The sequence below is a fragment of the Corapipo altera genome, unplaced genomic scaffold (genome assembly GCF_003945725.1).
Source record: "Corapipo altera isolate COAL_440 unplaced genomic scaffold, ASM394572v1 61411, whole genome shotgun sequence".
Lineage (NCBI taxonomy): Eukaryota > Metazoa > Chordata > Aves > Passeriformes > Pipridae > Corapipo > Corapipo altera.
The window spans coordinates 8,782,190-8,993,276 of NW_020884875.1; the positions used below are offsets into that span (position 1 = coordinate 8,782,190).

General features: G+C 37.0%; 3 protein-coding genes across 10 annotated transcripts; 1 reads left to right on the plus strand and 2 right to left on the minus strand.

The window, feature by feature from the left end:
* Nucleotides 1–3,045: 3,045 nt before the first annotated feature.
* ADAMTS6 (ADAM metallopeptidase with thrombospondin type 1 motif 6) lies at nt 3,046–151,102 on the minus strand. Of its 6 annotated transcripts, none has more exons than XM_027635080.1 (25): nt 150,597–151,102; nt 145,568–145,936; nt 144,501–144,865; nt 137,671–137,839; nt 130,610–130,824; nt 130,004–130,087; nt 129,367–129,512; nt 92,260–92,303; nt 88,568–88,673; nt 72,156–72,302; nt 62,892–63,033; nt 52,859–52,966; nt 45,696–45,841; nt 43,575–43,638; nt 40,291–40,393; nt 39,216–39,349; nt 37,641–37,764; nt 36,311–36,391; nt 33,162–33,325; nt 31,321–31,459; nt 21,832–21,961; nt 18,136–18,340; nt 12,749–12,925; nt 11,461–11,617; nt 3,046–6,784 (listed from the first exon to the last, which is right to left on the minus strand). In XM_027635080.1, exons 2-25 carry the CDS (start codon nt 145,662–145,664, stop codon nt 6,675–6,677), a joined length of 3,357 nt encoding a protein of 1,118 aa, XP_027490881.1. In that variant the 5' UTR covers nt 145,665–145,936; nt 150,597–151,102; the 3' UTR covers nt 3,046–6,674. The 6 variants fall into 6 exon arrangements, with proteins under 6 accessions (XP_027490881.1, XP_027490877.1, XP_027490878.1 ...); XM_027635076.1 differs by having other exon boundaries at nt 130,610–130,827; XM_027635077.1 differs by lacking the exon at nt 150,597–151,102 and adding an exon at nt 148,579–148,723 and having other exon boundaries at nt 130,610–130,827.
* Nucleotides 151,103–174,476: 23,374 nt separating this feature from the next.
* CENPK (centromere protein K) lies at nt 174,477–195,386 on the minus strand. 3 transcript variants are annotated; one of them, XM_027635012.1, is made up of 11 exons: nt 194,311–195,152; nt 192,471–192,587; nt 190,498–190,554; nt 187,810–187,882; nt 183,705–183,751; nt 182,091–182,173; nt 181,885–181,983; nt 181,471–181,600; nt 179,514–179,570; nt 177,848–177,901; nt 174,477–175,760 (listed from the first exon to the last, which is right to left on the minus strand). In XM_027635012.1, exons 3-11 carry the CDS (start codon nt 190,537–190,539, stop codon nt 175,602–175,604), a joined length of 744 nt encoding a protein of 247 aa, XP_027490813.1. In that variant the 5' UTR covers nt 190,540–190,554; nt 192,471–192,587; nt 194,311–195,152; the 3' UTR covers nt 174,477–175,601. The 3 variants fall into 3 exon arrangements, with proteins under 3 accessions (XP_027490813.1, XP_027490811.1, XP_027490812.1); XM_027635010.1 differs by lacking the exons at nt 179,514–179,570; nt 194,311–195,152 and adding an exon at nt 195,306–195,386; XM_027635011.1 differs by lacking the exon at nt 194,311–195,152 and having other exon boundaries at nt 192,471–193,461.
* PPWD1 (peptidylprolyl isomerase domain and WD repeat containing 1) lies at nt 195,357–208,948 on the plus strand. Its single transcript, XM_027634998.1, has 11 exons — nt 195,357–195,541; nt 196,747–196,849; nt 197,463–197,563; nt 198,784–198,904; nt 200,703–201,150; nt 201,660–201,850; nt 202,346–202,535; nt 203,585–203,766; nt 206,350–206,431; nt 206,984–207,166; nt 208,178–208,948. The coding sequence occupies exons 1-11, from the start codon at nt 195,385–195,387 to the stop codon at nt 208,319–208,321; spliced, it is 1,902 nt and encodes a 633-aa protein (XP_027490799.1). The 5' UTR covers nt 195,357–195,384; the 3' UTR covers nt 208,322–208,948.
* The last annotated feature ends 2,139 nt before the right edge of the window (nt 208,949–211,087 follow it).

Genomic DNA, 211,087 nt, shown 5'->3' on the forward strand with positions numbered 1-211,087 from the left:
AAGGTTAAACGTGAAAGTCTAAGAGAGATTCTGAGCCAAAAGAGAGGCTCAGTCCCTTCTGTTTATATTCTTTCTTATCTCAGTATTTTTCACAATAGGAAAAAATATCTGAGCAGATCTGTAATTATGGCAGTAGAAAAAATGTTAACAATTATCTTTACTTAGTATATTATTTGAAAAAAAAAAGCATTTCTAGCATTTGTTTTCTTATTTAGATTTTATATTTGTTTTTACACTTCAATAAATAATTCATGAAACTAGCCTAAAGTTAACATTTTTAAAATACAACATTAAGTTACAGATGTAAAATTCTCATTAAAGATTCACATTAAAGTATCTGATCAAAGACAGCAGTAGCGTACACCAAATATGGGATCCCCAGATATGTGAAAGCAGTGAGAAAGAGGAGAAGCAGCCACCCACAGGGGAGGAGAAGATGGAGGAAAGAGAAATCCTGTCCCTATGTGTAGATTCTGAGGAGCAGATTCTGAGGGATGAAAGAATGTCCTGCAAATGGACTGCAAACTTTTCAACAGCACATTGTCAGGTGTGCATGTTGTCCTGTTCCTATTTCTGACCAGTATTCAGAGATGTTAGGAGGCAGTGACCCTACCAAGTGCACTGCACTTCTGTAAAATTATTTGTTTTATAAAGCATAGCTGACCTCAAAACAAATGTGGCAATAATTACTTAAAATGCATTCTCAACTGAAGTTGCCTCCTGAAATTCCAGTTAACTTTAGGCCTGTGGTTTTTTCATAGAGATATAACTGGAAGACATTCCGTATGTCCAGAACTGTTACCTCACACTAAACTTGTAGATAGAGCATTACTCAGAAGCATTAGTCAGCACTGGCGGAGCACACAGGAGACTGACCTTCATTGCAAAAGACAATCATACTGTGAGATGGGTTTTCAAACAATATGAGGGATAATTTTGTTATGTTATAAACACTGCAAGAGAGTGTACATTTGTAGACTTTGATGTCAAGGTGGGGAGAAGAGTAAATGGAGAATAAACAAATACACTGATTTTGATGCAGATTAAGAAATCAAGTTTCCAAAATTCATGGCTTATGCCTTGTCATCCAGGCCAGATTTGATCACTCTGTGTGGTCATAGCAACTGAAGCCTGGCACAGTGGCTGAGCCTTCGCTTCTAGCTTCCAAAACACTTCCTTTTCTATCTCAAATTGTGATCTGATAAATTTATTCTGAACAAGATTACTAAAGAAGTGAGATTATTTATTTACTGATCTTGCTGGGTAATCTCTGAAAAGGCCTTCTTTTTTATAGAAATTGCATCTTCCCGCTCTTAATGTAGAAATACATACGTATAACCTTTCCAGGACAGATTTCAGTAATTGTCTGACTGGCAGCTATATGACCTCTGAACATAAACTGTGTCCTGCAGCCTGTCCAGCTCAATGAAAATGTCAGTCCTGTGCAGAAAAAGAAGAAAATAAATGATGTGAAGTGCTTAGATTGTATGACAGTTTAAGGGATATAGTATCCTTAAATGTACACCATACCACATTCTGAGTGGCTCAGTTTCCTAAACCGGACATGAACTCCCACTTTATCCAGGCCAAATATATTGGGAAACAACCAACTCACTAGTGCTGTAGTGAATCTTGTTCACTGTGGCTGACTGAGCCCTTACAAATCTGTTTGGGATTCCATCCTGATTAGTGCATGCAAATGCTCTTACACCATTCTGTCTAGGACAAATTCTGGAGGGACCACACAGAAGCAATCACCCACCCCTTGACCTAATTGTTGTTTGTGGTGAAGAGAAGATGGCCAGAAGGGTGTCACTTCTTGGAGAATGACAGCCTCAGCTTAGTAATGGCCTTCTACAAGACTCTTAGACTGATGTCTGACTGACTCAAGATGAGGCTTACAAGATTCATCCTAAATCTATTGCAGTAAACCTCCCTAGAAGAGAAGCCAGAAAAATCCTAGATCTTGGTTCCTATAACAATAAAAAAATAATAAAGAAGTAATGAAAAAAAAAAACAAGGCCCATTCAGCATTCTACAGAGGATACTTAAAAGTGCTTCTTGTAGATCAGGCATCTTCAGATAGAACAGGGAGTTTACTCAAGAAGGAATAGCAAGGGAATTGTGATATAGCAAGGGAAATCAGAGAAAGGAAAAGCCAGTATCTCAGGTAAAAATGGTGTTAATTTCCTCAAGAAATAAAATGAAGAAGTGTAATAGAGAATTACAATAGCAGGGTTGGCTTCAGAAGGAATTTCAGGTGCAGAAGGAAGTTTGGGTGCAGGAAAACTGCATTTTAAGAAGACTGAAGGGAATGTTGTGTGCCAGGAATTCTATAGTCATCATGGGTGATGTTAGCTTCAATGTAGAAGGAAGAGAAAAGGAGAGAGAAGCACAATAGCATCTGTTTCAGTGCACTCAGTTTGTCATTATAATCCAAAACACAAATGCTCTGGGGAGAAAAAAATAATACTAAAAACTGAACAATAATGGGAAACCTATTGGGTTATAACTTGTGGTGTAAATGTATGGGAGGAAAGTCAACAGCCTTGCAATGACAGAGAAAATTACTCCATCTTTGACTTCTGATCTGAAGGGCAGTAAAACTTTGTGATCAAATACAGATAGAAATACCCATACTTTTAAAACAAGTAATTGTTTTGTGAATCCTCATTTGTAAATAGAATAAAAAAGAACACCCAGAATTAGTAAACATCTTATAAAAACATTTAAGGTTCTCTGTACTTTCTTTCACATCTTACTCATAACAGTAGTGCTTATTTTTGTTAAACCAGAAACTAGATTTTACCTCAGAAACAAGAAATATTTTATGGGATTTGATCAGAGATTTCTATAACAAATTATTTTTACTCTACCAAGTAAGAAAGGAAATACCTCTCAGCAACAGTGACCTATGCACCAAGTTTTCTGAAATCACTTTCTTCTTTACATTTAAGAACATCATGACTTCAGATAAACTTCAGATAAAACCTTAAAAACTCAATGCAAGAAGGACATTTATTATTATTATTGACTGGCTGTTAATGAAATAATTCCATGTAGTACAGAATATTTTTGTTGCCATTAATTTCATTCTTGATCTATATTACTGCTTAGGCTAAAATATTATCTAATAATGTACATGACCATGTTCCTGAATTTTCATTTTCCTTATTTCCTCATTTCCTTATATATGACAAACATTGCTCCTGCCAAGGACAGGATTCTAGCATAACACAGATGTTACTTGAAAGAAAACACCTTATATATATTTTGATGCAATTGACAAAGTAAATGTTACGCATACAGAATTCTAGCAACTGTGAATCAGGGAAGAGACAACGGTACCATGGGTATCAATCTTAAAAGCTGTAGTTTTATTTTACTAAATTATCTATGTTAAAAACAAATCTGTGCCTGGTGTGGAATTTCTCTGCATCAAGTGTTACAGTCTTTTTGTTTTCATTAAAAGCAGGAAAATGCATGTAGAACAAGTGTTAAGAAACATGACAATAAATTAGAATATAATTTACAAAAGCAAAAATAATAATATTGTAACAGTGTACCACATTAATACTGAGTATAAAATAATAAGCAACTAATCACAATAATACAAAGGTAATTTCAGTCAGTATTATTAAGGATATCTATGTGACATTCACCCCATTATAGAGTTCCTAACGAAGTGGATTATTTTTGCATGTATACACCTTGAGGGATTAATCTCTTGATTTCTCTTTCTGTTTTGATCTTCTTCAGCTGATAGTATTGCTCAGTGGAAGTACTGGCACCAGATTCATTTCTGCATTTTGTATTCTACTATTTGATTCTAAGCCTGTCATATTTATAGCCTGCACAAATAGTCCTTTTCTCACTATTAAGGAATATTTAGCTTAGATTACATAGATGGCTACAGTGTAGTAGCAGCAATGAACTGTGCTGTGGAAACCAATTATTTTTCTTTGAATTAGGTTTCATATTTTAGTGAGTCTAAAGTGTTGCTTAGTTTGTAAATCCACATACATTCTGTATTTTGTTCCCTTTAACAATACAATTCAATGTTGCTCCAGGGAGTTCTTTAAATTCCAATCTCAGTGCTGTTACATTGCAGAGTAAACATCGGAATCCCTGGTGTTCTAGCACCAGTAAGAGAGCAAAATGTGTCTTTGGAAATACTCCTTATAACTTTAATGTCCTAAGTGAGGTAAAAGAGGAAAAGGTTTCTTTAAATACACAGAACATATTTTTCTTGTTAGCTGAAAAGACACATTAGCTGATAAACAAAATGATGCCCTAGAGAAAAAAAACTAGGCCCTGATACAAAAAGGCCTCTTGCTCAGGGAATGCCATAACAACCCCTTATCCTTTCATCATATTTCTGATCTAGCCAGGGCATGCTAGCACCAAGGTGTTTTGTCAAAAGGATATAGAAAGTCATTTCACTTAACAGAGAAGGACTGCATACTGCCCTTACTCCCTATGTGCAACTCCCAAAGACTGGGATTTTTTTATCTACCGGTGTCAGTTTTAACAGAAGTTGTTTACATGCTGATGAGAGCAACAGGTAATAAGCACATGTAAATACACATAAGCCAACTGTAAATTAATTCCACTGGTCACAAGTGTATGAAAGTGGAAATACTGGCAAGAGGTAGCAGATGACAGGAATTTGATGGTCATGAGTACATGGGCTACACAAAACCCCACGGACAGATTGTCAATATGCTGGGGGGATTTCATAGTATGAATCCTGTTAAAAATATCTACTGTTCCATGTTAATTCACATTAGTAAATAGTGTGCAATATATTTGGCTTGTTATTGGTAAAATACATTGGTACACTTCAATCTCATATTTTGAAATTATTTTTCACTGAAAAGATTACTTTTCTTTAAAAAAGTGCTATTTGAGTTAGAATTTGTAACACATTATTGTTCACATAATTTTAATTGCATTACAACAAAGGAGGCATAGTTGGACACAAAAGCACATTCATCAAGTACCTGCTGTAAAATGCAAGTGTTCAAGTACAATATATTAATATAAACAAGTATCTACTTTCCTTATCTCCTTGTTGAGTCTGTTACTGGAAAGTGAAAGGGAAGAGGAGCATGACAATCAACTTCTTTATGCCAGATTCCTGATTGTGACTTGCCTAAGTAGTTTGGTTTAACTTTTGAAAATGCAAGTATTTGGTGAATATTAACAATATGGTAATATGAAATAAGTGGAGTATGGTAGTGAATAGTTAAGGCATCTGGCCTCTAATCCAGAGGCATGAGTTTGTTCCAATCTCAAGCTGAAAGCTGCCCCCTGCTTTAAATATGGTCCAACTTTAAATATGCACCTGGCCATTTAGGTAAAGGTGGCCAGGATTCATTCCATCCACCCCTTTTCCAGTGTGCCTTACTCCTGATAGTTCAACAGGCCTCTTGGCTCAAGCACACTTCTGAGTTCTCACTTGAACAGAATCTAGATTCCTCCATGAGTCATTTATTCTTTGGTTGTAATCCTTGCCCACTCAGATGTGGTCTCCTGAACAAAACAATCCCTTTTTTTTTTTTCATACACAATACCTCTGCTACGATATCAAAAAAGGGAACATCTGGAATACATTCAGTTGTGCAAAGGATTGTTGCTATTACACAGTAGGCTTATCTTTTGCATTCAAATTCCTTAGTTTTGGAGAATCAAAAGTAACCAGATCTAGATGCTCACAAAGTTGCCTCTTCTTTGTGGCTGGTGTTCTAAACAAAGTGAGCTGCAGTCGGAAGTGTAAGTTCTAAGCAACCTGTATGGTAGTAGTGAAGGAGCTGGCAATAAAGTCTTCACCTCTATTGGAGTCTGCCTCCTCCATGACATTGAAATATGTTCCCTCTCAGTGGAAATCTCAGTTTCACTTGGACAATGGTAAAATGGCTATAATCCTACAATGAAGATTTCATTTTGTTTCATAGCACACTTGTATTTCGTGCACCACTGCAATAACTATTGCATCTCTTAAAACTAAGTCCCTCATGGTTGTTCTATTTAGTGTAGCTTTATATAAGGCTCACAGCAGTGTTCAGGAAATACAGATTACTCCAAAGGGAATTAGGTGGAATGAAGGAAAAATAATTCTTTTTCTAAAAAGTTTCTTCTCCTTAAATAACATTTCCAAGCTCCTTTTATAATTTAAATTGTGGTGTCGTGTCGAGAGATAAAGTAGTTAACATTTTTAAGCTATGATTTAACATTTTTTTGATTCTTCTTTACTTCCATAGTAGACCAAGTCATAAGAACTACATCCTAAACAGTTTTAAATAGAAATGGTTTCAGTGTCATTGCTAAGTCCATAATAAAAATTATTTTAATGGTCCAAGGAGGTAAACAGACTACTGGATTTAGTCAAAGGAACACAAATGTTCCACAGTAAGCTATTCTATATGTGTTGTGTGCATTTTTCTAATTTGGCATCCCCTCATTATACTGTGTCCAGCACTTTGGATTAATAAATCCCACTTCACAGAAGTTAAAATAATATTGAAATCCTGTCAGCTGGGGCTGACCAGTGGTTATGTTTTCCACAGGGTAATGCATTTCCAAGGACATCAATCTCATTCCGCTGTGTGGCTCTCTTCAATGAACATTTCCACAATGGTAATAACAAGGCACATTCTCGTGCTTTCAGTGGGTCAGTGTCCTTGGCAGGTCTTGCAGCACATCTGTCTGAAGTATGCTCGACTGCAGAACTTGAACTTCAGCACCAATGGGCAATATGCCACTTTGTTCACATCTTTGCACTCTAATAATTAAGAACATTAAAGAGAGAAAAAATCAGAAATAAAAACTAAAGTACCAAGAGAATTTGACATTTAACATGCTACTTTATCCATCCTTCTTGCTTTCTTTATAATTACTCTTTCTAGTCCAGTCTAGTGCACACAATACATTTTAAAAAGCCATAAAAGTATTTGCAGGGCTTTCAGACATTTAGGAGTGTGCCCTCTTTGCCTTGGAAGAATTGTCATTTATTCAGATAATTGAACACTTCAGACAGCTAGGAAACATAATTTTTTTACAATACTTTTATAGCTTCATTCTCAGGAGTTATTCTATCCATCCATGAGAGCTTATCCAAAGTCTGAAATGATTCACACTATCTGGTACCATGGTTCTGCATTTGTAAGAATCCTTGAAACAGAATGTGCACTGCAGATAACAGAGATGGAGAAAACGACAAGTGTTATGAATAATGGCACCAACAGTGCGTATTCAGTGACCAAACTGAATGGTGGATTATACTTTACGCTTGGTTCCACACATCTACGATTTCTTTTAAGTTTGAGGGAAAGGTATTTTTATGCCTATAACAGACACGTAAAAGCTTTTTTCAAAGTTGTGTTTTCCCTATATGCTGGGCTTACTGCCTCAGCAGCAGGTAACTCTCCTAGGAAGGGAGAACAGAGATCAAGTCACAGAGAAAGGTTTCTTTCCTTTGCATCCTTTTCTGTGGAATGTATCTAAAGTGACTTTGGGGGTACATTACAGGAGCACTGCAGGGAATGGAAAAGTTTATTCCTTGCTCAGTTCTCATCCTGATGCAGTGGATATGGATCTACATATGAGAGTTTGGGGGTACACAGGTTCTACAGCTCAAATGCTGCTGCTGCAGATTTCCTCTTCACTAAAGTGAATATTGTGACAGATTTTTAGTTTAAAGCATTTGCACATTGCCTTCCAAACACATTAAAAATGGGACTTTGTCAAGGAGCTTTGCTTCTACACAGGAATTTGGAAGAGATGTATATGGAGAAAAAGTAAAACTTCTAAGGTTGAATTAAATAAATTAAGTGATGGGAAGAATGAAATTAGATTCATTTATCAGAAAATTATTTGTCTGAAGAGAATGTTGTAAGGTTTTAAGGTTGCATTTGATACTGGATTCTTTCCATAATCTTTCTCAAATTACAACAGTTACAAAGAAAAAGTGAATCAAAAGGTAATGAACAAATATTTAGTACTTTGACCATTATTACATTTTGTATTGATTTGATAACTAGAAGTGATGACTGGAGGAAGATCCGATACTGTTGTTCAAGGCATGACAGAACAACAGTCCTTGACTTCGTCTGTAAACCAAATATTAAAGAGATAATAGACACACCAAACAAGTAAAAAAAGGAAAAAAGCAATACTGAAACAAACACAATTGGCATGTACAATCCTAATCTCCTGTCACATTATTTTTACTCTGGGACAGGTAGTTATGGACAGTGTGTTGACATCTGCAAGCACACTGTAGTAGAAAGTTGAGCGCAAATGAGAATATTTAGTATTTGAACCTAGGAAAGTATTCATGAGGCTGAACTTATGAGTCTATTCTGAATGGCATTTCTGATAATTCCAATATGCATGTTTTTAGCTAAGCAAGTAGAGGTCAGGAAATTATTTAAACTTTCATTTCATTAACACAGATACAGCACTTGCAATTTTTTTACTCCACCTACTCAACATTTTACATACTGCTTTTCTATTTTTTTAATTCTTAATTTGGAAACATAATTGAATGCTAGAAGAAAAGATACTGGGGGTAGCTGGTTGAAACAGACATATTTCTCTACCACACATGGTCACTGTGTTTGAATGAATTTCGAAAAGTCTTCAAAAAAGAGGTCAAGTCTCTTCCAGAAATATTTCAGGTCCTCATGTTTGTGAAGACACGTAAAAGTTTGTGAAGACTATGAATATAGACAGATGGCAAACTACAAATGAATACTAAAAAGGTGCACTTGATCTTGACAAGACTTAAGAAGTTCACTCCCAAAAATAACCCGCATTGTATTAAGTCAAACACAAGTAAAGCCACTAACTCCACTTTTGCTAAAAGCAGGATTTGAAATTATCCTTTTCCATGTTCCTTTAAGTTATCCTTCCTCTTGAGTAAAACTGAACCGGTTCAGCTAATGCTGTTTGGACAGCAATGTGACAACATTCTGTAAGTTGCCCACAACTTCTGTTTTAAAAATCAATTTTGAAATAGATACGGTGGCTGAAGAAGTAGCCTGTTCTTCATAGGACTGTGGCTGAATGGAAGAGGTTTAGCAGAGCCCTTTTTGCTCCTAGTAACTACTGTTAATAAGTTTCAGTAAGCTACATGTATTAAACTCTCCCTTCCTGAAGTTTGTGGCTAGATCAGACAATAGTAAGAAAATCACAGAATGTCACTTTGCCTCCAGTGAAAGAAACTGCAAAGGTGTATAAGGAAAACTGAAATGACATAAAAAAAGACAAGATAGTTCTTCAGGTGAACTTTTAGATGGGCCTTAGCAGTTTAGATTCAGCAGATATATATGTACTTAAGAGAATAAGATAATTCTGAATACATATCAAATGGTGTTGTAGGTGCTGCCTGTAGTTCAATTTCATCAGCAAATGCAATGTTATCCTCATCAGTGGCAGCCCATCAAAACCATATCTACAATATCCTAAATCACCAATGAAAAGTTTTGAAAAAACGAAGAGTTAAAGCACATATAAAACGTGACAAGATACATTGTAACTTTCTTTTAATATTCCAGTACCCCTAATATTTTTAATCTTTTTTTATGCAAACAATCCATTACTTTCCCCAAGAAAATCTGTCCAAACTTTACCAACATGATCATTATACTGCAGAGTGGCTCAAGCTTCCAAAAAACCCTCATGTTTTTAACTCTGGTTAGCAAAACTAAATTGTTCAGAAATTGTTGAATGGGTTCCATAGGCTGCAAGCACCGGAGTTTGGAAGCAAAGGGAATCAGGTTTGCTGGGGTTTGAAACAGGAAACAAACCCATTCAGCTAACCTGACCCTGCTGCAAACGAATGAGCTTCTGCTGAAGTTGCCTTTGCCCCACAATGAAGCCCAAAGCACAAGGCAGTGTTATGAGGTGGCATGTAGACAAAGTCCCCATGTGTGGGCAGGTATCCTTTGTACACACATGCTCTTCTGAGCAGACAAAGCCTCTCTTTGGGAGACCTGACTCCTTCCTTGAAACCCAAATACTGATAGCCAGGTCACAATCTTTTTCCCTCAGATTCTTCCTAACCATGCTAATGAGCCTGGATGGCTGTCAGTAAGGAGCTGGCTTGCTCCTGGCTCTCTCAGAGTACAGGCCAGAGAGCTGACATCCATCTGAAATACTGTGTAAGTGATTTTCAATATTTTCTGTTTGAAGATCTCAAGAATTTTCCAGTGAAGGTACAGATCCCTACAAACCACTACTGCCAGCAGACTTACTGTTCATAGCTAACCTGTAACATTCCACTGTAAAGAAGTTCACGGCCACCCAGTGTACAGAGATCACACACAGAAACACCCTGATTGCATTCTTCTATAAGAGATTAGCATATTTTCCTGAAAATGCTGAAGAATTACTAGCGTAATTACCACAAATAAAAATATGACCTTGTCATCTTGAAATTAAGGGAAGACTGGGACTGATTCATGCCCACTTAATAAGTAATTTACTACCTTCCTTACTTCGGACAAAAGTCAACATCTGTGTTTGTAAAGTAAATATCATGTAGCCTTTGAGCTTTAAAGGGTACAATGTTTCCTAGACTGATAATTACCACTTAAACACTACTTGAGAACACTAAACAATTAAATAAAAGGAATAATAGGAATTAATAGAAATAATAGGATGATTAACAGAAATATTAATATTAAAATTAATAATAACAGAAATTATAGAAATAATATAAATAATGGGAATTAAAACAGCCCACAAAAATTGTATTATGAAAATGTTTTCAAATGACAACATGGGATGATAAGCCTCTACTTTAAATTAAAACTTCAAAGCAGTAAATTACGGTGCTCATACACTGAACCATCAGTGTATTTCTGGGAAGATTTTAGTGTGTTACCATTTCACCAGAGACATGTCTATCTGACAGACTTTTATGACAATTCTGAATCTATGGCATGGACACAGACAAATACAGTAGGCATTGAATGACCACCAAACTCAAGTAGACTGTAGGACAAACCTGCCTTTAAAAAACAAATTAAATCTATGGTTCCACTCTTCAAATGAATACAGTATTTACTATTTTTTTCCACCACATTGTTGTGTTTAACACTGATATATCAGGTAGAAGGTCAGTGGATAAAAGGTATGTCACGCTCCCACTGCTATTATGAACATTTCCACTGAAACAATAGACTAGAAAACCAATGGCACAAACAATAGTATTTTGTTCACAACTTAGGCTATATATTTTACAGGCATTTTTTTAAACAAAAAACCTGTATTTAGGTTTCCATTGACTTTACCACTGAACTACAATGACTAATCAGAAAATAATTGTAAAAAAAATAATTTGCTGTCTGAGAGATTATATCATACAGATTTTTACCAATAATTAAATGCAGTCATTCTGACCATGTCGCTTTATTCTTTTCAGAATAAATTATATTAAGATGGTAAACTTACCTTCTGTGTTGGAAATAGGAGTACTATCACATTTACTTTCACACTGTTGCATTGATGGAGGTCTAAGAGTATCTGGACACTCACTGGATGCTTGTCCAGTGTATGAGAGGCACTGTACTGTTCTCATCTGTTGCCCAAGACCACACTGTGCAGAACACTAAAAAGCAAGAAAGACAAAAAATTCAGAAACTTGGATCCAATTTTTAAATATAGAGAATAGAATTTTCATAAAATGGTTTAGAATTTTTTTTTTTGATAAATATACATGCGAGCATTTGTCTTTCAAGGAAAAGAAAATGCAATGCCATGTTGACTCCCTGAAAAGTTCAGATTTGAGGTATAAGAATATAATTCACACTATTTCGTATATAATTCTGAGTTTAAATGAATTTTTTAAAGAGAGACATAATCAATCTAGAATAAAGAAGAAAAACTAAAAAGAACAAGAATTCAAATCTGTTAGAGGACCTTTTCATAAGGAAAAAGTAAAGTGACTTTCAAACAAAAATACTTTGCTGTTCCAAAACATTTTTAATTTCCATAACTAAACGGCTACAATTTTAGTACAATATCACCTTAACATAAATGTGCATCTGAACAAGTACCATAAAAGAAAAGCTGACTAGACTGCAGTATCACAAATTATTGTTCCCTGGTTAGTTAAGCTGAAGTGTTTTATTCTCATAAGCAGCAAATTACCCAGCAAACAGAAACTGAATCACTGAATTATTATTCTAGAAACAGGCCACTGATCACAATTGAGACGTGAAAACATAAAGAAAGAAGGAAACTTAGTAAATCATATTTAGAAACACTGCACAGTGGCAGCACTATTCAGCCTGTCTTGTGACAGTTTAGCTTCCTGTACGGTAATTCAATGTATCTTATGTAAAATTCTATTGATTTCAAACTGGGGTTTTTTCAGTTACTAAATTAGAAACTGGCTTTGTATTTCCATCATGTTTCTCACAGAAGCTAAGAACAATTTAAAAATACTAAAAAATGCTACATTGTCGTATCCCAAATTACCCTTCCAAGAAACGTAGGAAGGACTGTTAAATTTTTTTAAAGAAACCCACCCAGAACAAACTAGATTGCTCTCAGCAAATCTCTTATAGTTTGGCAGACAACCATCATAAAGAATCACATTTCAATCTGACACAAACAGGGGATAAGCTTTTGTTTCAGTCATGGGAACCGTCATTTATCTATTTCCAGCAATATCATATTCTAAAAGGTGCTAATGTAGGAGACTAACAGCAGTGAAGACTGGCATGGACTATCTCACCTGTCCCCAGTCTCCAGTGACCCAGCGAGGAGGAGGACATCGGCCTAAACTACAGCGGATGCGCACTGGTGGTTTGTTTTCATCTTGGCACTGCGCGGCTGGAAAGGTTTTTAAAAGATCACTACTTTTGCACAGAACAATTCGGTGTTTGAATCCCGGGCCACACTTTGGTGTGCACTGAAAAAATATTGATACAAATAAATAATTAAAGTCGCAGTAAAAAGCCAATAAAACTGTCAGAAATGGTATTATGTAAAACAGTGAAATATATTTATGATTTTATAACTAAACTATAATCATCATATGATAATAATAATAATTTTTAAATATTTAGAAACACAAAAAAGCTGACAGATGATTCCTTTATTAAGTACAAGCTTTTCTAAGTTTCAATTTTCTAAGTAGATTTCCTTCTCCATTTATATTTAGGCTATGGTGTTACTATTTACTTTTATATACATGAGCCTTTATGTTAGGCTTAAGGAAAACACTGCAGCCAAGTAGAAAGGTCTACCACATGTAATACTATTATGAAACAAACCTGAGTGTGCATTTAAGAAATTAAAAGTAATACCCTCTGTTCTCAATATGACCTTAGTACAGCCTTTATCCACTTCACTCACAATGAACACATTTTTCCTAAATATACATAAGGAAAGATAAATCTTTTACTTGACTCCACAGAAACCAGATTATCCAGATATACAGAAATATTGTACCCTCTCCCACCACGCATGCTTTCCTCTCCTTTCCCATTTAAATTTTAATTCTGTTTTCACACAGTTTTTGTTTTTCCTCATTTTATCTTGTGCTGTTCTAACAGCAAGCAGATAATAAATCATAAGCAGGCTTGATGGCCTCCGTTTTCCCTCATCATCCTTCATATTGGTGTTCCTGCCATTCATCTTCCTTTTTGCTATTGATCATTAACTGTCATGTACAGTAGCACAGTTGCAGAATGGGGTAGAGACAAGTGCTAACAAAATTAAAACTCCAGACCTTCCCCAAATCAGTCCCTCTTTAATAGGAGATATTGCAAGCACAGTTTCAGAATTCCCTACTGGCATGTTAAGCTTTATCCCATAAGCACATCTGCAATATTTGGACTAGAATCAATTTCTGATATAATAAATTTTACATACAGATTATGCTAAGCCTTTCAATATGCCTTTAATATGTAGAGACAAAACATTATGTGGGAAATAATACTATGTGGCACTGGAGCAATGTTCAAGAGGTCACGTACCACACATCCAAAACAAGTCAGTATATATATGGGGAAAAAAGAAACACCCTCAAAATTAATTTAAAAAAAAAATTACTTGAGTGATGCAAACTTCACTGTTGTATGCCTAATCCTGAAGCACCTTTGACTAACCTACAGAAATTTTTAAACAGTTCCACAGTATTATGTAAGGATATACCCTATGAATATGTAAAGATTTATATCCATATATCTACATATACCTCAAACCAAGATCTTTAAGGAAATCTTTCTGAGGGAGGCAACTAAACTAGTCAATAATAGTCAATTTAGGTTTATGTCAAATCTTATCTCCATTTGTATTTCGGATCTTAAACTGGGCTGTGAAAAGATGGGTCCTGCAATTGGAGTTTATAATCCAGAACTGCAAAATGGATATATAACCACTAAAATGCAACCTTTTCTTTCCTATCCTGTTCTATTTTTTTCTGTCAAGGTAAGGCCTCCTTATCTACAGTAGTTAAGTGTTCAGAATTCTGATACAGAGTAACCAGGTTCAAACATCCTCACTCTGAAGGGACTTTAATCCCAAATCTTGTGTACACTAAGTGCCTGCCTACTAGAAAACTATGAAGGAGGGAAGTAAGAGAAGAAAGATCTCTGTCAGAACTACAAACATAATGATAAATAGAGGCAAAAAAGAATGACAATGAATATGTGAGGTCTTCAGTGTCATGATCATGACACTCATTAGTTCTGGTCCAAATTCCAAGGAATATTTTATCTATTTTATCCCATACAAGCATTTAATGCAAAATGCATGACTTTTTAGTACGAAGAAGCAGCAATTGCCCCTCCCTAGCTGAATACTTAAAAATCAAGTCATTCTGTCAAAAACAAACAGAAAAGTTACAAGGTTGAAAGGACTTTGTCAAAATGTCAAAACCCAATGTGCCCAAGTGATTTCATAATCCCTAGAATATGTTAGCAAACAAGCAAGACTTTGGGGACTAAAATTTGAGTCTAGGAGCATCCATTTTCTTGTACTGCTTGAAGACACATTCTTTTATCTAAGATGCCATTTGAGAAAAGTCTTCTTTCAGCTACTAGTACCAGACGAAAACAACATCCCTAAACTCTTTTTTCTTGAGTTATAGCAAAAATTCTACTAAATAAGATGGACTACATCTGATCCCCAGAAATGAAATAAGGAAATAGGTAGTAATACCAAATCACTACAAATAAAAAGCATAAGTCAAATTTAACAAAAACAGTGTATGTCTCCAAAGCAAATGCAAGACAAAATACCCAAAGAAACCAAATGAGGAACAAGTATCTTTCACTACTAAATGTTTCTAGAATTTCTGACTCCTTCCCTCGAAGTCATGAGCACAAATAATGCAAATTAAATTCCCCTGTTTGATTACGGCTTTTCTCATAAAATAATAATAATAATAATAATAATAATAATAATAATAATAATAATAATAATAATAATAATAATAATAATAATAATAATAATATAAGAGAAATAATTTATAGTGGGTAGATTAATTTTGTCAAAGCCCAACTATTGTGAAGTCTAAAAATCTTTATGGCAAAACTGGCATTACCTGAGAATGACTACATTCCAATAGACTAGACACTGTTAGCTTTCATCTCAATTTGATAAAAGCACTTTTACATTTTCCTGAGGACTTCATTTAATCTTTAGGCTTACAAAATGTTTTTGTTTCTCTAACCCAAAAGATACATAATATCTTTTTAATATTCTCACTGAAAACTTAAAAAATGTGTAATTATACTGATTGTCAACAAGTGCCTAAGCAGGTAAAGGACTTCTATAATTGTTTTATTTATATTATGTATTAGTTGTTTTGAGTATTAAAAAAAAAAACTTTTCAAGTTGCAGTCCAGAGAAAATTAGCAAGGTTTGCCACTGGTTTCAATGGAAGGAATATTCTACTCTTCAATTTTTGAGTTCACTCTTGTTTTCTTTTTCATGTTTCTGTCAGAAAATCATATAAATATACATATAAAAATGTTTACATTTATATTATTACAAGGATTTTAATACATTAAATTTCTGGGAACGATGAAGAGGAAAAAGAAGCTATTTTTCTCAGTATATTAAAATGGTATCACCAGTCAAGACAGTCTGACAAGATACAAACAAAATTCATATCAGAAAGAAGCTGGGACTTTTTCACAATCTTGATTAAAAGCTATCACAACCAGAAGTTTATCAGAGTTTGAACCTTTAGATTAGAATCATTTTGTTCAAAATCATAACATACTTCTGCTGTATAAAAGGCCATTAAGGCCCTGAGTATGAAAGCCTTAAAAAGTTGTTCAAGCATAAGGATGGCAAACAACAGGGGAGTGAGAATATAAGCAAAAGCATTTGTCTGATAAATTATTAAAAACAAAACAAAAATTCAGAAGTTCACGTATTTTAGAAGATTTTTGATATAAAAGCTCACTAAAATGGCATTCACTTACAGTTCCTTACAGAAAAAAACCAGTTGAACAGAACAGCAAATTGACACATTTTTCTTTTGTTCAAAATATATATACATAGTAAGTGTATATAGTAATAATAAAAAGAAAACTGTCTACAGAAATTGTTTCTTCAGCTAAGAATAACAGATGGAGAACATGCAAATGTGAAATTCAGATAGAAGGTAGATGAACAACAGCTTCCATGGCAGCTTACAGCACTGTAATGCTCAGAATTCAGTGATTCTACTGAAATTACTGAAACTAGCAGGTACCACAGGTAACTAACTGATTTTGATGCTAAAGAGGTATGGTCTACAGAAAGAACTGGACAACCAGGAAGACATTAATAACTGAAATGTAGTGAATTTTGGCAGTATGACATGCAAGAAGATGCATTTAAAAAAATTAAAAAAGGAGGATTAGGATCTGCATATATTAACAGAGTGTTAAATGACTTTAGGTAACTGGTATGTTATAGTTGTGGGAGAGAAGCACCTTATTTAGGGTATACTGACACACTGTAGGTTATTGGCATTTTCATAAGAGGAAAGAAACAAAACATTGAGGTACAGGTGAAACCTCCTCTGGGATAATATATTCATTTAACTCTAGTCATCCATTTCAAACAAATACAACTTCAAAGTGAAACATGAAAGAAGAATGTGATTAATTAATTTATGATGAATAGTAGTTGGAAAGGAAGAAGCACTGTTGCAGATAGCAAAAGCAAACAGGTAAAAACTGGTGTGAAAATACAAAATTAGAACACTTCTTGCAATTCAAAAGTTGAAGTTCGGTAATATTTTTCCAAGAGGTACAAACCCACAAGTTAAATAATTTTAAACCATATTTGGTCGATTTATGAAACCAACTATATTATATGGCTGCATTTGAAAGCAAAGACACAGACATGGAAACTCAGGAAATTCTAACTTCTATGTACTCTAAAGGGTACGTTGAGATAAAAAGTGGGGTGAGATAGGAGTCTAGAATAGCAAGAATGTGAAAAGGTATACAAACACTTTTGCACTCTAATTTGCATGAGATGCAGTTCCATTCAAATGTATTTGCCTTTTCTTTCAGCTGCACTGGTTCAAATTTAATATCTGAATAAGTATAAGGTATACTATAAGCTTAGCTTACACTATAGCATCATCATATTTAACAACATATTTTATAAATAGAAAACCAACTTTCAGGTCTGCCTCTTGAGGCATTTTGCTAAGAAATGTGATGCTTTACATCAGCACCATTACTTTGGGAAAAAAAAGAAAGCAGTTTGTTATGACTTCTGATACTGGAAATCCATCACTTCTACTATTCAATAAACAATGGAAATGGAAATTAACTTTTACTTTAAAATAATTGCTTCATACCATTTGGCTAATATAAGGTTTTTTTGTTTCACTGCATTTTTTTTTTACTACTTTACTATTCTCTTTTGTGTTTTACTGTTTTTCTACTATGATTAATCAAAACAGGTCACAATCATTTGAAAAACACAACAGAACTGACAACACTGAAGGAAAGAAAAAACTGCTTCAATATTAAACCCACAAGTTTTTGAATTTTTTATTAATCCTTTGCTTAGCAAGCAGCGACAGAAAATGTACTAGTATTCGGTGATCAGAGCGCTTGTCTCCACTATTACCAATGAGCTAACACAGCAAAATTTTCTTACTTCTGACCAGTCCAAAGCGACCCACTGTGGGGGACAGGACTGATTGTTACAGGGCTCTTTTTCAATAGGCCGGTGTGTTAAACAGTTGGTATTGTCCAGTGTCTCCTCCTCAGAAGGTCCAATCTTTCTGATACAGAGAACCGTTCGTGAGCGCATTCCTCCATCACAGGTCTTACTGCATTCTGACCAATCTCCTATAAACCATCTGGATAGAAAACATTAGGAGACTCAGTCAGTGCATTTCAGAAATAGAGTAGATAATTGCACAAACCCCCAGTGCAAATAGCTTAAATTACTAAACTTAAATAATTATTGAAAATACACAATTGACTAAAGTAGAAACTTATAAGTATTTTTACTGAACATTTTAATTTATGCCCTACTGCAACCATATCTTCCAATAATAACACTACTCAGTATTTTTCTAGAACAGCAATTTCCATCCTAGCCTATAGCAGTTAGAAAGGAGTGTTGAGCCTGACAAAAGTTCAGTTATTTAAGTAGATTTGTACTTAACTTGCCTGAAATTATTCCTCTGAAAGTGGAATAACTGCAACTGGAAATGTTTGGGAACCGTTTCTGTAAGTTACATCACAAGTTGAAAGCCAAGCTGTTTGCCCCTCTAGTATCATTACAATAAAATAATTTGATCTCAAAATTGGCCTTTCTGAGAGTTAATTCTCATCTCATTATGAAACATTTCTAAACTTTTTTTAAAAAGTCTACACTGAAAAGCAAAATATTCTTATCTGAGTAAGTAAAGCAAACACCAGCAAAACATGAATTCATCACACAAAAAATGACCTCAATAAATATTTTAAAAATTTAAAGCACTGTATGATACGTGCTAGAGGGAACTTCTGAGCATTTCATCATGTGTAGTGAAAGTCAAGAGTTGTAAATATTACTGTGTTGCTGCAGAGACTAAAGCAGCTACAGTTACATTACAGCAGACTGTAATGTTATTTCTTTTTTCCTATTGATGAATGGCTAATGCAGCTCAATTAATTAGAAAAATTTCTTCATATTGTCAAGACCAATACTGGTCTTCAGTATTTCATATGTTGACTAGATACTCGCCTGAGTCATCCTTGCAAAGGATGAAGGTGAAGTCTAGTATGCTATCACATGTGGCCAACAAGCAAAAAATGCCAGGCACGTCAGTCACTGTGGATGTTCCTTGGACCTGCCTCATAAGATTTGTCAATTTTTCAAACTACTGTCAAAAAAAAAAGTGCTGCTATCCACTCTTGTGTTACATAATATGTAATATATTCTAATATAAAACTAGATCGATGGAGAGATGGAAACAAATGTGCTGTATTCTGTCATTACTTCCCCAGCAAAAGGAAATTAGTTTGTAATTCTTCATCAAAGTAGCTTATGCTTTTACCAGAATAGGGAGAATTTGAAGCTCTCAGAGATTTCAAGAGGCTGAAGTGTTAATTTTCAGTTAGTGCTATGATTTGCCCAAGTGCCTTGGCTGTCATGTACATTTACTATTTATAGTGTATTACAAGACAGTACTATTCGTAACTCACAGAACTATAAGAATATTTTCTTGAAATCTGAAGTTTAAGAGTTACTTATTATAATAATAAACAAAATATTGTGAACAAACATAAGTCTGCTGCTGCTCAAGGACCTCAAGTATAATGTAACTGGCATTCATAAAGCTTAAAATTTTCATTGCTTTTGGAATACACCAGCAATGGAATTGTGTTAATTAAAAAGGGAAATATTTGGCCAGTCTATGTAAAGACTAAGTCAGACTGCATGATAAAACTTTCTGCCAAAAGGGTCAAACTTCTCTGGACAACTATCTGTTATTTGAGCAGCCTTTTCCTAGACTACTTACAACATGAGGAATCAAGAATCCTTCCTAAGGAGTTTGGCACTTTGTATTCATCCTGTGGGGAATATCAGAATGAAGGCAGATGTGGGCTGAACTACCCTGACATGCTGAAGTAGATACTGATTAATACACACTACCCACTATCTGAATCTTGATGACTTCTCTCCATGTTCATCCATGTCCCTGCTGTATCGGATGGAGAATCCAAAGTGTTCCACTTTGTGGGTTGTTTTTTTGGTTTTTCCTAGCTTTTGTTTTTTAAGTAATGTCAGTGCAAAAAAAAAAAAAAAAAGAAAAGAGAATTTAACCGGTTTGGAATAACTGTGTAAATGCTACTTTTTAAAATACTGATTTGTTAATAGTTAAGCCACACAAAGGAAGGGATAGGGATGTGTTTGGTAAAAAGGAATTGATCAAACATGACCACTTCTCAAGTCCTGCTCTCAGGTAAATGGTCTGAAAGTCTAGTTGGTGCACTTACAGCCATGCTAAGCAGTGTTATCCAAACAGAGTACAAATGCACATCCTTGCAAGATAAACATGTATTTATATACAGACTGTGGGGACAATGATTTTGACCTACTTCAGACCTGCTTGTGTGACAGCAAATTCACATTCACACTCAAGACGACAGCAGTGCAATGGCTTCATTTTGCTCTGTGTCAAATGAGTAAGGTGTATGACACAGCAGAAGTAAGCGTAGAAGACATTGCTTTGCCATTCTGCAACCAGGCACAACATGAAGGAAGCAGCTGATACTCTAGGAAGATACTGGCTTCATGAACACCTGTTAGGATTTTATTAATGCACAATAATCTTGTCCCATTCCTCCCAGTGTCCTTTATGCCACAATTTAGCAGTTTCTAAGAGACATTTACAAGAGATCACAGTATTGTGCAGTATCTACATATAATCAGCATTAATGATTTTCATGCCCAGTTGGAATACAGCTACAGATTATCACCAAAGTCAAACTAACCAGAGCTTGGGAATCAATAAACTGTTCGTGTCTTTGAGCTTTTCCATGAGCTTTATTTGTCTCGAAACATAAGAGAAGCTGTTGTGCACATGCTAATATTATTCTCTAGCGCAAAATACCACAACTGTTTCTAAACAGCTTTTGTAAGCTATGCTATAGGTCCTTGCCACACTTCATTTTCAATCAAATGAGTTGCTGTGTTTTTAATTATCTTTTCAATATATAGCATACAACTATCTTTAAAAACAAATCTAAATAGCAGTAACCATGTAGGCACCTAATCCTTAAAAACACACAGCATTACTGTACAACACTGAGCATGTTGGAGAGAAAGACTGACAAAACTATTATCACAAAATGGTTTGGTCTATTAAGCAGGTTCTATATTTGCCACTTCTCACATGAACACTTCAACCCAAGTTTTAATATAACATACTTTAAAATATAGCAAACATTTAGGATGCAATATTATTAACTAGGGTAAAGTTATGCTCACCTCAACATTCTTCTATCATTGTTGCCTTTAGAATGGTCCCCAGTTCTACTCTCTGCACTATTCACAGCAGATGACACTCACACTCTAAGAAACTATTTCGCTAGTCTCTTTTCACTTAAAACGTATGAGCTGTTCCTCAGTCAAATCAGACTTCCTCTAGCTAAATGAATTTTCCACAGATGATTTTAGAAGGACAAGATGAAACAGAAACCATAACCAAAAAACCAGACCTAAATATCCTTTCTGATAAGACATGAATACTAGATCAGAATTTTATACACCTTTGTTCAATACGATTTATTATAGATTATGAAGAGTTTTCTATCTATGCAAAAAAGCTGTCCATCTTAGTGATTAATGACTTACTCAGGTGGGCAAGGCTCAGTGTTGCAGGCTCTTTGGTTTTCTGGAGGCTTGCTGTCAGGGTCACAGTAATTGTTCTGTACAGTGGAGCTGTCATCCAGCCTTTTACACACCACCTCTTGTTTCTGTACACCTTGGGATGAAATGAAAGACCATTGATTATCTAATCATTCTTGCTCTTCTACTTGCTCAGGATAAGTGTATTTCACCTATTGGTTATTAATCCTACCATCCCACTTTAACTCTCTGAAAGCTGCAGCAGTGTGAATTTCAGCTGACTGAATGCCCCCTGACCACAATAAAGCTTTTATTTTCCTTCAATTTTAGGCTACCCCACTGAGAGAGGATTTTAAATTGCTGTTGTTTTCTAAAACAAAGCGAATATATTTATAGATTTATTAACAGATTGTTTTCATTTATATATTGCACAAAATTCATTCTCTGTCTGCCATCCTCTCCGAGGAAAGACACTTAAATTTCCAAAGAAAACATCACCAAATTGAAAGTGGTCACGCTTCAATGCGGAACTACTGTTTATGTGCTCTGGTTTAAAATGAACCAGCAATACTGGGAAACAGTGTTGCATTTTTATACATGTTATCCTTCAAATTTTCTTCATGAAAATAATAGAAGTATAACTCAATATGAAAGGTACAGGTTGTCCCTGTGAATACTCATTTTGTCTAGCACTTCCAGCTCTTCTTTCATTACTAACCATCAAAAGGGCAATTTAGAATTGATCGTTATTCCCAAAACATAATGACATATCGCTGCCAAGGCAACGTTATAAGGTAGTGTATTAAACAGATTTTCTGTTGTGTGGTTTTTTTTTTAAAAAACAGGACCTTAAGAAAGGCAGTGAAGAGCCACTGATATGACAACAGTGTATTGTTGTTAAGACTAGTACATACTGACTCCTCTCTCTTTAAAACAAACTGTGTGATGTTCATTAGCATAAAAAGACTGTGGATTTGCAATTCACATGCAGTATTTTATTGAACATAACTAGTTATAATTCCGAAATAATGAGATTATTTGCATTATAAAAGTTGCAAAAAGCCCTGTACCTTTCTTAAAACCAGAAGCAATTAATTAACTTTTTCCAAAACGTGAAATGCATAGAACTAAATGGGGATTAAAATCTCCTGGCTTCAAATATCTGCCAACTTCACAGCCATCTCTTCATTTTAAGACACATACAGAATCATAGAATCATAGAATGGTTTAGGTTGGAAGGGAACTTAAAGATCACCCAATCCCCCTGACATAGCCAGGGTCATCTTCCACTAGAATGAGTTGCTCAGAGCCCCATCCAACCTGGCCTTGAACACTCGCAGGGTTAGAGCATCCACAGCTTCTGTGGGCAACCTGCTCCAGTGTCTCACCAACCTCAGTAGAGAATTTTTTCTTAATATCTAATCTGAACCTGCTCTGTTTTAATTTACTGCCATTCCCTCTTGTCCCGTCCTATAAGAAGTCCCTCTCCATCCTTCTTTTAGGCCCCTTCAGGTACTGTACAGCTGCAATTAGATCACCCCTAAGCCATCTCTTTTCCATGCTGAACAAACCCAATTCTCTTAGTCTTTCCTCATAGGAGGAAATAATACCTTCCTTTTGTTCTTGACAAATAAGTGGAAGATCTAAATATTTGAGAAGCTGTGGCAAAATTCACTTTGAATTCTATAATCTATGCAAACACTGCCAAGAGATGAGAATAATTAGAATCAGATCTGAATAACCTGATAAGGAATATTTCTAGCAATTTTCTACTCAAATTTTACCATGATGATAAATCATATTTCACAGCTCTAGCCGAACAGCAATGCTAGTAACATGGTAGTGCTAGCTGACATACAAGTAATGTTCAACCTTTCTATCACAAGTTGCCTTAATTTTCTTGGTGGCTGATAAAACAGGCTGAATGTGGCCTTCATACTGATATTTCCCTCAAATATAACTACTTAATAACTTAAAAATAATTTATTCATACTTTAGAATTAATAATTTTAATGAGGCACACCATTCTCACAAATATATTTATCAGACAGCATATATATTAATGTTTTTACTGAAATTCCTACTCGCATGAGACACATTTCCTTCTAGGCTTTGGCTAAAAATTGGCAACCTTAACAGATTCATTTCTGAGCAGTTAAGTAATAAGAAAATTCTATGAACACAAAGGATCACTGTGCTCGGTTCTAAAAAAAATTTAAATCAGGTGTGTTATTTATTGAACATTGTTCAGTAGTGTATCACCTATAAGACAGTATTCACTACTATTCAATTACACAGTGAAGAATCTTTAATTGATGCCAGGAGATACATTAATCCTGTTTTTAAAAAGTTCTGCAACATTTTGTCACACAGTATATAAATTTTACATAATTGCTGTCTAGTTACAATGTAATTCAACATAAAACCTCAGAAAAAAAATCAGATTCTAATTTTTAAGACAAGAAAAAGAAATGGAAAAGCTAGAAGTGCTGTTTTTACCCAGACAACAGCTACAACTTGGTTATGTCCTGTGGGCCTTGAAAAACTCTTTTTAAATTATCAACTCTTCCCTGAGTATATGGTCTCTCTTAAAATAATTTAAAAAGCACAGCTAAACCAGTTAATTTAAACTCTGGGGGGAATAATTACAAGTAGTTAGAGAGAAACACTCTGCTTTCAAATCTACAGATTCATAGTTTATAATAAAAGACAAAATGTCCTCATAACTGGTCAATGCAATCCTTACAAAAAAACCAAACTCCAATGTTTTTGTGACCACAATTTCCAGAGAATTGAGATGTTTTGCAGATTTCAATTCACAAATAGTCTGCATGACTTTCAGCAATTACATGGAGCACATTTTATTCTTGAATTAAAATTGCAGGCATGTAAATGCCATATCTATTTTTAAAAGCAATCCCAAAAATTGTGGTTTGTGATTGCAACAGTTAATTATAAAGATTCCAGTACCAATACATAGTGAAGCTTGCATCACCAAAACTAGTGCATGCTGGTTAACCCAGACATACTTTCTGAGCTCACTCATCAGATCACAAGATATTAATCACAGAGCCAAACTTACATTTTCTTTGGTGAGGAAAAATATGTTTTATTTGTCTAAAGATAGTTTCATAATTCATCTGAGGGCATGAAAGGAAAACATAGTTGGCACTACTTTACACAAGTGAGGAGCAGCAAAGAAAACTGGACAGCAATCAATTTACTTAGTATACCGTTTCATAAAAATTCACATAAATACCTAACTCATCTGGAGATGAACTCTAACAGAATAAATGAAATCCAAACTAATGCTTAGGATTACTGACAAATTCCAGATAATAGATGCTGCTATTTGTTCCCATTTATTGCTAGAATTAATTAAACATTGAAGAAATTAAAAAAAGGAGTATGCACTTACTTGAGTCATGCATTAAAAAAAACAAAACAAAACAAAACAAACCATAAAGGATTTTTTTCCTTTTTTCTTTTCCTTTGTTGGATTTTTTTTAAACAGTACCACCAGCCGTTCCTTATTAAGAATACTTACTGATCTGGACACAGTCATACACTTGACCTTGGAAAATTACAAGATAATATATAAGGAAAGACATGCATGATAGTAAATAAACTACAATTCTGTGATCTGTAAGTGATATATATCACCCTTTCCTCTCTCTTTCTTTTTTGTTTCATTACCTATTTCTACATATTTTATTTTTCCCTTTCTCAGTCTTTTTCATTAAATGATACTCAGGTCATTAAAGAAAATTTTCTGTTGCTGCCATCCATTTTTTCTGATTTCCCTGTGTTCTCTCCTCTCCCATTCTTCTCTGTACACAGAACTTTGTACTGTACATTTTGGTATTCTCTGGCATTGTTTTCTTGTCCAAGTTTGCCACCAGTTATAAAGACTCCAGAACCTCTCTGGGCAATCTGTTCCAGTGCACAGTCACCTGCACAGTAAAGAAGCCTTCCTCATCTTCAGGTGGAATTTCCTGTGCATCAGTTTCTGCCCACTGCCTCTCGCCCTATTGTTTGGCTCCACTGAGAAAAGCCTGGCTCCATCTTTTTGGCATCTCCCTTCAAATACTTATAGATATTGACTGGAGACAGTTGTTTCTTCTTGAGGCTAAACGGGCCCAGCCCACTCAGCCTTTCCTTGTATGCTCCAGTCCCTTAATCAACTTTGTAGTCCTCTACTAGACCCACTCCTGGAGTTCCACGTCTCTCTTGTACTGAGATGTCCAGAGATGGACACAGCATTCCAGTCCCCACTGGGGTAGGATCACCTCCCTCAAACTGCTGGCAACCTTCTTCCTAATGCACACCAGGACACCATTGGCCTTCTTGGTCACAAGGACACAGTGCTGGCTCATAGACAGCTCGCTGTCCACCAGGACCCCCTGGACCTTCTCTGCAGAGCTGCTTTCCAGGAGGTTGGTCCTCAGCCAATAACCCCAGTGCTTGTGCCTGGGGTTATTTCTCCACAGGTTCATGACCTGCACTTGCCCTTGTTGAATATCAGACAGTCCTCTGCCCATCTCTCCAACCTTTGTCAGTGAACTTGCTGAAGAGGCATCTGTCCCTTCATCAAAGTCATGGATGAACAAGTTAACAATACTGGCCTAGTATTGAACCTGGGGGACACCACTAGTGACAGGCCCTCAACTAGCCCCTGTACCACTGATTATGATCCCCTGGATTCTGCCATTCAGCCAGTTCTCAATCCACCTCACTGCCCATTCATCCAGTCCACATTCCTGAGTTTGCCTAGGAGGATGTTGCGAGATACGGTGTTGAAAGCCTTGCTGAAGTTGAGGTAGACAATACCCATTGCTCTTACCTCACCCAGGTAGCTGTTTCATTATAGGAGGCAATCAGGTTGGTCAAGCATGATTTACCTTTAGTGAATCCATGCTGACTACTCCTGATCACCTTGTCTTCCACGTGGGTAGAGATGGCCCCCAGAACAAGGCACTTCATCACCTTCCCAGGGACTGAGGTTGAATGGCCAGTAGTTGCCTGGGTCCTCCTTCTTGATCTTTTAGAAGACTGGGATGACATTTGCTTTCTTCCAGTCCTCAGGCACCCTCCTGATTTCCACGACCTTTCAAAGATGATCATGAACAGACCAGCCATGATGCCTGCCAGCTCTCTCAGCACTTGTGTATGCATCCCATTAGGGTCCATGGACTTGTGGATGTCAAATTTCTTTAGATGTTCTGAGACCCAATCCTCCTTGGCCAAGTGAAAGTCTTCCTTCCGACATTCCTTTACCCGGGTCTCCTGGATCAGAAAATCCCTGATGCCTGGTCTTGACAGTGAAGACTGATGCCAAGGCGGCATTCAATAGCTCTGCCTTCTCTGTGTCCTCTGTTTCCAGGGTCCCCTCTACATTTACTAATTGGCACACATTACCTTTAGTTTTCCTTTTGATACTGACGTATTTGAAAAAGGCCCATTTTGTTATCCTTGACGTCCTGGGCCATATTTACTTCTCGATGGGCCTTGGCCTTTCTAGGCTCATTTCTACTTACTCTGACCACCCCTCTATATTCACTCAAAGTGGTCTAACGCTGCTTCCATTTCCTGCGTGTTTCCTGATTATGCCTGAGTAATGACAGGATTTCTTTATTCATCCACAGAGGTTTTTTGCCCCCTTGGCTTAATACCTTTCACATCGGGGTGCATCATTCTTGAGCCTGAAGGAAATGATCCTTGAATACCGACCAACTCTCTAGAACCCCTCTTCCCTTCAGGGTCTGTTCCCATGGGATTCTTCCAGGAGGATCCCTAATGAGACTAAAGTTAGCTCTCCTGAAGTTCATGGCTGTAATCTTGCTCACTGTCCTGCTATGTCGTCATTCAATATTGAACTCCACAACCTCATGGTCATTATAGCCAAGCCTGCCTCTCAGAGAAGACTTTCCTCTGCTTTTAGAGGTAATCTAAACATGAAGTGTTTGTCTCATGAAGTTTAACTTATTTTCTAGACACAGCTATGGAGAATACAGAGAGAGAGGGGGTATAATGTCTGCTTATAGAGAGGTCATTGATTTCAGGTGAGCTTTCACACGCGATGATGAAATTTCCTGCATGCATCAGAGGTCAGAAATTCCAGAGAGCTACCTGTACAATAATGAATTTATAATTAGCAAGTAAGACTGTAATTTTATGCTCTGAGTTGCTCAGTACCATGAGAACCACAAAGGGGAGGCAGGAATGGAATCCAGAGCTCAGCATTCAGCCATTGGAAGTAGGAAACCCTTCTCTTCCCTAACATTCCATTTACTGTGCTCTTCCTATTGTGCAAAACGGACAGGCCCTAGAACAGAGGTCCTGTTGGAAAAGGTAATGTTTTTAATGTTCAGATTTGACTCCTCAGCACAGCAGAGATGAACATAATACAGAAGTCCTGCGGAAAAGACAGCGTGTTTCTATCTAACCAAAGATTGCAGGTTGCTTCTAGCTGGCTCTTAACTTGTTCCTTAGCTCCTGAGTGCTCTAGTTACCCTTCTCCAAGGCAAGGCATAAAGCAGGTCTAGGAACAGCTGAATGCAGTGGATTGCTCTCAAAACGCTATGAAGGAGAGACTGCACAAAAAAACTGGACACTTCTGCAACATATAATACTCCAAAATTATTTAAACTCTGCACTGTCACAATGCCTTTGGGCTCTCCTTCAGACATTCAATATATATCCTCAAGTTCACACTGGAGAAACATCATTTTGGTTATTACATGTAGTAATAATTAAGTTTAAAAATCACAGACTTGGTCAAAAGGTATGCAATGCAGATAAAATTAGTTTGGTTTAGAGACAAATAGACTTATGCAGTGTTCAGTAGACATGAGCTAGCCTGTGAAAATGGTGCCTGGTCAATTGGTCCCTGTTTCACAGAACAGCCACAACTACAGGAAAAAAAAGATTTCATAGTAATCCTTAATTCTGACATTTCCTGGCTTCTAAATACTTGCAAATGTGATGTTCTTCTAAGAGAGTTTTTTAAGTGTTACATAATCCTAGACAACAAGACATAACCTTAAAATACAGACAAGTTCAGAGATGGATAGAAGTTAAATGTGTTGATTAGAATTTAGATTTGCCTAAAGCTTTGAAATAAACCCTATGCTTTGATATAGAAGTATATCTGGCTCTACATTATCTGGAGCTTTCCCGGATCAGGATGAATCATATGATCAAAACCTGATCAGTTCATGCACTACAGGTGAGGTACACCAACTAAAGTAAGAAGCAGAAAATGTTGAAAAATATTCACAGTCTGTCCCTAAGTCACCATGTATTTCTTTAACCCCCTAAATAAAAATTAATTTCCATGCCAATATTCTTCACACATGCTTATTATCCTTTTTACTTTCAGTGAGAAATTCTTTAACTGTTTAATACTTTGTTATCCTTTGAAGTCTAGCAAAATGTCTCTTCTAAAGACAGAGTTTAAGTAAACAGAACTTCAATAATGGGCTTCATAATGAATACTATAGAAATAAACAAAGCCATGCTGTGGTTTCAGTTTTAAGTTTTCTCAACACTTCATATTTTTACTAACTAAATTTGCCAGTTAAAGTCTTTGTCTCTACAACCTTTGTCTCCCTTTTCTTCTTCCCTGACTCAGCTCCTCTTTAGAATTGTATCTTCTTCTGGCATATAGTGAAAGGTGTTTCATAAACTGAAGGGAGTAGCAGGTACTCAAATAGAGAAAGCAGATACAGTCTTTAAGATGAATTATAGCTACAATGTAATACTTATGTCATGAACACAGCACTCAGTGAAAACAAGTGGCCACAGGATGTCCTTCTATTAAACTGAAGGACAGGAGAGAAAAGTGCCTGGTTTGGCCACCATAAGCTACAAAAAAAAAAAAACAAAAAACAAAAAACAAAAAACAAAACTCTCCTTTGCCTCCCTCCGAATTTAAAAATAATAAATAGAAGCAGTTTTTAGGGATTCACAAATCTTCCCTTGAAAGCTAATGATTACATCCAATTTTTTTAATCTAGACAAGTGCCTACTCCTTAAGAGCCAATTATTTTTTCATTGTATACTGTCAAATGTGTGAAATAAGAATGACCTTCATGACAGAAGATCCATGGCTGAAATCCTGCCTCTATCTAAATCAGTGGAAAATTTCCCATGACATCAGACAGATCACTAACTCACTGCCATCATAAAAAATAGGACTTGACAATACCCCTAAGGTTCTGATACTTGGAACTGTCTTTTGCTATGAGCTAGGCACTTCCCTTCTTTATACTTCTCCTTTAAAATGTTCCTTTCCCTACCACAGTTATTATTACTAAAATTGAAGTTAAAGAAGCACCCTGTAACCCAGGAATCTAACAAATGAACAATAAAAATACTGGAGAAAGTTGGCATCTTTGTCTATTTTGTTTCAAGACCTTCTCTAGTGTCAGAGAAAAGAATTCGTGCTATCTTTTGTGTATTATGTATGGCTAAACTGTATTTACACTGCACACAAGAAGTAACGGCCACAGCAACTTCCAGCAGAAGGGTGAGTTATCGTGGTTCTAAACATGAATGCTTCCAATAGTCAGAAAACAAGAAAGTAAAAAATACTTGTTCCAAAGGTTCTTTAAAAAAATATTGTATCTTCCTCTTGCTGTGGGCTATTCACAGTGCAGTAGAAACTGAAATTCTGAGATGGATTTAAAGCACTCTCCCATATCTTCTGAAACAGAGGTATGTTGGGGAGATGACTCATTCAGTCTCCAGAGAGAAGAAAGATACTGTTCACACAGCACTTCTACTCACCAGTTCCTTGCAGCAGCAATGGTGTTGGCTTTGAAGGAAGCCAACTGTCCTGCTCTCCCAGTCAGAGGTAAAGAATTGCATTGGTGGCCACTAGAGGGAGGATTAGGAATATAGTAAATTGTGGGCAAAAGCCACCCATGATGATTCACATGGGACAACCTACAAATCCCCCACTGCTGCCAAAGGGCAACAATTCTCTCATATTGCTATGGGCTAGCAAGCATAATCCAATTGTTATCATCTGCTATAGAGGAGCTGCCAAGTGTGCATCCTAAACTTTGGTGGCTGGAGGACAGGAGGACTGACTAAGATTGTGTGAAACATACCTACAAACACACAAAGACACATCTCTTTAATAACGGGTGCCTGTTTTGCCTTCTGGTTTTTAATCTCCTTACTCAAAACTTCTGATGTCCTTTATCAACAAAGCTCCTGTGGAAATCAAACATACCAACTTCAAGAGGGTCTCAGAAGAAGTATCAGCAGAGAGAGACACTGTGCCAAGATACACTGTATTTAATCAAAAGATCTGAACATATTAAATGTACTTGAAAACAATAAAATCCATTGTGATTAAAATACATGTTCATTAAGGTTTGAGGCATACCTGAAAGAAATGTTTTCAATTAGTCACCTACATAACTATATGGTAAAGTGTATCTTGCAATTCAGTTTACCCTGTAGCTTGACTGCCTGGTGTCTTACCTCCAGTACAAGTGGCAGAACATTCTGACCAAGGCAGGTGATTCCATGCAAAGCCAACTTCATTGTCTCCACTGCCAGTGCGAGAGATGGGAACATTGAATTTATACCTTATACCCAAATTTTGTTCCTGTAGCAGAATCTGTAGTTGAAAACAACTGGTTATACCATTAAAACAGGCAAGCAGAGGGCAAACACAGTGACATTTATTCTAGGCATGTGTTACGTCCTGTCACAGGCAACAAAGCAATAAAGGAAGTCACAGTAGTTCTTTTAGGTATTCCCACAAGAATCTGTATTAACTTTTAAAACATATACAAAAGTATTATTGTCTAAGATGAGCTTTATCTTTTTTTTTCTCCCTTAACACAACTTTATAATTTCCATCAGTTCTTTATTCCTGAAAAAATTGTTCTAAAATGCTAGTTTTCATAAAATTAATGTCTTCATGGAAATTAATTTGAGAGCTGAATAATAATATGGGAGCTCAAAGTTGGACAAGGACATTACTGTGCAAACATGTAGCAGTTCTAACTGAAATATTATGAGGGGTACAAGCCACACCGCAGCTATGAACCTGACTCTGCCCTTGTTAGCACTTCTAGCAACTACAGTAATAGTAATAATAGTAACAACAACAGACTGTTGCTGAGGTAATTGTTTTTCCTTAATGCAGCCAACAGCATATGCTTAGTGGAATCACACCTGTGATTCCTTTAAAGGAATATCAAAACTCTTGCCGAAGCCACATCACTGCACATGATATAGACAAAAGTGCATCAATCACCATGAGCTTTTGTCTACCCTCACTGTTGTATCGCACTTCCACCCTGTCCAACAGTAGCCTTGGACTCTCTAACAAACATTTTTTTTTATTGCTAGTAATATATAATCATGTTAGATGCAACAATCTGACTCATCTTAGCGCTACTTCTAATCCATTTCTACTTTGTTACATTTTTCAGAAGCGCTTCTGCCTACCTTCATTGGATGAAAGAGCAGAGAACTTGCAGAAAGAAGGTCAGTGACACTGACTGAATGAGAAAAGGCACTATAATAATTGTATATTCATTCTGTATGGACTCTCTAGCTTATCAACAGCTACAGAAGATAAAAAGATGATTCAGGTGTATGAAAATACTGCCTAAAATGTGAATATCCATGCAACAATTATTCTATACAAAAAATATCCCATCTGGCTCAGGCAGCTCCTGAACTGCAAATCTGGCAGCTGACAGACTATACTGGGAAAGTATCACTCTGTTCTTATACTCCTCAATGTAGCAGTGAAACAGCAGGCTCACTCACTATTGCCTGTTGTCAGAGACAGGGTATCAGGATCCTGGTCACATCTTCTGTTACATCCTCATACCTTATAAAATCTGTTCAGAGCAATGTATGTCACAACAATATACTTTAACATGGGTCAAGTAATTATACTCTTTCTGTGTTAAGAGTATATATACGTCACACTCAGGCCAGGCTTAAAACTGACATCTACAGAACTGTCAGGGACTATCATGTATCAGCAGCATGCAGAGATAAAATGTATGGCTCATTTACGATTTCTGCTACCATTAGCGTGAACCACATTTAACAGAGATGAGGCATTTTCTGTGAGACTGCCTGGTGCTCTTCTGACTCTTTCCCTATTTCATACAATGTTTGCAGTCAGTTTTGAAAGGTAGGAAAGCTGTATTAAAAACACTCATGCAAAGTCCCAGTTAAGCAAGCTGTACAGTTTTTGAAAACACAACCTATTTTTATTTCATTCATGGCCTTGACTTTTCTCAAAACACAAATACATATTTCAAATTTCACAAATATATTAATTATAACTTTACCATGACTATGAGATTTTCTGAAGTAGGGCCTAGTGCTTCCAAAGACTCTGGTTCATCTGCTGGCCTCTTGTAATAGAAAGCTGTTCCAGCAACATCAAACTTTCTTGGCCAGTCAATAGTCCAGGCACCATTAATATAGTAGTCATCCTCTTCAGATTTTAAAGCTTAAAAAAAAATACAAGCCACCTAAAAATTGGAAGCAGCATTTATAATGGAGAAGCCATTGTAAATTATTCTACTAAGCTGTTAGAAGTATGTAACTTCAGCTCTATATCACTGTTTTTTCAAGCAATATAAAACCTCTTCTTTAGCCCTGGTCAAAAGATCCCTCATGCAAATCAACAGTTTCACCTCTGCAATAATCTTCAATATGCAGATGTACTTTGCAGGTTTCAACGTGCAGATGCTATATGGAACAAACCAGAATGCCTCAGACAACTTACAATATATCTTAAACTTAAAAACTGAGCACATGAGCAATGTATGCTAATCTACATTAAAATAGATGCAGGTCTGAAATGTATAATCAAACTCATCTTTAGATTAAGAAACCATGTCATGGAATAAGTATCTCAGATAATGTCCAGAGGAAAACAGAGAAGGAACATTTAGTCTGACACATGACTTCAAATCAGTTCTTGTTTTCTTTCCTTTGTCCACTATTTTTTTTCCTTATTAAACCATAAATACAAGATATTTCTATCACAAATCTAAGTATTAGGTACTTGATCTGATAGGATATTTTATTGTTCCTAATTTACAGCCTTGAACCATAAAAGAACTGTAGATAAAACAGATATTTCATAGCTAACAAACCACTAGGATGGACAAGCACATATTATTCAAGGATTTGTATTTGATATTTTATCAATAATATCAGAATAAATTTCTAAATATGAAATTAACATTGGTTCTTAAGATTAATAATCTGTTAATTAGACACTGACTTCTTGATTTAAGGTGAAGATTACCAACATACATATTTTGCTTATATATTTACTTTAAATAAAACACATTTTTAAAGGGAAAATGATGGTTGGAAACCCATAATCAAAAAGTTTGTCATTTTTTGTTGAGACATATAACTGACTTTACTGGATAGGGAAAGAATTCATACCATAACGTTAAGGATTAAGGCAACTTTGGTTGTGTAATGTTTTATTCTCAACTGCATGCATGTGGGCAGTTGGTTTACCTTAAACAGTTACAGAAAATGTCTCAATGATACTTGAATTTTCTAAAACATATCAGAGAGCATTCATACGAGCAAGAGACAGTCGAAGAGGCAGTAATGTTCAGCTGATGACAGCAATATTCAGCAGGGATTAGTAACCATTTCCATCAGCACCAAAGGGTCTAAAAATGAACATCTTTCCATAGCATAAATCCAGTTGCACTGACTTGCCTGGATTTACTTTGGAAATACTCACGTGTTTAGAGTAAAGAAACTAGCTCTGACACATTCACTTACCAGGAATTCTCAAAGTAATTTAAGTTCCTTATTGTCTATAGAAGTTCTGTAGTACCAGAAGGAGATGATAAACAAGAAACTAGTAACAGAGAGGAATTCCCTATTTGTGTAGTCACTGTATTGTGTCATGAACCATAGTAGTGAGGAGAGAGCCTGGAACTCAGGAAATCCCTTGAAATTGTGACAAGCACATAAAAAAAAGTATTTATGTACAACTGTACATTTTTAGATCTGTGGCCAGATTAAATATAAATGAAGCTGTATTTTCTATTTAAGCCAAAAAATTTCCATTGTCCATTCATTTTATTCAGATCGTGCCAATCAAAATGCTTTTCCAGATCACTTTCCTCTGCTCTATTCCTACAGAAGAATAACAAACAATTGTAGGAGCATCTTTGTTCTGGTTTCCACCTGTCCATGAAATTCCAGAAAATGACTACGATAGTATACCTCCCTCCAGCCACCTCTGTTTGAAATGTCACTACAGGATCTAGAAGCAAACTTACACATAGTATATTTTGAAATGGGGGAGGGGCCATGGGGAACATGATGCTGAAAGAATAGAAGCACTCAACTGCTAGTAGTGTTATTATTCCTGCAGAATTGAAGGAGATTGAATATCTGCTGAATTTCAGAAAGGGTTGCAGGCAGAAAGAAAGGTAGGTATTCAACAGTACCATCATTGTCAATATAATCCACTTAGGAATTTATGTGACTGAGGATAATTGCCTTTCTAACTCACAAAGATCACAAATCCCTTCCCAAATGTTAGTGTTATATACCAACTACATGGACTACAGACTGGCATAAGTAGCCCCTGCAGCTGCTTTTCAGCTTAAACAAGTAGTGTTAATCTGTTAGTTTGCTTTAGAACTAATCAGCTCTCTAATCTACTTCTGACTAAGAAATTGGTGTTCTTGCACCACTGTCAATTGACTGTTATTCAAACTAAGCTACAGAAACTTTCAGAAATGCATGTTGTCTTGAGTTTGACTAAGATTTGTAAATACCATTATTAAACAAAAACAGAAAGCACATTTAACAGTCTTTAAAGAAATTAATAATAATCTGGGAATCTGAATTTAATCCTGTGCTTTACAACAGGTTTCCTGAGTGATCTCACTTAAACACACAGTTTTTCTGCATCTCATTTTCTTTATAAACCAGGAATGGCATCTAGTCCCTATAACAGCAACACTGTGGAAGGAGTACATTTAATTGCCTTGAAGTATGGAGACGGCATTGTTAGCATTTAAGTAACTATGGTTGCTGATGAAATAAAACTGTGTTTTAAAACATTATAATCCCTCAAGAGAATTCTCAGATGGATGACATTACTTCACAGTGGGACAGTAGATTATTTATTTCCTCATATTGAGTATTATTTCTTCATCCACTTCAGTTCAAGTCTAACACTTCTACTGTAGTGACTTTGACACAACTTTGCACTGAATGGACAAGGAGGTGTATATGTGGTGTATTTCAACAGCTCCATTCAAGGGAATATATCCTAACTAACTGCTGTAACTGTCTGATCACAACCTCGTATTAGCAGCTAACTATTCCCTCTGCTACTTCTAACTTTATGTATGGTTTGGCCAAACCAGAAAATGTATCTTCAAATCACAACATAAACTCTGACTTAAATAACAGTCTGCTACTTAAACCATGTTCTTACCAATGTAGTTCTTTGACATTGCCACTTCTCTTATTTCAATGTGCACAGAACCTCTTGGAATTTGAACCACTTCCAAATATCCTATAAGACAAAGATAAATTTTATTTGTTGTTGTTGTTGTTTACATTCATCAATATTAAATAATGTAACTGACCATTAGTGAATTACTTACAACAAAAAATTACTATGAGATATAGGATTCGAATATACTTGAACAGTTGCTTTCCTATCATATAAAAGAAAGCTCTTTAAACTTCACACAAAAATTTTGAAATGATAAGAGGAACTTATGTATTCAGGAATTCCTTTTTTTAAGTACTAATAAAGTATTTTCATCAGTTTATCAGAAGCAATTAACATATAAAATTACTTTAGGATTCTTGGATAATTCAGGTGGGTGAGGACCTCAGTCAGTCATTAAGTCCAGCTTCCAGCTACAAGCAGGGGCAAATTGGACCAAAGTTACTAAGTAGTTTATCCTCCTAGGTCATGAAAAACTCCAAAGATGGAAACTGTACAACCTTTCTGGGCAATGAGCTCCACTGCTAGACTGTCCTCCTGGGAAAATATTTTTTTATTCCATTTGGTAAGCACCTTTCTTCTATCAATTTACAGCCATTGTCTCATCTTCCACCAGGTACCCAGCAGTGCAAAGAGCCCGTTTTCTCCATAACCTCCTCACAGGTATTGGAAGGTTGATACAACGTCACCACAAACCAGGGGATTCTCTGGACTGGAGACTGCCCAAGCCCAGTTCTCTCAACCTCTCCTCACAGAGGATCAAGAGCTTCAGACCTGTATAATCTTACTGATTGCTCACTGAACTGAACTAACTCCAGTGTGTCACTCCTTTTCCTGTATTAGTGAGTCTAAAACTAGTAACACAAAGATTACAAGACTAATATTTTCTTTTTTTTTTGAGTTAAGTTTTAAAATAATTGCCTATATACATTTTCTGAGTTCTTAACACAATGAACATTTCTGGATTTTTGCTACTCTAAAATGTCATGCATGACTAGCTACTAGATTCTACCGTACGCAGTAAAATAATACACAACATTACTCTTACTGTATCGTCATAACTAAAAAATAACAAAACACTCTCCACTTATTTCTTTAAGTGCTATTAAAGACCAACAGACCTAAGTAATGAAACACACTGTATTTAAGATAATACCAAACTAATACAGAAAAAAAGGAAACAATGAGGCAAAAGGAGTCCAAGTGAATGACCAGCAGCAATGCCATACTGAGAATCAAGGCAGCACTGGTATTTACTGAAGAGTCATCTAAATGTACTGTGCAATAGAATGGACATACACGTACATACCTCCTCTGAGCAATGAGTCATTGAAGAAACCTTCAGTGGCTTCACAGGTACTCCCATCTCCTCCACAAACACGGCACCTATCTTCCTTAGCATCAGACCCCAAAATATTATCACAACCTACATGCTGAGAACAGATAAGAACAAATATTTTAACAGGGTGATGGGCACCACTATTTTTGAAGTTTTTCTCTCAAGTTTGAGATATTCAGTTCTTCTTTCTATCTACTCTGTTTTTGATAGCCAGTACTTTATTGGGTTTTCCTTGTCAGTGAAAGAAAATAAAAAAGGAGAAGAATCCACATTTTAGAGTTGTTATCAAATCTTAATAAATAAGAGCCTTTTATTTCTACTGTGACTTTCAGAAAGGGATTTCAGTGTTTTGCAAACAATAAAATTATTATGGTTATCAATAAATGATTAGTGATGTTGTTATTTAACATTACAACAGCTGTGTGCCCTCTATATTGCTTTGTTAAGGTAAACATTTGCTGTTAGTTCCTTAAACATTTATACAGCATAAGCAGTATTTCTATTTCGAAAGGCATTACAACTTCATAGACCTACATTTCCATATCCTGCAGGGAAAACTTGTAAATTTCATAAGTCTGAATGTAAAGTGTAAATGACTTCAAACTAAGAAGAAATGTGGAATAAAACATAGTGAAAGGCTGAATTGCACGCTGTACTAGATAAAAAGAAATTTAAAAAAAAAATGAAAATAAAAACAGTCTTTCGGAAAAAAAGAAAAAAGGATGAAACAAGTAGGTTGTAAACAGAACGAACATTGCAGCTTGCCTATTTTCTCCAGGATTTATACAAAGAAGAAGGTAGCTACATAACTGTTTGGCTGTCTTTTTTTACTGTCTAACAATATTATCTGCCATCTTCTAAACAGGCAATACATAGATCATAAGGGAATTTAAAATACTTTAAATAACTGACAAAATATTAAAGTTCTAACCATTCAGATTTCTACTTACTGTTTCATCAAGATGACAGACACCCAACTTTATTCATGGTTCATTCTCAACTTGAGATTTTTTTCGCTAGTTTACTAAAACATGGCAGACTTTCAGTAAATGGCAAATACTTGCATCATTATCTTTTTCCTAGAACTAAAGAGCAATAGTGACAACTTTCTGTTTCAATTACATTGACAGTAGGATTTTTGTAACAAGATGAACTCATTAGAGACAAACAAATTAGTATGTGCACATTTACTGCTTTTCAGCCAGAGTGGTGTTCTAATTGAAATGATGGAACAGGCCGTGGAACAGTGCAAAGAATCTGTTCATCTGTTGTTCTTTCCATCAACTCTTCAACAGAAACCATAAAGCAAGGAAAGAGACAAAATGACAGATTCTATGAATGTCTCTGAGAAGCTACTGAAAGTCAAATGATTTGTCTATTTTATGCAATACCTTTTTTTATCTTTTTGTCTCAGTCTTACACTTTTATTAACAATTTGACCTGTCAACACTCCCATTTCATATGATACACAAGTACCATAATTAAATGTACGTGACAGCAGACACAACAAAGTAATCCGTAAGTACTCTACAAAACATTTGTAACCTTGCATTCTCCATTGATACAGATATCCAGTGAATCAGCATTGCACTGAGTCCCATCTATTACTGCAGGAGCACGTTCAGTGTAAAAATTATAACCTTCAGCCAAGCAGTTTAATGCACATGGTTTAACCCCACCTGGACAACAAAAACAAATGAAAGAAAAAAGAAGTACAACCAACAGAAATCTTGAAAAATTAATGTTTAGGTATAAATATTATGCATAAACAGATGTGAAATTTCTAGTCTTACACCTGACACATATAATGTATAAGCTTTATTTAATGTCCCCTGATTTCTTTACTTGACTCTTCTTTCTTGCAAAAAAGATTATTTCACATAGAAAGACATGTCAAGGTTGGCAGGCTCCATAAAAATTCCATTATGTTAACACAATCCTAATGATTACTGAACAATTTAAAACAACAGGGATACTATCTGAAAAGGAAGAATGAGAACAGACTGTAGTGCTAGAAGTATATCAAGGTAAATTTGAAAACCAAGATAAGACTACGTCAACTAGGAATTCAGTCCTATTTGAATTATAGTACAGCTCAAACGCCATGATAATAATTACCTTTTTTAAGCTTTTAATCTAAAAAAACATTAGTAAAATCATTTAGGCTTGTAAGCCAAAAATCATTGGTAAAATCATTCAGGTTAATAAAATGCAAAAACTTTCTAAACCTTTCAGGCTTTAGAACAGGTAAAAAAAATAAAAGAGCAATTGAAGAACTTTGAAAAATGACAGAAACATAACCAAACTTGATTAAACTATCTCAAAAAAGAAAGGAAATTACAGCCTTTCTATTGCAACTGCAGGTGGAAAAGGGCTCCATATTTTTTAAGTGGAGTCTTTATGATGCTCGCTCCCCTCCACAGCAAAACAAAATCTACCAGGATAGAGAAATGTTGCTCTTCTGCAACATTATCAGCAACTGACAAAAGTATGAGTTTAACAAAGTTAGCTCATTCTATTTTAATCAAAACATTCTATTTACAATCATTACTCTCTATATAACACATATAATCTTGAAGATTTCCCATTAAGATAACATTTTTGCAATGCTAACCATTACCTCCAGTGTAGGGTTTCCAGTTATAATACTTGCCCCGGAAAGGCATATTGTCAAAATCTGCACATTGCTTCTCTCGAAAATCACGGGCCCCTGAAGGACATGGCTAAAACATGAGGCAAAAAAGTTTATTTATTCCAAATATAAGCACGAAAGGAAATGCTTAAATGCTTATACCACAACTACAATCATGCAAGAGATGAGAAGATGATTTCCTGCTTTGTCTTGTGGCTCCAATTCTGAAATTTGCTTTATTAGTTTACAGTTGAAGTGTCTATTTTGCAACCATAGGCTGGCATGAAATAGCTGAAGTAATTTAAAGACAGGTAAGTGTTACATAATAGTTTCCATAAAACTGGAAAATCAGAATCCTGTCAAACTATGCATCATAATCAATCCATCAGCTACCTCCTTATAAACACATCAAAAACACCTAGAAAAAAAATTTGGTAAGAACTGTAGGTTCAGTTATACTGTACTAAGCAGCTGTACTGAGACATGTTACTAAGACATCAAGAAAAAAATAAAGCATTTTCTAGAGAGCTGTATTATTCCTGTTTATTTGTAGCCTCGAGAAAAGTATTGTTTTAAGGTTGAGACTGAGAACAGATAGCGTGCCCGGCTCTGATTACTACCAGTCTCCAGGCATCAGCAAACAAAAACTTTAATTTTCATTGCTTTGCATTAATAATTACAAAACTCTAAGGTATCTTTTTTACTTGGAATGAGGGTAGATTTAAGTTAAATTAATCTTGAAAAGAATTATAGAGAAAGAGAATTCTTTGCTATTTCTCATATTTTTCATCAGCAGATTCAAAGTAATAATGACAAGTAATCTTGAATCCACCCCCAGCACACTAAACATTGTTATCAATGTTTAAGTACCTGCTGAAATTACAAGCTTCATCAGACAGTATTTAAAAATACAGATTAAAATCATGTTTAGACTGGAAAAGAATTTGTTTGACAGACATCAGAGGTGTTAATAAATATTACTATTTTATCAGCAACAGAAGAATCCATATTATGGCAGTTCTCCTTGTCTTCCTATGTACCTAAGCCAGTCAGCACTTCTCAGGAATCTGAAATGCATTCAAGTGAAAGGGTCTCTACGAACAAGGATGCTAAAAATTTACTGCACAATGCAAATATTAACATAATAATTATTATGCTCATTATACATTAATCAAGATCTTATAATAGCTAGCCCACGTGCAGTAACTGCTTCTCTTTACTGGGTAAGATATTTCACTTTTTTCATGCAGCTACAGTACATTGATAATTCTTGTCAAGCAACAGACTGCTTGTGTTTCCAGGTCCTCTTTTATGAGACTGCCAATCATGAGGCAGGACCTAGCAAATGTATGAGAACTTAAAATCACGTCTGAAGAAGGTCCTGAGGAGAAGACGTTTTGAATTAAAAAAGTATTAACAAATTATTGAACCAACACTGACACAACACCAAACATCTGTTTATCTTGAAGTTAGTTTGGGGTCAGGCAGACTTCAGTGATTGAACTCATTGTCTCCTATTACCAAACACCTCAGAGAAGATGAGAAGATGACAGTTCAAACTCAGATTTCAAGATGTAGCTTTTCACATGAATTCATTTTAGAAAAAAACTGCTTGAAAAATATTAAAATTATGAAAGCAAGGAATAACACCTGTGAACGTATGCATAATGAAAGGAACCAACAAGAACCATTTGCCTACATTCTATTAAGAGAAAGGACTGAAGAACAAGAAACTTATAGAAGTATGTATACACGGTTATATAAACAAAATATTCCCATAATTTGTAAGCAAACCATGCTTCTCATCATATACATAAAAAGGAGGCTTTTACAGTTTTAGAAGTAAATAAAATTTAAGCTTTACATCCTTATATATATTACAAATCAATTACCTACTTCAACTGAGAAATACTGTGCCTTGCAACTCTATTAGTATTTTGTATTTTTTTTAATTAAAACACTTTAGGTGGAAAATACATATATTTTTGTTAGAGATAGTGTGGTTGGTGATAGAAAATAATTTTCTGATGAACGTGTTCTTTCTACCACACTTTCGTTTCCAGAACTCATTAGCTAATGTTATTTTCTGCTGATCTCAATGTTTCCATTAGCAGATGCCCTTTGAATTCAAAAGTCATATACGGCTTTGGAAGTACTTGATGAGAAAGAAGCCTAGTAGGAGCGTGTGTGCTGCTTCCAAAGGATTAAAATGGTCAAAAGAAAGGGTAACCAGAATTAACTTATCTCTGCAAGAAAAATGAAGTCAAAATGAAGGGGTTTTTCATTATGAATAGTGGGAGCTTTAGGGAGTGCTATATTGAAAATTACAGATGGGCAATGAATGCTGACACTGAAAAATAAACGTCAACAGAAAAGATGCAAAACCAACACATTTATTCATAAAATCAATAACGTATCTACATGCTTTAAATGTTTACATTAATCCAACATACCATTCCATTAAAAATGTCAAGTACTAAGGACTATCATAAATCTTGAAACAAAATCTACTGGTCTCTGCAATTCTTTGAACGTCAACCGACGTTCATAATTTGACCTTATACATTTATATGGTGTCTGACCCTCTCAGTGGTAGGTCACTATTCAATGGGCTCAGCTCTAAAATTAAACTGCATGATCATTCTGGTAGTACAATAACCAGATGGCAAAACAGCAGGTTTAGAATACATTTTCACAGAATGTATAAAAGTATTGTGTAACAGATTAGCACTGGATGTTTTAAAGGTATAAAAAGTGTAAGAGGGCTTAAAAGTGGATTCACGGAGGACACTTTAATTTGTGGGACTTAATGTGGTGCAGTTAAGATGAGCAGCTCCAGAAATCTTTAGACACCCAGCTTCTGGAAACTCACTCATACAGTAAATCCATAGAAAAGTCAAGCCTTGGCTACAAAGCGTATAATTTTTTCCTTAAAAATCTGTTACTGGCCCCTGCTGGGAGACAAGACAGTGGGATAAACCGATTTATGCTCTGATGTGGAACACTGCTTGTTCACCTTTACCATGGAAGGTCAAGTTGAACTTACTCCAGGCTCCAGTGTGAAGGTACCAGCTGAGCCCTACATTGAGATTGGGATCCTAAGATTTGGCAGAACATCTAGGGTGTCTGCAATATAGATGTGCCTTACAGGACAACTGTTTGCCAACTAAACAGAGAATCCACAGCTTCTCTGAATTGGGGGAAAAAATGCATCCATTGCTGCTAAAACATAAAAAAGTCAAGTTGATCACAGTGAAACAAAAATTACTTACGTCAGTATTACAGGAGCGATAGCGCTTTCTTTCTCCAAGACAATATTTGCCTCCACCTGAAGGCCTAGAAAAACACATTTTATATGTTAGCACATACACAACTTCATGAGATATACTAATGCATTATTACTATTAATACAGATCCAAGAGATACATTTTATAAAAAGAAAAATAAAAGTACATGCAAGTTTTAATATGAGATTTTAAAATATTTCATTTGCAGATACCAAACAACACTCATATATTAATCTAGTCTGCATAAGTTCCAAGTAGTACGGTTTAACTGTATTTTGAACATAGTAAAAAAAAAAGTTGGTTTGAATTATTTGCTAGCTTTATAAAATTAAACTGAGTAGTTTAATTTTAATGATACTTTTTTTCTTTTTAATCTTCTCATCTTACTTGTAAACCAGCAAAGACTGGTTTTACACCTGGAACCAGCAACGGCTGTACTTTCTAGTTCAAGAATTTGATTCTGATTTGAAGTAATCAGTATTAAATCTGAGGAAACTCCAGATTTTTATTAGCGTAAGTAAGACATTTGGCTCTTAAATTCCCAAGCTGTTCAAGAACCTTATCTATCTTCCATAGAGGTCAAATAATGCAGTAACTTTACAATTAACCGGAAAGTAAATCAATGCTTTTTTTCACACTATAGAAACACTATTTAACCAGAAAACAGCATCCTTGAACCAAAAGGATTTTTATTTTCCTACTGCAGACATAACACTTCTCAAATGCATCTACTCGTTAAACATTTAAAAATCATACCGAGTCAAATACATGGTGACAGAAGTATAAAAAAAAAAAATCTCAGGATATTATTCATGCTCCAAACAAACATCTCACTAGCATTTTTAAATACTGCTGTGAAAAAAATAATGAATTTAATTTATTATCCTCTCAGTAACATAGTCCGACATGTTATTGATGTATATGGATAATTTCTGCTTTTGGATTCAATAAGTAAGTAGTGATATTTGCCACATTAGACGGTTACTGCTAATGACAGGAGGCAAACAGACCACCTTAAGCAGCTGTATTGTGACATTGTGGTGCCTGTCTTGCAGACTGCAGTGGAAAGCTGATGTACAGCCTGGCTTGCAAAACATGGATATTAAGCAACAAAAAACTGAGCGTACAGAGAGCAGAAGATAAGAAAGGAGTGACAAAAGACATAGAATTTATTTTCATGAAAGAAACAGAGAATGTTTTTAGAAAAAGTAGTCTTAAAAACCAATAGTGGTGAAGGAAATAGGAATTACGGGGCACGACAAGAAGAGAGAATGGAGTAATAAAACTATCCTGCAAAGATCTAGGCTGTGATGAGGGAACCAGAACAGGTAAAAGTTGCAACAGAAAAAAGCAGTGATTCATTCAGCAAAGAACAGCAATAGAAATAAGCACTCATCTGAGAATGACTAGTGACAGTGAGAGGAGCACTTACCTGATAGATCTTCTCTGGAACAATGCTCAGAATGTTGGAAAACAGACAGATCATAAGGCCAGTACAGATACACGCAACAGGTCAAGCTGTAGTGGAGAAGCTGGCCTCTCTTTAAACAGAGCAAATGGACCAACAGAGAGTAGTGGCAGAGAAGGAAATCGCTGAATTGTTTTAAGAGTCAGTGGGAAGTCACAACTTAAGTGTTGGACATGGCAGCACATAAATGTATTGTACAAAGTATAATACTACTACTGATGGTTTACTGTAACCAGTTATATGCAAAACTTCGGAAATACTGTGGTGGGGTTTTTCAATAAGTAACTGGTAATTGCTATTTTATATCTTAGACAAGCATCAGAAGAAATACGCCCTAAGAAAGAAATGTACCTAAGGCATAATTTAAATATATATTGATGAACAGTAAGTTGCATAAAGAAAACTATTCTGGTTACTACTAAATATAAATCCAGCTATCTTTACTGTACATAAGATACACTAAAAATGTTAAAAGTATGTCTAGTGAACTTCTCCTGTTTAAGTGTTTCTGTCTGCTATTCTGAAGACAAATGTTGGCAAACTAGCAAAACATTTTTACAGATAACATGTGAAACCACAGTTTTGAATAGTTTCCAAATGTGTCTTTTCGTTGGCTCCGGCTTACTTTAGCTACTTACGCTGGACTGTCACAGTGTCTTATAGATGAGGAGACTCCTCCCCCGCAGGTCCTGCTGCACTCTCCCCAGATTGACCACGGACCCCAACCGCCATCTATGCTCTGAGGCCAAGTGCCAAAAGGTACACACTCTCCCTGATAACACCACTGAAAGATTTCACAAAAAACCCATAAAATTAGTTTGCAGGCTGACAGAGTTATCAGGAGAGAAAGATATAAGGGTCAGACAATGACCAATTATAGGCATTAGCATTCCCTGTACAGATAACAAGACTAGTATTTTACTTTTCCCAGTCGTGTTTAGACGTTGGTGGGTGGGTGTGTGATTTGTTAAATGTCTCCACTAAGTCCTGAATTATAGGTCCCTAACACACACCAGAAGTTAAAGCAAGTTTAAAATAAAAATTTTCTCTTTTTCTTCATACAGCCTCCTTAATGTTTCGCAATTAAGGAACTGCAAGTTGCTTACATTCTTTTAAACACTAAGATTCATTTCCAAGCTTGGTTTAGTAAAACACCACCTAGGATTCATATAGGGGCTTCATTACACAAAATGAAAAATTCCTCTGATAGTATTTTTAAGAAAGTATTTCCATACATTTTAAAAAAGAAAATTTGGACAAGGTTACAATGGAAGAAGAATTTGCTACAGTATTTCATTTATACTAACACTACAGACATAATAAAAGTAGTGCCAAAGCATCAGACATGGTACAGAAAATCATTATATAATAGTGACTGGCCACTTGTTCAGGGACAGAACGAACATGCAAACTTCACTCATGCAAAAGCTTAAACTTTGCAAAACCGTTACTTAAATCAGACGTACAAAATGATAGGTAATTCACAGAAATTATTAACTATTGAAAGAACTTTATCATTTCGTTCATCAGAAATATTTTCTAAATCATTCAGAAATAATCGTGGAGCCCACAGTTTGATCCACATTCTGGTGTCTACTGCATCACTGAGAATTTGAAGCAGCTCTTTACTACTATTTCAGGCTTAGGTGAGAGAGTAACGGATGGACTCAGGTCTGCTGTGACCTGAATCTGTATATTTTACTTCCAAAAGGTGGTGTACTGCTGTTTAACATCCCTGAATTCCTGTAACAGATATAGGACTGACTCTTTCCAAAAAGAAATCCAGACAACTTCTGTGTCCAAAATCAGCCATATGAGTCTGACAAACACACTGACTCATGCACAGAAGACATGGACAGATAGATATATCCCTGTTCACCCGGAAACACTACTGGAAGACTCAGTGTTGACTTCAGAGTAATATGTACAGCAAAGCCAAACTTTCTCTTCTCCTAAGTCCTAAGGCTCACCTAAATCCTCAGACTCAGCAATGTGGGACATATGTCAATCACAATGACTTGAATTGTTCTAGATTTTTCTGAAAGCAACTGAAAAGGTAATTTAAACTTCACTCATAATTAAAAGGAGTTTGATATGAACAAGGACAGTACAGAGAGTTAGTCAAAGAAAATTAATAAAATTAATTATTTTTTCAATTGGAAATTTCATTTTGAATAACAGGTACTTCTGGATTGTCAAATGTGTCACTCTAAGTGTGTAACTCTCAAAGATGTACAATGAAATGATATATTGATATTAAAATTTGTAGCTTATCATCAGCAAAAGCTGATACATCAGCAAAAGCTGATACCTAGATACAACATACTTTTGCATACAAAAACATCGTAAAATTTAATATAACCTTTCCTTATTGTATTAATTCCTTACTATTTCCACATTAATAACTGAAACCTGTAACATTATTCTTCTAGCCATATTCATTCTTGTTTGTTCTCTCAAAACATTTTTATCCTCCATGGCCTCTTTTTTTTCTGTATGTATTGTACCCGTTTTACAACACAGTTGTTACAATCCAAAACGTTTCTGTTTATAGGCCTCATACTCCATCAGTTAAGGAAAAAAAACATGAAGCATTAATGTGTTTACAAAAAAGACAGGGCCAGTTATTTTAAATCTCAAGTTTGAAACACATTGTCTTTTTCTACCAGGTCTTGGCAGGACAGAGTTCCCCTCACAGAAGCCTGCATCATGCTGCATTTCAGGTTTGTGACCAGTGTGGATGACACACTACTGTTCCAGCTATTGCAGAACAGTGCTTGCATACAATCAGAACTTTCTCAGTTTCTCAACCTGTCACCAAAGTGCGCAGGCTGGGAGTGGGCAAGAGCTTGGGAGGGGACAAAGCCAGGACAGTTGACCACAGAGATATATCACACCCTGTACAAACTTAGCAGCAAAGCTGGGGTAGGGGATAGCGTGCCTGACGTAGCCACTGCTCAGAGTCTGGCCGGGCAACAGTCTGGTGGTAGTGAGTGGTTCCCTTTGATTTCTTGTTTGCTTTTTTCCCTTTTTTACCTTTCATTAACTAAACAGTCTTTCACCCTTCTGATTTTCTCCCCTATCCCTGGGGACAAGGTGGGGTAAGTGAGTGAGCCACTGGGTGAGTGCTTAGCCGCTGGATGGGATCAACCCACCACACCATTCTTCAGAAAAAAAAACAAAGACACAAGGTTTCATGGACTTGTACTGAAAAAATTATGCTTTATTCTTCTTTGAGTTCTAAATTTACAGACTGGAGCAGGAATTCATCAGAGAAATGTACCCTTCATGTGGAGCTTCCCTTAAATCCAGACTATTACTGAATGTCTCCATAACACAATTCAGGCCACACAGTGAACTCACATTTTTAGCTAGCGCAGATATATCCAAATGGCATGATGTTTTGATATGCCTCTAAGAGAAAAACTATGATGGAGAATGAAGTACTTATGTGAGCTACATCAGTGACTAAAATCACCTGGTTTTCTTCTCTTTACACCGATAAATTAAGTGATAAAAACTTTATTGACTAAATACAAAAATCTTCTTGCAGCATTCTATTAGAGATGCCACACAAGTACATGAACAGATATCTAATGTTGAAGTCAAAAGCTAAAAAATTAAAAGTAATGGGTATCCTACTAATTTAATTAAAAGTACATTATGCACACTACAAACATGTCAAAATCCAAGCTGAGAAATGCAGGATACTCAAGAGTTACAAATTCATAAGAATGCCAATATGCAAAACATCCCAATTCTATACAATTACGAGTAATAGAAAAGAGGCGGGTGCAATTATCAGCTTTACTTTTACAAAGCTGTGTAAAATCTCTGTAGCCTGTAATTTCCTCTGTCATGCAACCAGTGTTCTTCTACATTCCCATACTCCCCTGGAAAACCTCCTTAAATGGTGGATTTTTTTCTTCTACTGAAGTTAAATCTGAAGACTTTCTGCTTACTTCAAGGTTGCTTCTTAATTTTCTAGTGAAAATTTATCTTTCACTAGAAGCCAGTGACACATAGAATCTCTGTCAGAGGAATTCAAAATTAATAAAGTCTTCATTATTTCTAATGGGACTGCAGAAATATACTTCCTCCACAAAAAACACCTCATCTACTCTAATGAGGTAAGAACTATTGAGTAACCTCTACATGAAGATAAAAGACAAGGTGACAGCTATTTTAGAAGAACAGTTCTTCATTAGAAGTTTAGAACTGAAATATTAATTCTTCTCTAACATTGAAAAAATAAAGTTCCATTAGTTCAACAGAAAGACAACGATGATGCATTCGAATGCAAATAAAATGTGTAAAAACTTCTGTGAATAAATTTTTCCGAAATTTTTCATGGTGAGGTGATTAACAACAAAATAAAACATGATATTGTGGCACATTTGAGATCACTTTTATATGAGTATTAGCTCTTTGACAGAATTAACACTTACAATAGTATGCTTTTAAGAAAAATCACACAGCAAGTACTCTAAGATTGAGGAAAATTGATTTCACACTTTTTAAGAGGAAGCAAAGTATTTATATAAATTTAAATTTAAACAACTTCTTTTCAGTCATTGACTCTACAATCATTTTGCAAGAAAATGTAATGTCCAATAACTTAAATTTATCTTATGTTAATACCCAATGATAAATCATCCCACAATCTAGCTACATAAAACTATCCTTTCAGTACACTCTGTTCTCACTTTTTGCATGTTTGCCCCTCATTTACATCCCTAGCATAGATGTAAGTTATGATCTTAGAAAAGGGTTACCCTTTTTATTATGTGAAATTAAAACACAAAATAAGCATTCCTATCAATTTTGTCTTATTGTTTAATATACACAATTTTCTCAGTGCATATCTATCAGCTAGTTTGCCTTCACAGATACATCTCTGGGTATACCAGAGAGAAACTTCATATATATTTAAATTCCTTATCACAAATTAGGAAAAAGTGTACCTTTCTGAACCCAGCCAATATATAAAACCCTTTACCAAAGCATGAATATATTAAAGCTTCAAAACAGAACTGATGTAACAGTTCCATCAGCAGTAATAAACCACTCTATTCTCTTTCCCCATGTGCAGAAAAAAGCTGAGTAATTTTTATGGAAAACATTCTAAAAATCTTTAGGTGTAGGCAGACATCTACCATGGACAATTTCAATCCAAAGGGTTGAAAGCCTGGTAGGTTTATACAAGCAACCAAAAGAATTTTTATAATAGGTTGTTTTCATTGTAGAAATCCCTCCACATTCCGCCAAAAAGATGTTAGTGTACAATGCATTAAATTATGCTTAAATAGTTAAACCAAATTTACATTAGTAAATATCTAAATATGATTAAATACTCTAAGATCTTATCAGGTATTTAGAACAGGAAATGTCATTTACTATGTATTTGGCCAGAGACCAGCAAAATAGGGCTTAATTTGGTTGTGGCCTTTAGGCATGACTGCAATACAAATACAGCAATAATAACAACAGCAATAATACCAAGGTATTACAGAACTTTAACCTATTAATTTCACCTTATTCCATGGTAAAGAGAACTACATATTTGGAAAGAGTATGTGTTTTATTGTTTATTGCTACCAGGAACTATTAATTCACTGGAACCTCTGAGACTTCAGTTTACAGACCCTATTCTCTACTGTTAACGGACACCTGTGGTTAACAGGTAAAATGTAAAATTTTTTGTAAAATCTTTGTAATGTCATCATGGCCAGTCTTCGCGAACGAAGATTTGGGAAAGGTCTTTACCCTTTGAGCCTGCGCAGTGGATTTTTTAGGTGAGACACAGTGTGTGCTGAGCTGAGCCCACCCTTTAATCCTAAGGTTCATCTGCTGGGGCCGAGCGAGCTTGGACAGTGTCAGTGAGGTCCTCAGGACGTAGGTTTGTTTAGAGTGACCTTCTCTTAGATGGATGGCCTTACAGGGCTGACGAGCTCCATCTGCCTGGAGGAGTTCCCTGACCAGGAATCGAACCCGGGCCGCAGTTGTGAGAGCGCCACATCCTAACCACTAGACCACCAGGGGTCCTCCTTTGTAATGTAAAATCTTAGTAAAATGGCATGGATTCTCTCATTTTCCTCTAAAATCTAACAATGGAACAAGATACTGATGACTGGAAAAAGACGTTTTGTAGAGAGTCAACTGATTAAAGCCTCTGACAATTGAACATGGCACAGTCCCTAAAAGCATCTCAACTTGTAGTCTCATGGTTTAAAAAATATAAACTGAGGTAAAATACTCTTTGCCGTTAAAAGGAGAGGTGGTTCCAAAATAAACCTAGACTGCTGATTAAAGAGCAGGGCTTCTAACATTTTCTGTTACTCTAATATAAGGTAACATTTCTGGTACTATGAGAAGGTCTCTCTGTTTTCATCGGCTAACTCTAATCACTCTATTTTCTTAAATGACCCCTTCAATAAATCTACTTCACATAGTTCACCAATATTTCCAATCCCAGCACAGAAAAGCCATCAGAAGGATACTAGGTCACAGGCCCGGAATGAAGCCATCAACAAGTATTAAGAAACTGTGACAGTTGCCCAAAAGCTTTCATTCTTGTTGTTTAAACATCAGATTGCAACTCAAAATGCACTGCTATCTTTGTTGAAACTAGCCCAGCTAGTACAGCAAAAGTCAGAATGAGAACAGATATCACTGGTCATTGTTAGGAAAAAAATCCAATCTGCAGCAGTAAATTCTCATGAACAGATGCAGCAATTCTTGGACTGATACTGGAAATTGTTTGATGTAACAACATTAATTAACAATATTCACTTTATACAAACCTGAATAAAACACGTTATCTTGAAAAAGACATACAGAATTCCTTTTTTCCCAAGTACACCTTGTAAATTAATTAAGATATTTTTCTCCCCTCTTTAAGATGTGCATAGATTTTGCCTTGTAAGTGAGAAAGTCTTCTAATATTCTTGTCTGGAACCACTGATACACAGAGATGATTTTAAAATCAAAATTCTCATCTTCAGACATATACCATAGTGCTAGACTTATCTACTGCAATGTCAATTTCCTGTATTTTTCTGTTAGGTAGAAGAGTTCATCTGACTGTATATCAAAATCCTACAGAGGTAAACAGTTATGCAAGCATAACTGAAGACTAAAAGAATAGTTCAAAGTCAAAACAGAAAGGTCACTGGGAAATATAGGCTTTTAGAAAACCCTTTTATTGAGGCAACATTTTTTCTACATACTTGCATGATTCAGTTTATGTCTGAAGGAATAAAGATTGTTTAACCTTCTAACAAAATGAAAGAATTCAGACTCTAGATTTATGTTACACATTTTCAAAATCCATGGCAGACCTAAAACTGTAACAGGCTTTTATGAAAGAGTGGTGTAAAATCTAATAAAGAATAAACTAAAAGGGTTTCTACAAAAAAAATACTCAAAAAACCCCCCAAAAAACAAAACAAACCAACCAACCAACCAACCAACCAACCAACCAAAAACCCCAAAAAAACCCCAAACAACCAAAAAAACCCGAACAGAGAATGTAACAGATTTTGGTTGGGGTTTTTTTGTTGTTGTTCAAGGCTGTAGAGTTTTATAGCAAGGACAAATGTTTTATTAAAATACACATATAAAATAATTGTGAAATAATTCTGTAGGACACTTCCATGAGGATGAATGTGTATTCTGAAATAGTAACTCTTTTTTTCAAGCTGTTATAGTTGCTGTGAAATACTCTAATTTTCTAGTTCTTTCTTCTTGTAGTCTTTGAGTAATAACCTGCTTCTACAAACAGTAAATCATTTCTACTCACCCCCTTTTCAATGCTCCCTGTTTGGCAAAGAGTACCTTCAGCTGCTGGAATGCTGTTGGTAACACAGCGGTTACTTTTGCTGAGGCACCAGAGCTCTCTACACACTTCCTAGGAAAGAAGGCAGAAGCAAGTTGGTCAGAATAAAACTATAATATTTTTGTCAGTCCTTATGTACACATGTATACACAATTTTTTTTTAATAGAGACTATTAAGAAGTGGGCTGCACAAAGAAAGATATAGATAGCAATGAAATATTCTGCAATTTTGAAGCTACTATATTTTGCCTAAGAATATTCTGTCAAAAAAAAAAAAAAAGGATCTGGAAGCATCAAATTGTAGACAAGAATGTGTTACTTACACCTGCCATGCAAGCAATGTTTTAAAATTTCATTTTTATTGATTTGTCCTAACACTGGGCTTAGTATATTTTAGTGTTGCTACGAAAGTAGTCTTCAGATGCGCTGCAGTGTCTCCATTACTGTCATTGTCTGACTCAAAATTACCTTCTAAAATTGTTATTATTAATTTTAAAAAATGAAAAAGCAACAATTATTTTTGATTCCTTTAGGTAAAAACAAAGTTTTTGAGCTAAGACTACCTGCACACCTCTTCTGCAACACTTGCTAAAGCAGTGCATGTGTAGTTAGAACTTATTGAGCTATATACCAAAATACTTCCTTTAGGTTTTCAAAAATTGCAGCTGTTTTTTTTTATAAATTTTTTAGCCTATCCTATTTTCCTAAACTGTCAGTGTTAAACAAATGGAAGTTTACAAATTGTCTTTTTTTCCTACCTTATTTTCTCATTTGGTTTTGCCTACTTATTAATTTAAATTAAGCCAGTTCTGTTGACATTGGAGATTCATTGTTAAAACTAGCTGGGAGTTGAAATTCACAATGTGGGTGTGATCCAAAGTTGGTTGAACACTGGAAATCTTCACGGTTGCTTCAGTTGCCCTTGAATTCGGCTGTGTATGCACAATAGAATCAGGAGTGGTTTGCTTTTGTGGCAAATTACTGACATGATAATCTTTGCTGTATTACTTCGGGATCTGTGCAAGAATTCAGAACTTGCTTATACATTTTTCTATTTTTAAGTATTTTTTAAAATTTGGAATAGAATCATATAATTAAAATGACCTTATGGTAGTCATTAGTGTTTCATTTTATTTAACAGCTGCTTGAAATCATATCCTACAAAAAATCCTTGCATAGATTCTATGGCTGAACCTTGAAACAAAGAGAAAAAGGAAAAGATAGCGTGAATAAAGTAAAGTTATTATCCATTCCCTCCAAGTTCATTGTTTCTCTGAGGTAATGAATGAGTATCTGGTACCTAGACTATCCTTTTTATACACATCAACAGGAATAACTACTATATTTTAGCCCAAGATTAATGTTTCTTGCATTGTACTGCATATACAAATTAAATTATTTACACATTACTCACTAGGAGCTGCACCAACAGTTCAACAGTAGAATCTTTTCTTGAAAATGCAACATTCTTTCCCAAGTTTAAAATCAGCTGGTGACATGATTGGCAAAAGCAAAGTATTTTTTTTAAAATCCATTAAAAAAATAACATATAGGAATGGTCTGAAATCAGAAGGAATAAGTAGTGATGATTTCTGGATTTCCATCCAATTTTTGAAAATTAAGCTTAAGTTAGTTCATCCTGTTTAGTGTATAGCTCTAAAAACCAACCAAATTCTTAAGCCTCTTTTTAGGAGAAATACTGCCACTTGTAAAAGCATACCTGCACTCAATGCCGAACTTTCCAAATTAGTTTTTTTCACTGAAGAAATGCTAACATTTCTTAACTTAAATCTCTGAAAAAAACCACCATTTTATGGTCACTCAGCTGATAAAATTTTTGGATTAAGATACACACAAATAAACACATTATTTAAAATAAAACAACCAGGAAATAACAAAAGATACACCACGAAGACTCTTGAAAAATATAACTAGGTTACAAATTTCACAGCCACTAAGGTGCTAAAATTCAGCACTAAATCAATTTCATATCTAAATCAACCATGAATTCAAACTTCAATACAGTATGGATTTCAAAGTGAGAACCTAAGATGGCTTCCTTTCAGACACAGTATGAGGTGTTCCTGTCATAATCCTATCTTATTTACTTTAATCTGTAATTTACTTTCTCATTTTGTTGAGCCAAATTAGTGTAATTTACTTGTTCATGCTTCATGTGTGGTTTTAAATTGTCACACTAATTAGAAGTGTTAGACTGTGACAATTCTACTTATGACCTATTTATTTCAGCCCTGATCAAGTTCAAATGTCTAAATTAACAGCTGTTCTGACTTTGTGAAGTTTGATTCAGAGTTCTGAAAAAACAAAAATTCAGAAATAAGAAAGAAAGATTTCAACCACTCCAATATAGACAAAAGCAAAAAATCATATCTGGATAACAGTCTGGAGTTTTAAAACATCTACGTTTCAAGATTATTTAAATCCAGAATTCTGGTTTTTGCTCCAGAGTTTATGTGTAAAATTCCACTTTTGATACGCCTACATAAGTATACCATCTATGTATTATCATATAATTGGAAGCAAAATTTAAAATAAGTCTTTCATTGCCAGCCTAACATATCCACAAATGAGAGTATTTAACAATTTCCTTTCAATAGGATTCTTTCTGTATATTCAGGCTTCTCGGGGGCATTAGACTCCTCTAAATTCACTGAACTAATACCACTCAGACATTTTAATTCCAAACAAATAATCATCTGTACACTGTGAATTAATGGATACAGCACTCCAAAACTATTTTATTCATTCATCTGTTTGTAGGATTATTCCAAGCACATCAACTCATCTCCCTGCTTCATAAAAAGAGAAAAATACTTATTTCTAAATTGCTTGGAAAAGCAGTATATCAAAACTAGCCATTATTACTGACATAGTCTGATAGTCCTTATTCAGACTTTAATTTCAGTAGGAGTTTGCCTCAGTAAATCCCTAAAGACAAAATGATGGTAGTCTAAAATTACTATGGGCTTTAAAACACTATTACTATTTGAGCAGAAAACCTCTACTTAAATCATAAAGGAGTTCTGCTTGAGACAGATATACAATATCCCAAAATCAACAGAATACTTCCTCATGGAAAACTACGCAAAACATCAAAGATTTACAAAAATAACATGATGTATTGATTTTTAAAAGTAATTTATATTAAACCCAAGAAATTAAAGGGGTTTTGTAACTTCTTTTAAATATAGCCAAACTTATTTAAATGACGATATTTTCTCCTGCTGTACTGCATTTGAAAGAAGAAGTAGAATCTGAAATATATTCTCCATCACCCTATACACGAAACAAACAACAACATTAACAGTCATTTGAAAACAAACAAGATACCTAAAAAGAAGTGAAAAATCCATCTGTGCTGTTAATTCATTAAAGGAACATGGAATTATATCAGGTCCTGCTATGGCTATGTCTTCTTTATTTTCAGCTGACTTTCAAAAGTTAAACAAAGAAGTTCTGACTAAGGTTCATAAAGGTTTCTGTTCTCCAGCTGAACCCTACAAATCCTGTACCTGGTACTACACTAGTTTCTTAGTTATTGATCTGAGGCATTTTCTTTACTACCACCGTTATCTGTAACCTCTCTAATCAATTGTTTTTCATAAGCTAGCCTTAAAAACATATGACAAACTGCCCTGTAAAGGTCAGACCCAAAATCACTAACAGAAAGTATACTGCTTTTTTTCACACGCTCACACACGTATGCATGCACACTCACCCACCCACCAACATAAGGTGACCCTTCTAAGGTAACCTTTTCTTCACTGGAGTACACAGGATGAAGCTAACATATCTTTTGTCAACGTTATATTTGTTCAAATAAGTTAATGGCTAAGAGAAAGAAGTATAAACTGAAAATTAATCAATGACCTCAAAGTCAGTCTCCAAATGTGTAGATTTAGTAACCACTAATTTGTAAAGCAAACAAGGGAAAGTTTTAAAAATCCAGGAAACATAAACTGAAGCTGAGGCCTTTCACAAGATCAAGACAAGATAGATGACAACCTGTAACGGTGTATCTTAGGGCTCCATGACTTCAGTTTGGAATTCGGATGCTTGTATTTGCAGTAAATTAAACAAAGCTGAAACCATCTAGAGAAAAAAACACAGCAAATCAAATTACCTTCTTTTTGCCTAAGTGTTATAAATGATGGAGCCTCTTTCTGTTGTGTCATGCAGAGTTACATATAGGCATTTCAAATTATGTAACATCTAAGCATCCTAGATCATAATCATCCTAATTGGTTACAATACAGCACAATGACAACTCAGTAATATGAGCAAAGATCAAATTGCTGTGCTGTTCTTAATGTTTTCAACACTTGAAAGCCTCCAACGAAAGTTAGCAATTTGGCCCATAATATTTAAAAAAATAAGATGGGAAATACATTTACAGTGCATATTAAACTACAATAATTTGGGAGGTTTACCTTTTGTTCATAAAATTTTAAAATCTTAATTAGGTTTGTATGTTACTTCAGCATGTTTAATCCATAATATGCTGCACCTCTTGATGAGCAATTGCTGAAATAGAGCATAAAAATCATCAGCCTGAATTGTAACTTACAATTCAGATCTGAAGAGCATCAACATAGAGTATTTTCAGCCTCATTGCTGAAATACCGCTCACAACATGACTAAAACTAGAAGACACTAATTACAGGTGAACTCCAGAAGGTTCAAGGTTTTGTTCAGATAAGCACCCAAAAGTTACCATTTTAGTGCTCATTAAGTGGTGCAGCATGTTATGAATCACAACATGCTGAAAGAATGTAAAATAGAATCCAAATCTTAAATCTTACCTTTATATTATGTTACCAACATTCTTTCCTAAATATTGGGTGCTTATCTGAACCTTACAGAAACTACAGGAGCCCCACAAGGTCAATCACCTCCAAGTACCATCTTCCCTTTCAAACCCATGCAACCTATCCATCTTTATTCCAACAGCACTCCACTATCTGGAATCTCATTATTGCTTCTACTATCATCTAATGCACTCCTCCTGCTTTGATCACCAGCTTCTCTTTTCATCTTTTTAACAGCTTTCATAAGATGCAGGCACAGAGGTGTTAACATCTGTGTCTCTTGTGAAAGATAGAGAAGGAGAAAAACAAAGACAGAGAGGAGGAGAAAAAGAAGGGAGTTTATAGACAAGATAGTCCTAAGAAAGAAGAAAGAGGACTACAGGAATTTATAAAAAAAAAAAAAGTAAAACTACTTTAGGATTCAGACAGAGAAAAACTTCTGGTTTTTCCCTTGGCTATTCACTTTATAATCTTAGAAAAAAGAGGGAACAAAATTCAGTTAATTACAATACAATCCTCTGAGTCCTTATGTAAGAAAAACTCAACATTTTAATCATTTGTAACACCAAAGGCCCGCACAGTAATGATGAGAGGTTTTTCAATTGACCAGCCAGACTTTACGAAATAAAAAAAAAAAAGGAAAGGTTGATTAAAATGATAGAGTATAATACCAGGGTCTTCAATTCTTTGCTTCATCTACATGTACTTTTAATACCAGTTTGTAAGTCAAGCAACATAAATCCATGCAATCAAACTAATTATGCTTGGCTACCACGAAGTTTAAAGAACATAGTGATAGTATGATATATGAAGTTGGGGTCAAAAAAAAAGGCACTTTATGGTGAGTTACTAAGTATTATGTACAGATTCAACTGAATTTCTAGCCATAGTATCAACTGGTGATGGAACGAAAAGAAACTGGTAGCTCTGGTACAAAGATACACCAATGGCTTCTCTGCCTCTCCTTGTGAAAAAAACCCCAGCTTCCAAAATATGCTTCTACCTTCCTATAAAACCCCTGCATCAAGTTTAATACCTCTCTTTATTTAACTGGAGTAAACCACACCAATATTTAATTAAAAAAGTGACATTTTGATTCATGAATATTAAAATTTTTATCACCGGATTACAAGAGTCAATTGCAATTCAGACTATTTTGCCCTAGTAGAAATACTGTAGAACCATTGTGTATAGAAATGTGTTTGCTCTCCTGGATTTGAAAGTCAGCTGACCAACGCTGGTGGAAAAGCATAAAATGCAAAAAAATAGACCAAATAATTGTAAGCTACTATCTCTGAAACCGGTTACTAGCAGCCAGCAGCTTCACAGATTGTAAAATGCAACACAGCAATATCAACCACATACATAAAGTATTAACTGCTTTTAAAATGTTTGAGGTTTTAGCTTCAGTCGTAAGAATACAGGGACCAGCTCTAAAGCAAAGCATTATTTTGAACCACAAAATCAGTAAGTTACAGTCACGCGTATTCCAGTTATTATTTAAACTCAAAAGTAGACAAACTGAAAGTCAAGACTGGAATTCTTTCCTCAGTTAACCCAGAGAGAGCCAACAGCCAACTGTTACTAGGCAGATACTCAAAGGATACGGAGGTAAAAAGACAATTATAAAGTTCTTACAATCACCTAAACAAAAGGATTGAAAAAGGTTCTGAACTACCAGAGTAATTGACATACAAACAGAGCAAAGAACTGAGACACACTTGACAATCAGCAGAAGAAAATCTACACTGCATCATCCTAGAAAATGTAGCATATCCCATAGCTACATAACTGAATAGGAATTAGCACTGTTTCTAACAACCTCAAAACTTCCACTGCAGTGATTCCAAACAGACATCTGAAAGCATACATTGCTTTTAGGAAAAAGATATGTGTCAGTATGATATGGTGAAATTTCCACCATTACTATTTGGCTCACTGTAAGTTGTAAATTCAATGGTCTCCTGAATCTGAAAATATATCCTAAAAATGAAATATTTTAAATAGCTTGAGACATTGCCTTTCACTTCTTTATTCAAAGTATCTATTTCTTCACCCAAATTCTGTAAAATTGTCTCTGGTGGAAAGTATAGTATAAAGAACAATGCACACGTAACATTAGAAAGATCATTGTCTACTTGCTACTGTGTAGCTTTATTTTTTCAGCTCGAATATCCAAAGCATCACTTTGAATTAGTGTCTGATAATGTGCTGAACAACAAAGAAATATCTGACCAATGGCCACTATGCTTTTGTTGGGAAAGTTCTGTCAGTATGTGACTGAACAGTCTAATTAGACCTAGTCCTTAAAATAGCATCAGACCAACCATGAAGAAGCTCCTTTTTATGCCAAATTTTCTTTTTGTCAGTAAACAAACACACAGAAAAGCAGAAACTTGAAGTCCATTTAGTAATTGAGTTCTGATGCTTTAACTGGTCAAACGCCTCTCCATGTAATTAACTTCAATTTCCTAAGTAAGAACAGGTTCAACTTTAGTTGTGCAAAAGTCATTGCAGAACTAGGACATGATCCATGAACAAAAGCAACAAACAGTTAAACTAAACATCCACAGGGAATGGATGAGGAAATATGGAAGAAAAGGTAAGGAACGTAAATTAATATTAAAGCTAGATGGTTGAAAGAGGTAATTTTTCTGAAGGTTAGTAAGATTGTGGCAGTATTCCTAAAAAAAAAGAATGTGAAGATTTTCCAAGCAACATTAAAAACACCGATTATATGAACATATACATCACAGCCCAAAGGAGACTTGTAGATTTCTTGCCTTTGAGAGCTCAACTGTTTCTTTTGTCACGTCTTGCCATCACAAATCAGTAAAGGTCATAAACAAGAGGAAAAAGCAAGCAATTTTCTCTCTGATTTCCCTTTGATTTAGAATTTATTTCCTTCTGGGTCACTACATTCCACGTCGGAAAACCTGTTCTACCAGACACTTCAAAAAAAAAAAGAGCTATAAGAAGTGCTAGAAAAGAGTAAGCATACAAACTACGTTCAGTGTTGAATAGTAATTTTTCACTATGTTTTTCCATCCATAGTTGCACATGTCTTCTTGAAAAAGATCAGTGAATTATTAATGGCATCTCCATGTGAGTAGTACATTGAAAAGAAATATCTAAAGCACTGATTGTTTACTTTTGATAATAAAAAGAGTTCACAAGAGTATTCAATGTAGTTTGTCCTGGTATTTAGATCTAGTTCCATTACCCAGTCCTAAAGCCCTTTCATATATGAATCAGTCTTTCTTAAGTAGATATTTTTCATCTGCTCTACAATCTTCCAAAGGCCCTTTTCCCCCCCTTCAAAATTATCACTTCAAATCTGTATGATAATAATCATCATGGTCACATATTCAGAGCATTATGGCCATGGTGAATAATATTTTTAAATGTAGGTACTATTTTATATGCATATTATTTCTTAAGAGTGGATATTACTAGACTTCTACAACAACTTACTCATTAATATATGCAGTCTGAATACTATTATAAAAAATAGGGCGGGTTTCTTTCCAAGACACTTAGAAGTTACGCTCACATTGATAGCACAGTGACGGAACACAATCCCCTGTATCAATTCAGAGCACTGGTAATGAAGACATAACTTCATTTAACCATTGCCTCAATTAAGGGTTGTCCTCTTTTCTGTAACTCTAACGGAGTTCCAAAAAAAGGCCTTTAAAAAAAAAAAAGGCAAGCAGAAGGCAGAAAGCCAAGGTTACCTACACATCTTCATTACTTCCGATTATTTGTGGTTTAGGAACTGGTTTAAGGATGTGTACTGGGCAGCATGATCATCACAACAATGGTTGTACAGTTCACTGGTGCTTAAAGAAACCCACATGTATGTGGAAAAGCAAGGTTTTGCACATTATGAACTTTCCAGTTTAATTTAAAATACAATACATCTCCAAAGGCTGTGCTATAAATCATGGATTAAATACCCACAGACTTACTTAGTCTGCAAATAAAAGAGTGAGTATGGTGAAAATTTGTAAGAAAAAAGAAAATTTTAAAGAAGGTATTACTTAGATGAAGGGACAGGAAATAGGGCCATTAAAGAACAGTGATGGGAAGTGAAAACTTACACAGAACAATAAAGGCCAAAAGAGGCTTGATGAGGAATCAGGAGTAGAAGACCCAGTGAGCTAGTCAGCCAGCTACATAGCTTTTAAATCCTTTCCACAATGCAATCTGCCAAAGAGGCATCCCAAGAATAATACTGTATTTATCACCCCAAAGATATTATAAACAGACTTTCTTTCTATTATTACATTCTTTTATTTGAATAATCCAAAAATTAAAAATTATTAAAACTATTTAATTTTAAACCACAAGATATATTCTCAAGGTTTACTTAGTGCAGTCTCAGCTGACTATTTGATAACAATCACAGCAGAATGTATCCTTTAACTACATACTTTGGGCTGGAAGATTTTGAGTAAGTATTTATAACATATGACCTACATGTGCAGGTTTTTATTTCTACTGTAAATTTATTTACCTTAACTATTGCACAGTGGTACTTGAAGACAAATCTTTGCTAGTACTTTGCTATTCAGTATTATATTCAGCTATCTAGCTTCATGTTCCTCTGTTCCCATAATCATAATTCATCTTTCCAAAAACATGAATAATGTGAGAAACAAAAAACTCAGTGTCACGGAAAAAAAAGGAACAAAACAACCACCATATAAGAAAATAAAATCAGATCTGACCAATTAATACAAGTATAAAAGTAACTTCAAAATGTAGCTTTATATTGAAAGGTTAAAGCCAACACAACAGATTTCATATTTCAAGCTTAATACAACAGGAATCTGATCTCAATTAACTGAAATTAGGGAAAATTCTTTATTACACTTTACAAGGAGCAGGATTGTGTGTGCTGGGCTCTTTTTTCCCCTATAATTAAAGAACCCCTTTCCCAGCTCATTGTTACCCACACATTTTATTGTACAGTACACAAAAATGACTCAAGCAAAAGATGCAGCATAAGGATTAAAATGAACCCTTTGCTCATGAACAACGGCACCAGACATGCTACTCGGAAATCCGTAACCCCTACTACAACTAACTAAAGATTTATGTTATAAAGGAATATATACAAATTACTAAGAAGAACACTGAGCATAAGGATTAAGACTTCTTACCCCATATTTACATTGGCGAGATGTTGCTCCATACTGGAAGCGACACTGTTCATCAGCATCATACACCTGACCTGGGGCCACAGCTGGATAAAGAAAGTCACGCTTGGGAGGCTCATTATCAAGGCAAGTACCACGGCCCGAACTGTTCAACATAAAGGACCAAATCAATTAGGAATTCTACTGACTGTAAATCACAGTAATGATATTATGTATCTAGTTCTTACTTTTAACAGCACTGGGTGTGAAGCAAGTAGGATTACAATAAACAAACAGTAAGCTGGTACACCCATAGTAACAAGAGAAAATATTTAGAAGTAATTAAGAAATTAAATTAATTTTTCATCATTATTATTAACGAAAATGCTTATTTTAGATTATGAAATAATTTCATAAATTATACTTTTTAAAAATGTGATAATTTCTGAGCCACACAAGACTGATTTTCATTTTGGTTTAGGATTCCTATTTGTTTTCACTGAAGAACAACTACATTTGGTCATAGAATGAAAAATAAACAAATTAAGCAAACCCAAGAAATTCAGTTTACAATTAATAATAATCCTCCTGATCCTTCAAACAGCTAAGCCCAATTTTATAGATATGAGCAGCTCAATTAGTTTATGTAAAACTAAAACACATTTGAGTTTCAACATGACAAAATATTTATTAGATTAGGACCTCAACATGCAAGTTTTTCTTCCATCTGAGTGACATAAATGGTTACAGTGGTAAATATTCTGCAGGATCTTCAAATTTTCTTATACTAGAGTGAGTGAAAAAATTTCTGTGAATCCAAGATCTTTTCTACTGTATTAAAATTATTTAGTCTTTAAAAATTCATGTTAGAACCAAGACAATCATCTTTGAAAACTTCAGTATTTTCTTCTTTTATATTTTGTTCAGTGAGTGACTTTTTTTTCCAAAATAGGCCCATGTTCAACCACAATATTTTACTGTAGTGGAATAAATAACAGAGAAAGCCAAATGCAGATGGAGTTCTGTTTAGAAAACTTTGTATTTTACTAAACATAATTATTCAGTTTTATTTGGTCAGTGTGCATAAAAGAGGACAGATGCTTTTTTACTTTCATTTCACTTGTGAATAAGTGAGGATTTTCAAAGAATTCTTATGCCAACACTTAAAATATTTTTCCGACATTCCTACCAATTTTGCCAGCACTTATGTTCTGTTTTTTCCCAAATCTTTTCCATGCACCTTGCCAAAGGAACATAATTTCAGAAGTGAACGTTCTACACTGCGTTTTTTTGAGATTTCCAATTTTCTATAGTTTTCATCTGCAGATAAAAACAGAGCAAAAAAAGCCTCTTGTAACTACATATTTTATGTTCTCATTTTAACCCTACTTTATTTAAGTCTTTGAAATACTACAAAAGATCCTTTGGAAAAACAAAGAAACAAACAACTGCCAACCATTTCAGAAGGCAGTAAGTAGTAACTATCACAAGAACCAGGTAAATACTGAAAAAATACGCTATTTGCTGACTAATTCCAAAGAATTCAGTGTGATTTACCTGAACACACAACCACACCCACATATCCTGTCAGCTAAAATCTACCTTCAAAACTTTCCTGAATCTGTGTGGTTCTGGTATAAAAAAAATAATGTATTTTCCCCTTTATTCCAGGTAATTACTGCAAGTAGATATATACATATTCTAATAGCAAAAGCTGGGAAAACATCCTTCATTCTTTTGAAATATTTCAGTGTTGTATTTTGTGTGTATGAGGAGTACATGTTAGTAATTCCAGTGTGAAAATAACTCAAATACAATCTGATTTTTCTGTAATGTCTGGAATAAACTGCAGACAGAATCTTTGCTTAAACAAGCAGTGAGAAGTTTAGGATTTGGCATCAGTTTGAGCTAGTATTGCCGTATTATGGGAACATTTCCAAAGATTTCCAATAGTATCGAGTTTAAAAGATCACTGCAAAGTGATTAAAGTCTATACCCACTCCACAAGACATGTAATTGCAGAAATGTAAGTCAAAAATCCTTGTACTAAATACAAAAATACAACTCTTCTGCTCTAATAACAGGATTCTCACCGTAATTAAATATTGTTATAGTAGTAAAAAAGTGAGAAAATGAATAATGAGAAGTCATTCACTTTTTAGCTACTAGACTGAAAATCTTTCTCGCTTTCCTTCTGTTTCAGTTCTATTATTTATTCCAAGTAGTTGAACAAAACTGATCTCTGATACTGTACTGTGCGAACTGAAGTATCCTGGAAAAGAAACGGCATGTGTTATAAATGCATTAATAAAACCAGAGACTTTCCATTAGTTATGAAAGGTCTGACCAAAGCTGTGCAAAGGATGAATATGGACCAAGGACCATATAACCTTTCCAGAAACCTTTTACAAGACTTCGGAATGGTGCAATACTCTTGAGCCTATATCCTCCTTCTCTCTTTCTCTTTGCTCCACCAAAGTGAAACTCAGAGAGTTGAGAAAAAAATTTCGGCTAACTCTAGGAGAATGAACCAAAAGGGTCCAAGGAGAATAACAGTTTTGGAGCACTCCATAAACAGAGATCTAATGGTTAGTCAGGCCTACAAAAGTGGAAAAAAGCCGTTTGTGTACGTGTAAAAAAAGACAGGAAAAGAATGCCCAAATACCTTCAGATCACCAACTTTAGAAAATTTCTACTCACAATTACTTTTGTGCTTTGTGATTGTATCTTATACAGGAAGCATATACCAAGTCAAAAAATCTACAGGATATACCTGTAGAGCATTTACATTCCTGAACACAGACAAATCTTTAGAATCTCAAATACAAATAAGATGATCTCAAACTGATCCTTACAGTCTTTTACTCTATAAGGTACTACTAGTACTCGAAGACTTTAGCATTCTCCTAATTAGCAATCTCCTAATTCTCCTGATTTCATGACATTTTATGGGACAATAGTGGAACCTAATTATAAAATAGCTAAGCTTGATGTTATTTCATCCCAGTATTCCACTGTAGTGTCTCCAAAGATCATTTTAAAACACTCTACAATATAATTTAAACATTTTTTGTATTTTAATATCACAGAATAGCAAATTATTCTTCTCTTTGGAAGGGTATCAAGGGTACTAGAACATTCTATAGAAGCTTAAGATCTCAGACACGCTGTCACTGCTAAGTGCTCAACTAAATTAACAGCAACCAGGGATTAAATGTTTCTAAATCTTTACAGACTGAACAATGCAAAACCTCTGTACAAATATCATTGTTGTATCCAAGGTCAAAAAAGAGAAAAAGCAAGAACCACGGATGTAGATATCTCAGGGACTATGTTCCTATTGCAGTATCTATTCCCAAATATCTCAGCAACTTACACAGTACAATACAAATCCTTCAATGGTTGAACAAAATATACCAGAACACTGGCTCTGAAAATAGATTTTGAATGTTACAGAATAGCTTTATTAGTAATAATGACATGGACTATAAAGAAAGCTACACTCAATGATGATAAATTAAATTAATTATAAATATTTGTGAATATCTGTTATAGCTAAACAATTAAATACATAAATATACTGAGAGTATACGTTTTATCTAATTCTGATACCAAATTACACATATAATGAAAAAGCAATAGTAAAAATTAACAATAAAAATTGAGCATTTTTACATATACATATTAATAAAAACATGAATTATTTACATGTAAGGTTCCTAACAGAATCCTCGCTGCATATTTATGAGTAAAAACTGATTTTAAGGGAGCACTAGGATATATTTCTGTACAGGTTACAAAAGCTGCTTTACTTGACATTAACGAAAAAACTCTGCAGACTGCTCAAGACTACAGATAATCACATAAATATCTGCAAAATCAGGACATAAATAATAGAAATTTGGAGTGTATGTTTAAAATTAAAATGATCTTGAATATAATTACTCAATGAAAACATGCTTGTATGTTAGGGAAACTCAGATGCAACAATCATGTCCTGATAAGAATCTACTTCTTTCCAATCTTTTGTGCGAGACTGACTCTACATCTTATTACTGCTCTTTCATAGCAAAGACTCTCTAATTTTGCACCATCTTTTCATCACACTCAATTTTTCTTTTGCTGGTGGTAGTAATTTGCTATTTCTTTAATACGTACTTTTCTCCAAACTTTCCTGTGTTCTAAAGCATTATTTTATTCACTGGAATAATTACCCAGCAGTCATATTAAATCAGATCTATTGGTTCATCTATAAAAACCATGCCTCTACCAAAATCCGGTCGTAACAATTTGGGAGATATTAAGCTATAAAATACTGGACCAATTATTTATTTCATCAAACACTCTACAAATAGAATAGTTAATGAAAATCTGCTGATGATTCTGCCCTTCACAAGGGCCTAGATACAGAGTAATACTTGCAAAGTCAACACTCAAAACCACGCTGCCACCCCAGGATCACAGAAACACCTGGGTCTTCTTTTAACTAGGTAGCTTTTTAAGTAAAACACAAGTTTCAGAAATCTACAGCAAATGAGGAACACGTTTTTTATTCAGTTACCTGTGGGGAAAAAAAAATCCTAGTATATTTTAAAGAAAAAGAACCAAATTATAATCCAAAGTTTATCTATATAATACTGTAGATCTGTAGAGAAAGATATGAAATTTTTATGTGATTGATGTGATCTTTCAAAACTAGTCTTGGCTTATCCTTTTTTTTAGAAGTTACTTTACATTTCTGGAGTACCAGTGAACTGGCATATATAGACGTATCCTATATGTATCCTGCATATCCACTTGTATGTTTAAGATTCTTGGTTAGATGACGTCTGCACCGGAACATTGAATACCTTTTTTTATATTGTCTGCATAGGCTTGCTTGGACCAAGGTAGTTTTTTTGGCTCCCTTCCAGACAGAGAAAGGTGTCCAATATCTAAATCCTGCCGTAGGGCAATTGTAGAGACTCTCTCAAGAATTTCCTGTGATAGATCTTACTCAAACAGTTTAAAGACTCTTGGTTACCCTCCATCTTCGAAAGACTTTGAAAGACAGAGATGGCCATTTGGCTTCTTCTAACACCTTCTCCTATCTGATACTGACAAGATAAATGAACTATGATCCCAGAAATCACGTCGTTTTTGTTATAACAAAACACAGAAGTAACTGAATAAAGAATTGTAAGTAGAAAGTTCTCTTATATACATCTAGCTATCTGAATGGCTCCATAGGTATACCGTATAAATATACGATGAATATAATGAAACTTGCAGGTTTTATATAATATATATTATATACATACATATGCTGCATTGAATGAAATTTATATTAATTGGTATTCAGTCGCAAAAAATAATTTTAGGGTTGGTTCATTTCTCTTACGAAGAGATATCAAGGGTTTCTACTCCTCTCACAGGAATCTCTGTTCTCTGACACTGCTCTCCAAGCATTCAATTCTCAGACAGTATTTCTTTAATTAGATCCATACAATGTTAGTGAAATTTAAAACCATTGCAAAGTACTTATGAACAATTCAGTTGATAAACTGAATTACGTCAATCTTTCATTCTACCTAAAAGCTTGACAGACAACAGCTATTATAAGCTTGACAGACAACAACTATTATATGCTTCAAAAAATGTTTTCCCCAGGAAAAAAATATTTTCTTTGGCCATTTCAGCATCTGTACTGACTGACCATCCTTGCTAAGAGTTTTGGTAGATCTATTAGCACTACATAGCTTTGCTTTGTCTTACTGTCATCCTTTGAGCCATATTATCCTCTATGCAGCAATCCTGCAAAATAATTTGATTTCCCAGCTAGTGCCTCACTGAACTGGTATCTTCCAAGTGATACTTAATAGTTACTCCTCAGTGCAAAACTGCTCTCTTAGGTGGTGACCCAAGCTGGTAAACTAGTAAATCCACACTAAACTACCTTACCATATAATACTGTGAACACATAATGACCTTCTATCAAAATTCATTCCAGTTGCATTAACCTGGTGCTATGATGGCCCAGCCCAAACTTCTACTCAGATCCAAGGAGACAAATCAGGCATTGTGTTATGTCATACAGACTCACAGCCCCAGGTTTCTGCTTGGGTATCTGCATTTCACACCACCATGTTCTATCCTTCTTGTTAGACATAGCTAAATGAATCCTAAACCAGCCATACTAATTCCCAACAGAAAAAAACGCCACTTATCTTACTTGTTCTAGTCTACTCAGTCCTGTGCCAGCTGTTTTGAGGATGAAGACGCTCTTCTAGAGGGAAAATTGAAAGAAAGGGTGCAGAGTCTAGCCTCTCTGGAGACACAGATGACATCATCTATCAGCTTGAGTTCTATAGCCCTAAATCAGCATTTTCCTCACCTGTTGCTAAGTTATGAAGAAATATGAGGAAAAAATAAAGAATAATTTTTTCTGTCAGGATGCAGACTATTCTGTTCTTATAAAAGCAGTCAAGGAAATGTAGCCACATGAAACTTGCTATTTTTCTTTGCTTCTTGCTAACTGTTCACTACCTGCAATTGAAATGTATCTGCTCCTAGAGTTGTTCTGCTTTCCGGAAAGGTGTGAATTGGTAAAAAAAAGTGATCTTGACTTCTGACAGTTGTCCCTGCAAGTACTTGTGTAACTCTACCAGCTTCCTGCTGTCATTGAGATGGCACAAATGCTGGTGAGAATAGCAGAAACTGGAGAAAAACCCTACAATTTTCACTATTCTACCTTATGAAACAACAAATCAAATATTTTAGGGGAAAAAAGTATCAATTCATTTATAGGATATTAGAACCACAGACAATAATAAGCATAAATGAGAAATCTGACATATTTAAAAACAGATTGTGGAATTAGTAGATGAAAGAAAAGTTATCTTTGACTCTTACTAAATTATTTAACACAGTATCCTATACAACTGGAAAATCTATAATAATTACAATGTGTAAAATAATGTTTATCCAAGGTGGCTTTGGAAAAAAAAATAACATCTACATTCCAGGTTACAAAAATACAGCTAAAATATTATAAAAGATAATTTATTATTGAATCTGCTATGTGTAGGTTTTTGTTTTACTCTAGCTCAAATATCACTTAGTATCTTCAGTAATGATTTTTTAATGAAATCCACAGATGGTAGTAATTCAAGTAGAATTGCAAACACTTGCCATGATAGAAAAGTATGTCAAAAAACCTGAAAAGATTAGAACTACGGGAAGAGATTCAACAGAGTACTCTTCTGGCTTTATGCTAATATAGCTGCAATTTCCCTGGCATCCCACAGATTTAAAAACGAAACTTAACCAGAAATCAAACCTAGGGAATGGAAAAGAAGAATGGAGATGCTAACAGTAAATAATAAAATAAATAAATAAATAATAAAAACCACAATTGAAACAAGAGACAAGATAAACATGTTTTTAACTGGCAATATAAATTTGAAAGATTACTGCATTCATCAGTCTGAAATTTGAAACTGTGCAGGAACATTATGAACAAATGACGAGCTCCATTATATTTACAATGTAATACAATCCACAGAATATTACCACATTTCTTCTCTAAACCTATAAATACAAAATGACTCCTTAGCTATCTGTTGAATTATAACTTCATCAATAGACAGCTTATGGTCAGGACAATTACGAGATTGAAATGGAGTTTTTCAGAGGAGAGAAACAAATAGAAGTAAATGAAACATGAAGAAACAAACTCCCAAATGCTACAAGAAAATACCTGAACTGTAAGCTTACAATCGCAACTATGAAGCTGTGAAATAATCTCAAAAGAGATATGAAAATCACACTCTTTGTCATAGTTAAATGAGGCTTCAATGACATACTGAAAAGACTACTAGTGGAAACAGCATTGAATTAACATAAGTAATTTGTAAGTAATGTAAGTAATGATAAAATAAAACTACAACACATTTTTTAAATAATAGTAGTGTTAAATAAATACATATATACATATATATATCTCCTTAGAAAACCAAATGACATTCTGAGAAGCCTGTATCACACACACATATACATAAGGAGGACTTAATGTGCTTTATTTTAGACACTAATCTTAAATGTACGAGTTCATAAAACCATGTGGGTGCACTGTTCAGTGGCATGATACAAAATGCCTTAACCTATTACAGTAACTGATGAGAAGTTTTCTTCCCCTGAATAGCACCACCATTAAATGTCTGTCTCTGCTCACTAACTCTATGGGGAACTGAAGCACCTCTTCAGCCCAATTCAGTGATCCTTCACATTTGAACCAACCCAAAGGTATTGGTCCGGATGGTTCCCTCTAGATAAGATTCAGAATACAGCACTTTATTCTGAGGTTAGATCCCTGAAAGAGGAGGAGAAGCTCATTTTATTCTTAGTAGTCTCATGGTTAGAAACTTGACTGGTTTAAGTCCATCTCCTAAAATACAGTAAGTGCCAGAATTACTGAACAACCTTTATTTCTTAAAGGAATGATTGTGCTGATTACACTGAACCTACCAACAAAACTGCCATTTACCTCCAGTAAAGTCCATCTTCCAGCATTTAAAAAAATCTGATATTAAACTGCTTTCAGTGAACTGATAGTTATGTATTTGTCTTCCACGATTTAAAACACACAAAGTCTTCATTATGCATCATCTATACCAATGTATACATTGATATGAGCACATTTTGGTGAATAACATATTTTGACTTTGGATTTTCTCATAGGGAAATTTCAGGTAGCAATCTACTTCTGGATAAAAATCACCAAGAAATGGTAATAGAGGTTAACACAATTTTAAGGTATTAATATAAAGACCTATGCCATTCTCTCCTATAATCTCACCAACGGTATCAAAGAACACTGATAGATAAAAACCCAAAATACTGCATGAAAAACATGTTAAGAGTGAAACGTACAAGGAACAGGGTCATAACCTTCTTCCCTTCATTAGAATTCCTCACATTATGTATGTATGTAAAAAATACACTTCTCAACATTCATAGACAAATTCTGCCCATCTCTATTTCTCACCTCAGATTAATGAAGTAATGAGGTACGATCAGCACTTCAAAATGTTTTGAGAAGATTAAAAATGAGAACTGTTAATGTGGCGAATTGAGCAAAAGAAGCTTTTGCCATTTCACAGAAATGTAATCTACAAAAAAAAGACTTTCTATAATTCTGTCTGTTCCTTCTAAAAATGTATACAATCACAACACATCACTATATCTCTACAATTGATCCCAAAAAGTGTAAATTTTTTGAAAACTCATTTTTCTTGAGAGATTACTTACTCTAAAAAACTGGTGATGTAATCCCGACTGCAGGCTGACCAAGAGAAAGGATTGGTGTTTGCTGTAATATGAGCTGCCATTAGCTTTGCTGCTTCATGACCTTTGGTCCCACAGGAATTTCCAATCCCATCATGATTCATACCAAAACTGCTCAAAAGAGGAGGAGAGAAACAGCCCATTACTTTCCTACAGCATCAGACATCTCTTAAAACATAAAGTCACCTTTACTGAAATCATGCTTAGTATAGGAGAACTCTTAAGTGGAGAATCAGGATCAGTTAAGTTCTGTTTAGTTTATTCAGATCTCAGGATACAGCACGACTACATAACCTTTTCTTCCATAGACTTTTGAAAACATTATTTATCTTCTAAAGCTTTTAAAGAAAACATAACAGTAGTCTGGCAAGATACAAGACTTTAATATTACCCTGAGCTTCAATACAATGAGTAGTTTCACCTCTTCAGCTGATCATAACCACCTACAAGTGCAAGATTGGTAACCAATCCTCCCAAATCCCATTAACTGCATGGATATAAGAAAAAGAATATCAGTGAATGATGGGTGTTTCCTAGATGTTCAGGAAGGACTTCACCATCAAAAAAGCATTACTTTCTTGCCTATGGGATGTCTCCCTATGGAATATCTAGTCTGTAGCAATGACTGTATGTATCTGGTTCAGTTCATGATATCTCACAAACACGGAAAGCCATATCCATCGGAAAGGTCTGACTGGTGCCTCAAACAATGACACAATCAAATAAAGAATATTCCTTGCATATAAAAAATACAGCTTTAATTAACTCATCTAAGCAATGTATAGAATGCAATGGAATTTTCAGACTCATGTTAATTCTTATGATCAGTCTTTAATATCTATATATATTATGGGAGGAAAGAGCTTAGATGTCCAACGTAACAGACCAAACAAGTATTTTACAATGAAAAATGTGCTTTATTGACCTGTGCTCAATGGAAATAATTTCTTAGAATTTGGGGTACTTCAAACAGAAACATTTCCTTCTGAATTGTCTCTGGAGAATTTCTGAAAATAGAAAACCTTAATTTTTAATAAAGTCCATAAATTACTCCTTACGAAAATTTATTGGATCATGCAGACAATTTCTCATATCCATTTTTCCCTAGTTAGTGTATTCCATTTGTTAAAAAAATTACAAACTTCAGCAGTCTGGGAAATACATTTTTATCTTTTGGGCATATAAATAAAAGAACAAACTTCATAGTTTAATAAATTTCCTTCTTCTACCAGTTCTCCCTATGCAAAAAATTATGTTGCTGACAGTGGCAGTGGTATGTTTGATAAAAAGCACATCTGTGAATGGAAGCTGCAATTTCTGATGCATATAGAAACTCAACACCTTTCCATGAGCCAGTGGTATTCTCATTTTTTATACATATTCATTCACCTAAATCATCTATCCCCTTCCAAGACTGCGTTTCTACTTGCCCCTTCTGAATTTAGGATGAAATTATCATTAGGTGCAGGTAGTTTTTTCTGATGTTTGTAGAGAGGTCTTACAATTACTGTCATCTCTTTCCAAAAATAGTGGTAGCATGCCACTGCAGTCCAGTAATTTGCACTCCTATGGGCAGGACTGCAGATGGAAACACATTTCTGACAAAATTACCAGGTTTATTTCCATCAGAACATGCTGGTTATATTTGGCCATCATTACATTAAACCTGGGACTTTTACAAAACCATGTTTGCAACTGGATTGGCATGGAAAGACAGGAAACATAAAATACTCTTTATGGAGCCACTGTTACAATTTACCTACCTTTTTCAAACTCACCAAACATAAAGAGATTGTATTTCTTTCACTGGCTTAAAAAGCGTATCTAAAACTACCAGTATAATTTTGTCTTTAAAAGAACAGCCAAATAAGTGAGGAGAGAGTGAAGTCTTCTCAGGTGGCACAGAAGTTATTCTGTGAAGTTACCTTTCCACCTACCATCTCAAGGAAAGATGTTTAACTCAGCAGCTCCTGGGTTTTTTGCAAGAATTATGGCTCCTCATTTCTCATGTCAAGAGAGCACTTACTTGACATTTAAGAATGTCAAAGCAAAATTGCAAAGCAGCAAGACTAAGAACTTTAAATTTATAACCGAAACTCATCTGCAAATTAGCTGTAGTTTTTAAACATCTTAGAAAAGGCAGCACATTCTACTAGTGCTCTGTGCCTGTTTCATTTACTAACATCTGTAACTGAAGAATTTTTTTTTCCCTTGGCCATCTTATATCTGAAAAAATTATCTGAGAGAATTATCTGTAACACACATCCAGCTTAAGACCCAAGCTCAAAAATCACAGGGGAGATAAGTAATGTCAGCTGCACTGAATAAAACAGCAACAGATAACCAGAGACCCTGGAGTATGAGAGGGAAGGATGTGAATGTAAACTTGTCTACCCCTTCTTTATCTTGCAAAAGAAAAACAATGCAGGTCCCTACAATTTCATTTTGTTACTGACTTGTTCGGTGGTTCTAAACTATGATGGTTACGGTTGCCAAAACATTTATTGCTGATATATATGAAATGACAGCAGTTATTTTTGTGAGACAGCCAGAATGCTTCCATTCTTATTATCCAGAGGCTTAGGATTCCAAGAAGACAGATCCAAACCAATCTGAATGCATCTCCATACTCTGCATTGAGGTTTATTTTGTATATCATGTACTTTAATAGCATTGAAGTTACCTGAAATGTGCTGCTTAAGTAAAAAGCTTCTTCTAAACCAATTATGTCTGCTATCCAACTGTAATACTAATTATCTACATATCATACCATTTCCTAGCTTTCTCAGGGTTTGGAAAATTCAGAAATGCAGTTTCCTAATGTTTCATTTCTCTAAAAAACACAGGGTATGTTAATTTTTTTGTCTCTTACAGATTCATGAGTTACATGAATTTGACCTCTTTTTTTTAAAGCCGTGTCTTTTATTTTGCTCTGCCAATTGTTTAACAGCATAAAGAGAAATGTGTCAGAGACTGAGAACTGGGAATCAAGTGAGGCAGAAAGTTACAGGAACAGAAGCAAAAGAAATACTGTAAAGTCGAGCATTTCATCTTCTTGTCCATTACCTGAAGCTGCTTTATAGCTCCAAAAACTACATATAAGTCTTCAACAAAAAGAAACCTTTCTTTCTAAGAAGAAAAAATAAACTTTAACCTTAAGGAGTTTTATGATACTAATTATCTGTATTAGGAGATAAACACACACGGTAAGAGCAAAATGAGCCATTTTTGAGTATCTTGACTGTAGTACAGTGCTAGAACTTCCTCTAGTGTCTCAGCATGTTAACAAACTGACCTAACATTTACGAAGAATGAAGGGCAGTGAAGGGTCATAAAGTGAACCACTGAAGAATACTTCCAAACTTTCTAACTGTAAATCTCTACTACAATCCACAGATGGAAGGCATGTTTGAACAAGTATTCTTGTACTTGACAGAAGAGTGTATCGTAATTTGCTTGGAGAAACTGACAGATACAACTTTTTCATAAACATTTTATTAATTTATTTTGGTAGTGTTTTGTACTTATTCTCAAAACTGTTAAAAACGTGTCACTTAAATCTCTCTCTCTATGCATTTCATATAGCTTAGAATGTCTATTTACAGCCTACATTGAAAAACTAAGAAAACTTTCAGCTTCCCTGCATCTGTAAACATAGCCATGGCTTTAATATGCCTTTTCTTAATAAAAGTAGAGCAAATACAAGGATGGAAGATAATGAAAACTATCATGTTTCAGCATAATTTTGTTTAACAAAATTGTGAACACAACATACTATTAAAGAATAATAGATTTTTTTCTCTAGAATGTCAGAGCTATGAACTACATAGAAAAAAACCACAATTTCTGTGTGGACATACAGGTTAATTTTATTAATTACTCTCATGTCTACTAGTAGTGAAATATCTGACAATTCCTACAATGTTATGGTAAATTTCAGAGAATATACAATCAAGATTTTATTGTTTTTTCAGTAAAAAAGGTCAGCACTTTTTCTTTACTTTTATTAAATATTTCCCCATACCATGTCTTAACAGAGAATTTTCCTCTTTCTATGTAGCCCTCCATACATTTCTAGCCAATGTTACAAAAGTATTGGTTATAGCTTCTTAACAGTGTGCGAATTGCAACTCAAATGAGTTTCATTCTTACATAAAAATTTTAAAATATTGTATTGAAGAATCAATTTATTTTAATTTAGGATTCCAAACATTGATAGCATTTATTGAAACTAGCTAATATTGAATATTCCTCAAGAGAGGAATCATGGCTAATTAGTTACTTTACTTCCCATTTTCATCTCTTAACATGGATTTTAACCTTAACTGCAGATTTCCTCCATTTGGATATCATTCTCTGGTTTGGAGCATCCCGTATCATTTGTTCTGAAGTAATGCAGAATTTTACACTTTGTCTTTGGTGAAACTTATTAGTTCCATAAAAACTTGGGAAACAAACTAATTCAATAATGTAGCTTTATAACAAGCACACCTGTTATCAAATTAAACATAATTTCAGCATACTTCTAACATTTTTCCCACTTATTTTCTAGGTACCATTCTTCTCTGAGTTATGTCTGATGACCAAACAGCCCATCAAATACAATTTTTATATATGAGCATCATTTAGGATTAAATAACGCACAGGGCTCTAAAAAGCACAGCAATTTCTAATTTATTAAAAAGAAAATGCAGCCTATTCAGAAATCTGAACTTTCTTAGGGGGAAATGACAGACTTCTACAGGAATATCAGAAAAAAGTGGAGCACAAACTTTTCCTGTAGTACACTGTCACAGCTATCCAGCCTTCATGCCACAAGAGTAACATCAAGTAAGGCTTGTGTACTACACAGAACCACAGTACAGATGCATCAGGTTTTTGTACTGCAGGTCAAAGCAGAAACTATTGGCTCCAACCAGAAAGCAAACTTCTAAGCTCAGATTTCCTCTGGAAATTCAAGATGCCTTCAAGGTTATGATAACCTTCCACTTCACCCCCATTTATTCTTTTTGTACATTAGTTAAGACCAGTGAAGTCTTAATACATTTGTTTTCCTTGATAAGAATGCTTTAGTGTAATAAAAAATATTTTAGTATTGTAAATTTTAAACTTCAAATAATATTTCACAGTTATTTAGACACAGACCTTTTTAATATTTTAAATATAAACAGGTCACAAAATTGGTTTTTTTGCCTTATGTTTATGACATTTCATTTTATATGCACATCATTAAAACTGAAGTTCCAATGAAAACTTTTTAATACCTGCAATATTAAGCAGGCATAAAACAATGTTCTTTTAACAAAAAAGACTGGGGCAGGGGATAAGGGTGAGGGGCTGAGAAGGTAAGAAAATAATTGTGTATAGTTTTATGTAGCTTGTCCAGTCAAAAACTGGACACATTTTAGTTAGGGTTTTTTGGTTCGGTGTGGTTTGTTTTCTTTTGTTTTGTTTTCTTTTTTCAAACTAAAAAAGTTGGTTAAACTGTCCCTAAAAATTCAAGGCATTCTTCTCAGTCAATCCTAGGCACCTAGCAGGAATAAGTTTAACCAGTGTTCTGGTTGTTATTGATGTTTTCATACACTGTAGATTTAAGACAGTCTGTCAGACCTGTTATAGTTGAAGATGTAAGACATCATCATCATAGACAAAACAACGATGACAGCATCAGCTGGAGAGCTGACAGGAGGTGGTATTAGTACAATTCCTACTAGCTGTGTTTCAACTATTTTTGAAAAAGCTACTATGACGTTTGGCGTATGTGTTCTTAATACCTCAGATTGAAGTACTGTACGAATTGTACAAGAGTTGTACAAGAAATACATTCCTTGACACATCTCTGAGGGCTGCTGGGTCTGCAGTTTTCTTCTTCCAGAAAACTAAAACTCAGATCCTGATATGCAGCCGAGGTTTGAATGACTGTGGTGAGTTGACCCTGGCTGGATGCCAGGTGCCCACCCCTCCCTTCCTCAGCTGAACAGGACAGAGAAAATATGAGGAAAGGTCAAGATAGAGACAGGGAGAGATCACTCACCAGTGACCATCATGTGCAAAACAGACTCAACTTGAATGAAACGCGCTTAATTTTATTACCAATCAAATCTGAGTAGAAGAATGAGAAATAAAAACTAAACCTTAAAAAACAGCTTTACCCCCACCTGTCCCTTCTTCCCAGGCTCAAAGTTACTCCTAAATGAGAAATGGTCATTACAGTCAATTTATCATGCATCACCTTACACTCTTCCCTTGCTCCAGCGTGGAATCCCACCCACAGGAGACAGTTCTCCATTAAATTCTCCAATGTAAGTCCTGCTACAGTGTGGGTCCCCCATTGGATCACAAGTCCTGCCAGCAAACCAGCTCCAGTGCAGGCTCCTCTCTCCACAGGACCACAGGTCTTGGCAGGGGCCTGATCCAGCAAGGGCTTCCCATGGCATTACAGCCTCCCTTCAGGCAGTCACCTACTCCAACATGGGGTCCCCTTCGTAGGTTGCAGGTGAATTTATCTGCTTCTCTGTGGACCTCCATGGGCTGCAAGGGGACAGCCCTGCCTTACCATGGGCTTCCCCACAGGCTGCAGGAGAAATCTCTACTCTGATGCTTGCAGCACCTCCTCCCCCTCCTTCTTCACTGACTTTGGTGTCTATGGGGTGGTTTCCCTCACATATTCTCACTCCACTCTTCTCGCTGTTGTTATGCAGCTGTTTTTTTAATCCCTTTCTAAAAAACATCCCAGAGGTGCTACCACCATTGCTGATGGGCTTGGGCTTGGCCAGCAGCAGGTCTATCTTTGAGCCAGCTGGTATTGGCTCTTTGAACACTGGGGAAGCTTCTTGAAGCTTCTCACAGAATACACTCCTATAGCACCCCTGCTACCAGAACCTGGCTATGCAAACCCAATGCACTGATTAAACGCGAAGCTCACTGATCGCTAAAGAATGAGGAAAAGACAAGCAGTTTATTAAAGATATTTTACTCCATCACTGAAGACAAACTTTCTCACATGGTAGGAGGGATATTTATGATATTTTTCTTTGCATACAGGCTGAAAAGAGACTTTTTAAAAAGTGCTAGAATTGCAGGTACGTTTTAGCTGTATGAACTAAATCATCATCATGGCTAGGCTTCACAAACGAAGATTTGAGAAGGACTCTACCCACACTTGCTACAAATGTGCTGATGGCTAAAAAGGCCAATGCGAGATAGACAAGTCTGGTTGCAAAAGGTACAGCACAAAGTCTCCTTAGGCGGTACTGGCAAGACACAGTTCTTTCTGTGTCATCTCTTCTCCTCAAGAATGAATCTCTGTGTGTTCTCAAATGAAGCGCAGCATTATGAATAGTGTGTCTCCATGTCTCAGATTGGAGGCCAGAGTAGATCAATGATGATGATCGATATGACAAAAGCTGAGATATTGTTTCAGGGAGTCCTTGTACCTCCTCTTTGGGGCTCCTCTCTTGCGGCAGCAATGGCAAGTTCACCACAAAGCACGATCTTAGGGAGGTGGTGGTCCTTCATCCTGGAGACGTGCCCTGCCAAACGCAGCTGTGTTCTCATTAACAGGGCCTCAATACTCGTAACCTGTGTTCTCATTAACATGGCCTCAATACTCGTAACCTGTGTTCTCATTAACATGGCCTCAATACTCGTAACCACTGCCTATTCAAGAACAGACGCATTAATCATGTAATCAGTTCAGTGGATGTTTAGGATTGTATGTAGGCAGCGCTGATGGAAGTGTTTTAAGAGTCGCAAGTGGTGGCGGTAAACGACCCATGATTCAGACCCATAGAAAAGAGCAGACAGCGCAATGGTTCTGTAAACACTAATCTTTGTACTTTTCTTTGAGTGTTTATCACACCAAACTCTTTTATGGAGTTTTGCAAAAGCACTATATGCCTTTGCTAACCTATTGTCTATCTCTTCGTCAATCTTACCATCCGAGGAGATGATGCTTCCCAGATAATTAAACTGCTGGACTGACCTGAACTCTGATTTGCCAGTGACGATTCGCCAAAGTCTTCCTGAGGTGAAGGTTGGTAGAAAACTTCTGCCTTCTTCAAGCTGACTTCCAGCCCAAAAAGCTCAGCAGCATCTGCAAAGCAAGATGTTAAATGCTGCAGAGCTGCTTCTGTGCGGGCAACGAGGGTGGCATCATCAGCAAAAAGCAGCTCATGGACAAGATGATTTAAAGTCTTAAGATGGGCCTTCAGTCGTCTTAGGCTGAATAGGCTTCCATTGGTACAATATCAAATGTCGATACCGTTTTCTTCATCAAGGTCTACCGTGGCCCTTTGGAGCATCATGCTGAAGAAGATTGTGAATAGGGTTGGTGCAAGAATGCAGCCTTGTTTCACACCATTGGTTATTAGAAAGGGCTCAGGAAGTGCATGGCCATACCTGACTTGGCCACGCTGATCCTCACGAAGCAAAATAATCATTTTAAGGAACTTGGGAGGACATCCTAAACGTTCCAAAATCTGCCAGAGACCTTTTCTGCTCACAGTATCGAAAGCTTTGGTGAAATCAACAAAAGTTACATAGAGACCTTAATTCTGTTCCCCACACTTGTCTCGCAGTTGTCTGAGAACAAATACCATGTCTGTGGTGCTCCTATTGGCTCTGAAACCACACTGGCTTTCAGGTAGAAGTTCTTCTGCTATAGCAGGTGTTAGTCTGTTCAAAAGTATTTCTGCAATGATTTTACCAGCAATGGAGAGCAGAATAATACCTCGGTAATTTGAACAGTCTGATTTATTTCCTTTCTTCTTATACAAGGTGATGATGACTGCATCACAAATGTCTAATGGTAGTCTGCCTAGTTCCCAACAATGCACCACAAACTCGTGAAATTTAGCATGGAGTGCCTTGCCTCTGTGCTTCCAGACTTAGGTGGAATTCCATCAACCCCAGCTGCCTTGCCAATTTCACCTGCTGTATGGTCTTAAGAGTTTCTCCCAAAGTGGGGGCAGTATCCAATTCATTTTTCACTGGTTGTTGTGTAATGTACTGAATTGTTGAGCCTTGAACTACACGGTTGGTACTGAAAAGAGTCTGAAAGTGTTCAGACCACCGATTCAGAATGGAAATTTTATCTGTGGGAAGAATTTGACCATCTGCACTGAGTAAAGGGCTTTGAACCTGGTGTGTAAGTCCGTACACTGCTTTCAAAGCCTCATAGAATCCTCTGTGATCACCCGTATCTGCGCACAATTGAATCTTTTCTGCTAGATTGATCCACCACTTGTTCTGGATGTCTCAAAGTTTCTGTTGGAGCTTACTGCATGCAAGATGAAAGGTTGCTTTTCTTACATAACAAGATGGCTGAGAAAGATGTGCTTGGTGAGCAGTTCTCTTCTTTATCAACAAATCCTGGATCTCTTCATTGTTTTCATCATTCCTGGGCAGGGAACGGGAGGGGGTTGGGTGGGCCTGAGGGATCCCCGGACCAGCAGGAGGGCGGGCGGGGCAGTCCCGTTTGGAAGGCCACGGGTGGGCGGTGCAACGAGGGGCCTGTGGTGACACAGTGGGGGGAGAGGGTAAGGTTAGGGTGGGTAGAGGGTTTTTCTGGGGGCTGGGGGGTTTAGGCTAAGCTGGAGCCTTGGGAGGTGCCCAAGCCCCGGATGGGTGCGGGGACCCCTTATTTGTGTGCCTGCCCCACCCAGGGGTGTGTCGGGATCGCTCCCTGTTCCAGCATTTTTGCAGTCAGGGTGGGATGTGCTGGGCTTGGCTTGTTTGCATCTTCTGCCCAGGAACAGTTTTTGGAACTACATATAATTGTAATTTTTGGAATTATAGCATCTTGGAAGGGTGTTTAGGGCAAGGGAATGTCCTTGGGTTTCAGTGTAGGAGGCTGAGGGGAGGGGAAAGGTTCATCCAAATCATTTTAGTGGGGGAGAAGCTTTTGTGCCCCTATGAGGATGCAAGTTGTGCTGGCGGTGGTATATGCCTCCAGTAGGGTCTCCCATGCCACAGGTTAAAACTGAAGGGTCAGACAAAATGTGTCCACAGGCAGGATGGGCTCGCTAGCCTTTCGGCAGTCATCCTAGGAGAAGGACAACTCTAACTCCAAACTCAAGCAGATGGAGCTCGCTTAGTCCTGTAAGGCCATCCATCCAAGAGAAGGATACTCTAATTAAACCTACATCCTGAGGACTTCGCTGTCACTGTCCAAGCTTGCTAGGCCCTGGTAGGTGAACCTTAGGAGTAAAGGGTGGGACCAGTTCTGCACATGCTGTGCCTCACCTAAAAAATCCACTGTGCAGGCTCGAAGGCTATATCCACATTTGAAAAGCCCTGTAGCGACAGGCGAGGGTCGAAACGGCAGGTGATAAGGTGCACTGGAAGCCGCAAACTCAACCCTGCAGGTTAGTTCAGGACATTGGTCGCTTGAGACTGACCCCAGAGATGACAGTCTCTTTCAGCAGCATCCTGAATGACCAAGCAGCCTTTTTCAAGGAGAGCACTGCTTGCTCCATATGGACAGGAGCCAAGAAAAAGTGGCTAACCAAAGCTCATCTCCACCCTTCACCTGGTTGGTTAACCGCGGCAAACGGGCATCTTCTGATGTAGTCGAACAAAGATAAAGAGACAAAGGCATACAGCTGCCTTTAAAGGTGTCTTCAAATTGACTCTCGCATGCTGGAACATCAGAACCATGCTTCATACTGCGGATAGTGGACATCCTGAGTATCGTTCTGCTCTAATTGCCCATGAACTGTCATGACTTAACATCGATGTTGTTGCTCTCAGTGAAGTTTGCCCCCATGAGGAAGGCAGCCTTAGAGAACATGGTGCTGGTTACACCTTCTTTTGGTCAGGTAAACCCAGAACTGAAAGTCATCTTTCAGGAGTTGGCTTCATGATCAAAAACTCTATTGTCTCTAAACTTGAAAATTTGCTGACAGGTCATTCTGATCATATTATCTCCTTACACCTCCGACTACACAACAAGTAACATGTTGTTCTCTTTAGTATATGTGTCCCAACTGCAACGATAATGGACGCCTTCTGATAGAGTTCTGTGTAGAGCAGCAGCTCACCATCACCAACACTATCTTTCAGCAGAAAGATAGTTTGAAGACAACCTGGATGCATCCTCGATCCAAGCACTGGCACCTCACTGACTATGTCTTGGTGTGACAGAGAAATGTTCGCGATGTTCATCATACCTGAGTGATGCCTAGTGCAGAATGCTAAACAGACCATCAACTTGTGCATTGTAAACAGGTTTGAAATTCAACCTTAAGTTCAAACCTAAAAGGGGCGGCATTCCAAGGAGAAGACTCCAAGTTAACAATCTTCAAACAGCTACAGTGAGAGACAGCTTCCAGGTAAATCTTCAAACTAGACTCGAAGATCATTCCATAGATCCCTCTCCCGAAGTGCTTTGGTAACATATTAAAAACAGCATTCTGCAGTCCTCTGAAGAATGCTTAGGGTTCTCTTTCAAGAAAAACAAGGACAACTAAATACATGCTTGAAATTATTGCTCTTCTTCATCTTGAAGACAATTTAGTCAGTTGGACTATAATCTATGTTCTTATTATTTTTTAAATCTTTCTCTATCAAGATATAATTGTCAAACTCACCTGAATTTAAATTCATTACATCTTCTATAAGTCCAATTTCTATAAATTCTGACTTTTCAGAAATTACTTCAGGCACCAGTCTTCTCTATCTTTCCCTCCATACAGCCCTTAATAGGTTTCTGTCATTAATAAATTGTTTTCTTACTCCAAGTGTCATGGCCAACTCTTTGTCCTATGCCTAGTCCACTATGGTCATGTTTTGACATTTCCTTTGTTCACCCACTTTCATTTGTTCTATTTCACTTTATTATTTACTTTCCAGATCTCAGCTAACTTCTCCACAGGACTGCAACAATGAATTGGCACAATGCCTTTCTTTTAGCAATATACCTCTTTCAGTGGAATCTGAAATTCCTTATCAGTTCAACTAAGCATCCTGTACAACCTGTGTGGGGCAAGATATTTTAGAATATAAAAGCATAGAGCAGAAAGCCACCTAACTCAGCTGTTAGGTAAACAGAAAATGGGACTGGATCTTAAATTGTTCGACTTCTCTGAGCATAAAAGCATGATTAGGCCTGAAAATAGTTCCTTTCTTCACCAAAAAGGAAAAGTCAAACTTTGCTCAAAAATTCAGGGAATACACACTCAATTCTCACTCCTGCTACAAGAAATCACTGTTTGTGATTTTTGCTTACCAGGAACCTTAAGTGTCTTTGGTGTGAAATATCTAATGTAGGAAAGTAGGCATTGAGCATGTCAAGCATCAAAAATCAGTTTTCTAGAGAAACTATTCTGAAGGCTAAGTGCCAACTATGACTTTTATCTGATTCACAGTAGTATTAAGAGTAATACAAGGCTGTTCTCTGAACCACACCTAGGGAGAAACAACCATAAAAGCGTTAGTATCTCCATTGTTTATGCCCTTTAAGAAAGAAACAATCACAGTGTACCACCGTCTTCAACAAAAACAGCTGGTTATGAGTCTCAACTGCATACAGCTTAACAGTACCAAAACTGGGTTATACACATATAAAAACTACAAGTTTCAAAAACTATGAATATTTAAGAGAAAGTATGACTGACTATTTACAGTCACACTCAGACTATCAGCCTTTTTAAGTTTTCAAGAAGTACTTTTCTGGATAATATTCTTCAACCAAATGGAACTTACTTGGATCAACGCAAGGTTAAATGAGTTAAATTTAACACATTAGGAAAAACAGAAAGTCAGATTGAAGGATCTAATTACTTCTCATCACTCTATAATTAAAAAAACTACTAGAAACCAACAAGTTGAGCCATACTTCCATCAGGGAAGTTTACAAATCCAATTTTAGAGAAATCGTGGATAATCATGGTAATAATATATGTATCATAATAACATATGCATCATCATACCTGTTCTCTTTTAATCACAAGAGAATTCTGATTCTCAGCTCAACATTTTTTTAAAAAACTTGGTATTCCATAGCAACTATATGATTAATAAAACCATGATCTTTCAAAGCGCAATTCCCCAATTCTAATCTAATTAGAATGCTATCCAGAACAGCATTTCTTCTTGAAAACTTAAAGAGACTGATAGTCTGAGTGTGATTACAATGGTCACTCATATTTTCTATTAAATATTTATTGGAGGGGTTGTTTTGTTTTTTCTTCAAATCTTTGCCTCATGTAGTTTTTTTATATGTATATTCATCAATCACTTCAATGAAGGTGCAGATGCCTCCTCAACAACAAAAAGATGGGAGGCGTGGCCGATACCACAGAGGGCTGCACTGCCCTTCAGAAGGACCTCGACAGGTTGGAAAGATGGGCAGAGAAGAACTGCCTGAAATTCAAAGAGGACAAGTGCAGGTCTTGCACCCGTGGAGAAACTACCACAGGCACCAGTACAGGCTGGGAGCCAACCTGCTGGAAAGCAGCTCTGTGGAGAAGGACCTGGGAGTCCTGGTGGAAAATAAGCTGCCCCTGAGGCAGCAGTGAGGCCCTGTGGCTAAGAAGGCCAACAGTGTCCTCGGATGCATTAGGAAGAGCATTGCCAGCAGGCTGTGGGAGGTGATCCCACCCCTCTATTCAGCCTTGGTGGGGCTTCACCTGGAGCGCTGTGTCCAGTTCTGAGCTCCTCAGGATAAGAGAGACACGGAGCCCCTGGAGGAGGTCCAGCAGAGGGCTGTGAAGATGATAAGAGGACTGGAGCATCCCTTCTACAAGAAAAGACTGAGGGAATTTGGCCTGTTCAGCCTCGAGAAGAGGTGACAGAGGGAACCTCATCAATCTCTGTAGGTATCTGAAGGGAGGGTGGAGCCAGGCTCTTCTTGGTCTGTCAAGCAATAGGACAAGAGGCAATGGGCAGAAACTGATGCACAGGAGGTTCCATGTGAAGAAGAGGAAGAACTTCTTTACTGTGTGAGTGACTGTGTATGGGAACAGACTGCCCAGAGAGATTGTGGAGTCTCCCTCACTGGAGATATTCAAGAACCATTTGGACACGATTCTGTGTAATGTGCTCTAGGATGATCCTGCTTGAGCAGGGAGGTTGGATCAGATGACCCAGTGTGGTCCCTTCCAACCTGACTCATTCTGTGATTCTATGTAATTGAGTGCTGTTTTGTTGTATGTTACATATTCACTGTAGACATATCCCTTAAATGCTTCTATTTTTCATTTGAAAATGAAGTCAATTTCCTATTCCCAAGTCTGAAAAGAGGTACAGCCAAAGAAATATGTTTACAAGGCTCTCTGAAACAATTATTTTACTCACATATGCAAATGACTTCAAATGGGTACTGGAAACTAGGAAGCTGAGAGGAAATAACAACTCTGGTATAGTCCTAGAGGCATTTAGTCACAGCGTGGGTAGAACGATAGGTGATGAGTGGCTACCATAACACATTATAAAACCTGAAGATTTTTTGCTCACATACTCACATTCCAGCTTTTACTGAAGGTAACTACATGGCATGTTAATTTTCAACACCAAGCTTGCAGTGCAACTTTCTTTAATGACTGTGCATTGGATAAAAAATAAACTCTACTTCTTTTCAAGCCAGCATTTGACATACCATGCCAGCTACAGAATTAGCTGAAAGCCTCAAAGAGCTGAGATTTCAGAATTTTAAAAGATTTTATGTATAAGCATTCAAAAGATATGGAACATAGAAAACACAGATGGTTAAAAACATTCCTGTGATCACAGGATATATGCTATCACTATATTGCTTTTTTTGGATTCTAACCAGTCTAAGCTCCTCAAATCAATTCTGGTCATCATGCCAGCTTTGCATGACGAAATACATGCACACATTAAATTACTTTCATGTATCTCTGGAATAACATCCATAAAACATACATAAGTATATCAAAGGCCAGTGTCAAGAGGATGATGCCAGACTCTGCTGCCCAGTGACAGGACAAGAGTAATGGCCATAAACTAAAACACAAGAAGGTCCACCTCAACATGAGGAAGAACCTCTTTACACTGAGGGTGGTAGAGCACTGGAACAGGCTGCCCAGGGAGCTTGTGGAGTCTCCATCTCTGGAGACATTCAAACCCCCACCTGGTAATGCTCTTGTGACAGGGGAATTGAATTAGGATGATCTCCAGAAGTCCTTTCCAACCTATTCTCAGACTCTACGTGAATGTAGTTGTATGGAATATGAGTTAGAATGAAAATATTGTACTGGAACTTTGGGGTTTCATGTTAAACATGAGACAATTCTCAGCTAGGTCACCTAAAGAGACGTTATTTACAGGGATTTCAGAACTATAAGTATTTAGTGATTGGAGGAGCTCTTTCCTCAACAGTAGAAACATATTTTCCTTTACCCTATCTTTTTCAGCTCATACAAGTAAGGGAAAAGAAGGAAGGAAGGAAATGAAGGTTAGGGGAGTTAGGTATGGTTTTGAATTGCTTTTGAATTCCAGAAGTCATTTACACTACCTTGTTTTTTTCATACGTAATATAAATGAGAACACAGTTGTCCAGTAATTATCTCACATAATAGGTGGGCTAGAAATAACTGTTTACTTCCAAATCCTTTTTTTGATCAGCAGGTTGCTAGCTTCCATTTCAGTCTGCACTGGAATTTTTAACAGTTTGATCAGCTAATGACTGCAAAAGCATGCCATCCATAACTCAGCATTGGTCAACCCATGTAAACAAAGAAGGAAACCTCTTGATAAAAGAAGGTGCTCAGTCTTTTTAGAGTCATCACAATGTACTAACAATATTGTCTTTGAGGGAAGGCCTGAAGTATTTCTAGATCAAAAACTACTCAGATTTTATCAGTCTCATAACAACATGTTCTTTAAAATGATACGCTGACACTTTAAATGTAACTAGTGATGCTATGACTGCTCTATGCCTGTTTCAGATTCTTCATGCTCAAGTGAAAGAGGACTAAAAGTATACAAATATTGACAATGGAATCAATGTTTCAATAATAAAAGTGTGAATTATATTTAAGATAACAAAAAGCAAAAAAAAAATTACCTTTAACCTCTTCTGTTTCATACAGAAAGGTAAACAAAAGGGGGGAAAGAAAATTTTCAAAGCCAAATATTTTAAAATATGAAACAGAGTAGAAAGGTTGTGATTCAAATCTCAGAAGGAGAGATTTAGCTGGAATCTGAAATCAAAGGGTAAACAATGAGTCTTCAGTTAGAAATTTAAGGCCTCTGGTAATATATGCTAAATAAAATGTATTGCCACTCATTAATACTATATACAGAAACATGGAGCATGGGAATAGAGACAGTGCAGGAAAAAAAAATCTATTATTAAACTAATATTAAAAAGGTGACACATTAAAACTTATTCTTTTTTTAAACTCACTCACTTGTGACCAATCTCATGTGCAATGGTAAAAGCTGAACCTAGGCCAATGTCTTCATTAATGCTGCAGCTCCTTTCAGGCTCACACATTCCAGCCACAGAGGCCAAGCCTGAATAAACAGAAGGAGACACAAAGGGTCATGCCAAGGTGTTTCAGTCTTAAAAGCCCTAGTTTTAAATGCCTGGATTCTTTTTAATAACTTCTATGCACAGAAGGAGCAGTTGGCAAAAGGTTAAATTTCTAGTCATTTACAAAATCACTGGGGGGAATTTTACTTTGCCGGCTAGACATTAATATTTTTTGAACTGCAGTCAGTGCTGGAAAATGTCTAGACTAGGGGTTAGATTTATAAATTTTACTTCTGGTAACTTGGGACCACCTAGTAACTTGAGCCAGGAGAGGGAATTCAAGAAAGCATTGCTATTTTAACATTCTTCAGCCTGAAGAAAGCAAAATGTATCCACACTATTTTTCTAAAGAAATCTGTTTAAGTTTAGTGGGTTCATAAAAACATAGAAGCAACTTTTTTAGCTATGAAAAACCTCACATGGTACATTAAAAAAATTAAAAAACCAAAACTCAATGCATCAGTGAAGAGAGGAGACATGTTAATAACAAGTATTCATTTAACCATGGAAGTCTTTTCCATTTATCACCCATTGTCTTCTGGAATTTAAACCTTATTGTGTTACAAGCACTCTTAAAAACTTTCTTTAGAGAGAGAAAGCTACTGACAATTTATGGGCTATGGCTCTTCTGTATCTTGCACATTCTTCGGCAACACATTATTACATACATACTCCAGTCATACTCCAGTCATAATTTAGTGCCACTAAAGAACATCAGATTTATTTATCATATTCCTCCCTAGCGTTTCTAATCTGAAAGAAGCAATAAACCTTCCTTTAAGGAAATTTCCTGCTCAGTTAACTACAAAACAACTCAGTACACTACAAAACAAAACCAAAAACCAAAACCAAACCGAAATAAAACAAACTACCACCACCAAAAACCAAACCAAACAAAAAACCCAACCCAACCCAAACAAAAAAAAAAAAACCAACCAACATCAACAACAAAAAAACTGGGAAAAGTGTAACTTTGATTGGGGGATAAGCAGAAAGAGACAGGGAGTGGGGCAGAGAGAAAGTATACTCTATATGAGCAAGCATCAAATTATTCTATTTGGACTAACAGTAAGCAAGTAATAAGAAGACAAGTGCTTCCTGGCTCTGTCCACACCAGCAAGTAATCTGGACCATAGGAGTGGGTCAACACAGTGAAGCACTGATATTGAGGCTATCCACGTATCTTTTTATGTAGGTTGGGCACTTTACTTTGAACTTGTTGAATCCTATAGGTTGAACACAGTCACTACACATGTGGTTCAAAGCTTCCTAAAGGGAAAAAATATTACAAGGGTATCACAAGGAAACAGCCCATGTGGGACATAATGTCTCCCGCAGGCACATACAGAGCATTTGGGGGTATTTGTTCTGATATAGGTTTTCTCCCAAACAAATCTAGTTTATATACATCAAAACTACTCCGATAACCAAACTGACATGGGAAAAAGCTGACAATGTGTGTCTGGAGAACTTGCATCAAAACAGTACTAGTGCTATAAACAAATCATTGCTGTAGAGACACCCCCTGAAGACACCATAAAACATCAAAAGAAAACAGATTGTCCATGGAGAAAAATATGTATTTTTTGCAGTGTTGAACCTGCAGAAAATACAGTAATTATAGTTCACCTATGCTACGCTAATTGAGGAAATTCTGAAGACAACATGATAATACGTATATACAACTGTCATGTTCCCCTGTAAAGTCCACCATACTTGAAAGATAAAGTCATCTCCATCTTCACATCTTCTAAGCACTTGCTTCAGCAACTTACAAAACCAGAGTAATGTAATTCCATACCACGCTTGCAGAAAGTAACAGAGATCAAGTTAAGAACTCAGTCTATTGCTCAGATTTTAGAAAGAACTGGCCGTCACTGGAGCCACAGACATATTGCAAGACATCTGAGGTCTATCTTTTCTAGAAAGATAGCAAGATTCCCTGTTTCAAGAAACTGGAATAGGACACAGATGTCTCTGCCACACCAAATCCTTTATTTCTTTTTTGTCCTATAATACCAATTATCCAGGTTTCTTTTGACCTTTTAAAACCTTTTGAGACCTGAGACTTTTGTTCACAGACTCCTTAAATATATGATTAGTTACTGGAGGTGAGTGGGACTTAAGCATATCAAATGCCTTGCAGAAGAGGACCACAGGGCCTCCTCTCTTCTCCAATTCAATGCCTATAATGTAAAAAAATTGTCATGGTTTTGTTGCCAATACTCCTATAACACTCTTATTTTTAGTTTTTTGGTTTTTTTTTTTTAAATAAAGCTTTTTGTTTAATAAAACATTTGCCAAAGTCTATCCTCTGTTACAATGAATTCAAGTGAAGCAGATTTTGCTTTTCTGCCAAAATCTGATACTAGCACACTAATGATCTGTGTTAAAAATATCACCTAAAAATATCAAATAGTTCATGCATGAATGTATGCTCTTTCAACCTTTCTTCTTTTAACACTTGCAAAGCCAATTCTCAGACATCAATGTACACAGTCTCATCAGTTTTGTCACCTCAACATCAAAGAAAATCAGTTACATTTAGAAATTCATCATCATTTGCCTTTTACTAAAGCAAATGGCCTTTACAAATGCCTTCTACTAAGCTGTGGATTTTGTTCATATTTACAGCAGGTAAAATTCTGGTACCTTTTATGATGTAAACTACATTCCTCTGCCAGAAGCATTGTGCTGACTTGAGAGACTCGTAGAAAAATTAACATAATTTAAGGTTATCAAGCATACAGTAATATAGAGAAAGACAAAGCAAATACAATCATGAACTCTCACTGAGAAAGGAGTATTATTGATCTGAACTAGCTGATTTAGAATTTTATCTTTAATTACCTGCAAGAAAGAGGCTTATGAAAGGACGTAAACTGAAAAAAAATCTTAATAAAGGTTACATTGGCCTTTGAATAATGTTTCTTTTATATATTAAAGTAATACTGAAGGTAACAACCTATGGTTACAGGTAACAATGTACAGTTATTTACTACAGTAAATAACTTTTGGTGACAAATTTAGGTATGGAAAGAACAATAGCTCTCCATCCTTAACCTAAGGTGTGCTTCTCCATTGTCAAAGCATTGTTTTAAGGAACTTCTGTCACTGTGCTGTTTTCTTCTAAGTCTGTGAAAGGAAAAATATAAAGCTGTACTCACTGTGTACAAGAGAGCAAACCTCGAAATCCATTTCTTTTGTGTGGTTTGGGAGTTTTTTGGTCATTTTTTAATTTTCCAGAGGATTTTTACTTGTATTTTTAACTAGATTATGGAGACAGATTAAATGGAAATAAAGAGCAAGTTGTCTTCTATAAGAAGTAAAATTGAGTCATCTACTAGGTTTTACCAAAACGACAGCTGCCAGAGATGAAATAAACAGAATTCAAACTTCTAGCAATGTATCAAAGCCAAAGACCACCTAGATTACCTTTTATTGTACATGTTTATAAAAATTTCAAAAGCACAAACTTCAGAAGATCTAATCAGTCAATAAACCAATAGCTAAGTATAAAGCAACAAAACAGCAAATACAAGCTGAAATTTCTCTTTATATACTTACCCAGTGTGCCACAAGGCTTGTTTTTATAAGTGCAGATATCGTATCTGTTAAGGAGAAAAAAAGTAGATAACATATGTCAGTGAATCAAATTTGTAAGACAGTTTGTGTATTTATCACACATCTGTATCACAGTCCAACTTGTCAGACCGCAATCAGTTTCATTGTGCAGCCAGCTGGTGTCGGCATTTTCTATGCTCTGGTGTAAACCACAAGCTGCCGTACACTCAGAGCTGCTGGCCTCAGGCCAGTGGGACACCTGCCAGTAAGAAAAAAATGGTTAAAGTGGATCTTTGTAATCACCAACTCCATAAAGCAGTCTACCACTCTGTTATGAAGTTACAGCAGCCTATCTATAGACTGCTACTGACTCATAACACTTAACTTTTACTTGCTGAACATAATTCGAAGCCTCTTATAGCCTCACACTTATGAACTAAACAATATTAATTGTAACTTCTAGTACTTACTAATTGTAACTTTTACTACTTAAAACTTTGATTCTAACTAAAAACTGTAACTCTCAATAATTATACCATTTTTTTTGAAAACAGTCTTATGAACTGCCATACCAGTGCTCTTCTCATTATTTTCCAATGTTTATACTGTGTCTTAAGAGTATTTGATAACAAACTAAAATGAAAAAACATTTTGCAAAAAGCTAAAAAATGTCTTAAAAGGATAATTTTCATCCTTCGTATATAGATGCTAAATGAGTTCCTGTGTAGTTAATATATAAGTCTCTGGAGCTAACAAAAGAATTACAATTTTTTTTTGTGACATAGCTTTTAATAATAGCATTGGTCATGCAGCAGTCAATTCATTAATTACACCTTTGTATTTTGAATACACAATCCTATGATATAGTGATACAAGAACATTCCTACAATGCCATTTATTTTCAAGGATTTATACTGATTTCCTTGCAGTATATTTCAGAATAATTTCTACTCCTCTGAAAAGCAAGTGAAAAAAAAATATGAAAAGATACCATCTTTATGCTTTAATTTTTAACCCAAATAATTACTAATTTCAGGCCACTAGACATTTCAGTTAAAAATAACGTAAGGACTGTTATCACGTAGGAGTCTGATCAGATTTATACCTTTCACTACTAAAAGAGTTACAGTCTGTCCGCAAGACAAATCCATGGACAAAATAATGAAGCTTAAAATTCAAAGCAAATTCATTAAACTCTCTATGCATGTAGACTGCTGTAACCACATGGAATTCCTACGAATTTTAAGAGGTATTGAGTGTGGAGCAGTTTTTGGGATTACACTATAGCTTTAAACTTAAGTATTCATATGAGCTAATCTCATCAAGGTGGTTCAAACTCTCACTGATCTCCTGTTTACAGTTTGGAGGGGACAAAAGTAATCAAATTAGCATTCTCATAAAAAACATCTTGGAATATGATCAAGTTTTGTACATGACAAAGTTTTAAGATGACGAAGATACACAGTAAAAGATTTTTATTGATCGTTTCCTGTCTTTTACATATTTAAGTAAGCAAACTTCTTATTTCTATATTCAAGACAATGTCTGAACCTAATCTTATTGAAGTTCAAGCAAAATTTGTTCCTTAAAGAAAGCAGAGAGGGGTCAGTCTTATTTAGTGAGAAAACCCTAGCTAAATTCTTTAGAACATAGTTGAGAACTGAATAGAAAGAAGTCTCTGTAATACATAGGAATTATTGGTCTTCTAATTTTTTTTAGTATCCAATGGTAGTAGGAAAAAACAATGAAAGGCATACATCCTTAGATAAAACAGATGTTTGATAATAAAGCCAGTTCCATTGAACTCAAGTAAAATGCTGTCACTGACTTCTGCAGAGCTGAAAACTTGCCCTTATGGCCTGGATCAGCTTACTCTCATAAAGGTATGAATCGGAAGTTACTCTTCACCTTCAGTTCATTTTCACAAAGAACTTTTATAGGAGAGAATGATATGAATTAAGTTCCTTGTTTCTGTCATATTTTTGAAAAACACACACCATGGTATCCTTCAATTTCTGCTAAGAAGTGTGTGTTCTTTATTATGCATAGGCTAGCATTTTAAAGAAAATATGATGATAACGAAATTTAAATTACATAAAAAATTAAGAGAAACATCACTATTTTTGCAAGAACATACCTGGATAGTAATATATGTTCTCAACTATGGCTTCATTAAATATTCACATCTTATAGACAATAATTAATTTCCTGTAAGGAGCATTCATACACTCACCTAGGCCCCAGTTTAACAAAAAAACCTCTCTAAATTTTCAGTGTCCAATGACTTACTTTATCTACATCATCTTCAAGCTTCATTTTTAGCTCTTTTTCCTTTCATATGAACAGTTACTGCTCGTGATTTGTTTGAAAGCTCATATAATTCTTATGTACCAAATTGTTCATTTCCATCATTTGCTTCTCTGTATGATTTAACCAAATCAGACTAACCTGTCTTTTTCTGGTTTTGACACCATTTCCTCTAACTTTAATAATCACAGATTATGCTGAGTTGGAAGGGATCCACAAGGGTCATTGAGTCCAACTCCTGGCCCTGCACAGGACAGCCCCAAGAGTCACACCAGGTGCCTCAAGAGTATTATCCAAATGCTTCTTGAACTCTGTCAGCTTTGGTGCCGTGACCACTCCCCTGGGAAGCTGTTCCAGTGCCCAGCCACCCTCTGGGTAAGGAACCCTTTTCTAATATCCAACCTAAACCTTCCCTGACACAACTTTAGGCCATTCCCTGAGATCTTGTCACCGGTCACTACAGAGAAGAGATCAGTGCCTGCCCCCACTCCTTCCCTCACAAGGAAGTTGTAGACTAAGGAATTCATTTAGCCTACAGATGTTGAGTTCTAAAACACAGAAGACTACAGATTTAATACTTGACAGATAGTAACTTTAAGCCAAGAAACCCCTGAAATGACAAATCCTCATGACTCTACATCAGACTGGATAGGTCTAATAGCTATTAAAAAAAAAAAGCAACCCAAAAACAAACAAAACAAAAAGCCGACCCCTCCCAAAAAACACCACAAAGGTGATGATACTTCAGAAGCTGAAGACAATAAAAAAGATTATCAGGCCAACAATTATCTCAATCAAACATCAAAAATGATAACAGTCACAAGAATTATGCAAAAATGTTGTTTGGGTCGCTGACAGACTGTGTAAGGGACACCACACAAAATTTAAATGCAAGAGCACAGATATGTATGTTGTAAAAAAGCTCAGGATGAGATCCCAGCCTCATCACTTTGAGATAGCTAAGAAAATCCTCTGCCCAAGTCAGAAGAGATCACATGCCTCCTAATAAAGTGGGTGTAATGCCCCTGAAATGTGACCACACTGGGGAAGTGGAATGGAAAAGAGGTAGAGGGAAGATTTCTTATTACATGGCCATTCCTGCCCTGAACAAATCAGAAGACATTTCATGAGGCAGATGTGGAAGAAATCTGGGACTTCTGGGCCTGCCTGCAAGGCTGCTGAAGAACTGCATCAGAAAGGTAGGAAATGCATGATGAATGTACAGCTGTCACTGAGTCAGAAGGAAACTGCAGAGACAGACCATTATGAGCTCAATAGGATGCTCAACATGGGAGCAGCAGTACACTGCTGTCATGCCATGGATAAACGGGAAGAGTTAGTGTGCCATCCAAGAACATTTTAAAAGGAAAAATTTCTAGTCTTTTTTGGCAGGATATGAGCAGGCACTGTGCTAACGTACCCATCTACATCACTGTATTAAAAAGTGAAAGGGACCACACCAGACACTGAAATTCTATTATCTGCATTATCAAGCTGTTTTAAAAGTCTACCAAAATTTTTTTAACAATTTCCTTGCACAGATTTGGCCCATGACAACAACTAATCTCAAAGAACTCCCATAAAAATTTGTGGACATGTCGACAAACAATTATTAGGAAGCAAAACTCTAGGTTTTTTCTGAAGAAGCTAGTTTAGTAGCGTGGACACAAGATCTGTGGCAGTGGCCTTTAGTGTAAGAAAAAAGTCAGTGACCTGTTTATTTAATGCACTAGCACAGATATAAGCTACAGACTATCTCTTGAAGAAGCCTCAGTTATGTGCAACTCTAACTGGAAGAAAAATCCCCTTTCCTTTGAAAATCTGATAACTAGCATGACCCCGAGCATTTGAGTAGGACATTCAAGTCAAACAGATAAGACAGATAAATTCTCTTTGAATACTGCAAGTACTGCTCAAACTTGTCAGGTAATTTATTTGCAGCTACAGCCAATCTCAGGCATCTTAGGGGAAGACAGATATTTCCCTGCTGACACAATGCAGGGAAAGGAGAAAGGATTCTTCTTGCTCCCTGTAAACTATCGGCTTGCCAGTCTAATACATGTGATGGTGCAACTATGTCGTTCACACAGAGTTCTATGTAAGCAAATGTATTCTCATATCAAAAATAAAAACATATAAAAAATAAAGAGATATAAAAAATGACAGGTTTGATTACTAGAAAGAATCACAACGATTCAATCATACCTCCACCATCCCCAGTAATTTATTCTAGAAGCTACAGAAGATAAAAGCTATTAGTTAGAAGCTATTCAGTCTCACATTAAGAGTTGTTTACAGCATCATTTAAGAACAACTGTACTAGGTTATCCAGTTAATCTGCCTTTCCTTCCACAGCAGTCATTTGTGAGTGTTTGCAAAGAAAACAGGACAGTTCAGATTGTAGTTTCCCTGACACAAGCCCCCAGCTCTGTGGCTTAGGAAGCTTCAGAGACGGAGATTGCATCTCAGTATTTAATTGATTTTTCTTCTAATGTCTTCAGCACTTAGTTAATTCCTCTTCAATCTTTAATAAAAATATTTCAGTGTTTATCTGGGGGAGGTTGTTTGCTATGTGGGAGCAAAGTTGAGTTCCTCTGTTACAGTAGAGCTCTTTCCTGTTAAAATCACTTTTTAAATTTTCTTTTAAATCAGATTAATAAATGGAACTTTGTCAGCATCACACCACTACACAGTGGCCTTTCTGGCACCTTCATTTGCACTCAAGGGCTTTTCAAATTTTCTGCAGTGTGTGTATTAAAATTCAAAAAGTTGTTCTAGTAGTGGTGGTATTAACAGTAGTAGATACAAAGGCAAAATGAATTATTTCCTCTTACATGTTAATGTGCGTTTATAAATTAAAGGATAACACTGCCCTTTTCACCAGTCTCATTATGCAAAATGGCCCATTATCTGAAAAGAATCTCTATAAAGCACTGTCATTACTAGCTATATGTTACTGGAAATGTCCAGTGTGCCAGAAAGGACTATTTGCATCAAATTAACACTGAGATAGAAATATACCTGCAACAGGATCGGAAACATATATGAATATGAGCATTAGATACACTTTAAAAAATTTAATTATTCAACAACAACAACCTACACCATGTCTTTTACTTAAGTACAGTAAGTGAACAAAGTATGAACACTCTTATTAGAAGAGCAAGCTTCCAAATCAGTATGAAACACAAGCTGCTTACTTATACACATATCAACCTACTCTGAAATTACTCTGAAAGCTACCAACAAATCTGAGTAATACTTACAATAGATATTGATATAAATAACTGAAGTTTTTGAAGGAATATTTCTTATTGGAAAAGACCTTAGGAGACAAAAATATCATCACAGCAAATTGCCTATCAAGATGGCTTGAATTTAAATGTAAAAAGTACATAAGAAAATTCCGGCTACACAAAACCAACAAATACGTATGATGGACATGAAGGTCTTTATAACGTTGAGATAGGTGAATATGTGCTTCATATATATAATACTAGACTATTTGCCAATTAATCTGCTTGAAAAGGTTGTCAGAAAACAAAATAAAGCCTAAGAACTGGTTCTGGTCTGACTAGGAGGAAACAGAGCTAAATAATACAAACCATTAAGAGTTCATTTTTAGGGAACATTTCCAAACAAGTTACCTCTGAAAGAAACGGTTTATTTTTCACTTGTTTTAAACCAAATGATACTTTTTGACACTTGCTTTTTAACTATTGTAGGTTTCGAGAATGAGCTATTCAAATAAGGACTGTCCTTCACACACACCCCTGTTCAACGATAAACATAACATGTTCATCAGAGTTTTATCTTTTTTACTTTTTATTCTTCATGCTATGCAACATGATTTATCCATGCACCCAATCATAAATGTCTCATTTTTGAGTAATGGTAAAAGACCAGCCAAAAATGCACCTAATTTTGAAAGATTAAGTTAACCTAGTTCCAGTACCTGGAGCTATAAACCGAACTACGGCCGAATCAGACTGCAATATCAGACTTCTCTTAAATGGATCAGAAACTTCAAGCTATCGGACAATTCCAACTACTATTTCTAAAGTATGGAAAATAAAAATCAAGAAAACAGTGAGTAGCTTGTACTTTCACCACATTCTTTTGTATACATATACTTGGCTATGATTAAAAAGTGGTTATTTTGCAAATGCAGACAATGCCTCTAATGTTAGAGAATTGCATGGAATAATAGTAATAAATCAAATACTGACTTTTAGTCACTTTTTATTAAAAGCTATAATTCTTCAACTGTGCAGCATCCTTAAGATAATCTGGTTCATTTATTTGATTTGCACAGTTTACCAACAACAGTACTCTTTACTACAGAGAATTTTTTGATTCTCTAAAAGCTTTACTACAGCATATCTTACAGCCTTACAGAAAGTGGTTCACCGCAACAGTGTTCTGCCTCAAAATAAAGAACACATCTTATTTGGTTTTTTCTTCAAAAACCTCAAACCAAAAAGAGCTATTTAAACCGAAGAAGGAAAAAATAACATACATGTTATACATCACTCAACAGAAATAGCTTTTTCCATGCCTTTAATACTGCCATAGACAACCAAAGTCTGTCTCTATTAGACTTCATTCTGATACTTAGGTGGGGTGGATAAATTCTGAGTTACAGAGAGAAAAACTATTACTGCCATGAGTTCTAGTTCTCCAGATTGATATAAAAATAAATCTTTTAAATACTTGCCCTATGGATAAAACATTTCCATACTACTTTTTCTAAACTGCAAATGCAGTCAAAAAAGTGAAAATAAACTCAGTTCTGAAACAATTTTTTTAGAGCTGTCATTTGTCTTCATCAATTTTGGCAATGTAACATTAGAACGGCAGTTGTAAATTTATCACAATCAGTAGTATTATCAGTGTCCATAAGACAGATGTACAAAGAAGATTTTTAAATTATGAGTTAATAAAAGATTCTTAATGCAAATTCCACTCCTAGAGTATCTAAAAAAATTTCAACTAACTTCATGAAATATATGAAATAAGCAAAGATTTTCTTTACCATTGTGTTGATGTGTCATGCAAACATACAGCATAGCTATTGCAAAATATACTAATTACATGACAATAGATGGATTTGTAAACAAAAATAGTTCTAAACACAAGCTGAAGACCCTGAGATGGTGTGGGAAGACGGTTAGAGTTACAAATTAGAGGAGACTAAGAAGTAGAGGGTAAAATGCAGCTGCATCTCCCTGGATGGAATGCAATCAACATGCTCCACGAAGATTACCTACAACCATAAGCACCTGCTAGAGGGATGGAACAGACAGAGTGGAGTGGAGTGGAGTGGAGTGGAGTGGAGTGGAGTGGAGTGGAGTGGAGTGGAGTGGAGTGGAGTGGAGTGGAGATGCCATGGCCTTCCTCCATACAAGTCCCTGCAGAGAGGGAAACATGGTGGTATTTTGTAGTTTGTAAGAACATTCAGTAGCTATCAACCAAGGGAGACAGATGAAGATGTTCTGCAGCTGAGCCAACAATTACATCAAAATCTCTCTCCTCAGATGCCAAGATACAACCACCACCATTAAGCATGTGAAATGAAGCAAGACAATTTTACATCAATCACAGATTAAAGTACTTATTACTAAAGTCACTCATCCACCAAAACCTAAAGAGATAGTATAAAAGTAAGTTGAGAATAAGGGGAAAATTGACTCCACCAAAGACTCCATCAAAACTGACTCCACCAAATTGACTCCACCAAAGACTCCACCAAAACTGCTGGGATCAATCAATGTGCTGAACCTGTCTTCACCCCCGTAGGAATGACTACTGGGTAAATTACACTCTCATGCATGTTAAATGCTGCTATAGGATTAGAGTTTGCACTTGCTTTATAGTATAGTAAATTGTTTACACATGCTTTTGCAGCCAGATACTATCAAAGACAACCCTCAAACCTTAGTAACCTATCATAATTTGTATTAATAAAGAATGTTATTCCATAAACTGTTAGAGTGAGTCCTTTACAGGTGCTGGCAGTTGCCAGAAGCAGATAACACATTGGGAAGACCCCCTGAATGGTCTCCATGCTGTTGGCTTAGCCCTGCCTCCCCAAAAAGGGCAGTCAAATCAACCTCCAATACGGTGAATCTGTTCAGTGAAGGGTTCCCATAACAGGACACTGACAAACTGGTTGGACATAAGGGTCTTAGCTTTCCTGGAGCACTGACAGATAAATAAATCACTAAGGATAGAGAAAATCTTCCCACACTATGGGCCAGGTAAACCGCCCCCTTTCACGTCACAGATGGTTCTCACCTTGCGACACACCCTAGGCATTGATCCAACACTTGAAACTACTGATAAAAAGTCATCATACCAAAAATCAGAGGACTAGACTTAAAACCTCTATTTTTTGAGGAAATAATACATCCAAGCTTTTTAGTCATCTTCTGCTTTTTAAGAATATCTGTGTTTATGTACATTTTCTGCACTTTTCAGCTTTTGTTCTACAGCCATCCAGACTAAAAGATTCCTTTTCCAATGTGAGGCATGAGTCTCATACAGAAGCATGTCCTTACCAACTACAGCAATAAAACAAGAATGAAGTAATGGAAAGTACAGAATAACAAGTGCTACAAACTCTTAAGATCACAAGTATCCATGACAGACACCTACAGAAACTTAACAATATACAAAAAAAAAAAAAAAAAAAAAGATTCACACAACATCAATACTACTGACTGGTTGCTCCTATAAAAGTACCAATTAAGTTGATTATAGTGAGGTAGCATGAAACTGTAGATAATTCCTTGCTGTCTGCTGATGTATTGTTAATATCACTTGAAATTTTTGAAAAGACAGAATACTTCCTCAGATTCTTCTTCTAATCAAAACTTTTCTGTAGACCATACATGGCTAAAAAGTTAAGAAAGTATCAGCTCAACCACAATATTATGAAGGCAAATGAACATTGCACAAACCCACTAGACTACTTTAGTTGACAATGTATACTCAAGAATTACTCTAGATACACCTCTATAAGCAAACTCTAGCACTGAAGAAACAGCCAGGCACTTGTGATTCCAAAGCCTGCTCCCTGCAGGCCTTGGACTAGCAACGTCACTTCACTGCTTGCTCTACCTTGATTTTTCCATCTTTAGAAGTTACCTCTTCCTTTTTCCCATTCTGTATACAACACGTAGGGCAATGCTGCTCTAACTCATTCCTCTCTCCTCCATGAACTTTCTTTTGTGATCCTCAGCAAATGTATGTTCCAGTAGTATTAAGTTTACCAGAGCTTTAAGTTTACCAGAGATTGACTGGTGGCTCAAGTTGTCATCAAACATCTTATACAAACAGGCCTATCCCACTATAAACTTAATTTTGAGGGCTATACACATGGCAGTCACAGTAGCATCAACAGGCTAAGCCTAGAGTAGCTACCCCAACATCCATCTTGGTTCTTTCTATTTTTATGCCCTGCACCAAGTTCTATGCTTCTGCATTTAACATGAGCACCCATGCTGGCTAAAGATGTTTGACTGAGTTTTCACTATATTGGAATGTGATTTCAGTACAGACAGAATAAGCCATCACACAGAAGGAGTTTCAGGCAGTTGTAGCCCAATCTTAAATGAGTCCACCCCTCTTTAGAACATGTTAATTTTATTGCAAGCTAGGCTTTAGATCCCCTCCAACACTAAGACACCTCAACCAGGCATCTTTCAACAAAATCATCAGAAATCCCTATATCCAGACAAACAATAGGAAGATTTCAAAACTGTAGAAATTTGAGAATTAATTATGATAGTAAGGCACAAAGCTAGCAAAAGCTGGAGACTGTGAACTCATAAAAGTAATCAGAGAACTGAAATCTAGCAGAACTACAAGGAGCATTTCAAACATTTTCTGTGGCATATCTAATTTGCCTTTCATGGCATAGTTCCTGATACACACAAAAGAATTTTATACAAGGGTGTCAGAAATGTAGAGCTACCTACCTGAGTGACAACTGTGACTTCATTACCATTCAGAGACAATTTAGCGATTCAGCATTTGTACTATCATCAGAATGTAAGAAATACTTAACTTGTACTCTGAACCTCAAAAGTGACTGAATTGTTTTATCAAATTCTCAGTACTGAGCCAAAATTTAGATGGAATTACATAGATGTGACTAGCTAAAGTTGGCCTAGAGAACAGAACAGAAATTTTTTATATCTACTCCAAGTAGACCACTAATAATTTTTCTATCTGTACATTCAGGATAAGTCTGGTAACAGGCACATAAAACCTTTTTTTAAAGGACATTGACATTGAGCAGCTTAAGCAGCTTGTAGGGCAATGCTTTTTAGAGTGTGCTAACGCAATCAAGTCTGGGAAAAAGGAAAACTAGCAAAACTAATTACATAGGTGTGGCTGGGGGCATCCTGCCACACAGCAGAAAATAGGAAGCAACTAGTCTAGACCTTTGGCAGGAGGGAAACACAGCTAGCAGCTAAGTTTTAAAGCTAAGTTTAGTTCTGCTGTACAGAAATAAATGAGATAAATTTTAGCAATAACGTATTGCATATCTATTTCTAAGTTTTTCTACTATTTCTTTCTATGACTTTTCTGTGGATATGTGCTTCTTCTCTAACTTTTTGAATATTGTAAACAATTAATTTACAAACTCTGAGAAAATCACGCACATCTTTATACATAAAATGTCTACTTTATTTACTCTTGTTCACACTGTATATGGCATAAAAGCATCAGTACTTGAGGTACGCTGTAAAGAGTAGAAGTTCATTAGGATGACAGACCACACCTAGTAAAAAAGTAAAAACATAAGAATCGCAATATGGGCCAGACCAAAGACTCCACTATCCTGCATTCACGATCCAAGAGAATGCCCAAGGAAGAATAACACCACAGAAAGCATAAAATGGCAGCTATCCCAGTACTCTCTCAATTTCAACTATTTTTGGCTCAGATTTTTTGAGACAGATGTGCTTCTGGGTATTTAGTACTTTCAATGGATTATTTTTCTGTGAACTTGCCTAGCCAACCTTTCAACCTACACATATATACAGCTTCCATAAAATTACTTGCCAAGGATTTTCAACATTAGGTAAATGTTGCATAAAAAAGGGCTGCCTCCCTTCTTCTTGTTTTGAGTCTTCTCTAAGTTTACTGGGCAGCCTCTAGTTCTTGTACTGAAAGATGCAATGAATGATTGTTCCTTACCTATAGCCCCCATACAATCTTGTAACTGTTTAAATCACTGTAGTATTGTCCCTAATTTGACTCTTCCAAAAGTTGATGTCCCCAAGCAAGAGAGTTCTCAACTTAGTCAACCCTTGTAAAGAAAGTCCCAGTTATTCTTGTCCAAGTTTTTGGTTATCTTTGCTTCTCTTTTCCAATTCTCCTAAAACCTTTTGAGATAAGGCCAGAATGATACAAACTATTCAAGACTTAGGCGTGCCATGCCCAGTTTACTCAATGGCATAATAAGGTTCTTTATTCTTCTCCCAATAATCATTAATATTTCATTTGCTGGATTAACAATGTATATTTAGCATGCAGCCTAAATCTTCTCCGAAAAACAGTATTATCCTATAATAGAACCAGAACAGAAAAAAAGCTGTGATTTTTTAATGCTACTTCTGGTTGATACTTCTACAAAACTTCTGAGAAAAAGATTGAAACTCCTAAGCATGTACTATTAAAACATATTTTTCTTGAAGATGATGAGAACAGTAAACCCTGTGCTTGGGCCAAATTAAAGAATCACAAAGCATTTGGATGATCACAAAGTTGTATTTACACAAAGAGCTAAACTTCAGCAGTTTAATGCAGTAATTAAAACCTTCTTCAGTCAATGGAAGAAAATTTATTTTCTGACTTATTTTTAAGATCAAAAATGAAAACAGTAACTCCATCCAAATGATTTTTAACCCTGACGAGAATAAAAAGAGTTTTTTGTTTTAACAGGAAACCCAAAGCAATATATTTTACAAGTTTAGTGCTTTCTTCTATAAGCATGTGTTACAATAAGTTACAATAAAGGATTTCTCCTGTTCAAGAAACGTCAACAAATAATTTGAGTGCCAATGCTTAGGAAGCAATACAACATCAATTGAGTGCTGGATATCTGCGGTAGTTCTCTAGATGACATGCATAAATTCCATCAAACAGGCTGCTGCTGTGTTCTACAGCTAACAAGTTTTGAAGCTAACAAACTTAGTAGAATACTTATGAACTAAAAGGAAAAGAAATGCATAGAGTGACAGAATGAAACGGTGGCAGAAGCAATGACTGAGAATTCTAACAAAAAGGATTAGTTTAAAAGAAGTACACAGATTAAATCTACTAGAGGAAAAACATTTCTGAGATTTAGTCTGAGTTTGTAAGAGCACATCAACCTGTCACGTTAAGACCAAAAGGAACTTATTTTGGTTTTCTGGTATTTTAAATGTGCTGGCAAATGGAATAGATGCACCTTACATGGATCTTTGAAGTCTCTACCAAAAAGTAGAACCCATGCACACAATTCAGAACTGCACATAAATCTTTGTTTCATCTTCTTCTCCATGCAGTAATAACCAGGAAGAAATACTTGCTCTATTCAAGACAAGTAAGTCTGAGTGGCATACATTATAATTTTCTGTCTAGTTTAATTTTTACAAATCATTTTAATGACAACAGCAACTAACTGTTGTGAACAAATGGCTGAATACCATGAGAACACTAGCTTATTTTACAGCAGTGGCTCTTCATAAACTACATTACTCTTACTTTATACAAGTTAGGATTAGGCAACTGTATCTATCCAGACTGTCTGCAGGAACACATACTTCCCCATACCTCAAAGAACATTAGGAGTGGAACTGGTGCAATTTATTTTATTACTTCTGTCAAAAAAAAAAAAATCACTGAAGACTCAGTACTAGCTAGGAAAGAAAATGGGCTGCAGTAACAGTGATCTGTCTTGCAAACAAGACTCCTTTTTCCACGTATGAATTCTTCAAACTAAGCTATTAATTCCACATTAAAACTACCTGATTGTCAAAAGCAATTTCTCATTGATTCCTTAAGTTTAAACCTCCACACATTATTCAAGTCTTAACTTTGTAAACTAGTCTTGTAAACTAACCTATCTTGAAGTGGGTAAACAAATTCCTCTTAATTATATTTATTAAGCCCACAAAGCATTTACCCACTTTTTTCTTTTCTGAAAACACAGTTATAATTCCAAAACTAGTTTGGTTACCTCTATAAATGTTGTGAAAGAAAAATTTCATTTTTTTTTAACTGACAAAATACTTCTTCATATTAAAACTGATTTGAACTTACATTTTATTTTTCATCACATAACATGTATTAGCATGGGACTATTAAAATAATTATTCCCTCAGGTTTTACAGAATTTTAAATGCTGAGCAGAAATTTTGACTGGTTATAAAGACAACCTTTGTCCCCATGAGAGCAGTCAAGCAGTAAAGTGGTTTGCCCAAACAGGTTTTACAAGATTTAACTGGATAAAGCCTTGTGCAACTTGGTTTGATTCCCCCTGCTTAGGGGATAATATCGGACTGAAGACCTCCGGAGGTCTCAAGCTACAGCCCATAGCTTCTAAGTAGGTGTTATCTAAAAATCTTCAAATGGTTTAATGAATAATCATGGAGGAATAAATTACATTTTAATACAACTCTCCAGAATACTCATTGGAAAGTAAATTACGTGCTCAAAATGGAAGCGTCATTAGAGACAGTTACCGTAGACTAAATTTTCCACCAATATAGAAAACGGAGGGAAAGTCTCTTCCCCCCACCCCTGCCCGGAGTTCGAACAGTTCTTACATCTTAGTAACAACTACACATGAAAACTCTTGAATTTCATTCCCCAATTAGTTGACTGTTAAACTTTAAGTGCCTGACATTGTTCTGTAAAGCACATTCTCTTCTGTGATGCCAACACAACAACCTAAAACACTCACTCTAAGAAATCCAGGAAGTTCAAGCTGGAAGAAAAATAAGTATGCCTTATTTCTTTTTGGCTCAGGAAGTTTTGGCAATTAATGTAGTTAAACCATTATAAATAATTGCAAGTAAATGTCATAAAACTTCAAACAGGAAAAATCAACATTCACTAAAATACTTCTCTTAATTGTGGCTGAAAAACAGGGAGAATGTCATTGTTTTAAGATCACAAAATTATTACTTTTTTAATTATTACTTCAACCTATGTAAAGTTATTGAATTGAAACACTAAACTTCTACTCAAATTATACAGAAAAGGAAGGGTCAATATAAAAGCTTAATAAAGTAAGGATGCTTGGAAAGAGGTTGGATAACATGCAAGAAATACCAGCATTTTACCTTTTTTTTTTTTTTTAAATGTATTAACTGTAATTTCTGTTGTACAAAATAGTCTGGTTCTAATTTGTTCAGTTTTAGTTACTTTAGTGTTTCTATTATTGTTAAGCATGGCTTTATTCAATAAATACAAGTCATATACAAATGTAAATACTTTAATCAAATTCCCACTTTTGGTTGAAAGAACCTGGAAAAACACAAGTGGTGTTCCTCAGGGCTCAGTGTTGGTGCCAGTCATGTTTAATATCTTTATTGATGATCCGGATAAGGGGAGCAAATGCATCATCAGCAAGTTCACAGACAACACTAAGTTGGGTGGGAGTGTCGATCTGCTGGAGGGTAGGGAGGCTGTGCAAAGGGATCTGGACAGGCTGGATCCATGGGCTGAGGCCAATTGTATGAGGTTCAACATGGCAAAATTCCAAGTTCTGCACTTAGGTCACAACAACCCAGGCAGCACTACAGGCTGGGGGAAGAGTAGCTGGGAAGCTGCCCAGTGGAAAAGGACATGGGGGTGCTGGTCAACAGTGACTGAACACAAGCCAGCAGTGCCCAGGTGACCAAGACGGCCAAGGGTATCCTGGCTTGGAACAAAAATACTGTGGCCAGCAGGACCAGGGCAGTGATTGTCCTCTTGTACTTGGCACTGGTGAGGCCACACCTCAAGTCCTCTGTTTAGTTTTTGTTTACTCACTAAAAGAAGGATATTGAGGTGCTGGAGCATGTCCAGAGAAGTGCAATGGAGCTGGTGAAGGGTCTGGAGCACAAGTCCTGTGAGGAGTGGCTGAGAGACCTGGAAAAAGGAGGCTCAGGGTAGAGGTTACTGCTCTCTACAAGTACCTGAAAGGATGTTGTAGCTAGGTGGGTGTCAGACACTTTTCCCACGTAACGAGTGACAGGATGAGAGGAAATGGCCTCATGCTCCGCTACGGGAGGTTTGGATTAGATATTAGAAAAAGGTTTTTCACAGAATGGGTTGTAAAGCATTGAAACAGACTGCCCAGGAAAGTGGTGGAATCACCATTCTGGAAGTGTTCAAAAAACATGTAGGTACGGCACTGGAGGACATAGTTTAATGCTGAACATGGCGATGGAGTGGGGTTGACAGTTGGACATTATGATCTTAAAAGGTCTCTTTCAACATTAACAATTCTATGATTCTATGATTCTAACCTGAAAGGCCTAAAGCAAAAAGTCTGAATTAAATATTTACTTCTATTATTTAAAAATTTAAAAAAAAAAAATTAAGATGTATAAATCTTTTAAAGTTCTAGAGCTACTTAAGAGAATGCACAGAAGAAGAGCTTCCTTCCAGTAATGCAGAAAAAGATGGCAAATTCAGCAGTGCAAAGACTATAAAGAAGTGCCAGGTGTTTCAGTGCAGTTACTACCTCTAGCATAGCACCACAGAATTTAGAATGCCATTTTCAAGAAGGGTCACATACAGGAACAAAGTTTTTTGAACTGACAAACAATCTGTTTAATTGACTCAAGACATAACCAAAATAGAACTGCAAAACATCACAATTCTCCTGATCAATTGCATCTCCTACTATTGCTATTGTTTTATGCTTGCTTTTTTAACCACTAAATAATTAACAATCTTAGCCAAAATATGACTAAAATGGAATAGCTTCAGAACCAATGTTGGTCAAAGACCCATAAACACTTCCATGGCCTAACAGATTGCATTTCAGATATCTGAAAAAATTCCTTGGTTTTGCTAGAGTTTGGAGTACAATTTCCTGTTCTGTAGTGATTCCAAACACACTGTTCATAATTGCATAATGCATTTCGCTCTGATTCAGCAGGTTGTTGAAAGAGCTCACAGGGTAGTAATTTCTTCTGCAAGAATCTGGACAATGAACATTTGTCAGCATTACTTGTGACCTTGCAATTTTTAAACAGGACTAACTGTCCTAAAATAACAATATAAGCAAATACCTTTCATTACAGCTAAATTAATGTGCAAGCTAAGGAACTGCCTGTACCTCTTCCTGCCTATTTATCCAATCACTTAGCACTCCCTTTTTCAAGCTGCTGAGTGTAATAAATGAGAGATTTACATGGGTCTGGCTGAAGCAGTGTGAAGGCAATCCAAATGCAACCTCAGTGCTATCCAAAGAGCCATTTTAAAAGGTCTAAAAAAAATCACATTCATTTGAAGCTGAATGTTATCAACTCTAAAAAATACAAGTTCCAAAGTTTACAGAACACAACCTGAACAAAATGTTCAGAAATAACTAAAATACTAACTTCAATAATTTACACCTGATGCCCTAATATAGTATCATAAATTCAACTCAAACAGCTGTATTAGACAGTCATGAAGTATCATTCCTTCAGCAACTTAGTACAAAGCTAACTTAAAATAAAGATTTATAAGTGGCCGTATAGAAAAGAAATAATGAATTTTGGTAGTTTCTATCCTTCTTGTTCTGACATTAAGGTATCTTCTTCAAGATCATAACTGCACAACTGTGAACTTATTGACAATGAAAGAGTCAGCTTCATGTGTGACAAAACAGGGCTAAGCTAACTTGTATTATCTTGCTGGTACTTCCTAGTAAGTTGCTTATATGTCAAAACTATTACTCATACTCTTATATTTTTCTGACATGTCAGATGTCTATATCTGACATCTATATAGATGTAGGAGTCCTCCCACAAACATCATGTAGGTCAACATGCTCCTAAAAAAATCAAAACATAAAACTGTAAGTCATTTAAGAACTACATCTCAACTTTGGAAAGAATCTAAACACATGAAAAAGTATTTTAGTTACATAATCTAAATATTCTTCCTTCTCCATAGATGAAGATCATGATTTGACACTCTAGTTAGCGTTATACTGAATCTAAAGCCATTACTTAAAGTTCCTAGGTTTTACCATTCTTGAGTGAGTAACTAGTAGAGTTACGTAAATTCTGGACTACCAAAATTACATTTAACTGCAAAACAGAAAAATCTTACTACCAATATTTAGATTTTTTTTAAAAAAAACAACAGATCAGAAATTATCTTAGTGTTTTGTAAATCACTTCTTGATTTTTGATTCCTTTTTCAGAAAAAAATTAAATAAACATTTGACTTGAATCAATGCAACATTTCAGGTTTTCTTAATTTCTGGATTTTTAAGTATTTTTTATTGAAACAGTTATTCCTAAGAAGTAATGATAACTTGCTTTTAAAGGGGAAAAAAGTTTCACCATTTATCCACAGACCAGCTTCAGCACCTGTAGTGCCAAAGCAAGTGTTTCCAGTCATCCCTCTAAAACTGATATAAAACTCAGCTATCCAAGGTCATTAATACGTTCATGCAGTTTGATTGCTAAAAAAAGTCAGTCACTTAACTTTTGTCATGTGTACATATCTATTCTTCTACTTGGAGAAACATTAATTACAATAGTGATATAAACAGAGATATGTCTTGAATATTAACTATTTTATAAAATTATAAATATAAATTATAAATATATAAATATATTTATTTATAAAAATAAATTATAAAAATCACAATGATTGCTCATTAAAAGTATACTGGTAAAGTGCACACATGTAGAAACATCCTTTTTCTGCAGCACCTAGGACACAAGTGCATCTTCCCATCAAGCTGCATACAACACAGACAAAGACTCAGAGTGCAGTCTAACACTCTAAATACTTGTGTAGGTACTCATTCAAAATTATCATGGACCTAAAACGTGGGCATATTTTCAGGATAATCTGCACAAGTTAAGGCTTGGGCAAAAGAGCAAGTAGTTAACTATTAATTATTTTAAGTCATGTGAAGACTGTTTTGGTGGGGAACGTGGAGGTGGGCAGGCAGGAATCTAGAAATTTATAATCTAGAAATATAAAAATCTAGTAATCTAATCTAAAAATGTAATCTAATCAGAAAGATAGGTCTTTCTGACATCCAGGCTGGAGAAAAACAGAAGTTGTGACTGGTAGTGCATTAAAAGAGCATTAAAACAGCAAAGGACATGAAATAATTATTGTGCTTTCAAAAGTCACCACAGAAAGAAATTTGATTCAGTGCTTTTCACCATATAACAAATTACCAGCCCTAAGGGCACCGATAACTGATGGCTTTTACTAAACCAGCTCTAGGTTGCTGGCTAAGGATATATGACAGTTATCAGTAACAAAACATCACAGAAACACACCTCAGTTGCAAATAACATTCTGTTTGTGAGGCTGAAGAGGATTTATCTTTTCATTTTACCAGATCTCAAAGAGAAAGAAAAACTCTAATTCCTAAAGAGTAAAACTAAATCCATGAGGAATAGCAGAAGATGCCTTCAAAGCATAAATACATAAGCATATAGCATCTTTTCTGCTTTGAGGAAGCTCTTGAATGAATAGCATATAAAGCTTATGATGGTCTTTCCTACTTTATGTCCTCTAAAAAAGAAAAAAGAAAGAAGAAAAAAAGAAAAAGAAATGCTACACAAAACCAGGAAAATCGGGATTACCCTAATCTGCTACATAAAAGGCTAAAAGAAAAAGCCCATGGTGTATAAGTCTGTAGATGATATAAAAGTTCAGTGTCTTTGGCATAAGTAGAGAGGATAATGAAGAGATAGTGAAACCCAGTTTTCCTTGTTGCTGTGGGTTCAGAACACTGACATCTGCGGCATGGCATGGACAAAGGTACCAACAGTCAAATATATAAGATTGTAACTTCATATGACCCAAGCACACTGGCAGTAAAATTTCAATACCATAGATGTGAAAAGCATGTATTTAAAGACTGCATTTTATATTTAAATTGTTTACTTGTTATTTACATTTATGTCTGTAGCAGCAGAATCAGACCTTTTAGCAGGTAAAAACCCATAGCAAAAGATCCTCCACTACAAGCACAGAGGATCAATATAACTGCATGCCTCAAAGACTCACATAAAATTTACTGAAAGATAACTGGTTCCTAAGTTTTACACAGGGAATTTTAACCTTGGGGTGAAAATAGCTCTATTGAACTCGTATGACTGACTTAGGCGAGTGAAGATTTGGCAGTCTCGCCCTGTTATGTACAAGGTGATGAGTGAAGGGTGGAAGAATGTATGTATGATGGGGTATTACCACAATTTTAATACTAACACACACACCAGTACATAGAAACAAATATTATCCAGTAGCAGCAGCAAAGATTGAGACAAGCAAGAATGTAATAGTTAAGCAGAAATTATGCCAGAATATGGCAACTGATACTTGTGTTCTAATAAGCAGAGGGAGTCAGGATAAATTCCATACTGTATCTAAAAAAGAGAACCTTGAATACAGACACCTTGTAGACACCTTGGTGACTCAGAGGGAAGAGTGCCATCTACTAAGTCCATAACTTAATTATAATAAAACCAGCAAATCATATTTTTATCATGAAAAAGAAAAGAAATCTTTAGCCAATATTTAAGAGCTTTCTATCCCCTACTGAAAATGTAAAGCCTTTTAGTTTGAAATGTTACTGCAATTTATATGATGGCAATTCTATCTTCCTACAAGAGTGGGCCAGTGTTTTAGCTGAATTAATACTTAGACCTAAAATATTCCTGAATATTTCTGATGCCTCTATTTCCAAGTAATTTAAAAGCTCTAGTTTCCAAAGGGAGGATGTCACTTTGTGAATATTCTGCCTCTTTAAAATCCCTCATAGTTGGACACAGAAACATGAAGATGCTCAAATGAAACATCAAATTATACCTTTTTTTTTTCCGTCTGATAAGATTCTGGTGTTGGGTATAACTATGTTGGAGGACAAAATATTAAAAAGTAAAGACATAAAGAACCAGTTACAGAAGATACTCTTGATTTATTTGACTCTTGGGTTAACAAACTTGTTGATAATCAACCTGCAACATATGAAAGCATATTTTTGCAGCAACATTAACTACTTCTAGAAATGTGTGCAATGGTCAAAGGAAAGTATGTAACCCCTAAGTGTGTTCTGTGTCTTACTCTTTGTCAAATACAGGAGAACATTATTTATCTACAGATTGCAAAATTTTTAACTTAAATTGTAGAACACAAGTGATTAGTTCTGGATGTTTGTGAACCAATTTCTGCTGTGCCCTTTATATATTGCTAAATGTACAATACACACCTGAAATCTTGTCAGTGAAAAGTACTAAAAATGGAGCAAAAACTGCACTGTCGATGTCTGTCTAAAAGGCATGGGTATATCTTAAATTTTGTTTAAAATTTATTCTGAAATATAGCACAGTAAAACAACAGCAAACTGTCTTACTGAGATCCCTGCAAAACTTCAAAGCTGTATGAAGGCTATTATAGTACTTACATAGTGTTCCATTTCAAGTCTTTCAGCTCCCTCACTACAGTTTTCAAATAGCTCAGCCTTGCTTGTGTTTTATTATTTTAGTGGGAAAACACATTCAAATACACAAATGTGATAATCTACTCAAGTATAATCAACTGCAGTTTTGTGATGGCTATGAAAAAAAAAAATTAAAAAAATTGATCTGTGGAAAGCAAAACTTCAGAAATATCTGAGTCTGTTTCTACAGTTTTGTCCAAAAAGCTGTAGTTGGAAATATGAAGCAGTCATGAGCTGGTAGTCTGGGATTTAACCTCATCACATGTAACAGGAAATTACTTGGTAACTATTTGGAAAAAATAGATCCATGGAGTAGGAGATCATCAAGATTTTGATTTGAAAGCAACTATAAAATTATGTCTCATATAGTGTTCAATGAGTCTATACTACTAAAAAACAAGAATTTCTCAAGCTTGATTTCAGCATATAAAACTGACATCATTCCCAACAACAATATATGCTGTGACATACTCAGAGCAAAAGGGCATTTGGAAAACAGTAAGAGATTTTGGGGGATTGAATAAATTACTTACCAACAGATCAAATTTTTCAAGGTACATTATCCAAATGCACATTTGCATAAAAATAATACTACTAATATGATTATGGACTTCTGCTCTGTCCTGACATCACATAATTTCCCTGCTTCACACAAACATTCACACACACCATTTTCCCCTCATTCTCAAAATCAAGGCTGTAAGAATTTAGGAAGCTGAAAGAAGTATGGCAAAGCACGGCACATCAGTATAAGTTCTGAAGCACAGTAGATACCAGCTTCGTTCTCATAGTGTTGTCAATCTTTGCTATAGGGGATTATAACTGTTTCTGGAGACTATTCCTAGGACCCAGGGCACTAGCAACTGTGTATCTCTACTCAGAGCCACATGCATCCCAAGCAATCATCCAGTGTTCACAGTGAACACCGATCCCTGGGTCAAAGACCATATAGAATTGTATGGGTTGGAAGGGACTTCAATGACCATCTAGTTCCAACTCTGCCACCATGGGCAGGGACGCCCACCACTACATCAATTTTCTCAGAGTGTAAACTGGCCTTGAACACCTCCATGGATGGAGTACCTTCAACTTCTCTGGGCAATCTGTTCTGGGAGCTCACCACATAATAAAGAATTTCTTCTGTGTATCGAATTTAAATCTACTCTTTCAGTTTAAAATTATTCCCCTCTGTCCTGTCACTACAAGCTCTTGTAAAAGTTCCTCTACAGCTCCCTAGAGGCCTACAGGCCTTTCTTTTAGATACTAGAGGATGCAATATAGACTCATTGACCAGTTCTCTTCACCAGGATGAACAACCTCTCTCAGCCTTTCATCACAGGGGAGGTTTGGCTTTCTGCATTGGAAGTGCACACTGACAGGTCATGTCCAGCTTTTCATCCACCCAGAAGTCCTTCTCAACAGCTGCTCTCAGTCCCTTCATTTGCCAGCCTGTGTTGATACCAGAGTTGCCCTGACTCAGGTGCAGCACTTCACAGTTGGCTTTGTTGGACCTCCTGATGTTCAAATGGGTCCACTTCTCAGGCTCGTGCAGGTCCCTCTGGATGGCATCCCATCCTTCAGGAGTGTCAACCACACCAGTCAGCTTAGTGTCACTTGCAAACTTGCTAAGGGTGCACTCAATTCCTCTGTGTCCTTGTTGAAGACATTAAATAACACTGATCCCAATACGGACTCCTGAGGGACATCACTTGTCAATGAGCCCTTGACCACTACCCTCTAGATGCAACCATCCAACCAATTCCTAATCCACATAACAGTACACCCATCAAATCCATCACTCTCCAATTAAGAGAGAAGGATATGGTACAGGACTGTGTCAAAGGCTTTACAGAAGTCCAGGTGAATAACAGCTGTAGCTCTTCCCTTATCCACTGATGTAGTCACTCCCTTACAGAAGGCCACTACGTTGGTCAGGTGGGATCTTTTTCCACCCAGGAGGTTCTTCATCCAATTGGCATGACTGGTCAGCTTCCTCAGGACTCCAGGATGCTTCTCATCTGGGTCCCATAGACTTATGTATATTCAGATTCCTCAGGTGGTTACAAACCTGAACTTCACTTAAGTGGGAAGCACTTTGCTATCCTCGTCTTGTGGTCCGTGTCAGGTATGGAAATATTCTTAAGCAAAGCTACCACAGTACACATGGTAAAACAGGCTCTAGAAATTAAGGCAAGGCCTTCCTTAGCATACTGCTATCCATTTGGTAATTTTGACTAAACTACTGCTCTTTCAGATCTTTCAGCTATAAGGGCAAGTAGCAGTGAAGAAGTTTGGTTTTTTTTTAATAAGTTTAGTTACAAACAAGAAAAACTCTTTATACCAATTACGTAAGAGATGTTAAAAGAAAATAGCTAGCAGGGTAAGAGAAGAGAGGTTTGGCCCTCTGAAAGAAGAAAGGTGGAGAGGGTTTTTTTACAAGGGCTTGTTGTGATAGGACAAGGGGTAATGTATGACATTGCCTTATTTATATGAGATAGTCATGCGCTTTGCTCTGTTATGTATTTATAATCCCCTTCTCCCAAAAACATTAAACTGCCACATAATGTATAATCGTACCTTTGATACTGTGTTATCAGACACAAAATCTTTTTTATTATACTCTTTTAATTTGTAACCAGTTTTTAATCTAACATCTTACAAAGTAGTTTACCTACAAAAATCACCATATTTGATACAATGGAAATGCTAATTCCAGAAATAAAGTATTTTATTGTGAGCTAGAAGAAACTACACACACTGAAAAAGCAATGCTAAAAGATAATCTGGAGATATAGGTTATCTCAAACTGATTATCGACGTGTCTTGTCTCTGAAAACACACACTGATAAATTCCAACATATCCTTGCCATTTACAAACATCAAATATATTTACCACTGTGTAAAATACAAAATTCATTTACTTACATGAAGGAGGACTTACAATGAGGACTGTACATTGTCATATTAAGTATAAAAAAGTTTTCCCTCTGAGCCTCTGAACACACTTTACAGACTACAAGTTTCTAACTATGTGCAATCAAGGACACCAGTACTTCCAAGCTGAAGACTATGGTCTACAAACAGAGAAGTTGAAATTCCTTAATGAAGTACCCTATGGAGATTAAAAGAATTTTAAATTAGAAAAATCCTTCACAGTTGAGCATGATTTCTCACTGCCAAATCTTCCACAAGACTACAGAGTAGCACAGGAACTAAACTCTTAGTCAAAAGGGCCTTGATGAACCCTTCAGTCTTGTTTGTTTTTATTACATATCTACTGTCTCTAGACTTAAAAAAAATTCCCAAGTACACATTTATTTTACAGTGCTATGGGTCTTTGATTCCAAAAAGCTGTTTAACAATAGAGCAATTCTATTTCTACAGATGAGGTGATTTTAGTAACAGGACACTAAAACACAACTGTATCACCAGTCCCACAAAACACTGCTCCAGACTACCTCACAGAAAATACTTCCACACAGCTACACCAGATACTCGGGGAAAAAGTGATTCAAGATTTGAATGGAAGAAGACTCTCTTTAACAAGCAGCAAGTGAGTAAAGGATGCATCTGAATCTCAAGGATGACGGAAAAGCTTATGGCATACATTATTGGCAAGATACAAGTAGATCAGTAATAGTGACCTCAACCAGAAGAAAGCACAGCTATAAATAACATCACTGAAGTAGCAGAAATAAATTTACAGGCTTAAAGAAAATACGACTAACATTCTTATTTTCCTTCCTCGTTCTACAAAAATCATATAACACGAACTCAAGTCACAACATGAGCATGGTAGGGGAAAAAAAGCATGCAAAGTTGGGAAAAATAATTTTAAAAGTAACATTATGACATTGTAAAAGAAGTCTTAAGCACTACGTTTTGTTTCAAGAGTGATCCAGGCTGAGGAATCTGCAGGGGTTTGTTGGCTTTAAAGTACGGAAGGAAAAAGAGGTTTTCGGTGTTGTTCCCCATGCATGCACACACACAAAATGTTCATGTCTTCCTTCCCCTCCCTCCCATACACTAAATCTAGTTGTTATCACCTGTAAGCAAAAAGAAGGTACAGTGCCCTCTATATAGCCTAAACCCTTCAATACGATATACTCATGCAGGGTTAGTTTATATATATATGTGTGTGTATGTATATATATATATATATATATATATATATGCACGTATATGTGTGTGTGTGTGTATATATATATATAAAAAAGTGTGCACAGCCAAGTTAATATTTAAGGCACTTGGCATAAGCATTAGAGTTTGATTTATAGATCAAAATATAGGACTGTAGCCATTGTAAATACTCTTCCAGATAACTCACTGAACAGAACCACTTAAAGAGAAGTTAAATGTATAGAGGTCACAGGATGATAAAATTATGTATTATAATTATAAATTATTCTCATGGCAGAAAAGCCTTTTGGATGCGGCAGAGGAAGATTAAAATCTTCTTTTACAGCCAAAGCAGCTGCACTGTATAATGTGTCTAATACTTAACAGCTAAATGTTTTAATATGTTTCTGATTGTTCTGATGGTCAGAACAATTGTAATTTCTCCATTACACATAAAAAGACATATCTAATTTACCAAAATAAAACCGCCACGTAACAAATAATGATTTTGCCGCAACTAGAATGCAATGTATTTCACTGCACTGTGCTACCAACAAAAATCCATGATTTCATACTGTGGTACTAAAGGAAATCTTAATCTTAAGGCAGGTAAATACATACTGGAAAGAAATACCTCTTCTCTCTCTGAAAGGATGCAAGTTCACCACTACATCCTTCCACGTTAAAACACTTGGTACATTCAGTGCTTGCCTGAATAAATTATTTCAACTGAAACCTTCAATAAACAATTGAGAATAAAATATTTCAGTTTGAAAAGACCTACAAAGATAATCTGGTCCCAAAAAGAGAAGAAATAGAATCATAGAATCATAGAATCAGATGGGTTGGAAAGGACCTCTGAGATCATCAAGCCCAACCCTTGATCCACTACCACCACAGTTGCTAGACCATGGCACTAAGTGCCACGTCCAGCCTCATCTTAAAAACCTCCAGGGACGGAGAATCCACCACTTCCCTGGGCAGCCCATTCCAATGGCTGATTACCCTCTCTGTAAAGAATTCCTTTCTAATATCTAACCTAAACCTCCCCTGGCACAGCTTAAGGCCATGCCCTCTTGTCCTGCTGCTGATTGCCTGGGAGAAGAGACCAACACCCACCTGGCTACAACCTCCTCTCAGGTAGTTGTAGAAAGTGATGAGGTCTCCCCTGAGCCTTCTCTTCTCAAGGCTAAACAACCCCAGCTCCCTCAGCCTCTCCTCATAGGACTTGTGTTCAAGTCCCTTCACCAGCCTTGTTGCCCTTCTCTGCACCTGCTCCAGCACCTCAACATCTTTCCTGAACTGAGGGGCCCAGAATAGAGGAAAATCAGCCTGTATCCAGGTTTGGAATTGCCCTGACCCAGGTGCAGGACCTTGCACTTGGTCTTGTTGAACTTCATGAGGTTCCCAGAGGCCCACCTCTCAAGTCTATCAAGGTCCCACTGGATGGCATCCTTTCCCTCCAGCGCCATACAGCTTGGTATTTCAAGAAAATGTGCTGAGGGTACATTCAATCTCACAGTCCATTTCCCTGACAGAGATATTAAACAGCCTCAGTCCCAATACCAACCCCTGAGGAATGCCACTTGTCCCTGCTCTCCCCCTGGACGATTAACTGTTGACTGCAATTCTTTGAGTGCAACTAACTGGTCAATTCCTTATCCACCAGCTGGTCCATCCATCAAATCCATGTCTCCCCAATTTAGAGACAAGGATGTCATGTAGGACAGTACCAAATGCTTTGCACAAATCCAATAAATTACGTGAGTTGCTCTTTCCTTATCTATCAAAATTATAACCCCGTCATACAAGGCCACCATACAGGTCAGGCATGATTTGCCCTTCATGAAGTCATACTGGCTGTCATCAATGACCTCTTTATTTTCCATGTGCCTTAGCATAGTTTCCAGAAGCACTTTCTCCATGATTTTGCTGGGCCCAGAGATGAGACTGACTGGCCTCTAGTTCTCTAAATCTTTCCCTTCACCCTTTTTAAAAATGGGGGTTGTGTTTCCCCTTTTCCAGTCACTGAGAACTTCACCAGACTGTCACGACTTCTCAAATGTGATAAATAGTGGTTTAGCTGCTTTCTCCACCAGTTCCCTCAGGACCATTGGATACATGTCACCAGGTCCCATGGACTTATGCACCTTCAGGTCTTGAACCTGATCTTCTTCTACAGCTGGTGATCACATATTCTCCTAGTACCCGCCTTTGCCATCTGCAACTTAGGCAAAGTAGATGAAGTACTTGCCGGTAAAGACAGTGGAAAAAAACTCACTGAGTACCTCAGCCTTCTCCATGTCCCAGGCAACCAGGTCTCCCATTTCCTTCTGGAGAGGAACTGGAATACAGAGTATGAAAGAACAAATCTACACAAGACTTGCTACTCACTAAATGTGTTTACAATTTCATATTTACAGTTTGCCAGACCACTACTCTAAGCACAGGCTGTGACAAAATACATAATTTCACCAGAATTTCAGTTAGTTCTCAATATTATCTCAGTGTTTGTATTGCAGAAAACTTATTTACCAGTGTTTACTTCATATAATAAAGATTGTAAAACATATGTCTTACACTTCATATAGTAATGACTGTAAAACCAGTATCATTAGAAAAGTAGAAGTCTCAGTCAAGAAAGTAACTAGGAATGCAACACAGGCAGTAACTGAATCCAGAATATACCACATATAAATACATGTGGTTTCTTATTTTCTCCATCAAATTTCTTATTCATTAAAATACTTGTATTTGAGCTGAAAACAAAAGAGTTTGATTTCATTTGAGTTTAATGCTGTTTAGCAGATCTGATTTCAAAATCAATGTCAGTATCAATTAGCCTTGTACAAGTGATCAGGCCACTATGGCAATTACAAAACATTCAAGTATGGAATTTTAACTTCAAATTTTTATTTTACTTCCGTCATCCAGTTCTGTCAGAATTTTAATAGCCTTTTAAGTTACATTTCATTATACATTATGAAAGTGAAACTGAACAGTTACAACTGCAGACATAAACAACAATTTATTTCTTTACTTGGGATGATTCTGCAATATCCTCTTCTCCTGCCTATTCACATCTGCTCTTTGACTGGAAAATTTTCAGACACTTCCTTTCAAGTGTCACTTCTTTGCCGTAAATTCACTAACAGAGCAATCAAGCGAAAAAAAAACCCTCATCAAAAAAAATAATAACCTGTAAGCAGTGTTAATCACTTTGGAAAGTAGATTTAACACACTGAATACACTTAAAAATTAGTTAGCAAATGATCCATCTCTACACATAATCAATGTTTCTAAAAGCCACGAATTCAATTCTGAAATGGGTACAACTTCAGAGAAAATACCATCCTTACTTAAAAAAGGTTAAGACATTCATGCATCTTACTTCATTATTCCACATCTTAAAGCTGCAACATATTTCAAAAAGTTATTAAGTAGCACTGAACAGACAGTGCTCAGTTTAGGTTTTCCATGACTATTTGCATAATTAAAATGAACTAGCCATGAACTCAAATTGAAATCTTATCCAGATCCTACTGAAATAATGGGCCTGCTGCAATTGACCTCAGAGCATAAATAATCATGCCCTTCATGCTCCTATGTACTCATACTCAGCCAATCTAATAAAATGTAGCTGTAAAGTTGAGCTAAATAGTCCAGACTGATGTTTAAAATGAGAAGAAAACATGAAAAGGTAGTATATATTCATGTGTGGTGAGAGACAGAATTCATGTAATAGATCACAGACAAATATCAAAATTGGTGAAAATCCAGGGAAAAAACTGGTCTAATATGCTTTTCTGGATTGTTAAAAATGAGGAACAAAAGCTGCTCACTAGCCTATGTATTATTCTATCAGTCATTGTAGGTTATGAAAGTAATAACAGCCCCAATATTGTACTTAAACAAGAGCAGGGAAAAACACGAAAGAATGCAAGAATTCTACTCAGACTACTAAGAAAAATTAAAAATGAGAGATTTTTAAACAAGTATATGTTCTTAATAGAAAAAAGAAGGCAAAAGACGACATTTCTAACTGCTAGAAAGCCCTTCCTCAGATATCTGGCCAAGCAGCAACTGAGTGTTCTAACAGATATCCCGAAATATTACCACCAAACATTTCCTGGAAAAACTATAATTTGAATAGTTTTATGACCCTTTGTGCAACTCAGAAGGTGAATGCCTGGAAAAAAAAAAGGGAAAAAATAGATCATATAAAAGTATTTTTCACTGATTTTTTTCTTCTCTAGTAAGTTTAGCATGTAAAAGGAAAAGTTTTTTTGTAAAATAAAGGCACTAACATTTCATTACTATCAACAGTATATGTAGTTTGGCATTTTATGGATTTATCCCAGTGCATTTTTAATTACTAAAAGTTTCATTGCCTCATTTAGAGAAGGACTTTAACGGAGGGCACTAATGAGTTGCATTGCCAATGCTGTGTGCTGGTAGATATTCTCAAGTTTTCCAATTCAGAAAATCATCAGGTATGTAATCAGTTCCGCTCAAAGAGCACATCTTAAGATATGTCTGTGGGACTACACTGAAAATTTCTGTCTTCAGTTGAGATAGGAGAATATTACTTGTCTTTTTATTTAGCATCAAGTATTTCAATCAATCTCCCCCCAAAAAAAAAAAAGAGCTTTCACACTTCAAGTCTGCACTCAGAACATGAAAGTCTGAGCTTTACTTCATGACATTGGTCACTCTTCTGGATTCAATATTAAATAAAGCACATTTTGAACACATTTTGTCCATCTGGAATGGATTAGGCAAACTCTGGGTATACCTTATACCTTTTCCATCCTTCGTCCCTCACAGACTCAAATTTTATACACTAAATCAGAATACACGTCTTGTAACTAACCAACTGTATACTAAGAGTCAACTAATGGCATCAGAAATTAAAAATAACAGCCTTTTTATTGATTAGAAAACATTCCACTCACATGTTGTGCTTGTTAATTAGCTGCAAATAACGTGCTGGTTGATATTTGCCATGCAATAAGCAGTTTTTCAGATCCACATTCTAGCTACTTTATTATTCCACTTGAGTTCCCTCAAATTCCACAGAGCCTACTTCGGTCCTTTCAGCTACAAAATCTAGGAATAAATTTTAAAGATATAACTTACCCTAATCTACCCCCTCAAAAAACAAAACAAAACAAAAGAAATCTCAGCCAGGAGTAGACACCTGAACAACATTTCAGGCCTTATTCTGTTAATGCGGGGAAGAGAAATAAAAAAACCCACTCAAACAGTTTATAACTTCACAGAGAGGAGAATTACAAAATATGCCAACAGATTTTATTTATTCTCAATTACTTCAGATTCTTCTCTATTGCCTGTGGCATCTAACTTGACTTTCTAACATCATTTCACAGTCTACAGCCTTTTACCTCTCAAAAGACATACAGGATATGGATAATTACCCACTGAAACCTCTGAGTATGTTTCCCTCCCCCTACAGGGGGCAGGATGTAGGGCTTGCAATCTTGTATCTAAAGCGAATAATCTACACACTGACCATGCACTGCTGTAAAGGCTCACAGTTGTTACACTGTATGTCACAGTCACAACTCCTTTTTTGTCAGTCTTGGGGTAGCCATTCCGAAGAATACGCCTTAAGATAGCAAAGACCCTCAAAATGTTTTTGACACAAGAGTGAGAATATAAGAACTGGGACACTGGTGCCATATCTAGCAACATACTAATTCAAGTGGTCAGTAGCACGCCTCTAACAAGGACTATAAGGAACATAATATCATGTGTAGAAACCTGGTAGAAATATTCCTACTTTGTGAAGCACCGTACAAACAAAATAAAATGCCTTACTCTCCTAAATGTGCAGAGCAGAGTCCTAGAACATTTCAATTTTGTTTGCTTTTTTCCCCCCAAATACATAATTTTGAATATGCAGATACATTTTTTTCTCTCATATATCCCTTCAATTCCCTGAAAACAAATAACTTAATGCTCTTATTCGGAAAGCAGGCTCCTTGCATTTTAAATATCTGCAGAGACAGACACTAAGGGCAATGTATGCATCTCAGCTTTTCAAACCTCTCCCTCAGAGAAGTAATCTTACCGATATGGTCACCAGGAAACAAAGTCACGGAATACTGTTACAATTTTTGCACAAAAATTAGACACAGAATTATTTCTTAAAATAGGAGTTCTTCTCCCCAACAGAGGAAGAAGTCACAGGATGAGGATTGGAGACAAGGCTTCATGGGAATAGAAATGCTTTGGATGTACAGATTTATTGGACAAGACTAGGAAATTGTGCTCTCTGACCAACATGAGAGTGACTTGTATAAAGGAGGAATCTTTGCAACAAGTTAAGAAGCCCAGAAAAAAGTGAAAAAGTGCCTCAGAAAACGAGCATAACAATTTTGGACCTGCAGGAAGAAAGGAATGTGCAAAGTCCTGGATGGATGGCCCCACCTCACTACCAAATGCCTTAACTAGTACAGAACCTGATGGGGAAATCTTACTTATTACAAAATAAAAGTATACTACGAACTATAGGCAACTGACACACAAAAGGGCAACAATGTCCATTACACAGATTCCCTTTTACAACTGCTATACGGACAATGCAAATACCAAATCATCCCTGGCTGCCTAAAATCTCCTAATGTTATTAAAAAAATGAAAGGCATAATTGTGGTCAGCTCTACACAGATATGCAATATGAAACTAGAAACTTTTTGCCCCTCTCAAGTATCTACTGCAATGCCAGAAACATTGCAGTTCTTAGATTACAAATCACAAAATTTACAGTTTAGAACTGTAACCATATATACCTTATATGTATCTTAAATATACCTCCATCCTCTCAGAAAAACTGGCAGCACTAGCCTGCACATTGGATGCATACCTCACAGACAAATGAAAGTGAGTATATCTTGCCTGTAAGGGCACATGAATGAGAGTATAATTGACTGAAATTGTGAAATTAATCTTGCACATATACAATAAAATAAACTAATTCTATAAAAAAATTCTCTCTTTGAAAGACTTGAAAAATCCACTAATTGTGTAACAATGCTAATGCCTCCCATATGGGCTTCAGTACTGTTGCTAAAGACATTTTGCACACTAATACTGATGTTAATGCTAATACAAGCCATACCACACCACTTAGCAATACATTCACTTACTGAGTTACAAGTACAGTTGTACCTGGAAAGAATGTAAGAGTCTATTATGAGAGAGCTCATTCACCGTCTTACAATATTAACATGTACTAGCCCATTTAAAACCCTGAGAAATAGAAAAATTGGAACATCTATGGTACTGAATATTTTTACTCTCAGTCTAACCTGCAAATCAAGGTGTATATGACTTAATAAAATCATCATATGGCTCTGATTCTTTATTCAAGCAAATAAAGATTCCTGCAACACAGTGAATCAGTTCAATGGAGCTGTAGAACAAACTGTTGCTAAAGCAGTAAGCTGCTCATAAACATCATTCAAGTAGATTCCAACCCAAGTAAAAGAATTTTATATTTTAAGGTATTTTAGGTCATTAATTTCATGAAGTGTATCTACACAAAAGGATGCAGGCTTACAGTCTGAAAATTATTTCTAGTAAGTTTTTTGCAAGGAACTCATACATGTTCCTATAAAAGCACTCTAACTGCAAAGAGATCTTAATGCTTTTGTCAAGCATAGTGAATTTGTTTTTCTTCTAAAATGTAAAACAAACTCATGGTATATGATGCTACCAAGAGATGACAATTCAACAATTTTTGAGAAGTACTGTCTCCTTAAGTAAGTGAGGTTTCAAATGTTTCTCTGTTTAAAACAACTGTACCTTTAGGATCAAATTCTGTCCCTTCAGATACACACTTCAACTTTCCCCTGAAACCTTCCTCTCTTTGGGCTGTTTGGTATGCCTTTTTTACTTGATCTACTAACACACCAGGAGGCAGAATAATAGTTCTAGATCTTCCCTCTCAGCCGCAAAATACTTTATTGCTGCAAAGTTAACGCAGTCAATCACACATAATTTGGAAAAACAACCATTTAGTACCTGGAGAAATCAAACTAACCATCTTGAGCTACACAGAAATGTAGTACTAGAGAATTCAATGTGTTAAAGAAAAAAAATAGGCATTTTAAATTTTTTTTTATCTTCTCCATCCCTATTACAAAATGTAACCTAGAATCCAGCCCTCTGACCCTTACCTTTCCATGCAGGTACACAGGACAAGGAATAGTTCTGTTCATAACGTATAGTTAGCCAAGGTCTTGGTAAGGAATTCCACAATTCCTACTTTAGAATCTTTAAGATTAAGAGAAGGAAGCAACTTATAGAAACGGAAGGAAAACCGGCTTAACTGTTCTTAAAAAAAAAAAGTAAAAATAAAGTAATAGTGTACACCGTACCTCTGAAGTTTAGTGGTTTTGTAATCTATGGAGACTCTATTTTTTAGAGTTTCTGAAGAAACAAAAAGAGGAAGCAGGCTACCAAGGAAGGTTAAAAAAAACAAATCACCAAATAATAACTAACTTCAAAAAGGCAAAGAGATACCTCTACTGAGGAGGGATGCACAAGACTCAAAATTTACATGCAATCTTAATATGAAAAATCTGACAGTGTGACCCTTTTTTTTCCCCAAGAATTTGAGATTAGAGAATCATAACAGTTTTCCTCCTATTTTTATTATTTTGTACTGTGAAATAAATTTAAGGATTCACTAGATTTACCTAAAGTCTTCAAGAAAAAAAGACAACAGTGTCTTACCAGCATTACACCATTAATCAACCTCATAATAAAACCTGTCTGCTTAGCATTCTACTTTCACTTGTCCCCAGGAACCCAATTTGGATAGTTACAAGATAAAACATTGGACTTTAACATATTCTCCAACAGAAAAAATGTAGGTGAAATTTCAAAGACTGAGCACTACACAATATAAGGTCTTACCTGCCTTATGTTTAATTAGCAAAGAAGTTTTCCAGAATTCCCTACCCACTTAGTAAAATACATACCCTGCATACTGCAGGGTAGCTGCAGGACCACAACAGAGAAGCCCATACACCAGGCACACCAAACACAGGTAGGCTCTTGTCCAAAGACTGGTGGCTTAGTAGGCATGGTAACATCTCCATGGGACTTATCAATAGATCAGCTGGGATATCCCCATGACAGTGAGACTACCTGGTTTTAGCGTACACCTTGTTTAGGGGCAGACAGTCCTAGGGAATCAGCACCCTTAATACTGTTTTTCCACATCAGAGCGTGCCACCTTTGAAAGCAACATGAAGGAATTGCTAACAAAAGCTGAGGTACTGCCTTCATTTGCATGGTTGAAGATAGTGACTCCTTTTCTTAAAACCTTTGCCCCACTTTTCAGACAGACTGGTGTAGTTCCAAACTTTAAATACTTGTCTAGGACTAGGTAATACTTTCAAATACATCAACTCCTTACTGAAATATCTGGGTTTAATCAACACAAAACTATTCATAATGTTAAACTGAAGCTTTCCTACTTTTCATAAAAATAGAAGTACACAGTGACCAAAAATCGGTGCCAGTGTCAAATTCAATGAAAATGTAATTACTTCATACAAAGCAGAGCAGCATCAGTGGGACAGATTCAGGAAATTGCTTTCAAAATACTATTAAGAGTGGCTAAAAAGTATCTTAACATTGGGTAGTAGAGGTTCAAGCTCCTTTGTGTACAAGTGGTTATTAAAGACCTCTCTAGCGCAGTACAAGTTTAAAGTACCATAGCTATATCCTTCTCTTTCACATACAGTGCCTTAACTGTGGTTCCTTAAGTGAGAGATACAAAACAGAATGAAAAGAAGTATATCACCATTTCAGTAATCCATTTAGAAATATTAAAATTAATGGATTTACATCTTCATATTAATACATATTTGTCTTTACTCCTTCCAATCTAAAAAAGAAGTATCTTTTCCTCAGATAAGCTGATTCATTTTATTAGTATAAGGTGGAATAGCTATCAGTTTCACTAAAAGCCTGATTGATCCAGTCAAAGTGATTAGTGTAGACTTTGTGATAAATGAATTAATACAAGCATTTTATTTTGAAAGCATATATAACTGAACTTTATAAAGGTAGGTATTACTAGCCTGCAGACACAACATTGAAGCACTTTGTTGATTTAAAAGATAGGTATATACTTAGAAGTGTAAACTTCTTAGAAGTAAATTGGAAAGTTACAGAAGTATTCTTACATGCTTTTTAAAAGACATCATACACATGCTACATACTTATACAATTACTAAGCCTTCATAATGAAGAGTAAAAAAAAGGTCCTTAGTATTTACTGCTTTTTGACGAAAAACCATAATTTTCAATAGGTATTATTCATGTTCTCTGAAAACTTGCTCCTCTTGCAGATAAAGGCCTGTAACTTAGCACTGACTTAAGCTTTTGTCTGGAACACAGAACCATTCATAACCACACTGGGAAAACTGTACCAGAACAGGGAAGCCAGTACAGACCACACATCCTAAGGCACAACAGTGAAAGAAAATAACTGTGATTTGCGGAGCCAGAACACCACCAATGAAATGTCAGGTTACTCAGTCCAAACAGTAAAAATATAGTGTTGCTAATGCAGCTTCTACATACGTATATTGAGAGGCTTCAACTGACACAATCATACCACCTACAGATTACAGTTTTTCACTCACCTAAATTATACCAGTAAAATCTTGATGTGTAGCACAGCTGTAAAGGTGTATTTGATTTCACCTGTGAGCAGTCCTAGCAAAGGAATTACTTGTATGCAAAAAAACTCAGCATAAACAAAAGCCTTGGGGAAAAATTAAGACCTTGGGATGTAATTGTATTTTATTTTTAATTTCACTCTACTTACTTTTCTTGGACTTAAATATTTTTTTAAACTTCTTGGACTCTAGCAGCAATCTGAATCTATCATTTTACCATTCTGATTTTTACTATGAAGTATTAAAGACCACACATAAGAATTATATTTGAAATATGAATACAAAAATACATGCAAGTGATTCATTAGCTTTTATTTCCTCTCAAAAATAAAGATTTGTTCTTTAAGCAAAAAAAAGCAACAAAAATCACCACCTTCCTAAAAAAAAAAAGGGCAACTTTTACTACTTTTATGCAAATTTTAGCGATTTATTTAAATCACTACTTAAGTTTTCTCTGCAGTGAATGCAATGACTCCACAAACAGATTATATACAAAGCAGTACAGAACTTGTCCTGGAAAGCAGAAATTATAATAAAAAGATCCTCATCCAAGTTCGTGCTGCTGCACCTGCTGCTACTTAAACAAAATAGAAAAGAGTAAACAGTGTCCTTGAACAACAACAGTGAAACTTATCTCCTAATAGAGTTGCCTATTCCCAACTGCAAAGGACAGACATGAATACGTTTATCAGGACTGCAAGATTACAGTGCAGGCTTTGTTGAATTCATTAAAGTAATAGTGAAACAGATGCAAACACATGGGCACATATGCAGGCTTTGAAGCTACCTATTTAAACTGTCAGTTCTCATCTTAATTAAGCATAATAAATAAAACCAGCTACAAAGCAGAGTCTCATATTGCCAGAATCTGCAAGAACCTGTTTTCAGAGAAATACTATTACACTGGCTTGAAATTCTTACAAACACATTTTATATGGTCAACAAAACATTTTCCCAACTGTTTTGTTCTCTGCAATCTTATGAATTATTTTCCATTATAAAAGTATAAAATGTTCAATAGGATCCATCTTTTCTACCGTAATACTTTGCATTGGCAATTATGAAGTGAAAATAACAGCAGAAGCAAGTGATTTGCAGATCTTACTTTTCCAAATTCTTAATCTATACTTAATAATCCGACACATTTAAGACAAGCCATCTATTCATTTTCCTCCTTTTAAGGTTACCTACCAATTATATTACTTTGCCTCTACACATACATATGCTAAGAACAAGAAAACTACAGAAATAAAATAAACACAATACTTATAATGACCATACCTAGTAATAAGAACCGCATTATCATGGTGGGCAATCCCATTTTCTGGAATGGTGTTTCCATCACTTTGGTGGGAGAGAATGGATTTCTGCCACTTACAGAAGCTATCGAGGGACTTGTCTGCATGGTGGTTTATCTCCAAGTTTGGCTGCAATACAACATGCATACCAGAAATGTTCCAAACAAATTACTAAGGTCAGTTGTTAAGCCTTTTGAAAACTAAAATGGGACTATAATTAGAAGCAGTGGTTTCTAGGAATAAATTCTTCTTGCCAAATTTTATCTCTGTAAAATCTGACCCCAAGTTCAGCTGTGTATTACTGAACTGTCATTCTTTCCGCTCCAACTTTAATAATCATTATGTCAATACAAAAAAAAAAATAAAAATACAGATCTAAAAATAAAACTGACATCCCCAAAGTTGTAATAATATTCACCTGAAGTAAAAAAAGATATCTTTGAGATGATACACGAGGAATATTCCTTTGAACTGCTTCATCTTGATTAAAGCAGTGAAAATTACATGATAGGTTTTGTACTCAGAGGCAGCCACTTCAAGCAATAATTGAATGAACACTATATTACACAATAACGTAACCTGTACTTCAGAGGTATAAAGCTCAGTGCAACAGCTCTTACCTGATCTTCAGTGAGGACAATCAAACGCGTCACTATAATATTCACAACGTTTCCTAGACTGGAATCACGATAAAGTTTGGCAACCTGACCTCCAGAAAATAAGAAAAGACACAAAGTCAGACAAGAAACACTACTTGCTTCCTAAATGGTTAAAAGTAAACCCAATTTCCACTTAATGTAATTCCATAATTCTAATTATCATCGTCATTAAATAAGAGTTGATTTTTTAATCAAAAAATGGCCATTCAGTTAAAAGAACTTCTTGAGTCGCACTTTTCAATCAAAACTATTTATACTTGTTATAACTGTTCCGTAATCCATCCAGCACAATAAGTATTAAGTGTTGACATAAGCAGAATAGAACTGTATAATCTGAATGTAATTTGAATTCAAAATTAAAGACAACAATTTAAAAGTGACCACAACATACTTCTTGACAGAAAAAGTACTGCATTTTTCCCGTAATGCCAAGATTTTAACTATTAATTGCTGCAAGTTAATACATATATTAAAGCATTATTCATGGCAATAAATAAATACTTGACAGGTCCTTTATCATTTTGGTACATGCATATTGATATGAGCACAGAGAAGGATGAAACTTACAATATTCATTACACTCAAAATGTAGTGTTCAATGTCTTTGCGACCATGGTATCCCACCATCATTTTGTCTGCTACTACCAGTGTTTCCACAAATCGTTCAAGGCTTACAGATCTCTTCTGTCGACTATGACTACTCAGTGTGTCATTGACTGGAAGTGAAGTTCGAAAAGCAGATGCATCACTCATCCACCAAGGTTTGCTGCTTCTTGTGAGGTCTTCTAGGAACCAAAACAATTAAACACTTCAGAAGCGTCACTAGTAAAAACTCATTCAAATGCAGCTGCTTTATGTTGAGATTACCATCCTCAGGGTTCTGAAGTCTTTCTTGAGGCAAAGAAAAATTACATTTTTTTAATTTTTGTTTTTAAGTAACTTATATAATAGAAAGTCAACTTTGAGCTTCAATATTGTCGACTCTCCTTAACTTGAACTAGGAAGAAAAATTATCAGTCTTCTCTTAACAGGTCTGATTCTGCACAGTTACCTTAATACTGAAGATTAGTTATAATTAACCACAAGCACACTTCAGAATTTTAGAAATAAGAACAAGACAGCTCTAACATTTGGAAAAAAAATACTACAAACCAAAAATTAAACATTAATATAGAAGATACCAAATTTACTAAGGAATTAAACAGGCTGATAAGGTACCAAAACAGGTTTTTTCCCTCCTGTGAAAGTCTGCCATTTTTAGGCCATTATGCTTACACGCCTATCAGTTTTCAAGCCAAACAGATCAACTTCCCATTCAGAATATTATCAGATTACGTTTTATCTACCTTGTGAATTAACTATAATGGGAAGTTTTAAATGGGCTGGTATGGGATAATTGATGTAGTTATTTTAACACTAATTTTAGTTCAAATATATTGATTCATGCTTTTCCTTCAGGTAAATATATAGAAAAAATATTTCTTTCATGCAAGAGATTGATTACTAAAAATACAAAGAGCTGTAATTAACAGTAAAACAAACTCTACAAACTTGTTTGAATTTGAATTCCTGTCCTCAGTACAAACTTGAATCCATCCTTACCTGATAAACTGGCTTTATTGGTGTGTAATAAATATCGCTTTTCCACAAGGGCCAATACAGATCTCCAGTTAGAGATAATAATATAGTAAAGCATATTATTGGTCTGGTTTTATCTAAGTAGGGTTTCAAAATATCTAAATCCTTAATATCTAGATATCTAGTTTTTTGCTAGTTACAGAGGAGCACAAGAATATTAACAGTTAGACACATTTAAAATTGTCTGAACAGGACTGCTCAAGTGAGCAAATTCTGAGATGCAGCCTTATATCTACTAAAACAAGGTCAGCTAAGGATGAGTTGAGACAGAACCAGTACCTCCCACAAAAAAATCCAATTCATTATGCAATTCAACTAAGCACACTATTTTCAAAGAGCAATAAGTACACTGCAAAGAATGTATGTTCAGGTCAAAACCAGGAATACAAAGCTTCAGTGTTCCCACTGTTGAAGTGTTTCGTAACTTTTGAAGGCACAGTGTTGGCTTTAAAAGGTGCATTTTTCAGAAAAGTCAAAAAATGAAAATAAACCTGATAGTTGAAAAATTGTCAGTAACAAAACTGTCCTCATTCTGCAATGGGTATAATCCATTCTAAAAAAAATGTATTAAAGCCTGCTGTGGATTCTAGAATGACTACTATATTTTTCCTGTTATTGTAGAAAATCAAAAGTTGCTTTAATTGATCAAAGATTTTCATCTCACTTAAGCAGTGACTTAGAAATGTCTGGAATTTTCTCTGACAGCTTCTGTATGAAAATTTTTAAAAATTCACTCTATTTTTTAATAACACATGCTGATGTTTCCGATGCCCTTGGAGTGCGAGTATTCTAGAAATGCAATACTGCTTCCACATTATTTCATAATTTCTCACTCAAAGATGCAAATCTATTCTAAACACTTGAAAACCAATGACCTCATGCAGAAAACTTTCAGAGAAAGAAAATATTATTCTGGACTCATCTTGATAGTATCTTTCAAACAAAGGTCTCAGAAGACTTCACAAAAATAAACAATTCTCATTTGCTTATCCAGAGGAGAAGCTTAGGCTTCAGCTGGTCTCAAAGTAATAAGAAAGCTGGAAACAATCCTTGCACTTCAGGATTTATTAGTGCTTATGCTGCTTTACTCTAAAAGCACTAAATTATGCTGGTTAAATTCTTCAAAAACTTAAAATGTAACAATAAAGGCCTACAATTCATTTAACAAAACTAGTTATGTGGCAAGTGATATCATTTTTCCACCATATTTTTAGGTTAAAAAAGAAAAAAATTAAACTTCATTAATATCAAACATAGTTACTGGGAAGTAAAAACAGCAAAAATAGAAAGGACAGACAAAGCAAAAATAAACCAGAATAAAACACTGTAATTAACCCCCAAATAATTAGTGCAAAACATGGAATTAGGTTTTAAACTGTAGCTTAAAAGAAATCCAAATCCACATACAGATGGAGTTCACAACCACGGTAACCCAAGTTTTCCTAAGTCAGTCTTCTAAAGATATCGGGTGAGGTTCAAGGTGGAGAGAAAGAAGCACAATCAGAAAAAGATCTCAAAATGCAATAGCGAACTACTCATGCAGGATGCAACCATGACAATACTTTGAAGCAAAACATTATGCTGCTTTTTTCTAAATATTTTAGCACCGTTATTTCATCCATTTAACAAGCTTTTACTTAATTTTAGAATACACTAATTGTAGAGTCTGGCATGAGTGTAACCACTATATAAATCAGCATATAACAGAGCTATCTGGAAATAGCAGCTTTCATATGTCAACTCCTGTTGTTTCTGAATCCTATTCAAACACAGCATTCTGCAAGATAATCCAGTGGCCTCAAACTCCATTGAAGCAACTGGAATTTGGCAGTGGACAACTTCTTACCAAGGCCTTAATGATTTCAGCTGTTTTAAACAAAACAGTTAATCTAGTGACAATAGATACAATCTATTCCATGTTCTTATCTGAATGTCCTTGCCTCCCCAATTTTTCTCCTATATTAGTTACCATAATGCTACCATCTACTATGAAGTAGTCCATCACTTATTCATCCCAACCAATTCCAATCGTCCTTTCACCAAATTCTGTATCCCACTATCTATCAGTTACTGTAAATTTTCTCAGGAAGGTCAGAAACAACATTCCCCTTGTCCCTATCAACATTTCAGAATCCTGATCACTCCTCTGGTAAGAGAAGAGGTACACAATAAATTTAGGTCTAGGTTACAGTAGGGGAAACTTGACAGAGTGAACAGTGGCACAACTACTCAAGCAGATTCCTCCCTGAATACAGTACTGGGAAAGCTGTTCTAAAGGTAAAGCTAAAATCAGCCTCCAGACAAAATAAATGATATCCTGTGAAAAGGCAGTTAAAGCTCTGTTATGATTGCATTTTAAAACACAAAACTGGACTGTTGAAAAGTTCCAAAACCAGTCAAATTCAGTGAAGATGACTGTATACCTGGTTTTAAACCTGGAGTGTGAAAGCCGCAAAACTGAAAATTAATACTGGATTTTGGTTTTTAGCTATTTTAGTTTTTAGATATTTGGGGATGCTTTGGATGCCATGTCCCTCTAGGATAAAGCTGCAATAAAATCACAGAATTGGAAGGAACCCACAAGGATCATCAAGTCCAGCTCTTAGACCTGCATAGGACAGCCCCAGGAGTCACACCAGGTGCCTCATAGTATCATCCAAACGCTTCTTGAACTCTGTCAGGCTTGGTGCTGTGACCACTTCCCTGGGGAGCCTGTTCCAGTGCCCAGCAACCCTCTGGGTGAAGGACTCTTTCTATCCAACCTAAACCTTCAGGCCATTCCCTTGGGTCTTGTAACTGGTCACCAGAGAGAAGAGATCAACGTCTGTCCCTCTTCTTCCCCTCATGAGGAAGCTATAGACTGCAATGAGGTCTCCCCTCAGTCTCCTATTCTCCAGGTTGAATACACCAAGTTCAGTTCAGCTGCTCCTCATAAAGTTGCCCCTCAAAGCCCTTCACCATCTTTGTTGCTCTCCTTTGGACGCTCTCTAACAGCTTCATATGTTTCTATTTTCTGCAGCCCAAAACTGCCACAATATTCAAGGTGATACTGCACCAGTGCAGAGCAGGGTGGGACAATCCCCTCCTTTGACTCACTGGCAATGCTTTGCCTGATGCCCCCTCGGACACGCTTGGCCCTCCTGGTTGCCAGGGCACTGCTAGTTCATATTCAACTTGCTGTCAACCAGGACCCCCAGGTCCCTTTCTGTGGCACTGCTTTCCAGCATCTAGTTCCCCAAACCGTGTAGGAACATCCGGGCTTGCCCCATCCCAGGTGCAGAATCCAGCACTTTCCCTTGTTGAACTTCATAGGATTGGTGATTGCCCAGTCCCCTGATTTGTTGTGGTCTCTCTGCAGTCAACAGCTCCTCCCAGTTTTGGGTCATCTGCAAACTTGCTTAGTATCCTTTCCAGTCCTGTGTCCAAGTCATTTATGAAGATGTTGAAGAGCACAGGGCCCAAGATGGAGCCCTGTGGAACCCCACTAGTGACAAATCACCAGTCTGATGTCACCCCGTTCACTATTACCCTCTGTGTTCAACCCGTGAGCCAACTGCTCACCCACCACATGATGTGTTTATTCAGCTGTGAGCTGGACAGTTTGTCCAGAAGGATCCTGTGAGAGACAGTATCAAAGTTTTACTGAAATTCAAAAAGACTATATCAACTGGCTTCTCCTGATGAACTAGCTGGGTTACCTTGTCATAAAAGGTTTGATAAGCAGGACTTTCCTCTCATAAAGCCATGCTGGCTGTGACCAGTGACTGTGTTGTCCTTCACGTGTTTTTAGATACTTCTAAGAATAATGTTTTCCATAACTTTACCAGGCAGCAAAGTGAGACTGATAGGCCTGTAGTTTCCACGGTCATCCTTCTTGCCCTTCTTGAAAATCGGAACAACCATCCCACGAGGCCATAATTTGTAGGGATCCAGCTGGAGCAGCAGGTCCCGCACAATTTCAGGATTGATTGCGAATTGATCATTCTCACAGTCATGGTCCTCCAGCTCAGGACACTGAGACCCCCTTGGTCCATCATCCATGTTGAAGACAGAGGTAAAGAAAGCATTAAACACCTCTGTCTTGTCTCTGTCCCTGTTTGTGAAATGACCATCCTCAGCCTGTAATGGGCTGGTGATATTTCTATACTGCCGACTACCATTAATATATTTGAAAAAACTCTTTTTATTGTCCCCCAACATTTCTGGTCAGCTTCAACTTCAGCTGAGCTTTGGCAGTGCTCAGAAAATTAGTTTAAAAGGTTTTAGTACCCATGAGGGTAAAACATGTCATCTGGAAAAGTAAGACCTTGCAGTCTTGGAGGAGAGCAAATTTTTTTAGACGTTTTCATGAAGCAGAAATAATATACAGAACAACAGGAACAGCAGAAACTGAGATGAATGAGCATCATGTTAGGCTTGTAAAAAGCAGTGCTTTAGTATTCCAGTAATTAAGGACTTTGGGACACAAAAGATCAGGAAGTGCACAGGAGCGTCCAAGAACAAAAGCATCATCAAATATATAAATGAATAAAGGCTGAATATTACACCAAGGTTTATAAAAAATGCATGCAAGATGCAGAGTTCTGATCAACCTATGATCCATGTGACAGAAAACACCAGAAATATCTAAATACAACCTGACAAAACTAGCAGCTACTGCTTCATGACTTGAAGGAGAATGACATCTAAGCATTAGTCTAGAAGATAAAATCTGGTAGAGGCTAACATTCTTTCTTTTTCAAGGGATATAATAATGGTAAAAATTGCATCTTCCTGTATTTCGGAATCCATCCACTTACTTCAAGAGGCTTAAGTGATAGTTCTCCCTACAAAATGAACATATATTAGTGCCCTTATTTTACAATCAGTTAGCAGGCAGTAACAGTTAAGAGACTTGTTTTGTAGTATGAGAAGCATGCAGATTGAATAACGCTTCCAAACTAAAACAGAAGTTACATACATGAAGTTTGACATTCCATAAACACATTTAACTGAAACCCTCAGAAAAAACTGTCTCCCAAGAATGGGGGTTTGCAGACAATCCGTACTGCAAGCTTAGTCAGCTGGTGCCAGTAAACATTCTAAACTCCAGAAGAAGCTAAAAAAGTTACATCAATGAACAGTGATATCATTTTAAGAATAGTAATCGTCCGCCTGCCCTGTGCACTGATTCTCACGGAATACAACCATTCAGGACTGAACTCTTAAGAACAAGCTATTACTGAAATATAAACAAATGCAAGGTTAGAACATTTTTGTAGTATGTTAAAAACCCATTACTTTTGTGCTCTAAAATAACTTGTCAGATTTACTCCATGCTGTCTTCAAGAAGTTAGTTTTCAGCTTCAGTTTAAGCAAATGAAAATCACATCAGAGTACTTGAAAAGTGTTATCTGTGGAAGTAACAACTACTTTACAAAGAAAATATGTCTCCATTAAAACTATACAATCCTTCCATAAGGTGCATGTAAATCACATATTTGACCATTGACCCACTAAACCAAAAAAAAACAGTACCAAAACACCATAAACAACTGTAAACAAGAAAGATGTGGACTCAGCTCCAAATGTATTGCTTATCATAATACTAACACATTTATTGCACACCAAGTTTCTTCCAATAAGATGGAACACTTACTAAACATTGAGCTGTAACACTCAGTCACTCAATAATGCTTTCCAGTTGGGGAATCAAGTATATTTATAGCACATTTTGAGAAAGCCTGTGCTCATTACTACCACTACACAACACCGGCATAAAACAAGACTTACTCCCATTGCCTCAGTTTTTGAAAGACAATATATTCTCAATCTGAATCTGAAAAAAAACCCAAACCAAAACTACTTTTCAACAAGACACATTACATAACCTAAAAGAAGGACTCCCACTGCTACATTCTCCACCGTGTCTTTAACATGAACCATGCAAGATGCTAAAATACATCTTAAGTTATAATATTTTAAAAGGAATGACACTCATACTCATTTACCTGAGACTCCACAGTGCCTGTGATCATAGAAGTATTGCTGGCGCATAGTAGATTTTTTGTATATAACATGAGGATGACCGTTCTCGTAACTATAGTTACTAGAATCTTCTGTTATATTCCTTAAAGGCTCAATAAAATACTCGTCATCTTCTGTAGCAATGACTCCATGCTTAAAGAAGAAAATAAGAAAATAAAAACTTACAAAAGACAATATAAAAGCCATATAAAAAGCTTAACTTTAAAAAACATTCTCTGTTAAGAAATCCACAGCTAGAAGCCAACACATAAAATAATGCATAAGCCAGCTCTCCTCCGCTGATTTTAGTGTGGTGCCTATAAACCTCACAATGAGAAAAAAAAAATTATCACTGTCATATTGTTGGAGTTCTTTCATTTTTTTTTTTAACATGTATTAAGAAAGTAAGAAACATTCTCAATATATGACAAATAATGTTTTTACAGAGATGTTCCAAAACTACAAGATTCATATCCACGTCAAGCCAAAATTGTATTGCTCTAATAGCAACACCAATATCCTGCTATGATGTCACACTGCTAGATGCTTAAAGCCAAAAATTCCATCAAAGACAAATGCCATGAAGGATTAATTTCAGAACACATATTCAAAGAAACCATTCACTATTTCACATCTAGATGCTTAATCCAAAAACTGAGTTAGTTAATAAAAGTCAAATTATTTATATTATGATACACTGTCTACAAAGTATTTATTCCTTAAAAGGTCTTGCCACAAATATAGCATATAAGAGTTGTTGCAGACTGTGCACTAGACCTCATTCTCCATAACAAATGAACAGTTTTGCCTCATACTGTAGTGCAGAATAGTAGATATTCTATTCCCATAACTTCCACATTTGTGAACTCAGCTTCTTCCAAACAGGAAGTGGTTTATGAAAGAAAGGGGAGATTTCAGGCCAACTATGCAATTTCCTGAACCTTCAGCAATTAAAATTGAACTTTAGCAGAAAATCTAGGTTTTGGATCCTTTTGGATATAGAATTATTGGGGAATAAGCCCTGACAGAGTTCTACACCCATATCTGCTAAATAAAAAATTCTGATACCCGTATGTAGAAAATTCCGAATGCATTAACTTTCCACAGAGGGAGAAAGAGCTATTCTTCCGATAGAAGCCTGGGAGCAGGAACTTCTGCATTCATATCCTGACCTGATGAATCACAAATTTCTACCACACCTTTGATCTGTAAAGCAAGTACTTCTCATGAGTCTTTTTTTAAACCTCTACAATCAGCCATAAGACCACCTGCTCCATATCTGCTCTAAATATATCATAAAGTTGTTTTCTAAGATCAGAGTTTGCCTCTGTACTCTTGGCCAAAACTCTCGTCCTATTACTGTTGAGCACATCATCAAATGCCTGCAGTTCTTCACTCCTGAAACAAGTAACAACGTAAAATTTACAAAATAAAAAATCCTGTGTAACACATCAGAAAGAAGTGTTTTCCAAATAGAGCTGTATTATAAATTGTGAAAATATATGTATGAACAGACTGCATATTCCAATTACACATTCCTTACATTGCCACTGTAACAATAAGTGTTCTCTTCAGTGGTATTTTTCATTACAATCAAAAAGGTAACATCAGGCTCTATATTCACCTGGAAGACGCCAGTATGAAATTCCTCTCACAATGTCTTCTTGTTACTTGGAGTCTAAGAATTTATTAGAAAATCAATCATTTACTGGTATACTGCTGCCTAAACAGTATTGAAAATATAAACCAAATTGTAACTGGGTTTGCCAGATGTGCAGAAAGAACCTTGACAGTCTGGACTGCATCCAGTCTGGATGTCAGACATCTGAGTTCAAGTGAATTCTGAGCCATTATAAACTCTGATATTATATTCCCACAGGAAGAGAATCCTGCAGAGTGGTTCTGGTCAACACCATGAGGTTGTCCACTTCATGCCAAGCTGGAGGAGACAGAGGTACCATCCAGCCTGATTAATAAATAGTGGTAATTATACATATATATCCAAAACAACATTCTAAACACCAGTTTTGGTTTATAATCCACTATTTCAGCAAAACAAAATTTCCATTGAAAAAGGAGATTGAAATAATGCCCTTTTAAAGCATTAAAAGGAATTAATTTCATTTTCTTTTTTTGTTTTGCTATTGTATTTAACAGTTCATAAATTAAATTCCTGTTCCAAAGCATCAGAAATATCATTAAGACATAAGAATGACCAGAAGAGTTTTTGACAAAATACCGTGAATTTAAGAAACAAGCTGAAGGCATCAAGTAGGTTACTACAAGGAACATTCCCAAGATTATTATCTAAAACAGATTGTTTGAGGTCCTGTGTTATCCAATACCACTACAGAGTGCCAACTCTTGCTAATATATATAAGGTCTGGTTCCAGCAGCTTGACATGCTCAGACAAATTTGTGAATCCACATGGATTCACATGGAGTTCCCTTAATTTGTGAAAAAGAATCTTTTTTTTGTCAGGCTGTCCAGCAGGGGCCTTAACCTCCTTCAGATGGGGGAGGTCCACCAGTTGCAGAAGAAACCACATGATGGAGGACAAGTAAGCATATGCCTTCTCCACATAGTACTACTGTTTCACAATTTTTCCATGCCTTGAACCTTTCTAGACTTTAAAAGTATATCCATTTTTAACATAAAGCAGCAGTAATGGAAACAGCTGAAAACGTGTCAGCGTTGTTCAACATGTCAACAGCTGGCTATAAACTTCAGTGTGGTTTTATGACTAAGGAAAAAGATTGCATTTGCTTACTGTTTTCTCAAAGATGAAAACAGTAGTGATCCGGCCTGAGACAGCAGATCACAGAATCTAACAAGACAAACCAGGACAGGGACAGCTTGTATTTAATTTTCTGAATACTAAGGCTATACTGCAAAAACATACGAGTACCAAAGATAGCCCTAGAGACACTGATCAAGAATACTAAATCCTTTTTAATATAATTTTTGGTATTTATAAATTATTTTATAAGTTAGGTATTATTTTACATAAAACTCAAAAATACCATAGTATACACAATTTATAATATATATAAATAGATGCCTTCTTTAGAGTAAAAACAGCTTTCAAATGAGCTAACTCAAGAAAAATATGAGTAATTTAAACATATACTTATTTCAGAATACATGAAACAATCATTAAGTCTTCCAGCAAAACAGTTCCTACTTTAACCTAGTAAGATCATGCTTTTAAGTCACAGTTGCCTACCTGTGCTTTCTTTATCACTTCTGTTTGGATGGAGAGAACTGTGCTTCACAGCACAAATTTTACACAGTGCATGGAACTTCACATACCATGAAAATATTGGACCTTTTACATTAAACATTTACTTGGGACCACAGTAGCCTCAAAATATTTCCTACTACTGATCTTCTCAGTTCAAAATGACAAAATTCTCTACTGTGCAAAACTTGTTTGAGCACTCAGTTAAGAGCTTTGACATCTGGTAGATGACAAAGGTGGGTCAGAATGCAAAAATGTTGGGGGTTTGCTTAATTCCACTGCTATAGGCTCCAAAACTTCTTCGAGCCTTGTTCCTCTCAGAATCAGTCAAATTTCATTCCCTTAAGGTAAAGCTCTTCTCTGTTTAGCCAGTCCACCACCATTTCTTCTCTTCAGTACGACATACTCAGCTTAGGCAATGCCTCAGTCTTTTTGCCTTGTACCCAACATTCAAAGGCCCTAAAATGCTGGTCATTGCAGGCTCTTTTATGATACGGCCAAACCTGCAATCCATCCACAAATGTAGCATTCACTACAGTAAATATGAGTTTGGAAGGCCAGCAAGCCTGCCAGACAAAACCTTCAATTTTCTCATATGATTGTTCACTGGATTACAGAGCTTTCCTCACAACTTCAGAACCATTTATAGCATAATCAGGCAACAGCAGATGGAAACTACTGGACTGAAACTTCAGTAAGTAGCAGTCTGTAATTCTGGGACACTTGGTAATGAGAAATATAAAGAGAGAGGTTGAAACAAGAAACAAGGGAGGAAAATGAACTGATTGCTTGTTGCTTTTATTATAATGAAACTGAAAGCCCTCCTTACACTTACCAAATGCAAGCAAGCATTCTTCAAAGTCATACAATATATGTTAATTAAATCATGTTCTCACATGACCACTCTGCATAACTAAACAGAGGAACTCAAAATATTCAATAAGGGGAAGAAACGACCTATTTGTCAACAGTGAAGCTCAAGAGAACTAGAACTATTAATGGATAAATTTTGCTTGTGAGCAACATTCACTGTTAAAAATCACTAATTGCTTTAAAATTAAAATGACTGGCTTTGATAACAGACGTTAATCAAGGACTATTAGAATATGACTGGCAGCGACTTAGAGAACAAAAATCAAACTAGAAAATATGACAAATGCCTTAAGCATTCTGAACTATCAATAATTCTAAAACAAGTAATATTGTCTTCAATATTCACTGCCAATTGCTTTATGAAACATCTTCTTACCAGCAGCTGCATAACAAAACATTTATCAGTAGGAATCATCATTTAAAAATAACTTTGTGATGGATTTATCTGAAGGAAGTGGTAATTTCCATAGACAGTGCTCTGGAAGACCCTGGCAACACTGGATGAGTTTCTGTACAGTAGATGACGATACTAAGTCGAGCCTACTGTTGCATCCCTCTGCAGGATTCCAGCCTCTCTGAGAAAGGTCCATGTGTCACCCCTGCTGCCGCTTCTGCACTATGACAGGAGCCTCACACACTTCTGATCAGGCCTTCCCAGGAGATGCAATGGACATCTGATACTTGCAGTCACAGGTAAAGAGGCATTACCTCGGAGAATTTAAGTGCCAGTCATGGTGTGTCTAGAGATAGGATTAAGGTTGTCTTAACACCCAAAAGACACTTAAGAGCTGATGACAACCACAATCATTGAAGATGATGATTTAACTGGGAAACGCTCTACACTAAAGTTACCTTACAGATACTAAGTTAACATACTGGCACCTAGAACCACAGGCAGCTTCACTCCAGCAGAACAGCTAGGCTGAGGGCAAAGGGAAAACATGCAGCAGTGGGAATGCTAAATGTCACCTCAGGGTGTAGGGCACAGAAGAAACAAAAAAAAAAAGATTCTTCTTCACCATAACATCTTCCACGCTTCTTTGAAGAAAAGAAGTGCCATGAGGAGCAAGAGATGGGCAAAGACAGAAAAACATGGACTTTTTTTTTTTGCCTCATCCCACTCCTGTTTTCCTAACATGAAAGGAGAACAAGAGTCAGCTAAGCCAAGAGCAGGCATTCTTGGTTCACTCCCTTAGCCAAGGTCAAAGAGGAGGTGAAACGGGATCACCATGACACTTACTGCAGGCTCCAAGGGGGCCAACTAGTCTGTGCATCAAGTAGCAGAAACTCTAGAGATAAAAAGGCATGCAGCCTCTGTTAAAGAAATGAGTCCTGAAAGAAGAGATTTGGTCCCCATAGTATTTTTAGCTGAAAAGAACTCAAAAGCAAAGATCGAGTATATTAGTCAAAGAGCTTAAATAACTGCCACCGGAAAAAGAAGTTATTACATGACAACTGCAACCAAAGTGAAAACTGTACTAAAGTCAGACCTATCCACTACAAGTCTGCACCAACCAAACCGTGATACCACACTCAATGGAACATCATTTTAACTACATTTCTTTGAAAGTGTTCACTTAGCCCTGGAAATCCCCATTAAATAATTTTTCTTCAAGAGTTCTCCAAAATGTTAAACTAGACCGTATGAGCGATACCAAAAGTAGTTGCGTGTAATGCAACCTATCTAGGTCTGAAGCAGCTAGCTTTTGTTTGAAAATAACATCCCAAGAGGCATTATTCAACAGCACTTTCAAGGACAAATAGGAATTAGTTTAGCAAGTCTGTGTAATCTTTTTTTTTCCCCTAGCAATTAGTTAGATCTGCCTATTCCTAAAAGATTGATCAGCATTCTACTATAATAAAAACCACAATGAGTAACCATATGTATATTTTTACTACAGAAAACACTGGCGCTTGATTTAGTATTTCATAGTCATGCTCTTCTATTTTAGTATCACTACTCAATAGTCGTGCTTTTTTACTTTTTTTGCATTTGTTTTCTGATTTTTTTCCCATGCAGGTCCTATTGTCATGTGATCAAAAGGACACCACTAAAAGAAGAGATGAGAATAAATGAGATAAGAATTTCTAAAACTTTTGTTAAATGCAAAAGTTTAAAATTTGTAAACAAAGTCTTTGTGGAAAAAAAAATTAAATAATTGCTTTCTGACGCTGGTGTCTGCTAAAGATCAATTTTTCTCATCATGATTTGAATTTTTAACAATGATGACTTCTACATCACTAAACTCCTCTTCTGTTATATACTCATAGTTTCTAAACCCAAATTCTCAAAGATAAGAAGGTGTTCAGTTCCATCAATGTCTCTCTGTAGAGATTCAGCATCCTGGAGGATCCACTGCTTCCTCCTCCCCACCCCTTGAACTTGCAAGGCTTTTATAACCTGTAAACATCTCAGCACAGACCTGATCTTGTAGCCCTAGAGCAGATATTGTAAACACTGAACAGGTTGCCTGCTAAATGACTGCAGAATTGGGTCTTAGTACTTACATTAAGCTTGAAAAACTGATGACTACTTTTCCCCAGGACCTAGATCAGGTTTTAGGCGTTTTCTGCACCTTCCTGTCTGATTGCTTCCTACAGGGACTCAAAAGACTGAAAGATACGCCAATTAAATTCTTCTTCTGTAATTTAAAAGGGACAAGCACACTATTATACTAGAACAAGTAATACAGACTTACCAGACCATTGCAGTTACTTAGGGCCACTTTAGTTGTACTGAGCTGGTCTTGCAAATATCCTGTGTAATGACAGTGGTCTAAGAAATCATGCTTCCATTGCGGTCCATCTTTCCCCCAGTACTCTACTGTAAAATGTCTGGACACCAAATCTGTGTTGAGAGTCAGGTTTAAATGAAAGTGCTTGCCATAGGCAGAAAGTTTAAAAAATAATTTAGATGCTGCCAGTTCTTGGACATAAGGGTCTGCGCTCCTCCTCCTTCTTGAAGGTTTAGCATTTTTCACAGTAAAGCTGAGGAAGGCTCCATTTTGATCAACCCTTATTGGGATTGTTAGTTGGTAGTGTTCAAGGTAAGACAGGAATTCCTCTTTGTAATCAATCACAAGGTAAGACAGTCCAGAGAGTGGCCATAGAAGAAAAAATATAACAGGAAACAGCAAGTAGTAGCATAAACATAAACCATATTTGGGTAAACTTCATCACTCTCATTAACAAAAATAATTTTCAGGTAAATGCACAATGTAGCATTTTACTAAATAAAATAAAACATTGTTTTCTTTCTTTGTAAGTCAAGAAAACATGTTCAATTTCCTATTAATTTGATCATCACTGGAATTATTTCAATACATATCTTTTTCTATTTATCAAAAATACGTAACATTTGGGGCTAAATTCTAACTTAAAAAGGACATATTTTTCCCAGTGACACCATTCAAAGACAAAAGCTATTAAATCCACTTGCAAGAATATAAACAGTATTAAGGAAAAGTATTATACTGTAAAAACAAAATTAGATTCTTACTTCCTAGTCTAAAAACATGTTAATGTTATCATGGCAAGTCTCCCAACCGTTATCAAGTACAACATTTTACTAGATTTAATTTGCAAGGCTTTCCTATGCTGAAAAGTAGATAGAAGGAAATTTAATCTGGATGACAATGAACCATGAAAAAACTGAGAGCAGAGCCCATAAGATCTCATGAATTATATAAATATGGTTTAGAAAATACTACACAAATACAATGCAATAGCAGATGCTTCTTGCTAGCTACAGAGATTGGACCCCTACCTTGAGAACTGTATGAAAGCCTGCTGTCACTGTGAAATTCCGATGAAACCATGACTAGGCTCAAAATCCATGTCCACGTCTTCCCAAAAATTTCCATAATTTAGAAAAACAGAAAGCTTGTCTTTTTTCTTTCTCTTTGGAGAGCTACTTGTGTGCTATAGAGTTAACTCCACTCCAGAATTGCACCATAACAGGTATAAATATTTTATACTACTTCCAAATTAACTATAGGATGTTCCACCTTTTGATAGGTACTTTGTTCTATATCTGCAGTCATTTTCTCAAGTCAAAAAAAGTATTTGTAAGTTCCCTTAAAATATGAGTAAGATGTTAGACTGAATAGTTACTGAATTTGCTCCGTTTCTTTTCCTGAAAAACAAAAGAAAATGAGTCAAGGCAAATTCTTTCTGCTAAAACAGATCTATGCTGCAAGACACTAAACCACCAGAGTGAACTACACAAGGCAACATTTTGAAATAATGTTCATCCAGTATCAATTTTATGGTCCCATACCACAATCTTACCAAAAAAATGAAGTACCATTAGTTCATTGAACAGCAGATCCATGTAGCCTATGATACACTTATCAACTTCATGTTACTTTTATGAATTCTTACACCTATTTAATGTTTCTTATTGCTTATATACTTTGTTCAGACTTCTGCCATCCATAATCAGTGCTGTGCACTCATTGATTTCAGTGGCTAATAACAGGTCTCATATACTGATAGATAAAGGAAGACCCGGGAAAGAATCCAGAGTACAGTTATCTGATCTTTCTGCAGCATGTATTTTCTTATTATTTGGGCCAGGGTTCTGCTTCTGGAGGCAGGATTCTCATTCACTTAAATGGGAATGCTGCATATTAGAATACTAAAGAAAAAATTTCAGTATCTGAAGGTATTCACCATACACATTCTAATTTTTCAAATATTTGTCAAAAATGCTTTGTCTAGATCTTAAGTACAGTTTGATGAAGTAGAATATATTTTTATCTTGGTTTTGCAAGTCACAAGACTAAGCAAATAACATATTACCTGCCTTTTGTCTTTTTTTTCTTTTTTCCTTTTTTTTTTTTTGCATGTAAAACACTATTGCAACAATAGTTAAAAGCTCCAGCTGCAGCCAGGGATTAAACAGACGATCCATGCATTCAGCTAACAGTCTAGTATCATAGGATACCAAACCATGTGTTGTGTCAGCTGGTACTCATCAGTCCACTTAAGCATTTGCAGTACACCTATGCACAGAGCAAGCTCTGCTGAGCCAGACAATGGAGAAACAGAACACCTAAGAAGGGAAGCCTGTTTAAAAACCACTTTACAAAAGCATACAGAGCCACTTACACATGCACCAGATAAATTTGCCTTTCTAAAATTCTGGGAATGATTTACAGCATTCATTCAGGCAGGTAACACAGCTACAGCTAGTGGATTATTTGCAAAGGTTTTATAAAGAGCTGTAGAATATAAACTCCACCAAAAAAATCAACATCACCCAAATCCTATTTACCAACATTACAATGAATATTGGATAACTTCTTAGCCAATTTGAAAGACACCTAATTACTAACATATAAATGAGGTTAATCTAACTTTTCAAATATCCTTCAAGACACCAGGTTTATAAAGAGAATAAAATACACTTTGCAAACATACTTTGTCCTTTCTGGTACTTCTTTTCTAGGGAACCATAAAGATTTAGTGATGTCATTCACATGTGGCAGGACTTCAAAGAATATTAATAAAAAACATTTCTGTTTACATTGCCATGTAGAACATTTATTTCTTAGCTAATATTTAGTTAGTTTTTAGATTTTACAAGTTTTGAAGATACATAATTAACCCTAGACTCTTCAGCTACACTAGTACAGTAAATAATGTGCCTTACTTCTAATCTGAGAACATACAATTTCAAATTCCTGTCACTGAATCTTGCTTTATCCCTGTCTGCTAATGAGCTGCTTTCCTTCTCCTTGTATATACAGTTATAATCTGATACAAGCACCTCTTGACACTTTCTGATAAGCAACTCAACCTATTTGGTTTATCTCACCCTGTATAATCCAGTTTCCAGATGTCTGAATACTTCTGCAGTTTTTCTCTGAACCCTTTCCAATTAATCAACATCCCTTTTCATCCATACACACCAAAACTGGACACTGTAGTCCAGTAACGGCTCAGTATTGCCATATATAGAGGTAATGTTGCCTTACAACTTTTACTTAGCCAAAATAGCCTAACAGAGATCTCATGGTCAGAGAGCTCTCATTCAGAGAGTTCATGTTACTATCAGTTAGGCTGATAGTAAGTTACCCTAACATTAAGGTCTCCTGGAACTACAGTACCTAAGGAGTAAGGTAGCTCAGAATACTGGACATAAATTAGAGTGCCCATTATTTAGACACCAAAGGCCCCCATGATAGGCTATAAACATATGTTGGTCAACAGTGTCCAATAGTCACTCACGTCTACTGTTCTTGCAGGGGTCTCTGAAAAGGTCTCCCTCATTTCAAGCTTCACACAAGACCAATCTCCTTACACATTAAGCTTTCTGGAAGTTTCAGCAGAATTTTTTTACTTCTTCTTCAAATGTATTTATTGCCAACTTAACCATTGATACAAGCACACCACACGTAGTCATATTAATGCTCTGAACTATAGAGTAGTAATAGATGTGAAGGATAAAGCACTCAGGTAACTCCAAGATACAGTACTTTCAGTATGACATTTGGTAGGAACCTCAAAGCGTCCACTCTCTATATCGTTTTTTCTTTCCATTCTCCTTGGTAGCGTATATTAAGCATTCCATTGTAGATTGTTGACAAATGCAAAACTTGGTCAACACTAAGCTTACAAAAATAAGTGACACTCGGTGCCATGGTCTAATGGACATAGTGGTGTTGGTCATAGGCTGCAGTCCATGATCGGAGAGATATTTTGCAACCTAACTGATTATGTGATAAAGCAGACTATGAAGCGGTGAACAGTCGAACTGCTCAGAACAGTCACCTTGGGAGCTTCCATCTAAGCAAAGGTGCCTTGGTTGCCCAAGGCACCTCTTAACCTGAAGGTAGCTCAAGTTTTAGGGCAGGAAAGCATCCGGCTGCCCCAAGAGCACCCCACATCAGGGGCGTCCACCACACAACCGCCAAGCTCCGGCGCGCTTTGGCGCCTGAAGCGCCGAGGCGGCCAGAAAAGACACGGCACCGCACCATCGGATCACAGAGCCCAGACGGGGGTTACGTCTCAGGGCGGGGTCGGCGAGAGCGATAAATGCGTGCAAGAGAAAGAGACCCACCGCTCAGGCGGGCAGGACAGGGGGGGTTGTCTCTCACGCCCCCTCTCCCGGCGGCTCGGCCCCCGCCACCTTCCCGCCCTCCCCGGCCGGGCCGGGCGGCCGGCGGGAGCGCCGCGGTGAGGCGCGGGCAGGGGTGGCCGCCCGCGCCGGCTGTACGAGTGGTTGCTAAGGAAATGGGGAGGGCGGCGGGAGGGAACGGGGCGGGGGACGGGCATCAATCACACAAATTCAATTACAGGTATCGGGGCTGGCCGTGAACAGCGTTGAAGGGTTTCAAAGAGCCGGGGATTAGCCGTGCCCCCGGGAGTTTCCCGAGGCGAAAACTGCGGCGCCCAGACTGCGCCGGGAGCAGCTCGGTGAAAAGGAACGGGAGGCGGGGGGTCAGCGGGGAGAGGGACATGTACAAAGGGAAAGGACGGATTCGTCCTCCCAGGGAAATGACCAGAAGCCGAGGCGTGAAGGGTGAAATTACTGCCGTACGGGCCCCGGTGTACGAGGGGGCTGTCGCCCTATGAGCCCCTCCGCCCCCGCCTGCCCCACGGCCCCCCGCTGCCGTGCCCAAGGAGCAGCTGTCACTGCATCTTGCAAAAAAACCCCACCTCCCGCCCCCCACCCAAAAAAAGTCAACAGGCTAGAAAAATACATGGCTACACAAACAGCCCATTACACGCGCACATTATCTGTACACTTCTGCACAGAGTGCAGAAAAACTCGTACTGAAGCAAGCTGGAGATCACCAGACACACATCCCTCAAAGAAAATTCAGAAAGAAATAAAAGAAGAGCCTTCCTCCCTAGAGAGGCTGAAGGGTAGAGTCTGGTTGCTGTGGTGGAGCTGATCCTAAAGTTAACTTTCAGCAGTCCACTTCCAGACAGCAGCGCTGAATCTATTTGGATAAAACGCGTGTGACCCAGACACTTGGCGTTTGGCCCAAAAGCATTGCACCGGCAGCCCAAATAAAAACAAGAGTCTGACTCTCTCTCTCTCTGCCTCTCCCTTCTCTCTTGTACAACAATGAAAGAAAGTAGCGAATACAAAATCCGCACACACATCACCGAGGAGCGAGAGCTCACTTACCTCCTCCCACCAAACAAAGTCTCTTTGAACCGCGGGCCACTGCAGAGACAGACACACACCAACAAACATGAGCGCGCAGGGTTAAGAGTCTGGCAAATCCCAGGCGGCTCGAAGTAAATCAAAACCACACGCTTCCATCTTCCTGATGAGACCGGCGAAAGCCCGACATCCCCGCCAGCATCGGCTGCGCGACGGCGGCCGCGCCGACCCTCCGAGCCCCGACACAAAGTGTGCACTTGTCTGACCGCGGCACGGCCAGGAGCGGGGCTTCCTCAGCTCCGCAGCAATCCGGAATAGCCCTGGGTTGTCGCTGAGGTTTGGGGGCTGCTTTGGTTTTCATCTGTTGTTTGGTTTTGTTTTCATAGTTTTTCCTTTCCTCCCTCTACCAACGATTTACAGCTAAAAGTATTTTTTAAAATCTAAAAAAAAGTGCACTATTCGAGATCGTACTTCATCAATCACGTCTCTTATCGGTTGAAAAATCCTGGCATCCCCTTCCCCCATCCTTAAAGTTCCTTTCCGAAATTACTCCAAATGCACTTCGCCTAACGCAATAGAAACCTCTCCCCGCTCCCCAAAGCCCTGGACAAACCATTATTCGGGACACAAGAAAAGCAAAAAGTTTCATTGAATAGCGTGAAATCTTCCTTACCGTTTTCATCTTCAATTTCTGATATAAAGTAAGTTTCAAAGAATAGAGATTGCACAGGACGATTCCCGTATTCCTCTCTGCTTTTCCCCTCTGTGCAAGCAACCATCAGGGTTATATTCTCCAACAGAATAAAATTCTCTAGCCTTCCTAAAAGGGGTTTTTAGAAAACGGGCTGGCTTGGCAGCAAGGATGCCATCAATTCACCCAAGCTATCACTCTGCACATTTTGTCTTTCCAACAAAAAGAGGGGGGAAGAAGGAGGGGGAAACAGGCTTATATTGGGGTGGGGGTGGGTGCCCTCCTCTTGAGCAGCCTCCTCTGTGCAAAATACCATGTGAATATTATCTGAGTTGGGGGGAGAAAGGGGGGGCGAGAGACAGAGAGAGGGGAGAGAGGAGGAGGGGGTAGAAGAGGGAAGGCAGGCAGAGCAGGAACGACTCAGCGGAGTTTGGATGGAGTAGCCGCAACGCTTTCGCAGCCGGCGCCGGGCCAAGCGACGGCGGGGGAGCCTCGGGCGGCGGCGGGGCCTTGGCCGCCTCGGCCGCCTCGCGGGGACGGCGCGGGGCCCGCTGACGTCAGCCTGCAGATGTGCCGGGCCAGGGTGCCGCGCATGCGCGTCCGTCACGTGGCGGCGGGGAGGGGAGCGGGACCCGGCGAGGGCGGGGGCGGCGGGAGCAGCGGCGGGACCCCCGGCTAGGGCTGCCTGTGGGGGGGACAGACCGGCCCTCCCAGGGGAGCCGCCGCCGCGGTACTGTCGGCCGGCCCAAGGTGTTACCGGTGGGCGGCAGGATGTGGTGGCCCCCTGCTGCCCTCCGTACCCTGCCCGTTCCGCGCGCCGCAACGGGCATTATGGAAGGAAAACTCCTAAACACCACGTCCAGCGGAGCGGAGGCGGTGTCTGAAGTCCGCCCCGCGAGCGGCAGCCGGGGCCGATGGTCCCGCCGTGCGCGCATCGCGCTTTCTCTTTCATCGACGGCGGGGAACCGGGCAGGGGTCGGGGCAGGACAGGAGGGTGGGCTTGGTAGGGGCGGCCTGCAGGGTCGCCTCTGCTTCGCCAAGCCAGCAGTGCCGGGGACAGGGTCACACAGAGGGGGTGGGTTGGAACCCGAGACCTGCCCTCTTAACCGCCAAGGTAATTTGCGATAGCCGAGGAAAGAGAAAAATAATAAAAAAAACCAAACCTGAATTATTCCTGAACCTGGGTTCTAAGGTTTCAAGCTTCTGCTAACTGTATTTCCCAAATGGGGCGGGCACGCGTTTTCCTCCCCAGCCGGAGGTAGTAGGTGTAATTGCACCTTCTGGTGAATCTGCAATAGCTGATTGGGCTGGGGAATGATAGCAGGGAAAGGTCCAAGAGCACAGCTACCCCGGGACTTCTCCGAGTATCGAAAGAGCAGGATCAGCCTGCAGAGTCAAACATCCCGCAGGACTCTGATGGTCAGCAAAGGTTGCCTGTGTGCCCTGTAACATGGAGGAATCAGCTCTGGCTGGCATTCATACTTTTAAATAAACTGCACAATTACCTTCGAATATGAGGCACTACTATAGTGGAATTAGATTCTGTATACAAGTATGTGAAATTTCTTTTAACAGTTCTAGCAAAATAAGCACAGCCTTCTAAATAGCTGGTCATATCTGTCACCATTCGTTCTGACAGCACAGTGAACACTTGTGGGATCCTTTTACAGTTGCTGGGCAAATTAATTTAACAATGGTTCGGGGAGCAGCAGAGTATATCATTGCGTTGAAAACCGGAGCTATAAAACCAGTGCTCCTTGGGAATAAGGGCATTCAGAGAGAGAAACACTTTATTCAGGAAATATATCTCCAACCTGCTCCCCCCCGGTTAATTGCTCATACCAAGGGCGCCATCCTGTGTTGGCGAGCGGGGGGAGCGCTCGAGGCGTGCAGGGATGCTTGGCTGTCCCGGGACATGCGGGGAGACAGTTTCACCCTTTTTCCTCTTCATCCTGTATGTGCGTGGGCAATTCCCACTTCGGTGGTAAGTCTGGATACATGTACTTAATTAAAAAAGGTATTTCTAATGCTGGGAAGAGTATTTTTTATTAATATTCCAGTTACTGCTGGAGCAGCAAATCATTATATACGATAATCACATGGATAAGCCACATTCACCGACCAAGCCCTGCAGCAGAGGAGCCAGGTGTACCTGAGTTACATCATCTGTCTTCATGGACAGGCGGAGAGGTTCTGCTCAACCTTTTCTGCAGACTCAGTGGTACATGCAGAGACAGTGGGACAGTCTGTCCTTTTGAGAGGACAGACCGTGAAGAGACCTTTTTTTCACATTCTGTGTCAGGACCAAATAACCTTTCAAAGAGACAAACACATCACAGCCAATTGCCTCATGGTTATGGTATCCTCTGGGGATTTGGGAGACATGCCTGAATCAGACTGGGGAATGTTCATGTTGCTGTCTGAGCTGGGGACTATTCTGGTGTGAAAGGCTGGCCTCTTCTGGGTTGGACCGGCTCCGCTGTGTATAACTGAATAAATACACAGCAAGCTAAAAAGAAAGACAGCTTATCGCTGTCTGGTTAGGGCCCTCCCATGTATTCAACTCCCTGCTCTAAATGCAGCAAAGTAAAGCAAAGATATATAGGCTCTGCAAAACCTAGCTGCTTGCTCAGACCAACAAGTTATTTATTCCCTGTCCCAGACAATTACATTTTCTTTCCTAAGCCCACTGGTGTATATATACCAGTCAAAACTGGTTTATTACCAGGAAAAGCTTTGGCTCATCTTAAAAAAATTTCTGACCGTCTATGATTAGAATTCCTGACAGAATTCCCAGTAGACTTACCTGTTTCGCTTTATTGCATAAAACAATATTTCAGAGTGAATCTCATTCGGATAAAAATAGTGAGCTTATTTGGTGACTATTATTTTTGTTTCCTCAGCCCAAATATTATCTATATACATTTTTATGAAATGCAACTTTTTAGGAAAAAAAGATGCACAGGAAGTTTTTTGTAGATTTTTTGTATAAATTTTTCTTTGCTGCAATTAGAAGTCTTTCTAGCAAGGATAGTAATTCTCCTGTGAATTCTGGTAATGCCCACTTGGGCAACTGTGTCTCAGAAGTTCTGGACAGGATTACACACTTATTGAGCACAGAGCATATTACTGTATGACCAAGAAAGTAGGTAGCTAAAGCAGTCTTGACTTTAGGCCGTTGAATCCTTTAGTGTGCCAGTTAGCAACTTGTAAGATTAGCAAGCACACTTTTTATTTAAATAGATACTCATTTTCAACTTGAATTTAGCATTGTGAGGTGTATTGAGAGGTATTTGGGGTTAATTCCAGGAATTTTAACTGAAATGTGTATAGCAGAAAGAGCAACAAGTCTTTGTTGAACAGTGCATTTCTGTAAGATGAGGTTCTTTTTACCTGTATTTTTGGATATACATGCTTAAAAGTGTGTTTATTTTTTTTCCCAGGTAGTATTCTTGCCTGGTCAGGGAAGATGTGAAGACTGTAACCTACCATCTTTAGAAATATCCCAGAAGTGTTTGGGGAGAGAATAACCCTTTTTAAAAATTACATGTAAAATGATGTTATAAATTACATAAATACACTTGTTAAAATACTTTGGTTGACCATATAGTTGAAAAAGTAATACATTATAAACTTGCATTTATATGTGCTATAGTTTCTGTGCTTTATCTGTCCTTGTATGGAGAAAAGCTCTGGATGTGCATAATGGCTTTATTTTTAGTCCCCTGAAATAAGACTCTAGGGGTGCTTGAAGATAGTGGTGCTATTGAGATCCAGTATCTTTCACTTCCTTGTAAAAAGCCTGAATTCAGATTGCTTACAAATCTCATCTTCCCTTGCAGGAAGAGATCTAAAAACATCTATAGAAATAACCCTGGGCCATGTGTTGCATTGTGCCTGGCACATCGTATTTCAGAGGGAGAATGCACATCCAGGTGTACTCTCTGTTGGAAAATGTACCTCTTTTGAGTTGAGCTGTCCTTGATGGCCCTCTAAAACAAAATTCACAGCAATGCATTTGGCTTCAGGTATGGCTTTGAGGCTGCTTCTGCCCTGAAATGCGGATATTGCCAAGAATGTCTTCATTTAAATAAGAAAAGCCTTGCCAAAGGCAGGATGGTGGACCTTCCTTTTCCAGGACACTCCCCGAAAGCAGCTGTGTGTGTTATGCTGATGCGGCATTAATCCTCACCCAAGCCTCCTTGTTTCTGCAAGACCCTGTGAACCTGGCCAACCTGCTTATTTTAGTATAAGGTTTGGAAATAAAACTGGAAAACTTCATGTAAGCTTGGCATCCTCCATCATGTCCAGACCAGTTTCCTCACTAGTGGAACACAGATGAAACAGGGCAGAGAGATGAGAGAATATGAATGTGGTGAAAGTAACACTTAAAGCTTGCTCAAAATATGAGAGGAATGGACAGTGAGAAGGATAAGACTAAATATCTCTCTATTAAATCTGAGATGAGGAATCTTAGACTAATCAAACTCATTATGGAATCCCTAAAGCAGAATGGATGTTGGCCTCAAATTTTGCAGGCAAATAAGATGAAACTGATCCTATCCTCATTAATATTAAAGCAGAAAGTTTAGGAAAAAAACCAGTAAAGTTCCACACAAGAACAGGAACAATAGTAAGCAGAAAAGAAGAGATAAATCAGATGAGGGAGTTGTTTTATTTCAAAGATAGTGATTTTACTGCTTTGTCTATTTTCAGCTTTCCAAGTCAAGAGATAGATACCAGAAAGATTAGGTCAGAAGGCATAGCATTTTGTTTAAAAGGAACATTTCCCAGCTATATGTATTCTAGTTTTTCTGTGTATTGTCACTATATTATTTTCCTATTTCCAGAGAAAATTGTTCATAAGATCTGAACAATCTGTAAGACTTAGAGAGAACAAAGCTGAGACAAATTATACAATATGTGGAAAATGTGTATGGAAAATCTCTATTAAAAAAAATGGCAAATGGTATTCCTCAAGGATTAGTGTACACAGAAACATATAAAAGCTGTGCAGAAAATCTTAGCAAATGCATAAGAATTCAGTTATTTTGATTTTAGAATGAAAAATCTGGAATCAACTCACAGGAAGAACTAGCTATTACCATGAAGAACACTGCAACATTTTACAGTCTGGCACACAGTTCCAGGTATGACACTCCTAGTGCAGAATTAAGCGTCTTGGTCTCAGGTGCCTGAGTGACTTGTTTGGTTTCTGAATTGAAGGAGAATTAGTGATTAGGTAGTGATACTGATGAGCATCACAGACTGCTCGTTCAGCATCTGCTGGACTATGTAGTAATTCCCCTTTTCTTGGTATGCTTTATATAAAAATGTGGACACATACACCAATGTCAGAGATTGTAAAATTGGATCATGAAAGGAGCACAGATTTATTTTGAATGGAAAGAATTGGACTTTCCATACTCCTGGACTGTGTAGGTAGAAAAGATTTATTAAAGAGTCTGGAGCATACGTTGCATACTGCTTTGGACACAGATTACAACTTTGTCTAATTTAGGTGGTTTTCTGGCATTCTTTCTACTGCAGTGTCTTGAACAGTTTATAAATGGATCTGTAATAAATGCTGTTAAAGCCAATGGTTTGAGGAAGAATTGAAAAAAAGACCAGTGCTCACCTCTCCCCTTGTAACTTTAAGTTACAAAATTCAAAGACTTACTGTGAATGCAGTAAGGTGTTATGTTAATGTGGTTAATAGATGTATTCCTTTCCTCTTATCTCACAAGTAACTTCATTGTTCTTTTTTTTTTTTTTTACAGGATTATCACAGCATTAGTTATTTAGAATTTGCTGGTTTTGTGTGAAGTTGGTCTGTGCAGCAGTAAGGGCTCTGACCCTCATATATGTCCCCAGCCTAGAACTGGTTAGACACTGCAGATTGGCGAGTAGACTGGGTAACTGCAGTATATGCTTGTCCCATTCTTTGCTCAGTTAACCTTGGTTATACCCTTGTAGCCACTCTTGGAGTCAAAATCCAGGGCCAGGTGAATCTTTTCATGTGACCCAGCAGTTGTTTTTATGTTAAAAGCAGTCATCAACTTCTACAGTACATTTAAGTGGCACAGCTTAAAAGCACTTACCACTTCCCACTAATTTTCACTGCAATCCACTGGCATTCACACACATCCAGAGTCTACTGCACTGTTGGTTTTCACACTGAGGCAGTTCAGAAGAATACATATATTGTATTTAGCTGCTCTGCTGTGAGACCAGTTATCTCCCATTAAAAAACAGTGATAAGAAGAAGTCCAAGAAGAGACTACAGCTATTTGTCAAATGAACCTCTCAAAGCCCTCTGCCACTTATACAAAGCCTGGGAGAAAGAGCAAATATCATGATGGTTCAAATTTGTATAACACTTTCATAGTATTTAGTCCTATGAATCTTTTGTTATTCCACTAATTATTCTTGAAATACAGTCTTGTATATATTTTTGTTTATTATTTGTTCAAAGGGTATGGCTATAGTCTAAAGCAAAAACTAAAGTAAAGTACTTTCAATATAAGATCAAAAGTCACAACATAAGTTTTCCAGCATCAAAAAATATCTTTTTCACATTTGCTGAAAACTCATCTCTGCATTAAAATCACAAACGACTTTTTGTTTCTAAGGAGTCAAAAGATTACCTTTCTTAGTTATGGGCCTATATTCTGGGCACAATCTATGAATTGAAATATGAACTGGAGTTAAAACACTTCTGTTCCTGCTATAGCCATTAAGTGATTATTAACATCAGTACATGAGTTATACTGCAAAAGGATAAAATTCAATTTTTCTCAAAAACTTTTAGGATGCTTAATATTGTGGTTCAGCAGACTTGTACAGTCTATGTTATCAGTTTTCCATTCTAACACGAAATAACTGCAAACCATCCAGCGATATGAAGATGATGGTGTGGCAGTGCTCTTGGATGTTTGAGCGCAAAGGAAGAGCAACTTGATCCTGCGTTTGTACTTACATGGACTTACATGATGAGCCAAGATCAAAAGAGGCCTCGTCTTCCTTGTGGTCATCACTGGAAACTCTGACATAGATTCATGCTGATTCTTGGAGCAAACTTCTGAGCTCTTGGAAGACTAACTTCTCTTAACTTCAGCTTTTTTTGCCTTTTTTTTTTTAAAAACAAACAAACAAAACAAAAAAACCCCACTCTTCCACCAGGCCTGAAACTCACTTTATGGTAATAACTTCTGTGTAATATTTGTGTAAACTTTGTAATTATTAGCATATGAAGAGATTTGATAGCCAAAATAAAAGTACTCAAAACAAATGGTGTAACAGCTAAAGAAATCTACAAGTTTACAGAAAATTCTGGACATTTATTTTTAGTTCATTGTATGCACAATTGTATCTATACAATTTCATCCATAGATTAGGTTATCTGGCAATAAATAGAACAAACACCTATATCAATTGTTTCATGAATCAATTTTCTGCATAGATTGTATTATACACTTCACACAACTCTTCCCATGCTGCCAGTCTGTATAAAGTTTGGCTAACAGTAGGTACCTACAGACATCTTAATTTTACAATATATTTACAATAACAATCAGATAAACATATAAGGAAGACAAACACAGAGATATCCCACCTGTGATGGTGAATTTCTTCTGTTGTCTTTAAAAAAAGACCTTAAAGGTTTGCTTGTTTCCGATGATGCCAGCTAGTGCTCATCCTGAGCAGTGCAGAAGTTGAAAATTTAGTTTTGTGCTTTACCAGGTATCATTAGTGTTTCCTAGCAGATCAAATGGGACTGGAGGGGACTGACATGTAATTATGTATTAATTACTTCATAATTCAAGGATCTGCTTAACTCAGTTTAAATTTGTGCAACATCACACCTTCAATTCAGCTGGTACAAATTTTAAGGCCAGAGTATATTTTAATAAATTTATAAAAATGTGATACATCTTATAAAAATGAGGTATTTTACAGCTACTTCCACCACCAAAGGGCTACTTATTCCCTCATTCTTGGCTTATACCTCTTCAGAAGTATTATTTTTATGCATCACCTGTGGGTATAGCCTGTCCTTTCTATTTAAAGTCTAGACACAGGGCATTTCTATTTCTCCTTTTCCGAAAGCTGTCCCTGGGGAGTTCTCTTTCTCTATCCCCAGATAGAATGTCTGACTTTCAGAGGTGAGAAACAGAATTGGGATTCTCTCTGAATAGGCTTGGGGGAGGGTGCAGGGGTAACATTTGCTTTTGTTCTGCCCAAGAATCTCAGCTTTGCACATGAATGGACAAATGCTCTTCTTTTGGGGTCTTTCTTTTGGGGGATGAAACAAATTAACTGCAAAAGAATACGAGGGAATTCACTGTGTGCACTGTCTTTGCAAAGGTTTTCTATGAGGCTCATGTTAAAAAGAAATTCAGAAACCTGAAATGCCCAGTGCAAAACTTGCAGAACAAGCAGGGCAATCAGGCATTCCCCACACTCTACCCTACAGTTAATCTACACACAAATCTCTTACCAGCTACAAACCTCTTACAGCTAAATCTCTTACCATCTTTCTTACCAAAGATGAGATGTAAAATGCATTATGTAATCCTTTTGATGTCCAGCTGTAGTTTTCTGTTTCTTTAATTGCTGCTTCCTAACTAAGAAGGACAGAGACTAGGTGGTTTTTAATATTTTTATTTAATTTTTTTTGTTTTGGTTCAAGAACCTGGGGAATCTGCTGAGATATGATGTACAGAAAATTATTTTTTCATCTTAAGAACAAAACCCTGGGTGGCAAAATGCCCACACTCTCTGTAAAGTATGATTAAATGTTATTTTTTCTCTAAAAAAGCTCTCATTATGCTTGTGCTATTAAACATGACAGATGTCCTAGTAAATGGGCCTGGATGGATGCATTGCTACCAAAGTGTCTTCTGCCCCTTGCTAACACTAGCCTTTAAGTATCTCAGAAGTTTCTTCAGTTTTTTCATGCATGTATTTTACATGGAACACAGGAATTTATCCTGTATGACTCAATATGAAAAAGCTGTAGAAAAAAATGACTGTTGTTTGTGTTTTCTTGGCTATGAAGTATTTAATATTGTATTTATTGAATCTGACAGTATTTTCACGTGAGCCAGTGGCACTGCGATCAACCTTAATCAGTGCTGTGTTTTGTCCATTGACAGTGAACTGCCCTTGAGATCAACAATGGATCATGGCTGTGTAATTCTGTCTCACTCTCTGACCCTGTTCACAGAGAAAGTGAATCGTTCCCCTGACCTCTGAGACACATTAAGAATATTAGTGGTAAGTATCTGCATTGTTAGTGGTGTGTGTGTCCGATCCCGTGGTCCTTACCTTTTGGCTTATTAAAGAACTTTTCACATATTTCAAAGAGTTTGCTGTAGATGAGTTGGCAAGATCTCATGGGCTTAGTAACTTCAATGCGTATTAAAAAAAAATAAACTATTTTATTCAGGTCTATTTATAGAGATTTAAACATAGATTCATTTCATAAAACGATATATAATTATAAATGTAAATTATGCATATGCTGGTAGTGGGAAGGTGGGCAGGGCTACTATTTAAATTAATTATTTTACTTTCTATAAAATAGTGCTTCGCTATATAAAAAAACCCCTGATCTTGTCTTATGGTTAGAGTACTGTGTTTAAACTCAGATTCCTAGCTTTTCTCATCTTTGTTTTTGAACAAGTTTTTTCTGAAACATTCAGATGGTTTGATAGTAGTGAGCTTATAAGCACCAAAGATTTACATTTAAGAAGTCCTTATAGCTGACAATGGGGAAAGACTCTCCTCTTGCTGACTGAGCATATGGTTTAGATTCAGCTTTTCTGACAGGTGCACAGGCCTTCAGAGCAAGTAGTTCTGCTATTGAGGCTGAATAAAAGTGGTCTAGATTACCCAAATTATTTTTTAAGAGCAATCTAATATAATTTGGACTAATGAACTGTATAGTTGGAAGGTAGTTTGCATGATTAACAAACACTGCTTTTTACAGCTTGGGGAAAAAAAAGTAATTAAAAGGAATTGCCATTTTAAAATACCAGGGGGGGTTTATATACTTCTTATCCATCTTTCCTCCTGGTGTTTTACTAAGTTAAACACAGTTAAGCGGTTTTTCATAATACTGGTAACAAGATCAGAATCTCCCTACAAATATTACAGCTCCATCAGAACAGATAATTTTTATTTTCCAACATCACACTTGGTCATCAGGCAATCATCCCACATCAGGAAGCATAATAACTTAAATCTCTGAGCTATAAAGTCATAGACTGGCCAGCTGGAAGCAAAATAGGTTTCCCCTTACCCATTGCCAGTGCTTCTGGGCTCAACCAATTCCCTGAAGAATAATGACTATATACTTGGCACACAGCAGCTACTAAATTTAAATTCCTCCTGCCTCTATATACTAAGCTTTCTATCTGATTCAAAAGTGAACTCCTATGATTTGGCCAGCTTTGATTCAGAAACGGATCTTAGCCATCAGTGAATTTACTGAAAAATGATGCTTTGCTTTCCTTGCCTTCACAGTACTAAAAGGAAGTTCCAGTGAGATAGAAAAAGTGGCAGATACAGCCAACTTAACATGCCGTCGACGATAATTTTGGCTGTATTACCTGCACCAGTCCACATCCAATTGCACTGCTTCCTTTCTCTTATGAATTACAGTTATCTGTAGCAATGTGCATGTTTAATCAGCAAATCTGGGCTGATTGCAAATTTTCTAGAAATGTATAGAAGAGAAAATTAGTCTGAATAGTGACTTTCACTAAATGAAAACAAATTTCAGTTAGGGTTTTCAGCTGTTCCTGAGACTACATAAGATTCATCCAACATTTTATGGAAGAATCATTGTATCCCTGTCTTGTGACTCTTTAAAATATGTGCCACTGAAATGAAGGAATATTGGCTATGTGACTCAGCAGACATTTATTTAATCTATGAGTTAACATTAAATGTTATTATGAGTTTATGAGTTCTCTGATGTCCATTTGTTCTGGAGAAAACTTAATTGCAGGGTTAGTGTCTTTATCTCAAGTTAGATTATGTTATAAACTAGAGATGTGTATGAAAAGCCTAATGGAAACTGTATAGGAGATTAATAAATAGCAACAACTTTGGCTTAAGATATTCATACTAAAATACAACTGTTATAGAAGGAGAAGCAGAAGCATAATTCTCTGATATTGTGAACAGTGAAGTCAAGGTAATTTTGTTTGGTTTCAATAAAATACAATTGGCTTCTTTCTTTTTACTAGTCTAATTTTGACATATAGGACTCTGTAACCGCCTTTGAGTTTTCATTTCTTACAAACCCTTCCTATGTTGAAGCAAGGTGGAAGGACCCTTTAACACATCTTATGAACAACCGTAATAGATATATTAATGTTAAGGTGAACGTATAACAGTTTGATAGAGAAAGAATTGTTGTCAGATGTTCAGAGTCCTTATGCATATCCCTGAAATTAAACAGAAATTAATGCAGGATTTTTCTATTGAATTTTTAGACCAAGTACTTTGGGATTGGTTTTTTCTGTGTGACATTCATAATGTCTACTCCATAATAAGTCAGAGTCAATATTGCTCACATTTTTTCTTGAATAAAATAAGCAGAAAAGAGTCTATAACCAATTCAAATGCTTTTCAGGTTGCACTGCCTCTAATGCTGTCTCATTCCTCTCCAATACATTGTTTCAGTTTGGGGCCATAAAGACTCCACAAACTTGAGCTAATCTATTTGTGATCAAATCTCCAGGCTTATATCTACCTGTGATTAGTCTGTTACAATGCCCACAGTTTTCATCTTCTTTCTTTGGGTTTAAGGGTTTAGGAATAGTGATGTGAAGTTGAAAAGGAAGTGGTCTGTTCAATTAAAAAGAATCACACATCTTCCTATCTAACGGTGAGGCAAAATACAATCTTCTGTTAAACTGTACATCCAGAGCACTTAGCTGACATGTGATAGACCCAGTTTTATGATCCTGCTTCAAATGTCAGTATTATTTAGAGTAACTGGAATTGATATAACATAAAACTGGGTCGAGATCTATGCTTGTCTGATAAATTGGTTTGTTGTCCTAGCATTCAGTCAAGGTTCTCCCCTTTACCCTACGTTTTACACATCCTATCTAAGAGCCCTTATGGGAGTGTGGTTCCTTTTTTTTTTTCGCCTTTGTAGAGCTGACAAACTTTTTCATAACAAGAATACAACAAGTTATAGTCTATGGCTCAGATTACAACTTCCATGAAACTGAATAAAATAAAAAAAGGTTGTTATTGGTTCCACCTATAATGGAGTACTAAAAGACTTCCAAATATTCCACTGCTACATTTACAGAAACTTTTTATAAGTTCAACTTTTTGAAAAGTTGCTCTTTGACACAGTTTTCTTACATTTCATAAAGTTTAAGAGAGGGAGTACAATTTAAACTCCTATAAATTGCTAAGTCAGACTGAAGAATGTTAGTAATCAGCAAGCAAAGTACAAAATCTTTGTAAATCTTTCAAACTCCTAGTTGGTAATAGGTGAGGTTTTTTTAAAAAGTAAAGCTAGACAACAGTAATAAATAAACATCAAATAGAAATATAGTACCTAGCATGTGTTTGGTCTTTGATCCATAGTTTTCCTAGTATACAAAGGGCAGTGGAAACTCTAGACATTCAACATGCTTAAAAATAGGCTAGAGACTAAATACAGAGTTAAGTGTGCAGCACCGGCTTATATAAGCTGTTTGTCAACATCTTTCAAAAAAATGTTATTTGATTTTGCAGTTGCAATTTCTTTTTCCACCTTCTCAGTTTTGTGTGTGGCAGAGTTTGCCTCATAGGAAAATGTGTTGTTGAGAAAATTCTCTCCTTTTCTGATGGAAATAAATTCTTGTGTTCTGGAAACAAAGGTCTGGAAGGCCCAATAAAAGCTGTGACCTGGATCTCTATGGCCTGTTTGCACAATCTTTTTAAAAAATATTCTCACTATCAATGGCACGGCATCAAAGGAGGAGGCTTGTAGGAAAAAAAGGATAACAGAATCTGAGGCCACCTCCAAGAGAGATTGTCTTGGTTTAAAAAAAAGACAAATGTCTGTCAAGGAAGGTGGAAACCTTCCTCGAATGGACAGAAGACCCCTCCCTCCAAATTATTATAACTTTGAAATTAAGAAGCTTTCAAGCAAAAATGCAGAAAAAGGAATAGCAGTTCTTTACTAAAAATACAGATAACAAACCAGAACAAACTGCACCATAATAAGCTTTAACCAGCTAAATCCTACTTTGCTTTTTGTTGCAGTTATAACCACAACCGGCAGCGGAGCGCTGTTGGGCTCCGGTGGCAGCGGCGTGCGGGCGGTGGCAGAGGCGCCTGGTACGAGCTCGGTGCTCCCCTGGATGGGGCGGAGTGCTGCTGGCGCGGGAAGGGAGTAGGGGGTGCTCTCCCTTTCAGGAGGTTCGTGCGAACTCACGCTGTCGGCGGCTGATCTTGGTGTGGGTCAGCGGCGGAGGGGGGGCGGCTGGGACCCTCCCGCAAGCAGCGGGCACAGCGGGGGGCGAGTAGAACTGGGCCACAGTGCTGAGATGGGCACAGCAGTCCAAGGCGAGACAGCACAGCTCCAGGCAGCTCGGCAGCTCTGGTCCCACAGTGAAAAAGGCACCCCCCCAAGCCAAACTGCCAGTCTTTTATTCGCCTCTGCTCCTTCCCCAGAGCCCCCCTCCCTTTGGGGCTCTGCCCCCGCCACGGTTACACAGGGAATGGGGCTTCCCCCACTGCTGTAGGGCAGAGGCAGAAAAAACGAAAGAGTTCCACTTCTGCTGGGAAAGCCATCAGCCCTTCAATAGGAGAGCCATTAAGATCCGAGCTAGAAACACATTTGAATCTTGATGTTTATCTCTCCCTAACAGGAAAGCTTGATTCCCCCACCTCCTTGACTGTATGTCAGTATGGAAAATTCACCGAAAAGTTTAAAACTATAACAGAGGTCCATCACTTTCTTCCATGTGACTAATTTTTTGGTAGTATTTTAGTATTTTCCATCTGGACGTGGCATACAGGTTCGCCAACAACACTCTCAGACTTCCCTCATAAGGTCAAGATTCCTGTCCCTGTGCAGGTACATGATTACCAGCTTCAGTTGTCCCTCACCTTTTTTCTGTCTTGATACAGAAATCCAAGGCAGATGTTCTGTGTAATAGTAAATGTCTTCTGTCAGTTTCGTATGTTAATCTTATGGACAACTGTGTAGTCTGCCAATAATTTGCTAAGCACCCATATCTGATAATGTGTTTTCATATAAGCCTTGTCCCTGCCATACATATGTATGTTTATTGGAAAACCACATATTAATATTATTTCAATATTTTTTACTTCTTAAATTGAGTTCTGAACTGCTACCACAAGTCAGATGTTTGAAAAGGTAACACATCAACTTGAATTTGATTATTTCATGTCTATTCTTTTTCGAGAGACTCCTGCTTTTTAAAATTGGCCCTGGTGTGAGAAATATCTCTAATTAAAATTTAGAAGACGGCCAAATAAAGTGAAACAAAGAACGTTATTAACAGCACGCTGGATGGACCGAAGTCGTCACCCGGTTCGAGCACACCCAAATGAGAAGGCCAAGTCCCTTTAAGACCCTTCGATTTGCAAAACCACTCCCTCGCTCCCCCTATGCCAGCCCTTGCTCTTTTCTTCCTTAAAAGACGATCTTTGCCTTCTGGTGCAGTCCGCTGATTGTCCTCATCCCCCTAATCAGGTTGTTTCCCTGCCCCCGGCCACATGGTTCCCTGGCAGTGAACCCAGGCTGGTCTCAACACCTTACATTCTTCCCAGCTCGCCTTCGCACTGTAACAGTAAGCAAGCAGAACGGTAGCAGTAAGCAGGCAGAACTATAAGCAGCAGTAGGCAACAATGAGCAGCAATAGGTAACCTCAAGCAGAACTGTATGTAGCAGCAGGTAGGCAGCAGCAATAAGCAACTTCAAGCAGAACTACAAGCAGTCCACCAGTCCTCGACACAAATTTGCTCCTCAGTCCTTCAAACAAAATGATCTCTAGGTATCTCAATAGGAGGTAACCATGGAAATCCTTGCTCGTAATAAAACCGCCTTATTTATTTCCCACACTGGGTTTGGGTCCCCTCACAGAATTATGTGCACGTTGACTGTCACTCAGATTGCAACATTTTAACAAGGTTGCTTTCAAGCTGCTTTTATTCAAAAATGCAAAGATAACTTTGTTCAGCAATCATGGTAATGCTGCTTTGTAAACATTGATGCAGCAGTAATCCAGTTGGACAGTTTCATCCCTGGTAAAGCCCCATGGACAGTCTTATCTCCAGTGGAAAAGAATTGCAGCAGGAAATAATTTGGCTAAGTAAAATAAGTCTCTCTTGATTTAAGGTAAAGATTTACGTCTAACTCCTGGTAGTTCTATGTAGAGTTAGCTGATTTGGTTTAGGACATTTCTGTCACAGTATATGAGACTTTTCATTGTAAGTACTATTCCTATCATACATCCAACTGGGGCTCTGTCTGTCCTCTCCCAATTTACTTTGGTTTATGTGACTTGGCTTTCTGAAAAGTGCTGCTTCTCTTGCAGTAACTCACAGTTGGTGTAGAAATGTAATATTTCATAAAACTAATATCTGTGTTACATTATAAAATTTGAACACTGTTGCAGCTACACTGTTCTTGATGTAGAACAGACACTGTTTGACTAACAGTCAAGGCACAGTTGTTATTCTCAGCTTCAGTGTTCCTGAACTGTAACCCCTCTGTGAGAGCTTTCTTTCTGAGTTAATCACCTCTTAAGTTAGTAGTCCAGAGACTTGCAAATGTTTTTTAAATTCAGTTTTATTGTTGCTGCCCACATAAGTCTTAGCTGCAGAGGGAAATTTGCATTAGAATTTGTGTGTGGTTCTCAGCAGAATTCTGCTGAGACCCTCACATAAGTAGTTATGGTATTATTTTTACGCCCTCGCCCGTTCTCCAATATTTCAACTTCCCAAATAATAGATTACAAGTAATTTTGCCAGAATCCTGTCATACACAAAGGACTTTGATCCAGTTACAGAATTTTTGTCAAGCTTGCACTCAGTCAAAGAATGTATTGACTGCACAACCATAGCCTTCATAAACAAAGAGCATTAAAACTAAGTTCTTGTTTGCAATCAGGGGTTGTCTTGCAAAGTTAGAGCCATCTGGCAACTACCGGATAAAGCCTGGTTGAATTTTTAACTTGCAGAACAGGTAGGACAACTATTCTGAGCAGACTAACTAACTTTAAATTCAGCTCAGTTGAACAGTTTCACCTTTCCATTATGAAACACAGATCTTCTCCCTTTCTATTAAGCAGCTTCATTCACATTGACCTCACTCTCTGGATTCTTCCTTTAAACTAATTATCTTGTTTTCTAGTGTTGCAGTTCACCTTTCCAGGACTAGAAGCAGCATGTTCCTGGATCTAATAAAAATACAGCTTTCAATGCAATGACTTTACCTCGGTTTTCAACAGTAAGACAGGTTGTCCTGAGGACAGCCAGCTTCTGGAGCTTGTAGAAAAAGATAAGAATCTGAACAGCCCCCCTGTAATCCAGAAGGAAACAGTTAGGGACTTACTGAGCCCCTTGGACCCCCACAAGTCTATGGGACCAGATGGGACCCACCCAAGGGTGATGAGGGAGCTGGCAGAAGAGCTCACCAAGCCGCTCTCCATCATCTACCAACAGTCCTGGTTCACTGGGGAGGTCCCAGATGATTGGAAGCTGGTGAATGTCACACCAATCCACAAAAAGGGCTGCAAGGGGGACCTGGGAAACTACAGGCCTGTCAGCCTGACCTCAGTGCCTGGCAAGGTTATGGAGCAGATCATCCTAAGTGCAATCACACAGCACCTACGGGATGGACAAGGGATCAGACCCAGCCAGCACAGGTTTAGGAGGGGCAGGTCCTGTCTGACCAACCTGATCTCCTTTTATGAGCAGGTGACCTGCCTGGTGGATGAGGGGAAGGCTGTGGATGTGGTCTGTCTGGACTTCAGCAAAGCCTTTGACACTGTCTCCCACAGCATACTCCTGAAAAAGCTGGCAGCCCATGGCTTGGACAGGGGCACTCTGTGCTGGGTTAGGAACTGGCTGGAGGGCTGGGCCCAGAGAGTGGTGGTGAACGGGGCTGCATCCAGTTGGCAGCTGGTCACTAGTGGTGTCCTCCAGGGATCAGTGTTGGGCCCAGTTCTATTTAATATCTTTACTGATGATCTGGATGAGGGGATTGAGTCCACCATCAGCAAATTTGCAGATGTCATTAAGTTGGAGGGGAGTGTCAATCAGTCCCTCTGCAGAGGCACCTGGACAGGCTGGAGAGTTGGGCTGATTCCAACGGGATGAAGTTCAACAAGGCCAAGTGCCAGGTCCTGCACTTTGGCCACAACAACCCCCTGCAGCACTACAGGCTGGGGACAGAGTGGCTGGAGAGCAGCCAGATAGAGAGGGACCTGGGAATTTGGATTGACAGGAAGCTGAACATGAGCCAGCAGTGTGCCCAGGTGGCCAAGAAGGCCAATGGCATCCTGGCCTGGATCAGGAACAGTGTGGCCAGCAGGACCAAGGAAGTGATTCTTCCCCTGTACTCAGTGCTGGTGAGGCCACACCTTGAGTACTGTGTCCAGTTCTGGGCCCCTCAGTTCAGGAAGGATATTGAGGTGCTGGAGCAGGTCCAGAGGTGAGCAAAGAGGCTGGTGAAGGGACTGGAGCACAAGTCCTGTGAGGAGAGGCTGAGGGAGCTGGGGCTGTTCAGCCTGGAGAAGCTCAAGGGAGACCTCATCACTCTCTACAGCTATCTGCGAGGAGGTTGTAGCCAGGTGGGGATTGATCTCTTCTCCCAGGCAGCTATCAGCAAGACAAGAGGGCATGGTCTTAAGATGTGCCAGGGGAGGTTTAGGTTAGATATTAGAAAGAATTTCTTTACAGAGAGGGTAATCACGCATTGGAATGGGCTGCCCAGGGAAGTGGGGGTGGATTCTCCATCCTTGGAGGTTTTTAAGATGAGACTGGATGTGGCACTTAGTGCCATGGTCTAGTAACCACAGTGGTAGTGGATCAAGGGTTGGACTTGATGATCTCGGAGGTCCCTTCCAACCCGGCTGATTCTATGATTCTATAATTCTATGATTCCACAAAACAAAACCTTCTAATAGTGAAATAGACATAAATACAGAAAGGAATTATACTGAAATAAAATGCTGCCAGTTCAAATAAAAACTTAAATTCAACTGCAAGAGGTTATGCATACACAGTAGCATTGTAAACTTGTTCTTTGGCAACATTTAATATCAATTAATAACCACAAGAGTTCACAGGCAGTGGAAATAGTCATAAAATTAATCAATCTATTAAATAAAAGCAAAATTAATACCAAAGAAGAACTTTTATAAGAAAGATAAATTTTAAGTACTCTAATTTTTTCTATGGATAATTCAGTGTTCTAGTAAAGATGTGTCTAGATCATGACACCAAGAATAATGGTTTGCCTCATCACCAATCAAAACTCACTCGTGTTCTGTTAAATGAAATAAAACTACTTTATAGTTTTATGGAAACTTGAGCAAACTATTGTCATGGAGAAATAGGAAGGGACTGGTTATTTATCAAGTTATTTATCAAGTAAACTCACCGCAGCCCAGGTTCGATTCCCGGTCAGGGAACTCCTCCGGGCAGATGGAGCTCCTCAGCCCTGTAAGGCCATCCATCTAAGAGAAGGTCACTCTAAACAAACCTACGTCCCAGGACCTCACTGCCACTGTCCAAGCTCACTCGGCCCCAGCAGATGAACCTTAGGATTAAAGGGTGGGCTCAGCTCAGCACACACTGTGTCTCACCTAAAAAACCCACTGCGCAGGCTCGAAGGGTAAAGACCTTTCCCAAATCTTCGTTCCCGAAGACTGGGCATGAAAATGAATATATCAAGTAAACTGCAACACTAATCTGGATTACTTTGTATTTTAAGTATTTCTGCTTGAAGTAATCTCTAGAAATTCATTCAAATGCAAACTGAATTACAATTAGAATAGGAATACCACCAAAATTACATTTGTGTTAGTTAATGTTTGAGATAATTTGGAGGGGTGGAGACTGTTAAGGCCTGCCCCAGGAAAAGGGGAGGGGGGTGTATCAATAATTGCCTTGGGGTGGATTAGAGTGAAACCACACTGAATAATCGGTGTTTGAAAACATATACTGGTAAGGTTTATTTTAACAATTCTGTATCAACAGGTATCAACAGGGGGCCCTGCGCAAGAGTTTCTGTGTCTGGCATGGTTCCCACCTTTTTTTAGATTGGCAGAGGGGGGAATGGGCTTTTATGGGCCGTCAGAGGTCCTGCCTTTTCAGGGCTTGACACCTTCAATTGCCCATCAGAGGTATAATGCAACAGTCAAAAGCCTGCAAGCTCGGCTCTTCACTGGAGGGAGGGATGGGCCCAAGTGTCCATCTGAGGTATAATGCAAAAGTCAAAAGCCTGCAAGAGTCTCCTAGAATGCATAAATCATCAACCATTTCAGTCTCTGACAGAGACCTCTGACAGAAGTCTCTTCCCTCACACTCAATACCCCTGGTTTCTCCAGGGGTACAGAGAGAACAAATATGCCTGGATGTAAGTGAAAAAATAATTCTTTACCAAGAAGAAATGCTACTATTAATAGTGATAAAACTGGGTGAGACCAACTGATGAGGAGAAACTTCTCAAGCCCTGCCCACTGGACCAAATGAAGATGGCAACCAGTCTCCTCAACCTGGAAGAAACACACGTGGCCACAGGACAGGGATCAGATGGCCGCCCCTCCATGTGTTTCGCCATCCCCACACCCAGAAAACCTGGCAGGAATGGTTGCAGAGCCAGTGCTGGAAGGAAACGGCAGATAGCAGGGATTCAATACTGGCAGGTGCTTGCGTGGTGATGAAGTGTGGCTGCAGTGCCAGTCCAGGGCAGGGCTGTTGACCCCCCCAGGTGACTGGAAGGACCTCAATACTCTGGTTGGATCCAGTGATGAGACTTTGTTATTGTAATGTCGGTCAAAGTGTTGGTTTAAGAGGTGGCTGTAGTCCTGTCAAAGTGGTGGTCGCAGTCTGGATCTGTCAAGGTGGTGGTGGAAGCCCCAGGTTTAGGAGGTGAACCATGTGGAAGGGCAGCCATCTGTCCTGTGTATGTTTTTTGCAGGTGGGGGAGGCTAGCCACTGTCTTGATTTGGTCTGGTTGGTTTTAACCCAGTTTTATCAGTATTGTTATTGGCATCGTTCTTGGTAAAGTTATTTTTCCACTTACATTCAGGCGTATTTGGTCACTCTCTCTGTATTGGAAAAACCAGGGGTACTGAATCTGAGGGGAAGACTTCTGTTCAAGGTATCCACCTCGCTGAACTACCTCAAACCAAGACAGCTAACTATCATCAAAAGCTCATTTGCAAGCACCTGCAAGCAGCACTTTTTGCCAAATAAGAGCAGGCAAGATTATATTTCATTTGACACAATAAATTTTCTAAAGTAGAGAATTAAAAATGTTTGTAGAACAAAGAACTTCTTGTAACCAAGGCTGATTATAATTATGAGTGCTTCAGCACTGTCAAAGTACCTTGGAATTGCTCATTGTTTAACCTGGAAAGTCTACTAAAACATGATGTCAGTATTACCTGAGAATATGCACAAAATAAAAGAGTCTCACTGGCTTAATCACTAGAATTTCACATTTAGAAATAAGTAAAAGTGTTATGATAAACATTTTTTGTTCTAAAACAGTTTGAAGAAAAATAAATAAATAAGCAAATAAAGTAAAAATACAACAAGAAATAAAAAAAAGGCCAACTCCCCCGACCAAATCCAGAAAACCAAACCAAAACACTGAAAAAATAACTGTATCAGAAAATACATGGACTGGCTATCTTTTGTTAATACATAAATAGGATGAGTGATTTGAAGACTTAAAGTAAACAGGTGCAAGGTGGTAATACCTTCCCAGACTGTATTATACACTTTTTATTGCATTTCTGCTTTTTTCAAAAGCTTCAAATACGAATACAATATAACATACAGAAAATGTAGTGTCATTGTACCAAAATACTAAAGAACATTCAAGGTTTCAAGATAGGCTTATATTTCCAAGATCCTATTATATGCCTATAACTAGCTATAGCTGTCTTCATTAGCATCACCTGCACTCTCTCAAAAACATAAACAGATCTTGTGTATTTCTGCCAAAACTTTATATCCAAACTTTTATGCCAAACTTTCATAATCACAATTTATTTTTCTTTAAGGCAACAAAATGCAGAAAAATATAACAATTAAATGTAATGACAGCATCAAAAGTTGAAAAACTATCTGTAGAACAATTTAGTTATTTCACTAGGAAATCACATAAGTCTGTATCAATCACAGTCCTTTGCAGAATTGAGTTTATGAAGGCAGTCTGCTCTTCCTTGTAACCTTGTAATACTACCTGCAAAAAGGTATTCCTGTTGCTAGGTCAATTTCCTTGCAATACACAGTTTTCTGTACTGAAGTATTCTGACAAGCAAGAATGTTGGGGGCTCTGCACTGTATGCATACTCAGAAGAATCGCTACTATATAGTGAGTCATATTTTTCCTCTTTATTGAAGTGCCAGTTTGGATCCCATCAAATCTAAACAGCAAATAGTGCTCCCTTGGGGTAAGATTTTCTAGTGAACCACTCCATACGAACACTAAAGAGCTGATGATAAAGATACGAATAACCTGTGTACCTTCTCTTGGATTACTGCTGCCTTAATTTTAGGCTCTAAATAATTTTCAAGATCTGTAAGTTATCAGCTCCTGACAGACTAAAAAGATGGGAAGGAATGAATTGTCTCCTGAGCAACACTTCTTTCCAGCAAGCGATTCCTCTAATACAGCATAAAAAACTTAAAAAAGTAAAATCTCAAGGATGTGAACAGCTACAGCAATCCACAGGTTTGCCATTACTCATGTTGGATCTCACTATAGGATGCTTTCTGGATTTTAGTTTTGTGATTACTACTGATGCAGCTGGTATGTCAAGATGGACAGTGTTTTCAAAGGCATATTTTGGGGCTGGTTTACTGGGTTTCAGCAGTGAAATTTTTTTGTTATTATCCCTGCCTTTTGTTATTGTTCCACAACCTTTTCATTAATTGGCTTTGCTTGACTTTTCATTATATGTTGGATGCATTTGTACTGATTGATATATATGGCACTAAGCATGTGGAACTGAGAATGTAATCTCTTGTTCACAGAGCCAATGCTGATGAAATTAATGTCAAAGTCACAGACTCCAAGGTGCAGCAAATTATAAAGATGATGGTGTTGATACTCACGTTTTTTGTATTTCTTCCCCTTGGAAGTGCATGTCTTACTTTGAAGTAAGGGTGACTGTTAAAGCTTGTTAAAGTTTTAGCTGAAGGACAGTAATAGACCATTTTCTCCCTGTACCTCTGTGGTTACTGTGTTTTTCTGCTTTGTCTGTATCGTTCTCTACTTTTTAGTAAAAACTGGTTTTTTTGTTTCTACACATTGCTCAAAAAGCCTCATCTCTATTTTCAAATTTACAGTAAGTCCAGGAGGGAGGGCTTCTATTGCATCAGAGGTCCCACCTCCCTAGCAACATTGTCTTTAACTCAAAACACTTAGGCATGCACGGAGAAAAAAACAGAGAAGTTACCCTACTGTTTTTCGATGTACTCCCCAAGCTTTCTGATGGTTGATACTACTGATGAAAGATCTTATTCCAATTTTTTCTCAGAAGATCTGTTCTTCATCATTGCCTTGAATTTCTTCGATGTACTTGTCAGGATTTTTCAAAGAGCTACAGCTTTCAGCTGGCTCTGTATCACTCTGAATCAGCTTCCCTTAAAAACTGATAGTGCGTTTTAGGCACTGGGAGAAAATGGATTACCCCTTTATACAGCTTTTCTTTTGCTGTAGTAATTGACTGTGTTGAGCCCAAGGAAAAAGCTCTACATTGAAGTTTTGGGTTCTGAGCATGTCCAGAGCCTAAGCAGAAAGGCTTTAGGAAATGCAGTAAGATATGTGCAGCTGCAGGAGGATCTCAGAGAGTGTGTATCTTTGCAGGGTCCAACATTAGTATGATAGAGATTTCTGAAACAGCTGACTCCAATTTTCTTTAATAACTACTCAAGAATCTGAATTCTATAAACTTGCATTTTTTTGTATGTAATCTTCACAACACATTTTGTAGTAGTGAGTTCCATAAGTCAATAAATATAAAGCTTTATATGAAGTACTTTAAATCTGTTTTGATGATTTACTTGAATGAGATTTGATTTTGTTATGAGAAATAATGAATATTGCATCTCCTCTAGACCACTCATTTGTAACTATCCTATCTCCTTCATAGTGGTTTGTTTTGGTTTTTGGAGGTGGATGGTGTAGGTTGTTATTTTTCTCCTTTCTAAAACACGAGAAACTACTCAAGAGTTTCACATTTTTCCTTCAACTTATCAGTGTCACCACAGAAGCACTCATCCGGGGGCAATGAAGTATTTGAGCTTGTAGTATTAGTAATAAGGTGAAAGGATAGCAGACTACAAAGAAATTAAAAATAAATGAAGGAAAAAGCCTAATGAGCCACTGCTATAAAGCAAAGCCAAGAAACTTAGCTATTTGTATAATTAATTAAAAAAATACTGTAAGGTAAATGTGTATAGATTAGTCAAGACATCAGAGCTAGTATTTTAATAAGGGAGGTTAAAATACAGCAGGAGGATAGCTATAGAAGCAGTATGAAGCAAAAAATAGTCAATGTTCATGCATAACAGCACACACTGGGTTCTGTACTCATGCCTACTATCAGTTGTGTGGGTAAAATGAACAATTATTGTTCTAAAAAAGGCAATTGCACTGGAACTTAGATTGGTTCCCCCTTCCTCTCCCATGCATCCTTACATTATCTTTAAAACTCATCACAAAACCACATAAAAACCATTCTATAAAAGCTGTGACATTAAAACCATTCTGTGATAGTATACAACCCTTTAGTTTTCTATCTACTGAAAAATTGTTAAAGTTCCTATATCAATAAATGGCAGTCTGGTTAATACAAGACATACTTTAATTTTCAAGTGTATAGTCACTACAGATATGCAAAAGCAGAATTGTTGTACTCAAAGTCCACAATAACAATAGCTACAGAAAAGACCGAGATTACACACAATGTCAGCACTGAGTCAGAAGGAAGCCCTCAACTGACATAACTTAGAAGCTGTAGCAATCAACAGAACAGAGACCTGATAAACTAGGTCTGAAAAAGCAAAGACAGACACTGTTAGGAAACATAGCAAAACACAATATGGATCACGTGGGAAGCATGTAGAGGTAAAGTTGCACAGTCAGCCTCTGCAGCACTTCGCACAGAAAGATGTTTCAGCTTTCCCAGCTGTTTATCTCGAAGGCAATACATTTGTTTGCAAAGGCACATTCTTGAGCAGATACTTCCCTGTTAGTTCCAAATGTCTTCAAGGCCATGTACAGGGGGAACTGTGTTACTCTGAATTTTGCATCCTCAGCGTACAGCAAAATACTAAAGGAAATAAGGAAGACTTGAAGCAACCTAAAAAATCTAAAACACGGAAGTAATATATAAAGTATGATTTTTAAAGTAAAAAGGACTGTTAAACATCTTTACATTGTCTATTACCTGAATTTGTGCCTTATAAAAGCAGCTGAAATACAAATTCCACAATGCAAATCTTGTTATAAAACAGAAGGCCAACTTAAACAGGTAAAGTTGAGAAGTTAAGCAGTTAAAGAGATTTTTTTTTTCAAGAGACTTTTTTCTTTTGCCATATTTTACACTCTTCAAAAAAATAGAAAAAATCATCCAACAAGAAGTGATTTACAATATAAAAGAAATCTATTATGATGCCTAAGTATATCCTATCTCCGGATTAAGAGTACTGGTGTTGTTTTGTTTTTAAGTACACATGTAGGTCACACTATTTGTGAAAAGCTTCTAGGCGCATTCTGTTTGGATCTTCTGGATGTCTCAGGGCCATTCCGAATCGCAGCAGCAGCTCAATGTAAGGTGGCCAAAACGACTCATTGATTGTTACATAAGGCTCATGTGGTGTGGTCATTAATTTATTTATCAGAATCTGGAAGACCAAAAGGATAAGATTTAGGAAATAAACAAACAGCTAGATTTTTATCTCCTTTAACGAAATTTATGCCTGTAATGTAGGCAATATAAGAAATACTGACTACAGGAGAAATACAAGACCTGTTCAAAGTAGAAGCAAAGAACTTCCAATTAACTTCATTGCATCATTTTTTATGTAAAAATTAGAAACAGAATTCTCCTTTTATTGAGAATAAATATAGACTAAATTACTTATCTAAATAGAGAATTTGTTAATAGAGTTAAAAACAAAATCAGTTTTGACTCACGTTTACAGTTCATGGAGACAGTGTTTATACCCTCATATTGCTCATCAGGAATACTGCACACATTACAGATTAAGTAATCTTACCCATCCCATGGTGCTCTCTCTGTTGATCTCAGATATTTAATCTTTCCACTCAGAGGTTCTAAATGTTATGCTTTCCCAATTTCAGTAAGTACAAAATATTGTCTGCCCCTTATTGCTAAAGACAAACTCAAAATCCTTGCTACCGGACTATATTCTTTTTTCACTTGTTGCTATTTAAAAAAAACAAACTCCAAATACAGAACTGCTCCTCAGAACATTCAGAAGAATTGTTCCAGTTTTGTACTTATTTGACCCAATTATGAGAATTTACTCCAAATGCATTATTTGAGATGAATTTTTACTTAGTCTCTTCTGTCATCTGATATTCCAAAATAGCCTTTAGGCTGTAACATTTATATCTGTATGTAAAAAAAACACTTTTCAAATTTAACAGGGACTTTAAGCTAGAACCACATCACTCAACAAATAAAAACCTCCCAGAAAATAAAGATAAGGGACATTGACACTTTAGGCCAAGACAGTTAAAATCAAAAACAAAGCTGAATTTTTCAAAGTAGTACATTCCTCCAAATGGAAATCAGGCATTACTTGGATGTGTTCACATTTTAAGAAGATTAACAATAACATAAAATATGAAGGGCAATTTTTAAGCATTAGAAGAACTTTAAAATTCTAATTCCATGAGAAACTGTGCCAATTCTAAATTCTGATCTGTTTTCAAGCTCTGCCTAATTTGACATTAATAGGTATGCTCAGATATCTGAAGCATGTAAAATTATTTTGATGATGCAAGCACAAAGCCTGGGTTTTAAACTAAAGTACAACAGTGTCATAGTGATCAGATAACAGCATCTTAGTACCAGAAAGTTTTTATCCATCATGTTGTGCCTCAGAAAAAAACTTTTTCCCCCCGGGACATTTTATATACATAGGTGCTTTGAACTGTTTGAAGAGAAAGGATAGAGGAGGAATAAGAAACTTCACTTCAAATGCTACATTTAAGGCAAGAAGGAAAATTATGCTTTGTAATTCAAATTCATAGATTGCACTGTAATTAAAAACTCACACAAAGTACTTATAAATTAGAAATGCATTAGTTGGACCGGTTTCCTCATATGAGACTACATATTAGTTGGTCCTTCTGAGATTACACATGAACTGGTCCTTCTATAACTGTTATTGCATAAAGTTCAGAAAAATTTTTATTGAAACAGTACAAAATATAGTGTGAAATGGACCAATTTTTTTGTTAAGCACTGTATTTTTCTCTCCTAATATGAGCCACTAAGGTGCATAAAACTTCTTTAAATTAAACATTATAAAATCAAGAAAGAAGAGATAACCACACTCCAGCTTAAACTGAAGACTATTGCCAAGGCTCTTGTAAAAATTGGGGGTTTATTTTGATAGGAATTAGAATAGAAAACTGACTTACCTGAATATCTCTTCTTTCAGTTTAAAACCATTTCCCCTTGTCCTATCACTATCTACCTGTATAAAAAGTTGCTCTCTCTCTTTTTTACAGGCCCCCTTTTAGTACTGGAAGGTTGCAATGAGGTCTCCCTGAAGCCTTCTTAAAGATGTAAAATTCTTAAATATTCTATATTAACTATCTTAACCAAATGCCAGATACTTTCATTCATCTTAGTAATATTAATAAATGCATACCACTTTATTGCTATTGTTATTATTATTATATGATCTGAGTATTGAAAAATCCTCCAAATCTCTACATAATAAAACTATCTTACCTCTAAAATTTCTTGCAATGTTATCAGTTCTACAGCTGGCTCTGAAGAAAAGTTCTGGAAAGATAAACATCCCCACAGCCAAATTAACAAAACCTCAAACTAGTAAGGAAAGATGTTAATTGACAAATGAAAATAATCACACAATTATTTGATTGCATAGTGCACAACAGATGAAAACTTTTACTTATATTTAGTCATGAGAGAAATACAAGGTAGTATTTAAAACTAGTTTTAAAACCAGTTCAAAATCCTACACTTCAAATGTAACATTTTTTTAATTATTAAAAGAGATTAAACGATCATGTTTGTGTCTATGTTTAAATAAAACCAAGTACATCACATTTATAATGTAGTATAGTGCAGAACCTTCTATGAATATGAATATGTTAGGGAAAAAATGTTTTTCATGAGCTTTGGATAAATATTTACAATACAAATTTGACAAAACTCAAGACTTCACTTCATAGTGCCTTAATATTTTTTCATGACTTGCCAATGAATTCACTCTTACTTTAAATTCAATTTTGAAAAATGAACAAGCTTAAGAAATACAATAATCAAAAATCGGGGGGAGAGGGAAGGTGATGATAAAATATTAAAAAATTACTTGTTTTCCTTTGTAGCAAGCAAATCAAGCCATTTGTCTATACACCAATAGATATTCCTTAGGTAGCAATGCTACTGGATCTGCTTGTGCTGTTGCATGGTGAACCTGATTCTTTAATTTTTCAGTTTCATCCTTTTTACCCTTCCACTTCACTTTCAAAAAATTAAGGAGGTAATGCAGCACTGGCACCTGCTTACTCAGCATTGCTACTGAATATGTCAATTAAGTCCTAAGATATTAATAGCTGTGCTGGACCTTATAGGAACTTCTGGAACAGAAGAAGAACACAAGCAAGAAAGAAAAACTTGTAAAAAGCAAGTTCTGGCACCTTTTTTTCAGTCACACTTTGTAATATTATCACCTTCAGAGTCAGAAGGGGGACACACTGCTTGCTCCATGGCAATGTTGCAAACCATGGAGGCTCAATAATGCCTATCTTTGTGCCTTTATCTTGATACTTGGCTGAGGAAATAGAACTTACACTAAGTGAAAAACGTTCCTTAGAGCAAACACAAGGATACTTCACAGCCTTGGCTGTTTTATTTCCCTGGTCAAAAATACTACTTTGTAACTTAAGGTAGTGGGTTCAATATTCACGTTTCAAAGCTGAAATCAGATTATGGCTTCGGCAATTATTAAAATTGATTGTATACAAAGAATAATATCCTAAGGATATTAGTGTGAAGAGGTTTGCACTCTCACAGAACTAGCAAACATATTTTGCTAGGTTTATCATACACATTGTATACTTTGTAAAATTATTTTACTTATATATTTTGTCACTGATACAATAAGTACCTTTAATTAATTAATGATTATAAAGTCAATTTAAGCAGGATGTGCAGCATTTAGCTATTTAACCTGAAAGGCACCTTCTTCTCCCTTTTGTCAGATAGATTCGCATAAAGAATATTCCTCAACTTATAACTTTTCATATTCTTCTCTTGAAAAAAAAAAAAAAGTTGTTTTTTTATCCAAGATTTAAAATGCAAGCTAATTCTTACCACAGTCACTACCTATATATATTAAAGGTGTTGGACTATAGCAAGGGAAGCTAACCTGGGCTGCTGTGACCCAGTCTTCACTTGCACTCCCAATCCCAGATGCATGTGCCTGCTGAAAGAAGGGTGGAACTAGACCAACGAGGCTTCTAGCAGTTCACACTACTCTGCAGCTGTGTCCTACAAATGTCAGCCCCACATATTTTTCTCACACAGGACTATTGTGAACCTAAGATGTTTCCACCAAGTGCAGTTTACGGGGGACCTGTAGTTAAGCCACTGAGACCCAAATGAGTCAAACAATATAGAAGAAACTGAATTCACAAGGAGTGAAAAGAAAGAAAAAGACATGTCATAAAACAAACTGTGTTTAAGAGTTCAGGAAATGCATAAATAAAAGTTAAACTAAGGAAAGATAAAACCTTGTGCTGAAATTATTCAAAATAAATTTTTTGTTTTAGTAAAAGTGATTGGTGACAGCCAACATGCCTTCATTGAAGACCAACTGCACCCAACAAATTTGGTGGCCTTTTATGATGGAGTTATAGTGTTGCTGGAAAATGGAAGAGCAACTAATGTCATCTACCCAGACTTGTGCAAAGCACTTAACATCCTTGCATCTAAAGCATGACATCCTTGTCTCTACATTGGAGAGACTGAGAGCAAAATGTGTCATATTTACTAATAGTGGGAAACAAAGGCAGTATGCAGAAAAACTAAGATTAAACAAAATAAGATGTTTGAATAATACATTGAAAAAGATCATCATGTCTTGAAATCTCCACTTGGTATTTTTATATGCAAAAGATACAAAATACCTATGTGCAAAATCAAGATTTTTTTTAACTAAAAGCTTCCTCAGTTGCAAATAACAAATAGAAAGAGACAAGGGTGTAATTAGTTGCTTTGGTGATGGATGTGAGCTAGTAGTTTTGTTTATAATCCTGCTTTTTACCAGGTTCCAAAAAGATCAATCCAAGTGAAAACAAATATAGAAAATGGGTATTATTAGGATAAGCCAGGGAATTGAAAAATAGTCTTACGTGAGAAGAACATAAAAGTGTTGCTAGTTCAAACAGCAAAACGAAGAAAGAGAAGGTATAAGATTGCTGTCTAAAAATGAATCAGGAGGAATAAACACAAGAAAAAAAAAAGACTATTCTAAGAAAAATATTGGTGTAAGAATACATGGATCTGTGTTAGACATGGATAAATTTAGACTGGAAGCTATGAGAGTTTCTAACCAGAGTACTGAGGTGCTAAAAAACCCCCTGTAGAAGCAGTAGTAATAAAAATTATCTGGTTTAAAATGGAGCCCAATGATAATATTAAAGGAATTATATTTTGTGGTTGTCTGAAATAACAGGGAACTGGATGAAAGAATCCTTTCTGTTTCTGTCATCTTAAGTATGCCTGAAATCAAAATCAAGTCCCTGCCTTTACTTTTCAGCTTTTTCGTATCTATCAAATACTAGAGTAATAGTTTTATTTTTACTGCAGACTTTGAATTTATTATGCAAAATACTCCTTGGCTGCCTATTTTCCCTAAAGTTTTGAGATAATTTTTGGCCCAATTTGCCTGAACAAAATCTGATGGTTAACATTCTAAACTACTCTGTAATTATAAACACTTGTCCTTATTGTTCTAAAACCACTGTTAGACAATTAAAATTTGCTTTGCCAAGGAAAACAGGAATCCACTTGCCTAGCTGAGTAAAAAAGAAAAAAGGTTAATTTGGATTGAACCTCCCACCATTTTTGAATTTGGCACAGCTTGCAGTTCAGTAGGAAATACAATACAGTATTATGCATTAAGAAAATATCCAGCTAGAAACACCCTTAAATAATATAAATGAACCTGAAATATATAAATTAAACCTAAAGGATCATCTGCAAGAACTATACTTATTTCAAAATATAACTGCAGATTCTATGCTAGTGACTTTAAACAGATACTGCATTTAATTAAATAGAAATTGAACATTTTAAATTTAATAGTCATAGAAAAATCTTACCCTGTTTTTGGCACTTCCGCTATCCTGTGGAAGGGGAAAATGTTCATCCAGGAATTCACCCAGTGCACTCAAGAGTTCTTTCTTATATGTCTTTAATTGCAACATTTTATTGTGCAGTTCCTCCAATCTTCTAATTTCCAAATAGTAAAAACATAGCAATAGAGTATGAAATCAAATAAAATAATTTAAAAGTTCCTCATAAGTAAAAAAACCCCTCATATTCAGTTCTTATAAATGCAACATCTTGAATGACAGAACATAGTAGCAATATTTTCCATGTTTCAAATCTGGATTACTGAGCAATTATTTGAACTATTTAGCAAAACAAAGAGTATGTTTTATGAGTTTGTTTGTTCATTTGCTCCTGTTGATATTTGAATTCTTCAATATAAAAACTGAACAGTGTAGAAATACCTTGTTTTGTAAAGTTGTTCAACTTCGGATTTTGTCTCTTCTTCAATTCTGTTAAGACTATTTACTATCTGTTCCTGTTCCTCACACCACTGCTGTTCTCTTTGAAACACGAAAAACAATAAATGCCACAACAGAAAAATAGTTCTTCTGGGTGGTCAAAAAAAAAAAAGCTTAACAGCATTCTAAATTCCAAATTATTATATTACCTTTCCAGATCTTCTTCTAGTTGTTTATTCTTTGAACAAACTGCTGATAGCACCTTTTCAAGATCATTCTTTACTTTCTGCAACTATAAAAAAGTAAAAATGAAACTACAGTTTGCAGGTAGCCCAGTCTGTAGTATTCATTCTATGTAAGGCTACATCTCTAAATCTGATACAGAATGCCAAAATGATCTGCAAATTCTTAAGAAATAAGGCTATAGCGTGACACACTATTTTAGAATCCAGTTTAAAATGCAGGAGGCTCTTTAAAACGTTACTGTCACCAGTTGCTCATTAGTGTTTTATTGAAACTTTGCAAAACAACATAGTTAATTTTACCTGAAGCAGATTATGGAGCACACACATGAACTGCTCAGTTGATGAATGACTGAGGAGACAATGTCTACAGCACCAGGGCTGTATTGTCTGAATCACTGCAACTGCTTGCAAGAATGAATCCATGCTAACTGCACTAACATAAAAAGTATAGAAAACAAAGATGCTGCAAAAGAGACTAATGGCTTCCATGATTTAAATGGTCCTTGATGCTACGGACATATCTGGGAGAGGAAAGAAGGAGAAATAAAACTACTGCAGCCAGCAGCTATAGGCACTGCTGAATTTAGGGAACAGTGGACTCTCACTAGGCTGGGTCATTCATTACAGAGTAGATAAGGAATACATGTTCAGGAATACATTCAGTGCAGGTGTAAAGCTGCAGTGTGAGCTGCTGGTTGAGCCCCTGGTGGGCTGGAGCCAAAGCCTGAGCCAAGATGCCATGAACTGCTGACCCCTTGCATAACAAAGGGCCCAGGGACCTGTGGGCCTGCCAGGAGACCTGGACACTGAGTCTCCCCAGGAGCCGATGACTCCCTGACTTTCCAGGGTTTAGACCAAAAAGGTATAAAAGCTCAGGGTATAAAGGTATAAAAGTTTTGGGTCCCTCCTCAGAGGGAACCTTTGAGCTATTATTTTGTTATTATTGCACCATTATTAAATTATTTTAAGGTTCTGGATGTCTTGAGACTTTCGTGGGAAACCTGAGGTCAAGCCTCAGGTATGGATTTCTTACTCAGGAAGGCATAAGTAAGGAAACCTGTCTTAAGGGCAGGTGTCAAGAGGATGGGGTGAGGCTCTTTTGAGTGGTGCCCAATGATAAGACAAGGGGCAACAAGCACAAACTTGGAACACAGGAAGTTCCATCTGAAAATGAGGAAAAATTACTTTAATGGAGGGTGAGCACTGTAACAGGCTGCCTAGAAAGGCTGTGGAATCTCCTTGTCTGGAGATATTCAAAAGCCACCTGGACACAATCCTGTGAGGGACTTAGGGACAGGGTTTAGTGGTGGATTTGGATGGCTGGACAGGGGCAAAACACCGTTTATTGTGTGTAACTTACTCACTGACTTCTGCAGTAAGTCAGTTTAAAAGCTCATTCATTACAACTAGAAGATTTTAGTAGTTACAATACAGGGGAAATGCCTGAAGGAAAATACACAGTATCTTAGCAGTAGTCCATCCCAAGAACAGTCATAGGAAAATGCAGCAATTTTATATAGTTTTTCTTTTTTTCCCCCAGCAAAAGTTTATCATCTCTTAACAAACAAAAAGACTTACCTCTTCTTTTCCTAATTCTAACAATAAATATGGATTGGTAGAAATTGCTGAAAAATAAAATGAATTGGTGGGTTTTTTTCACTGAATGATAAAGACTTATTTATACTGAAAAACAGCCCAGTTAGAGAGAAACTTGTGTAGCCTCTAAAAAACTGGTTTGGCTGTCAGCACCAATTTAACCTTATTTTGTGGTGTCCTGCTGAACTAACCTACTATCATGATTCAGCAATTTAAACTAGACTGAAAAAAAGTGCAGTGTTAATGCCTCTGTTATACAGTGCAGTTACAATGCCTCTGAACTAGCCCCAGGTATATAGGCATAGGTACATAATGACTGTACATCACACTTCAATATACTTCAAGATAAAAAAGCCTGATTTTTTTCAGCAGAAAATATTCCATCAACATTGCCAATGTGGGCAATCAGACTTCACCAGTCTTCCAATTCCATGTTAAACAGCCTCCAAATGCTTCACCAGGACTATAAACCCTACTATTTTTAAGAACTTAGAAAGCATGTCCCCATCCCTTCTGTTCACAAGAACAGCTACATGTAGGGAGATGAAAGGCCTAGCAATATCAATATTCTAAATCTAACACTGAGCAACAAGAGTACTTAAGGGAAAGCATGGTACAATTCAAGAATATGGAAATGTTTCCCCAAAATGCTTCTGCAAAATGCAGTGATTTATGGATCATGGATTTTCAGAATAAAAAGTGAACTGTTTTACTTTACAGCCTTCAGTGTACTCCAGTCAATTCTCACTTCCATGTCAACTTAGACCATCTGTATACAAGTATGACTTTTTTTGAAAGTGAACTATTTGAACATACTAACAGGAGACATGAAAGCTACTCTAACAGATTTGAATCTTAATATGACAGGGATTTTTTGGTGAAAGTTTGGGCTTCAAATCTCTTAATCTTAAAAATAATTATTTAAATAAAAGCTTTTCCTTTAACAAAAAGGAAAACCCTTACTCCTTTCATGAAAGCACTAAACATCTCCTAAATACATACTCTTGATTTCATTAATTTAGAAAATACTTTTTTTGTCATGTTACAGTTTTTACCTCAACAAATTTTGAGAAGCCTTAGATGAGTAGTTTTAAAAGCAGTGTTTGTTCTGAGATGAAAATCATAAAAATTAATGAGTTAAAAATACACAAAATTACATGCCCCAGTAAAATCCCTTTTACTTAGGCAATTACTGTTTCTAAATATTGACACAAAATTTGACTAGTACGCTGCCAAATTAAGCTTAAGAGCTGCAGGAGGTAGTGGTCTGTGCTATTATTAGAACAATACTTCTTTAATTACATGAATATCCTACAACCCATGAAAAAAATCATCGGCAAACTTTTATTCCCATTAACTGGTGTATTTGAAGAAACCCATACAACTCTTCCTCCTGCAACTTCCTGCTGACATGATTATTATAAGCCCTCACTTATCAATTATTATCAATCTCTACTATTGCCTTCTAACGCTTCCTCATTTTTAGATACCTAATCCTGAGTTCGTGCTTCTTGTTCAATTCATATTGAGTGAGTAAGAGAATAGAAGGCCACATCTTCCTGGGAAAGAACCACTAACTGTAATTTAGTGCAGGAACAATGTAGATCTGAGACACTGGGGCAATGCATTTACAGCTGCCATTGTAAAGTCACTGGTTGTTTTATCTACTAACAGTTAAAGCTTTTTCAATTGTAGAATCACTACACTTGCAAAAATCAAATGTCAGACAGAACTGTCTAGTGATACATAGCACAATTACTAAGCAAAATACTACCAGATGCTAGGAAAGTAAAAGCCACTACCATGCACATGTTTACAGAAACTCCTACTAAAACAAAACAAAAAGGTATTTGGCAGAATACTGTTATTTTGCAAAGAAAAATAGAAATTATGCAGAGACCATGCCTGTTTTATACGGTTTAAAACACAATTGCTTTCATTTCCTTAGTTTGCAAAGGTGAAAGTTAAATTCTATTTTTATAAGCCAAATGCTTTTTAAAAAGTTTAAATTCAGCTGATTTAGCAGATCTAGAGCTACATAAATAGCAGCAGAAATGGAGAAAGAACAAGAGACTAAAGTAAAAGCTTCGCAAAAATAAAATTTGCATTGTGAACTCAAGTCTGTTTGCCAATATTGTGCTCAAAAAAATGTAGAACTGCCAAGTTATAACCTCTGAAAATAAGGTTTAAAATTGAAATGCTGACAGGCCCTCATTTACAGGAAATTAACTGGCCACTATTAAAAGCAGAAACCAAAGTAACAAGACAGCCTGACATTCATGCTCTATTAGTAAATTGTATGAAATCAGTATTTCTGCTATTTTCATTTAGATAATTTCAGATAATGCTTTCAATTAAGTAATTCAAGACAAACAGATAGATAGAAAAAAGCCAAGATGGACAGACAACTAAGCCAAGTAGACTCATCTTCATACAAGCATTATAACTACATATATTCAAATTCTTAGCAGCAATTTCTTTTTAGTTCCCTTGGAAAGGTAGCCAAAAAGGCAAAGCTGTGGCTGAAAAGTATTATTTGCATTACAATATGCATAGATAATTTCTCTATTAAAAAATTAATAATAAATATTATAGTCTGGGAACAAGTAAGAATAGTTCAACAAAGCAGGTCAGCAAGACAAAAAAATAGGTCAAGCCCTAAGGATATTTTTAAGCCAATAGCTTAAAGTTTAATACACATATTTTAGTAAGGAAACTTAACAATCCCAGGTATTTCACCCAGATAAAAACTAAGTGCTTTCAATTAATTTGCTTTAAGCCAGCATCTTATTCATGAATAGCAGCAGGGAACCAGTACATCCTAAATTCATTCAATGCCATATGCTTTTGGTCTACATACCTCTCAGAAGTATTGGAGGCTGACAATTCTTGGAGACAGGCTTAAAAAGCTGAACTACTAAATTATTCTAATAGGGCAAAAGTATCTATTTATAAGAAAGAAAAACTATTTTTTCCCAGCTTCTCTCACGATATGCAGCAAGTACATGGACTTTGAAAGAAGATGGAGAACTGCCTCTAATGTTGATCTGAGAAGGCATTTCCATCTGGCCACATGACAAAACATTGGAATTCACCATGGGCTGTCTAAAACACATTCCTATCATTTTGTAAACACTAAAAACGTAACAGTGAGTGCTACCAGTATACTAACGACAGTGTAGTGTGAACTGTTTTAAGAGTCTCCAAATGGGACATCTGAAAACACAGATTACTTTACTCACACTTCAGTTTTGAATGGTTTTATTTCCAGTCTCTGGCCACATCAGCCTTGTGAGAGAGTGAAATCAGTCAGCACTTATGCTTATGTAAAAAGAAAATTTTGAAGAACTGAGGAATTTATACCTTTTAACTGATAATGCTTAACAAATTTAAAAAATCACTTGTGGTTTGTGCTTCGCAGGATCAGTAAGTGTCCTGGATTTCTGTTTTGTTAAAATAAAACTCTGGTGTCTTTTACCATCTTATCTTGAGCTGAAATCTCCAATCCCTGTTAAATCCAAAACAGGTATTTTATTATGGTGTAATGGGCTTAACATTTAAGGTCTACTCCAAAGTTTCAACTACTACACCATAATACAACATACTTTTGTGAAGTATTAGTAAAAAAATAATCAGAGGAGGTACGGTTAAAACTATACCTGGGCAAATTATTGTTAGCTTATTAGCAATACTTGCAAAGATTAAAAAAATGTAATAGATTCTTAAAAGACAAGATGAAGACAATATTATTTGACAAAGCAGTTCTGTTCTAAAAGGGAAACACAAATGAAAGATGGAGAAGAAACAATCACACAGAGAAGAACATGAAGGAGGGTAACAGCTTAATGGACTTTCGTTAGATAGTAGATAATCTACCTGTAGAACTGATGAATGGTGCCATAAATCATGCTTTTATTTGTGCAGAATTATAAGATTAGGTTATAGAGGAAATCACTTTTAAGTCAACTTAGAGCTGAAGTGCAAAAAGAATAAAGAAATGAAACATACACGCTACTGTGTGAAATATTTAATTTTTAAGTAGTACGAAAACACCACCAGCATCCTTTACAGGGAAACAGTTACTTACTTTCAGGACTTCTCTCTTGGCAGTCTTGATAATCTACTGTTAAAGCTTTCCATCGCAGCATTAACAAGCCAAGCTGTGTAACAAGAAAAGAAGCATCTCTTAAAGTGTTAAGTTGCACTGGTGTAAAATGAGGTAGTACAGGACAGAAGTTAAATTAATAAGTTCATACAGTAGAAAACAGAAGAGCATCTATGACAATAGAACACTTATTCCTTCAAAATATTTTAAAATCACTTGCAGGGATCAAAAACATTTATATTATTTTTTCAAAACGGGGAAATGAGAAGGAGTCAGAGCTGGCATTTTTACCCTAATTTTCTTTGCAATGACTACAACTAAAGAGGAGCTACTAGGAGCAATGACAAATATTTCACATCCTGACTTCTCCTTCATGGCTGAACTTGCTCATCCCACAGTGGGACAACCTGTCCAGAAGGATACTATGATGGACAGTGTCAGAATGACACTTTTCAAGAAGAAATTACATAAGCACTAATTAGGAAATAGTCCAAATAGGTATTGAAGTTACACACCTCTCCATTTTGCTGCCTATGTTAATAATTCATCAGTTGTGTGCTTCAAAGTTAGTAAATCTGTCCTTATCTTGACCCATGAGGCTTCAGTTATATTTCCTTTCCAATATCCAGCTGAGGAGGGATAAGCAGCTTTAGTGGGCACCTGGTGGCAAGACAGGGTCAAACCCACCACAGATGCACTGAGGGTCCTAAGGGAACTGGCAAATGAAGTGGCAAAGCCACCATCCATCATATTTGAAAAGTCACAGCAGTCTGCTGAAGTTTATGAATGTAAAAGGGTACACATAACCCTTATTTTTAGAAACAGAAAAAGAAAGATCCAGAGAACTACAGATTTGTCAGTCTCACCTCTGTGCTTGTAGCACTAAACCTGCATTATATGGGAAAACTGTGGTTTAAACAGGTTTTAAAATGGCTTTTACCTTTTTGCAGAGTCATTGCCCCTTCTTCCCAACACCCCCCACGGTAATGTTATCTCAGGAATGTCCTGGGAAGGTGTCCTGAAGTGTTTTTCATTGGTCCTTGTTAACCCCTTCCTGTGACTGGGTGTTCCTGTAAGCCCCTTGAGACTTCTAATTGGTTACTCTGTGAATCCTCCTAAACCCTATAAATGTAGCATCCCCAACAATAAACTCTCTCTTGCCCCCTCTCCACGCCCGGTGTGCTGTCTCCGTGCCGGCCATGGGGCCATGTGCGGGAGGGGAGGGGGGAGCACCTCTTCCCTCCAGGCTCAGGGCCAGAAGAAACCCCTGAAGAAACCCCTGGAGTTCCCTTTCCCCATCCTTCAAGACGTCGGAATGGTTCCTCAGATGGGAACGGAACTAGAACTGGGCCACCCCACGTCGTGGGTGGGGAAAGGGATCCAGATGTGCTGAGCGAGATCATGGAGCAGATCCTCCTGTAAAATATGCTGAAGCACGTGGAAGATGAGAAGGTGATTGGTGTTAGGCAATGTGACTTCACTAAGGGCAAATTGTGCCTGACAAATTTGGTGGCCTCCTATAACAGGATTACAGCATTGCTGGATAAGGGCAGAGCTACCGATTTAATCTACCTGGACTTGTGCAAAGCATTTGACACTGTCCTGCACGACATCCTTGTCACTCAACTGGACAGACACAGATTTGACAGATAGGTGACTCGGTGCATAAGGAACTGGCTGGATGGTTACTGTCAGAGGGACAGTCAACAGTTCAATGTCCAGGCAAAGACCAGTGATGAGTGGCAATCCTCAGGTGTTGTTTTAGAGACCAGCACTGTGTAACATCTTTGTTGGCAACGTGGACATTGGGATCGAGTGCTGCCTCAGCAAGTTTGCTGACACCAAGCTCTGTGATGCAGCCAACATGCTGGAGGGAAGGGATGCCATCCAGAGGCACCTGGATGGCTGAGCCTGTGCAAAACATGAAGTTCAACAAGACCACACACAAGGTCCTGTACCTGGGGTCAGGGCAAGCCCTGGTATCAATACAGGCTGGAGAATCAATGGATTGCAAGTAGCCCTGTCGAGAAAGACCTGGGGATCCTGGTGGATGGAAAGCTGGATATGACCCAGCAATGTGCTCTTGCAGCCCAGAAAGACAGCCATGTCCTGGGCTGCACCAAAAGCAGTGTGGCCAGCAGGTTGAGAGAGGGGATTCTGCCCCTCTACTCCGCTCTGGTGAGACCCCACCTGAAGTGCTGCAACATCTCTCCTCCTCCAAAGAGAGGCTAGGAGAGTTGACGTTGTTCAGCCTGGAGAAGGCTCCAGAAAGACCTTAGGGCAGCCTTGCACTACCTGAATGGTATTTGCAGGCCTAAAAGAAAGCTGGAGAGGGACTACTTACATGAGCATTGTAGTGATAGGGCAAGGGGCAATGGCCTTAAGCCGAGAGAGGACAGGTTTAGATTAGATATTAGGAAGAATTTTTTTACTGTGACAGTGCAGAGACACTGGTTGCCCAGAGAAACTGCAGATGCCCCATCCTAGAAGGGTTCCAGACCAGGGCTTTGAGCAACCTGATCTAGTGAAAGTAACCCTGCCTATGCCAGGGGTGCTGAAAATAGATGATCTTTAAGGTCCCTTCCAACGCAAGCCACTCTATGAATCTATGGTCTTTACAGAAAACAAAGTATTTAGTGGAAAATAAAAAAACCCAAACAACTGTCTTACCTTGGTATCTGATTGTAGCAGTGTTTCTGTTCCTAGAAGCATTAGCTTGCTTTGACACTGGGTAGAAAAGAAACAAAACACAAGCCATGTTTGTTTACTCTTCCCTTTTGTAACAACAGAACACAATGCTTAGAAAGTTGAACCTAACTTTTTAAATATAGGAATAACAGAGTTGTGACTTGGATCCCACCACATCCCTTAGATCCTTACCCAGAACAGCAAATTAAGAAATATTTTGAAATCACACCACAGTAAAGCAGAACTTAATTAACTGGAAAGCAGAAAAGTAGCAGCTAAAAAAAGATGTATCATTTGAGTAAGAAGGTAAATTATGAGGGAAGAGTTCATATCGGGAAAGGCACTGATCATGTGAAGAACACGAGAAACTGGGAAGAGAGTCATGCACAAGGCTGAACAGGGAAGCTGCTGAGAAGTTAACACACTTTCTGCTACTCCTCTGGCTCTCCAAAGAGATTAATTCCATTTTAATACACATTTTTAGGTTAAAGTCATTTAGGGCAGTAAACCGCACCCTTCAGAAGTGGTCTGATTTTGAGAAGTGCACTACATCAGCTCCCATGATTGCAATGGGAAGAATACGCAGTCTGAAATTCAGGCCACCACAGATATCCAAGGCTTCAACAGGAGACACCTGCTGAACACTTTCTTGTTTCATAACTGTCAGCAATTCAACCTATTCCACGACAGGGCAAGACGTACTCTGCTCAACAGTAAAACTACTAAGCAGTACTTTGGAAACCTTGTTGTTAATGTTTGGAAACCAGAACACAACACAGGATTTCTCCTACAAAAACTGCTAATGATGCCACACAACCATTTGAACATTACATTGTAACCATATACCCACGATCCCACTCAATGACTATTAGTTGTTTAAACTTCTTCCTGAAACATGCGCATTCAGAATGAAAAATCAAAGAAATGAAAATCCTACTATTTTTATCAACTTCCAAAAATAACAGACATTATCACTTCCTGTATTGTTTTGAGGATGATGGGAATGAGATACAAGATATCTAAGACTTTCAATTAAATTCAAAATAGTAAGCATTCTAACTTCCCTTCTAATTTGAAAATTTCAAAGAAAAGTTCAGGTCCTCCAAACACAACTTCAGAAACCCAGACAGAGAATTCCCAGCCACTTGTTACATGCGAACTTACCTTAATACTCAACAGGAAATAAATCCACATTAGTATCTTTAAATCTAATTATGTAAAATTATTACACTGTGAGTTGTCTGTACATTGTTCTACTTTAAGTTTGGAAATACCTTTACTTCCGTTTTTGAAATTTTACTGCTTTGAACCTACAACTAAGAACTCAAGCAGATAGCATTTAAAATTGAGCGTAGCAATTAAGACTGAAAATATAATTTAGAAGATGACCTTTCATGGGACTTGGCAGAATCTTATAGAATGCACAGCATTCTATAAGAACTGACAGAAGTTTATCTTTCCTGGGATTCCTTAAATAAAACTAATCTGCCCTAAAATGTTATTATGTTAGAGAGAGACAAATTTTAACCATGATGATATAACCATCAGTTTGGATAAGCATTTGCAAACATCTTTGTCCTTTTATGCCTCTCCTCCTGTTCTCTCCTTTAAGCTCCAAACTACTTGTGAGCAGCACTGGAATCCCATCTTGTGTGAGGCTAAAGAGAGAAGGATCTCAAGTCTTAGTGTGCTGGTACTATCATAAGTAAATAGTTTAATTTTCCCTAATTTAATACATACTCCATGCTAACTAAATCATAACATCAGCACATTGTAAACAACCTTTGAATGCAAGGCATCCCTCAGCCCTGCCAGCACATCTACCTTTGGCCTTTTTATTCTTTTTGTTTTGTTGTGGTGGTTTCTTTGGAAGAGATGGGGTAAGCAGGCAGTGAATAAAACAATTCTGACAAAAGTTTACAACAAATCTAGTCTATCACTTATGGTTCGCATACCTCTTCCAATTTTTCCCAAATATCGTTACATTCCTCCAAGAGTTCTTTCTTGGCTTCTAAAGGACAAAGTTCACTGGTGGGTTCTGCCTCGGTGGGTTCTGCATTGACGAGTTCAGCCTAAAAACAAGCAAACAGAACAGTTATCGTGTATATCTACAACAATTTTTACCAGTTACAGAATCATACCTGCCACTTCAGGTCAAATATACAACAGAATGCAAAGCTTTCAATTAACTCCCCTGCAGCTCTAGATAGCGCCCAATTATTAAGTAAAATCAGCTAACTATATGACTATAGTAAAATTAGAAGACACGAATAATTTACTTTTAAAATTGAATCACAAAATCCTAAATTTTCCAGCCTGCTTTGATTACCTGCAATGGCTTTTCTTTTCAACAACTTTAATACAGAAACAATAAGAGAATCTTACATCTACAAAGCTGTGCTTTTCCTCTGTATATCTGCTAAATTCTTAAGCACTTACTTCTGCTCTGTCTTCCAATAAATGTCCTAATCTATTTCTCCTTCGTTACAATTCAGAATATTTTTGATTAACAAATTAAAACATCCTCAAAATTACTAGAAAAACAAACAAAAGAGTCTGAAAAATATACAGGCAACCAAGGAAAGAGGGCACCAAGACATCTGAGAGAAAAATTAATCCAAGTTAAAATAAAAACCTTGAGAAATGTTGGGTCAGAGAGAAACACACACAAATTCAGAAATTTACTCCTAGTTAAATCTATGAAGAGATACCCAAATTACAACCGTGGCTAAGATGGGAAACACAAGAAGGGCCAAAATGGCACTCAAAGGAAACTTTTCTCTCCAAGGTAAAACAACCAATAGGAACTTCCTAGATGTACTAGATGCAAAAAGCCTTTAAAAATACTTAAGTGGATCACTAAGTCCACCAAAACCACACAGATTAAAGAGATTAAAAAAAAAGATCTAATATACATCTCTTAATAATGCACAAATTCCTAACTCAACTTTTTATTAATTTTCAGAATAAAAACACAGAATCAGAGAAAATTATGTCAAAATCCCAAGTAAATTAAAAGAAGTCAAATATTCAGCTAGTACTCCCAAAGTTCAAGGATGCTATAACAGAGTGGATGAGAAAAAAAAAATAAATCAGAACATCTCACTGAATGCTGGAACTATTCTAGAGTACTGAAAGGTAGCAATACTTCTACTAATCTTCCAGGCTAATTTATTGCATCAATAATTAAAACCAGAACCCTAGAATACCTAACTTGCCATGATAAAGTCTAAAGAGCATAGTTTTAGCACAGGAAAATCATTATCTTCTTAAGAGCCTTGGAATGCTTCCATCACATAAAAGAGAATTAGTTCACATAATTTATTAAGACTTCTGAAATGCCTAAAGCAAAGACTGCCTAGAAGAAACAAAGAAATAAATTAAAAACAGCCTTGAGATGCAATGTACTTTTTTTCTCAGATATAAAAAACTGTCAAGGAGACAAAACAAAGGGGGTTTGAGTGGGGAGAAAAAAAAAAGAAAAGAAAAAAGGAGAGGAAGAAAAAGTACCCAACCTTTTGAAAGTTTGAAAAGGACCTTGGGGTGGAATAAAAAATCCATCCCTGCTGTCCCCTGCAATAATACAATTAATCACCATACAAGTATTATATGAAATAAAACTCTGAATACAAAGCCAGGAAAAAAAAAACTATACAAAAATGATCAAATGATTCTGTTATCCTTGGCTTTAAATTTCTAGATGTATTTCACACAACGTTTCAGAATGTACACATTGTGAGATATTAGAGGCAAGCCAAACTGACTTGTGATCCTTAATGCTGCACTCTTAATTACCTTACATAGCGCATATACTGGAGTATCATATTCAGATGGTTTTTCCTTGTAGCTTGCAGTTTTCCCTATTTCTGTATGGTTAAATTAGGTTTCTATTTTTACACCATACCTGAAAACTGAAGGCTTTTTCGGCATGTCATGACTATTAATGCATTCCAGTTTAAATACGTTATTCCTTCTGACTTTGTTTTAGGACTACCTAATTAGGTAAAAACTACATGCAGGGACAAAAAGTGTGCATTATAGACTCTATGCCAGCCAAGCAAACAGGTAAGCTTTAGGAAAGCGACAGAACCACATAATCCGTCAGATTAGGAGGGACCACAGAGGGTCATCTGGCCCCAACTCCCTGTTCCAGCGGGGTCATCGTAGAACACGTTGCACAGGATTGCGTCCAGACGGTTTCTGATTATCTCCAATGAGGGAGACTCCACACCCTCTCTGGTCAACCTGTTCCAGTGCTCGGTCACCCACAGCTGTTCCTCATATTCATTTTGGTACTCCCGAAAAGAGCCCGGATCCATCCCCCTGGCACCCTCTCTTCACATACTTATAGACACTCATGAGCTGAAATGCGTCGTATGCCCAAACACAGCGCGACCAACTACGGGAAGATACTCAGGGAGCAGAGAGGAATGTAACTGCGGCCGCTGGACAAAGGCAGAAAGGCAGCAATTCACCGTAGGAAGGAGAACATATGAAGGACAGAAATAACACCGCAAAAGGGATGACAAAAAAAAAAGCAGAAGTGAGGCAGGGAGCCCCCGCACCACCCGAGCGGCGGGGAGGCATAGGGTGGTCGGCCTCCCCTCACGGGCGAAGGGCGAACACTGCCCCTTGTCAGGCGGGAAAAGTCATCGCGCCCCCTCCACGGCCGCCCCACGCCCCAGCGGCCGCGATCCCATCCCGGCCCCGCGGTGCCTGAGCGGCAGGACCCCCCCGTTATCCCGGGATCCCGCCGGGAATTCCCGCCGCCCGCTCCCAACCGTTACTACCATGGCGCCTCCGCGCGCGCCGTTCCTCAGCCACTGAGTCACTGGCGGAGCGCCCGGCACGCGGCGGTGACGTACCATCATGGCGGCAGCAGAGCCTGAGCGCAAGCGAAAGGCTCCGGAGGCGGCGGCGGGCGAGGAGCGGGGAGCCGCGGAACTGGGGGAGGACGAGGAGGAGGAGGAGGAGCGCTGGGTCGGGCCGCTCCCAGGGGAGGCCGCGCAGGCGAAGAAGAGGAGAGGTAACAGAGGAGCGAACGTCCACCGGCCGGACCCTGTGTTGGGGAGCGCTGCCCCGGGCCGGGTCCGGAGCGGCGGGAGCGGCCCCGGGGGAGGGCGGCTGGGCCCGTGTGTTCTGGAGCGGTGTCTCTCGTGCAGAATGGCCACGCTGTGTGGGAACCCTTCGGGAGCGGGGTAACAGCCCAGAGGCTACAGGGAAAACGGAGAGGGACCCTTCGTCAGGAACTGTAGTGACAGGACAGGGAGTAATGGGTCCAAATTGAAAACGGGAAAATTTAGGTTAGATATTAGGAAGAAATTCTTCGTTGTGAGGGTAGTGAGATACTGGAACAGGTTGTCCAGGAAGGTTGTGGATGCCCCAACCCTGACAGTGTTCAAGTCCAGGCTGGAAAAGGCTTTGAGCAACCTGGTCTTTTGGGAGGTATCCCTGCCTATGGTGGTGGGGGTTGGGATAAGATGATCTTTAAGGTCCCTTCCAACCCCTTAACATTCTATGATTTATGATTTCTGCTTTCTCTTGTGGACACTGTCAGCCTCAGAGCCCCTACTGTGCAGACTGAAGCCTTACTGTTTAGGGTCGTGGAGTTCATCTGTTTTCTGGATCATCGCCCTAAAATGGAGATGCCTCTAGGCAATATTTTGAGGCATGGTATTGATGACCGCAGCAACTCTCAGCTTTCCAGGTGTCATTGTAAAGTAAATGTGCCTCTAACGATGCCGTTTTCAGGTGTTAACAGGGTGTAAAAACCAAGAGACAAATGCCAAAATCAGATTATTTTGGGTGGGCCAGTTAAACAGTGAAAGAGATAGGTGTCAGTACTTGGACTTGAAACTACAAGACCTGGGTGAGATCATGAATCTCTTAACAACAGGGATACATTTTGTTTTGGAATAAAATAAGGTGCAGAGAACCTTCCCTTTTCTGGAAGTAAATTGTTGATTTTTATTTTTTTCATATATTGAGACAGCTAAGGTAATAGTTGCTTTAAAAGGGAAAAGCAGTATGAGTTCAAGGAGAGTTTGAGTGGTTTTAGTCCACTAAAATTTTGAGTGCAAAGCCAGACCTAAAAGCCGTTTTATTATGTTTGCATAAAATCCCAGCATATTTTAGACTGAAATATGAATAAGCAATTCAAGTAAGGGAGAACAGAAGCTGTACCTTTATGAAAAAAAAAAACTTCCTGATTTTTCTTTTTATTCTGTGTAGTTCTTGAATTTGAACACGTTTACCTTGAAAATCTACCATCTGCTTCAATGTATGAACGCAGTTACATGCACAGAGATGTCATTACACACGTAGCATGTACTAAGTAAGTATCTTTTTTTCCAGGCTCTTTCTTTGTCAGGGGTGTATTTTTATATATGATAAGAAGCTTTCATTTTAAATGTTTAGTAATGGAAAGTTACAGTGTCCTGTAACTTTTAAAAGTTTTGGGGTTTTTTTTTCGAAAACTAAGTGCAAAGGAAAGGTTTACTTAGAAGGAAGATTAAAAAAATGTTTACATAAACTAAAGGAGGGTCTTAAAATCCTTATCAAAATGTGCAGGATATACAGGAATAAGATTGACTGACTGCCTCTGAAAAAGCACCATTCAGCAGACTGCAGAGATCACACGCACACAAACACACACACACAGAAATAGTAACTACTGTGAACTAAAATAGGAGTTACATTTACATATTCAGAAAGGATAGTGTTATAATTTTTCAGAGTGTTGACTTTTCATATATTAATCCAGAATGCATTAAAATACCTGTTTGCTTTTCCAGGAGTGATAGTACCCATTCAGACAGATTGTCACAGTAATTTCTTAAAAGTTCATCCTCTACAGAGTGTTAATTATGGTGCAGATTACTGACCAGTGGGAAAGTGCATAATGTGTTATCTCTTTTCTTGTTTTTAATTTTCTTTTGTAATTGTAGGACAGATTTTATCATAACAGCCAGTCATGATGGACATGTAAAATTCTGGAAAAAAATAGAAGAAGGGATTGAGTTTGTTAAACACTTCCGAAGTCACCTGGGTGAGAAGTTACTTTTTCTTCTTTAAAGGGCCTCACTTTTTCCTCTCCACTGATTTTGTTGTTTGAAGAGGGAGTGCAAATAGAGAGACAGATTCTGGAGTTCATTTAGTGCAGTCAGGAATTAATTGATATTTGCCTGTCTTCCTTCATTCCTCTATCCCGTAATGTTTTGCTCCCAGACTGCAGGAGGGATAGGGTGAGAATAAAACATGTAGGACTCTGCTTGCACAGATCCCCTACATCCTTTGCATTGCCTTGTGCCCTGCCTGTGGAGAGAATATCTGGGACATAACTTAACAAGGTACATAACAGGGTTCATAAAATCCAGAGGAGTTTAAAAATATGTTGCCTTAAATGAAGTTGTATTTTTTTGTCCCTTGTAGTAAGGAAAAAAGTGCATTTTTTTCATCTGGAGTTATTGTAACTGTAGAGTAAATTCTACATCATTGTTACGATTATTGGCTGAATTGCAATTAAGAGTAATTTTAACCCAATTTTCTAAGCTAATAAGTACAGTTCTTCAACACTATGCTGAGTGTTAAATAGACTGAACAGAAAATGACTCTCTCCATGGTGTTAGAAATTATCATATGCCTGAAGGGAAAAAACCCTCAGTTTGATATGCTGACTGTTACAGTAAGAAAAATATTTAATAATAGGTAGTAAAAATAGTTTCCTTTTAGCTTTGCAAGAAATATTAAAGTAGGTTCTTGAGCTTAACTATCAGATTCTCATTCTATACAGAAGCAAGATGTGAAAACAAAACCTACCAGGCAAAAATAAGCATTATGAGAAATTTATGGAAGGTTCAATTGCAGAGTAATTTTGAGTATTGTGTGTGTAATAGTCTACAGAGTTCTGCTGCTTTTTCCCTGTTGAGAAATGCAAGCTGAAGAGCACCTGATTTTTACCACATCATAATGTTCTCAATTTCATAAAAATCAACATTTTAAATTGAAGTGATTGCCATTAAAATCTTTCCCTTATGTAGGTGGTAAGTAGTTCATTGTCACATACCTAAGTTGAAACACTGATAGGATACACAGTGCTGTTTTGGCATTTTTTTTAATAGTAATTTACTGAATTAAGGTAATCTTTTAAGTAAAAAAGGTAGCAAAACAGTTGGAAGGCTTAAACTTCAGTAGGTTTTTTTCCTATATGATATTGAAATGAAGGATGTCCTTTCCCATTTCTTAATAGTGTGTTAACCTTATTAACAGGTGTTATTGAGAGTATTGCTGTTAGTTCAGAGGGAGCATTGTTCTGTTCAGTTGGAGATGACAAAGCAATGAAGGTGTTTGATGTAGTCAACTTTGACATGATCAACATGCTGAAACTTGGGTAAGTTACTTAGTTTGGAAGTGTTTGTTTGGGATTATAAATGGGGATCATTTTGCTAAGAGGTAAGTCAATAATTTGGAGTTTTTGATGTTTCTCCCCTCACCCCCTCCCTAAATCAGATGAAGCTGAGTAAATTTCGTTGTCTGAAATGAATCCAATGGCTGGAGACTGCCTGACTGAATAAAAAAATTTTGACTGTCTGGAACACTACAAGAGAGGAGTAGGAAAGGTGTTTTCTCAGTCTCAAATGTTATGCACAAAGATGTGGTGTTTCTCCAAATGTTTAATAAGGCATAATTTTTTCTGTTGTTTGGCACTGAATTGAGAAATTACAGTCCACTAATGGCTCCATTAGAGAAGGGATTTGGCCTGTATATATCATATTATTTGTTGTCATAGGGATACAAATTTCCTTCTTCTGCTAGAAACAATGTTGTTTTCCTTCCTCTTGCTTTTGTAGCATTTTTGTAATTGCACGTTTTGTAGCTAAAGGATCTGGGAGAAATAAGAATGGATGTTACTACAATTATTTACAATACCAGGGAAAAACAAGCCCTACACTGTTATAAGGGTGGGTTTGAAGGTTTGGAGGATCAGTGAGTGCTGCATCAAGAATGGTGGAAATACTGGGTTTTTTCACAAGTCTTTTAGCATTGAAAAACTTATTCCTCCAACTCTACTACTTACTGGTTAATTGTAAAACTAAGTAGAAGTATAAACTCAGGTAAAAAAGCTTGTGCTATCTGCTTTGCTAGTTACAGTTTTAATATCATCCTCGAGATAATGTACTTAGCCTATAGGAACTGATTCTCTCTTGGCTGTCTGCTGTGGAAAAATTCCAGTTAGCCTTTGTCTTTTGTTTTTGCTGGTATTTTCTACATAGCAGCCCTGTACTGTCTCTACAAAATCAGTAGAATTATACATAAGCAAAAAAAACCCCAAAGCTGTTACAATAGAAGATGCCCTTTTTTGTTGTTGCTTGAGACTTCAGGGAAAAATGAGGTAGAATTTAAATCAGTTTTGCTTCAGGAATCCTACGAGAATGCTACCGATAACATTTTTCTGTAGTAGATTCCCTGATTTGTCTTTAAATAGATTTTTTCCGACCTTGGTAATCAAGATCCCCATGCTTTATGCTTCCATCAGTGATCTGGACAAGGCTGGCTATTTCTGCAGAGACTTCATACTTATTTATTTGATCCTGTTCTTTCTGGTGGACCTGAGATGAAGTCCTGTTATGTTTCTCTCTACCAGACAGGCATTGAAAATCCAAATTATTAGTGTCTATCATAATAGTGTCCTATAGTGTCTGTTAATTTTATTTGTGAAAGGATACTAAATATGAGTTTCCTATGGAAACCATATCATTGCTTTGAGGTCTGCCATTTAGTTTAAGTTCTGGTTCTCAATCTTTGCTTACAGACTGTAAAACAGACATAACTTATATTATTGAACGTATTTCTGTCTTATTTTATTTGTAGATTGTGTTTTTGCAAGTAGCAAATGAGTTACTTCTTAGATGCATTCACAACTCTTATTGAATATAGGGGGATAGTCTTAATTTTGTTTATATCACTTGGGTTTTTTGTTGTGGGAGTTTTTTTTTTGGCAAGATGTAGTTGACCTTTCCTGTAAGTGTATGGCAGAGGTGCAGTTGTCTTCATTTCTACTGAAGCATTAATCACTTAACAGATGGAAGAGAATATTTGATTTCAAGTGTACAGCGTAACTCAACTCTTATCTAACATCATTCCTTATTTCTTTATTTGCTTTTTTCTCCTTCCACTCTCTGTTGCAGCTACCACCCTGGCCAATGTGAATGGGTATATTGCCCTGGAGATGCCATATCTTCTGTTGCAACATCCGAGAAGAGCACAGGAAAAATATTCATATATGATGGCCGAGGAAATAACCAGCCACTTCATGTTTTTGATAAACTCCATACATCCTCACTTACTCAGATACGGCTGAACCCTGTCTACAAAGTAGTTGTGTCTTCTGACAAGTCTGGGATGATCGAGTACTGGACTGGTACACCTCACGAATATAAATTCCCCAAGAATGTGAACTGGGAGTATAAAACAGATACTGATCTATATGAATTTGCTAAATGCAAGGCTTACCCATCCAGTATAAGTTTTTCACCTGATGGCAAGAAAATGGCCACTCTTGGGTCTGACAGAAAAGTTAGAATTTTTCGTTTTCTGACGGGGAAGCTTATGAGAGTCTTTGACGAATCTCTAAGTGTGAGTTTTGTCTTGTTTCTCTTTCTTTAAGACATTTTCTGTACTTATTTGAACTTATTTGCCAGCACATTCACCTAAGTTATCATTTGTTTCTAAAAGCGAACTTCCTTCCTATATTTTTCTTGCAGAAAAGGCCTTCCATGTTCTCTTCCTTGCCCTCTGTATTGCTTTGTCCCAAATGAATTCTTACAGATTTATGTTACTTACATAGTGAAACAGGTGTTGATTTTCATCTGTGTTTTCACACTGCTTGATTACATTTTACTAGAAAGCAATTACAGAGAATCTCAAATAATATTGCACACTTTCTTTGCTTAAACCTAGTCCTATAACATGCCTATTGCATCATGAAAATAAAGAAAGCATTACTTGTATTTGTTTAAATTCTTCATTTGAGTGGAGTAGTCTCAGTTGAATTTGGTATTTTCTAATCATGTGGATTAGTGTTTTGCTGTATAAAAAGTTTAAAATATGTTAATATAATAGTGATGTGGAGTTTTTTTCTGTAGATGTTTACTGAACTTCAGCAGATGAGACAGCAACTACCAGACATGGAGTTTGGCCGACGTATGGCAGTTGAGCGTGAGCTGGAGAAAGTGGATGCAGTAAGATTAATTAATATAATTTTTGATGAAACTGGACACTTCGTTCTCTATGGAACAATGCTGGGCATTAAGGTCATCAATGTAGAGACTAACAGGTAAGTTCCAATGACACACACTGAGATAACATTTCTGTTTCAAAGTCTGTATTCAGTCACATCTATAGCATATTTAGAACTTGATATGACTGTGGAGGTCTCCAGACTTTTCGTGCTGTTATTTGGGAGCCTTACATTAGACTGTAGAGAAGATAGCCCCTTGCTTTATAATGAGTTGTTGCAGATTAAAGCTTAGTAAAATAAGGACAAAACATGGCAGGCATATGTGTGTTAGAAATATGTGACCTATTAATCTCTGGCTAACTGGATGGGATAATGTAAAGTAAATGTGGATCATTTAGTTGGGATTTTATTACGTATAGAGGCTGACTGGTAAATTAGGTAGCAAGTTTGAGTAGAGAAACATCTTAATTAATAAATAATTACTTGGAGGGTATTTGGGAATTTTGCTCTGAGTCCTGCAGTCAGAAAGGAGACATTCTCTGACTGTGAGCAGCTGACAGTAGTTACACCTCTTTACATCTTGTACTTCAGGTGCATTCGTATCTTGGGAAAACAAGAGAACATCAGAATGATGCAGCTAGCTTTATTCCAAGGAGTGGCAAAGAAACATCGTGCTGCAATCACTATAGAGATGAAAGCATCTGAAAATCCTGTTCTCCAGAATATCCAGGCAGATCCGACAGTAGTCTGCACAGCTTTTAAAAAAAATAGGTTTTACATGGTGTGTGCGGTTTCTGTTTAAATTCTTGTATTGATGTTTTCTCTACATTATTTTTTGTTTTTCTCCTTGTACCTTTCTAGTGCTTTTTGTCTTGAGTATTTGCTAAAAAAATTTTTCTAGAGGAGCTCCTTTATACTGCAAGTAAATTCTGGAATTTTTAGCTTGAACTATTTATACATTGGCTAGAAATAGCTTTAATTTTTTCACATTGCTCAAGCAGTTAAATAAGTGGGGGTTGTTTCGGCTATCCAAATTTTTATTCTCCAAGAAGATGATATCCTTTTGTTCTAGTTGAAAAAAAATTAAGAACATTTAAGAAAACTAACCATATTTTATATAGAAACAATAATTAACTGTATGTATAAAAAATGTAATAGAAAAAAATTCAGACCAGCATCAGGACTTGGTAGCAATACAGACATAGCAGGCAACCAAGAAAGATAGGAGTCATTTTCCTATTCACAATTTGATTTTTATGTGAGATGCAATTAATAAGCCAAACAGACAAGCAAGTCCAGAGTAGGTAGTAATTGATTTGATAGGTGATAGCCATAGAGGTTAGAGATTGGTCTGTCTGTTATGACTTAGATTTGCTGGTTGTCTACAGTTTCGTGTTAATGTAGTATTGGAATAAGAGGATTTAGTTTGATTTCTTTAGTGCACCTAAAACTTTTGGCATGAAACCTGACAAATTTGTCTGAGTATAACAGAACAACCTGACATTCTCTGCTCCTTTTTAAAGAAAAAGTGCTGAACTACTGATGAGTTCCTGTTCAAAAGGGGAGGAAGTCTAAAGATAATAGATTATAAAAAATTACTTGGGATTTGCATATGGTTGTACTGGAATTTGTGACTGTGGAAATGCTGGTAGCACAGCACTGAAATGCAAGAATACACTGTCTATGAATTGTCTTCCTACATTTCAAATTGAATTGGATGTTTAGCAGGTTGAATAACGACACTGATTTCTTGGGCACAGAGCTTTGTGTAAGATAAGGGGAAAAAAAGAGATAAGCAAGCAGTTAACATTCTGTTCTTTCGTTCTTCAGTTTACTAAACGTGAACCAGAAGATACAAAGAGTGCAGATTCTGATAGAGATGTATTTAATGAGAAACCTTCTAAAGAAGAGGTCATGGCAGCCACTCAGGCAGAAGGTCCCAAAAGAGTCTCAGACAGTGCCATCATCCACACAAGCATGGGAGATATTCATATCAAGCTTTTTCCTGTTGAGTATGTATTTGGTAGTTTTTCTCTTGTTTTGTTTTTGTTCCTTCTGTCCCTGGGGTTGCAATATCCAAGACTTTTATTTCAAGCTAGGAATAGTTATTTTCTTTCCCGTTTTTGACTCTCCTTGTTTCTTGACAGTTTCTTAATACATCAAGCTAGGAATGTGACTCTCGATGAACACAAAGTAGGGTTAAAATAGGTCTAAATAGTTTGGGACACAAGAGTTTTTTAAATTCCATTTTGTTTTATTTAGTTATTGGTTCAGGGGGACTGTTCCTTTCTTAACTTTTGTTCGTTCCCCCAGCTGCAGATGTGGAGAGGTAACCATACTCTTCTGTGTAAGCTACGTATTAGTGTAAGGCAGAGCTGTTTGGTTCCATCTGGAAATAAAGTGATGTTGGCAGCAGCAAAACATTTGGCAGGAGGTCTGTGCAAGCCATAGGAATAGTAGTTGCAACTTCAAAATGTGGCCAGAGTACTACATTTTATGTTATTTCAGGTCCTTTAAGAGCAGTATAACATTTATATCAGCATATAATATTAATGCTGTGTATATCCAAAACAAGGCACAAAATTGAAATAGTTTCATGCATGCCAATTGCTAAAGTTAGTGTGTTAGCATCTCTGCTTTGTGATGCAAAAATTGCAAATATTTTTTTAATATTAGTTAATTTAAGTATTATAGTATCCTGCCATACATTGAAACTTAAACCATTTAGATGTAGGCCATGCTTCTTGAAAAACAAGTTCGTAGTTTGTCCTAAGCACAGGTGAGGTAACACAACCTCAATTCTGCCCTGTGGGGCTACCAGTTTTACTGCTCTCTTCACCAGTCTTTCCTTGCATCAGGACCTAGTTTCTGGAATTTACGATTGTAGTCTATAGGTTGCAGTAATGGTAAAGCCCTTGCTGGTGAGTGACAGGCCAAGCTACAATATTTCTGATTTTCTTTTTAATTCTCATGCCAGTGTATCACTATATTTACACATACAGTATTGCTAGGTGCTTCACTGCAATGTTTTGTGTGCAATTTTAAACTAAACGATATTACCAGAGTTGCTTATTGTTAAGTTTGTTCTTTCTTGTTTTCTAGTATTTTCTCCCAGCTGAGCTTTGAATTTAAAATCTCTTTAATGTGATTAAAACTAAAGAAGAGCATATAGGATATAGGTTTGTATGCCGTTTAAGTCTTTGGCCATTTTGTTGTGAAATGAAGTTGTGAATGACTAAGTGCTGCTCAGCAAGAACTGGGAATATAATCTTGTTTGTTCCTTTAGTTATATCAGTGGTGCTGTTTTTCATAAGATAATCTGGAGTGTCATTAAAACCCAAGATAATGTTCCTTGTCACAGCTAGAGTAACTCTACAGCTGTGGACTCGGCCATTTTCTCATTATTGGGAAAATGGGTGGCTGTAAACTTGTCAGTGTAAATCTACCTTGGCTACTAATGCATTTCAAAAAAAATAGCAAAAGAGCTACCACAAAGAATTTTCACTCTGCTAGCATCTCTCAGAAATAAAAAATCAAGCCACAGAGGTGGAAGGGGTTGTCCCCTTTTTTTCCATGAACAGTAAGATTCCACCTCTTCACAAAAAAATGTTAACAAGTAGTTTCAGAGAAGGAAAACTGACTGTGCTGACTGCAAGTTCTATAATATTAAAACATTTTTACAGTTTTACTTGTATGCAACACTGGACACCTTGCATGTGTATCTTAAAAGAAGTGTAGAGGTAAAAGAGTGAACAGCTTTCTGCTTAGGAGCATACACAGTTCATTTACAAAATTATTAGTCTAAGTAGAAAGCTGGGGAACCTCTAATCAATTGTTCCTTGAACTAGGCCTTGAGGAGATAATTCATTTACTGACTGTCATGGTTTAACCCCCAGCCAGCAACTAACCCCCCCCCCCCCCTCAGCTGCTTGCTTGCATCCCTCTTGTAGGGATGGGATGGGGAGAGTAGGAATAAGAAAACTTATGGGCTTAGGTAGAGACAGTTTAGTTGGGAAAGCAAAAGCCACGCACACAAGCAAAACAAGGAATTAATTCACCACTACCCATGGACAGGCAGGTGTTCCACCATTTCCCAGAAAACAATCATATATTACTTGGGAAGGCAAAACACCATCACTCCAAGTGTCCCCCACGTCTTCCCTCAGTTTTTATATGCTGAACATGATGCTGTATGGAATGGAGTGTCCCTATGGTCAGTTGGGGTCAGTTGTCTCAGCTCTGTCCCTTTCCAACTCCTTGTGCAGCTCCAGCCTCCTCGCTGGTGGGGTGGGGTGAGGAGCAGAAAAGGCCTCGACACTGTGCTGCTCAGTGACAGCCTTAAACATCCCTGTGTTGTCAACACTGCTGCTGCCTTCCTGTGTAATCATTCAACTTTGTACTCCTCAACTTTTTGCTTTCAGCTCTGGGTTTGAGAAGGTGGAAGAACTGTTTTTCCCTATTTGATGAAAGCCCTTTCTACACTGAGCTGAAACAGTGTTCAGTGCAGCAGGATCTTAGTCTCAACTGATATCCTTATGGCCTTGTCACCAGACAAATATTTATTGTAGCCTTTGTTTTCTGTTATATGATTTTAGGTGCCCCAAAACAGTGGAAAACTTCTGTGTGCACAGCAGGAATGGCTATTACAATGGACACATAATTCACCGTATCATCAAGGTAACTTGTAGCAAGTTAATTTTTTGTTGGTTTAGATAATGTACCCTAGTGGTCAGTTCTCTTTGCTAACCCTTTCATTCCCTTTTTGCAAAGAGGATTTTTGGAGTGGCTTTAGAATTCCCTATGAAGTCTGAACAACTCTGATGTTCTAAACAGCTTAATCACTTACTAAAGTTGTTTAATAGTTGTACTGCAACTAAAAGGTGGCAGAAAACTGAAAGATAAGTTCAGTTATCCTGCTTAAGACTTTGTTTCATGTCAGAGGGCATTTCTTGTACGGCTTCTTATTTCTGCTGCACCAAATACAGCCAAAGTGTTTGCAGAAGGTACAGTCAGGTTTCTGTCCTTTACTAGCAGGAACAGTGAGTGAGAAAACAGAAGTTGCTTTTTCACAAGTTGACTGGATTATCACTCAAAAGAGCCTTAAAGGCATTTTAACACTTACATTTTGTTGTCAGGTTTGAAATAGGTTTGAAAAAACGTCACCCGGCATAAAACATTTTTAGTTATTTATTCTATGCAATGATGTAATAACACATAATTTCTATGCAGGGTTTCATGATTCAGACTGGTGATCCAACTGGTACAGGAATGGGAGGTGAAAGTATTTGGGGAGGAGAATTTGAAGATGAGTTTCATTCAACTTTACGACATGACAGACCATACACACTCAGCATGGCTAATGCAGGACCAAATACCAATGGATCCCAGTTCTTTATAACAGTAGTGCCAACTGTAAGTAATAATAAAAGCTGAATTTAAGGCATGAGAGTCTAACTTGATAGTAAAAAAATACAGTTTTTCTGATGCAAAAAGGATCGCACTAGTACTATCTAAATAATCTTTCCTTAATATTTTGCAAATAAATGCTGCACACCACGATGTATACTGTGTGGGGTTCACTGAAACCGTCCCTGAAGAAATAGAAATGTATTTCTGTGAGTTGTAAACAAGAGGCCTTTTGCCTTTAATTGGAGTTAGGGTGATAAAACATTCTTAGGCATGTTTGCAATTATGTATCCCAGTAAAAGTGATTTAAACTTGATGGAAATCTAGGTATTTTGTAGGTTGTTTAGGGTTTGGATATAGTGCCAGGATGTCTCCTTAAGTGTAGCTAATTGTAGCTATACAAAGATGCCATTGTTTAGGTTTGAAGATTTCCTTTGATCTGTGTATAATTTCAGAGCCCAAAAGAGAAATTTTGGTATGTGAGTCTAAGAGATACAAGACAATTTCTTAAAGGTAACATGTATTCTTAAACACTTATTCAAAATCCAGTGTCTTTTTTTTCAAAAAATAGCACATATCTGCCATAGTTTTGAGGTTTGTTAAGTTCTGTCAGTGCCTATATTCAAATTGGGCATACTCTATGAAAATTACTTTGAATTTAGTAGTATTCTGGACTGGCACTTCAAATTCCTCTGTGAAAATAGAGAGTAGAACAGCACATCTGTGAACTGAGAATACACTTTAAAATAAACTATACAACGCTACTGCATTGGTAGAATGTGACCTCTGTGGTACTTTGAGAAAACAATTGAAAAGGTAAGTTCAAATGCATATGAGTGTGTATTAACTGCACCCCAGTATTTATTTGCATGCTGGTATTTACATGGTATTAGATTCCATAGTCTAGACATACAAAATGTATCCATGCGTACTTACTCTTTCTGTTTTGGTACCTAACCTATGCGATGCTTTCTGTATTAACATGCTTTTTCTTTCTTCTCCTCTGCTCTCTAACAGCCATGGCTAGACAACAAGCACACTGTGTTTGGACGGGTGACTAAAGGAATGGAAGTTGTTCAGAGAATCTCAAATGTAAAAGTCAATCCAAAAACTGACAAGCCCTATGAGGATATCAGCATCATTAATATCACAGTGAAGTAAGGCAGGTGTTGAAGGTTCCTGCTTAAGCAGAAAAAAATGAGCGTATGGGACCCAGAAAGGGACCTAGAAAGAACAGAAACATTTTAAATAATTTCTAGATATAGTGAGTACCAAGACAGACATCACCAGTTCTACAATTTGTAATTTACCTAAAGTGCCCTAATTCTGTATTTCTGATAACTTTGTATTTTAAAGTAAAAACATAAGCATGTTTCTTATGAACTCTACTGTCTTTCTTCATCTTCCATGTCAAACTAAAGATAAAAAACCCCACTGTGTTCCGTGATAGTGTTTGTAACTTTGTCAGGTTTATATGGCATCTTTTATTTTTAATTAATTCTTTTTTTTAATACTTTTCACAGTATTAAAATCTTTGACAGAGGAAAAGGTCAGAAATCCTAAATTGCATAAACTCTTCAATCCTATGTCCATGTATCAAAAATTAGATTAAATTATGATACTGTTTGCTATGACAAGCAAACACAAGCAAATGTAATCTACCTCTGTTCTTTAAAACTGCTTGTGTCCATGTCTTCTCTGTCCCAGAGCAATGATCAACTCTTAGAATGCCAGTGTATAAAGTCCTGTGCAATTTGTTTGGTGTTGCCAATGAATTTTTTTCTTTAAGTGTTTTCTTTCTTATTATTTTAGCATAGGGAGTCTCTTACCTGGCTTCATTTTTACTGGAAGTTCTACAGACATGATTGCTTCTACTGAAATGCTTAGTTTAAAATAAATTATGGTAATAATCTCAACTAAGCTTTATGTCAGGTGATTCTGATGCAGTTAGAGAACACAATCATAGAATCATTAAGGTTGAAAAAACCCTGTAAGATCAATAGGTCCAACTGCTAACCCAGCACCACCACCACCACCACAACCACCTTCACCATTAAACCATGTTCCAGGTGCCACAGCCGTATGTATTCTGAACACTTCCAGGGATGGTGTCTCCACCACTTTGTGGGCACTCTATTCCAATGCCTGACCATATGTCAGTGAAGAAATTTTTCCCAATATCCAATGGTATTTTGAGGCCATTTCCTCTTGTCATGTCACTTGTTATCTGGGAGAAGACACCAATACATACCACACATCCTTTCAGGGAAGTTTAGAGAGCAATAACATCTCCCCTGAACCTCCTTTTCTCCTCAGCCGCTCCTAGTAAGACTTGGCTCCAGACCCTTCACCAGCTCTGTTGCTCTTCTCTGGACATGCTCCAGCACCTCAATGTCCTTCTTGTAGTAAGTGACCAAAACTGAACACAGGATTCAAGGTGTGGCCTTACCAGTGCTGCATACAAAAGGGCCAATCACTGCCCTGGTCCTGCTGGCCACACTTGCTCATCCAGGCCAGGATGTCATTGGCCTTCTTGGCCACCTGGGCACATGCTGGCTCTTGTTCAGCTGCTGTCCACCATCACTCCCATGTCCTTTTCGTTGGGCAGCTTTCCAGCCATTCTGCCCCCAGCCTTTACCTCATACCACTGACCTCAGCCCATGATCCAGCCTGTCCAGATCCCTCTGCAGAGCCTTCCTGCCCTCCAGCAGATCAAGACTCCCACCCAACTTGGGAGTCATGTGCAAACTTACTGAGGGTGTACTCTGTATTAAACAGGACTGGCCCCAATGCTGAGCCCAGGGTGACCAGCTGCCAGCTAGATGTAACTCCATTCACCACCACTTTTGGGGCTTGTCCATCCAGCTAGTTTTTAACCCAGTGAAGAGTGCACCTGTCCAAGCCATTAGCTGTCAGTTTCCCCACAGCTACGTGGGAGACAGTGTCAAAGGCTTTACTAAAGTCCAGGCAGACAACATTCACAGCCTTTCCCTCACCCACTAGGCGGGTCACCTGGTCAAGCAGGGCCTGCATTTCATAAACCCATGCTATGCTGGCTGATCTCGATTGTCCTGCACATACCCATGTGACGGACTCAGGATGAGCTGCTCCATAACCTTCACTGGCATTAAAGTTAGACAGACAGATCTGTAGTTCCCTGGCCCCTTCTTCTGACCCTTGCAGATGGGAGTTAAAATTGCCAAATTTCAGTCACCTCCCCAGTTAGTCAGGACTGCTGGTAAGTGATTGAAAGTGTCTTGATTAAGTCTCTCGGTGAAATGTCTTCCCCCAGTTTCATCAGTACCGGATCTCATCCGGTCCCATAGACTTGCAGGTGTCTTAACTGATGTAGCTGGTCACTAACAATTTCTTCCTGTATTATGGGGTCTTCATTTTGCTCCCCATCCCTGTCTTCCAGTTCAGGGGACTGGAGACCCTGAGGACAACTGGTCTTACTGTTAAAAGACTGAGACAAAGAAGGCATTAAGTACCTCAGCCTTTTCCTCATCTGTCATCACTGGTTTCCCCTGCATTCAGTAAAGGATGAAGATCCTCCTTCGCCCTCTTCTTGTTGCTGATGTAAAAACATTTTTTGTTGTCTTTTCCAGCAGTAGTCAGATTAAGTTCTAGCTGGGCTTTGGCCCTTCTGATTTTCTCCCTGCATAACCTCACAACATCCTTGGAGTCCTGGTGAGTTGCCTGCCCCTTCTTCCAGACATCATACACTTTCTCTCCCTGAGTTCCAGCTAAAGCTTTCCATTGAGGCAGGGCAGACTTCTTACCGACTGGCTCATCCTTCAGCACATGGGGACCCCCTGCTCCTGCACCTTTTTAGGATTTCCTTCTTGAACAATGTTCTGCCTTCCTGGACTCCTTTAGTCTTCAGGACTGACCTCTGAAAGGACTCTCTCAACTAGTTTGCTAAAC

Excerpts from the sequence above, each read along its gene's own strand:
- CENPK (XM_027635010.1), bottom strand. The coding sequence starts at position 195,386 with ATGATGGTACGTCACCGCCGCGTGCCGGGCGCTCCGCCAGTGACTCAG. Across the intron at positions 190,555-192,470 it reads TTTGGGAAAAATTGGAAGAG|TGTCAAAGCAAGCTAATGCT; the intron begins GTATGCGAACCA and ends TTTTCTACCCAG. Across the intron at positions 177,902-181,470 it reads GCGGAAGTGCCAAAAACAGG|AACTTTTCTTCAGAGCCAGC; the intron begins GTAAGATTTTTC and ends TTATCTTTCCAG.
- PPWD1 (XM_027634998.1), top strand. The coding sequence starts at position 195,385 with ATGGCGGCAGCAGAGCCTGAGCGCAAGCGAAAGGCTCCGGAGGCGGCG. Across the intron at positions 201,151-201,659 it reads TCTTTGACGAATCTCTAAGT|ATGTTTACTGAACTTCAGCA; the intron begins GTGAGTTTTGTC and ends TTTTTTCTGTAG. Across the intron at positions 202,536-203,584 it reads AAAAAAATAGGTTTTACATG|TTTACTAAACGTGAACCAGA; the intron begins GTGTGTGCGGTT and ends TTCGTTCTTCAG.
- ADAMTS6 (XM_027635076.1), bottom strand. The coding sequence starts at position 145,664 with ATGGAAATTTTTGGGAAGACGTGGACATGGATTTTGAGCCTAGTCATG. Across the intron at positions 144,866-145,567 it reads GCTTTCATACAGTTCTCAAG|AGGAATTCCTGTCTTACCTT; the intron begins GTAGGGGTCCAA and ends TTGATTACAAAG. Across the intron at positions 129,513-130,003 it reads TTGTCCTCACTGAAGATCAG|CCAAACTTGGAGATAAACCA; the intron begins GTAAGAGCTGTT and ends GTTGTATTGCAG.